At 39.1% G+C, this 275,846-nt stretch overlaps 37 protein-coding genes, 1 long non-coding RNA gene and 1 other non-coding gene across 45 annotated transcripts; 28 read left to right on the top strand and 11 right to left on the bottom strand.

The window, feature by feature from the left end:
* Nucleotides 1-1,529: 1,529 nt before the first annotated feature.
* On the bottom strand, nucleotides 1,530-3,321 carry LOC145899079 (fructose-2,6-bisphosphatase TIGAR-like). The gene is made up of 6 exons (XM_082987790.1): nucleotides 3,158-3,321; nucleotides 2,994-3,094; nucleotides 2,855-2,923; nucleotides 2,659-2,779; nucleotides 2,288-2,401; nucleotides 1,530-1,859 (listed from the first exon to the last, which is right to left on the bottom strand). The coding sequence occupies exons 1-6, from the start codon at nucleotides 3,277-3,279 to the stop codon at nucleotides 1,652-1,654; spliced, it is 735 nt and encodes a 244-aa protein (XP_082843916.1). The 5' UTR covers nucleotides 3,280-3,321; the 3' UTR covers nucleotides 1,530-1,651.
* Nucleotides 3,322-3,821: 500 nt separating this feature from the next.
* On the top strand, nucleotides 3,822-14,074 carry LOC145897515 (uncharacterized). Of its 3 annotated transcripts, XM_082985838.1 has the most exons (25): nucleotides 3,822-3,946; nucleotides 4,031-4,141; nucleotides 4,195-4,288; nucleotides 4,362-4,494; nucleotides 4,547-4,637; nucleotides 4,713-4,808; nucleotides 5,359-5,442; nucleotides 5,505-5,633; nucleotides 6,003-6,101; nucleotides 6,174-6,251; nucleotides 6,319-6,373; nucleotides 6,428-6,516; nucleotides 6,734-6,927; nucleotides 7,070-7,307; nucleotides 7,502-7,624; nucleotides 7,694-7,768; nucleotides 7,913-8,023; nucleotides 8,692-8,792; nucleotides 9,342-9,488; nucleotides 9,993-10,094; nucleotides 10,461-10,595; nucleotides 11,589-11,696; nucleotides 12,517-12,634; nucleotides 12,803-12,995; nucleotides 13,457-14,074. In XM_082985838.1, the coding sequence occupies exons 2-25, from the start codon at nucleotides 4,034-4,036 to the stop codon at nucleotides 13,495-13,497; spliced, it is 2,742 nt and encodes a 913-aa protein (XP_082841964.1). In that variant the 5' UTR covers nucleotides 3,822-3,946; nucleotides 4,031-4,033; the 3' UTR covers nucleotides 13,498-14,074. The 3 variants fall into 3 exon arrangements, with proteins under 3 accessions (XP_082841964.1, XP_082841965.1, XP_082841966.1); XM_082985839.1 differs by lacking the exons at nucleotides 6,734-6,927; nucleotides 7,070-7,307; nucleotides 10,461-10,595 and adding an exon at nucleotides 11,094-11,153 and having other exon boundaries at nucleotides 4,713-4,817; nucleotides 5,988-6,101; XM_082985840.1 differs by lacking the exons at nucleotides 6,734-6,927; nucleotides 7,070-7,307; nucleotides 10,461-10,595 and having other exon boundaries at nucleotides 4,713-4,817; nucleotides 5,988-6,101.
* A 502-nt stretch (nucleotides 14,075-14,576) lies between these two features.
* LOC145898545 (ceramide synthase 1-like) lies at nucleotides 14,577-18,074 on the top strand. 2 transcript variants are annotated; one of them, XM_082987048.1, is made up of 7 exons: nucleotides 14,577-15,164; nucleotides 15,243-15,399; nucleotides 16,071-16,251; nucleotides 16,805-16,966; nucleotides 17,365-17,515; nucleotides 17,739-17,882; nucleotides 17,952-18,074. In XM_082987048.1, the coding sequence occupies exons 1-7, from the start codon at nucleotides 14,952-14,954 to the stop codon at nucleotides 17,967-17,969; spliced, it is 1,026 nt and encodes a 341-aa protein (XP_082843174.1). In that variant the 5' UTR covers nucleotides 14,577-14,951; the 3' UTR covers nucleotides 17,970-18,074. The 2 variants fall into 2 exon arrangements, with proteins under 2 accessions (XP_082843174.1, XP_082843173.1); XM_082987047.1 differs by lacking the exon at nucleotides 17,952-18,074 and having other exon boundaries at nucleotides 17,739-17,929.
* On the bottom strand, nucleotides 17,941-46,736 carry LOC145898544 (uncharacterized). Of its 2 annotated transcripts, XM_082987045.1 has the most exons (31): nucleotides 46,638-46,736; nucleotides 46,284-46,422; nucleotides 32,678-32,752; nucleotides 32,436-32,564; nucleotides 32,178-32,383; nucleotides 31,924-32,009; nucleotides 31,472-31,572; nucleotides 30,679-30,858; nucleotides 30,544-30,610; nucleotides 30,020-30,126; nucleotides 27,980-28,067; nucleotides 27,613-27,743; nucleotides 26,858-27,052; nucleotides 26,400-26,478; nucleotides 26,256-26,341; nucleotides 25,645-25,830; nucleotides 25,200-25,271; nucleotides 25,033-25,128; nucleotides 24,660-24,797; nucleotides 24,255-24,374; nucleotides 23,788-23,964; nucleotides 23,262-23,427; nucleotides 21,886-22,069; nucleotides 21,468-21,580; nucleotides 21,211-21,321; nucleotides 20,872-20,971; nucleotides 20,330-20,505; nucleotides 19,578-19,702; nucleotides 19,161-19,354; nucleotides 18,758-18,819; nucleotides 17,941-18,492 (listed from the first exon to the last, which is right to left on the bottom strand). In XM_082987045.1, coding segments are annotated over exons 1-31 (3,735 nt in total). In that variant the 5' UTR covers nucleotides 46,640-46,736; the 3' UTR covers nucleotides 17,941-18,448. The 2 variants fall into 2 exon arrangements, with proteins under 2 accessions (XP_082843171.1, XP_082843172.1); XM_082987046.1 differs by lacking the exons at nucleotides 46,284-46,422; nucleotides 46,638-46,736 and having other exon boundaries at nucleotides 17,943-18,492; nucleotides 32,436-32,560; nucleotides 32,678-32,904.
* Nucleotides 46,737-47,072: 336 nt separating this feature from the next.
* Nucleotides 47,073-49,382, top strand: LOC145898694 (uncharacterized). Its single transcript, XM_082987259.1, has 3 exons — nucleotides 47,073-47,632; nucleotides 47,694-47,841; nucleotides 47,986-49,382. Exons 1-3 carry the CDS (start codon nucleotides 47,381-47,383, stop codon nucleotides 48,336-48,338), a joined length of 753 nt encoding a protein of 250 aa, XP_082843385.1. The 5' UTR covers nucleotides 47,073-47,380; the 3' UTR covers nucleotides 48,339-49,382.
* A 330-nt stretch (nucleotides 49,383-49,712) lies between these two features.
* LOC145897629 (ceramide synthase 1-like) lies at nucleotides 49,713-53,446 on the bottom strand. The gene is made up of 8 exons (XM_082986006.1): nucleotides 53,320-53,446; nucleotides 52,944-53,210; nucleotides 52,705-52,864; nucleotides 52,377-52,557; nucleotides 51,773-51,934; nucleotides 51,491-51,638; nucleotides 51,079-51,175; nucleotides 49,713-50,525 (listed from the first exon to the last, which is right to left on the bottom strand). Coding segments are annotated over exons 2-8 (993 nt in total). The 5' UTR covers nucleotides 53,187-53,210; nucleotides 53,320-53,446; the 3' UTR covers nucleotides 49,713-50,523.
* Nucleotides 53,447-56,228: 2,782 nt separating this feature from the next.
* On the bottom strand, nucleotides 56,229-69,353 carry LOC145897900 (polycystin family receptor for egg jelly-like). The gene is made up of 22 exons (XM_082986355.1): nucleotides 69,311-69,353; nucleotides 68,542-69,104; nucleotides 68,332-68,445; nucleotides 67,962-68,250; nucleotides 67,555-67,761; nucleotides 67,039-67,230; nucleotides 66,593-66,802; nucleotides 66,121-66,266; nucleotides 65,734-65,872; nucleotides 65,378-65,611; nucleotides 64,939-65,100; nucleotides 64,777-64,881; nucleotides 63,493-64,700; nucleotides 63,140-63,276; nucleotides 62,856-63,026; nucleotides 61,941-62,233; nucleotides 61,362-61,596; nucleotides 60,875-61,096; nucleotides 60,108-60,239; nucleotides 58,756-59,074; nucleotides 56,514-58,472; nucleotides 56,229-56,354 (listed from the first exon to the last, which is right to left on the bottom strand). Exons 1-22 carry the CDS (start codon nucleotides 69,351-69,353, stop codon nucleotides 56,229-56,231), a joined length of 7,206 nt encoding a protein of 2,401 aa, XP_082842481.1.
* A 133-nt stretch (nucleotides 69,354-69,486) lies between these two features.
* LOC145897899 (armadillo-like helical domain-containing protein 2) lies at nucleotides 69,487-70,245 on the top strand. Its single transcript, XM_082986354.1, has one exon. It carries the CDS (start codon nucleotides 69,487-69,489, stop codon nucleotides 70,243-70,245), a length of 759 nt encoding a protein of 252 aa, XP_082842480.1.
* A 3,968-nt stretch (nucleotides 70,246-74,213) lies between these two features.
* Nucleotides 74,214-74,287, top strand: Trnat-ggu (transfer RNA threonine (anticodon GGU)). Its single transcript has one exon. It is a non-coding gene; the product is annotated as a tRNA-Thr (tRNA).
* Nucleotides 74,288-87,976: 13,689 nt separating this feature from the next.
* LOC145897580 (negative elongation factor B-like) lies at nucleotides 87,977-91,321 on the top strand. Its single transcript, XM_082985931.1, has 14 exons — nucleotides 87,977-88,260; nucleotides 88,340-88,548; nucleotides 88,610-88,753; nucleotides 88,997-89,111; nucleotides 89,172-89,293; nucleotides 89,445-89,593; nucleotides 89,690-89,792; nucleotides 89,855-89,929; nucleotides 90,027-90,227; nucleotides 90,279-90,340; nucleotides 90,516-90,622; nucleotides 90,691-90,835; nucleotides 90,980-91,088; nucleotides 91,145-91,321. The coding sequence occupies exons 1-14, from the start codon at nucleotides 88,107-88,109 to the stop codon at nucleotides 91,283-91,285; spliced, it is 1,836 nt and encodes a 611-aa protein (XP_082842057.1). The 5' UTR covers nucleotides 87,977-88,106; the 3' UTR covers nucleotides 91,286-91,321.
* Nucleotides 91,322-91,597: 276 nt separating this feature from the next.
* Nucleotides 91,598-95,887, top strand: LOC145897541 (general transcription factor 3C polypeptide 5-like). Its single transcript, XM_082985873.1, has 12 exons — nucleotides 91,598-91,832; nucleotides 92,032-92,138; nucleotides 92,207-92,299; nucleotides 92,689-92,904; nucleotides 93,072-93,246; nucleotides 93,503-93,707; nucleotides 93,819-94,033; nucleotides 94,554-94,613; nucleotides 94,684-94,820; nucleotides 94,894-95,048; nucleotides 95,347-95,424; nucleotides 95,504-95,887. Exons 1-12 carry the CDS (start codon nucleotides 91,701-91,703, stop codon nucleotides 95,638-95,640), a joined length of 1,710 nt encoding a protein of 569 aa, XP_082841999.1. The 5' UTR covers nucleotides 91,598-91,700; the 3' UTR covers nucleotides 95,641-95,887.
* A 148-nt stretch (nucleotides 95,888-96,035) lies between these two features.
* Nucleotides 96,036-98,532, bottom strand: LOC145897542 (ciliary microtubule-associated protein 3-like). 2 transcript variants are annotated; one of them, XM_082985874.1, is made up of 6 exons: nucleotides 98,394-98,532; nucleotides 97,371-97,522; nucleotides 97,063-97,152; nucleotides 96,726-96,868; nucleotides 96,549-96,666; nucleotides 96,036-96,478 (listed from the first exon to the last, which is right to left on the bottom strand). In XM_082985874.1, the coding sequence occupies exons 1-6, from the start codon at nucleotides 98,458-98,460 to the stop codon at nucleotides 96,410-96,412; spliced, it is 639 nt and encodes a 212-aa protein (XP_082842000.1). In that variant the 5' UTR covers nucleotides 98,461-98,532; the 3' UTR covers nucleotides 96,036-96,409. The 2 variants fall into 2 exon arrangements, with proteins under 2 accessions (XP_082842000.1, XP_082842001.1); XM_082985875.1 differs by lacking the exon at nucleotides 98,394-98,532 and adding an exon at nucleotides 98,001-98,368.
* A 281-nt stretch (nucleotides 98,533-98,813) lies between these two features.
* LOC145898911 (dehydrogenase/reductase SDR family member 9-like) lies at nucleotides 98,814-101,611 on the top strand. 2 transcript variants are annotated; one of them, XM_082987574.1, is made up of 9 exons: nucleotides 98,814-98,899; nucleotides 99,198-99,354; nucleotides 99,434-99,483; nucleotides 99,671-99,827; nucleotides 99,975-100,133; nucleotides 100,197-100,299; nucleotides 100,557-100,717; nucleotides 100,896-101,065; nucleotides 101,439-101,611. In XM_082987574.1, the coding sequence occupies exons 2-9, from the start codon at nucleotides 99,231-99,233 to the stop codon at nucleotides 101,508-101,510; spliced, it is 996 nt and encodes a 331-aa protein (XP_082843700.1). In that variant the 5' UTR covers nucleotides 98,814-98,899; nucleotides 99,198-99,230; the 3' UTR covers nucleotides 101,511-101,611. The 2 variants fall into 2 exon arrangements, with proteins under 2 accessions (XP_082843700.1, XP_082843699.1); XM_082987573.1 differs by having other exon boundaries at nucleotides 98,846-98,984.
* Nucleotides 101,612-102,537: 926 nt separating this feature from the next.
* On the top strand, nucleotides 102,538-124,271 carry LOC145898997 (retinol dehydrogenase 16-like). The gene is given in 9 exon segments (XM_082987703.1): nucleotides 102,538-102,692; nucleotides 122,448-122,497; nucleotides 122,563-122,719; nucleotides 122,879-123,037; nucleotides 123,097-123,144; nucleotides 123,147-123,195; nucleotides 123,275-123,432; nucleotides 123,597-123,766; nucleotides 123,865-124,271. Coding segments are annotated over 9 exon segments (975 nt in total). The 5' UTR covers nucleotides 102,538-102,586; the 3' UTR covers nucleotides 123,943-124,271.
* A 644-nt stretch (nucleotides 124,272-124,915) lies between these two features.
* LOC145897897 (retinol dehydrogenase 16-like) lies at nucleotides 124,916-127,404 on the top strand. The gene is made up of 8 exons (XM_082986353.1): nucleotides 124,916-125,021; nucleotides 125,193-125,242; nucleotides 125,306-125,462; nucleotides 125,716-125,874; nucleotides 126,051-126,153; nucleotides 126,318-126,481; nucleotides 126,857-127,026; nucleotides 127,327-127,404. The coding sequence occupies exons 1-8, from the start codon at nucleotides 124,916-124,918 to the stop codon at nucleotides 127,402-127,404; spliced, it is 987 nt and encodes a 328-aa protein (XP_082842479.1).
* Nucleotides 127,405-130,198: 2,794 nt separating this feature from the next.
* LOC145897896 (dehydrogenase/reductase SDR family member 9-like) lies at nucleotides 130,199-132,631 on the top strand. The gene is made up of 8 exons (XM_082986352.1): nucleotides 130,199-130,307; nucleotides 130,367-130,416; nucleotides 130,469-130,625; nucleotides 130,825-130,983; nucleotides 131,185-131,287; nucleotides 131,683-131,846; nucleotides 132,070-132,239; nucleotides 132,557-132,631. The coding sequence occupies exons 1-8, from the start codon at nucleotides 130,199-130,201 to the stop codon at nucleotides 132,629-132,631; spliced, it is 987 nt and encodes a 328-aa protein (XP_082842478.1).
* Nucleotides 132,632-134,695: 2,064 nt separating this feature from the next.
* Nucleotides 134,696-137,144, top strand: LOC145897895 (short-chain dehydrogenase/reductase family 9C member 7-like). Its single transcript, XM_082986351.1, has 7 exons — nucleotides 134,696-134,804; nucleotides 134,864-135,118; nucleotides 135,326-135,484; nucleotides 135,687-135,789; nucleotides 136,196-136,359; nucleotides 136,583-136,752; nucleotides 137,070-137,144. Exons 1-7 carry the CDS (start codon nucleotides 134,696-134,698, stop codon nucleotides 137,142-137,144), a joined length of 1,035 nt encoding a protein of 344 aa, XP_082842477.1.
* A 1,470-nt stretch (nucleotides 137,145-138,614) lies between these two features.
* On the top strand, nucleotides 138,615-154,324 carry LOC145897894 (short-chain dehydrogenase/reductase family 9C member 7-like). Its single transcript, XM_082986350.1, has 8 exons — nucleotides 138,615-138,723; nucleotides 138,783-138,832; nucleotides 138,881-139,037; nucleotides 139,245-139,403; nucleotides 139,605-139,707; nucleotides 140,114-140,277; nucleotides 153,764-153,933; nucleotides 154,250-154,324. Exons 1-8 carry the CDS (start codon nucleotides 138,615-138,617, stop codon nucleotides 154,322-154,324), a joined length of 987 nt encoding a protein of 328 aa, XP_082842476.1.
* Nucleotides 142,795-145,165, top strand: LOC145899719 (short-chain dehydrogenase/reductase family 9C member 7-like). The gene is made up of 8 exons (XM_082988621.1): nucleotides 142,795-142,903; nucleotides 142,963-143,012; nucleotides 143,061-143,217; nucleotides 143,766-143,939; nucleotides 144,104-144,206; nucleotides 144,417-144,583; nucleotides 144,722-144,891; nucleotides 145,084-145,165. The coding sequence occupies exons 1-8, from the start codon at nucleotides 142,795-142,797 to the stop codon at nucleotides 145,150-145,152; spliced, it is 999 nt and encodes a 332-aa protein (XP_082844747.1). The 3' UTR covers nucleotides 145,153-145,165.
* LOC145899717 (short-chain dehydrogenase/reductase family 9C member 7-like) lies at nucleotides 151,878-153,566 on the top strand. Its single transcript, XM_082988613.1, has 5 exons — nucleotides 151,878-151,986; nucleotides 152,046-152,300; nucleotides 152,508-152,666; nucleotides 152,868-152,970; nucleotides 153,377-153,566. The coding sequence occupies exons 1-5, from the start codon at nucleotides 151,878-151,880 to the stop codon at nucleotides 153,564-153,566; spliced, it is 816 nt and encodes a 271-aa protein (XP_082844739.1).
* A 1,471-nt stretch (nucleotides 154,325-155,795) lies between the features above and the next one.
* LOC145897893 (short-chain dehydrogenase/reductase family 9C member 7-like) lies at nucleotides 155,796-158,250 on the top strand. Its single transcript, XM_082986349.1, has 8 exons — nucleotides 155,796-155,904; nucleotides 155,964-156,013; nucleotides 156,062-156,218; nucleotides 156,426-156,584; nucleotides 156,786-156,888; nucleotides 157,295-157,458; nucleotides 157,682-157,851; nucleotides 158,176-158,250. Exons 1-8 carry the CDS (start codon nucleotides 155,796-155,798, stop codon nucleotides 158,248-158,250), a joined length of 987 nt encoding a protein of 328 aa, XP_082842475.1.
* Nucleotides 158,251-159,975: 1,725 nt separating this feature from the next.
* Nucleotides 159,976-162,346, top strand: LOC145897892 (short-chain dehydrogenase/reductase family 9C member 7-like). Its single transcript, XM_082986348.1, has 8 exons — nucleotides 159,976-160,084; nucleotides 160,144-160,193; nucleotides 160,242-160,398; nucleotides 160,947-161,120; nucleotides 161,285-161,387; nucleotides 161,598-161,764; nucleotides 161,903-162,072; nucleotides 162,265-162,346. Exons 1-8 carry the CDS (start codon nucleotides 159,976-159,978, stop codon nucleotides 162,331-162,333), a joined length of 999 nt encoding a protein of 332 aa, XP_082842474.1. The 3' UTR covers nucleotides 162,334-162,346.
* A 1,313-nt stretch (nucleotides 162,347-163,659) lies between these two features.
* On the top strand, nucleotides 163,660-164,647 carry LOC145897891 (short-chain dehydrogenase/reductase family 9C member 7-like). Its single transcript, XM_082986347.1, has 4 exons — nucleotides 163,660-163,666; nucleotides 163,821-164,064; nucleotides 164,265-164,416; nucleotides 164,559-164,647. Exons 1-4 carry the CDS (start codon nucleotides 163,660-163,662, stop codon nucleotides 164,645-164,647), a joined length of 492 nt encoding a protein of 163 aa, XP_082842473.1.
* A 496-nt stretch (nucleotides 164,648-165,143) lies between these two features.
* Nucleotides 165,144-167,572, top strand: LOC145897890 (short-chain dehydrogenase/reductase family 9C member 7-like). Its single transcript, XM_082986345.1, has 8 exons — nucleotides 165,144-165,252; nucleotides 165,312-165,361; nucleotides 165,414-165,570; nucleotides 165,778-165,936; nucleotides 166,135-166,237; nucleotides 166,636-166,799; nucleotides 167,013-167,182; nucleotides 167,498-167,572. Exons 1-8 carry the CDS (start codon nucleotides 165,144-165,146, stop codon nucleotides 167,570-167,572), a joined length of 987 nt encoding a protein of 328 aa, XP_082842471.1.
* Nucleotides 167,573-169,048: 1,476 nt separating this feature from the next.
* LOC145897889 (dehydrogenase/reductase SDR family member 9-like) lies at nucleotides 169,049-171,496 on the top strand. The gene is made up of 8 exons (XM_082986344.1): nucleotides 169,049-169,157; nucleotides 169,217-169,266; nucleotides 169,315-169,471; nucleotides 169,679-169,837; nucleotides 170,039-170,141; nucleotides 170,548-170,711; nucleotides 170,935-171,104; nucleotides 171,422-171,496. Exons 1-8 carry the CDS (start codon nucleotides 169,049-169,051, stop codon nucleotides 171,494-171,496), a joined length of 987 nt encoding a protein of 328 aa, XP_082842470.1.
* A 2,092-nt stretch (nucleotides 171,497-173,588) lies between these two features.
* LOC145897888 (dehydrogenase/reductase SDR family member 9-like) lies at nucleotides 173,589-175,936 on the top strand. Its single transcript, XM_082986343.1, has 8 exons — nucleotides 173,589-173,697; nucleotides 173,757-173,785; nucleotides 173,854-174,010; nucleotides 174,187-174,276; nucleotides 174,478-174,580; nucleotides 174,988-175,151; nucleotides 175,375-175,544; nucleotides 175,862-175,936. The coding sequence occupies exons 1-8, from the start codon at nucleotides 173,589-173,591 to the stop codon at nucleotides 175,934-175,936; spliced, it is 897 nt and encodes a 298-aa protein (XP_082842469.1).
* Nucleotides 175,937-178,598: 2,662 nt separating this feature from the next.
* Nucleotides 178,599-181,014, top strand: LOC145897886 (short-chain dehydrogenase/reductase family 9C member 7-like). Its single transcript, XM_082986342.1, has 8 exons — nucleotides 178,599-178,707; nucleotides 178,767-178,816; nucleotides 178,865-179,021; nucleotides 179,570-179,743; nucleotides 179,908-180,010; nucleotides 180,222-180,388; nucleotides 180,527-180,696; nucleotides 180,889-181,014. Exons 1-8 carry the CDS (start codon nucleotides 178,599-178,601, stop codon nucleotides 180,955-180,957), a joined length of 999 nt encoding a protein of 332 aa, XP_082842468.1. The 3' UTR covers nucleotides 180,958-181,014.
* Nucleotides 181,015-182,282: 1,268 nt separating this feature from the next.
* LOC145897885 (short-chain dehydrogenase/reductase family 9C member 7-like) lies at nucleotides 182,283-183,270 on the top strand. Its single transcript, XM_082986341.1, has 4 exons — nucleotides 182,283-182,289; nucleotides 182,444-182,687; nucleotides 182,888-183,039; nucleotides 183,182-183,270. Exons 1-4 carry the CDS (start codon nucleotides 182,283-182,285, stop codon nucleotides 183,268-183,270), a joined length of 492 nt encoding a protein of 163 aa, XP_082842467.1.
* Nucleotides 183,271-183,766: 496 nt separating this feature from the next.
* Nucleotides 183,767-186,195, top strand: LOC145897884 (short-chain dehydrogenase/reductase family 9C member 7-like). Its single transcript, XM_082986340.1, has 8 exons — nucleotides 183,767-183,875; nucleotides 183,935-183,984; nucleotides 184,037-184,193; nucleotides 184,401-184,559; nucleotides 184,758-184,860; nucleotides 185,259-185,422; nucleotides 185,636-185,805; nucleotides 186,121-186,195. Exons 1-8 carry the CDS (start codon nucleotides 183,767-183,769, stop codon nucleotides 186,193-186,195), a joined length of 987 nt encoding a protein of 328 aa, XP_082842466.1.
* A 1,470-nt stretch (nucleotides 186,196-187,665) lies between these two features.
* On the top strand, nucleotides 187,666-190,114 carry LOC145897883 (short-chain dehydrogenase/reductase family 9C member 7-like). Its single transcript, XM_082986339.1, has 8 exons — nucleotides 187,666-187,774; nucleotides 187,834-187,883; nucleotides 187,932-188,088; nucleotides 188,296-188,454; nucleotides 188,656-188,758; nucleotides 189,165-189,328; nucleotides 189,553-189,722; nucleotides 190,040-190,114. The coding sequence occupies exons 1-8, from the start codon at nucleotides 187,666-187,668 to the stop codon at nucleotides 190,112-190,114; spliced, it is 987 nt and encodes a 328-aa protein (XP_082842465.1).
* A 1,365-nt stretch (nucleotides 190,115-191,479) lies between these two features.
* On the top strand, nucleotides 191,480-197,903 carry LOC145897881 (3beta-hydroxysteroid dehydrogenase dhs-16-like). Its single transcript, XM_082986335.1, has 15 exons — nucleotides 191,480-191,588; nucleotides 191,648-191,697; nucleotides 191,750-191,906; nucleotides 192,114-192,272; nucleotides 192,471-192,573; nucleotides 192,972-193,135; nucleotides 193,349-193,518; nucleotides 193,835-193,904; nucleotides 195,656-195,705; nucleotides 195,754-195,910; nucleotides 196,474-196,632; nucleotides 196,797-196,899; nucleotides 197,111-197,277; nucleotides 197,416-197,585; nucleotides 197,778-197,903. Exons 1-15 carry the CDS (start codon nucleotides 191,480-191,482, stop codon nucleotides 197,844-197,846), a joined length of 1,857 nt encoding a protein of 618 aa, XP_082842461.1. The 3' UTR covers nucleotides 197,847-197,903.
* A 3,333-nt stretch (nucleotides 197,904-201,236) lies between these two features.
* On the top strand, nucleotides 201,237-219,311 carry LOC145897794 (TNF receptor-associated factor 6-like). The gene is made up of 13 exons (XM_082986240.1): nucleotides 201,237-201,401; nucleotides 201,867-201,999; nucleotides 202,396-202,543; nucleotides 202,765-202,926; nucleotides 203,394-203,468; nucleotides 203,924-204,001; nucleotides 204,435-204,617; nucleotides 206,405-206,513; nucleotides 211,771-211,999; nucleotides 212,387-212,503; nucleotides 214,732-214,821; nucleotides 216,357-216,534; nucleotides 217,768-219,311. Exons 1-13 carry the CDS (start codon nucleotides 201,299-201,301, stop codon nucleotides 217,978-217,980), a joined length of 1,818 nt encoding a protein of 605 aa, XP_082842366.1. The 5' UTR covers nucleotides 201,237-201,298; the 3' UTR covers nucleotides 217,981-219,311.
* LOC145897795 (uncharacterized) lies at nucleotides 206,429-209,052 on the bottom strand. Its single transcript, XR_014402400.1, has 3 exons — nucleotides 208,915-209,052; nucleotides 206,640-206,790; nucleotides 206,429-206,556 (listed from the first exon to the last, which is right to left on the bottom strand). It is a non-coding gene; the product is annotated as an uncharacterized LOC145897795 (long non-coding RNA).
* A 2,250-nt stretch (nucleotides 219,312-221,561) lies between the features above and the next one.
* Nucleotides 221,562-225,573, top strand: LOC145897880 (arylsulfatase J-like). The gene is made up of 11 exons (XM_082986334.1): nucleotides 221,562-221,652; nucleotides 221,795-221,877; nucleotides 222,312-222,498; nucleotides 222,594-222,766; nucleotides 223,065-223,156; nucleotides 223,602-223,732; nucleotides 223,970-224,198; nucleotides 224,409-224,596; nucleotides 224,743-224,873; nucleotides 225,069-225,144; nucleotides 225,518-225,573. The coding sequence occupies exons 1-11, from the start codon at nucleotides 221,562-221,564 to the stop codon at nucleotides 225,571-225,573; spliced, it is 1,437 nt and encodes a 478-aa protein (XP_082842460.1).
* A 1,853-nt stretch (nucleotides 225,574-227,426) lies between these two features.
* LOC145897879 (arylsulfatase B-like) lies at nucleotides 227,427-231,432 on the bottom strand. Its single transcript, XM_082986333.1, has 11 exons — nucleotides 231,360-231,432; nucleotides 231,091-231,213; nucleotides 230,928-231,010; nucleotides 230,058-230,244; nucleotides 229,569-229,741; nucleotides 229,102-229,193; nucleotides 228,799-228,929; nucleotides 228,317-228,545; nucleotides 228,015-228,205; nucleotides 227,673-227,803; nucleotides 227,427-227,552 (listed from the first exon to the last, which is right to left on the bottom strand). Exons 1-11 carry the CDS (start codon nucleotides 231,430-231,432, stop codon nucleotides 227,427-227,429), a joined length of 1,539 nt encoding a protein of 512 aa, XP_082842459.1.
* A 13,357-nt stretch (nucleotides 231,433-244,789) lies between these two features.
* LOC145897878 (galactosylceramide sulfotransferase-like) lies at nucleotides 244,790-249,387 on the bottom strand. Its single transcript, XM_082986332.1, has 9 exons — nucleotides 249,381-249,387; nucleotides 248,281-248,387; nucleotides 248,068-248,181; nucleotides 247,784-247,935; nucleotides 246,177-246,371; nucleotides 245,798-245,945; nucleotides 245,524-245,643; nucleotides 244,959-245,192; nucleotides 244,790-244,798 (listed from the first exon to the last, which is right to left on the bottom strand). The coding sequence occupies exons 1-9, from the start codon at nucleotides 249,385-249,387 to the stop codon at nucleotides 244,790-244,792; spliced, it is 1,086 nt and encodes a 361-aa protein (XP_082842458.1).
* A 6,586-nt stretch (nucleotides 249,388-255,973) lies between these two features.
* Nucleotides 255,974-261,300, bottom strand: LOC145897877 (galactosylceramide sulfotransferase-like). The gene is made up of 10 exons (XM_082986330.1): nucleotides 261,294-261,300; nucleotides 260,293-260,399; nucleotides 259,985-260,185; nucleotides 259,621-259,778; nucleotides 259,045-259,239; nucleotides 258,662-258,809; nucleotides 258,448-258,567; nucleotides 257,974-258,207; nucleotides 256,817-256,901; nucleotides 255,974-256,041 (listed from the first exon to the last, which is right to left on the bottom strand). The coding sequence occupies exons 1-10, from the start codon at nucleotides 261,298-261,300 to the stop codon at nucleotides 255,974-255,976; spliced, it is 1,323 nt and encodes a 440-aa protein (XP_082842456.1).
* A 1,666-nt stretch (nucleotides 261,301-262,966) lies between these two features.
* LOC145897876 (galactosylceramide sulfotransferase-like) lies at nucleotides 262,967-265,310 on the bottom strand. The gene is made up of 8 exons (XM_082986329.1): nucleotides 265,269-265,310; nucleotides 264,974-265,178; nucleotides 264,770-264,917; nucleotides 264,257-264,451; nucleotides 263,840-263,987; nucleotides 263,628-263,747; nucleotides 263,153-263,386; nucleotides 262,967-262,975 (listed from the first exon to the last, which is right to left on the bottom strand). Exons 1-8 carry the CDS (start codon nucleotides 265,308-265,310, stop codon nucleotides 262,967-262,969), a joined length of 1,101 nt encoding a protein of 366 aa, XP_082842455.1.
* Nucleotides 265,311-267,106: 1,796 nt separating this feature from the next.
* On the bottom strand, nucleotides 267,107-270,330 carry LOC145897875 (galactosylceramide sulfotransferase-like). The gene is made up of 7 exons (XM_082986328.1): nucleotides 270,207-270,330; nucleotides 269,871-270,068; nucleotides 269,662-269,813; nucleotides 268,268-268,462; nucleotides 267,980-268,127; nucleotides 267,687-267,797; nucleotides 267,107-267,358 (listed from the first exon to the last, which is right to left on the bottom strand). The coding sequence occupies exons 1-7, from the start codon at nucleotides 270,306-270,308 to the stop codon at nucleotides 267,107-267,109; spliced, it is 1,158 nt and encodes a 385-aa protein (XP_082842454.1). The 5' UTR covers nucleotides 270,309-270,330.
* Nucleotides 270,331-275,846: the final 5,516 nt, after the last annotated feature.

Here is a 275,846-nt window from a genome sequence, read left to right as displayed (position 1 = left end):
CTTCTGTTTTTTTCTCCTTGGGCATGGGTTGCGTTTACCAACAAGGTAGGCTATACTAGAACCTCAAAGCCAGCTGCCCTGCGTGCTATATATTTCAATGTACATTTGCAGTCGGTACAGAAATATAATGATTTGCATGTGAATGCTCTGAAAGGCCAAAACTAAGGCCAGTTAAGGCTCGCACAGCTGTCGACCTCCCCAGACATCATCTGGAATATTTTAATCAATGTCACGACAAGGCAGCGCAACGATCGCCCAATAGCTATAACAGTGCACAGGAGAAAAAGGTTTCGGTATGGTACAAACCTATATGAACTGTAGTTCGTCTCCTATCAAATGTACTTATACTTGTATGGACTCACCTACCTGCAATTCCAAGTGTTTAATCTAAAAACTGTTTTGCGTGGTAGGCTTTCAATGTAAGAAGTAGTAGCCCGGCCTATATATTTTTGATCTGTTTAATGGTAATGCCCCTGATTAAATCTAATGTAAACAACACAATCTTTAACCTCCCAGAGTTTCATAAAAAATCGTTTGCTATTGTTTGGGTCTGTTTCTATAGAGAACGTTTGCCGAACCAACAGAATTGATTAATTTGACTATTTTCAATAAAACAACCCGGAAGGGTACGGAGTGCCATTTCGGTAAAAAATTCTGACGAACACGACCTTCGACAAGATTCCAACGGCTGCTGAGTTACCAGTGAACAAGACAAGTTTTAATTGTAGCTTGCAACATTATATCCCTGTTGTAGTCATGTCACGTGATGTACCATTTGATACTGCAGTGTATTTGCTTTTAGATTGGTATAATGTATATTTAATGTTATTGCTGCAGGCCTTTATAGTCTCCTACTGAATCATTGTACCTATGTTATCACGGAACTGCACCCAATCCCTGCATATCCCAAATAGGGAATTTATGATTTCATATTTTGTTGTTGATTATGATTTTACTTAAAAACTCTTATTTAGTATTCGAAAACCAAATGGTTTATTTTTCGCGGACATTTATCGGCGCAATTATGCAAAGAACCACTCCTAGACCGTGTTTGCAATGGGGGGTATGCGTTTAGGTGTATTCGGCTCGTACAGCGGAAGTCCCCTTTGTTTTTAGACAAGTTTAATATTTTTGGAAAGCTTGATTTACGTGCTTTCATTTGGTTGTAAATTGAAAGTGGGATCATAACTATGAAAAAAGTTATCAAAAAAATCGATATTTTTTTTCGAAACATAACTTCATATTTCTGCACTTTTCCATTCGAATTTTTTACATATTTTAATAACCTTTGAAAGAGTTAAGCGCGTAAAATGCTTTGCGTTAACATTTCACTGGGCGAATTTCTCTTTCGCAACTTATGACATAATACGCATATGATATTCATAACCGATTATAAATGTTTTTTTTCATAATTTTGATATTGTTAGAAAGGTCAGTCTATAAACTTTCCCGTGTAAAAAAATCATGCCGCTACCTCGAAGGGCGGCCGAGTAACTCGCGTTCAAAATTTTGTTAACTGGCGATTTTTTTTTGTCAATTAACATGTTTGAAAGAAAAGGAACATTTGCACCACGTATTTGATAGATGTTTAAAAAAGCAAATGAGAAACAAAACCGCACACGTCAATCACACCGCGGTCGAACAAAAAACGTTACAATTTTACAGGAATGTTAAAGCTTGTACACTTGATAGTGATTCCTCTTATCCAGTCATCACCACTTGTTACCTCATCATTGCCATTAAAAACAACCCCATCATTTTCAGGTGGAGGCAGGGTAACTTTTAACGTGGTGCGAGCAGCGTTAAACATGTTAGGTTTGATGTCTTGGGCAAAAGTACAGCCATGTTTGTCGCGTAACCTGTAAACATGCATATAGGCAATGTTAAGAAATTGAAAACATTGGGCAGTAAAAGTGTTTACTATGTTTGTTAAAAACAAGTAGTTAAACAAGTAGTTTGAAAAAAAGTATTAAGTTAGGCAATAAACTTGTAAGGGATAGAGTTTTAAATTTTAAAATTATTGAATTAATTTGTTGAAATCAGAATTCATTGCCAGAATTTGGACTGTGCCAGTCCTTTTTTGGATGTCAGCATGCAAAATAGTGTTTTCGGGACACAAATTTCCCCAAAATCATTCATGTTTACAACACAAAGTGGCAGATTCACTATGGCACTGTAACTTATGTTGTTCTTGATCTTCAAACTACTGACTAATAATCATAACACAAACTGGTTGTGTACAGAATAACACATGATACAAAAATCAGTTTAAAACATCAGGACTTACACTTCACACATGGCCCTTAAGTATGCTCCATGTGCAACAACCAATATATTGGCTAATGTTGTTTTATCTCCCTCATCATTACCCTTGAAAGAATGTATTTCTTTGCATAGCTTTCTGCACAAAAAAATAACAAGAAAATACAATAACTTGATACAAATAACTTAATTATTAAAGCCAGTGAAAAAAATACTGCGAGTGCCCAATCAGCTCTAGACTTGATTCTTTTAATTTTTTTTACATTTAATCTTAATTTACACAGACCTTGTAACGAAGGCAATATGAATGTTGTGACATTCTTGAACAATAGTAAAATTAATATCAGTGCTAAATAATATTTGAGTTGGGACCCCATATATGTCTTTAAAACTTACAGGAAAAATGTCTCTGTTCTTGCATACAAATCTGGTCTTGATTCTCCGCCATCTGGGGTGAACCACATGAAGTCTACTCCAGAGGAACTTGCAGCTTTTATGTACTCACTTAGAGATTTTCCTGAACCAAATCAGTGTAAATGCTCAAAATTACATTTTCTACAAAAAATACAACAGCAGTTCTTTTGTTTCTTACCCTCTAAACACCCGTAACACCTTTCCCTCAAAATTGGGTCAAGTTTGATCTGAACCTCATTATTTCTCTCTGCAAAAGTATGATGTCATGTGAATAAACTGGCTCACACCAGGAAATATGTGCTATATGTCCATTATACTTTGAAAACAAGAATTCATCGACAAAGCCAGTTTGCAGGTTTCAGAAGCTCTTACAAGGTCGCTTGAAAATATGTGGGTGAATTTTTCCTCTGATATGCATCTGGTCAGAAACCACAATAAACAAGTTTGGCAACCAATTTCGTGCATTAGGATCATTACCTACCTTGCTAGGGATAATGCTTGCGATCTTCCTGTGTCGTTTAATGGTTCGTCAAGTTGTCCTTGAACATTCCCAGTTTTATTGAAATCTGTTTCCCCATGCCTAACCAACGTCACCTTAAACATTTTTGCTTTATTTGGTTTAAAATTTGTCGGGTTTTTGCAAAAGTTTGCAAGAAATCGGTAGCCGGATGCCATAAACAAAATCAAGTAATTACTATCAGCATTCCACAAAAATAACTTTTGTAAACAAAACGTTATGGTTTGGGGCTTAAACGGGATAACCTTACTTGTAGTTGCATTTGGGCATTACATTAATTTTTGAAAACAATGAATATTTATGCAAAAAAATGTACAAAAGCAGTTTTACATTCGGGATTTTACCCACGATACAACCCGGCGTGACGTATCTCTCAGCTGCGGTTGTTGCTTGGTTACGCATTAGACCTTTATCATGCTTCGCATATTGCAAAGATTTTATTGCAAGGTGCTTTGAAAGATCCCTGTGTGTTTTAGCAACACGCCCAGAGACCGTTTCTTTTGTTTGTTGTATTCGTAATGGGAAAGTGCAGTAGAATAAGGCAGGAAAAACGGCAATTATAATTTAGTTGTTTGAAAGTTTTTTCGTCTGTTTACGTTTTGAACTTGATCGCGTGTTTTGTTTGTACAGAGATTTTAAATTCTGCTTAAAAGGAAATTCTACCTCCACATACCAAAGAATCCTTGTGATTCTTTTGATTTGCAGTTGTGTGAATAAAAATTCTACTTTCAACGACTGGCTACCAAATTTAAGGTGGGTTTTTCGAAACACCAAATTCCACTTTAAAAATCTATATTATTTAAATAAACTGTGACTTGATCTTTGGGTCTTTTAAAGAAAATGTCGGTTTCGCTATCAAATGCAGCTCTGTCTGAGCCAGAGTTGAGCAGTTTACAAACGGAAAAAACACTTTTGGAACTCCTAGATCTAGCTTTGGGAACCCCTGAGGTACATAGTATCATTGCTTTTCCCAATATTCTTGCAAGAACTTCTGCTTGTAGATTGGTGCTGTGAATTTTAATATCCTCCATACTTTGTTGAACTCCATTTTAAAAAGACTCAATCTTCAAAATGAACTTACTGAAGTTAGCAAAGGTAGGTTACCATTAAGTGAAGCACAAACAAATGTAATAATTAAAGGTGCATATTTTTCTTTTTCTCTCCTTAGATCAGATCCCTGATCTGGAGCCTAAAAGATCCCGCTCTGTGGAAGATTTGGATAGAAAGGTTTCAAAGATGGAAAATCAGCTGCAAGTCTTAAATTCTCTGCCAAGCAACCACGACCTCATTGAAAAAGCCAAGTAGGCTACCTTATTTAAGCTAAAAACAAGTAACTTATAACTTGATCAATAGGTCAGGCACAGCCATTAGCCCAGCAGCAGATGTGTGGCAGCATTTGCAGTTGCAAAAAAAGGTTGAAACTAATGAAGGCGGAGTGACAAAGGTAACTTGTTGTTATGAGTTAAATGTGTTTGGTAATAAATGTTTTAAGGCGGAATCATTTTGATGCTTTTGCTAGGCCTTGTCATTAATTGATGACTTGCTTCGGGAGATGCATGAACTACAGAAAAATCAAAACAAAATACGCGAGGAAATAGCCAATATGAATGAAAAAGTTAATAAGGTGAGGGTTGTTTATAATGTTTAATAAACTGAATAATTTTTGCCCTATTTCTGTGGCACCTTAACAAGTCCATCCATTGTACAAGTATTGGATGCTCTTTCTATAGTCCAACTTTGTTTAACATTGCGCCAACAATAAGAGAGAGTGGCTGGCATGTTTGACAACAGACATCACAATGGGACTTTAAATCTTTTGTGTTTGTCTGCGGGGCTATTCTTAAGCCATTTAAAGCTATCAAAATGTATTTGGTGCTAAAGACTTTTTCCTATCCCTAGTTTACTATTACACAACCATTACATGGATGATTTAAAATTAGGGCAAACAACTGATTCTTTTAAATGCTTGATACTATTTGCAAATGTTCTATATTCTTCGAATTACGCAATTGACGTTTCACTTGCTCACAAACACAAATATAATGCCCAGTTCTGGTTCTTAATAAAATTTCGCAGATGGTTTATCACACATTATTAAAAAAACAATGGATTATTTACTATGTTGCTGAGCCATTGTGGTTTCATAATTTACAATATGGTTACAGGCTGGAGATTTAAGTGATATTATGTCAAAGCTGAAAGCAATGGAGGGGTATGGGACAAGGATAAAGAAACTTGAGGATGAAGTGGTAACTAATTTGCTATTGTGTTTAGAGAGACATGATTCATTGAGACATTTTAACTCTTGTAGGACTTGCTCGCATCAAAACTAAACAAATATCCAGATCCAAGTGAGTTTGACAGCTACATAACTTGGCCAGTGCTAGAGGAGGCGTTAAGTCAACACATGAAGAAAATGGAAGACTTACAAAAGCAGAAGGTGGGTATTGTGCTTGGTCATAACCAAATACATGGCTACAAAGGCACAAGGGAAACCATTGCTTTGTTGTTCCAAGCCAACACATAATTACCTGAGTTAGATTGACATTCCATTTAAACATTAAAAAACAGTATTGTTGGGATTACGAGGTTTTTTTATGTCAACTAACTGATATTTAAACATGTATATTTTCTACAAGCTTAATTGCTGTATGTTGAAATTGAATTAAAACTAAAAAAACTTGCTGTGCCACAATGAGTATGATAATGATGTCATTGTTCTACATGTTATTTAATATACCCAGATTATAAAAAAGTGTAATATGTAGTTATTTATACCTTTTGTCGAGTTTAGGAAATTGAGGAGGAGGAAGGGGAAGATGAGATTGTTCCCACACCTGCAACAACACCAACGCCATCAAGGCCAGCCAGTTCACGGTTAAGTTCAGCCAAGGAAAGGTTTCCACAGGTATGGTTGATATTGTTACATTTAGTTAAAGCTATTCTCTTCTTAGTGTGAATTGTCTGTGTCTTGTTCTAGGCCACTGAAATGCTAGAAAGGATAGGAGCTCTTAATGATAGACATGAGAAGCTGGATGATAGGGTGGTTGTGTTGGAGGTGAGTAAAGGGTTTTACATCAATGTTAAACAACATGTGCTTCAACAGTAGCAAAATATTTTTGCAGGAAAATATGCCTGCAAAAGCTGACAAAACAGACCTGGATGAATTGCTGGATAAGGGTATGTCATTTTAAGTTCATTAATTTACTGATAACAGTAACTTTAAATCAACAGCTGGAAACCAGTCCATTCCAGATGATTTACTTGGGCAGCTTGAAAAGCTAAAAGAAGCCCTAAATGCATTGGAAAGGGAGAGAGATCGAGTAAGTAACCCTTTGAAATCATGTAAACATGTTCTGCTGCACTTAAATAAATGCATAATCCAGCAATTGTCAATGGTCAACTAGTCATTGTGTACACCACAACCACATATTCCTATTTTTACAACATTTTATGTTTACGATATATTTTTACATAGCAAACAACTTTCCATACATTGTAAAGTAAAAAAGCAGGTCCATTGAAATTAATTCTTGTAAGGTGGGTGATTCGCTCAAAATGCAACAAGATACAATTGACATGATGTTGTCAATGAGGAGCTCCACACCTGAAAGAAGTGACGGAGGGGAAAGTTCTGGTTATGAGTCAGGAGGAACTGGAGCTTCAGCAGTAGAACTTAGAAAACTTGAGCTTGCTTGCCAGAGGCTTGGCCAAAAAGTGAACAGCCATGTCAAGTAAGAGGTTTAGAAATAGCATTTCGCCAGGTAAAAGAGTGACCATGTATTGTAATTGGCAGTTTTTAGTTTACACATGGCAAAACAGGCACTTAAAAACGCAAGAAAGGTAGCACACAAAAAATATGATTTTGTTAATCAGGGAGTTGGCACGCACTGACAGTGATTTGGCTGACACAAACAAAGAAATCAGAAAGTCGGTCGACGGTGTTAATTTAAAGCTGAAGGAAATTAAGAAGGAACTCGATTTGCTCAAGGATACTCAGAAAGCCATGAGTCGGACTTCTGGTGGGGTCTTGTCACCTCAACCCCCGCCCAGGGAAAAGAAGTCGAAAGAGACAGTAGCAGTTTCACCAAAGCGAACAACAGTTAGAAAGCAGGTGCAGTGTTGTGTATGATAGTATGCATCAAGCAAAGTACAGCAAGACTTATTGAACTGTTAAATAGTCACTTAATCATTGCGAAGTTGGTCGTTTTAAAAATATTTATGCATTGTTTCGGTATTCCTTGAAATCCAAGATTGTTAGTTTTTTTAGTGTTTGTTTAAACTCCACGGCGTTTTTGCTTTCAATAGGAATCTGACACCATAACCAACATTCAAAACGCGTTGCTCAATCTACAAGCAGAAATGGAGAAGCTTCACAGGCTGATTAACTCGGCCATCGAAGAGCATGCTAACAAGCAGAAGCACATCGACGTACGAACGTTAATTTGTTTGCAAAAACCGGCGTGTTTTGTTGTTTTAATGATGGTTTTTCATATTTAGGCGTTGTATGGTTATGTTGAAAAGCTTGAGGAAAAGAAGGCGGACAAAGAAAACGTGAAAATGGAAATCGACGTGGTAGAGTTTGTTCGTTTTCGGCTATTCCATTTTGCGCTAATACTAGTAAACCTTGGTCAAGATAATAAATCCTTGTTTGAAGTAGCGACAGTTCATTTCCTATGCTGACAAGTTTGCTTTGACGAGCTCTGTGTTGATTTGCAGAAAGCCGACAAACACCTGCTCGCCACAAAAGTAAACAGATCGGACTTCGATACGACTACCACGGAGATAACAAAAAATCTCGACGACATGTTAGGGAAGATTCTCGGACAGGTATAGGCATGCAACATATGTTTAATTTTCGCTATATATGTGTGAGGGGTGGATCAGGGGTGTGCGTGTTTAAAGGAATTGTGTGGTCATTGCGCAAGACAAGACAGACACCCAGCTATTTTCGATAACTGACTTATCGCTGTTCCATCCTGCTGGTAAACATTTGTTCAGCAGTCCTGGGTTTGTTTGAACTATGGGGTTTCGCAAACAGTTCGAGTGGTCGAAGTCAAAAACCGCAGACAACGCGTTGACTGTGGCTGTCGTCGTACCTCCAAAGGTCCGTTGTCCCCGTGTTTGATTCCTCTGTGGGAAATGTTATTCTTCCCCACCACAACGCGATCGGTATATGGTCGGGTGTTACTCTATTGCGGTTTCTCTCGCGTTCCTGTGTTTTATATGTCTGCCTTTGCACAACACCCAGTACCAATTACGGGCAACGCTTCCAAGGCAACGTGTTCCATTGTGGGCATTAACTAAACAGGATGTGTTACAACGACCCCTCGAACTGTTTTTAAAACACTCTTGTCTTCAACACTGCAGTATACCTCTAGGTGTGGATAGGTACATTCTCGTTATATTGTAACCGGTGCTGTTGGTCTTGCGTCATATTACATGGTCAAACGAAACGGCCTTTGTCCGGGTTTAAACTTTGCCTTTGCTTTATTTAGGAAACGGAATGGCAACAGGCGGTGAAAAAGCTCTCATCGGATGTTGATGGTAAACTCGACCGCATGGAGTTGGAGGCTCTGAAGCAGCATTTGGAAAACAGGTGTGCCGCGTGGTGACTTTTATTCATTTCGCTAAAACCGGCAAAACAAAACGGTTTTAATACATGTACGTACAGTATTCGCTGTTTTGGGGTCTCACCAGTGGAAGTACATTGATCATGACTGCCATGCCAGAAAAATAACTTTGATACAAAAAATACGTTTGTGCAAAAACGAGCCGTTTTAATTAAAAAACAGAAATAAATTCGTGACAGTAATGAAATGGGAAACTATCACATAAGAAAGTACCTCGTAATTCAGTGGTTCTTAAACTTCCGCATGCGACGCACTTGGACAGATTTACCACTTGTGCGATGCGCACAAAGCATAAATCTATCACGACGATTGGTTCCTACTATTTTCAGTCAAAGCAGACTGAATTTTTCCATTAAACGAACTCTTTTGGTTAAAAAATTTACGCTGTGCCTTTTAAATCTAAAAATGACGCAACGTGCAAGGAGTTAATCGCGATACACAGTTTGAGAACCTCCGTAATTCTTCGTTTTTATATATACGTTGCCTTATTCTAATTCTCCCCACCTTTGACTAAGGCTTAAAGCCATGAGAAAACTGCTTGAGCAACGCCCACAGAAGGAAGGATATGCGGAGGGAGACGACGCCGCCGGATTCCGCAAACAGCTTCTCCAGAGCTACCACTGCATTTCGTGCGACCGACCTGTAGACCTAGCTCCCGTGGGGTTAGTACTTGGTATATGTGCGTACATCACCTGTCGCGTTTTTATTTGTTTGCACAAACTAGCTAGCATGTCCAAACCCAATCTTCACTTTGGTCGCCGGAAACGTAACTACCCTGTTTATGTGTGCAGGGTCATATGAGTGGCCGGATGATAACCCCGTGTTTCGGCTATGGATGGCTCACCTTGTTAACTAGACTACATTTTGTTACAAATAAATGTTTTGTTTTGCTTTAATCAAGGGGACAGTCCTTTTTCGTAGTTAAATGAGATTTTTTTTATTATTCTGTTTTTCTTTCAGCGTCGTAACTTGGTGAATTACACAGCATAAGAAATAAATTTATTTTTCCTTAAAAAAAAGGTCAAAAATTGTTGATATGAATGCAAATCATATTTCACAAAGCTTATCATTATAACTGTTACCGCGAAAACTACGCTTTAGCAAAATCGCCAATCACAACCACACCTACGCTTTGTTAGACAAAAAAAAATGATTTCATTTTTCAGACCTGTTCCATCGATTCCAGCCACAGCCGGTTTGCCCGCTACTAAATCCGTGCGACCATACACGTCATTCGAGCTCGACCAAATCCGACAGCAGGCCAGGGGGTAAGTTTCGAGACTCGTTGTCTGTTTGTCTTGTGAGTGCGTCGACCCGGTAACTATAGGTGTCCCTGTGCGAAACAGCGGGATCCAACTTGTACTTAGCCGACAAACAGGCGAAATCTTCACTTGTAAAGCCTACTTTCAATTTTAGAACAAATTCACACGTTTTTTTTTAGCAAATCTTGTATGTTTTTATAAACACACATTTTCTAACAACGCATACATGTTATCACAATATTCTGGATATTTAATTCGTGACCACTTTTCTCGACTTTTTTGGTCAAGAAGTGCATGTTTCTGTGACCTCTGCTGAAGCAGTCTCTAGTCTAGCAATAACGATCAGAGTTTTTGATTCCCTATTTTGCACAGCATGCTGATCGGCAAAAACGCAGCAAACTTCAAGGCAGCTTTGGAGGAAAGGGAACTTGCCAGATTGAGAAAGCTTGACGAAATGGCCTTTAAAGCTCATTACCCACAGGGAGTGTATCAGCCAGCAGTGCCAGGGTGTGTATTCTTAATTAAATGAGGTTTGATTCTCAGGAAAGTTCGCAAGCAAACTTGCTGGGCTTTATTGGACAGAATATAGATGCAGAGTAAGTTGTAACGCACGCTGCGCCAGTTTAGTTTATGAAATAAGCGTTGAGTGAGGTTGTCTACATGTCTGTCACCAGAGAGAAATTGGAACTTTGCTCTCAACTCCGGAACAAGACCGTATAATACCACAGCGGCAACTATGTATCAAAGTGCTGATCAGCATTAGTTCAGGATAAGATCAAAAGCATTATAGCTGTATTGCCATATCCTGACTCCTGTATAGAAAAGATATTAACAGCCTGTCCGAATATGAATTTTTTGTGAGACGACAGTGAACAAATATCCCATCCAGTCCGATCAAACGTTATTGCATTCCATCACCCTTATAAGGTGCATATACGTTTCGGCGAAGGTCCGATCCGCTTTTCTTTTGTCTTTCTCTCACCCAGAACCGTTTCTCCGTAATAGGTCGCGGCACCCTCCCAAGTCACTGCCGCCTCTGCCAGCCGATAAGTGGCGCTATCTCAGGTAAAACTATCACGGCATGTGACCACTTGGGCATCCTGCATGGCGCGGTGTATTGTGATCACGTTGTTCCTACACTTTTGCATGAACAGGCACAACTCTTTCCATTTGCTTTTGTGAGGTGTGGGCTCTTGTATATTGCACCTTTTGGGCGATTTCGAAGAACTGCGCATGAACTGCACCGTGTTTTGCACGCTTGTAATTACGTTTGAGCCGCCACAGTTACTGTATAAAGGTTTGACGCGGGTTGATACCAACGAAACCTGGCGTACGCCCTGAATAGTGAGTATTTTTGCGGTGTCGCGATATAAGTTTGTCGATAATTTGGCCACAACAGATAAACAAGAAACGTTTTTGACGAGTTCCGCAAATCTTGGCCGTTTAAACTACATACTAAATTATCCAAGAAACCAAAAAATGGAATTTCTCATTATGCAGGGAGGAGAGTGAGGGAGTGGACAATGTTATTCCCTCCGGAAGAGCTTGCGGAGGAAACTACACCCTGACTTACCCACACAGAAGATACACTAGACTCACTCACCTCAGGTATACAAGCTGTTTACGCACTATACTGTTTAACAACACAAGTTATGCAGAGTCACAAGCAAATGACTATGTTACGTCAGATTTATAGTATTCACCTTGGGGCATTTGTCCAATTACTAGCCATATGCATGCTATGCTACATCACATTGGATTTCCATTAACCTATCGTAAACAGCTATCGTCGCAATTATGGACAAACACATCAATATAAAAAACGTGATTTCTATGGAGAAGTTTACTCGTCAACTTCCTCCTACTCTACTCAACGCAGGGAAAAAACACAATGTAATATGCCGGGGGCGGCATTACAATATTTTCACACTGCTTCCTGATGACGACAATGGCATGGGAAAGTTTCGTCATCTTATCGCACATCTTGTGCAACAAAACATGGTAGCTACCGTACCACTCCACTGTTCCTCATTCCTATACCTCCTGCCAAAAAGTAGCCTTATATACTGTTGACCGCATGGGCCTTCAAGCATTTGAAAATGACCCTGTGTCTCAATTCATCAAGCTATCGTAAAATGCTGAGAACAAAAACGTTGCCCATATAGCAAAAAGCGTTGACATGTTATATTTATTGAACTGATGATGCCATGAATTGTTGCCGAAACGTCCTAAATACATAAAGCATGTCCATGTTTTCTGCAATATCATAGAATATTTTTCAACACAATAGAATATCCCATGCCAAACATTTCACCTCTGAGACCGTCTTATTAAACAGTTTCTCATGTGAGGTTGCAAAATGGAAACTCGTGTTGAAATTCTACAATGCTTTAAAAATTAACTTGTAATTTTCTGTCTAATTTTCCAGCGAGCTGTGGCAGGACGAGGAATCAGTGTTGGAAGTGGCGCGAGAGGAAGTTGAGCTTCAAGGTCACGACGGTCACATTTACAAAGGCCGTTTACCAAACATCCCTTTGCCTGTACAGGTTGGATTAATATCCGCTATAAGCACTCTATGGCCTTTAATAACCCAATCATATTTGTTCGTTTTTTCTGAGGATTCCATGAAACTAATTTGTGCGATAATAATCGACAAGTTAAGCGCAAAAAAACTCACGCAACCAATACATACTAATCACATACATACTTTCCAGAGTCGCAAGATGATGGGTGCCGTTGGGCCGGATAGTGGTTATGGGGGTGTTGGGCCCCAATCTGGAGTATCCCCGCGGCCAAGCTCGGCGCGCTTGGGCCAAAGACCGTCATCAAGTGGACGTCGTCCCGCGTCGTCTGGAGGCGAAAGACCACGAACTGCCGGAATGTCGCCTCCAAATTTGTCTCTAGAAAGTAAGTTCAAAAATAAACACTTGGTTAAAACCTGAATAACTGTAATTCACCACGTGTATATGGTTTATTACAAACTTATGTGACCAAACATGAAATGTATCGGGCATTTATCTTGTTTTTTTTTACCGGTGATTTAGGCAAATTTTACATCTCGTTGTGTGTTGATTTTATACGGTGCAGGGTCAAAATTTATGACGTATTTTATATGTATATTATGTATATATTACTTCTTAATGGATGTCTTTTTACACTTCAATATTATAAGCATTGAACCATGTGTCGTAATATCACGTTATGAATCAAGTGTTTTTGTGTAAACTGGCTACAAAAAGTATGTGCGTTTTTGTTAGTAAACCTAACCCATTGTTGTTAACCACCACCCGTTGCGACCTGATTGCCCGCCGATTTGTCACATTCCATTGCAAAACAACACCAAAGTAATCGCATTACTTTTTTCACAGATTCACACAGCCGTATCTCAGCGACCACCAGTGTCGAATAAACGTCCTCAAGGCATCTATTCACTGTTTGTACTCGTCTGTCAAAATTGTCTATTTCCGTCCCTGTGTGTTTATAACCGACCGTACACCGTGTAAGGGTATAACGTCCCGCATGTTTTTGTTGCAGTACATGTCAAAGCCATGTTATCCATGTGTAGTTTCGCTGTTCGCTTTGCAAAAAGATTAAACGTTCTACAACCCACTGTCTACCGCCCTATTCCCGTGAGCACCATTATCGAATTTCCTTCCATAAGTCATCGAAACGAAAATAGCCTTTTTTTGTTTCAGAACGGCAGTGATACATACTACTACCGAACCAACAATGGTCTTGCCTTGTGGTTATAACAATAAGGGAATCTAGTCAATGGTGCTTACGTGAATACGTATGGACGGTCTGTAGCAACAGTTCAGCTACCGGCGGTGTCTATACAATTGCGCATATGCATTTACGCCCTTAGTTTTCGCTTTATCTCAGCAGTTATGCCCTTTGCCGTCCACTGTCAAGGCCTTACCACTGTACAAAAGACCCGTTAGTAAATAGAGCGCCTACAAATGTACATACATACATACATATATATATATATACATATATAGTTGCCCCGCACGTATTTTTCTACGTACTCTTCCAGTCGTTGATTATTGCGCTTGCTGCATTCAGCACTGGGTAAACTCTCATATTGCCTATATTACATCCTTCGATAACTTGAACCAGTTACCTTACGAGCAAAGTCATTGTCCCTCAATAGCCCTGAGTGTACACCTGTTTTAACGAACAAATGACAAAATCACTTGGGAAATACTTTTAAAATTTCCTATGTAAGCGACGCGACGCCCACAGAGTTTTAAGTGTAAACCCCTGTCCCTCATAAGTGTTCAATGTTTTGAAATGTATCGGTTAATACAGAAAATATTTTGTTTAGTGGTTCGTTCCTTGGAGGGCTGTATTTTGAAAAGCTACTATATTTACCTCACATCAAAAAGATAAAAATTCGACACGCATCATAGAGTACGTTTTGTGTCTACAACACCGGTTCCGCACCATCGCCCACAGACGGCATTCAACGCCGGCACAATCCAGCAATTAAGTGCCCAGTTTTGAATTGCGAGGCTAACAGTGTGAACCTATTCAGGAGAGATAACTGTTTAATTCCGAACTGTAAGCCAAAGGCCATTACGTTAGCTGAAAGCATTGCGGTAGTCGTTTTTGAACTTATGTACAGCAATCGCCTATCGAATGATAATTTGCTATCCGGCTGGCAAGCTGACGGAAATAGCATGAATAGTACTACCTCGCCACTTCGTGGAAGGCTATTACCGTTGTTACAGGCCTTTATAAGTTGGACTATATTCGATAGTATAGGATTGAATCATCGCTGTACGCCAGAGGAGCTGTGGCCACTGCTTTTGGTCTGTTGATAAGATTGAGAATAGAAATACACGAACAAAGCCGTGGAGAATGGCATTTTCACAGCCCACTTACGATGAGTTCGTGTATAACGTATCGCGCTACTTTGTGGATGAGTGCAAAAGGCTGGAAAGCCCGCGGGCTGTGCTTAGACTGTGGTTAGAAACTTTTCGCTCTGGTTTCTCGGCCATCGATTTCTTGGCAGTGGCTTTTCTTGCAGTGCTGTGGACCGCGCTTCGAACATACGCCACACTGCGCTTCAGGGTAAGTCGATCACCTACAAAACGATTTGAAGTGTCGTGTTTTCGTGAAAATAATTGCATAAATGGAACTGTTTGACAGCGGTTCGCAAAGTTTTGCGGCCTCGCGAAGAAAGAAGAGGTAAAAGCTCCGGAATGCTTGTGGAAAGTTTCGATTTCGTTGGTGTTCTGGATATTTTCTACCTCGTTGGTTTTGGGAAAGTACGACTTGTTGTTTGACCCGTCAAAGTGTGTCAGTGGTAAGTGCATTAACGTCCCATTTCACGTTTGCATGCAACTAGGTCCTGGTAAATGTAACAGCCTCAAGTGAAACGTTGTTCTTGTTCGTATGGTAAATGCGGTTTATTTGCTGTGGTTATGTTTCATCCGTTGCGTTTTCGGCTTGCCCTTTTCGTACAAATTGTTACAATTTCCTGTCTCGCAACAGCTGGACCCGAGCTAATGTTGCTCACTTATCTTGTAGCTGTGTTTCTTTTTTTGACATATTTTGAATTATAACCGGAAAGGGAAGGGGTAGAGGGCTTGGAACACGTTGTTTAACTAACTACGCCACACAAAGACTTCCTCTTTTGTGTGCAGTGAGTTGGTAAATTTTAACTCCGACGTTTTAGAAACAATGTACCTGCGGAAGAAGGCTGGTTTCGATTGTGCGACGCTAATAGAGGGAGTGAAAATTCAATATTGCGTTATTTAATCCTCAGAAACAGCCGCATGTCTGCTGCCGACAGCAGCATTCCATGATTCTGTTTGCAGCAGTGATTACTGTATTTGACATGTTCGCCGTGTACTTACAGGCAAAACACAACAAAACATGTTTACTCATTGTTTTGTTCCGAAATAGATACCAAAACTGCAAAGCATTTGACTGTAGAAGCTTTAACCCCGTCTTTTTGCCATTTCTTACATACAGGTTATCATCCTGACAGCATTGTACCCTGGGACGTCTATTTCATTTACGCCACACAAATGAGTTTTTATGTTCATTCAATTTTCGCCAGTCTGAAGTTGGACGAGTGGCGCAGTGACACACCAGTCCTGCTTGTCCACCACGTGGTTACGATTCTACTCCTTGCAATTTCGTACATCTGCAAGTAAGTGCTGCTGCTCAAAATTCTGGTACATGATTCTATAACGTGGTGCTTAGCGCAGCGGCGTTTACTTTTATGTATAGTAATAGTGCTTACTGGTAAGAAATCGTGTGAACATTGTTTTGTAACACTGGTTGTTGGTAGGTCCGTTACCACGAACATGTCGTTATCAAATTGGTTTGTTTCGTTCGTTGCGTAGACGAGTTTACAACCAAGCAAGTTTCCGATTTCGATCGAACGAAACTTTCTGCAAACCGCGTTAGCGTTTTACTTTCACAAACACGGGTAGTTGCTAAACGTCCGATGCGACCTGTCACAATCCATCACCGCCCAGTGCAAAACCGCCTTCGTTCCCATGTCAGGTATCTTTCTTCGGCAGGAAATCACCTTTTACACAGGGTCCCTGACTCGATGTGGTTTTGATGGTGCCCATGCCATTTTTTATCTTTTCTGGTCACGACTGAAGCAATATTTTGTACAAAATAAGAATTATTTAATTTTAATATCCCCTATATACTTTTATTCTTTTTATTTCACATTCATTTTTGGGTTGTAGGTACTATCTTTTGGGCCTCTTGGTGCTGTTCTGTCACGACCTCAGCGATGTGTTTCTGGAGGGGACGAAGCTGGTGGTTTATTTCAAAACAAAAGGAGGTGTTTGGACATCGATATGTGACTTTCTGTCAATAATCGGTTTTATTCTGCTCGCCGTCTCGTGGTAAGTCGCGAACTGCGGTGTAAAATTCTTGCCTGCTGTGGATGGAAAGTAAAAACCACATTCTGAATTCTGCTGGCTTTCTCGATCAAGTGATCGGTGAATTAATAGCATTAGCCACGGTCAGTGTATCTGAAAGTTAAAATAACCTATATCCTGGTTTAAAAATTCGAGCGAAATGCAAAGCTGTTTTGCTTGGTTATAGAAGGCATTTAAATACCGCGTTACGAGCTGTATGTCGCGTTAAGGTAAACTGTAGAGCAACCCCCGTTTTTTCATTCATGTCACTCATCTGTTGTATGTGTGTTGCTTGTGAGATTGTAATGTGCGATTCAGTTAACATACACTCGCATAACACTGCAACATTGGCCGACATGACCTTTGACCCGTTTGTGTTTAAGGTTCACGTTGCGATTATACTGGTACCCTCTGAAAGCCATCTACGCCGCGACCTACATCGCGTCACAGCTGCTGGACGAAATGCCGCCTTTTTCCTTGTTCCTCAACTTGCTTATGATTATTCTGCTTGTCATGCACGTCTACTGGTTCACGGTAATTATGAGCAAGAAAACATGCAAAATATTCCGTCCCAAAACACACATTTGTGCAGTGGCAAGTACGTTCAGCTGCATAACAATGTGCTGTGTAAAACTGTGACAGTTTAACTGTAGCCTATAGCGCTACCCCAAGTTTTGCAAACTTGTTTGTGCATGGCATGAACGTTTGCTATGGGAAAGAAACTTTCTGTCTGATGCAACATTTCTTTGTTTGGCAGCTTATCCTGCGTATTGTATACGACGTCACAACCGGTAAGACACGGGAGATTTCAGACATTCGAGAATACGAAGACAATGACAACACGAATCAAAGGACGTCACACAATTTGAGCAACGGAAAACAAGGCGAAATCTCTACCCAGGTTCGTTCCCAAAAAGCCGCAACAAATTCCTATTAAAAATACCTAAAATATGTTAAACTATTAACACAGGGAAAGAAGATGCGATGAGAGATTGGAAGTTGGATGTATTAACCAGGGTGGAAGCAAAATAAAAAAGCAATGTTCTAAATCTCTAGGCAATAGTATAAAAGTTGTCGCACGCAGGGATGTTAGAACAAAAGGACATACGAATGCCACAGTACTTGATTCACATCAGTCCGTTAAAACATATATCTCAGTGCAATGTTTCCGTTGAGATTGATCGACAATAAGTTTTCGTTACGTTGCTACTGTTGCTTGTGTACATTTTCCACTACTTTTTATCTAGAAGGTAAAATTACACGTACGAACTCATTCACAGTGCAAAAAACATGTTATGTAGGAAAAGGAAAACGGAAGATTTTGACATTGCTAAAAGCTATAGTGGCGAGAAGCAGGAAGATACGTTTAGCGGCTACAGGTAAACGGAATACTGTCCACAGCTAGGATGTCTGGATGTGTTTGCGAGAAGAAGTTCTAGAACACTCCGGTATTGTGAAACACTTATATCAGGCCTCTGCAACCGGGGAAGTTCCCATGTCTTTTCGCGCGCCTGCAAAAAAAGTAATGGTTGCAAAATGAACGGTTACAAGGCTATAAACGATATGTCGGTCAATCGCAAACAGTAAACGATATATCGGTTACACACAAGGATTACATTTCTCCACGCTATCAAGCGTGCACCTATTTTTGTGGTAGGCGATGCTGACTCATGAGACCATACTGTTGGCATGTTTGATATGCGTAGAGCTATACACAGACTATGCGGTAACTTATTGGTTGCCATGTATGACGCAATCCCTATATACAACACTCACTGAATGGCGGAGAGGAGACGTTTGAAGCTTGATCGACGGTTGCGCTCATATCGGGCATAGACCTTGAAAAGAAACGTATATTAGTGTGGCGTCGTCTTGTCACAGAAAAACAAGCATATACGCTTGTTAATAATTTTATCACATGACGCTTAACCGGAGTGTAAACCAATGAGATGAAGGCCGCCTTATTAAAGCGTTACATCACGGAACTACTTGACAATTCAAACATAAAACCCAGATTAGAACGGCTACATGTCAAGCTTGCCAAAAGAGTGAGAACACAGTTTCAAAGGTCGGTTACCAAACAATTGCCGATTAAACGTTTTCACAAATACATCCCCAGCATCACTGGGATTTTTCAAACATAAGAATGCCGAAAAAGCGATATGTAGATGAAACACACCGGGAAGGGGTCAGTGTAGTAGACCTCGGAGTCACATCCCTAATGGGAGACCTGGGCGACACGCTTGAGCGAGTCGATGACGTTTTAATGGGTGGCAGGGGTTTGGGAATTGGAGAAGTGATGACTCTGATCGGTTGCGGCATCTCATCGTCGTCGTCGTTTGAATCGTTCTCAGACTTTAGCTCGACCTCAAGCTGTAAGTTAGGTTTCAACTTGTTTAAAATGGACGAAAGCGTCAAAACTACTACATGGGTATGTTTGATAATTTTAGTATTTTGCGTTCTTGGGCAAAACGTCCATCCAATAAGGTATTTTGATATTTTACCCCAATCAGCTAAGCGTAGACGCAAAACGCAAACATAGACGCAAGGCAAACAACTAGCGAGGAAACCCGACATATGTGTACAGGAATTTGACCTTGAACAGTGCAGGTGTGGTTGGCGGGGCGCTCGATTTGAATCCGACCGACTGATTGGACAAACGTGAGTCACCTGACTGGACTTCGGCCTTCCTCGGCAAGTGAGTTCCAGATCTGGGAACGTCTGTAAGAAGTAGTATTTGGCTTCATAAACAAGGTTATTTCGGTACGACCGTAAACTACACTTTGCTATAAGGACCAATTTGTTGGAAGCAAAGTTTTGCGATTGTTTTTTTGTATAACGCTGTCGTGGTTTGCAACACTTTGTTGTGTGAATTTTGTGCTTTAAACCATTGCCTTCCAATCAGTGGACCGCGAACTTCTTTCTGCTATCAGTGAACATGCTACCTCGAGGATAAGTTAACAGTTCGCATAAACGCACCTGTAACTATTTGTAGACTGTAACTGTTGATATGACTAACATTCCAAGGGTGGACAAAAAGTTTCCTACTGTATGAGCCACCTGTGTAAAAAATCTAATCTCGGAAGCGAAAGTGGTTCACGAAAAAAATTGCTGATGAAAGTGTGCCGCGGGCTGAAAAAGTTTGGGTCCACTGTTTGGAACTTATGTCACACAGGAATAGGGCTTTTATACAACATCGCCGCCCCAATTTTAAAGGCTTAAGAAGCCTCTTTAAAATGTTTAGGGTTTAAGTTGTTTCTATATGCAGTGCCTGGAATATCCAAGCAACCTATTATAGACAAAAGTTGTTTCGACAAACAATAAAAAGTAAATGGAAACTATACTTACTTGCATGCCCCCGCAAACTCATCAGATCCATGTTTCTCAGTCTGTCGTCCCCAAGGCCCTGCAACGCTGTATCGTCGATTATCGCATGGACCTTACTCGAATTGATCTGGTATCGGTTTACGTCGAGTTCGAGAAGTTTCGGTACCGTAAGCGGGTGTTGAATGGTGACCCCGATTCTTTAACCATATTAAACAGTGAAGTAGTGTATACTTGTGACCACGGCGGCAGGCGGCATTTTTGTCATAGAAAGGTTCTCAAAAGGACAGCTAAACGTATCAACTTTGGCAAAATTGTATGTTTGACTGTACATAGTTTAAAACATGAGCACAAGATAATAAAACAAACTTTCTCGTCAGGCCGCGGTGTAACACAAAGTCGTAAAAAAAACACATTTAATTCTAAACGCAATTTTGCAAATACCCTACCCACTTGTACATATACCAGGCGGCACAATGCAAACAATTGACTAAAACAACACTGTTATCTTATGAAGTGTGAATGGTTTGGTAACCAATAGTCACCCTGGCAACAGACCGCGTTACCTCAGGTCGTCCTTGTGCTGCTGGGCAACGGGGGCGCTTCTGGTTTGCGATGCCTTAACATTCCACATAGGCATGTTGCCTTCACCTTGCCTTACCATGCCTACAATTTAATATACAATTGCTTGTGGCGTTCCAGGGCCTGTAGTTTTGCATTTTAGATATTTTAAAATTTATTGCCACACAAGATGGTTTTTGAGAGGATGGTGGAAAATACACTTATCATAGTAACATACATATTTTTGTATTCCACTAGCAAGTTTACAGCGTTGCATATGATTGAACGCGTATATAACCTGACACTTCCTATTATCCATATTTGAGAGTTTTATTGTGTCTCACCTGACACGGTTAAAGGTTCAGTGTTTTGCCTCTGGTAATTGTGAGTGTTTCCAATACTCGACAACTTCGGTCGCCGATCTTCGTTAAAAGCTGACGACTTTCCGATTTTCACTGAACACATATAAGCATGATCACAACTCTCTCGTCCACCGCACGTGACGTCAGCAGTACAAAAAACGTGAGTCAACTTCAAGTTGAGGCACAATTCGGTGTTTGCTGATGTCGAGGGCGCGATAACCGGTATACGTGACGCTTACCTTGAATAGCGTGGTGTGGTATCTGGGCCAAGGTCGATTTTCTCATCTGCATCTTCTGGAGCATCGCCTCCACTTGGTACTTGTTAAAGCGGGTGCTAATTTTTCCCGAGTATCTGAACGGAAAATGAAAGACAACGAGATTTTTTACATGTCCAGTGTACATTAATGACGCGTTCAGCAGTTGGAAAAGAAAATGTTACGTAGTTGGAAAAGAAAAGCTATGTTCTGCAATCACTGTGGTCGCTACACTTATTGGCAATTGGTCATGCAATGCGATCGAAAAAGTTAAAAAACTAAAACAGGTGTAGCTAAATGCAATAATTAAATACTTAGTTAAAAAAATTCAATTGGAAACAAGGATTCCGTTTAAACTGAAACTGGGAAATGAGATAAATACGTTCAGAACCACTGGCCAAACCGTTTCGAGCTATTCTTTCCACGGTAGGAGACCACAGGCTTGATAAGGAAAACGCCGGTTATGCATTCCAGTTTTTGTAGCGCGTCTGAGAGTAGTGCGGCCAAACGCCTCCGCTCTGACGTCAGTTCATCCATCTGCCTGCTCCAAGTCTGCGCTCGGTGCCGCTGCAGGGTCTCCATCTTTTCTGCAACGGTTTAAAATACTTTCCTAAAACTTTGTTAGGTTTAAACATTCATTGTGTAAGTTTTTAGTACGTGTACATCGTCAGTACGACATGTCGACAAAGCGTGTTATCGTACGATGATGGACAATTTGAGTGGTATTCTGTGTAAAAGAATCGATTCTGTAGTGATCTGATTTCATATACTTCAACATTGCCCGAGTAGTAGGTGGGGTTTTCGATAAGCCTTACTCGCGTAGACCTGACATATTCCGATGTAAGTGTGGTTACACGCAAGAGCAACCACGTGTTGAGTCAACGATGTCATTTCATTCGTTCCCAGCTATTACCGCGAAAGATATGTGGATTTTGCTATGCAGAGGAAAATGTTAACCTTTACTGAGGAAAAGTCACGGAATTTAAACGTGGTCGGGAATGTGCCCCGTGCCCAGTCAACCGGAAAAAATGTTTCACGGTCCACAGCTCACATTTTCTTTACTTGCACGGTTCAGTGAGCTCGACACGAAAACTAAGGACACCGCCCTACTTTTACTGGAGTACGCCACGGCTTGCTTGGTAGGGGTCACCGCAAACAGAATGTACTCTCGATTTTTTGGTCAGCGGATCGACAAAAATAGAACAAGTTGTTGGCATGACAACAACGCTCTTTGATTAGGAATGTTTCATCTTCTATATTATAGAAACTACATCAGAGATGGATAAACTTTCACGGGCGCTATTTAAAAATTCACAGGCTATTTTTTAATTTACAATACAGGTCATGATTTACAAACCACTTACAACAATTAACTTTTACAAATTGTAACCAAAAATCACAAAAAAAAAAGTAATTGCGACCCAACAAATTGTGACACAAATTAACATTGCTGGAACTACACAAATTAACTTTAAGATAAGAAATTAAGTGCCGTCAGAAGCAAGAACAAATCTCAGAAACAAGGAAGTCACGGCATCCCAGATCATACTAGATCAGGGATAAAGTTATGATATACGAACTGCAGCGGCGAAACAGATGATCTTATTTTTATTTAAATGTAATCAGTTATACCGCGTGATTAAACAAAAAAAACTATTTATCACAAACGACATTGAATCACTCCAATAGTTTTTTTCCGACAGAACTAATTATTTTCAAAAGCAATCTTTCGAACTAAAGCAATGCCGCGGATAAGAGATACGAACTCTATATACTAACCCAAAATAGCGAAAACCTCCGAAGTGACGAGGTTGCTATTCCGCACGTTGGTTTCAATCACCTTCATCTTGGTGTGGTGCATCACCTTGCTCGCAAGATGCTGAATACGTTTGGCCGGAATCGCATTGTAAGCTTCCATCGTCATGACGACCGATTCAAGAGTTTCCTGCAGCAGCAAATTAATTAACCCTTTTTAATCTTAGCCTATAACTGCGTGACGTCGTGAATGTCAAAGGTGACATTTGCATGGTATTCTGTGAAGTTCACGAAGAAAAACTTGTCATGTTACAGCTATGTAATACATTACGTATTCCGTTGTACAAACTAACAATTGAACAATTTTTTATGACATTTTTTTATTGGATGTGGTGTCATTTACCTTGAATGGAGAAACAGCTAGGTTTTTCGCGAAAGGTGTCAAAAACAGCTATAACTCTCAACATAACAAAAAGTGAACGATCCAAGATATCGTAGATTTTACCGGAATCGTATAAAGAAGTTACGCATTGAGACAGAGATACATTACCTGTGTTATCCGTCCAATAGCGGCGGATTTCTTGAGTGCTTTGGCGTTGTGCTCGGCGTCGTGTCGTGAAAACAAGACAGTAATGTTGGAATCCCCTGTGAAGTTGCGTTGCGATGACGACGGGGTTTTGCCCATGATTGGTCCAGCCGGAGAGGAGGGGAATCCCGATCCAGACGTCTGTACGAAGAATACATTAAAGGTGTTGATGGACCCACCATTGGTGTTTACAGTGCTTACACAACCTTTTATGTGTCATGTGATTGCGTGGAGCATATATCGTTGCTCAAATGTTTCCATACCTTATCTTAACTACATTCAATCTTTACTTGTACGTTAGTCGTAGTTTTCATGTTTTAAATTTAACTAAAAAGGTGTTTCGGTTGTTACAAAATGAGCACAAACATGTTATAATCCGCATGGTCCACGAGGACGTTTGCCCTAAAAAAAGCTTCAAAACTGCACGCTACCCCAATAGCTGTTGTGTTTCCACGTTGCGTTTCGCTGAGTGTGTTCTGGAGATGCATGATCATCGCCGAATCGTGCTGAGCCCGTTTCTCGTATTCGTTACGCATGTCGTTGAGCTCGTCCTGCAACGACGCGCCAGTTTACCAAAAGTAAATATTTTGATTTTATCCAGGATGATATGGGTGTCCCTGGTAAACGTCCAATTTATTAGCCAGTGTAGTTTTGTTTTACACTGTACTATAATCTGGAAACCCAACACAAGTTAAGCACACTGCTGTTCTTTTAGTATACGACAATTAAATAAGGTGCTTAAAAAAAGGTTTAGGTTAGAGAAAATTTCCATTAATGCTTCCACTTTAGTGATAACCCCCACATATATCCGTAACATAACAGGCTTAAACTTTTACTTGTAATTTGGAAGCACGTTGGCGTTGCGTGTCGGCGTCGCTGGAACCTTGTGTGGCCAGCGCGGCAGCAACATTTTCTTGGATCACCTTCAGCGATTGCTCCACTGAGCTGGTCATGTTGTTCACGTACAAATGCACCTGCCCGAGTACTTATTAAGAATACAGCATTCTCGTTTCACCATTAACAACCAAACCATATACTTGGCGGAGCAAATTGTAAGTAATCATAATGTAAAGAACGAACTATAACAGATTTAGTCTTTTTCTTGCGTATGTTAGTGAATAGGCGATTTTTATTTTATAAAGGAGAACGGATAAAACTACAAGTTACAATAATAATAGTTGAGGTTAGCATTAGTGAAATTCGTCCCACCTCATCATTGCTTGCATCGTAACTCGAAGTCTGCACTGCGTTGATGGCGTGCGCCCTCGAGTGGTAACTCGAGTGTCGCGACATTTCCTGTGATATCTGCCCGACACATCAAAGGATGTTTAGCAGAGTTTATTCGACAGACAAGTAAGGTATAGGCTGAAACTCACCATGTCTTTGAACTCCACCACAGACCTGTAGCATTGCAGAAATTCCTCAAGAAGTCCGGTGTCAAACATGCCCTGAATATATATGTGACATATCGTTAACACACTGAAGTGGAATCGATAATTAAACTGTGCGTATATGTGATTCAGTTGCTAACAAATAGTCAGTCTGTCAGTTAATTTTCCACGAAACAAATTGTTAAATGGACATAATTTTCTAGTGTATTTTTATCATTCAGCGGGTGATGCTGGCAATTAGGACACGAAATCCAAACAGAAACCAAAACGTTTGTCAAAAAATATTTTTACGGCAATTTGAGTGGGGAACCGTTTATTCCTTCAAGTTTAGCCAAAAAAAACGCATTCTGTTCATAAATTATCTCGCACAAAAAATGGAAATACGTTGCGCCAAACCACAGTTCGCTTCCTATTTTCTATTCAACCATGCCTTGAACTGAGGTGAGGCCACGCTGCTCTCGCTTCTTAGTCTTTCCTTCTTGCGCTGTTGGATCGCTTCCCGCCTCTCCGCTATCTTCTGCTTGTAAGCGCTCGCCAATCTGCTGGTGGCTTCTGATGCGGGCTTAGAAACACTGGAAGGCGAACTATCGTTGCCTCGGAAGGCAGCGTCCATGCTCTGCAACATACACGGTATGGGCGTAAAAGCATTTCTCCGGGGAACAAACGTATGGCTTAAGTCGTGGGGATTGGAATGGTTTACGTTTCACAGATGGAATGAATCGTGGTTACAGACAAATCGATATCGCGATATGACAATCGGGAAATGGATGCCATTAACTGAAGGTAAGTTACAAGAATTGTGGATCGGCCGATACACAAATAATATATATCTGCTTGGTATAAGGTTATATTAGGTCTTAAGTTTTACTTTTCGTTTGGTGAAACAAATGCCATTTTAAAGATGTAGCTGCCCACAAAGTTAAACAACTGGAAGTGGTTTCACTCTTATACATAAACCAATTACATGGTCATCTCGATGAGAGCGTAATATTACACAGGTAAGGCGTTAGAGCAGATTACAGGCATAAAAATACTAAAAACCTGGACATTGTCCTCGGTCAACATTTCACCCTCTTGTACAGTGGAGGCGTCACCTGCACCAGTTCCCATACGCGATCGATACTGACCTGAAAAGGATAAAAATATAGTCGGTCTGACAATTTTGAAAGAATGCGCGACACCTACTTGCTTCCAGTTGCTCCTGTTCGGCAGCAAATTCCTCGAGATTTCGCATCGCTTCTTCCGCGTCGGCTTCGGCCGCTTCCTGTATAAAAGCAAGGAAAATCGAAGATAAAATAATTGCCTGAATGTTTCGAATTTGTACTTAATTATGTTATATCATGTGGGACAATGAAGCTCTTTCCCACTGATTGTCTATCCGTAGAACGTTTAGGAGGTTCTGATCAGCAGAATTGGACTGCGGATGTAAAAAAACACAAACATTCCCTAAATTCATTTTTATTGTCCCGTTACGAGACCTACAGTATACGCAAATATACAGAAACTAGCTGACAGTACCGGACGCAAAACGTGGTTCAAATGCAACAATTTATGTCGATAATGTTAAAGTGTCGTTTACTTTCACCCCGGGTAGGCAGAATGTAGCCGATTATTTGGGCAAAGCCAGACTACCAGTGTGTTACCTGCAGCGCTTTCAGTTGTTCTATGTGAGACAGAAGGCTTGCTTTCTCTTCCATCCATTTGGTCGCTTCGTTCGCCAGATTTTCCTTTACCATGTTTGCGGAGTGAAGGTTTTCGGTAAGGCGTGCCAACTCCTTTCTTGCCTTGCTACGAAACTCCTCGAACTTTTCTTGCAACTGTTCCGGAGGCAGATTTTTCTGTCACATGTTTGCACCATTTGGGTAAATGAATGTTTCGTAACATTTTGACATTGAATATCATTGACTACCACAAATTAAAGCATTATTTGGCACTGTTGTCGAAGGGGCATTTAGATCCACTATAAAATATACTTGACTATAAAATGTTGTCGTTAGTTAAAGGCTCATTATTGTTTTGTAACATTAACTATTGCAAGTTGTGTTATCTAATTTTACACAAAAAGTATTAAATGCACTAATGTTGTCAGGGAATTCTAAGGCGTAAATATCTAATTACGATAATTCTTCAACACAATGAAATTGGTTTCAAATTCACCTTTACAATGGTCTAGGACCTCTCACAGTCACTCGACCATAACAGTTTAAATGCCAAACAACGAAATCACAATGTGAACGACAATACAAGAAAGTACAGTATCTCATCTTTGCCAACTAGACTATAGCGCATCGAAGCGGGTTTAAAGACCACCAATAATGGGATATAATCACTGTTTTGACACTTTATTAAGAAACCAATTGCACCGTGACGTTTCGAACATACGTAAAGCGTGGTTTACCCAAAATTCTTCATCCATAAGATCTGTATCTGCGTCGGATTTTTCGTTGGTGGGTCGCACTTCGCTCTCTGCTGTTGACGGTTTCACGTCAGATACGACACTTGAAGTGTGGTATGGCGATATCGGCTTGTCTGTGAAAATACGTACAGCGAACTATTACTTACATGAGTTACTGGGTAAGGCAAACTAAGATAATCCGCTGCTTCGAAGCAGCTGCATCAGAATAATTTCAGTTTTAGCAGAAAAGAACCATTTTTTTATTTGGAACTTTTTATTATTAAACCTAACATTTTTAAAAAGTTCCTGGACACATTTCTACATATTTCCGCATGCAATAAAGCAGAACGACTTCCCAAAGAATAAATACCTTTATTGGAGAGAGCAGATCCAGGGATGCTTCGACCGACTCTGGCTTGCGTCCATTGTTGTGCTTCATCCTCACTCAACTCCACCTCCTGGAAACATATTTTCAAACACTTGGTTCTGCTATAATAATATATGTACATAAAATGCAATAAAATCAAAACCGTATATGACACTTGTACGGGTTCTGGCTCGAATAAGATTACAAGTTGTATCTATGTTTTTGCTCAGGCTTCAGGCATAAAAACTGTACGATTTTGTCCCGATAGAATCTAGTCGGACGAAAGAGGATCCAACTTACTGCTTTCAGTTGCCGAAAATCAACAGACGAAGCGGTCGACAATGATGCCATGGCCGATTTAACTTGAAACTACACCTGATTTGGCCGCTGCCAACCCCACTATCGATACCTTGACTTAAGGAAAGTCAAAATTTTAAATCTATATAAAAAGGAATATACTTTCGACGGTCAAGCTGCTGGCCGCTACTGACAAAAGCGACACAGTTCATCTGTCAGCGACTTCAGCGAGTTGTTGCCTAGCTCCTGTGGTTTCGAATTACGATGGTTGTGATATCTGACACTTCAATCTATGATCGAGTGTTTGCGCGTCTTGAATTCTAGTTAGGCCTCCCCCACGCCTTGTGCAAACATATTGGACAAATTTGTAACACGTTTTCGACCAACTCGATGATGGACGTGGCAGGCAAATGTGTCTGGATGCGGAATTGACTGGTGCGTCTGGATGCGGAATTGACTGGTGTGTATTTGACATCGCTTCAACATGAGTGTGGGTCGGCGATGGTGGAAACAAGGTTGGTTTTGTGAATGACAGATATTAGCCACCAATCACAAACAACAGCGAATTTTTTTTATTAAAAAATTGAGATCTAAACCATAGACTGCAGATCCTAGCGACCGATGTATAACTATTGTGTTTACTGTAACTAAGGAACTGATGCCAACAGGGCGAAATATATATTCCAAAAAACAGGCAGGCTGATCCTGTTGTCAAAAGCTAGTGCTTTGCGGTGCACATTGACAAACAGTAGTTTGTACAAGGGTTTATGAAATGATGTTGTTTAGCCGTTGTGGTGACTCACTAGGCAAATAAAATAAAATGCAGGATGTACATCAAATCATTTTTTGGGATTTGGTGAGGTGGAGGAAGCAACGAACTCTTAGGGATTCAGAACATCCCAAATCTCGTATATCTATATGGTGTAATTGGTTTCTGTGTACTTTTACGAGCTTCAACCTAAGTAACGCTCTCTGAGGTTTGCGGTGCATAGAGCAGTTACAAATTGTAAAAGGCAATATTGTAACATCCAAGAACTACAGAAAAAACCAATGAGGGCCCGTTGTGGAGCGCACAATCACACTTTACGCTATTCTGCCACCAAACAATCGTTTTGCGCAAGCAACATTACACTGTTTCAATCTATTCTGGGACGCATGGTAGGATACGCAAGGTAATCAAACTATTTTGCAACATATTAATCAGCTTTTGCGCACAACCACTACTCAAAGAACGACATTTAAAGTTAATTATTTCAAATCTAATTAGACTAACTATTGTTTCCGAAATACTATAGTCACGTTATTGACAAACGCAACAACGCGTCAGGACAAACCAGTGTTTAACGAGGGTAAATCTTGTACTGTAAATTTTTCTACATACAGTGACATATATCCTTATAAAGGTAAAATTTCCAGCGATTTGGTTATAGCAAACTGTTGTATTAGTTTTGTAAAGAATTTAAAACTGCTTGGTCATATTTTCTCTTGTGTGAGCAGCACACAGGCGAAAAATCACCATATGCAGTGCAAAGTGAATGACTTGATAAAATCGTAATAAAACCACCATTTTTTTCACAAATACAAGCACACTTTTATTTCTATGCTTACGGGCATTTAGCTCATACATAAAAAGAATTTAGTGGATTACCATATTAGAAAATTAAAATTACAGATAACTGCATATAGAAAACCAATTTGGCTTCATAGTAGAATTCTTCCCTAATAAACAAATATAACAGTGCTTACTAATATGTCGTGAACATGTACTCTACACTCCTGCATCCACATATCAATTTCCTCATCATAAACATCACTCATCTGCTGCAGTTGAACTTGAAACTGCTCTGCAAGCTCTTTAAAAAATAGTATTAGTTGAGTAAAACAACTACTTAATCACACACAATGTTAATAACTGCAAAATCAATCAAAAGCGAAAACAAATACGTATGTGCAGTGGAATCATATGTGGGACCAAAGCAATTGTTGAGATTTCAAAAAACAGATTTAAAATATTTTGGTAATTGGTTAGTAAGTGTATCACCGCACACTAAAAAATCAAATCTAAATAAAAAGAAAAATAGGTTTTAGGTTTCACAGCAAATTATTTACATTTCTTGATCTTCAGTTCCTGTAAAATACATTATGATTTGAAACTTATTGACAGAATGCTTTCTGTAAATTTTGTTTCAAACATGATGGTTTAAATGGTTTTAGTAAGAATACTAAAGTTAATAATAATAGTATGGAAATGGTTTTACATGTTTTTTTACCTCTCTTTACTTCAGGAATATCAAGTTCTTCTGCTTCCATCTTGGTTTTTAGCCTTTCTAACTCAACCTAACAAAACAAAAATCTGGTAAAGGCAATGGAAATGTTTACATGTCACATGCAAAAAATCAGCACACCAATGCCGTGTCTTTTATTTCCTGAACTTTGGGATTTACTGCCTTTAAGCTGGCACTTGTAGACTCTGCCTCCCTGAGTTGATTTTTGAGCATTTTAATGTCCATCTCCAACCCTTCTACTTCCAGTTGCAACCCATTCCTCTCCTGCTTCAAATCGTCTTGAAGCTTTTCATATGTTTTCTATTGAGGTAGAATTACATTAAAGATGATATAAAGGTGTTTCTGGTATTAGTTTTGAATATGTGCAAGAAGCAGGGCAAAAATGTATCAATATTTTTGTTAGATACTGATGGTGCTATATTAGCAAATTTAATTTTTCTTACAAGAAAGTCAACAGCTTTTACTTTGGGAACACATAATCACCATAAATGTGGATAAAAGTAATTGGTGGAATGGTTTAGATCATGAGGTATGCAGGTTTGGCAGCCCAGGCATTGCAGCCTAGCGGGATCAGCCACTTTTTCCTGACAAGTCAGAGCGAGATTTAAAAAAGTGGCTGATCCAGCCTGCAAACCTCATGATCGCAATACTTTAGCTGTGATCGCCAAGCATGAACCTGCCCAGTGGGGTCATGCCGCTCATGCCATTGCATGAAATATTACCGTGGGATTGTTTAGGCTATTGATATAACAAGGGTAATAATTTAAAGGATCGATTTACATGAAAAAGCAACAAACACTTGAACATGACATCAATTGACACAATAATTCTATATTCGATAACTATATGAAATTAAAACAAAAAACGTAGTCCACAATTAAAAATGTATTCCAACAAATATGCAAGGCTATACTTTAGTCATATCCTGCTGCCTTTTCAAATGAGTGATCTCAACTTTCTTGGCATCAACTTGGGCAGTTAACTGTTGTAATCTTTCATCTTTCATACCAAGGTCTGTAGTGCAAGTTTCATAGTTTAAAAAACTAAATTTTGAAACATCATTTTTAAAATCGAATCATATGTATTAAGTATAACAACAAAAACTGATTTATTTCAGTGGTGACCAGATCATTTCTACATACAGTAACGGGCAAAAAATATTTTTTAAGTTTAAAAATTAACTGAGCTGTCTGTATGATCGGGATTTCAAATTCACACAGAAATTTAACAACAACTGTAGATGGGTTAAAATGAAAGAGGTGAGGAAAAAAAACTTAAGAGGTGACTAACTTATTTGCAATTCTTGTGTCTGATATCACACATGTGCTATAATAAGCTTTACCAAATTAAAATACACCACCAAACCTTGCTGGAACTGCAACACTTTGTTGGTCATTTTTAAGATTTCATCTTTAGCATTGTGTAAAGCCCTTTCAAGTTTCTTCTTGCTCCTGCAAATATCAAATAAACAATACCAAATAATTCTGGCACAATTAAACATATACTTTTACTCACTAATGTTTTGCCTGCTATTTAAGTAGGCTTTATCAGGAAATACGAAAGCTATTTACACAAATGCAACATACATAAATGATGACGACAATATAATTTTAAATTACTTTGTATTTTTGCTGGATGCAGCCACATGTAAATGATCCATGTAACCGATAACCTCACTGCTGATTTCATTTAATCTATTGACCGTTTCCGACATGGAGAGCAAAGCCTCTTCAACACTGCAACTCAGTGCTTCAACATGATTATCCGACAAGGATAATGTAGTTTCATCGCCCGTAAGAGATGGCACCGAGTAAGTTGAAAAAAACTTGATAGAAAAATAATTTTATTTAAATGTTTTGTGGTTATGAAACACTTACCTCGGACAATTGAGACAAAAGATCGACTCTTTCTGAGCAAAGACTTTGGTAACCAACAATAAATATTGTGAGTTTTTGTTGGTATTTGGTTTTTAGTATGTCATCTTTTAACAAAGCTTCAAGCTCTTGCTGAAATAAAATCATCATGAATGCCCGCTACTTGCATCAAAAACAATTTTTTGCCCACTAAATATATAATATGTCACATTTTAACCTAATAACGTTAAGTAAATAAAATTTACCAAATCTGCCACAATTTCCATGTTGCTTCCTGAGGTCTCCAACAACTTTGTTGTGTCATCGTAATCTTGTAATGTCTGCAGGAATACAACATTACTTTATTTACTAAACAAGTTTGCATGTTGAAACAAATACATTATTGATTCTTTCTCTGATTGGCACTCTTTTGCAAAAGACTGACTTTTGTATTGTAAATGGTACACAAGCTTTCGCGAATTTCCTTCGCTTCGTCAGGTGTAAATAAACACAATGCGATACAAAAAAACAAGCGCAAGGCGGTCGAAGAAAAAAGGCACTGTAAATGATAAGCTGCCGTTAGTTGGCGTCGTCGTGTTGCTGCATCGTTCCTGCGGCATCGTCGTGTTGATAATGGCTCAGGAATCCCCAATCTCTGTTGAGCCCATCTTTGATGGCATTGAAGCGGTTAATGTGGTGTTGCTCGGCCGTCTCCCTTGCTGATCTTGATTTCCCTTTAACTTTTTGCAAGACCATTACCCGCATGTCGTCGACGCTATGCTTAGGCTCGTTGAAGTGTGCCCCCACTGGCTTTTCAGTGTTGTTATGTCGGACATCGCTCTTATGGCCATTCATTCTCTTTCGCAGAGTTTGTCCTGTCTGTCCAATGTACAGAGCGCGGGGGCAGCGTGCACATGTTATTGCGTACACCACGTTCGTTGATTTGCAAGTGAATGATCCATTTGGTGTAAATTTGTTGCTTTTATTGTTGACGGTGATGTGGTTCTCCGGGTTGATCAATTTGCACAGAGTACACCTAGTGCTTTTACACGGACGAGTTCCCAACTGTTGTTTGGTTGCATTCAGTGCCGAGGCAGTTAAAAGTTTCTTAAGATTAGGAGGTTGCCGATAGGCTATTACTGGCAGGTGTGGAAAAATTTCACTTACTGCTTTGTCTTGTTGAAGAATTGGTTGCAGGTCTCTTGCGATCTTTTTGAGGCGACCAACCGAATAGTTGTAGGTGATTGCAAGTGGTATACGCGTTGGGTTCTTCCTTTGGTTGTTGTATTGTAGAAGACGTTCTCTTGGGATCTTTGCTGCTCTTTTCATTTCTTTATCTACCAAGCTAGCCCGGTAGCCATTCGCCAGAAATACCTCCCGCAAAGCGCGTAAACGTGTGTTGCAGTCGTCGTAACGAGAACATATCCGTCTGTATCGCAGCGTTTGGGAATATATTATGGACCGATACACATGTCTGGGGTGGGAACTCGAAGGGTGTAGATACGTGCCTCGATCCGTCGGTTTATGATAGATAGAGGTGAAAAGTTCACCGTTTTGCAGTGCGACCGTTACATCCAGGAAGTGGACACATGTGGTAGACCACTCCACCGTGAATCGTATGTTCGGGTCCACTCGATTAAATTCTTGCACGAATAGCTGGAGGGGTCGTTCCCCCGCAGTCCAAATCAAGAAAACGTCATCGATAAACCGGTGGTATGTTTTTATCGATGACTCATATGGTTGTATGAAGCGTTCCTCCAAACTTGCCATAAAGATATTGGCGTATTGTGGTGCCAGGCGGGTACCCATTGCCGTACCTTTAATTTGGATATAATTGTTGCCGTCGAATTTGAAATTGTTGTGTTCCAGAATAAAACGGGTCAGTCGTAGGGCCGGTTTAGACCGGATATCTTCATCCGGGAGTGCTTCTTGTACAGCCTTCAGTCCACGCTCGTGGTCAATGTTGCTGTATAGCGATGTCACGTCCAACGTGACCAATAGAGCGTTGGAGGGAAGGTTTTTAATGGTTGACAAGCGCTTGATGAAATCTGTTGTGTCTTGAATGTAGCTTTTTGCTGATTGAGCGTGTGGCTTCAAAATTCTTTCGACGTATCCGGATATTTCCTCCGTGAGCGTTCCCAGGCCGCTTATAATTGGACGTCCTGGGTTGTTGGGTTTGTGCACCTTAGGTAGCAAGTAAAATACGCCTGGTGTCGGATCTTCAGGAACTAGAGACGCAGTGTCGTTCCTCACGCCTTCTGGAAACGATTTTATCAACTTCATGAGTTCCTTCCTGAACTTGTCGGTTGGGTCTGTTTCCAGCTTCTGGTAATATTCCACGTTGTCTAACTGACGGCAAGCTTCTTGCATGTAAGCTTCGGTGTCCATAACAACTATAGCGCCTCCCTTATCAGCAGGTTTGATAACGAGATTTTCACACTTCTTTAGTTGGTGGACAGCTACCGATTCTTCTCGTGATAAGTTCGGTCGATGGTCACGTTTATGGTTGAGAATTTCTGTCTCAACACGATTGCGAAAACAACTGATGTATAAATCCAGATTTGGGTTACGTCCTTCTGGAGGTGTCCACTCACAAAAGTGCGGCTTAGAGTTCACTTTGCCATTGTAGCTTTCCTGTGTGTTGGTTTCCTTGCCATGGAAATATTCTGCCAAGCGCATTCGGCGAAAGAACGCCTCTACATCTGCGCATACTTCGATTTTGTCTAGCTTTGTCGATGGACAAAAGTTGAGGCCTCTTCGCAGAAGCGATGTTTGACCACTGCTTAGGTTCTGCTCAGATAAGTTGATTATGTTCGTATCCCCTTGTTTGTTGATATGTGAACTGGGGTGCGCCTCCTCTCGCAAGTAGTGTAATTTGCGATTCTTATTGTTAATTAATTTCTGCAAAGTGGTGTTGTATTGGCTTCTGGCCCAATCAACAGTTTCCACGTCCTCGCCAACTTCAGCTCGAATGTTGTCAGTTAATTTATTCTGTTTGCTGTACATTATTTTTAACAGATGGTTACGCAGTTTTACTGATGCTTTTTGGCACAAAGCATGCGACCGCCTGGTGTTAAAAGTGTGTTTCAACGGATTTTTTAATCTGAGGCCCTTCGGTATCAAATTCTCTTGTTTGCATTTGGCAAGAAAATATATGTTCGACCTAACTTGCGCAAGTTCCTGCATCAAATGGGCAAAGTGCCATTGCTTTCGGCTGTATTTGGTGCCTGTCATCATCAAATTATTAAACTTGCCGTATCAGTCTATATGTGATAAATTCTTTCTCTGATTGGCACTCTTTTGCAAAAGACTGACTTTTGTATTGTAAATGGTACACAAGCTTTCGCGAATTTCCTTCGCTTCGTCAGGTGTAAATAAACACAATGCGATACAAAAAAACAAGCGCAAGGCGGTCGAAGAAAAAAGGCACTGTAAATGATAAGCTGCCGTTAGTTGGCGTCGTCGTGTTGCTGCATCGTTCCTGCGGCATCGTCGTGTTGATAATGGCTCAGGAATCCCCAATCTCTGTTGAGCCCATCTTTGATGGCATTGAAGCGGTTAATGTGGTGTTGCTCGGCCGTCTCCCTTGCTGATCTTGATTTCCCTTTAACTTTTTGCAAGACCATTACCCGCATGTCGTCGACGCTATGCTTAGGCTCGTTGAAGTGTGCCCCCACTGGCTTTTCAGTGTTGTTATGTCGGACATCGCTCTTATGGCCATTCATTCTCTTTCGCAGAGTTTGTCCTGTCTGTCCAATGTACAGAGCGCGGGGGCAGCGTGCACATGTTATTGCGTACACCACGTTCGTTGATTTGCAAGTGAATGATCCATTTGGTGTAAATTTGTTGCTTTTATTGTTGACGGTGATGTGGTTCTCCGGGTTGATCAATTTGCACAGAGTACACCTAGTGCTTTTACACGGACGAGTTCCCAACTGTTGTTTGGTTGCATTCAGTGCCGAGGCAGTTAAAAGTTTCTTAAGATTAGGAGGTTGCCGATAGGCTATTACTGGCAGGTGTGGAAAAATTTCACTTACTGCTTTGTCTTGTTGAAGAATTGGTTGCAGGTCTCTTGCGATCTTTTTGAGGCGACCAACCGAATAGTTGTAGGTGATTGCAAGTGGTATACGCGTTGGGTTCTTCCTTTGGTTGTTGTATTGTAGAAGACGTTCTCTTGGGATCTTTGCTGCTCTTTTCATTTCTTTATCTACCAAGCTAGCCCGGTAGCCATTCGCCAGAAATACCTCCCGCAAAGCGCGTAAACGTGTGTTGCAGTCGTCGTAACGAGAACATATCCGTCTGTATCGCAGCGTTTGGGAATATATTATGGACCGATACACATGTCTGGGGTGGGAACTCGAAGGGTGTAGATACGTGCCTCGATCCGTCGGTTTATGATAGATAGAGGTGAAAAGTTCACCGTTTTGCAGTGCGACCGTTACATCCAGGAAGTGGACACATGTGGTAGACCACTCCACCGTGAATCGTATGTTCGGGTCCACTCGATTAAATTCTTGCACGAATAGCTGGAGGGGTCGTTCCCCCGCAGTCCAAATCAAGAAAACGTCATCGATAAACCGGTGGTATGTTTTTATCGATGACTCATATGGTTGTATGAAGCGTTCCTCCAAACTTGCCATAAAGATATTGGCGTATTGTGGTGCCAGGCGGGTACCCATTGCCGTACCTTTAATTTGGATATAATTGTTGCCGTCGAATTTGAAATTGTTGTGTTCCAGAATAAAACGGGTCAGTCGTAGGGCCGGTTTAGACCGGATATCTTCATCCGGGAGTGCTTCTTGTACAGCCTTCAGTCCACGCTCGTGGTCAATGTTGCTGTATAGCGATGTCACGTCCAACGTGACCAATAGAGCGTTGGAGGGAAGGTTTTTAATGGTTGACAAGCGCTTGATGAAATCTGTTGTGTCTTGAATGTAGCTTTTTGCTGATTGAGCGTGTGGCTTCAAAATTCTTTCGACGTATCCGGATATTTCCTCCGTGAGCGTTCCCAGGCCGCTTATAATTGGACGTCCTGGGTTGTTGGGTTTGTGCACCTTAGGTAGCAAGTAAAATACGCCTGGTGTCGGATCTTCAGGAACTAGAGACGCAGTGTCGTTCCTCACGCCTTCTGGAAACGATTTTATCAACTTCATGAGTTCCTTCCTGAACTTGTCGGTTGGGTCTGTTTCCAGCTTCTGGTAATATTCCACGTTGTCTAACTGACGGCAAGCTTCTTGCATGTAAGCTTCGGTGTCCATAACAACTATAGCGCCTCCCTTATCAGCAGGTTTGATAACGAGATTTTCACACTTCTTTAGTTGGTGGACAGCTACCGATTCTTCTCGTGATAAGTTCGGTCGATGGTCACGTTTATGGTTGAGAATTTCTGTCTCAACACGATTGCGAAAACAACTGATGTATAAATCCAGATTTGGGTTACGTCCTTCTGGAGGTGTCCACTCACAAAAGTGCGGCTTAGAGTTCACTTTGCCATTGTAGCTTTCCTGTGTGTTGGTTTCCTTGCCATGGAAATATTCTGCCAAGCGCATTCGGCGAAAGAACGCCTCTACATCTGCGCATACTTCGATTTTGTCTAGCTTTGTCGATGGACAAAAGTTGAGGCCTCTTCGCAGAAGCGATGTTTGACCACTGCTTAGGTTCTGCTCAGATAAGTTGATTATGTTCGTATCCCCTTGTTTGTTGATATGTGAACTGGGGTGCGCCTCCTCTCGCAAGTAGTGTAATTTGCGATTCTTATTGTTAATTAATTTCTGCAAAGTGGTGTTGTATTGGCTTCTGGCCCAATCAACAGTTTCCACGTCCTCGCCAACTTCAGCTCGAATGTTGTCAGTTAATTTATTCTGTTTGCTGTACATTATTTTTAACAGATGGTTACGCAGTTTTACTGATGCTTTTTGGCACAAAGCATGCGACCGCCTGGTGTTAAAAGTGTGTTTCAACGGATTTTTTAATCTGAGGCCCTTCGGTATCAAATTCTCTTGTTTGCATTTGGCAAGAAAATATATGTTCGACCTAACTTGCGCAAGTTCCTGCATCAAATGGGCAAAGTGCCATTGCTTTCGGCTGTATTTGGTGCCTGTCATCATCAAATTATTAAACTTGCCGTATCAGTCTATATGTGATAAATTCTTTCTCTGATTGGCACTCTTTTGCAAAAGACTGACTTTTGTATTGTAAATGGTACACAAGCTTTCGCGAATTTCCTTCGCTTCGTCAGGTGTAAATAAACACAATGCGATACAAAAAAACAAGCGCAAGGCGGTCGAAGAAAAAAGGCACTGTAAATGATAAGCTGCCGTTAGTTGGCGTCGTCGTGTTGCTGCATCGTTCCTGCGGCATCGTCGTGTTGATAATGGCTCAGGAATCCCCAATCTCTGTTGAGCCCATCTTTGATGGCATTGAAGCGGTTAATGTGGTGTTGCTCGGCCGTCTCCCTTGCTGATCTTGATTTCCCTTTAACTTTTTGCAAGACCATTACCCGCATGTCGTCGACGCTATGCTTAGGCTCGTTGAAGTGTGCCCCCACTGGCTTTTCAGTGTTGTTATGTCGGACATCGCTCTTATGGCCATTCATTCTCTTTCGCAGAGTTTGTCCTGTCTGTCCAATGTACAGAGCGCGGGGGCAGCGTGCACATGTTATTGCGTACACCACGTTCGTTGATTTGCAAGTGAATGATCCATTTGGTGTAAATTTGTTGCTTTTATTGTTGACGGTGATGTGGTTCTCCGGGTTGATCAATTTGCACAGAGTACACCTAGTGCTTTTACACGGACGAGTTCCCAACTGTTGTTTGGTTGCATTCAGTGCCGAGGCAGTTAAAAGTTTCTTAAGATTAGGAGGTTGCCGATAGGCTATTACTGGCAGGTGTGGAAAAATTTCACTTACTGCTTTGTCTTGTTGAAGAATTGGTTGCAGGTCTCTTGCGATCTTTTTGAGGCGACCAACCGAATAGTTGTAGGTGATTGCAAGTGGTATACGCGTTGGGTTCTTCCTTTGGTTGTTGTATTGTAGAAGACGTTCTCTTGGGATCTTTGCTGCTCTTTTCATTTCTTTATCTACCAAGCTAGCCCGGTAGCCATTCGCCAGAAATACCTCCCGCAAAGCGCGTAAACGTGTGTTGCAGTCGTCGTAACGAGAACATATCCGTCTGTATCGCAGCGTTTGGGAATATATTATGGACCGATACACATGTCTGGGGTGGGAACTCGAAGGGTGTAGATACGTGCCTCGATCCGTCGGTTTATGATAGATAGAGGTGAAAAGTTCACCGTTTTGCAGTGCGACCGTTACATCCAGGAAGTGGACACATGTGGTAGACCACTCCACCGTGAATCGTATGTTCGGGTCCACTCGATTAAATTCTTGCACGAATAGCTGGAGGGGTCGTTCCCCCGCAGTCCAAATCAAGAAAACGTCATCGATAAACCGGTGGTATGTTTTTATCGATGACTCATATGGTTGTATGAAGCGTTCCTCCAAACTTGCCATAAAGATATTGGCGTATTGTGGTGCCAGGCGGGTACCCATTGCCGTACCTTTAATTTGGATATAATTGTTGCCGTCGAATTTGAAATTGTTGTGTTCCAGAATAAAACGGGTCAGTCGTAGGGCCGGTTTAGACCGGATATCTTCATCCGGGAGTGCTTCTTGTACAGCCTTCAGTCCACGCTCGTGGTCAATGTTGCTGTATAGCGATGTCACGTCCAACGTGACCAATAGAGCGTTGGAGGGAAGGTTTTTAATGGTTGACAAGCGCTTGATGAAATCTGTTGTGTCTTGAATGTAGCTTTTTGCTGATTGAGCGTGTGGCTTCAAAATTCTTTCGACGTATCCGGATATTTCCTCCGTGAGCGTTCCCAGGCCGCTTATAATTGGACGTCCTGGGTTGTTGGGTTTGTGCACCTTAGGTAGCAAGTAAAATACGCCTGGTGTCGGATCTTCAGGAACTAGAGACGCAGGATAAACCCCAATCCTTAATTAGGCGTGTTTAAATTACGCCTGCCACCTAACGAGCGCAAAAAACAAAGAAGCTTAACGCTGAGAGGCGTGATCGTGCTGTTTTTTTCTATTCGCAGCGTCTATCGTCATGAGCTTATGCGATTACTACTGATCCAAATCAGGCACCAAATACAGCCGAAAGCAATGGCACTTTGCCCATTTGATGCAGGAACTTGCGCAAGTTAGGTCGAACATATATTTTCTTGCCAAATGCAAACAAGAGAATTTGATACCGAAGGGCCTCAGATTAAAAAATCCGTTGAAACACACTTTTAACACCAGGCGGTCGCATGCTTTGTGCCAAAAAGCATCAGTAAAACTGCGTAACCATCTGTTAAAAATAATGTACAGCAAACAGAATAAATTAACTGACAACATTCGAGCTGAAGTTGGCGAGGACGTGGAAACTGTTGATTGGGCCAGAAGCCAATACAACACCACTTTGCAGAAATTAATTAACAATAAGAATCGCAAATTACACTACTTGCGAGAGGAGGCGCACCCCAGTTCACATATCAACAAACAAGGGGATACGAACATAATCAACTTATCTGAGCAGAACCTAAGCAGTGGTCAAACATCGCTTCTGCGAAGAGGCCTCAACTTTTGTCCATCGACAAAGCTAGACAAAATCGAAGTATGCGCAGATGTAGAGGCGTTCTTTCGCCGAATGCGCTTGGCAGAATATTTCCATGGCAAGGAAACCAACACACAGGAAAGCTACAATGGCAAAGTGAACTCTAAGCCGCACTTTTGTGAGTGGACACCTCCAGAAGGACGTAACCCAAATCTGGATTTATACATCAGTTGTTTTCGCAATCGTGTTGAGACAGAAATTCTCAACCATAAACGTGACCATCGACCGAACTTATCACGAGAAGAATCGGTAGCTGTCCACCAACTAAAGAAGTGTGAAAATCTCGTTATCAAACCTGCTGATAAGGGAGGCGCTATAGTTGTTATGGACACCGAAGCTTACATGCAAGAAGCTTGCCGTCAGTTAGACAACGTGGAATATTACCAGAAGCTGGAAACAGACCCAACCGACAAGTTCAGGAAGGAACTCATGAAGTTGATAAAATCGTTTCCAGAAGGCGTGAGGAACGACACTGCGTCTCTAGTTCCTGAAGATCCGACACCAGGCGTATTTTACTTGCTACCTAAGGTGCACAAACCCAACAACCCAGGACGTCCAATTATAAGCGGCCTGGGAACGCTCACGGAGGAAATATCCGGATACGTCGAAAGAATTTTGAAGCCACACGCTCAATCAGCAAAAAGCTACATTCAAGACACAACAGATTTCATCAAGCGCTTGTCAACCATTAAAAACCTTCCCTCCAACGCTCTATTGGTCACGTTGGACGTGACATCGCTATACAGCAACATTGACCACGAGCGTGGACTGAAGGCTGTACAAGAAGCACTCCCGGATGAAGATATCCGGTCTAAACCGGCCCTACGACTGACCCGTTTTATTCTGGAACACAACAATTTCAAATTCGACGGCAACAATTATATCCAAATTAAAGGTACGGCAATGGGTACCCGCCTGGCACCACAATACGCCAATATCTTTATGGCAAGTTTGGAGGAACGCTTCATACAACCATATGAGTCATCGATAAAAACATACCACCGGTTTATCGATGACGTTTTCTTGATTTGGACTGCGGGGGAACGACCCCTCCAGCTATTCGTGCAAGAATTTAATCGAGTGGACCCGAACATACGATTCACGGTGGAGTGGTCTACCACATGTGTCCACTTCCTGGATGTAACGGTCGCACTGCAAAACGGTGAACTTTTCACCTCTATCTATCATAAACCGACGGATCGAGGCACGTATCTACACCCTTCGAGTTCCCACCCCAGACATGTGTATCGGTCCATAATATATTCCCAAACGCTGCGATACAGACGGATATGTTCTCGTTACGACGACTGCAACACACGTTTACGCGCTTTGCGGGAGGTATTTCTGGCGAATGGCTACCGGGCTAGCTTGGTAGATAAAGAAATGAAAAGAGCAGCAAAGATCCCAAGAGAACGTCTTCTACAATACAACAACCAAAGGAAGAACCCAACGCGTATACCACTTGCAATCACCTACAACTATTCGGTTGGTCGCCTCAAAAAGATCGCAAGAGACCTGCAACCAATTCTTCAACAAGACAAAGCAGTAAGTGAAATTTTTCCACACCTGCCAGTAATAGCCTATCGGCAACCTCCTAATCTTAAGAAACTTTTAACTGCCTCGGCACTGAATGCAACCAAACAACAGTTGGGAACTCGTCCGTGTAAAAGCACTAGGTGTACTCTGTGCAAATTGATCAACCCGGAGAACCACATCACCGTCAACAATAAAAGCAACAAATTTACACCAAATGGATCATTCACTTGCAAATCAACGAACGTGGTGTACGCAATAACATGTGCACGCTGCCCCCGCGCTCTGTACATTGGACAGACAGGACAAACTCTGCGAAAGAGAATGAATGGCCATAAGAGCGATGTCCGACATAACAACACTGAAAAGCCAGTGGGGGCACACTTCAACGAGCCTAAGCATAGCGTCGACGACATGCGGGTAATGGTCTTGCAAAAAGTTAAAGGGAAATCAAGATCAGCAAGGGAGACGGCCGAGCAACACCACATTAACCGCTTCAATGCCATCAAAGATGGGCTCAACAGAGATTGGGGATTCCTGAGCCATTATCAACACGACGATGCCGCAGGAACGATGCAGCAACACGACGACGCCAACTAACGGCAGCTTATCATTTACAGTGCCTTTTTTCTTCGACCGCCTTGCGCTTGTTTTTTTGTATCGCATTGTGTTTATTTACACCTGACGAAGCGAAGGAAATTCGCGAAAGCTTGTGTACCATTTACAATACAAAAGTCAGTCTTTTGCAAAAGAGTGCCAATCAGAGAAAGAATTTATCACATATAGACTGATACGGCAAGTTTAATAATTTGATGATGACAGGCACCAAATACAGCCGAAAGCAATGGCACTTTGCCCATTTGATGCAGGAACTTGCGCAAGTTAGGTCGAACATATATTTTCTTGCCAAATGCAAACAAGAGAATTTGATACCGAAGGGCCTCAGATTAAAAAATCCGTTGAAACACACTTTTAACACCAGGCGGTCGCATGCTTTGTGCCAAAAAGCATCAGTAAAACTGCGTAACCATCTGTTAAAAATAATGTACAGCAAACAGAATAAATTAACTGACAACATTCGAGCTGAAGTTGGCGAGGACGTGGAAACTGTTGATTGGGCCAGAAGCCAATACAACACCACTTTGCAGAAATTAATTAACAATAAGAATCGCAAATTACACTACTTGCGAGAGGAGGCGCACCCCAGTTCACATATCAACAAACAAGGGGATACGAACATAATCAACTTATCTGAGCAGAACCTAAGCAGTGGTCAAACATCGCTTCTGCGAAGAGGCCTCAACTTTTGTCCATCGACAAAGCTAGACAAAATCGAAGTATGCGCAGATGTAGAGGCGTTCTTTCGCCGAATGCGCTTGGCAGAATATTTCCATGGCAAGGAAACCAACACACAGGAAAGCTACAATGGCAAAGTGAACTCTAAGCCGCACTTTTGTGAGTGGACACCTCCAGAAGGACGTAACCCAAATCTGGATTTATACATCAGTTGTTTTCGCAATCGTGTTGAGACAGAAATTCTCAACCATAAACGTGACCATCGACCGAACTTATCACGAGAAGAATCGGTAGCTGTCCACCAACTAAAGAAGTGTGAAAATCTCGTTATCAAACCTGCTGATAAGGGAGGCGCTATAGTTGTTATGGACACCGAAGCTTACATGCAAGAAGCTTGCCGTCAGTTAGACAACGTGGAATATTACCAGAAGCTGGAAACAGACCCAACCGACAAGTTCAGGAAGGAACTCATGAAGTTGATAAAATCGTTTCCAGAAGGCGTGAGGAACGACACTGCGTCTCTAGTTCCTGAAGATCCGACACCAGGCGTATTTTACTTGCTACCTAAGGTGCACAAACCCAACAACCCAGGACGTCCAATTATAAGCGGCCTGGGAACGCTCACGGAGGAAATATCCGGATACGTCGAAAGAATTTTGAAGCCACACGCTCAATCAGCAAAAAGCTACATTCAAGACACAACAGATTTCATCAAGCGCTTGTCAACCATTAAAAACCTTCCCTCCAACGCTCTATTGGTCACGTTGGACGTGACATCGCTATACAGCAACATTGACCACGAGCGTGGACTGAAGGCTGTACAAGAAGCACTCCCGGATGAAGATATCCGGTCTAAACCGGCCCTACGACTGACCCGTTTTATTCTGGAACACAACAATTTCAAATTCGACGGCAACAATTATATCCAAATTAAAGGTACGGCAATGGGTACCCGCCTGGCACCACAATACGCCAATATCTTTATGGCAAGTTTGGAGGAACGCTTCATACAACCATATGAGTCATCGATAAAAACATACCACCGGTTTATCGATGACGTTTTCTTGATTTGGACTGCGGGGGAACGACCCCTCCAGCTATTCGTGCAAGAATTTAATCGAGTGGACCCGAACATACGATTCACGGTGGAGTGGTCTACCACATGTGTCCACTTCCTGGATGTAACGGTCGCACTGCAAAACGGTGAACTTTTCACCTCTATCTATCATAAACCGACGGATCGAGGCACGTATCTACACCCTTCGAGTTCCCACCCCAGACATGTGTATCGGTCCATAATATATTCCCAAACGCTGCGATACAGACGGATATGTTCTCGTTACGACGACTGCAACACACGTTTACGCGCTTTGCGGGAGGTATTTCTGGCGAATGGCTACCGGGCTAGCTTGGTAGATAAAGAAATGAAAAGAGCAGCAAAGATCCCAAGAGAACGTCTTCTACAATACAACAACCAAAGGAAGAACCCAACGCGTATACCACTTGCAATCACCTACAACTATTCGGTTGGTCGCCTCAAAAAGATCGCAAGAGACCTGCAACCAATTCTTCAACAAGACAAAGCAGTAAGTGAAATTTTTCCACACCTGCCAGTAATAGCCTATCGGCAACCTCCTAATCTTAAGAAACTTTTAACTGCCTCGGCACTGAATGCAACCAAACAACAGTTGGGAACTCGTCCGTGTAAAAGCACTAGGTGTACTCTGTGCAAATTGATCAACCCGGAGAACCACATCACCGTCAACAATAAAAGCAACAAATTTACACCAAATGGATCATTCACTTGCAAATCAACGAACGTGGTGTACGCAATAACATGTGCACGCTGCCCCCGCGCTCTGTACATTGGACAGACAGGACAAACTCTGCGAAAGAGAATGAATGGCCATAAGAGCGATGTCCGACATAACAACACTGAAAAGCCAGTGGGGGCACACTTCAACGAGCCTAAGCATAGCGTCGACGACATGCGGGTAATGGTCTTGCAAAAAGTTAAAGGGAAATCAAGATCAGCAAGGGAGACGGCCGAGCAACACCACATTAACCGCTTCAATGCCATCAAAGATGGGCTCAACAGAGATTGGGGATTCCTGAGCCATTATCAACACGACGATGCCGCAGGAACGATGCAGCAACACGACGACGCCAACTAACGGCAGCTTATCATTTACAGTGCCTTTTTTCTTCGACCGCCTTGCGCTTGTTTTTTTGTATCGCATTGTGTTTATTTACACCTGACGAAGCGAAGGAAATTCGCGAAAGCTTGTGTACCATTTACAATACAAAAGTCAGTCTTTTGCAAAAGAGTGCCAATCAGAGAAAGAATTTATCACATATAGACTGATACGGCAAGTTTAATAATTTGATTATTGATTCTGCTTGTGATATCATCGAGTTGCTGTTTGGTTTTAGCCTGCTCCCGTGCAACATGAGAGTCATGCAACTTCTTCATGATACAGGTGGCTGCATCACCTTGGACCATAAACATGTTGTCCATTTTGTTCCTGTTACAATTTTAAATACATTAAGCCGTTGTAATATGTTTTCCTTCTTGTGTTACAAGTTTGACTTTGACTATACATTTTACCTTATCCTATACCAATAGCGAAAGATACAAATTACTATAGGAATACTGCACCAGAGGCACTGGTTTACCAGGCACTAACAAATAGTGATGTATTAGCACAATCATGACACACCTGGTTTTATTGTTACTTACATGCAAAATGTTGATATTTATAATTTTCCAGGTCAGTGTTTGCCAGCCATCTTGAGAGCTTAGAGAACTTCGCAACAGTCACGGTTCACTTATTACAACAATACAAATGTGATGGTAATCGCATTTACTTTGATAATTTTGAATTTTTCTTCGGATTTTGCCGGTCATGTTAAGAAATTGGTGGTAACATCAGCGTCCGGGAGGAAAATGGCAAATAGTGTCTAAATTTCCGGAATTTTGAAGATGGCACTCGCACCCATAATAGCCTGTGAATTCACGTATGCCCGAGAATCATCAGGGATGGATACCACGACCAAAAGGGGAAAGGGTAAAAAAGGCTGAACTCTGTAAAAAAAAATTTTCAAAATTTGTCAACGTGAATGACATAATCTGTCCGAAATTGCGCTTTGACAAATGTGGTAAACCTAACTTATTAAAAATGTTTTTTGAGCAGTAAAAGGGACAGATGCTAGTTGATGTATTCGTATTTGAGGGTACAGCACATTAACCAAAGACTGACAATGACAAGTTGCCCATGAGTTCAATGTGCAGTGTGCTTTATTATGACATAATAGTCACACATTAACACTGTTAAATTTATTTTGGAAAAAACAATGACTTGTTATGCATTAGTGCACACACTACGGCCATGATCAGTGAAACGGAAAGAGTAAATAAATATTTAGAATAGAACAACACCCATGAGAATTTGCGTAAACACAGTATTTTTTTCAACCTAAATAATGAAAATAATATGTGTGGGTTTTTGGAAAACTGGAACTAAGAGTTTATCAAAGGCACTTACCCATCTTGGCTACAATGTTTATGACTATGAGGAGCAAATCGTGTATTTATCTCATATTTGGGACAAATTTTTCGAGGGGTCGTTGACAGATCAGGAAATTTATGAAGCGTTTAAAGACATTGACGTACTCATAGATGGGCCAGTAATTGTGTTTTGGGAAGAAATATACAGGGTTTTTCCTGATTCCAAAGTAAGCTTGTTTTCATTATTTTATTAAGTTCCCAAATTGACATTTTCTTAATTCAATGCAGGTTATTTTGACTATACGAGATGAAGACAGTTGGTGGAAGAGTTGGAAGAATATGCAGGATAAGTTTTTCTCTGGTTCATATTTGTTTAGAATGGCACTCATGGTTTCACCGGCAGCTAACAGTTTTATCTCACTTGGAAAGAGAATATGTGAGTATCAGTTAATAATCTGTTTTATACCCAACAACTACGACTATGACAGCTTTCTCACTGCCAACATTGTTATGTTTGGCATACAATTTATCAACTTTTGCAATCTTAATTGCAACAAAAAACTATCACACACTTTTGCAGTTGGGATGGCTTATGGATTCGAAAACCTAGGCAGATTTACTCTTGGTTGGAATCCCAATGAAAGACTTTACAAAATGAAGTTTAGGAAGCACAACTGTTATGTTCTCAACACAGTGCCTGAAGACAAACGGCTTATCCACCAAAGCAAGAATGGGTGGAAACCAGTATGTGATTACCTGGGACATGATGTACCTGATATACCATATCCACATCAAAATAAAAATGCAAGTTTATTTGATGAACAAATGACTAAAAGTCCGTTGTTTATAAAGATAATACGGGAGTTCAAAATTATTGCAGTTGTGTTATGTGCTGGCTTGGCAGTCTCTCTAGCCTGGTATTTTAAATCTTAACAAAAACAAGTTTAAATGTTGGATTTACTGCACTACAACCATCATGCAATGCTTCATCCTGTGGCAATTGTTCATGTGCAGTGACATGAGTTTTAAAGTGTTGTAACTTGTGACATTTTTAAATATGTATATTTATGATTTAACTCAAACCTGCTTCACACAATCTTGCCAATTCGCTTTAAGATTATGTCCTGATATTCTATATTATTAATTTTTTATTCACATAATTCTTTAGCTTCCTAGTATGTTATTTTTATTGTGAATTGTCACCAGTCAGCTCTTACAAAAAGTCATAATACATTTTGGTCTGTAGGAATCACCTTCAATTTTATGAAGTTTTGTCCAAGCTTTTGGAGGTTTTACTAGAGTTATCTACCTAACCTTATTTTGAACATGAACTCTCTATTTCCGTGGTCCCCATTGTTATATTATGCATTTTTCTGCACTTTAAAACCCCTATGTAAATAATAATTGCTCGAGAGACATTACAGTTGATTAAAGGCCACTTTAACTTCACAATGGAGGTGAAAAAAACATGCTTGAAGTTACTCCCAGAGAATGTTGTGTGTTGTTATTTCCTTGAAAATAAAATTATCATGGTTACCTAAATTCTAGTATACTTGTTTCAATGCAACAACTTTTGACATACTTGATTTATTCCAATGATTTTTGTTGATGATCGTACAATCATTTTGGTGTGTATTTTGTAATTGAAAGACATTTTTCCCTGTGTAACATGAAGTACCACGCATTTTTAGGAAAACAGTATGTGGACTGACACTGTATTCTTACATATGTAGATTTTCGAAAAGGGTAATTTCATATACTTTTTGTGAAAAGTAATTTCCTATATTTTTTGCTGCTATATGGTTATGTTGGCATTTCTGCATTGCATTAAATAGGGTTGAACCTCAAGTGTGTCTATTGCACAAGTCATTGTTTTTGTGGTGGTTCATTGGTATAGGTTCCTTTGCTTTTACTGTGAATGAAAGAACTAGCATTTATACTGAAACCACAAAGGGTTTGCTTGAATTCATGATAAAATAAACGGTTTTCTTTTGAGGTTTGGCTGCTGTTCCTCAGTGCACAAATAGTAATTTTAAACCTTTGGAGGTATAACCTGTTTATCGTGATATGATGAAAACATTTTGTGTCTATTGCATAAACCTAATGCCATGACAACACCCTTTTTATGAGTCAGCAGAACCCATGGAGTTCGCTCACTACAATATCCAATGAATTAACTGAAATGAATTCATTTCCCTCAAAATTTTAGTAAGTACGGGCATATTTAATCATGACTGTTGTTAAGAGTTTTGCATCTATTATACAAAACTTCAGACACATCTTTAAATTGCAATACAGGTAATGTAATAGAACCATCACAAGTTTATTTGAATTACTTTTTTTTTTGAAACCTTAATATCTTATGGCAGTGCAAATCTTAAAATCACATATGTTATTACTGAGAAAAAGCATGTTTGAATCATGATACACAATACAAAAATTGCACTTATATACTTGTAACAAGTTGTTGAGTTTTTGCCTAACTACAAAAAAATTAGTCTTAGTGAAAATGGGACACAACTAAATCATAGTAAACAAGCATTAGTTTTACAGCTCATGCCGACAAGGAAAAAAACAAACACTGCATACTGGTTTCTGAACACATAATTACATGCAAAAACATTAAAGCAGCAAATTGTTTAGAGGTAACAGTGCAACCACAAGTAGTTGCCAGTGGTTTGCACCACCAAAAATAACTAAAATTTATGACAGTGATTTTGAATGGTGGGTTCCTGCAGCATGTGAAAAGCACACAGCAACAGACTGGGATATTGCAATGACATGATGTTAAGGTGTTCAATTAGCAATAAAAGTTTACAATGTACCAGCAATTTTATAGCGAATAATTATGGCTGTATTAAATAGGCAAGTAACTTGATAAAAATGATGCTTCCAAATCAAATGTTGGTTGGTAGTACCCTATTAATAAGGCCAGTCTTGCAGCATTGATTTTCCATGAAAAATGGACACAACACATGGATTGCTGGAATTTCGTGGCCGTTGACAGTTGAAATATAGTTAAAGAATAACTTCATCACTAAGTAAATACATGAACTCTCAGCAACAGAAGCAATCAAACATCTGGGCTTCACAAAGTTTGTATTGACCTTGAATCCGTTTCTGCAACAACACAAGAGTAAGACAATTTTCCAGCATTCATAAAAATCAACACGAAAGAAATCTCTAGAGTAAAAGTGGTTTGAATGTTGGTGGGCATATTAGGTGGTAGAAATCAATTTCTCTTGATCCTTTGAGACCTTAATAGTGTACCAACACTCAACTATAATCTATTATCCTTGGATTACTGAATACACTTTTTCTGTAAGTTATCATGTGTTCTGAGAAAATTTTAATTTGATTGCACAAACTACTGAAGGTACATTTATTTAATAGATTCTGGAAAAAATCGTAATTTCCTGGAAAATTGTGTTGGATTCAGAAAAGCTGCACATTGGACTTTGCATTAAGCTGTGCCAACAACAGCATCAACAAGCCTGATGTTTAAATGCCCTGAGGTTAGCATATTGCAACACTGCCACAAGCGACTGTTGTTTACCAGCCTATGCAACACATAATTGGCACCTATTTCCAGTAAAGCTTAGATATTTTTGAAAGAAAAAATATCCTAATTATGCATCATTTACACGAAAGTTTTTGGCTGCATGGAACTTACATTTTTCTTTCTTATCTATTCCATTTTCAAATTCCCTTGTATCTTCCACTTCGGTTGTCTGTCCAGTGACAACCTTGTATGCCATGATGACAATAAACTGAAACCAAAAGTCAACATAAACAAATAGAACAGGCCCAAAACAATATGCTAAAATTAACCATCAACTAATTTCTAATTATTTTATAAAATCAGCATGATGATAGCATGTTTTACATGGAAAAAATTTTTTTCCCTGTTGCTTGGTAACAAAAATTTTGAAACGGTGTGTCATTAATATTTTATGTTCAAGAACATCTGTTGTAGCAGCTGGGTAAAGTAAGTTATTAATTTGATTGTACTTTACAATAAATGGCAGTATTACTATTACTTTTTTTGGTTGTACATAATATAATTATTTTGCTAAAGTCCTCACCATAAACCAATAGATGTTCATTCCAAGTAAGATCCACAGCAAACCATTGAAGAAAAAGTAAAATGGCATTTTGTCTGACACCTTTCTACTGACATATCCCGCAGCATACATTGCTTTCAATGGGTACCAATATAGTCGGAAAACAAACCTATTAAGTAATGGACGGTAATTATTTTTCTTACTAACTTTTTTTTTGCAAATTTTGGAATCTTTTGCAACAACGATAATTAACATTAGGTAACACAAGGGACACAAAATTTAAACATGATACCAATTTCATACCAGGCTGCCCCAAACAATAAAAACCCCAACGTGGAAAGTGCGTCACACACAGTGTGCCATTTTCCACCTTTGGTTTTGAAGTAGACTGCCAACTTCGTCCCCTCCAAAATTATGTCAGTGATATCATGCAGAAATAATACAAGGATACCAACATTCGTATACCTGTTAAACATAACACTGAGTTAAATAACTGAATAACAAACACAGCAGAATAGATTTGACAAACAAGAATAAGTTGTTAGTAGTTTGATTGTTTGTTTTTTACAAATTTTACAACCATTGGCACGAAAATGTTTTTATAACGAACGGATTTTATATTTTATGCCAACCTGAAGATAAAGGTAATAATTGTTTTTGTATTGCATAACTGGGTAGGTAAAAGTGCAGCGCAAGTGTGCACCGCAATGCTGACTAACAACAATGTGGCAATTGCTTTTCACAGGTGTATGTGATATAACGAGGGACATTGCGTAACATGAATTGTGTCAAACTACAAAAGATGTATTATTTTGTGACTGCCTATGTCAATCACACACTTGCTCAAACTAAATGAGATTATGATGTGAAAAATTCTACATACACAAGTTATGGAGTTCTAACTTACCTAAACACATATGAAAATGCTATCAGAAGCATTGTCACTACATGGTGAGCCAACATGACATAAGAGTCTTTTCTCCACATGTCGATGTATAGTGTTGCATAGACAGAATGTACATAAAAACTGAGTTGAACTAAGTAAGCAATAGAGATTTCTTGTGGCACTGTATTTTCCAAATCCCATCCTTAAAATATAAAAAGCAATGATAAACTCAAAGTCCAGCCAGTGCGTAACAAAAGTTATTTATTTTACTTAGTTATAATAAACTAACTGTTATTCATCAATGCTAATTTGGCACAAAACTGTTTTAAAGAAAATAAAATACACGCACCATAAAATGTAGAAGGGGCATCATGAAAGAAGTTGTTCTTGGTGAAAAACAGCAGGTAAATCGAGTAAGACCATGTACATATATAAAAGATAAGCTTCCAAGCACTTTCTGGGGCTTTTATAGTCTCAAGTTTGGGAAGTTTAGCTTGATCTGCGATGGGCTAAGATGGTAAAATACACAAGTTTACATTTATTCATAAGATAATAAGTAAACTTATCTATCTTGTGATGCAGTTTTACCTGAAATATAAACACAGTTGCCAAAAGTCGTAGAACCGTCCAGCAGATGGCAAGCAAAAGAACATAGACTACATCTATCGTTTCAATATTGGCATATTGATTGAATATGGAAACCCAGCCAACAAAGGTCTTGTCCTTCTGATCAATATCATTCCAAGCGTTAAAAATTGTTCCCCACACATCATGCACGAATGTGTAATACGAAGGATAGGTAAAGTTGTACGCTACTTTGCTTGATTCCATTTTAACCAAGAACCTACAGCAGCACTGTAAAAATAGCAACCCTACGTAAGTTATTGCACGCCTCTAAACGAAAACTCGTCGACCACGACGATCTCTCAATGAAACACGACTTCACTGCAACACCCAGCATTACCTAACTGTTTAGTGTGAGAAACGTTGATTCGGTATTTCCTGGTGGCGTCAGAGGTCCTTTTGTGCATGTCCAGCTAACGTCAGCTGTTTCTCTCAAGAATTGCGGGTTGATCGTGACTCGCGAGGTTGTTGCGACGTTTAGGGGATTTGTGTTTTAAAAGTAAAATCTTCATTCTTACACGCAGGGAGTCGAACGTGGTCCTAACCCGACTACAAGTTTCTTGTTTAAGCGGAACTAAATTTGAACCAGTCATTTATAATCTGAACAAAACCTTTCGGAAACTGAACTATAAGAAAAGGTTAGCCGACAAGACAAGCAATTGTCAAGTGAACTGGGACATAATCTGTCAAGAGTATTTTTCGAGACGGACTTGTGGGTGAAAATGTTCACTTCGGTGAAGTAACTTCGCCACACTGGGTGAAAAGTTACTTCAATTGAGCCGTGTTTTCGGTGCACGCACTTCACTCGGTGCAGTGTGACTTCACTGAACTGAAAAGTGCTTGCCCCTATAATACATGCACGTCACCAATTGACACCCCTAACTGTACTCTGGTTTGATTGCGTACTACTTGAACCCATGTCGCTTATTTAACACAATTACCCCAAAAGCTAACGTAACAACATTAAATGCAAACCAAGTTTATTTAAATTGTTTGCAAAGGATGCAACAGAAACTTCTTTTTGGAGCGTTTGGAGCACATTTCATGTGTGTCCATCTCTTGCAAAAATCACATGAAATCTATGAACACATAAACAGCATGTGTTGTGAATTATGAAAACAGACAGTGCAAACATGTCAAAAACACATATTTGACTAACATCTATGATTTTTAAATGATTTTTTTACCCCGGGTTATCATGTGTTGATTAAAGACCTTCAAAAAAAAAAAAAAAAAAGCAAATGACCGTCATGTTAAATTATTTATTAGCCTACATAATGTTTAAAAATATGTTCAACCTCAGCATCAATATTAACATGTTCTATTAAAGATGTTAACATACCTTCCAGCCCTACACATACTAATTGATATCTGCCTTGCTGAAATGCTGTATAATTTCATTGTATTCTATGTCTGCAAAAATTTCATCACACAGCACACATCGTGCAGATAATGTCAATGTTTGCTTGTAAGCGTGAAGGTCAGGAAAAAATTATTCATTTTGATCCTATTATAAAGGACATATAGTAAATTCAGGTATGACTCTTAAAGAACACAGCATAAGATAGCATAAATTGAATTACACTACGTTATTACAAGAAGTGCTCGCAGGCTACACACCAAGATCTTCGAGTGAAGTAACTTCACCGAGTGAGGTCATAAGGTGAAGTCCCTTCACCGAGTACGATGATCGGTGAAGTTACTTTACCAGGTGTAATGATGGGTGCAGTTGCTCACTCGGTGAAGTTGAGTGAAGTGACTGCACAGAAGCGCACATTTTTACAAACAACCCCTGTTGTATTTTTCTGTGCAAAATTTGGTTAATGAAGGTTTTTGTTGAGGCTTTGTTAAGCACTGATGGGAAATTGCGCATAAATAACATTCACGGCAATTATCAAACCAAGTCAAACACCAACTCGAAACGAAACCGAAAGTTTCTGCGTGTTATTTGGATGGCAGAATAATTACAAACCTGAAGTTTTGGCGATAGTGTAACGAAAAACGGAACATTTTGAAATCGACTAGATTTGAAAAGTCCTAGAATATTCGGCAAAGTGCACAATGGTCATCAAGTTCAGATATTGCCAAATGGTAAAAAAACGTATAACAATTTCTTTGTTCGAAATTACTACAGAAATAGTCTTTACACATAGGCTATAGTCTGGAACGAATACGTCCTGTATGGCAGTCTACAACATTTTGTCTGTTAGTTACAAAACTTATGCATATTACAACACACCGGCACACGCAGCGAAATTTTGGGTTGTATTACAAACAAGGTATAAATCCTTGCTATTTGGTTTTAAAAACGCAGATGTTGGCTAAAGCGCATTGTTGGTCTTAGGTGCTGCGGTTTTAAATATGAAAGGATAAAAAAAGTCGATAACAATTCATTTTCCTTTTTCAAGAGATCTACTTTCCAATTCTTTGCAAATGTACCCTGTTAGCTTGTGCTTGGGCCTTCTGCATTGCTCGGCGTTCCTCGTTTCTAGCTCTAACCATCATTCCGCTTAGTATGTGCAAAGAAATGTCCAGGGATAATTGAGCTCTTCGCCTTTTTGCAAGTTTATCTACTCCTGCACGGTGGTTTTCGGACCTATCGTCAGTGGCATATTTGGTGGGAGCCAGTGTTTCTGTTTTATACGAAGTTGGCGCCTTGGTGGATTCAATAAATACGCTCCTGGTTTGAACGGTGTGGACAAACAATGACGTCACAAGTAATATGCAACAAATCGAGTGTGTCATTATGGCGCACATTTCTGAAAGATTATACTGTTAATTTCAATAATTTCATGGCTAGGGCGTGAAGATTCTGCAAATGATAAAAAAATTAGAACAAGCTTTTGGCTATACTATACCTTGAACAAATCTCTGATCAAATCGCCCGCAATGAACCTTTTTAACTGTAATAACTGAAGACAAAACGAAAACTTCGCTATTAAACATTGTTAGAAGGAAATAAACATGTTAAGCTCACAGTGTAAAAAACCTAAGAGTTACGGCACTTAAAACGCCGACCGGTGCCACTCCAGCCTAACCACCACAAAGAGTCGGCGTTTGCCTGTTGCTGTGATAAGATATCGGTCGAAACAGGCCACCCCTCACGGAAAGGAATTCGCATATTGACACTTGTGCCCAACAACCCAGACCAAACGATCGACATTTCGATATGGGCAATACGCCGGTATTGGTGGCTGTCGTTTTGTCCTCCCAGGAAGCCTAAAAATGCCATGCGGGCAATTATTTTCACTATCTTTGGTTTATTGAAATGCGTTTTGAAGAAAACCGCCTCTTGTCCTCGTGAGCTGTCTTGTAAGTCGTAAGTGAATCAAAAGAGAAAAGCGAAGAAGAATCCCTCTCATCTGACTCACGAGCCTGCGAAAGAGGAATATTGACAAATAATTTGCTGTTTACCGGGGATTTTCGATTTCGAGGTTATGATTAACTGTCAACAACGAAACATACATAATATTTTACAGTGCGGGCGCTACATGCAGTAACCAAAAACATCGCGTCATCGCTAGAATGGTCTACCTGTAAATATGCGTCCTTAAATTGTGACGAGGCGATACCAAACAAGGACAGTACGCGTTCGTAGAGCCAAGCTACTGCCAAGTTCTCAACAGGATGCCATTCCTGCCCCTTGGCTTTCTGTCGCATTTCGCGGTAAGTGTCGTCGATCACGGCGGTGTACAGGTTCAGCAGCACGGCTATAACGAGAATCATGTAGGAGGCAAAGAAAAACGCCCACAGGACGTCGGTGGAAGTGACTCTGAGCGGGTGAGGAGCGTCCAGACCAGCCGACAAACTGTATAAAGTTGTGAAAGAAAGGCGCGGAGATTTAAAGTCGTGGCGGCGTGACGAAAAGGACATGTTTCCGGCGTGTCCGAACGCCACCAGGAAAGCCGCGATGACAAGCGTCACACTCAGAAGTTCTTTCCAAGCGCTACTAAAGGTATAGAGCATAACAGAGACCAGCTGACTGGCGCGGAAGACTTTTAGAAACCGAATGTGACTGAAAAAAGTGGAAAAGCCGAGTAGAAGGAGATGGACTTTTGCGTAGTGTGCAGGTGTGTAAAAAGGTGCGTAACGTCCCGGATCCAATTTGTAGTTTCGAGAAACCGTTGCGCTGGCGTAGACGCTGTAAAAGTAAACACCGTAGGCGGAAAAGGTCAACGCTACTACCAGCAAGCTCATTGCGTTCCAAAAATCCGTAGCTATTTGAAATACGGCCTGCGCCTTCCACCTGACCATTCTGCATTGAATTACAAGGTCAACCAATGTGCCTATGCAGGCGATGACGTGTAAAACCCGGAGCACTACCAGTGTAATATCTCTTGTACTGTAAAGATATGTCGGTCGGTAGGTATTTACTTCCTTATACAAGTTGACTCCGCCTTGCGCCAGTAGTTCCACCACCAAAGTGACGCTCGTCACATACTGCAAATTCGGAGTGTGGATTGAATACTCAATAAACAAAGCAGCTGTGTCTGAATTCACCCAAAACGCATTACGAAGACTGCGCAAGGTCTGTCCAACTTCTTCATTCGAGTAGCCCAAGTCGACGGTGTATCCGCCGGAAGGGTAGTACGACCTACGCAAAGAGTTTCCAGTCAGTACGAGAGAATCTTGATCCCCTTGCAAACTTGAGTATTCCCATGGTGTGAAATGTGGTGCGGATGTGTTACGTAACTTGTTGTTCACGTGCCAAAACGGCCTGTACATCAGTGTGTCATACTGCCACGGGTACTGGACCATCGCGTCCGACAATTTGCAAGTGTTCTTGTATGGAACATTGTAAATATTCTGGCACTTGACGGGCAGCAGACGAACCTGGCGCAATCGTATCGGGCCTATGAGGTAAAATTCATACGAAATTCTGGGTCCATCCTCGACTCCATACAAACGTGGCACCAAATGCTTTTCGAGAAATTCAAGTGCATCCGGACCTCTTGAAATCGCATCAAAGTCCTGCATAAAATAACCACGCACGTGTTGGTCAAGACGCACCACTGTTGAATCCTGTTGCAATCCTATGATTGCGGTGGCGATAATTATGATAGCGGCCCAAGCCACCGCCTCAAACCAGTAACGACGTACATGTGCAACCGCAACTTTCAGTTTTCCAGCCTCGATCAGTTGTTCAAAAGTTGGCTGCTCGTAACACCATGGTCTCTTGGCTATCTCAGCGGCCCGTTTAGTGAACAAAGAACGTGGACCGAAAGTCGCGTCACCACTGCTAGCGCTATCGTGGTCGCTGTAAGACTTTGACCCGGAGTAAGTTAGTGCAATGTCCCTCCAGCGCGCTACAGCATTCTGGCGGATTCTTTCCTCTGTGAAGCCTTCCCAGTCGCGAAGGTTGACGACGCCACGACTAGCTAAGGCGGTGAGAGTCGCCACGCAGAGAATTCGAACAGGGGTCACCACTAACATGTTCTGCGCCACGGATAGGACGAAGGCGAGAACCCAACGCAGAAACGTTTCGCTTCCGTACTGCAACATAAAAAAGCCATTGTTTTGTGTGATTTTTCGAAAAAGTTTAAATGCGCTTTTATCAACACTGTCCAGCACATTAAGTTGCATGACAAACTCGGTGTTGACCGGTCCAAGAAAGTTAAATCGTGGATAAAACATCGTTGACCAAATATTTTAACCTAGAGGATCAAACTGTACACCAAATTTCAAACCTGATATTCCTAAAATACTGATAGAGCTTTTATTGCAGGCAAACCACGCTAGTTAGTGTAATATATATTTCACTTTTCATTGCACTCACCTGTATCCCATATAAAACCGTAAACGACGAGGTCGCGATCAAATGAACGAACATCGCCATCCATGCCAGTGCATGACATTTATTCGCGAGAACTCCACGAAAAGAAGGTATTTTCGAGTCGTTTTCTGGCGAATATTTTTCATCGGGAAAGTTGTTGTACGTTTTCTTGGAACTTAACGACAAGTGGACGTCTGACGCCGATAAACCGTCGAAAGAATCACTTTCGAAATTGTTGTCTTTGGAAAAGGTCTTTGCGTTGAGATTATTCCCTGTGGCAGGTAGAGGCGTCGAACGCTTGGCAGATAACTTAACTGGAAGGCTGCAAATTACACAGCACACTTAAGCTTTCGACTCAATTCAACTGAACAGTATTGCAAGACTTCTTCAAACACAAACAACGAAAATAAAGGAGAAAATGAAAATCCAAACAAGGCTACCTATTTAACGATATCCCAGCAGCTATGTCGCGAATCTCCTTTAAATCGGATATAATGCTACGATATGAAAGGACTTCGGCCGCGATCACATTCCGTTTGTAGCGAAGTCGAGATATTCTGGGAAGTCTTCCGATCGTTCTAAACTGAGTCGGATTTTTACCAGGCAGTGGTGGGTGTGACGATGGTAACGGAATCTTATTAGGTGATGGAATAAAGCACTGCATGATCCACCACGCCGTGCTTTCGTTTTCTCTAAAAATCAGTCAGACCAAAACTATACAGTGTGCAAGGCAAACCGTGGACTTCACGACAAGCAAAACTATATTCTGTGCGAATATGTTTAATGAGAATGTTAATGTGACGCTCCGATTGGACCAATAACTGCATGTATATCAAGTCACGAAGTACTACCACTAAAAGGCGATCTTGTACATGTATCTACTAGGGATGCACCGAAAGTTCGGTTTGCCGAATTTATTCGGCCGAAACTAAGGTTTTCATAATTATTCGGTTTCGGCCGAATATTTTTGCAGAATTCGGCTGAAACCGAAACTTTTTTACTGCATGCAACGCTCGTACCCAAAGTTTAGTATATATTAGAATCATTGTTCAAACTGTGCGATTGTTTTCGGTTTATTTGTTTATTGTCACCGAAATGTTAAAAATTAAATTTAAGCAGTTGGAACAGCAGTCGCGGTTATTCTTTAAGTGCCAAAAAAGGCTGCATGATAAGATTCGATCCAATCTAGCACATGTTTTTTTTTTTAAATTTATTGCGTTTGAAGAGAAGGATACCAAAATTAGTTTCGGTTTATTCGGCCGAATTTATTCGGCAACTTTAGCCGAATATTCGGTTTCGGCCAAATAAAAATATTGCTGTTTCGGTGCATCACTAGTATCTACGGCTCGCCTTACACAATGTTAGCAGTGTTGGTAATGGTGAATCTGCGTGGAATAGCTTGAGGCATGCTGTCGTTTTTCACCGAAACCGTTTCGTCGCATTTGGAAGGCTGAGCTTCTGTGTCTTGCTCCCGCGGTAAGATATTTCTACAAGATGCAAAATGTTAAAATTAGTATGTCGCACGACACGAGTTTGCCGTGTATTTTAAAATTGTTTTTCGCTTGATCTTTTGTGGTGCAAAAAATAATTTGTCCAGAAGCATAGCGCGTTTGCACACGTTATATTTGACGTGGAATCATCTATACGTAAGCTGTAATATTATAATAAGATTTACTCGGCCCAGAGTTTGATGAACCATTACGCAAAATAAGCACGTGATTAGAGTATAAAAAGATATGGCCGACACTAATTCACAATTTATATCCTCTTTAAGGCATCGCCGTTCTTTCTGTGGCTTTTGTTTGGTATGAATGGATGAAATTTTGTACGGTAGTTCAGTAGATTATTTGTTTAGAAAAATATGTTTCGCCTAAAAAGTTATCACCAAACTTTCTGCAGCTGCCAAGTGCGTACAATTGTTTAAATGCCCAATACCAGTGCAGTGCACTATGCCGGTGATTGATGAGAATGTAACATGACGACATGCAAAAACGAGGTGATTTCCTGCTCGGAAATCAAACTCATATTTCACTCAATCACGCCAGCGCGACGTACAAGCCCCGGAAAGTGTCGAATTTGTTCGAAATGGGTCGCCTTTCCATCTTTCAGCGCGCGCACTTACCTAAAAATAAAGTTCACCAGCACATTGACCGGTGCCAAAAACAGGGCGGCTTCGGCAGCGGCGATGAGTGGTGACAAATCTACGCTGACGTAACCAAGTGATAACTGGTAGTGGCTGCTTCCCTCGGTGTTGAAAAACATGATGCTTGCCAGCATGCAGCTGAAAACCGCTACCATGCAGCAGGCCACGCGCTGCACGCGCGTGAATGTGCTGCAAACGGCCCTGCGGAAACGAGTGGAGTGTGGGTGCTGAAATGGCGCACGATTTAAAGCAAACGAGCCTGGAGTAATTTCCGCTACTTCAGTTTGCAATGAGTTTTTTAATTAAGTATGAACTGCATGACGCGATGTATCGATAATTTGAACAATTGCTGCTATACTATACTTGAAATTGTGATAATCAGTTAAATCAATTTTACCGCAAAACTTATCAGCGACACAACAAAACAACCCTGATCTCGACTATATATGGTCACTTGTACACGTACCGGTGAAAGGGCGCCAGCCACACGTTAGTTATCTGGGCCTGCGTCAAGAGACTGTTCCTTAACATCGTTTTAAAGGAGGTCAGTTGGGCGATATTGGATTCGTGAAGCTCAATTCTGCACAGAAAAGGCGCGATGTCCAACGACAACCAGGAGTTTGCCAAGAATAAAGACGGGGAAGTCCCTGAACAGAGATCGTACACGGCCACGCGGTTGAGAAACCACCTCGGCGAGGTGCCTGGAGGAACCACATTGGGATAGTTTTGTGAAAATAGCGCTTTAACAGTTAAACGAACACAAGGTTTGACGAATTTGATATAACTTAAGTCATTTTTCCAACATGAAACTTTTCATTGCTGAATACTCCCTTCTGGCAAACTTTATTTTATTTTTGTATTTATTCAGCAATAAATATGCCTGGCAGCATCAGTAACAATTTATGAAACTTTTCAGTTTGGGGAGTATCTGTGAGTATTTAAAAACCCAAACGGTGCCGTAATAACCCCGCTTTGGCATTGTGTGTAGGGCGAACTGTTAACACTATGTATGAAAAGCCACAGTTGGTAATACGCAATTATTAACCTGTGTTGTCATGCCACAGTCGAACAGTGGTTACTTTTCCGAGGTTTACGCGGGAAGTAATGAGAAATGTGTCGACGCCTCCACGCCTCAGCAGCTTTTTGATGACGTCGGTGATGACGTGCATATCGCTCACAGCCCCGTTGTCGCCCTCTAACGACAGAGTAACGTTGGCTGTGGTCCCGGCGTTGTTGAGGAGTCCGGTGAATACAACAACCTCGTACAGAAATTTATCCTCCGGATCACTATCTTCCGGTATGTGGAAGTGCCGTAACTTTTCATCCCGCTCATCTTTCCTGAAACATTGATTAAACTTGTGTTCTTGTTAAAAAACTTCACGAGGCCCCGCAAGGTTTTTCGGCGGCATTTGTATATTTAACAGACAGCTAGCGATTTTCAGGACTGAAACGCCGGTGAAATTATAGTTTTTTGTTAAGTGATACCATAGTTGTTTTAGCAAAATAACCCAAGTATGTTTACTGATCTAAAATATCTTGCCTTGAACACCATCGTATTGATAACACTATATATATACAAATTGTTACTGACGCTACCAGGCATATTTTATTGCTAAATACTGCTCTTCTGGCAAACTTTTTGTTTATTGACGTTTCGGTTGTTATGCAGCATGCAGCCTTTATCAGGACGTATGAAATGTAAATCAAGCAATGTGGACAATGTTGTGGCAAATAAACAAAGAAAAAACGCTACAACAGAAAAGAAGAAGAAAAAAAAAAAACGATAAGAAAGGGCGAACACACCTGCATTATACAATTACCAGTAACCACACGGGTTATCATGGTGTTTGGAGCGCGCGAGGTTTAGCAGCAGAATTTCCTAGCAGGTGTCGGTACATCGGGAAACGTCGATAAACAATATAAAGTTTGCCAGAAGAGCAGTATTTAACTATGTTCATACCTTCTAGCCCATATAAAGGCTGGCACGAAGACAAACCACCATAAACACACCGCGACAATCACGTATGGGTTGTTTTTTAGTCGTCCCAAGAAGTTCACCATATCGTGAAAATCAATCTGGTTCGGTAGAATAATCAAACCCCCAGTAATGAGAAAGGGAAGCTGAAAATAAGTAAATATTTGTGAAAACAATACAGATCTGCAGGATAAACAGCGCAATTCCATATTAATGTAGTGCAAGATTTGAGACAACAATTTGCGTGCCTTACTCCCTGATCAGTAGATTTTGGTGAATTAGCGATGCACCGACAGAGCAGTCGATCTTTTTCTACCAATCGTCCTGCTGAACAGGATGAGGAACTCCATGTTGATCGATCGTAATCCCATAACAAGCATTGTGGTTTTATTATACTGATCTGCACCTGCATGACGGGAAATCCACAATTGTGGTATTTTTGAATAAGGATCATCCATATTGTAAGAGATTTTCTGAACGCGGTGCATTTAATTGTTGTTGTTTTAATTTTTTTTTGTGATCAGCATGGTTCGCTTGGTATAGTTTAGTAGCGTTCATTTGGACTCTGGCAAACTGTGTTTTGCGAAAATGTGTACCTGTATAGTTACGCATTGCATTCTACCTGTTGGAATTTCTGCTCGTCGTCATCCAAACGTACTGACAAGTCATCTTGCAAATTTTCGACCATCAACGAAAACTGGGTCCAGTCTGAAATACCGTGACGCTGGCCGTATCTATTCAACACATCTCGACCGAGAGGCAAAGACCATTTGTCATCGGCCACGTCGCCAATCACTGAATTTTCAACTCGAGGCAACACAAACTTCAATGAAGCTTTCTCAAGACACAATTGGCCTGTGCAGCCTTGTTTTGAAAACGTGATCCCTATGCATGGAGCTTTGGGCACTCGACAACGAAATTTGGGCCGCATCACCAAATATGCGAAAGTCTCTGGCGATTCCAGCGCAGAAGAGGTTGATATGTTGAGGTTTATGGCCACCGCTCCGCACGCGTTGGTCTCGTTTATAATTCTACTGGTTGCGTTCGTTTCATATTTGCTGCATGCGGGAGGAAGAACAACTGAAGCAAGGAAAGAAGATGCTAGCGTTCCTTCTGTCTGTTCTGCGGAGTTAAGTGGAATATAAACGTCGTATTCTGATGTTCGGCTGCGTCCAGATTGGAGCCCATCACCGACGGATACGTTGCCAAGAAACGATAGACCCACAACCGGTAACTGCAATCTATCTGCAGAGGTTGACGTCACAGGAAAGGGATTGTAGAACAAAGTGGACAAAGCTGCGTCTGCGTGAATTGATGCAAAGTCTTTTACGACGACGGCAGCGCCCCAATCGTTACTGGTTCCAACGCTTGCAGCATTTGCTCTAATAGGGGACAGTTTCGCTATTCTAACCTGTTCCTTATCAGTGCTCACCACCTCGCCGCTCCCGACGCGGCCGAACAGTTCGCCTAATACCTTTTCTCTTACACCGAGCAAACTGGTCTGTAAAGCAACATTCCTTTTCGAACTTGGAAAAGAGATTACGTTGGAAACCGCTTCTGCAGCTTGATTCAAGGCCGGCACGACGTATTCATTGACGTCGGGCGTAAACACGTTCATATAGTCGGACTGCAACGTTTTCGAAATAACCGATTTTACAGAGTCCGCTATTTTCTGTTTATCATCATGACTTATTTCATTTCTGCCATCATTCGACGCGTTGGTGATAAGGGCGAGGGTTGAGGTGTACTGATAGGCGTTCTTGGCTGTTTTCGGTGCCTGCTGGGCCACCTGCTCCAGAATATCCGTTGCTACTCTCAGCCTCTTCTCAGCTGAAAACAAATAACATAAAGAAAACAGCGTGACTGGATGTTGTGTGTGGTAGAAGATATAAATAGAAAAAAATACCACTCAGATGTTCACGACTCGCAGTTTCCAACGCAGACGATATTAATGCATTTGCCCCGTCCACGTTGCCGCCTTTCAGCATATGAGCGAGAAGAGATCGGTTACCTGCATACGAAAACACGCGTTAGCGTCAGACACCGCAATGCTCTATCACAGACCCACCGTGTATTAATGAGTCGGTCTTGGATATAAAAATAGATTTTTCGGGAGGTGTTACTGTTACGTAGTACGAAATGCTTGTGGTTCGACGGATTTTGTTGGTTGTTGATATTTTTACTTTGACGCGGTAACCAAAGTTTTTGTAGCCCGGCGGAAGTATGATATCTGTTGGAAAAAACTGTAGCATTTAAGTAAAGTTGTCAACCAAACTCCCAAAAGGATAGTAAAACTAGTTTGAAACTATTGAACATTCAAGTTCTCCGTGAAAGTGAAACAGAATTCTTGATAAAACATAAGTTATAATAAAGTAGTTTGTATACTTTTCTGGCATAATTAGGTCAGATCTACACGAAAACAAGTTGCAGTTAAAGCAGTTTGACCCTGTCTGTTTTTGAAATTTACAGTGAAAACATTTACACAAACTAACCAGTATTTTTCTTACCCTTTACAGTGGTGGACATGCCTTGGTACAAAAGAACCTCCTCACTTTTACTAGATTTCAGTCTTGCCGGAATTGCCGAAACGGCGAATATTAATGGTGGGTTCGGGTCGACAAAGTTCTCACAATCGATGACAAATCTCGTAATGAGGGAAACGCCGGATTCCGGATAAATCTGGCAGAAACCGGTTGATGGTCCAGTAGGAACGACGAACTTGTATCGGGCGGTTGCCAATGCTGTGATTATAAATTATATGTTAACCACTATACAGACACCATGTATAAGCAATAGAGCCAATAATGTTTTAGCTGACAAAATCGGTTCAAGTCACACCATAGCTAAAAACTACGTTTTGTACCGTTTTGTCTGCCTTTTGTAGTTTTTGGCGTAATTGTTGCCTCCACAGTGTATTCTCCAGGTAATTTCAATGCACCTGGCGACAAAATAAAAATCGAAGAGTTTTCTCTTGAAAGGGAACCAGGGAATGTCTGTTTTGTCTGCAAGAGCAAAACGCAAACATTATTTGAACAATCCATCATGCATCAAGTATAAGGGCGTTAATATATGTAGGCATAAACACTTTTGCAAGCAGAAGTATCGTACTGGTCACATTAAATCGACATTAAGGAAGATACTCATCAAGCGATTCATAAAAAAATTGACTTAAATATGTTTTGTTTTTTTTTCACTTTGTTCCTGTACAAGGCAGTCTATTATATATTAGTTTGCAATTTGTTGTAGATACCTTGTCTGGCAATAGAAGTTGCCATTGTGGCTCTGACGTGACCAAAGTTCGGTTGCATTGTATGCAAGCACCTTTTAGTGTGACAGCTTGATTTTTGGAAACGCTCCTTCCGCAATTTGCAATACATTCCAGAGAAAGTTGTGCGGCTACAAAATGCAAAATACCAAAATTTTAGTTGTCAACTTTTGAGGTGCGTGTAAAAGTTCTGTGGACAACTCCGATTTTGCCTTAGTAAAAAGATGCCATAGACTTACACCTAAATAAGCCAACCATGTAAATAAACTACCGCGAAACGAAATATTTCACTCACAAATACGTATCAATCAAATGATTATTCTATCATGGAGATCATGTGGAGTAACGGTTGGAGTATCGTCAGATCGCCGTCATTATTAGCGTTTCTTTTCACAGAAATCCATTTCTCAGGTAATTTTCCAAATAAATGTAGATTATTCCGGTCATGTTGTCTTACCGTTTGCTTCCGGTGGTCGCACGACCACTTCCTGTTCAAAAACTGAGAGATCACTTGTGCTTACGCGGTAGACAAGCAGGGAAAAGAGGAAGCGTTTATTGGTTCCAGAAATCCTGCTTCCCAGAACTGTAATAGTCGAACTAGTCGAATCGGAAACGACATCGGGGTCACCAAGAATGAAACCACTCCCGAAACAACCTCCAGTAGACTCTGCAAAACATTGACCGTAATTTTGGGTGCTCTGTATTGCATTACAATGCAATTTGAAAGCGTTGTAAAATCGATGCCGAACTATGTTTGTTTATTGGTAAAGGATTTTTTCACTATATGTTTGTTTAGCAGTTGCTATAGCTACGAAATATTTCAGCTTGACTATGTTTTTTGGCAACAAACACATCAGAAGCAAAATAGGATATTTGTCAGATTTTGTTCTACAAGTTCCTAACCCCCTTGTAGTTCCAACACGTCATTCCAGTTTGAGATGCCCTTTGCTACATTTCTCTCATACGAAAGACTGCAAATCCACTTAATGCGGATGTCTTCGGATGTTTCTTCATTCTCCAAAAACGTGGCTGATCCATCCAACTCCAGGTTGTCGGTTTCTGACATGGGTCTCCACTCCCTGTAGCTTCCGCCACCTGAAATTCACAACGTTGAAACATCATTACCTCGCAAATTTGCACACGTCAAAGCGGGTTCCGTGCAATGAGAAAGAAGTTAAAAAATACAAAAATTGCCATCATGTATGCGTAGTATAGTAAAACTGATATTTATCATCACCATGCTATATATTGTGAAACTGAAAAACACAAATTTAAGAGCACATTGAGCTTGCCAATGGTCTTTATTCACCACCACAACATCAACAGCTTTCATAACACATAGTAACATGTGGTGCATGGTTACATGTTCCCGTGTTACACGGTTATACGCTATACCATGTTGTTATCATGTTGGCTTACGTATAGTCGCGGAAATCAGGCGGGGCAATACATCGAGTCTGACGTAGTCGTGTTCAAAGACGGGACTCGGTCCACAGTATGGTACTTCGGTGGCCGAAAACACCACAAGGTAAGAACCAAGATCAAGAATGTGGGCAGGAAGAAAGAAGTCAGTGACTTTGTTTACGTCAAAGCCGCCCCTCAATGTCAAGTTCACTTTCGGAATGTCTGACAAGTGAACAAAGTATTTGGTAAATGGTTCTCCATGATGGCGTGATGTATTGAAATTACCAAAATTTTAAGACAAAAACACCATTTTTAATTAATGACTGGAAAATGCGATGAAACTGATCAAGAAAGAAAATAACGTCCAAGTCTAATAAAGTGTTACAAATGCAACTATGAATACTCTTAAAATCGACTTTAACCTTGCAGTGTCTGTGACGTCAGCGGTCCAGTCAAGCGTCGAATATCGCTCATGCGTATCACGTTCCATTCAAACTCTAGATTACTTTCCTGATCCAGATCCAGACAAGAATCACGAATTATGTTTGAAAACAGGTGGATGCTTTCGTCTGGTCGAAACCGTAGCAGCGGAGCGTCATCGTACGATGGCTGGATCACAGGAGGGTTAGGTACCTGTATTCGGAGGATTGGCGGTTGGCAGGAAATATCGCTTTTGACGCATACGGTGTGGATCACTTCTGCGTCCAACGCCTGGATTTGGACAAAAAAAATTGAATTGTTTTAAAGTCTGTGGATTTTTTGCCATTAAAATGTTTTTATCAAAATTCCTACTTCGTGCTCCAAAGAGGCGTTGATAGAATAAAGGGATTGCTTGGAAAAGGCCGTTATATGTTGTGCAGAACACGATAGCTTGTACCCTTCCTGACCGCTGACCACTCCCATATTCTAAAATTGGTATTGTGCAATTTATCATGACGCATGAAGGTGCGAAAACCAAAATTAAAATGTGCAGAATATACATGGAAAGCAAACTGTTTTTACCTCTTTGTCTTGATATTCTTCGCAATCCAAATAGATGCGATCAACGTTTTCCGGTGATTCCGATTCTCGTTTTTTAAAGGCCAAACGCACTTTTACCCTGCTCCCATAGAAATCAAGCTCGGACTTTGACAAAGTGCTTAGCAAGGTCACCTCAAGGTCGGCGTTCCGGTTCACTGCTACTGGGTCGTCGATTTTCACAGATAACATGGACCGAATTCTAGGGTTAAGTTCACTTTGCGTCAAAACTTGCAGATTTATGCTTGCTTTCAGCTTTTCAGCGCCTGTAACTGCTTGGCATTGAACGTTAAACACTCCTGTGCGTAAGAATGTGTAGGTCATTGTCGAGCCGCTGGCCTTATGGAAACCCCAGTCGATGTTCCAGTTCCATGTATCAACGTCTCCATCAGTGGTTCCTTTAAACTGGTAGGCTGTGTTCACTACGAAACCTTTAAGCGGGGTATATATGTACCCGTTTGTGCTTGAAAAGTCAAGAACATAGACTTCATGTTGTCCATCGTAAATTCCAACTGTTAACCTTGTTGGTATGTTTCCAGCCGAAAGACCTACCAGAGAACAAGGGCTGTCTTAACAACGTTTAGAGAGTTAGTGAAAGATAAGGCCAAACACATCCTGTAAAAGCAATCTAATATGTTGAGTTATACAACCCTTAAAACCCTATGCAAATGCCAATATGGGGCTTGATTAGCCTTGTGCAATAATTTCATTAATAATCAAACTTTACGATACTGTAACTTTTGCTATAACTTACCAAAACTGCTCAGCATAAAAAGAATCCTTGCTGCATTCAACATTTTGATTGCAAAATACTTTTGAGCGCAAGGAAAAGCAAGTAAACATGGTAACTGATTGTGACGCAACAACGACTAATTGAATGCCTTGTTTCATTAAAACGAGCCAAACAACACTTGCAAGAATAAAAGCAAAATGTTCAACTCGTTTGCGAGAAGATTATCGCGGCGTATCGGCCACGTGTTGAAGTTTCTCTCTCCAGATGAAGTGGACGATTCGCTACTGGAGAGTGAAATAAATCTGTACAAGCGACAGATTATCAGAGCAGCGCGAAACTTCGAAATGTTCGACGACGATCTGATATCACCGGCAACTTTGGCTCAAGCAATCGACACAATAGGTTCCCTGGCGTACACTGGTGGTCCACCGGCTAACAAGTGTGCCGGCACTTATATTCCCAAACTTGTGGAGCTTCTAGGCCGCCCGGACCTACGATGTGACGTACAATTGGCCATTTTAAAAGCGGTTAGCACCATAACTATTAACCATGCAGATCACCAGAATCAGGCTCAGCAATGCGGACTTCTGAAAATTGTGGTTGATATAATTGTGCGGTCAACTGAAGGATTGCAGCAATGGGCAATTTACTGTCTTTACTGTGTGGTACTAGATCACATAAGGAACCTTCAAGTTGTGAAGAATGATACCAAGGCTCATCACACCCTTAGAATTGCGGCCAAAGTCCAGTGGAGTGGATTTAGGCACAACTACGCCGACGTACTGCTGAAACTTGCTGGTCTTGAACCAGTCAAGGGCAGAAGTGCCAAACATGAAACAGGGCGAAAAGTCGTGGACGGACCGGATCAAAACCCTCCAAGAGAAAAACAAACTCTAGGGCCGCCAAGGAAAAAACTTGTAATACCGGGACCAAATTTGGAGAAAATAGTCGAATAAAAAGTGCAAACGTACAGGGTAGATCGAGTAAAATCCATGGGACACATTTTAAAGTGAAGAATCTATCAGGTTAACAAGAATTTATTTCCTCGGTCAATGTTGTCATCACTGATCTCTGTTCATAGAGTTCAGTGGTTGTACTACGGCCCAAATCTGATTTACTACAAAAAACGCGCAGATCAAAGAAACACGCAGAGCATAATCAAAATTACAAACACTGAAAAAAAAGCTGCGGTAAAAAATTAAAGTTTAGAAGAAGTTAAATTTTCATGGCGATTGAATAAAAAGGTTTTTTTTGAAACACTAGAGGATAAAATTTTATTTCTAGACTTCCACAAAGTGTCGCTGCAGAGCAACATTATTTAGCAGACTTGCTCCTCGTCACTATTGTCATTCTGGCAGAATCCTAAATAAAATTTGTACAAAAAACGTTCCGCTTCAATGAGCAGCGTTTCACAACAAGGTTTAACTTCCACAACTGAGTTTCTACTGGGTGTATAACAGAAAATGTTACAAAATTGAAAAATAATTCATTTGACAATTATTTCGCATAATTATCACCACTTAAATCTAAGTCTTTCATCAGAATGACCTCAAACACGGACCTTTATTACTATTTATTTTTTTGCCGGTGACGTCACGTCCAATCAAGTGCGAAACCACTTTCCGCTTCCTAGAATTTTTTTTAAATCTCTGTATCTGTCAAGAATTGCGTGCTGAACAGCGTGAAAGTAATAAAAATTGGTAGAGATATCACGTATTCCATCAGAATGACCTCAAACATGGCCTTTTAACGTTTTGCGCTTTACCGGTGACGTCACTTTCAATCAAGTGCGAAACCACTTTCCGCTTCCTAGAATTTTTTTTAAATCTCAGTATCTGTCAAGAATTGCGTGCTGAACAGCGTGAAAGTAATAAAAATTGGTAGAGATATCACGTATTCCATCAGAATGACCTCAAACATGGCCTTTTAACGTTTTGCGCTTTACCGGTGACGTCACTTTCAATCAAGTGCGAAACCACTTTCCGCTTCCTAGAATTTTTTTTAAATCTCAGTATTTGTCAAGAATTGCGTGCTGAACAGCGTGAAAGTAATAAAAATTGGTAGAGATATCACGTATTCCATCAGAATGACCTCAAACAGGGCCTTTTAACGTTTTGCGCTTTACCGGTGACGTCACTTTCAATCAAGTGCGAAACCACTTTCCGCTTCCTAGAATTTTTTTTAAATCTCAGTATTTGTCAAGAATTGCGTGCTGAACAGCGTGAAAGTAATAAAAATTGGTAGAGATATCACGTATTCCATCAGAATGACCTCAAACATGGCCTTTTAACGTTTTGCGCTTTACCGGTGACGTCACTTTCAATCAAGTGCGAAACCACTTTCCGCTTCCTAGAATTTTTTTTAAATCTCAGTATTTGTCAAGAATTGCGTGCTGAACAGCGTGAAAGTAATAAAAATTGGTAGAGATATCACGTATTCCATCAGAATGACCTCAAACAGGGCCTTTTAACGTTTTGCGCTTTACCGGTGACGTCACTTTCAATCAAGTGCGAAACCACTTTCCGCTTCCTAGAATTTTTTTTAAATCTCAGTATTTGTCAAGAATTGCGTGCTGAACAGCGTGAAAGTAATAAAAATTGGTAGAGATATCACGTATTCCATCAGAATGACCTCAAACAGGGCCTTTTAACGTTTTTCGTCTTTGCCGGTGACGTCACTTTCAATCAAGTGCCAAACCACTTTCCGCTCCCTAGAATTTTTTTTAAATCTCTGTATCTGTCAAGAATTGCGTGCTGAACAGCGTGAAAGTAATAAAAATTGGTAGAGATATCACGTATTCCATCAGAATGACCTCAAACAGGGCCTTTTAACGTTTTTCGTCTTTGCCGGTGACGTCACTTTCAGTCAAGTGCGAAACCACTTTCCGCTCCCTAGAATTTTTTTTAAATCTCTGTATCTGTCAAGAATTGCGTGCTGAACAGCGTGAAAGTAATAAAAATTGGTAGAGATATCACGTATTCCATCAGAATGACCTTCAAACAGGGCCTTTTAACGTTTTGCGCTTTACCGGTGAAGTCACTTTCAATCAAGTGCCAAACCACTTTCCGCTCCCTAGAATTTTTTTTAAATCTCTGTATCTGTCAAGAATTGCGTGCTGAACAGCGTGAAAGTAATAAAAATTGGTAGAGATATCACGTATTCCATCAGAATGACCTTCAAACAGGGCCTTTTAACGTTTTGCGCTTTACCGGTGACGTCACTTTCAATCAAGTGCCAAACCACTTTCCGTTCCCTAGAATTTTTTTTAAATCTCAGTATTTGTCAAGAATTGCGTGCTGAACAGCGTGAAAGTAATAAAAATTGGTAGAGATATCACGTATTCCATCAGAATGACCTCAAACAGGGCCTTTTAACGTTTTGCGCTTTACTGGTGACGTCACTTTCAATCAAGTGCCAAACCACTTTCCGCTTCCTAGAATTTTTTTTAAATCTCTGTATCTGTCAAGAATTGCGTGCTGAACAGCGTGAAAGTAATAAAAATCGGTAGAGATATCACGTATTCCATCAGAATGACCTCAAACAGGGCCTTTTAACGTTTTTCGTCTTTGCCGGTGACGTCACTTTCAATCAAGTGCCAAACCACTTTCCGCTCCCTAGAATTTTTTTTAAATCTCTGTATCTGTCAAGAATTGCGTGCTGAACAGCGCGAAAGTAATAAAAATTGGTAGAGATATCACGTATTCCATCAGAATGACCTCAAACAGGGCCTTTTAACGTTTTTCGTCTTTGCCGGTGACGTCACTTTCAATCAAGTGCGAAACCACTTTCCGCTCCCTAGAATTTTTTTTAAATCTCTGTATCTGTCAAGAATTGCGTGCTGAACAGCGTGAAAGTAATAAAAATTGGTAGAGATATCACGTATTCCATCAGAATGACCTCAAACATGGCCTTTTAACGTTTTGCGCTTTACTGGTGACGTCACTTTCAATCAAGTGCGAAACCACTTTCCGCTTCCTAGAATTTTTTTTAAATCTCAGTATTTGTCAAGAATTGCGTGCTGAACAGCGTGAAAGTAATAAAAATTGGTAGAGATATCACGTATTCCATCAGAATGACCTTCAAACAGGGCCTTTTAACGTTTTGCGCTTTACCGGTGAAGTCACTTTCAATCAAGTGCCAAACCACTTTCCGCTCCCTAGAATTTTTTTTAAATCTCTGTATCTGTCAAGAATTGCGTGCTGAACAGCGTGAAAGTAATAAAAATTGGTAGAGATATCACGTATTCCATCAGAATGACCTCAAACACGAGTCTTTTTACCGTTTTTTGGTTAATGACACGAAAATCTTTGCAAATCCGAAGCTTCACAATTTGGAAGGTAAAAATCGGCTTCCCCTCACCATATGGTGGAACACTAATTAGACCTGCATGACCATTTTATTGGCTGATAAGCATTTAAAAAATTTCCCGATTTTTTGAATGTGTAAAAATGACCATTAAGTTAACACAAGTATAATAAAAATGAAGTTTGAAATGAAATGAACAAAATTACACGATGTATATGAAAGTATGTAAAACACAAATTTATGCATGATATTAATGCAGTAATATTTCATGCAATGGCATGATAGGCAGGATCGCCCCACTGCGCAGGTCCTTGCTTGGCGATCACAGCTAACATATCGCGATCATGAGGTTTTCAGGCTTGGCAGCCCAGCTGGATCAGCCACTTTTTGCCTGGGCTGCCAAGCCTGAAAACCTCATGATCGCGATATGTTAGCTGTGATCGCCAAGCAAGGACCTGCGCAGTGGGGCGATCCTGCCTATCATGCCATTGCATGAAATATTACTGCGTTATCTGATACGGTGGTAGAGATCCCCTACGTATATGTGAAGGTTGCCTGGCAAGTTGTGCGCTTGCGCACCAGTGTACCTTGGCCACAATATACCCCGTGAAACCACTGAGCTCCTGTAGCTCAGTTGGTAGAGCGTTGGGCCTGGTTAGCCCAGGGTCGTGAGTTCAAACCTCACCGGGAGCTTGATTTTTCAAATCTTGTTCCGACTTGTCAGGAAAAAGTGGCTGATCCAGCTGGGCTGCATTGCCTGGGCTGCCAAGCCTGAAAACCTCATGATATTAATGCATGCATGATTGGTAAAAGTTAATCACAATGTTTGATGTAAAAAATTCGAGAAAACTCCAATGACAGTTTTGATAGTGGCACAATAAAACAAGCATGCAGGTTTTTTTTTTCTGGCAGTTTTAATTGATCAACACAGACTTTTAAAAACTGCCAAGTTTGTCATATTTGGATCAAAGATGGCATGAAAAACTTCTGTGCCATAGGTGGTCGCTTCTGGTGACAGGATAAAGCATTGCTGTAGTTTTCTGAATCTGAAAAAATAAATATACCCCAGCAGAAAACTACTCTTGAAATAAGGAAATATAACATTTCTGGCAATATTATTGTCAGTCACCCTTGTTCAGTATAATTGTACTATGCATACAAGGGCAAAAGCTAGAAATATTCTATAAATGCAGAGATAAGGTGGTAATATCAATGATGATTTTAAAATTATTGAAAAATTTTTTTCCTTTATTTTTTAACAAGTTACCTTGGCACATTTTTTGTACGAACAATTACAAAACACAATGATACCATTTTAATGTTTACTTAAATATGTGGCAATAAAACCTAAAGATAATGATGCCTTGTTATATGACAGTTTTTCTGTAAACATCACTAACAAAGTTATACCTTCTATATACAAAACTTGTGATAAATACGTATCAACATTCAGCAAGTTACTCTCAAGTTTTTTCTGCAAACTACTTCCATAGACAACAAATTCAGGTTTTATAACTTTACCAACAAAAGATTCACGAAAAAGTTGATCCCCAACAAAGCGCTGTCGCCACTGATGTTGACAAATGGAATAATTTAGAAATCGAATAAGGTTTTCAAAATCAAGATTTGTTAGGTTCGTGTTGGTTAATGATAATAAAGAGTTGAACTCAATTAGTTTTTTTCTCTGGTCACTGAAAAACAAATGAACCCTGTAAAATTCTGGAAATAGATTTGCTTCACAAACAGTTTGGCGCATTATTATAGATAATGTTTTGAGTATTTGTTGGTAAGTAAAATTTACATTATTACTTAACATCGCTGGGGTTGCACTATCAATTAACTTGCCATCAATATGCTGGGTTAACTTGACATCTTTTAAAATCAGTTTTTCACATGTTTTGACTGCATCCAAGTTGCAGTGGCGACGCTTTCTGGGGATCACTTTAATTGGCATTTTAACAAATTCCTCTACAACACGGTAATAAAATATACATCCACCAGTATACAGAGCATCATTCACTACTTCTAAAGGCACACACCTAACCACTTCATCATTAAATTCAAGCACCCATTCCTCATCAATTAACTTATAAGTAACATAATGTCCACAATTAACATTTGACCCAACATGAACAATTACAGAAACCAACTTAAGCATAAATTTATGGGAAGGGGACTGAAAAGCCAAGGTTTTGTCTGGGATTACTTTCTTCATACATTTTTTACCACCAATGTTTCTATTTAAAACTATGCAAACAACTTGAGACATCTTTTCAAATGTCATTTCAAAAGCCATTTTACCTTTAGATTTACAAGCTTGGCAAAGACTGACTGAAGTAGTATTAAATTCAGTTTTACAATAACTACTAAGAAAACAACCATCCAACATATTTTCAAACATAGGCAAAGTGAGTGCTGATTGGTTTCTGACAAATCTTTCAATTTTACTGCAGGAGTGACATTTTTTTATTGTGACCAATTGAAATGTGACATCTAACCCACACTTCTGAAAAACAGTACCTAAGTCAAAAACAAAAATGAACTCATTGGGATCTTGTTGCGCATTCAAAACCCAGTGTAGGTGCTTGCATATATCTTTAATTAATTGAAGATACATGACCCTGTCTAATCTGCCACATGCAACTTCACTAATCATGAAAGCTAGTCTACCAGCAACACCACCTTTGCATTCCAAACTCATAGGGACTTCTTCGCAAAGACATCTAATACCCTGTACAACAGAGTTTAACCAACAATTGTTATATTTATTTGGAAGTCCAATAAAAACAAATTCAAAACTCTTTAAACCACACCTGTAAATTGCTTCCTCACAACTATGTGAATTACACACTAAACTAAACACCATCCACATTCGAAACATCAAAGCATTAAAAGGTGAAATTTGCACTTTTAAGATCTTACATGCAATACAATCCACTGCGTAACAAACACACAGACCACAACTAGCATCATCACATTGTTTCACAATTGAACCATTTTCAAACATGACTGCATGGCCAGTAAACATTTGCAAAGTGGGAATTAGGTTATGCTTGATCAATGCTGTCAATTCTTCATCAAAGCTCAAGAATGAGTTGTATAATACCAGTTTATTACCAGATTTGTTAAACCACAAAACAACGAAGTGACTCTTAAACAAAACAGGAATGAAAACATTTTCACACATTGTTTTATCATCACAAAAAATACTAGCGAAAGCCTTAGGCGCATTCTTAAAACATTTACCACTTAACACTTCCATAGTCAAAGCAGTTGACAAACATGCAAATGTTTCAGGCGATACAGCATTACACAATGTAACTGTTCTGGCTATGTAAACATCAACTACCTTATCAGTTAGCCAACCTAAAGTGGAGTCCGAATGTGACTTAGCAGCATTTTCTGTCAAAGCGATGTAAGTTTTATTACATGGTTTCAAACAGAGTGAACACAAATCCAACCATGACAATGACTGGTGACAATGCATAATCAAAGCAGTTTCAAATATTGAAGTTTTGTTTAACTGGTCGTGGGTCCATATTTTATCAGCTATGGGTTTACAAATCCGGTGAACTACTTCTTCAGGGGGGCAGAAAATATATGGTGAGGCAAAGGGAGAAGGTTTCATGTTGTTATTGTACAAATGTTGAACTGTTTCATTTTTGTACTTAATTCGTTTTGAAGCAGTACTGGATGAATAATAGCTACTAGCATTGTTCTTACGTTTTTTAAACTTCGATTCAAAAACATGGGCCCCATTTCGTTGTAAATTTGAGATATTCGAACTACAAGATTTGTCCCGAAATGTTTTAAATTGCATAAATGTATCACAGAATATCTTAATCAAAATCTTTAGAGAATTGTAATATTTAACAACAAAGTCATCAATTTTTGACATTCGCTTGCCATCTAAAATGTTAGTCTTTAAATCACGAAAATGTTCTTCTATTATACCTTGAGTGTGATTGTCGCGCATTATTGTTTGGTGATCCTTATTTTTTAATGCATTACAATGGACTTTCTGTGGATGATACATTTGTGCTTGTGCATTACTCGTTGTGTCACCGTTAACATGTCGGGACAAATCTCCCAGCATTAATTTGGAAGTTGAACATATTCTTGAAACAATTACCTCCAAAACTTTTGTACAAAAATCAGGGTTGTGATAAATGTTCTTTGAAATTTCTGGGTCAATATGTTGCTTATAAATATCAGAGATAAAAAAATCATCAAGCTTTTGCTTATATCTTTGATAAAATGGTGAGCGTTTTTCCTGTAATTTATCTGTTGCTTTTGCAGTAAAAAAATAATCAGTTCTGTCTATGGCATTGTCACCATCAATGTCATGGTCAGTTTGAGTTTGAGTAATCCTTTCTTTGATATGATTAAAATGAAATTCAACAATTGAGGAAGAAGCTTCACAATTAGTTAGAATAAAAAAACTTTCCATTACTTTATCTAGTCCAGCCAATGTGTCACAAGAAAACATTATGTTAATCCAATACAGATATGTTTCAACAATTTTCTTACTTTTGCTATGTTTATGACAGAAAATTTTGGCAGCCCTCATTGCATGGCTGTAGCAATTGTGCAATACAGTCTTGCTCAAATCTTTCTCATTAGGAATACCAGTTACAATACGATAACAACGATTGTAAAAGTCTAAGCGCAATTCTTGACAATATGCCTTCAAAACTGCATTCCACATTGCCATGGAGCCATCAATGATGAGCAGGCTGGGTTTTTTTGCCACGCTACACAATTTTAAGCAATCAAACATAAATTTTTCCAAAAAATGACTAATCGTACTTGAATCATGGTGCGTTGTCAAAAAAGTTGCCACAGGAAGTGGAGTGCCACCCTGTTTCGGATTTCTGACAAGCAAAGTGTAAATTTGAAAATCTGAATACCTATCAATACGTCGGAGGACACTTCCCGTGGCATCAAAATAGACAATGTCCCGACAGCATAAATGATTAAATATTTTGATCTGACTATTACAATACAATGCAACTTCTGGGGGATGAATGGCTATTGTTCGAATATAATGTTCTCCTTTCTTTAGCATTTCCAGACGGATTTCATTTAAATTAATAAACCAAAAGTTACTAATTTTTTTACGTTCGCTTTTGATGTTGTTTAAAACAGATTGCGATGGCAAAAAAGTATGAGCCCCAAGCCAGCGTTCTTCTGGTGATAATTCGTTGTAAATTTCCCGAAATCGTTTAACAGCGGTTTTATTTTCTAATGATTTGCAAAGCTTCTTCCTCATTTCTCCTGTTACCCGCCTACATTTTTTGCAGCCAGGACAATGGCTTCGGTTACCAGACACTTTAACGCGCCCCTCAACTTTGTCAACAAACGACCAAAACGTCACCACAAAAACAACTTCACACTTGCAATTCTTACACTTCCTATGCGCACAATACAGGTTCACCCATCCCTCTCTATAGCAATCATCATTCCGTGTAATGTTCGCAACACTTTCTTCACTTCGTAAATAATTGTTTAAGACGTTTGGCACGCAACCATTATAAATTTGATGCACATTTTTAACTGTTAAATCCACATACAAGTTGTTTCCAAAATGATTGGCCGTTCTATTTTTTATCATGTTTTCCCATTTCTGAACTGAAATCATAAATACACCACTAACATCAACTTCAACGGAACGCCTAAATTTGGAACGAATGTCTGCACCAATTTCACTCACATCGAAAATTACATTATCATCATCATCATCATCATCATCATCATCATCATTATCATCATCAACAACAACAACATTCTCGCCCTCAAAAACAATACAATCCTCATCACGAACGGTAGCGCAAACAGGCGTACGAGATTTACTGTCAAACAGTTCATTGTGCTTTTGTTCCTTACCAAATGTTTCAACAGGAGCATAAATGGGCGAAGCATACAAAATTGTTGATTTCTCGTCATCCGAACTAAAAGAATTTGGGCTGTTAGCTACAGTGTCATTTAAGCTATTGTTGCCTCCGTAAAAAACAGTCGACACGTCATCGTCACTGCCAGAAATAGTGCTACCCACATGCGAATTGGTCCCAACTAGCGCGTCTGTATTTCCAGTTTGATTTTCGGCTGCAATGCACTCAGTTGTTTTGTCAATGGTCGATTTGTGCTCAAAACGCGGGTTTAAAAACGTTCCAGCACCAGGACAAACCAAATGAGACCGATTCCATTCATTAGCTGACAAAGTCGCGGCAACACATAGAGGATCAAAAACACAGCTCGGGTGAAACCATTTGCTACAAGTTTCGCACTCGACCATCAACCTGCCATCATACGGAGTATTACAAACGCAGTACAACTTAATTACATTAGATGATTGACATGGTTGAAAACAAACTGACAGTTCCTTTGACGATTCACAGTTGTTGTCAAGAGCAAGCTTGCATTGGTTTTGAACCATTCTCCTAAATTTGTCGCTTTTTACCCAAACCTGGTTCATTTTGAAGTAATTTTGTTTGGTAAATTTCTTTTTCATGTGTGTTAGCATTGTTCTTGCAACAACTGACGGTAAGTTTGTCGTATTAGGGTAGTTCTTAAAGCATTTTGCCAATTTGGAAATGAAGTTTGGGCAAAGCAACTTTGACTGCGTATTGTTGCCATTTTTGTTAGTACCGGAGTGATTTATAACAATCGAATCTATTTTTGTCCGATTTAATTTGCAAAACTTTAAAAGAAGTATTAGGCGTTTCGTTATATGCTTATCTTGCCAAAAAGTGTTGCTTTGCAAAAACTCCTTTCCTGTTTTGACATCAAAGTGGTTGAGGTTATGTGTAACAAAATACTGGGCAACAGCGTTAATCTTGTCTCCTGACGTAGCAAAATGTCCACCGCCTGTCATTACCAAACGAGCAGGATAGCGCAGAATGTTGAAAAAACTAGACCGACGAAACAAACGTTTTCTGTCAATGGCAGTCGGTTTGGCGCAATTTACAGGAAACAAGGCCAACAGGTGGTTCAAAAACAACTTCAAACAATCCAAAACCTGCAGCAATCCAGAGGAACAAACCAAAAAATACAAAAAAAATGCATAAAACAAAGCCAGCAATATAAGACAGCGAAACACAAGTTTGCAAAACCGTAATACTAGCCACAAACTCGTGAGCAGCCCAAACGCGCTGGCCAAACCATGATAAAAAAATGACTGACTTGAATTGTAATTACCACCAAAAACTTCTACATCACCTTTTTTGTGGCTCAAACAAGGAACGCGTTTCCGTGGTAGTTTGTGGCTCGGTGTGGACTTGGGTGGCACTCCTACATCTCTGGCATGTAGATTGGGGCTCGGTGTAGACTTGGGTGGCACTCCTTCATCTCTGGCATGTAGATTGGGGCTCGGTGTGGACTTGGGTGGCACTCCTACATCTCTGGCATGTAGATTGGGGCCCGGCGTGAACTTGGGTGGCACCTCTTTATCTCTGGCATGTACCTTGGGGCCCGGGGTGGACTTGGGTGGCACCCCTTTATCTTTGGCATGTAGCTTGGGGCCGGGGGTGGACTTGGGTGGCACCCCTTTATCTTTGGCATGTAGCTTGGGGCCGGGGGTGGACTTGGGTGGCACCCCTTCATCTCTGGCATGTAGATTGGGGCCCGGCGTGAACTTGGGTGGCAACCGTATATCTCTGGCATGTAGCTTGGGGCCCGGCGTGGACTTGGGTGGCACCCCTTTATCTTTGGCATGTAGCTTGGGGCCGGGGGTGGACTTGGGTGGCACCCCTTCATCTCTGGCATGTAGATTGGGGCCCGGCGTGAACTTGGGTGGCAACCGTATATCTCTGGCATGTAGCTTGGGGCCCGGCGTGGACTTGGGTGGCACCCCTTTATCTTTGGCATGTAGCTTGGGGCCGGGGGTGGACTTGGGTGGCACCCCTTCATCTCTGGCATGTAGATTGGGGCCCGGCGTGAACTTGGGTGGCAACCGTATATCTCTGGCATGTAGCTTGGGGCCCGGCGTGGACTTGGGTGGCACCCCTTTATCTCTGGCATGTAGCTTGAGGCCCGGCGTGGACTTGGGTGGCACCTCTTTATCTCTGGCATGTACCTTGGGGCCCGGGGTGGACTTGGGTGGCACCCCTTTATCTTTGGCATGTAGCTTGGGGTCGGGGGTGGACTTGGGTGGCAACCGTATATCTCTGGCATGTAGCTTGGGGCCCGGCGTGGACTTGGGTGGCACCCCTTTATCTCTGGCATGTTGCTTGAGGCCCGGCGTGGACTTGGGTGGCACCCCTTTATCTCTGGCATGTTGCTTGAGGCCCGGCGTGGACTTGGGTGGCACCTCTTTATCTCTGGCATGTAGATTGGGGCCCGGCGTGAACTTGGGTGGCAACCGTATATCTCTGGCATGTAGCTTGGGGCCCGGCGTGGACTTGGGTGGCACCCCTTTATCTCTGGCATGTTGCTTGAGGCCCGGCGTGGACTTGGGTGGCACCTCTTTATCTCTGGCATGTACCTTGGGGCCCGGGGTGGACTTGGGTGGCAACCGTATATCTCTGGCATGTAGCTTAGGGCCCGGCGTGGACTTGGGTGGCACCCGTACATCTCTGGCATGTACCTTGGGGCCCGCCGTGGACTTGGGTGGCAGCCCTTCCTCTTTGGCATGTAGATTGGGGCCCGCCGTGGTTGTACGTTGTCTTTTTGTGGCATGGAAATAACAGTTGGTGACACATCCAAAACATTCGATGGTGCGAAACCGCTTTTTTTTTTCCTTTGTAGTAGCAGTAGTGGATGTTGATGTTGAAGGTTCTGCAATTAACGGAATCCTAATGAAACCATCATAGAGGATAACATAAACTGCATGCAATTTGCATTTTGTTGCATGTCGTTTTAATTTTGCATTGATTAATTATGTATATATTTAGGCCTAAACAGGATAGCACAAATTCCAGCATAAAGCACGGTAAGGTCAATCCTGAATATACTCATTTATCATTTTCAAACCTTTGGCATCGGAAACAGCAAAAATGGTATGGACATGAGCTTCCAGGCTGTCCATATAATGGCGCAGCCCGACGTCCGAGAGATGAAGGTTGTCGCTCCAGTTCTCCCGGTCGTCAGTAATATTAAAATCCAGGAAGGTCAATCCATTTTCCACAGCGAGGTTTTGAAGTACCTGGTTGACGCAATAAACGCAACGTAGATGGAAGCCTGTTTGCGGTAGAATACCAGCTACAACAATCTGTTGAAAATGAAAAATCCACAAATTGTAATGCTGCAGAGGTCAATTACAGTATTCTTTCTACCAACCTGACATTGCGGGTACTTCTGTTGACAAACCTCAATCAACTGTTGATACTCGGCCCCGATGCTGTCGTGGTGGTGATCAGCGCGACGGGAAGCCACGTCGTTGGTGCCAAGAGCCAGGATGATCACATCGACTGGCTCGAATCTATTCCCGTACACAATCTCCTCAGCGCCGTGTCCGATTTTCCCCCCTGGAATGGAAATCGCATTTAAAGCAAAATGCTCACTGCGAGACGATACTACCTGGGGGCAGACAATGTTCCTCCCGTTGCTATCGGTCACCAACAACACGGAGGGAAGTTGTGAACCTTTAGCACGGAGGTAACAGGTCTGCTTTCCGCAGATCCCTGTGCTGTAGTGAACAGGTGGCGTTCTTCTTCCCATGATGTGTAGCCTGGATCAATTCTTATGAAATGCCGAGTTGATCTTCGTCTGTTAATGCGTACTTGGACCCTTTTCTTCAGTGTAAATATTCAGCAGTAGATATTGCAGACTTAGTAGCTGATGCTTTGTTATATCAGTTTTCTTGGAAAATAGGAAGAATTTTTAACTAAACAACAAAATGATATGCGCTGAATGCGTTATTTCTGAACGCCCCTATATTCACTGTCACAAAAGTTTACCATGTACAAACAAAATGTAGCAAAACTTGAGGTATTCATACGACCCCTTTCCAAAACATCCACTAAGCAATGTGAAATAATGCAAATATTTTTTTAAATCATCAAGTCAACTTAGCTGGTTGTTTCGTAACAATTGGAACTATGATATTGGAATGCATCACCTTGTGATTGGCTTATTCTGCGTGGCGTGACTTTCAGCAAGAGGAGGAAAGCGCCAATGAAGAGAAAGGATGGAGCAAACATAACTTTAAACACGTTTGGCCAATTGAAGTTAATGTATACTTACAAATTATATGTTGTTGTTGTGCAACAGTATCTTGTCCGGGTTCCTTTGCTTGAAAAATGTCATGTACTGTAGTTTTACATACGAACTTCGTCAAAATCCAGGGGTTGCCATTATACCGTCCATATTTTTAATTTGCTCCCTATTTGTGACTGGGCGTCCCTCATTTTTGGCTTTTTAAACTGGTTTGGTTTTTATTCGTTAATTTTGAACCAGATGTTTCATTGATATTTTTACACCCATTTTCACAAGTATATCATTTTACCGAGGACTGATTTGTGGGATTCCTAACTTAAACCCTCAACCCTATGTCAGAATAAAACAGCGCATTTTTATTTAAGGTTGTTTATCGTTCCACTTCTATCACTGATGCTACTTGAACAAGCAACATCAAATTGGAACAAACTGTATTGTATAATAACAAACAACAATGGACCAAAAGGTTTGGCCAAAAAGTAGTGGTCTTGTCCCAAACATAATCTACGTTTAGGATTTACACGTGAAATTACAATTTGTCTCGATGATCTTGGGCCGATGGGTCTCAATTAAAAAGGTCGACTGCTCTGCTGGCTATTTGCCTCTAAATTGTCCGTTCGCCAATGCACTAGGCTGAGATGCAGACAGATGCGTATAATTGTTTATTAATATAATGCAACCAAACAGCATAGAATAATAATGGATTAAAATAGAATGGAATCGATTTAGAATCAAATGAAGTGGTCAGAAAGGGCAAAAGCGTTACCGATTAAACATTATAGTCTCGTGATATGAAAAAAATTTTCACCACTACCGTATGTATAGTTGCTAAGTAAATACGTTTCCACACGTGCTAGACCTGTGTTTGAGCTCAGTTTTTTACGCTGCTTCTGTGTTTTGCATTCCGAAAAACTGATGACGCCCTTTACAAGGCCTGTCACAAACAAACTCCCCGAACGATGGAATGCGCTACAAATTTTTATTAATGCAGGTTCCAGCTTTGGCATTGTCCCGCATGCGGCTTGGTAGGTGTCAATGCAAATTCTTGTCAACGCGATTGCGTCCCCTATTTCACCCTCAAAACAATTACCCATATGTCAAAGGCGGCTTACATCACACGATTGCAATTTAACCGAATGAAGCTACAAAGTACTCAATCCCAGATATTAGGATATATTTTTATATATGGGATGTGTCATGTGACAAAGGATTCCCACATAAAATATGTCATGACAAAAACAACATATAGGCGTAAATGAGAAGAATTAAATCGATAAAGGGCATGTAAACAGAACGTCAGTTTCACAATTTTTACTCGAAGAAATAATGTATGTTTACAGGAGGTTTTACACTCCAAAATGACGATAAAGGTGTGCATAATGCTAATAATAGGCCTAAAAAAAGAAAAACAAACGAGAGGTAAAATCAGTGTTTCAAACCTTCCTGGATCATGAAACCAAGCTACCCTGGTAGGGTCCATCGATTACCGTATGTATAGTTTCTGAGTTGTAAGTCGCCACACTTGCTGGACCTGTGTTTGAGCTCAGTTTTTTACGCTGCTGACGCCTTAACAAGGCGAAATCTAAATCTAAACAACCTTCGTATTAAAAGGAAGTGAAAATAAATATGATTGCATGGACATATTCGCTTAGGGATAGGCGTGTTCATAAAAAGACAAGCAAACGTGTTTGGCATGTGTATCAACATACTTAATACTGCGATTTAAAAATTGAATTCAAGCATACACAATACCGGATCAAGTCAACCACCATGGGCAATTAGCACAATTAATCAAGAGGTTTTGCAACGGAAGTTAATGCCGGCATAGAAATAAGTTAAGAATCAGACGATTTTGACACTAACATTCGTCAATACAAACTTCCAATCGGATAATATTAAGTACCTCACAGGCTATATCGATGGTTGATAAACATGGGAAACTCACCTTCATGATAAGATGTTAAGCAGAAATGTTTCATATCGCACGACAAGACAGGATCGCCACACTGCAAAAAAAAAAAAAAAAAATTGGTAGCTATGGTATTTAAAGCATGAACTGGAAACATTATCGAGTTGTCTGATTACAATAGTAGATATCGTAAACTGTTATTGTTTTTCAGACATTTCTAAATCATTTATTATGTTTACTGCAGGAACTGAAGATGCCCAAGGGGCGAAATATATATTCCTGATTATAAGCCGGGCTGATCCTATAATAAAAAGCTACTGCTGCTGCATTTTCTAGTAGATATCGTAATTGTACATTTTGCCAGGCAATTTGTGCACTTGCGAAACAGTGCATCTAGGCCAAAATCTGTATTCTCTAATCGATGTGATCAAGTATAGCTTATCTGGTGGAGCGGTGGCTGTGATTTTAAAATGATTTTCTGATGGAATACGTGATATCTCTACCGATTTTTATTATTTTCACGCTGTTCAGCACGCAATTCTTGACAGATACTGAGATTTAAAATAAATTCTAGGAAGCGGAAAGTGGTTTGGCACTTGATTGAAAGTGACGTCACCGGTAAAGCGAAAATCGTAAAAAGGCCCTGTTTGAGGTCATTCTGATGGAATACGTGATATCTCTACCAATTTTTATTACTTTCACGCTGTTCAGCACGCAATTCTTTACAGATACAGAGATTTAAAAAAAATTCTAGGAAGCGGAAAGTGGTTTGGCACTTGATTGAAAGTGACGTCACCGGTAATGCGCAAAACGTTAAAAGGCCCTGTTTGAGGTCATTCTGATGGAATACGTGATATCTCTACCGATTTTTATTACTTTCACGCTGTTCAGCACGCAATTCTTGACAGATACTGAGATTTAAAAAAAATTCTAGGGAGCGGAAAGTGGTTTGGCACTTGATTGAAAGTGACGTCACCGGTAATGCGCAAAACGTTAAAAGGCCCTATTTGAGGTCATTCTGATGGAATACGTGATATCTCTACCGATTTTTATTACTTTCACGCTGTTCAGCACGCAATTCTTGACAGATACTGAGATTTAAAAAAAATTCTAGGAAGCGGAAAGTGGTTTGGCACTTGATTGAAAGTGACGTCACCGGTAATGCGCAAAACGTTAAAAGGCCCTATTTGAGGTCATTCTGATGGAATACGTGATATCTCTACCGATTTTTATTACTTTCACGCTGTTCAGCACGCAATTCTTGACAGATACTGAGATTTAAAATAAATTCTAGGGAGCGGAAAGTGGTTTGGCACTTGATTGAAAGTGACGTCACCGGTAAAGCGAAAATCGTAAAAAGGCCCTGTTTGAGGTCATTCTGATGGGATACGTGATATCTCTACCGATTTTTATTACTTTCACGCTGTTCAGCACGCAATTCTTGACAGATACTGAGATTTAAAATAAATTCTAGGGAGCGGAAAGTGGTTTGGTACTTGATTGAAAGTGACGTCACCGGTAAAGCGAAAATCGTAAAAAGGCCCTGTTTGAGGTCATTCTGATGGGATACGTGATATCTCTACCGATTTTTATTACTTTCACGCTGTTCAGCACGCAATTCTTGACAGATACAGCGATTTTAAAAAAATTCTAGGGAGCGGAAAGTGGTTTGGCACTTGATTGAAAGTGACGTCACCGGTAAAGCGCAAAACGTTAAAAGGCCCTGTTTGAGGTCATTCTGATGGAATACGTGATATCTCTACCAATTTTTATTACTTTCACGCTGTTCAGCACGCAATTCTTGACAAATACTGAGATTTAAAAAAAATTCTAGGAAGCGGAAAGTGGTTTGGCACTTGATTAAAAGTTACGTCACCGGTAAAGCGCAAAACCTTAAAAGGCCCTGTTTGAGGTCTTTCTGATGGAATACGTGATATCTCTCCTGATTTTTATTACTTTCACGCTGTTCAGCACGCAATTCTTGACAGATACAGAGATTTAAAAAAAATTCTAGGGAGCGAAAAGTGGTTTGGCACTTGATTGAAAGTGACGTCACCGGTAAAGCGAAAATCGTAAAAAGGCCCGTGTTTGAGGTCATTGTGATAGAAAATCTGGAACTTTTGCTGTGGTATTAATGCGATATAGTTGCCTAGTTGATTATTTTTCAAAATTATGTTTCATACTATGACATAAACCCAAAAGAAACTCATTTGTGTAGGTTTAACCTTATCCTGAAATGCTGCCTAATGATGCGGAACTGATTTTTCGAAAAATAAATTTGGATTCTGCCAGAATGACAATAGTTCCTCGTCTGTTCTGTTGTTTGTTATCATTTGCTTTTGTAACACTGGCAGTATTTGATAAAACCACGTAAGAAATCAAAATATCGATACGTTTTGTAGCAACTCAGTTGAGCGTGTACAGATACTGCATCTAAAGTACTTCAACATGGCCAAGGCGTTGGAAGACATGGGAATCGCAGGCAAAGTATTTTTGCAAGAGGCCTTAACGAACACAACAGACCCACTGGGGGCTATTGAAGAGTTTCAACAGGAAAACAGTATTTTGCTGCCTTCATTGCAACCGGCTTTACCTTTGCTTGGTATGGATTTTACCTAAATTACTTTCTGTTATTTGTTAAATACTACTAACAATAATAATATCACCTTGCGTTTCAACAGATCTTCATGGTTTAAAACGTATTGACTTTCACCAATCAGTGTTTGAAGTTTTGCGTGATCGTCTTTTGAGCAGAATAGCAGAAATCTCCAAAGACAACCAGGAAAATGCTGCGGAAAAACTGGAAGCGATTCTTGAAAAAAGTTTTCCTTTGATCAAAATTGACTCCTTGCTTCCCGTTTCAATGTGCCTTTTAAAAAGTTTACCTAAAGTACGTGTTTCATACCCAACCTGTACAGCGATTTACAATCATGTATATTTGTTAATGGCAGGTGACTGAAAAGTACATCACAGCACTTACAAATGACCCAGAACTGTACAAGGCCTGTCCCATTAAAGTCAAAAGGCAAATCTGGCAGAAAAACCAAACCATGTTCGGTGATGAGGTTTTGCCTTTGTTGACAGAGTATATTAAGGCAAGTAGTATTATTTTACTTAAAGCAGCACCAAGTGTTGAAGAAGTAGATAGTACCGACTTTAGAATAATTGAACATTTTGTCGAGGAAAACAGTGGGTATTGAGTGCTTTATTGACCTCGTTTCTCATGATAAATTGATCTATTGTGCACCTTTAAGCTTTGTGTTTTGACCTATAAAGCAGTTGTCCATTTTTTTCTGAATTCTGTTTTTTTCTGAAAACTGATAATGTGTTGTTTGCAGGAAAAAGGCGATTCACTCCTAACATCAGAATGCACAGTGGCAAACAACTTTTTTAGCCCCACACCTAAAGTACGCCGTCAAGCCCACGTTGTAAAAACTTTAACTGACATGATTGGTAAGAGATGGTGATAATGCTTAGGTGCCATGTTTAGTGTATTCTTTGTGTTGTTTTTAGGAAAGAATATACGTTTGTATGACATGGTGCTACAGTTTTTAAGAACTCTGTTTTTGAAAACCCACAATGTGCATTACTGTTCACTACGTGCAGAAATCTTAATGGCACTCCATGACCTAGAGGTGAATGATAAACACACAATTTTGTATTTTTTGCTGTTTAAATTATAATATATATGTACAACATATATGAAAAAAGTTTTTAGTTAGTTCGGTACAAAATTTTTCATTGAAGGTTTATATACATACACATAAAAATTAAATACCCTGTCAGGTGACTGAAGTATGTTCTGTTGATCCTTGCTACAAATTCACTTGGTGTTTGGATGCATGCATTCGAGAACACTATGTGGATGTTAAGCGGGCACGTGAATTACAAGGATTTCTTGACAGCGTACGCAAAGGACACGAACAGGTCTTGGGGTAAGTGTTTTACAAACATAAAGTTATGCAACAAGATATGGGATTTTCTACAGATTTTTTTAACAATGTTCAATAATTAAATTACCATGTATACAGTGATTTGTCAATGATCTTATGTGATCCTTTTGCTGTGAACACAATGTTGTGGAGTGTGATGAAAATTGTTCCAGATCTCTCCACAAAAGAAACGCTTCCAAGGGTATTCAAGAAACACTATTGAACTATATTTATCTGACACCTCGTTAATTTTTTTTAATGTAGGACAGCACAGAATTGAAATTGCTAATAAGAATGCTGGCTTTGGGACAATCAGCTTGGGATATAATAAAAAAACAGGCAAGATAATGTATATTTATTTACCCACATTAATTTGTCCAGTTATCTCACTAGCAATGTTCAGTGTTGTGAGCAATACCTGAAACAATGTTGGCAGGTATTCAAGGAACCAAAAGTTGACGAAGAGATTTTGTCCAAGTTCGTGCCTGGCCTGATGGTCCTGGGGGTAGTCGAACAAATAAACTTAACCAGAAGTAAGGTAAAAAGTATAAGTAAACCTGAATCCGATGCTGCAGACATAAACAAACCAACAGAACCAGCGGGTCAAAAAATTAAGAAAAAGTCAAAAGCAAAAAAGGTTGGTTTATGAAATGCCACAATGTGGTTTAATTAAACCAATTTACTTTAGGCAACTGAAGATTTAACAGCTGAGGAGGTTGACTTAACTCCAACACTTACATTTGTGAACAAGTAAGACTTTATTGTGCAGTACAAGGTATTTTAATTGAACTGGAAATGTAAGATAGTGGTACAAAGTCCTTTTTTTAGCAAGCTAATCAATTTTATAAGAAGAACATTTACTTTTCATAATTTGCCTATAGATAACTGTGTGTATTTTTTTATATATCTTGATATGTATTGACAGATTTTTGGTGAAAGATCAACTTAGTCGGATTTTGATGTTGTGGTTTACTCTGTATTTGGTAAAGCATAAAAAGAAAGGTCAACTTTTGGAAGCCTTGCCTATTTTAGGTATATAGCTTTATATGTTTTTTTATCTCACTTCTGTTGTGTTAGTAACTTTTGCATTATCAAACCAGGAAAATCGTGCAAGGAATGTGTAAACGACACTGTTTTTGTGCATGCTTTGGTTGCACATTTAACTACCCACGCTGATTTGCTGTGTGATGATAACCTGTGTCTGCAGCTGTTCAACAAATTCCTTTTCACAAACAAAACCTTAAAGTAAGTGTAACCCTTTTTTCTCCAACATCTTAACATTCATGAGTGTTCTCCAACCAGCTTGAAAAAGTTAATTTTAAAGATTTTTCTGATACTGTATATTATCAAAGCTGCGGCCTCAAATGAAGAGCATTATGTTTTATATAGGGATACACAACACCGACAAATGCTGCGCTTTGTGACAAGTGTATGTCACAAACTTTCTGCATCCAGACTAAAAACCGTCCTAGCGAAACTGGAACCAAAATCAACTAAGGTTTGCAAAAAGATCATTGTGGTTCTTACTACTATGACATTACGTACCTTGTGCAGGTAACCGAACAAGTCACACAATTGCACTCTGCACTTAAAGAGAAAGTTGCCACACTGCAAGCCCCTGCGCCCACCGCCGAGAAGCCGTCATCCCCTAAATCGCAGGCGTTACTGGGTGTTCCCACACCAGCGCCCTTGTGACATATATTTGTTTTTGTCCAAAATACACTGCCTTGTTTTGTATTTGTGTGCATTGCTGGCATAAGTACAGAGAAAGTAAGGCCAACTAAAAATAAAAAATGTAGTTGGTAACGTTTTTGTGCTGACATCGGGGTATATGTTTCTCGTTAAAGCCATTCAAATGAAAACTTGCGATCTTGCGCAAGTGTGATCGCAAACTATACGTTTCTGTAAGATTTTAATGCTGTGAACTGACCTTGATTTCTATGGACGCATGGCTGTAGCAACACAAAAGGGACTTTCCCCCACGACATTTTCCTTTTGAAACTTCGAAGTTAGGTTTGTTGTTGTCATTAAATGAAACGTAGGTACGTATAATTGTACACTAGACTCGCCGCAGGGAACTATAGTAAGTCCCAACCACACACAATTTGCAATGGGCGACGAAATCAATCTGAACCTACCCTTTGACGAAGAAACTGGTTTTGTTTGCGTTGAATATCCGGGAATAGTAAAGAATGAAACGAAGATGCTGAATACCTTGGGTGGACAGGCACACGTAGAAAGTGTGGGTATTTGTCTGGTGAATTAACATCTAAGGTGTAAAAGCAAGCTATGTGGAAACCTAATGCAATCCAAGCTATTTTATAATAGACTCATATGCCAGGTTTAAAAAAATGTCGTGCGCAGAGGAATTGCCCTTGCAATTAATGATCGCTGAAAAAATCCTCCACTCGAATAACAAAACTTTTTAATATGTCTCCTAGGTGTACAATGATCCCACAAAGAGACTAGACCTGCATTTCCGGCCCAATGATCCTGTTTGCAAGTCGGTTTGCGCAGACCGAATTCAGAGCACATCTTTACTCTTGAAGTATATTTTTCTTTTTCAGCAAAAGGTGCAATTTTGTCAAACTTACCTTTGTGCAATACTTATTACAGAGTGTGCAAGTACAGGCGAAAAAGTGGTAAAAACCAAAAGGAGGAAGTCAAATATGAACAGTCAATATGTGGCAACATAAGTGTGGTATACAAGTAAGTTTAATTTTGTTTTCGGTGGCAATCAAATTTGTGATTTGAACCACCGGTGATAAAATGGCTTTTCCTTACAAGCTGTTGTTTTATTAAGGCCTGATAAGAAAACAAATGTTGGATATATCCTCCACACACATTTGCAAAATTTTGGGGGTAATCCCTGCAAAAAAAGCTACTGATACATTAATATACAACAATGTTAGTCCATGCAACCAATGCTAGTCAGAAAAAATGTCATATGCACATTGCAAACCACCAAGAATGGATATTGAGATAACCAGATGCAAATCCAGCTTGTATTGTTTTGGGTCTGAGTAATTACTGACACAAAATGTTTAAAAAAAACCAAAAAAGTTTGGAATGACATCTCAACAACATCGTACTTTTAGGTTTAAGACCATGTGTGATTATCAATTTCTGCCATTGAAAAAGGATGAGGAATCTGGTGACTTCACCAACTTGACTCCTTACTTAAAAGTGCAAGACTTGGTAAAGGATGGCAGTACAATATTGAGAGAAGCGCCCTTGTTTATACCACCACCCATATTTACAAGACTGGACACTCCTCAAGATTATTTGTATAAAAACAGCCTCAACTTGTACAAGTGAGGCAATTCTATTGAGAAGTATAGAGTTGTTGCTTTTTTTAAAAGATTGCAAAAAGCATAATACGACTGTTTATTAAGCAAAAAAATACACCGCTGAATGCTTTTTGTGGCATGTATTTTACTTATGCTGTGTGAAAAGCCGTTGACTGTAAATTTTTCATTAGATCTGTCACCACTGAGCCATCCTCAAAGATTGGCGTAGCTCGACCACACAGGTTTTGCAATGCTGTACTTGTGAAGTATGAGGATAAAGTGCCTGAAAAACCACTTCCAGGTGCTGTCACACATTTTCAAGCAAACCAAAACCAATTGGAAGAGAAAAAGAAGGAAATTATAAAGGTTTGACTACAGGGAACGTTGATGACTCAAGTTAACTGTTATTTCTAATGTATATAATTGTTTTATCAATTTATCTTATGTTACAAAATTTGGGTTTTTCGCTCTGACTTTCTGAGCAAATTTTCATTATCAAATTACCTGCAGTCAGTTACACTGCTTGAAGACTTATGATTTACTTATTTATCTTATTCATATTTTGGGCACTTAAATTTTATGTGTCAAGTAACGAAATGTTTACAAAGGCAATCATTTTCAGCTTTTTGAACAACAACCTGTGTGGTCCAAGAATGCTCTTCATTACAAAATGAATCTTCGCAAAGAACTAAAATCTATTCTTCCGTTGGCTGCATATTATTCAGTCACAGGCCCATGGAGATCATTATGGATTCGCTTTGGTTATGACCCTAAACTACACCCAGATGCCAAACAGTTTCAGTTAATTGACTTCAGACTAAAAAGAGGTTCTTGACTTTTTTGCATTGTGCTTAAAAATCATTTTGTGCACTGTTGTAATTTCCAAAACAAATATGAAAACATAATTGGGTGCATCTAGAAAGCAATGTATTTAATAGGAATGCATACGTCTGATCTTCCCATAAAACCAAAACGAAGTGCACTAACTTACAAATTGCCAAACCTGATGCCAAGATCAAAACCTAACGCCTCATCAAAAGAATCTGCTCTGGCAACTTTACGTGCCGAAAGTGCAAGCGCAGAAGCACAGAAAAATGAGGGCCAAGAACCATCCACTGCTGCTAACATCACCTCAGGAGATAAAGAAATATCTGTTAGTGTTTTTTTGTGGTTGATCTAATGCATTGAATGCTATTTTTACCTATTCTTTGGTAGTGGTTCCCAACCTGGAGTTTGTGATATGGTTCCAGGGGGTCTGTCACTAGCAAAAGCATCAGTCTTCGCAAAAAAAAATCATGTATATTTTGTGCTTTGCTCCCTGTTTTTGAGATTTTGGTTGATCCTTTTTACCTGCTGGTCACACCCAGTTTTTATTGAAAGAAATGCACAACTTAGTTGGTTACAAAAGCTTCCACTGTGAGTTTTATGTAGGTTTCACTAAATTGATACCTTTATGAAAAAGTCTCCATTGCCACAAAAAAAAACACCTTGGAATCACTGTCTGGTGCATAGATGCAGCTATTATTTGTAAATGATTAGTATCTTGTGATGGAAGTTGTCATGAGGGCAGAAATGCTTTCGATAAGAAATAGTTCTTGGTTATTATTTTTGGTAAATTGTTTATCGAAAATCCAAACACAAGAAATAACCATTTTAAGATTTTTTCTTTGTAGGAAGCGGTATTTGTGCACAGAGCAGGCAGATTACCCCCTAATCGACAAATGTTCTACATGGTAGGTTTAATGCAATTATGAAAATGATACAATGTCTTTTTCGATATGCATAATAAAAAAGCTTTTACAGGCATGTTTTGTTCTGTTGCCTGGTGTGCAAGACATGATAAATAGTTGTTCCCAAGCTGTGTGTACAAAAGAAAATGGATGGCTTCTTCCAAAAACTACCACTAAAGTTCGTGAAATCATAACTGAGGATGTTCGCAGGTACTGTTTCGTTTCATGTTTTTTTTTTTTGGAAGTCTATTTACATGAATACATGACTGTGTTTCATGTGAAGGTCAATTGCACAAACAAAAGGCAACTCTTCCAAATCGGAAGACGCTTTTCAAAATGTATGGAAAAAGAAACATGCCGCATTGAGCCTTGCTGCCAAAAAAACTGCACAAGAAGATGGCGGAGATAAAATGGATGATGACGATGATGAAAACTCAGGTAGACATAAAATACTTCAAATAGCAGAAATGTAAAATTCATTAAAAAATTAGAATTTCGACAAAAATACCATTTAAAAGTTTTTTACACAAAAATTGATGACTTGAAAGTTCAATCCTTTAGTCTTGGGTTTTATCTTTTTGTAAAGATTTCAAGCACTGTACTTTTTTGTCTTTTATAATATTTAGTGTCCTAATTTCTTCAAAAAATTAAAATATTTTGCAATTACAACTTCCTTTTTTATTTGCATCGTTATGGTTTTCAATTAGAATTCTTGCATGTTTTTTCCTGTTGCCAGATTTAGGAACTTCCTTAGAGGAACACACAACACAGGATGAAGACATGGAAGAGGAGGATTTTACAATGACAGATGACGGTAACTGTGACTTTTTTCGATGACAGATGACGGTAAATTTTCACATTACATCCGTATATGACAGTGTATTTTTTGACAGAGGAAGATAAGGACGGTGACTCACCTGTGGATGAAGGCTGGTTTTTAGATGACGACGAGGAACTTATTGATGGTTCAATGCTAATGGAAAGCTCTTCAGTTTTTAGTGACCTTGGAAAATTTACTGATAAGAACTGAGATTTGGTTTACGAAAAGATTTGAATTTGGTGAACCAAGAGGAAGGCACAGAAGGTAGAGTGGGGAATAAAGAAAGACTTTGAGATTTGTCACAGCAAAAACTACCCTTTTCCTTGTTTTGTGTCACATACACATTATTTTTGCCAACTTTTATATATAAATTCAAACTTGCATTATTTTAGAAAATTAGAACTTACAAATTGCAGATTTTGTCAAAATGCCAAATTAGGATTGAATATTATAAAACTTGGGTATGTTTTTATTTTGAAAGCTGTAACAAAAGATTATTTTTTTCCAGTTTTCAGGAAGACTTTTTTGCCCATGTTTCAAATATAAATTCTGTAAATTGTCGTTATAACAGCTTATATTCCTTTTTATATCAAAGAAACTCCATCATTCAAAAGTTGGGTTTATTCAGGTTTGGAAAAACTTTTGCTGACAAATAAAAACTAAAGTTTAAATGAAAACCACATTCGTAATCTTTAAATGCACCAAACTAAACTTTCAGTTAGTAAGAACATGTAGCCAAAGTTTAAAAAGGTTTTAATGTGACAACCAAGGGTATATGTTTTATGATCAGACATACAATTAGGATGTATAACTTTTTACAAGGCAACTAGAGGCAGTTAAAGTAATATGTTTAGTCCATGATTACAAAGTCATAACACAAAATGTCAGTCAGTAACGTTGCTTCACAATTTAAGAAAACTAAGTATTGTCATATTTCACAACACAAGTTCAAACTTCTAATGCATAAATATTACAATTTTCATTCAAAATATAATCGAAAATATGCCACTCTGTTCCTAAACTTTTTGAACTCCTTGTCGCCAAGCAACTGCAAAAAATGTATCAAGTTCAATTCAGTTGTCTGGAAAATTAGCAATCAAATGTTAAAGCCACATAACCTCAGTTTTCAAAGTTCTCCGCATTCGATTTGGTTGGATTGGAGTAATGGGTGCTCCAAATTGCTGTGGCCATTTTACTTGTCTGTTTCGGGGCACATCATGTTCATAAATTCCTGGCCTTCAAGCAAGCACAAACCTCATAAACTGCAAATGGACATCCCTATACATGTATATTACCCTGGTGTGATCATTGGATCCTGCTCAAGCTGCTTAAAACGAATGTCGGAAGTTTCAAATGGTTTGTATGCTGGCTTGGGCTTAACTCTGTTGGTCCAGTTGGTTTGATACTGAGTTGGGCTTGGTGTTACAATTTGGTGCACCTTAACAACCACAGGATTAGGATTTCACTTGACTTGGCGCTGTGACAATACTTTTTGTAAAGAATTTAGTCAGCGCTTTTGAGCCACTTTCACACTGCATATCAAATTAACAGCCTTTTAAATAGTGAATAACTCTGAACTAGGTGTAGTTGTATATTAGTAAAGAAATTGCTTAAGTAGACTTATTGTCTGACCTTTCTGAATCTTGGCTCAGTTCGTGATCCACATGTGTAACCTCTTCTGCTGCAAATCCATTTGTCTAGGTTGTAAGTAAAGCTGCTTACCTACAGACGAAAATGCACAATCAAATACAATCAGATAATGTGAATTACAGGTAGCAGGGTATGAAGTTCAATAAATTTAAAAATAATAAAGCCAATTCATAAATATAAAATATATATATATATGTTTCTGGTATTTTTGTGTCAGTTTAGTGAGGTTTTATGGTTAAGAGTTGACTGTACACATATTAGTTTCATAACAATCAACAAAAAAATCAAACCTCAGCATTATTGTAGCGCCCTGGTCCTCTGTCTGGAGCGCCTCTAAGTGGGTAAAGTTCATTTCCAGTTCTGTCTGGAGCACAAACATGTGGAAACAAACCTCTGTCTAATGTTGTTCCAAAAGAAACTGCTTTCTTGTCGGGATCTTCAACTGTAATTTAAGATTGGTAAACTCTACTGGGGATGCTTAGCCTGGAACTATGAAGATACACTTCAAGGCAAACAACAACAACAACAACACAAAGTAAAACTACAAATACTAGACAGTATCACCACTAATTACTTCATGCAGAATTATATGAAAACAGGATTAGGTTCTAGAATTTAACCAACAAATAGTTTGTTGCCCAACAAGTATACGCGTTTGTTGAATGACATAGGATAGCACTAGATAGTGAATTGTTTTGTCACACTTCTACTACTATATTTTGTTAAACGTTGCACGCACTTTCAATATGTCAAACATTTTACCATTACGTATCTTAAAAATTTAACACTATTCGTATTTAAACAAGTAATTTTAGCACATGGTAAAAATATGTTTAAAAACTACAATGATCACACTTCAAATTTTGATTGGTGTAGCAAAAGCAATATAGCACGGTAAAGCAGTACATGCACTCACTTACAGTCCATAAACATGATGATGATGTTCCTGAATTACTGATGACATACAATGAGCTACATAGGCACAAACTGGACACAAATTTATGATAAATTACTTGCAATAATGATAATGAAAAGACACAAAATTGATATGTAAAACAGATGTATTTAAAAAATCATTTTGTGATTGCCAAAATGACTTGCACACAAATTTAAATCTACAATGAATTTGAGCTCCTGTTTAATTGCACTGCCTTTTTTCTATTGCACAAAACTGTTCTGTATGAAAAATTCTACATGATGGTGCACGAAGCTATGGTTGCTTTGGAATTACATCACCACATAATACTGTTGTTGGTGAAGTTAGTTAAGATGAATGACTGAGTGTTTTATGTCCAGTCATTATCGAATCATACCTTTGTCTTTCTCTTCAAATATATACAAATTTTCTAAGCTTCCTTCATAAGTAGCGACTTTTATCATGGTTATTAATCTCACGCACCTATTGTCTATTTGATTGTAAAACTCGTACCAACAATGCTTCCAAATACACAACAATTAACAAAAAGAAGACAACAATACAACTTGCGTGTAGTATACGGCTGGGTGGTTTTATTATCGCCATGGTTACAATTTGTAACGCCAATTAGTGGATAACATTAAAACGTATAAATGTTTTTGCGTCAATGTTATTTTACCAAATAAACATTTTCGAATAAATTATTTTTGTCGGAAATTATTTGTCAAATTTTATCACAGTATAACAAGAAATGTATTTTATTTTATTTTTTTACGTTTGATTGGACGTAAATTTAACGGTTGAGTAAACATGAAGCAAATGTTGACGTTTGCAGCTCATCATGACAAGGTTATACATATGCTGAAGTTCTTCATCGCGTTGACACGGATTACAGTGATTTTCGTAAAGCATAGAAGTATTATCAACAATTTCATGTCACTTTCTTGTTTTTCTAGTTAACGGCATGATTTTTCTTGAAATTAGCTATGTAAGTTGTATGATAAAACATTTTATTGTTTGTATAATAGGTCTACCTTAAGGTGTTTTCCAGAAGTAAAGCTACCCTGTATTTAAAAACTGTTACAACTGTTGTATCAGCTGCAAAATATTAGTGTGATTGTATTAAAACTATGATATTTTATTGTTTTCAGTAGGTCTTGGTCTACACAAAATGATTAAATTTGTTTTGTCCTGATTTTAGGTGTTTGTCTAGCAGCAGGATATTATGTGAAAAATGGTTTGGCTGGACAGTCTGCTGTTTTATTTACTTTGCATCGTGGTTCTCTCCTTTTTGATGTACAAAATTGCTGGAAGCTTCAATATAGGAAAACTTCACGAAAAGTATGTGTTTATAACAGGTAAGCCCAAGTGATGTGTTTGTATTTAATTAATCCAAGATTTTTAATCACCAGTGATCAAGTATGTGTTTCATTGCAGGATGTGACAGTGGTTTCGGTCGCTTGCTGGCAGTCCGATTAGACAAGCTGGTAAAATACATATTGAAAAGTACTATAAATTTTGATATAAAATACACCTGTTTAACTTAAGTGTATATACTTGTTTTCCAGAAGTAAGGTCCTAAAGTATCTGTGTGCATTACCACAAAAACAATTATAATGTTTATGGATACCATAATACAATTTAAGTTACTAAATGCAGATTATGACTTTGCAGGGCCTGCACGTATTTGCTGGATGTACTTCAGATTCATCAGTTGCAGAGTTGAGGGACCAGTGCAGCAGCAGACTCACGGCTATCAAGGTTGACGTCGCCAGAACCAACGACATTAAACATGCCACTCGTTTAGTGCAAAAGGTCTTGGGTGACAAACGTGCGTGAAACAGAATGTTCGATTACACTCAAGCCGATTTACACTTTTTTAAATTTTACATCGTAAACTGCCACTTGACGAACATAAATTGCTTGAAATATAAAGTCGTTAACATCTGATACGTTTAAGAAGACGTGTTTTTTGCAGCTTTATGGGGAATCGTTAACAACGCCTCGATATTAAACCCTGCTCTAACGTTTGAATGGCACACGCGTGAAGATTATCAACGCGTCTTCGGCGTTAACATCTTCGGCGCCATTGACACCACGCTGAGTCTATTCCCGTTTATTCGGAAGGGCAGAGAAGGTTAATGTATCATGTCGGCTTATGCTATAGTCGCCGGATGGAAAACTTGTGCGTTTTTCGCAGGAAGAATAGTGAATATGTCTAGTTTCGCTGGTCGATTCGCCACAAATGCAACGCCACACGTGGTTTCCAATTTCGCCATGGAGGGCTTTTCGGACGGATTAAGGTAATTTATTGGAAGAGCATGCAAATTAATTTTAGCGTGTAATTTGCTCCTTGCATTATAATACTGGAGTTGTTAATTTCTCGAAAAATGGTTGAATTCAAACATTGACCCCGGATAACCTCACTACTTGACCTATAATTTTGTGAAATCACGCAATTTTGCAAAAATGTTTTAAAAAACACCTTATCTTTAAATTCTTAACTCAAATGAACTTTATAACGGTAAACGATCCTTGTTAACGCTATTGTGCACAACAGTAAGGAGGCTCGTGCTTTTAATATCACCGTACACACGATCGAACCAGTCATGTTTAAAATCAACAACATATCGGATATCTTTGAGGCAAGTAACCGCGAAAGATGGAAAACGCTACCAAAGGACATAAAAGAAGCCTACGGAGAAGAATATATGAATCAAAGTTGGTGAATTTTTTTTTACAATGTGGTGTTTGTATCAAAAAAACTGCAAACTTTTCAATGACTTAAAAATTTGTACAAAAATGTTTCAAATTTTATGCAAACCAATCGCAATCCATACACTTGGTTGTATTTCCACTATTTCCCTCAAACGCAATGAAATAAATCTTGCAATGTCAGGCTTGGAACAACAAATGCGATATATCGATGAAGCCAGTGAAGACCTCGATATGGTGGTAGATGCGATGGTTCACGCTCTAACTGCCAGGTATCCGAGAGAGCGATACGTGATTGGAGATCAAGCCAAGAGATTTTTTATTCCGCTTTCTTTCATTCCATGCTGGTTACAGGTAACCTGCGGTTAGGTACTTTTTGTTTGGTGTATTTGTGTGTGCACTATTGTGTGTGTATATTTGAAATGAAATGTTCGAACCTTATAATTTAGAAATATGCTTCTTGGTGTCGAATCAATGCTTTTTTAGGAACACTATACTAACGGATTTGCTCATAATTCTGAGAACAAAAACATGACAATGTTAACAACAGTATGGGCCAGTCTTTTTGTTCTCAGAATGCTGTTTTAATGTGGATGTGGATAGTTCCGCATACACCACGTAGTATTTCTGTGTATACTATTAAACATATAGAAAATACAGCGCACGATTGTATAATAGACCATTATTCTTCATACAAATGTAAATAACATTGTTTGGCAATTTGCAGATATGGATTGTTGAATTTCTCAGCAAGAGAGCGAATATCAAGTTGCCAAAGCCGGCTTGCATGGAAAAGTAAAGCCCACATGTTTTGCATTTTTACTGTGCCATCTGTTTTCTTATGCAAGTGTTTAATTATTATTGCCCTGTCGCTTCAATACACTTATGCGGACAGCTATCTTTAAACAAAATTATCCATAGTGTCAATGCAGTTTGAAAGGGAAGTATAGGGTCAGCAGTTCCACTCTGATTTTCTGTATAACTTTTGTGAAGGGTTAGAAATACACCTGGCTTATAAGCGCAGTCACCAAAGGTGTAAGACATCATCGATGAAGGCAGCTGCAATTAAATTATTTGGTTGTAGTGCAAGAAACTAAAACGCAAAAATTAAATACACTTCAAAATTGCCGTTGAGAATGAGGCAATAAATTAGAATTCTGAGAAAATAAGGAAAAGCAAAACTAAAAATGTAAAAAACAAATGAGTAGTACTGTCACTTTCTTTCGAATAAAGTTTGTGCACAGGGCCATGAAGAAACTCCATCGTTGTGAGAATACAACGCAGCACGTGGGTAGAACTGGTGAAGCGTGATATTTACAAACAATCAAAATGTTTTTATTGCCGTGAGCAGTTTTTATTGATCTAGCAAATTAAATGTCGCTCAACTTATATATTTATATATAACTGATGTTTACAGGAAACTAAACGGTATATTTGGGAAGCTACTTGAAGTGGGGAAGCTTTGAGAAAAGGAATCCCTTGACAGCATAATTTAAAACATTTTGGACCTAAACATCTGGTATTTGAGGACTATAATTTTACTCTGTTACACAGAAATAGTTCCACCCTATACTAAGCACGATTGGTAGAAAAAGCAATATTGAATTGAAGTGTGTTTCACTTGAAAAAATGAACTTGAAGTATAAATTAAATGTGTCAAAGATATTGAAGAAATTGTAGTCAAAAGAATATTTTAATAAACATTGAAAGTAATTGTTGAACCTAAAATAGAAAGGCATGTTTAGCAAGTGATAATCAAGAAATGGTTGTTACTGTAAACAGTTCCACATGGATGCACAATATGATTTCTTTATTTGCTCAGTTGGCTGTGTCCACAAGATCACCATTTGTAGCAATTAAACTGAGCACCAAGCAATGTGGTTATATCTGTTGGTTGGTTTTGCACTGCTGTATGCTCTTAAGGCTGTATTTCGTCGACAGAAAATTAAAAACCTATCTTCAAGGCATGTGTTTATCACTGGTATGAAAACACTGTTCTCAAATTTTATTGAAGCCAATAGTTTTTGATTAATTGACAAACATCTCTACACTTGCAAAAGCACAGAGTAAAAAAAATCTGTTTTAGTTGTAATTTTATTGCTTGCTCCAATCTTTTCCTATGTAACGGTTCGGAACGAGATTTTTTTTTGTAACATAATTTTGGTTAGCATTGGTAAAGGTTCCTAACGACCATTTGGTGTTACAATTTTTGTTCGGAACATAATTTTTTAAGTCGAGTCTCAACATTGGAAAACCGTTAGATGGAGGTAGAGGTCCATATATTTTGGCGTTGAAAATCCCACACTTTAATTGATTTGATATGTTAATTAGTTTGGAATTCTCAAGTCTGTACTTAAGCAATAAATTTACATGAAGTGAAGAGATTTATTGAATATGAAGTTACATAGAAAAGAAATACACTACAGTGATGAACAACGTTGTTGCAACAAGGCACAGCTGTTAGAGCATACAGTGATGAAAATAAATGAATATTATTTACAAAAAATAATGGAAGTGAACACTGAACAGTGAAAACATTGCGTGTATAGCTTCTATGAGTCTCTAATAAACCTCTTAAGTATCAAGGTTGCGTAAGTTCTTCCGGGGTCTAGTGTAAGTCCGACCATCAGTGACAACAAATTGTCTATTAAACCTATAGCTTTTTGTTTTAACGTCTCTATGTTTGAACACTGAATGCATAGCTGGTGGTACTGCAGGTCGTGTGATGTAAACCGCCTTTGAAGTGTTGGTAACTATTTTGAGGGAGTGACAATGTGCTCGCAATTGCTTTACAAAGCCGCATGCGTAAAGATGTTTTGATAAGACTTTTTCCCGTGTTCCATCATAGGGAGGAGTTTTTGTTTGACAGCGACACTCTATCTTAAATAATGCCCTAGAGACTTATCCACTTATTAAATATCCACATGGCATTTACGAAAACACTGCCTTTTTCTCACTACATCGCACGTCATGTGGCTTCCAGTTTGTACAATAAGGCTTTCGTCTTTCTTACCATTCTATTCTATTTGATTCAATTCTATTCCATGCTATGCTCTTCTACTTTCAAAAAGCCTAATTCTGATTTCGATTCGATCAATAAACCATAATTACAATTATTCTGCCTGTCTGCATCTCAGCCGAGAGCGCAGGTGAACAGACAATTCAGTGGCAACTAGCCAGCAAGTCAGCCGACCTTAATTGAGACTCATCGCGGTAGCATAAACGACACAAATTGTCAGAGTACTCTGCAGTACTGAATTTTTCAATATCAGATTTTAAACTGCTCCGCGAGTCCAATTAAATCTATTGATCTCGTCATGACGTTTTGTTTGTCGATTTGCTTCAAGCGACTTGAAATTTCGCACACAAATACTACATGCCACTGCAAAACGAGCAGAGTAAACCAAATTGGACTATGTCCTCTAGTTTTTTATTGCTGCGCAAGAACGCATGATACAAACTATGGTCGCTAAGGTCGGGCGGAATTAACTAATTTTGAGAAATCCCGCCTGCAATATAAACAATTTTAAATCAAGCGACTTGAAATTTTGCACACAAATACTAGATGCCACTGCAAAACGAGCAATGAAAACCAAATTGGACTATGTCCTCTAGTTTTTTATTGCTGCGCGAAAACGCATGTTACAAACTATGGTCGCTAAGGTCGGACGGAATTGACTAATTTTGAGAAACCCGCCTGCAATACAAACAATTTTAAATCAAGCGACTTGAAGTTTCGCACACAAATACTAGATGCCACTGCAAAACGAGTAATGAAAACCAAATTGGACTATGTCCTCTAGTTTTTTATTGCTGCGCGAAAACGCATGTTACAAACTATGGTCGCTAAGGTCGGACGGAATTGACTAATTTTGAGAGTTGTCCGCCTGCAATATAAACAATTTTAAATCAAGCGACTTGAAGTTTCGCACACAAATACTAGATGCCACTGCAAAACGAGCAATGAAAACCAAATTGGACTATGTCCTCTAGTTTTTTATTGCTGCGCGAAAACGCATGTTACAAACTATGGTCGCTAAGGTCGGACGGAATTGACTAATTTTGAGAGTTGTCCGCCTGCAATATAAACAATTTTAAATCAAGCGACTTGAAGTTTCGCACACAAATACTAGATGCCACTGCAAAACGAGCAATGAAAACCAAATTGGACTATGTCCTCTAGTTTTTTATTGCTGCGCGAAAACGCATGTTACAAACTATGGTCGCTAAGGTCGGACGGAATTGACTAATTTTGAGAAACCCGCCTGCAATACAAACAATTTTAAATCAAGCGACTTGAAGTTTCGCACACAAATACTAGATGCCACTGCAAAACGAGTAATGAAAACCAAATTGGACTATGTCCTCTAGTTTTTTATTGCTGCGCGAAAATGCATGTTACAAACTATGGTCGCTAAGGTCGGACGGAATTGACTAATTTTGAGAGTTGTCCGCCTGCAATATAAACAATTTTAAATCAAGCGACTTGAAGCTTCGCACACAAATACTAGATGCCACTGCAAAACGAGTAATAAAAACCAAATTGGACTATGTCCTCTAGTTTTTTATTGCTGCGCGAAAACGCATGTTACAAACTATGGTCGCTAAGGTCGGACGGAATTGGCTAATTTTGAGAGTTGTCCGCCTGCAATATAAACAATTTTAAATCAAGCGACATGAAGTTTCGCACACAAATACTAGATGCCACTGCAAAACGAGTAATGAAAACCAAATTGGACTATGTCCTCTAGTTTTTTATTGCTGCGCGAAAACACATGTTACAAGCTATGGTCGCTAAGGTTGGACGGAATTGACTAATTTTGAGAAACCCGCCTGCAATACAAACAATTTTGAATCAAGCGACTTGAAGTTTCGCACACAAATACTAGATGCCACTGCAAAACGAGCAATGAAAACCAAATTGGCCTATGTCCTCTAGTTTTTTATTGCTGCGCGAAAACATATGTTACAAACTATGGTCGCTAAGGTCTGGCGGAAATAACTAATTTTGAGAGTTGTCCGCCTGCAATATAAACAATTTTGAATCAAGCGACTTGAAATTTCGCACACAAATATTAGATGCCACTGCAAAACGAGCAATGAAAACCAAATTGGCCTATGTCCTCTAGTTTTTTATTGCTGCGCGAAAACGCATGTTACAAACTATGGTCGCTAAGGTCGGACGGAATTGACTAATTTTAAGAAAACCGCCTGCAATACAAACAATTTTAAATCAAGCGACTTGAAGTTTCGCACACAAATACTAGTTGCCACTGCAAAACGAGTAATGAAAACCAAATTGGATTATGTCCTCTACTTTTTTATTGCTGTGCGAAAACGCATGTTACAAACTATGGTCGCTAAGGTCGAACGGAATTGACTAATTTTGAGAAACCCGCCTGCAATATAAACAATTTTTAATCAAGCGACTTGAAATTTCGCACACAAATACTAGATGCCACTGCAAAACAAGCAATGAAAACCAAATTGGCCTATGTCCTCTAGTTTTTTATTGCTGCGCGAAAACACATGTTACAAACTATGGTCGCTAAGGTCGGGCGGAAATAACTAATTTTGAGAGTTGTCCGCCTGCAATATAAACAATTTTGAATCAAGCGACTTGAAGTTTCGCACACAAATACTAGATGCCACTGCAAAACGAGCAATGAAAACCAAATTGGCCTATGTCCTCTAGTTTTTCATTGCTGCGCGAAAACGCATTTTACAAACTGTGGTGGCGAAGGTCGGGCGGAATTAACTAATTTTGAGAGTTGAATCAAGCGACTTGAAGTTTTGTACACAAATACTAGATGCCACAGCAAAACGAGTAATGAAAACCAGGTATGACTATGTCTTCTAGTTTTTTATTGCTGCGCGAAAACGCATGTTACAAACTATGGTCGCTAAGGTCGGACGGAATTGACTAATTTTGAGAAACCCGCCTGCAACATAAACAATTTTTAATCAAGCGACTTGAAATTTTGCACACAAATACTAGATGCCACTGCAAAACGAGCAATGAAAACCAAATTGGCCTATGTCCTCTAGTTTTTTATTGCTGCGCGAAAACACATGTTACAAACTATGGTCGCTAAGGTCGGGCGGAATTAACCAATTTTGAGAGTTGTCCGCCTGCAATATAAACAATTTTGAATCAAGCGACTTGAAATTTCGCACACAAATACTAGATGCCACTGCAAAACGAGCAATGAAAACCAAATTGGCCTATGTCCTCTAGTTTTTTATTGCTGCGCGAAAACGCATTTTACAAACTGTGGTAGCGAAGGTCGGGCGGAATTAACTAATTTTGAGAGTTGAATCAAGCGACTTGAAGTTTTGTACACAAATACTAGATGCCACAGCAAAACGAGTAATGAAAACCAAATTGGCCTATGTCCTCTAGTTTTTTATTGCTGCGCGAAAACACATGTTACAAACTATGGTCGCTAAGGTCGGACGGAATTGACTAATTTTGAGAAACCCGCCTGCAATATAAACAATTTTTAATCAAGCGACTTGAAATTTCGCACACAAATACTAGATGCCACTGCAAAACGAGCAATGAAAACCAAATTGGACTTTGTCCTCTAGTTTTTTATTGCTGCGCGAAAACACATGTTACAAACTATGGTCGCTAAGGTCTGGCGGAAATAACTAATTTTGAGAGTTGTCCGCCTGCAATATAAACAATTTTGAATCAAACGACTTGAAATTTCGCACACAAATACTAGATGCCACTGCAAAACGAGCAGAGGAAACCAAATTGGCCTATGTCCTCTAGTTTTTTATTGCTGCGCGAAAACGCATGTTACAAACTATGGTCGCTAAGTTCGGGCGGAATTAACTAATTTTGAGAGTTGTCCGCCTGCAATATAAACAATTTTAAATCAAGCGACTTGCAATTTCTCACACAAATACTAGATGCCACTGCAAAACGAGCAATGAAAACCAAATTGGCCTATGTCTTCTAGTTTTTTATTGCTGCGCGAAAACGCATTTTACAAACTGTGGTGGCGAAGGTCGGGCGGAATTAACTAATTTTGAGAGTTGAATCAAGCGACTTGAAGTTTAGTACACAAATACTAGACGCCACAGCAAAACGAGTAATGAAAACCAAATTGGACTATGTCTTCTAGTTTTTTATTGCTGCGCGAAAACGCATGTTACAAACTATGGTCGTTAAGGTCGGGCGGAATTAACTAATTTTGAGAGTTGTCCGCCTGCAATATAAACAATTTTAAATCAAGCGACTTGAAATTTCGCACACAAATACTAGATGCCACTGCAAAACGAGCAATGAAAACCAAATTGGCCTATGTCCTCTAGTTTTTTGTTGCTGCGCGAAAACACATGTTACAAACTATGGTCCCTAAGTTCGTATGGAATTAACTAATTCTGAGAGTTGTCCGCCTGCAATATAAACAATTTTAAATCAAGCGACTTGAAATTTCGCACACAAATACTAGATGCCACTGCAAAACGAGCAATGAAAACCAAATTGGCCTATGTCCTCTAGTTTTTTGTTGCTGCGCGAAAACACATGTTACAAACTATGGTCCCTAAGTTCGTATGGAATTAACTAATTCTGAGAGTTGTCCGCCTGCAATATAAACAATTTTAAATCAAGCGACTTGAAATTTTAAACACAAATACTAGATGCCACTGCAAAACGAGTAATGAAAACCAAATTGGACTATGTCCTCTAGTTTTTTATTGCTGCGCGAAAACGCATGTTACAAACTATGGTCGCTAAGGTCTGGCGGAATTAACTAATTTTGAGAGTTGAATCAAGCGACTTGAAGTTTTGTACACAAATACTAGATGCCACAGCAAAATGAGCAATGGAAACCAAATTGGCCTATGTCCTCTAGTTTTTTATTGCTGCGCGAAAACGCATGTTACAAACTATGGTCGCTAAGGTCTGGCGGAATTAACTAATTTTGAGAGTTGAATCAAGCGACTTGAAATTTCGCACACAAATACTAGATGTCACAGCAAAACGAGTAATGAAAACCAAATTGGCCTAGGTCCTCTAGTTTTTTATTGCTGCGCGAAAACGCATGTTACAAACTATGGTCGCTAAGGTCGGACGGAATTAACTAATTTTGAGAGTTGAATCAAGCGACTTGAAGTTTTGTACACAAATACTAGATGCCACAGCAAAACGAGTAATGAAAACCAAATTGGCCTATGTCCTCTAGTTTTTTATTGCTGCGCGAAAACGCATGTTACAAACTATGGTCGCTAAGGTCTGGCGGAATTAACTAATTTTGAGAGTTGAATCAAGCGACTTGAAGTTTCGCACACAAATACTAGATGCCACAGCAAAACGAGTAATGAAAACCAAATTGGCCTATGTCCTCTAGTTTTTTATTGCTGCGCGAAAACGCATGTTACAAACTATGGTCGCTAAGGTCTGGCGGAATTAACTAATTTTGAGAGTTGAATCAAGCGACTTGAAGTTTTGTACACAAATACTAGATGCCACAGCAAAACGAGTAATGAAAACCAAATTGGCCTATGTCCTCTAGTTTTTTATTGCTGCGCGAAAACGCATGTTACAAACTATGGTCGCTAAGGTCTGGCGGAATTAACTAATTTTGAGAGTTGAATCAAGCGACTTGAAGTTTCGCACACAAATACTAGATGCCACAGCAAAACGAGTAATGAAAACCAAATTGGCCTATGTCCTCTAGTTTTTTATTGCTGCGCGAAAACGCATGTTACAAACTATGGTCGCTAAGGTCTGGCGGAATTAACTAATTTTGAGAGTTGAATCAAGCGACTTGAAGTTTCGCACACAAATACTAGATGCCACAGCAAAACGAGTAATGAAAACCAAATTGGCCTATGTCCTCTAGTTTTTTATTGCTGCGCGAAAACGCATGTTACAAACTATGGTCGCTAAGGTCTGGCGGAATTAACTAATTTTGAGAGTTGAATCAAGCGACTTGAAGTTTCGCACACAAATACTAGATGCCACAGCAAAACGAGTAATGAAAACCAAATTGGCCTATGTCCTCTAGTTTTTTATTGCTGCGCGAAAACGCATGTTACAAACTATGGTCGCTAAGGTCTGGCGGAATTAACTAATTTTGAGAGTTGAATCAAGCGACTTGAAGTTTCGCACACAAATACTAGATGCCACAGCAAAACGAGTAATGAAAACCAAATTGGCCTATGTCCTCTAGTTTTTTATTGCTGCGCGAAAACGCATGTTACAAACTATGGTCGCTAAGGTCTGGCGGAATTAACTAATTTTGAGAGTTGAATCAAGCGACTTGAAGTTTCGCACACAAATACTAGATGCCACAGCAAAACGAGTAATGAAAACCAAATTGGCCTATGTCCTCTAGTTTTTTATTGCTGCGCGAAAACGCATGTTACAAACTATGGTCGCTAAGGTCTGGCGGAATTAACTAATTTTGAGAGTTGAATCAAGCGACTTGAAGTTTTGTACACAAATACTAGATGCCACAGCAAAACGAGTAATGAAAACCAAATTGGCCTATGTCCTCTAGTTTTTTATTGCTGCGCGAAAACGCATGTTACAAACTATGGTCGCTAAGGTCTGGCGGAATTAACTAATTTTGAGAGTTGAATCAAGCGACTTGAAGTTTCGCACACAAATACTAGATGCCACAGCAAAACGAGTAATGAAAACCAAATTGGCCTATGTCCTCTAGTTTTTTATTGCTGCGCGAAAACGCATGTTACAAACTATGGTCGCTAAGGTCTGGCGGAATTAACTAATTTTGAGAGTTGAATCAAGCGACTTGAAGTTTTGTACACAAATACTAGATGCCACTGCAAAACGAGCAATGAAAACCAAATTGGCCTATGTCCTCTAGTTTTTTATTGCTGCGCGAAAACGCATGTTACAAACTATGGTCGCTAAGGTCTGGCGGAATTAACTAATTTTGAGAGTTGAATCAAGCGACTTGAAGTTTCGCACACAAATACTAGATGCCACAGCAAAACGAGTAATGAAAACCAAATTGGCCTATGTCCTCTAGTTTTTTATTGCTGCGCGAAAACGCATGTTACAAACTATGGTCGCTAAGGTCTGGCGGAATTAACTAATTTTGAGAGTTGAATCAAGCGACTTGAAGTTTTGTACACAAATACTAGATGCCACTGCAAAACGAGCAATGGAAAACAAAATTGGACTATGTCCTCTAGTTTTTTATTGCTGCGCGAAAACGCATGTTACAAACTATGGTCGCTAAGGTCTGGCGGAATTAACTAATTTTGAGAGTTGAATCAAGCGACTTGAAGTTTTGTACACAAATACTAGATGCCACTGCAAAACGAGCAATGAAAACCAAATTGGCCTATGTCCTCTAGTTTTTTATTGCTGCGCGAAAACGCATGTTACAAACTATGGTCGCTAAGGTCGTGCGGAATTAACTAATTTTGAGAATTCCCGCCTGCAATATAAACAATTTTAAATCAAGCGACTTGAAATTTCGCACACAAATACAAGATGCCACTGCAAAACGAGCAATGGAAACCAAATTGGCCTTTGTCCTCTAGTTTTTTATTGCTGCGCGAAAACGCATGTTACAAACTATGGTCGCTAAGGTCTTGCCGAAATAACTAATTTTGAGAGTTGAATCAAGCGACTTGAAATTTTGCACACAAATACTAGATGCCACTGCAAAACGAGCAATGAAAACCAAATTGGCCTATGTCCTCTAGTTTTTTATTGCTGCGCGAAAACGCATGTTACAAACTATGGTCGCTAAGGTCGGACGGAATTGTCTAATTTTGAGAAACCCGCCTGCAATACAAACAATTTTAAATCAAGCGACTTGAAGTTTCGCACACAAATACTAGATGCCACTGCAAAACGAGTAATGAAAACCAAATTGGACTATGTCCTCTAGTTTTTTATTGCTGCGCGAAAACACATGTTACAAACTATGGTCGCTAAGGTCGGACGGAATTGACTAATTTTGAGAGTTGTCCGCCTGCAATATAAACAATTTTAAATCAAGCGACTTGAAGTTTCGCACACAAATACTAGATGCCACTGCAAAACGAGTAATGAAAACCAAATTGGACTATGTCCTCTAGTTTTTTATTGCTGCGCGAAAACACATGTTACAAACTATGGTCGCTAAGGTCGGACGGAATTGACTAATTTTGAGAGTTGTCCGCCTGCAATATAAACAATTTTAAATCAAGCGACTTGAAGTTTCGCACACAAATACTAGATGCCACTGCAAAACGAGTAATAAAAACCAAATTGGACTATGTCCTCTAGTTTTTTATTGCTGCGCGAAAACGCATTTTACAAACTATGGTCGCTAAGGTCGGACGGAATTGGCTAATTTTGAGAGTTGTCCGCCTGCAATATAAACAATTTTAAATCAAGCGACATGAAGTTTCGCACACAAATACTAGATGCCACTGCAAAACGAGTAATGAAAACCAAATTGGACTATGTCCTCTAGTTTTTTATTGCTGCGCGAAAACACATGTTACAAACTATGGTCGCTAAGGTCGGACGGAATTGACTAATTTTGAGAGTTGTCCGCCTGCAATATAAACAATTTTAAATCAAGCGACTTGAAGTTTCGCACACAAATACTAGATGCCACTGCAAAACAAGTAATGAAAACCAAATTGGACTATGTCCTCTAGTTTTTTATTCCTGCGCGAAAACACATGTTACAAGCTATGGTCGCTAAGGTTGGACGGAATTGACTAATTTTGAGAAACCCGCCTGCAATACAAACAATTTTGAATCAAGCGACTTGAAGTTTCGCACACAAATACTAGATGCCACTGCAAAACGAGCAATGAAAACCAAATTGGCCTATGTCCTCTAGTTTTTTATTGCTGCGCGAAAACATATGTTACAAACTATGGTCGCTAAGGTCTGGCGGAAATAACTAATTTTGAGAGTTGTCCGCCTGCAATATAAACAATTTTGAATCAAGCGACTTGAAATTTCGCACACAAATATTAGATGCCACTGCAAAACGAGCAATGAAAACCAAATTGGCCTATGTCCTCTAGTTTTTTATTGCTGCGCGAAAACGCATGTTACAAACTATGGTCGCTAAGGTCGGACGGAATTGACTAATTTTAAGAAACCCGCCTGCAATACAAACAATTTTAAATCAAGCGACTTGAAGTTTCGCACACAAATACTAGTTGCCACTGCAAAACGAGTAATGAAAACCAAATTGGACTATGTCCTCTACTTTTTTATTGCTGTGCGAAAACGCATGTTACAAACTATGGTCGCTAAGGTCGAACGGAATTGACTAATTTTGAGAAACCCGCCTGCAATATAAACAATTTTTAATCAAGCGACTTGAAATTTCGCACACAAATACTAGATGCCACTGCAAAACAAGCAATGAAAACCAAATTGGCCTATGTCCTCTAGTTTTTTATTGCTGCGCGAAAACACATGTTACAAACTATGGTCGCTAAGGTCGGGCGGAAATAACTAATTTTGAGAGTTGTCCGCCTGCAATATAAACAATTTTGAATCAAGCGACTTGAAGTTTCGCACACAAATACTAGATGCCACTGCAAAACGAGCAATGAAAACCAAATTGGCCTATGTCCTCTAGTTTTTCATTGCTGCGCGAAAACGCATTTTACAAACTGTGGTGGCGAAGGTCGGGCGGAATTAACTAATTTTGAGAGTTGAATCAAGCGACTTGAAGTTTTGTACACAAATACTAGATGCCACAGCAAAACGAGTAATGAAAACCAGGTATGACTATGTCTTCTAGTTTTTTATTGCTGCGCGAAAACGCATGTTACAAACTATGGTCGCTAAGGTCGGACGGAATTGACTAATTTTGAGAAACCCGCCTGCAATATAAACAATTTTTAATCAAGCGACTTGAAATTTTGCACACAAATACTAGATGCCACTGCAAAACGAGCAATGAAAACCAAATTGGCCTATGTCCTCTAGTTTTTTATTGCTGCGCGAAAACACATGTTACAAACTATGGTCGCTAAGGTCGGGCGGAATTAACCAATTTTGAGAGTTGTCCGCCTGCAATATAAACAATTTTGAATCAAGCGACTTGAAATTTCGCACACAAATACTAGATGCCACTGCAAAACGAGCAATGAAAACCAAATTGGCCTATGTCCTCTAGTTTTTTATTGCTGCGCGAAAACGCATTTTACAAACTGTGGTGGCGAAGGTCGGGCGGAATTAACTAATTTTGAGAGTTGAATCAAGCGACTTGAAGTTTTGTACACAAATACTAGATGCCACAGCAAAACGAGTAATGAAAACCAAATTGGCCTATGTCCTCTAGTTTTTTATTGCTGCGCGAAAACACATGTTACAAACTATGGTCGCTAAGGTCGGACGGAATTGACTAATTTTGAGAAACCCGCCTGCAATATAAACAATTTTTAATCAAGCGACTTGAAATTTCTCACACAAATACTAGATGCCACTGCAAAACGAGCAATGAAAACCAAATTGGACTTTGTCCTCTAGTTTTTTATTGCTGCGCGAAAACACATGTTACAAACTATGGTCGCTAAGGTCTGGCGGAAATAACTAATTTTGAGAGTTGTCCGCCTGCAATATAAACAATTTTGAATCAAACGACTTGAAATTTCGCACACAAATACTAGATGCCACTGCAAAACGAGCAATGGAAACCAAATTGGCCTATGTCCTCTAGTTTTTTATTGCTGCGCGAAAACGCATGTTACAAACTATGGTCGCTAAGTTCGGGCGGAATTAACCAATTTTGAGAGTTGTCCGCCTGCAATATAAACAATTTTAAATCAAGCGACTTGCAATTTCTCACACAAATACTAGATGCCACTGCAAAACGAGCAATGAAAACCAAATTGGCCTATGTCTTCTAGTTTTTTATTGCTGCGCGAAAACGCATTTTACAAACTGTGGTGGCGAAGGTCGGGCGGAATTAACTAATTTTGAGAGTTGAATCAAGCGACTTGAAGTTTAGTTCACAAATACTAGACGCCACAGCAAAACGAGTAATGAAAACCAAATTGGACTATGTCTTCTAGTTTTTTATTGCTGCGCGAAAACGCATGTTACAAACTATGGTCGTTAAGGTCGGGCGGAATTAACTAATTTTGAGAGTTGTCCGCCTGCAATATAAACAATTTTAAATCAAGCGACTTGAAATTTCGCACACAAATACTAGATGCCACTGCAAAACGAGCAATGAAAACCAAATTGGCCTATGTCCTCTAGTTTTTTGTTGCTGCGCGAAAACACATGTTACAAACTATGGTCCCTAAGTTCGTATGGAATTAACTAATTCTGAGAGTTGTCCGCCTGCAATATAAACAATTTTAAATCAAGCGACTTGAAATTTTAAACACAAATACTAGATGCCACTGCAAAACGAGTAATGAAAACCAGAGATGACTATGTCTTCTAGTTTTTTATTGCTGCGCGAAAACGCATGTTACAAACTATGGTCGCTAAGGTCGGACGGAATTGACTAATTTTGAGAATTTCCGCCTGCAATATAAACAATTTTAAATCAAGCGACTTGAAATTTCGCACACAAATACTAGATGCCACTGCAAAACGAGCAATGAAAACCAAATTGGCGTATGTCCTATAGAATTTGATTGTTTGCCGAAAACGCATATTTGAAACCATGGTGGCTAAGGTTCGGTGAAATGTACTAATTTTGACAGTTGTCCGACTGTGATTTGAACATTTTTATATCAAGCGACTCGAAATTCTGCACACAAATACAAGATGCCAGTACAAAACGAGTAATGAAAACCAAATTGGCGTATGTCCTTTAGAATTTTATTCGTAAACAAAAACGTATGTTTGAAACTGTGGTGGCTAAGGTTCGGCGAAATGAACTAAATCTGACAGTTGTCCGCCTGTGATTGGAACATTTTTGTATCAAGCGACTCGAAATTTTGCACACAAATATAAGATGTCAGTACAAAATAAGCAATGAAAACCAAATTGGCGTATGTCCTTTAGAATTTTATTCGTGAACGAAAACGCATGTTTGAAACCATGGTGGCTAAGGTTCGGCGAAATGAACTAAATTTGACAGTTGTCCGCCTGTGATTTGAACATTTTTATATCAAGCGACTCGAAATTTTGCACACAAATATAAGATGTCAGTACAAAATAAGCAATGAAAACCAAATTGGCGTATGTCCTTTAGAATTTTATTCGTGAACGAAAACGCATGTTTGAAACAATGGTGGCTAAGGTTCGGCGAAATGAACTAAATTTGACAGTTGTCCGCCTGTGATTTGAACATTTTTATATCAAGCGACTCGAAATTCTGCACACAAATACAAGATGCCAGTACAAAACGAGCAATGAAAACCAAATTGGCGCATGTCCTTTAGAATTTTATTGTTTGCCGAAAACGCATGTTTAAAACCATGGTGGCTAAGGTTCGGCGAAATGAACTAAATTTGACAGTTGTCCGCCTGTGATTTGAACATTTTTATATCAAGCGACTCGACATTTTGCACACAAATATAAGATGTCAGTACAAAATAAGCAATGAAAACCAAATTGGCGTATGTCCTTTAGAATTTTATTCGTGAACGAAAACGCATGTTTGAAACCATGGTTGCTAAGGTTCGGCGAAATGAACTAAATTTGACAGTTGTCCGCCTGTGATTTGAACATTTTTATATCAAGCGACTCGAAATTCTGCACACAAATACAAGATGCCAGTACAAAACGAGCAATGAAAACCAATTTGGCGCATGTCCTTTAGAATTTTATTGTTTGCCGAACACGCATGTTTAAAACCATGGTGGCTAAGGTTCGGCGAAATGAACTAAATTTGACAGTTGTCCGCCTGTGATTTGAACATTTTTATATCAAGCGACTCGAAATTCTACACACAAATACAAGATGCCAGTACAAAACGAGCAATGAAAACCAAATTGGCGTATGTCCTTTAGAATTTTATTCGTAAACAAAAACGTATGTTTGAAACTGTGGTGGCTGAGGATCGGCGAAATGAACTAACTTTGACAGTTGTCCGCTTGTGATTTCGACATTTTTATATCAAGCGACTTGAAATTTTGCACACAAATATTTGATGCTAGCACAAAACGAGCAGTGAAAACCAAATTGGCGCATGTCCTTTAGAATTTTATTGTTTGCCGAAAACGCATGTTTAAAACCATGGTGGCTAAGGTTCGGCGAAATGAACTAAATTTGACAGTTGTCCGCCTGTGATTTGAACATTTTTATATCAAGCGACTCGAAATTTTGCACACAAATATAAGATGTCAGTACAAAATAAGCAATGAAAACCAAATTGGCGTATGTCCTTTAGAATTTTATTCGTGAACGAAAACGCATGTTTGAAACCATGGTGGCTAAGGTTCGGCGAAATGAACTAAATTTGACAGTTGTCCGCCTGTGATTTGAACATTTTTATATCAAGCGACTTGAAATATTGCACACAAATATAAGATGCCAGTACAAAACAAGCAATGAAAACCAAATTGGCGTATGTCCTATAGAATTTTATTGTTTGGCGAAAACGTATGTTTCAAACTTTCGTGGCAGAGGTTCGGCGGAATGAATTAAATTTAACAGTTGTCCGAACGTGATTTGAACATTTTTATATCAAGCTACTCGAAATTTTGCACACAAATATAAGATGCCAGTACAAAACAAGCAATGAAAACCAAATTGGCGTATGTCCTTTAGAATTTTATTCGTGAACGAAAACGTATGTTTCAAACTTTCGTGGCAGAGGTTCGGCGGAATGAATAAAATTTAACAGTTGTCCGAACGTGATTTGAACATTTTTATATCAAGCTACTTGAAATTTTGCACACAAATATAAGATGCCAGTACAAAACAAGCAATGAAAACCAAATTGGCGTATGTCCTATAGAATTTTATTGTTTGGCGAGAACGTATGTTTCAAACTTTCGTGGCAGAGGTTCGGCGGAATGAATTAAATTTAACAGTTGTCCGAACGTGATTTAAACATTTTTATATCAAGCTACTTGAAATTTTGCACACAAATATAAGATGCCAGTACAAGACAAGCAATGAAAACCAAATTGGCGTATGTCCTTTAGAATTTTATTCGTGAACGAAAACGCATGTTTGAAACCATGGTGGCTAAGGTTCGGCGAAATGAACTAAATTTGACAGTTGTCCGCCTGTGATTTGAACATTTTTATATCAAGCGACTTGAAATATTGCACACAAATATAAGATGCCAGTACAAAACAAGCAATGAAAACCAAATTGGCGTATGTCCTATAGAATTTTATTGTTTGCCGAAAACGCATGTTTGAAACCATGGTGGCTAAGGATCGGCGAAATGAACTAAATTTGACAGTTGTCCGCCTGTGATTTGAACATTTTTATATCAAGCGACTTGAAATATTGCACACAAATATAAGATGCCAGTACAAAACAAGCAATGAAAACCAAATTGGCGTATGTCCTATAGAATTTTATTGTTTGCCGAAAACGCATGTTTGAAACCATGGTGGCTAAGGATCGGCGAAATGAACTAAATTTGACAGTTGTCCGCCTGTGAATTGAACATTTTTATATCAAGCTACTTGAAATTTTGCACACAAATATAAGATGCCAGTACAAGACAAGCAATGAAAACCAAATTGGCGTATGTCCTTTAGAATTTTATTCGTGAACGAAAACGCATGTTTGAAACCATGGTGGCTAAGGTTCGGCGAAATGAACTAAATTTGACAGTTGTCCGCCTGTGATTTGAACATTTTTATATCAAGCGACTTGAAATATTGCACACAAATATAAGATGCCAGTACAAAACAAGCAATGAAAACCAAATTGGCGTATGTCCTATAGAATTTTATTGTTTGCCGAAAACGCATGTTTGAAACCATGGTGGCTAAGGATCGGCGAAATGAACTAAATTTGACAGTTGTCCGCCTGTGATTTGAACATTTTTATATCAAGCGACTTGAAATATTGCACACAAATATAAGATGCCAGTACAAAACAAGCAATGAAAACCAAATTGGCGTATGTCCTATAGAATTTTATTGTTTGGCGAAAACGTATGTTTCAAACTTTCGTGGCAGAGGTTCGGCGGAATGAATTAAATTTAACAGTTGTCCGAACGTGATTTAAACATTTTTATATCAAGCTACTTGAAATTTTGCACACAAATATAAGATGCCAGTACAAGACAAGCAATGAAAACCAAAATGGTGTAGGCTATGTTACAGGTCCGTAACAAGATTTTTTACCAACAAATAATTTTTCTAACAAAATTTTAATCCAACCAATACTTTTTCGTAACAAAATTGTATTACAGCTATCGCTTTTTGTGATCTAAATTCATTTGAATCCGATGACTTTTGCATCTTAACGTATGTTCCTAGCTAACCGATCATTTTGTTAACTTAAAGTATGCTCTTAGCCAACATTTCGAGTAACAAAATTTTGTTCCAACTAACACTTTAAGTAACAAAATTTTGTTCCAACTAACGCTTTTCGTAACGAAATTTTGTTCCAGCTAACACTTTTCGTAACGAAATTTTGTTCCAACTAACGCTTTTCGTAACGAAATTTTGTTCTAGCTACCACTTTTCGTAACAAAATTTTGTTCCAGCCAACAGTTTTCCGTAACAAAATTTTTTTAAAACCGATCATTTTGGCAACTTAAAGTATGCTCCTAGCCAACATTTCGAGTAACAAAATTTTGTACCAACTAACACTTTAAGTAACGAAATTTTGTTCCAACTAACGCTTTTCGTAACGAAATTTTGTTCCAGCTTACGGTTTTTGTAACGAAATTCTGTTCCAGCTAACACTTTTCGTAATGAAATTTTGTTCCAACTAACGCATTTAGTAACGAAATTTTGTTCTAACTAACACTTTTTGTAACGAAATTTGTTCCAACCAACAGTTTTCCGTAACAAAATTTTTTTACAGCTGTCGCTTTTTGTTAGCTAAATTTATTTGAAACCGATCATTTTGGCAACTTAAAGTATGCTCTTAGCCAACATTTCGAGTAACAAAATTTTGTTCCGACTAACACTTTAAGTAACAAAATTTTGTTCCAACTAACGCTATTCGTAACGAAATTTTCTTACAGCTGTCGCTTTTTGTGAGCTAAATTTATTTAAAACCGATCATTTTGGCAACTTAAAGTATGCTCTTAGCCAACATTTCGAGTAACAAAATTTTGTTCCGACTAACACTTTAAGTAACAAAATTTTGTTCCAACTAACGCTATTCGTAACGAAATTTTGTTCCAGCTAATACTTTTCGTAACGAAATTTTGTTCCAACTAACAGTTTTCCGTAACAAAATTTCTTTACAGCTGTCGCTTTTTGTTAGCTAAATTTATTTGAAACCGATCATTTTGGCAACTTAAAGTATGCTCTTAGCCAACATTTCGAGTAACAAAATTTTGTACCAACTAACGCTTTTCGTAACGAAATTTTGTTCCAACTAGCGCTTTTCGTAACCAAATTTTGTTCCAGCTTACACTTTTTGTAACGAAATTCTGTGCCAGCTAACACTTTTTGTAACGAAATTTTGTTCCAACTAACGCTTTTCGTAACGAAATTTTGTTCCAACTAACGCTTTTCGTAACGAAATTTTGTTCCAACTAACGCTTTTCGCAACGAAATTTGGTTCCAGCTAACGCTTTTCGTAACGAAATTTTGTTCCAGCTAACACTTTTCGTAACGAAATTTTGTTCCAGCTAACACTTTTTTGTAACGAAATTTTGTTTCAATTAACACTTTTCGTAACGAAATTTTGTTCCAACTAACGCTTTTCGTAACGAAATTTTGTTCCTACTAGCGCTTTTCGTAACTAAATTTTGTTCCAGCTTACACTTTTTGTAACGAAATTCTGTTCCAGCTAACACTTTTTGTAACGAAATTTTGTTCCAACTAACGCTTTTCGTTACGAAATTTTGTTCCAACTACCGCTTTTCGTAACGAAATTTTGTTCCAGCTTACACTTTTTGTTACGAAATTCTGTTCCAGCTAACACTTTTTGTAACGAAATTTTGTTCCAACTAACGCTTTTCGTAACGAAATTTTGTTCCAACTAACGCTTTTCGTAACGAAATTTTGTTCCAGCTAACGCTTTTCGTAACGAAATTCTGTTCCAGCTAACACTTTTTGTAACGAAATTTTGTTCCAGCTAACAGTTTTCCGTAACAAAATTTTCTTACAGCTGTCACTTTTTGTGAGCTAAATTACTTTAAAACCGATCATTTTGTTAACTTAAAGTATGCTCTTAGCCAACATTTCGAGTAACAAAGTTTTGTTCCAACTAACAGTTTTCCGTAACAAAATTTTGTTCCAACTAACGCATTTCGTAACGAAATTTTGTTCCAGCTAACACTTTTTGTAACGAAATTTTATTCCAATTAACACTTTTCGTAACGAAATTTTGTTCCAGCTAACACTTGCAACAAAATTTTGTTCCAGCTAACAGTTTTCCGTAACAAAATTTTCTTACAGCTGTCGCTTTTTGTGAGCTAAATTTATTAAAAACCGGTCATTTTGGCAACTTAAAGTATGCTCTTAGCCATCATTTCGAGTAACAAAATTTTGTTCCAACTAACGCTTTTCGTAACGAAATTTTGTTCCAACTAACGCTTTTCGTAACGAAAGTTTGTTCCAGCTAACACTTTTCGTAATGAAATTTTGTTCCAGCTAACACTTTTTGTTACAAAATTTTGTTCCAGCTGTTCCGTAACAAAATTTTCTTACAGCTGTCCCTTTTTGTGAGCTAAATTTATTTAAAGCCGATGATTTTGGCAACTTGAAGTATGCTCCTAGCTAACACTTCGTGTAACAAAATTTTGTTCCAGCTAACACTTTTCGTAACAAAGTTTTCTGACAACTATCGCTTTTTGTGAGCTAATATTGAAAACGGATGATTGTTGCATCTTAAAGTAGCCTAAGCTCCTAGCCAACATTTCGATTAAAAAAATTTTGTTCCAGCTAACACTTTTCGTAACGAAATTTTCTTACAACTAACACTTTTTGTGACAAAATTTTGTTCCAGCTAACACTTTTCCGTAACAAAATTTTCTTACAGCTATCGCTTTTTGTGAAATAAATTTATTCAAAAAAACGATGATTTTGGCAACTTGAAGTATGCTCCTGGCCAACACTTCGTGTAGCAAAATTATGTTCCAACTAACACTTTTCGTCACAAAATTTTGTTCCAGCTAACACTTTTGTGAGATAAATGTTATTATTTCAACGATTTTTTGTGGCATAAATTTTGTTCCAGCTAACACTTTTCGTAGCAAAATTTTGTTCCCAGTAACATTTTTGTGACGTAGTTTCTTCCAATTGACAGTTTTGTATCAAAATTGTGTTACAGCTAACAATTTTGGGAACGAGATCTAATTGGTATGTTTTCAGCATCTATGTACGAATTTAACATTCAAAATCTTGAAAATATGTTAAAAAAATTCTCTCTGTCGCCATCTAATGAAACAAAAAATATGGTAACAAAATTTTTTGTTACAGCCAATTTAACGATATTTTTCTGTTCAAAAAATTTTGTTACGACATACCAGAAATTTTCGTAACTTGTAACAAAATTCGGAACAAAATTTTTGTTCCGAAACGAAATTGTTCAATTTGGAACGAAATTTTGTTACTCGGAACGGTTTTGCTAACGGTATTTCAGAGTTATAGGAAAATTGCATTATGAACCATTACCTATGGTAAATGCACAGATCATAAACAAAGTGTTTTACGATAGGATGTGACCATGGGTTTGGACGAAGGTTGGCGGAAAAGCTCGATTCATTGGTAAAAATAGAATTCATGAAATTCTGTTATAAATACAGTTATTTGTATATACTGATTTTTGTTAGGGTGTAACAGTGTATGCTGGATGCTTGTGTGAAGAATCTGCAAAGAGTCTTGAGCTGTCTTGTAGCAGTCGCTTGAAAGCTGTGCAAGTAGATGTAACCAACACAGATGACATAAAGAGGGCTGCAAATTTTGTAAAACACCATCTTGGAGAAAGTGGTATGGTTTATGGCAAAAAACATTTTAGTTCCCAAAAGTATCGCAAGACATTGCCTAATATGTATATCATTGTTTTATCAAAAGTTTTTAATGAAATGACTTGATGGAAGTCATACATCATTCAGCATGTTCACACAAATTACTTTTTCTTCCCCTTAGCACTCTGGGGACTGGTAAACAATGCCGGCATTGCTGGTTTGACATGTCCCTTCCCTTGGCTCAACAAACGAGATTATCAACAAGTTTTGGATGTTAACCTCCTTGGTATGATCGATGTCACCATGGCCTTTTTCCCACTAATCAAATTAGGACAAGAAGGCAAAGACACAAACACGTCCTAACTGAGATATTTAAAGTTCATCATGTTGTGTGTGCAGGCAGAATTGTAAATATGTCAAGCTACACCGGAAGATTTGCTCCAAGTGCCCTTACGCAATTTCCAAGTTCGGTGTAGAGGGTTTCAGCGACGGTCTAAGGTGCGTTGTCGCCCCTCACATATTCTACCTATCCGTTGCATTTCTTGCCCAAGTTTATGTAAAATTTGTGATATTACAGTGTTGAAATGTCGGATTATGGCATCACAGTGCATTTGATTGAACCTGGAGCGTTTCGAACGGAGATCATGTCAAACCAGATTGAATCTTGCAAAGGAAGATGGTCCAAACTTGATCCACAAGTAAAAAAAGACTACGGAGATGCGTATATAAAAGAAGGTAGACTTCACTATCTGTCCCAATAGGGCCCACTACGGTTGTAAAGCATTCTTATAAAACTTTCTACAATTAGAATTGCCAGCGACAAGCGTTAAAGATATACCATAAATCTACTTGAGTTAAAAGCCTACGCAGGCACTTAAACTTAAACTTTTTTATCGCAGTCACCGACATGTACGCGATGGTTGCATCAAAATCCTGCCCGCAACTGGATCTTGTGGTTGATGCAATGACAGACGCCTTGCTGTCGAAGCATCCGAAGGAGAGATACGCGGTCGGGGCAGACTCCAAATTCTTATTTATTCCTGCGTCATTTTTGTCGGCATGGTTACAGGTAATGTTGTGGAAAATTAGGTTCATTCATTGTCACAATGTGGGTTTAGACGTATTGCATATTTGCCAAACTATTTATGTTGTAACCACTGTTTTTAGAGGTTTCTTTTGAACACATTGGGAAAGCTTGCTGGTATTAATGTTCCTGTGCCTGCTTGTTCAGTGAAAAAACACTGACACTACGGACATCGAAAACTTGAAGCATTCAATGATATTTCTACAAACGAAAACATCGTTTTGTGTTTCCGAACATTTTTCCAATGTGCCCAAGTAGTATTTTATTGAAAAAGGTTTTGTGACTGTTGCTCAATCGTTGCAAATAGCAAAAATGAAAACAAAGCATAATATAAAAATATACTGCTATTTTTGCTACCACTTAATCAAAATTGCTTTTCTGGCTCTTAGGTTTCTAAAGTTTTATTTGAAACCGACGTTTCGTCTGCCAACCGGCGAGGCTTCCTCAGGGTTATGTTTCCATGAAGTAATGAAGTGACTTGCAGATTTGTACCGCCAGGAGATATCTCTATTATTGTATCGTGGTCTCACGAGATCGAATGCCTTTAGTGTGTAAATAATCTGTGGTTTTGTGGTGAAATATTAATCTACATCATGGCGTGCCTTTGTGTGGAATCGTCGTTTGGATTCTGCACATATTCGTTCGTATCTTGGTGACTTCTTAATAAATCGAACTCCCCAAGCTTGGTTTGTCACGAAAGCGGAGTCAGGGGAAACGCAGTCGCAGCTAAACACGCAATCAACAAATCAATTTGTTTTTTATCGATTTCACTCAATTAAGTTCACACAGTGCATTGAATAGGGAGTGGAAACCTATGGCAAGAGGGCGAAAATTTTGAACTCACAAGCTCCTTGGAAAAGCTAATTGCACACTTCAGGCTAAACATTGTTTTAAATTTGTAGGGTGGTTATGTGTATGTCGGGTAAAAGAATCGTATGTCATTACAGCGTAAGAGCTCTGAGTGCTAAGCAAACCTTCATAAATCATTACCCAAGTGGTCACTCTGGTGGTCACCGCACAAAGTCCACCGCAGATAAAGTTAAACATACATCCCAACATTCTTTCCAGCTAAGTCGCAGCTTACGAACGCGCTTTTCCCCTGTAAGACAAGAAGGTGAAGCTATCGTCGAAGTCATGTGGATTTATCTGTTAGCAACTTTGCTCATAGTATTTGTTTTCAAAGGCTACCGACGCAGACTTCGCATTGATAGAATAAAAAATCGCCATGTTTTCATTACTGGTAAGTGGCGTTAACTAACTTATAAGCCGTTGTCACCCGGTCAAAATCTACGTATACTCTAGTTTTTTATGTTTTACTGAGGCTAAAAGATGTATTGAATCCTTTTGCTTTAACTGAATGTCAAAAAAATTTGACAGGATTATGAGCTTTAACCAACAAGACCTTTTGCAGGTTGTGACAGCGGCTTCGGTTTGGCTCTTGCCAAGAAATTGGACATGTTGGTATGCATACTGTATATTTTATGCTGAGCCCATATTTAAGTAAGTAATCACTGTCGTTTTTAGGGAGTAAATGTGTATGCTGGCTGCCTGATGGAAGATTCGGTGAAATCGTTAATGGAAGAGTGCAGTTCCAAACTGAAAGCTGTTCAAGTCGACGTCACAAAAACTGATGATGTCAAAAGAGCTGCGAAATTTGTGGAGAATGCCCTGAACGGAAAAGGTTGTTGTCAATTGAAAAGCATTTTACACTGTATAAACATGAATAGATTTGCATTTAGTTTTGTAACATTTATAACTTGCCGTGTGTAGCAACAGTCAAAGATTATGTTTACAACATATAGGTTTTTTAAAAAAACTAATCACTGCCTTAATAAAAATATAGCTGTTATTAATAAAAATAACATAGGCTATAATTCGCAATTCTTTATTGGAAAACTTTGATATTTTCATATTAAGACACCTACTTGTTGCAGCTTTGTGGGCTATTGTTAACAACGCTGGGATATGTTTGAATTTTGCTCCATTTGAGTGGAGTGTCAAGGAACACTTCGAAAAAACTTTTGCTGTGAATGTGTTGGGAGTCGTTGACGTAACTCAGAAGTTTTTGCCCCTAATCAAGAGAGGAAAAGAAGGTTTGCTGAAACAGTTGTATCTCAAGTTTGGGGCCTATATATCCGACCGCTGGGGGTTTCATACAAACTTGCTTTGTATATACATTGTTTCTAATCATGAATGACATAACATCCACAAGAATTTATCCCAAAGTCAACTCGCATGCAAACTAATGCAATTACTTGAACTTCTTCAGGTCGAATTGTCAACGTTACCAGCATGGCGGGAAGAATAGCTCTTTTGTGCGGAGCGTACCCCATGTCGAAGTTTGCAGCAGAAGGATTCACCGACGGTCTCACGTAAGATATTACATACAGTTGTAACAATCTAAAAAAGTGTGGTTTCATTTCAAATATTTTGGTGCCATTTTTTTGATAAACTTGACGTCCACTTTCCGATTCTAAAATATAAAATTGCAGCTCTTGCTGGCATTTATAGTACAAAAAAATATGTTCATTTTCAGCTTTGAGATGGAACCATTCAACATCACCGCCCATGCTATCGAGCCGTCGTTTTTCAGGACAACAATGTGCGATGAAGAATTGCTTAAAAGAAGAATCACTGACTGCTGGAACGAGTTAGATGAGACCACAAAGAAAAGTTACGGCATGAAATTTTTCGAAGAAAGTAAGGAAAAATGTTGTTTCGCTCTGCTGGCGTCTTAGGCCGGGTCCACACTCGGATTCTTTGTCTGTTTTAATGTCCCGAGCGTACGCCCGCACGCTGGCGTATAATGAAATAAACAAAGAATCCGCCGGCGTAAAGCGTGAGTGTGGACCCGGCCTTAGATTTGGTACAAGTTATGTGTATATAATGGTTAAGGCTCGTTGTGCTCAAGAGGTATAGAGTGCCAGTGATTTATTTTCATGCGAATTTTTTTGTATTTTTGTACAAATTGGTTGAGCTAAAAAGCACATCATTCATTCCATAACAAATTAAGGTAAAACTGATTAGCTAGAAAAAATATCCAACAATAAATACGAATAAATTTGTGCTCAATAGAAATCTCCAACACAACCGCTGTGGCCAAACAGGCGTCCACAAAGTTTCATCTGGTAACTGACGCCATGGTACATGCCCTGCTCGCCAAACACCCTCAAGAGAAATACGTGGCCGGATATGATGGAAAATATCTTTACTGGCCGATGTTATTTCTCCCCGTGTGGATGCAGGTGATAAAAAAGTCGATTTCCACATCGTGACTTTTTATTTTAACCTAATTGTTGTTTTGATTTTTTATAGACATGGATGATGCTTTTAACAAAGCGAAATATATTTGTCTAATTTACCAAGACTGACAGATTTCAGCCTGAAACTAAAGTTTCTGAGATAGTTCCGTATAATGAGCTTAAAGTTTATGGGACTTTTTAACAAAGCTCCTATTGGGTTTTGGGCCCATATCCTATACTGTTCCAGGGTCATATGTAATGCCGCTATAAGACATTTAACCGTGTAACATTGTATTCATGCAGGCAAAGTTGATGAAAATTTTGCGAAAGCTTGGTGGTGTAGAGTTGCCTCTTCCAGCTGAAGCCGTGAAGACCAAGTAGTATTTGAGGGGGGTGGAAGCGAACGAACATCGTTAATTACTTTCCTCACTAAACGGAAATTGAAATTATTGCAACATTACATAAACGGATCGAGCACACGCCCGACAGCAGTAACTTGAGCACAACGGAAAAATTATTGTGTATTGATCAGTGTTATCAAACCCTAATTGCTCGAAACCAAATAAATTTTGCAAAGTGACTTGAAGGCGTCACTCTGGGTATTGCAAACATTGTTTGGAATTATTGTTAGTTTGTTGAAAAACATAATGACTTGCACGGCGGTGGATAAACAAACACATATGAACGAAATAGTTGTGCGCTGGTCAATGTATAGAAGTCAAAGTCAGTACGAAGGCGACAGAACTGAAGTTAAAACACGAGACAAACAAAAATATTGGTCAAAAGTTACATACAGGGAGCGGGGTTACGCAACGAATAAAATGCATGTCTTACACGGTTCAAAAACTACGACTTTGTTACTTTGTCGGATCTTCAGCTCCATAATTGGTTAACTGCACAGGCATTTCTTTCCTTCTTGTTTTGACCAACCACATGCCACCGATCAAAATTTTTTTGTAATTGAACGTTTCAAAAGTTTGCGTCAAAGACATTCATATGCTTGCTGCGCGCAGAGCTATAGGGTGTTTCCTTTGTATTTGAAGGTGCGAAAATTTTTGGAGTGGATTAAACACAATAGAAAAGACAAAGATAGTATTCTAATCATTGCAATCAAACGTTCCGATCATTCCATGCGAGTCTGTCAAAAAACGTTAATGCAATCATTCGAGGATTGAACTTGACTGTTTTGAAATAATCTAGTCATTTGTGGAGGGAAGCAATTAAACCCACTGTTAGTGTGCAACATCAATTATTAAATGTAGCATCACAATTACAATTCTACAGTTGGCTACATTTAATTATGTAAATGTCAGTTAGAAACACATGATACTGACACGAGCCTCATTGGTAAAGACCACCCTCACAATCTCAAAACGATGAGCTAGTGCTTACCTAATTGAAATTCCGATCGGCGAATACTGAAACTACGATCGGCGAATATTGAAATCCTGATCGGTGAATATTGAAATTCCGATCGGCGAATATTGAAACTCCGATCGCAATACATATGCCGATTTTAAAATATATTTACCGATTTAAACTTTTTCGTGCGTTGCCCTTAGGTTCGCAACTAAGTGAGTTAAAAAAATTTTGACTTGAAATTTAGTTATTTCACACACAGTAGCATAAACTGCATTGGTTTTCTTTTTTTCTTTTTTTACCACATCGGGATTCAATTTCAGTCAACCCAGGCGACAAATGCAAAAAAATTTATTGTTTCGTGTAAGGGTCGAGCGCCTTCACAAGTTGAACATACCTTCAAACGTTGTTTGCAGCTCAGTCGTAACAAATGCGCTATGTCTCTGAAGTCAAGAAGGTGAATCTATACAGTTGAAGTTATGTGGATTTATCTGTTAGCAACTTTGCTACCGACGTACTTGCTGGTGCATTATAGGTATTGACCAGAGACCGACAGCGCATTGAAGAAATTGTACTTTAAGGTTATTGTTACATGCACAATATCTAAAGGCAATGACATTACTGTATAAACTTTAAGTTACATTTTGCATTAATCAACGGTTTCATGTGCGTGCTTCGGGCTGCTCCAGTGATGCTGCTGATTCATACTACGCATGGCTGCACTTAAAGTTATGCGTGCAGTAACCAGCAAGCCGCTTTAGCTTACCTGAACTTTGGGTTCAAGGTGGTAATGGCATGGTATGTAGAAATACTTCTCAAACCAACATGTTCAGCAACCCCGGTCTGAACAAGAAATTTATATGCGACCCCTTGTAGGGCATCGCCTTTAATGATATCGTCAATGAAACTTGCTAACCATATGATAAAACATAATGGTATTTTTATAGATGGTACCCTCAGACGCCGTTAAGGCAAATTGTGACAAGTGACCCGATAATAGATATTTTGCTTTCACCAAAACTAAGCACGTTGTTTTTCGATGACCCAGTATGGATCATGTTTAGTCACATTGGCCGAGTTTGGGAGGGGTTGCTAATGTCCAGCGATAGAATCGCGATAATGTGCATAAAAATAAGCACTTTGCAACCCTGCATATATTGGTTCTTTATTTTTTTCAATCCCTTTTAAAATATCTTTCTTCCTACAGAAATGAGCTATGTTTTATTATTCCTCCAAAATATTGCAATGATATAAATATAGTTATATTGAGACAAGTGGTACAGAGCACACGTATTGCTTATCCCCACTGCGTTTTGCATCAGTCACCGGCTTTACACTGATTCAGCTTATTGGTTGTTCAGCATAGACTATACCTGTTGCTCGGCAACATCTGCGTGTGGATTACAAGCCCAACACGCATTCCATCTCTCAATCAAAAACCACTTTTTATAAACTGTCGCAAATTCTCCAGAAACATTGCGAAGACAAAGGTTTAAGCTCATGTTATGGTAATTATATTTTTTTGGAAGAAGTTTATTGTTTGTTGTGATTTTCGCTTGAAACAAACAATTGATTTGGTACCGAATGAAGTAATAAATGATTTGATCCGTTTTCGAGATCTGAATTGTTTTGCTCTATCACGAAAATCGTGTCTTTTTACACGAACACGCAAGAGTGGTAATCGCTTGGTTTGTAATTGAAGGTCACCAGCCATACTCCAGCTAGACAAGTTAAGGCTAGCAAATGATTAACACAATGTAACTACACATGTTACTGAAAGGTAGGCGAACTTCTTGTGTTAAAGCGATAGTTCGAAATGTGGTTGTACTTGGTCTTGGCAGTGGTTTTCGCTGCTTTCATTTACAGAAACATTAGATCGAAATTGTTTATTGAAGCCATCACTAAACGTTCCGTGTTCATAACAGGCAAGTCTTGCTGTTGTAGCTTAGTGCTATTTTTCATCAGCTATATATTTCTTCTGTAGGATGTGACAGTGGATTTGGAAGGCTGCTGGCAGAGCGCTTGGATGGAATGGTGAGAAAAAAAGGAACTGTACAAATGAGACTAAACAGTTTTGTATTTTCAGGGCGTTCATGTGTACGCTGGGTGCTTGAAACAAGAGTCTGTCGATGGATTGCAACAACAGTGCAGTTCCAAGCTGAAAGCGCTGAAACTTGATATCACCGAACACGATGATGTCGTCAGGGCAGTTAAGTTCGTCAAAGATGATTTAAATGGTAGAGGTAAGTTGTAATGTCGTAGCTGAAAGTATCTAAAAGCCTACTATAAATTCAATTTTGCCAAAAGTACGCCATGACCAAGCGATAGGTATTAAGTATGGGGCAATTTTGGGTCAATAAACTCAAATTTCATAATTTAGTGTGGGTTTTATATTGCTTTGAATGTGGTACCTTTGAGTAATCAAGTAATCATTTCACGTAGCTCTATGGGCGCTTGTCAACAACGCGGGTATTTGCTTGTCTCTTGCTCCGTTTGAGTGGATGTTGAAAGAGGACGCGGAAAAAGTGTTTTCGGTTAATGTGTTCGGAGCTATAGATGTGACGCTCAATTTTTTGCCTTTAATCAAAAAGGGCAATGAAGGTATGTTCATTTATGAAAAGCTCGTTTCTGCAGGTCGTTATATTGCTTTTAGTATATTTTCCCGAAAGTTACATACATAACCCTGGGTGTCGTACGATTTGTGTAATTACCCTAAAAATTGTCACTTAGTTGTAAAATCCCCGCTTTAGTGCAATCCCCAAACGTTTATAAGGGTGAAGTTGCTTTGAATCTTTGTTGTAGGTCGCATTGTCAACGTTTCAAGCATCAGTGGCCGTGTTGGGTTTGTTGGATCCTCTTACACTTTTTCGAAGTACGCAGTGGAAGGTCTCTCCGACGCGTTATCGTAAGTTTCTTCAGTTAAAACAAAACTTCTGTCTATATAGAATATCGGATTTTGAAGTAAAATTATTACAAAGGTCTGCCAAAATGATTTCGATACGATGGCTGTGATCGCCAAGTAAGGGCCTGCGCATGTGTGGAGATCGTGCATTGTCATACCATATCATGAAACACTCGCCTTATTATAGAGGCTTACTGATTTAAATACATTTTAGCCTACTTTCCATACCTTTTGTATGTTCTATAACAGGGATTCGACAGGTTTTAAAATAACTGCAAAGTTTATGTGAACTTGGGATAAACTAGGTGATGAATTTTATAAAACAATACAGATAGAACTTCTACATATACATGAAGACAATTTAACTAATATATAGCCTACAATGTATTTTTACGCAGATTTGATTTAGAGCCATTTAACATTTCGGTCCATGTAATCGAGCCTGGACCTTACAAAACTCCCATCGCTGATTCCGCCAAGTTTGAAGAGGATGTCAACAGGCGCTGGAAACGATTAGACTTTGACACTCGAAACTCGTACGGCGACGATTTTCTCCAAGGAAGTAAGTGTGTCGAGTCCCAAGTGTAAATTTCCAATTACTTGTGATTTGAGAAGTCTGATTGACGATTTTTGTTTCTTTTGATTGGCCATTCCCTGTTTAAACTGCATCAGAATGTCTTTCGGGTGTTTTTCCTCTGAAATGCAGAAATATCGCATTTACGCTTTGCTAAACATACAAAAACTTTGACCCCAAAACAAAAAGTTTTTCCAATTTTGCCTTCCAGAGCTCAATGAAATTAAAGGACTGGACACATTTGCATCTGACAAGATTTACCAGGTACCAGATGCCATAATACAAGCTTTATTTGCTAAATTCCCGAAAGAGAGATACCCGGTTGGAGATGTGGCCTCGTATCTGTTAATTCCTGTATCTTTCTTTCCTGTGTGGTTTCAGGTCAGTGATATTGAACTATTGGTGAACAATTTTTTAAACAATCCATTTACATGAATGCTTCAAGTTTAGTTAAAAAGGGGTCGTTGCCTTTTGCAAAGTAAACATTAGGCACTAATGCCAAAATGTACCAATTTATGCAAACAGGTATTATCGACGTACAATGCCAACACCTGTTTATACAACCTAAACATGCGTAGTTGTAATCGCGCAGTTAAGAATCGAAGGTGGGAACCTTTTACGACATAATATTACTCACCACACTATAAGAAAACGATACAAAGTCATTCAAGTCTAATGGTTTACCGTCTTCCCCACAGATGCGGGTTTGGTCGAAGTTGAACAGTTTTGGTGGAAAGCGACCCATTCCATGCGGGTCTGTCAAGAATCGTTAACCCTCAATGATTCGAGGATTGAATTGGACTGTTTTGAAATTATCTACTAATTTGTAAAGGGAAGCGATTAAAAGTATTGTACAATGTACAGCATGGATATAAATCCAGCATAAAATCACAATTCTTCGGCTAGAAAGGCTTGACACGAGCTTGACGGGTAAAGACCACCCTCACAATCTCAGAACGATGAGCTATTGCTTACCCTAAGTACAACCAGGACCTCTGTTGTACACTCCCACGGTTTAAATTTAGCAGATAGTCCGGAAATGTTTTACAAAATATTATGATCAGGATAACTTAGGTCCGAAACTAAGTGAGGTACAAAGATTGTGACTTGAATTTTAGTTACTTCACATAGAGCAGCATAAACTGCATTGGTTTTTGCACAAAATTCGGTCGAGCTTTTCGGCTTATTGTTACCAAGTCACCCGTCCCCATCGCAACATTTTTCTTTTTTCACTACATCGGGATTCAATTTCAGTCAACCCAGGCGACGAATTTCGCATTGGACATGCGTGACGTCAGAGTGGAGCGTCATGACTTGGACATGCTTGCATGTTTTTTTGTAACTGTTTGATTTTGTTGATAATTTAAAGAAAGAGTAGCGAAGATTTCGGAACGAAGGATAAGAAAAATGACATAGAAAAATTGACAAAATTTCTACCGCGAGACGAACACACACCTAATTGATCAATTGTGTGGAGCAATGCGACGAAAGTAGTCATGTAATAACGTACTTACATTAATTGTATAGGAAAGAACTAAAACATATGGTGTTCGTTCGTTATTTGAAGTGGATATGAAAGCGAATCGAATTTATTCCATATAGTTCGACCACAGTGAGCGAATAGGCGATTAAATGCTCCGCGCTCATAATGTGCAAAAAACGGAAGCAGCAATTGAGCGAATTCAAAATATCCTAAATTGATCAAATAAAGACTGGTTCCTTAATTTTTTCAGAATGTAGCCCTCTGGTTGGCATTGTATTCAATCAGCGACACCAATTTTCTGTTTTGATATTAAGTCAATGTTATGAAACCACCATAAGTTTGAATGAGAGCTGCAGACAGTGTGTATACACGCACTGTTTCGACCTGTAAGGTCTCATCAGTGCAGCTGTTGATGTGGCACTGTGCTAGCTGGTAGACTAGCAGGCACACAGATTTCCACTTTGTGGTACCTTTCGGTCAATCGTCGATATGTTGGGTACCAAACTAGGTACCAATAAACACAGACGAACCACGTGGAGCGCACTATGGCCAAAACAAATGTTTGGGATCCAATAGCGCTATCGGCTCGGCTTTCACCCAAATCATCATATATGCGCAAAAGAGCCATAATAATCAATGAGAGCTGCAGACAGGGTGTATACACGCAGCTCTCATTGATTATTATGGCTCTTTTGGAAGTTGCTGTCAGCTGATTTATTATCAATCAAACTGAGGATGCCCGTCCAGGCGAAATAGATTTTTCATGATTGCTAATAAATCAGCTGACTGCATTTTGAAACGTCTGCTAATTTCATAACATTGACTAGAACAAATAAACCGGCCCAAAATTTCCTGCACTGCTAAAGCAATAGTAATATACAGAAAATCGGTAATCACCTCACTAGCATTATTATGCAGGCGTGGCGTTTCACTTTATTCAACGGTTTCATGTGTGTGCGCCACGCAAATTGAGTGAAACAACTGCTGCGCATTGATGCACAGGAACAACGTTAGCACAAAGTCTAAAGCCATAGTCGACGATTTCAGAAAGCCTCTTTATCCGCTGCCATGTCATGAGGATCATGTTGTGACTATTTTGTGTATTTGAAGGGATAAGTTGAGGCTCAAATCACTGTTGATTTGCAATAGATTTCAAAATGATTTAGACATCATTCAATAGTGTACATGCTCAAGATTAAACAGCGGAAAGCGGCCTACAACTATGCAATAATATAGACGGACAACGAACTTAAAAAAGAAGTTACCCTTGAGCTACTTATACAACAGCACATATTAAGTAAAACACCGATGATTATTTTGTACCCAAGCAATATACTGTATAAATAGGTTCGAAATGTGGTTGTTCTTGGTCGTGGCAGTGCTTTTCGCTGCTTTCATGTACAGAAAGTTTAGATCGAAATTGCTGATTGAAGCCATCACTAAACGTTCCGTGTTCATAACAGGCAAGTCTTGCTGTTGTAGCTTAGTGCTATTTTTCATCAGCTATATATTTCTTCTGTAGGATGTGACAGTGGATTTGGGAGGCTGCTGGCAGAGCGCTTGGATGAAATGGTGAAAAAAATTGGAACTGTACAATTGAGACTAAACAATTTGTTTCAGGGCGTTCATGTGTACGCTGGGTGCTTGAAACAAGAGTCTGTCGATGGATTGCAACAACAGTGCAGTTCTAAGCTGAAAGCGCTGAAACTTGATATCACCGAACACGATGATGTCGTCAGGGCAGTTAAGTTTGTCAAAGATGACTTAAATGGTAGAGGTAAGTTGTAATGTCTATATTTAGTAGCTGAAAGTATCTAAAAGCCTACTATAAATTCAATTTTGCCAAAAGTACGCCATGACCAAGCGATAGGTATTAAGCATGGGGCAATTTTGGGTCAATAAACTCAAATTTCATAATTTAGTGTGGGTTTTATATTGCTTTGAATGTGGTACCTTTGAGTAATCAAGTAATCATTTCGCGTAGCTCTATGGGCGCTTGTCAACAACGCGGGTATTTGCTTGTCTCTTGCTCCGTTTGAGTGGATGTTGAAAGAGGACGCGGAGAAAGTTTTTTCGGTTAATGTGTTTGGAGCTATAGATGTGACGCTCAATTTTTTGCCTTTAATCAAAAATGGCAATGAAGGTATGTTCATTCATGAAAAGCACTTTTCTGTATGTCGTTATATTTCTTTTTAGTATATTTTACCGAAAGTTACATACATAACCCTGGGTGTCGTACGATTTGTGTAATTACCCTAAAAATTGCCACTTAGTTGTAAAATCCCCGCTTTATGGCAATCCCCAAACGTTTATAAGGGTGGAGATGCTTTGAATCTTTGTTGTAGGTCGCATTGTCAACGTTTCAAGCATCAGTGGCCGTGTTGGGATTCTTGGATCCTCTTACACTTTTTCGAAGTACGCAGTGGAAGGTCTCTCCGACGCGTTATCGTAAGTTTCTTCAGTTAAAACCAAACTTCTGTCTATATAGAATATCGGATTTTGTCTCGTGGCTTAAGTAAAATTATTACAAAGGTCTGCCAAAATGATTTCGATACGATAGCTGTGATCGCCAAGTAAGGGCCTGCGCATGTGTGGAGATCGTGCATTGTCATGTCATGGCATGAAACACTCGCCTTGTTGTAGAGGCTTACTGATTTAAATACATTTTAGCATACTTTCCATACCCTTTGTATGTTTTATAACAGAGATTCGACAGGCTTTAAAATAACTGCAAAGTTTATATGAACTTCTGATAAACCAAGTGATGAATTTTATAAAATATTAAAGAAAGAACTTCTACATGCACATGAAGACAATTTAACTAATACATAGCCTACGATGTATTTTTACGCAGATTTGATTTAGAGCCATTTAACATTTCGGTCCATGTAATCGAGCCTGGAACTTACAAAACTCCCATCGCTGATTCCGCTAAGTTGGAAAAGGATATTAATAGGCGCTGGAAACAATTAGACTTTGAAACTAGGAACTCGTACGGCGACGATTTTCTCAAAGGAAGTAAGTGTATCGAGTCCCAAGTGTAAATTTCCAATTACTTGTGATTTGAGAAGTCTGATTGACGATTTTTGTTTCTTTTGATTGGCCATTCCCTGTTTAAACTGCATCAGAATGTCTTTCGGGTGTTTTTCCCCTAAAATGCAGAAATATCGCATTTGCGCTTTGCTAAAAATGCATAAACTTTGACCCCAAAACAAAACGTTTTGCCAATTTTGCTTTCCAGAGCTCAATAAAATTCAAGGACTGGACACATTTGCATCTGACAAGATTCACCAGGTACCAGATGCTATAATACACGCTTTATTAGCTAAATTCCCGAAAGAGAGATACCCGGTTGGAGATGTGGCCTCGTATCTGTTAATTCCTTTATCTTTCTTTCCTGTATGGTTTCAGGTCAGTGATATTGAAGTATTTGTGAACAATTTTTTTTCCAATCCATTTTAATGAATGCTTCAAGTTTAGTTAAAAAGTGGTCGTTGCCTTTTGCAAAGTAAACATTAGGCACTAATGCCAAAAGGTACCAATTTATGCAAACAGGTATTATCGACGTGCAATGCCAACACCTGTTTATACAACCTAAACATGCGTAGTTGTAATCGCGCAGATAAGATTCGAAGGTGGGAACCTTTTACGACATAATATTATTCACTTCATTATGAGAAAACGATACATGATCATTCTAGTCTAATGGTTTACCGTCTTCCCCACAGATGCGGGTTTGGTCGAAGTTGAACAGTTTTGGTGGAAAGCGACCCATTCCATGCGGGTCTGTCAAGAATCGTTAACGCCCAATCATTTGAGGATTGGACTTGACTGTTTTAAAATTAAGGAAGCGATTGAATGCATTGTACATTGCTGCGCATCATGAATGATAAATACAGCATCATCATCACAATTCCTGAGTTGGCCACATTTGATTCGCCGATGTCGGTTAGAGAGGCATGACAACGAGCTCGGCGGGTAAAGACCACTCTCGCAATCATAAACCGATGAACTGGAATGTACCTAAGCACAATCAAGATCTCTGTTACACACGCCGACGGTGTTAATTTAGCAGATAGTTTGGAAATGTTTTACAAAATATAGTGGTCAGGATAACTTGGGTTCGGCTTATTGTTACCAAGTCGCCCGTCCCCATCGCAAAACTTTTTTTGTTATTTACCAAATCGGGATTCAAATTCAGTCAACCCAGGCGACGAGTGCCGATAAAGTTTACCGTTTCGTGTAAGGGTCGAGCGCCTTCGCCGATGTTTCCCTATCTGGGTGTTTCGTTATAGGACATGCGTGACGTCAGAGTGGAGCGTCATGACTTGGACTTGCTTGCATGTATTTTTGTAACTGTTTGATTTTGTTGATAATTTAAAGAACGAGTTGCGAAGATTTCTGAACGAAAGGATGAGAAAAGTGAGATAGAAAAATTGACCAAATTTCTACCAAGACGAACACACACCTAATTGATCAACTGTGTGGAGCAATGCGACAAAAGTAGTCATGTGATAATGAACTTACATTAATTGTACAGCAAACAACTAAATTGCACACGAAAAACATGTGGTGTATTCGCTCGTTAGTTAAAGTGGATATGATGGTGAAGCGAATTTATTCCATATCGTTCGAACGCAGTGAGCGACTGGGCGATTAAATCCTTCGCGCTCCTCATGTACAAAAAACGGAATGAGCAATTGGGCGAATTCAGAAAATCCTAAATTGATCAAATAAACTGGCTAAAAATTTCCTGCAATACTAAAGCAATAGTAATGTACAGAAAATCGCTAATCATCTCACTAGAGTTATTATGTAACCTTGACGTTTCACATTAATCAACGGTTTCCTGTGCGTGCGTCATTCAGTAAAACAACTGCTGTGCATGTATGCACACCAACAACGCTAGCACAAAGTCAATGGCCATATTGTAGTTACTTTGGTTCTGGGCAGTCGACGATATCAGAAAGCCTCTTTATCCGCTGTCATTTCATGAGCATCAAATTGTGACTATTTTGTGTATTTGAAGGGATAAGTTGAGGCTCAAATCACTGTTGATTTACAATAGATTTCAAAATGATTTAGACATCATTCAATAGTGTACATGCTCAAGTTCAAACAGCGGAAAGCGGCCTACAAATATGCAATAATATAGACGGACAACGAACTTAAAAAAGAAGTTGCCCTTGAGCTACTTATACAACAGCACATATTAAGTAAAACACCGATGATTATTTTGTACCCAAGCAATATACTGTATAAATTGGTTCGAAATGTGGTTGTTCCTGGTCGTGGCAGTGCTTTTCGCTGCTTTCATGTACAGAAAGTTTAGATCGAAATTGCTGATTGAAGCCATCACTAAACGTTCCGTGTTCATAACAGGCAAGTCTTGCTGTTGCAGCTTGGTGCTATTTTTCATCAGCTATATATTTCTTCTGTAGGATGTGACAGTGGATTTGGGAGGCTGCTGGCACAGCGCTTGGATGAAATGGTGAGAAAAAATGGAACTTTACAATTGAGACTAAACAATTTGTTTCAGGGCGTTCATGTGTACGCTGGGTGCTTGAAACAAGGGTCTGTCGATGGATTACAACAACAGTGCAGTTCCAAGCTGAAAGCGCTGAAACTTGATGTCACCGAACACGATGATGTCGTCAGGGCAGTTAAGTTCGTCAAAGATGACTTAAATGGTAGAGGTAAGTTGTAATGTCTATATTTAGTATCTTAAAGTATCTAAAAGCCTGCTATAAATTCAATTTTGCCAAAAGTACGCCATGACCAAGCGATAGGTATTAAGTATATGGCAATTTTTGGTCAATAAACTCAAATTTCATAAATTAGTGTTGGTTTTATATTGCTTTGAATGTGGTACCTTTGAGTAATCAAGTATTCGTTTCGCGTAGCTCTATGGGCGCTTGTCAACAACGCGGGTATTTGCTTGTCTCTTGCTCCGTTTGAGTGGATGTTGAAAGAGGACGCGGAGAAAGTTTTTTCGGTTAATGTGTTCGGAGCTATAGATGTGACGCTCAATTTTTTGCCTTTAATCAAAAAGGGCAATGAAGGTATGTTCATTCATGAAAACCACGTTTCTCCATGTCGTTACATTGCTTTTAGTATATTTTACCAAAAGTTACATACATAAACCTGGGTGTCGTACGATTTGTGCAATTACCCTAAAAATTGCCACTTAGTTGTAAAATCCTTGCTTTATGGCAATCCCCAAACGTTTATAAGGGTGGAGATGCTTTGAATCTTTGTTGTAGGTCGCATTGTCAACGTTTCAAGCATCAGTGGCCGTGTTGGGTTTGTTGGATCCTCTTACACTTTTTCGAAGTACGCAGTGGAAGGTCTCTCCGACGCGTTATCGTAAGTTTCTTCAGTTAAACAAAAACTTCTGTCTACATAGAATATCGGATTTTGTCTCGTGCCTTAAGTAAAATAATTACAAAGGTCTGCCAAAATGATTTCGATACGATAGCTGTGATCGCCAAGTAAGGGCCTGCGCATGTATGGAGATCGTGCATTGTCATGTCATGGCATGAAACACTCGCCTTGTTGTAGAGGCTTACTGATTTAAATACATTTTAGCCTACTTTCCATACCTTTTGTATGTTTTATAACAGAGATTCGACAGGCTTCAAAATAACTGCAAAGTTTATGGGAACTTCTGATAAACCAAGTGATGAATTTTATAAAATAATATAGAAAGAACTTCTACATATACATGAAGACAATTTAACTAACACATAGCCTACGATGTATTTTTGCGCAGATTTGATTTAGAGCCATTTAACATTTCGGTCCATGTAATCGAGCCTGGACCTTACAAAACTCCCATCGCTGATTCCGCTAAGTTGGAAGAGGATGTCAATAGGCGCTGGAAACGATTAGACTTTGAAACTCGAAACTCGTACGGCGACGATTTTCTCAAAGGAAGTAAGTGTGTCGAGTCCCAAGTGTAAATTTCCAATTACTTGTGATTTGAAAAGTCTGATTGAGGATTTTTGTTTCTTTGGATTGGCCATTCCCTGTTTAAACTGCATCAGAATGTCTTTCGGGTGTTTTTCCCCTAAAATGCAGAAATATCGCATTTACGCTTTGCTAAACATGCATAAACTTTGACCCCAAAACAAAAAGTTTTGCCAATTTTGCCTTCCAGAGCTCAATGAAATTAAACGACTGGACACATTTGTATCTGACAAGATTCACCAGGTACCAGATGCCATAATACACGCTTTATTAGCTAAATTCCCGAAAGAGAGATACCCGGTTGGAGATGTGGCCTCGTATCTGTTAATTCCTGTATCTTTCTTTCCTGTGTGGTTTCAGGTCAGTGATATTGAATTATTTGTGAACAGTTTTTATACAATCCATTTAAATGAATGCTTCAAGTTTAGTTAAAAAGGGGTCGTTGTCTTTTGCAAAGTAAACAGTAGGTTAATACCAAAAGGTACCAATTTAGGCAAACAGGTATTATCGACGTGCAATGCCAACACCTGTTTTATTATGTTTATACAACCTAGATATACGTAGTTGTAATCGCGCAGTTACGAATCGAAGGTGGGAACCTTTTACGACATAATATTACTCACCACATTATAAGAAAACGATGCATGGTCATTCAAGCCTAATGGTTTACCGTCTTCCCCACAGATGCGGGTTTGGTCGAAGTTGAACAGTTTTGGTGGAAAGCGACCCATTCCATGCGGGTCTGTCAAGAATCGTTGACCCTCAATGATTCGAGGATTGAATTGGACTGTTTTGAAATTATCTACTAATTTGTGAAGAGAAGCGATTAAAAGTATTGTACAATGTACAGCATGGATATAAATCCAGCATAAAATCAAAATTCTGCGGTTAGAAAGGCTTGACACGAACTTGACGGGTAAAGACCACCATCACAATTTCAAAACGATGAGCCATAGTGCTTACCTAAGCACAACCAAGACCTCTGTTGTACACGCCAACGGTGTTAATTTAGCAGATAGTGTGGAAATGTTTCACAAAATATTATGATCAGGATAACTTAGGTCCGAAACTAAGTGAGGTACAAAGATTGTGACTTGAATTTTAGTTACTTCACATAGAGCAGCATAAACTGCATTGGTTTTTGCACAAAATTCGGTCGAGCTTTTCGGCTTCTTGTTACCAAGTCACCCGTCCCCATCGCAACATTTTTTTCTTTTTTCACCACATCGGGATTCAATTTCAGTCAACCCAGACGACGAATTTCGCATTGGACATGCGTGACATCAGAGTGAAGCGTCATGACTTGGACTTGCTTGCATGTTTTTTTGTAACTGTTTGATTTTGTTGATAATTTAAAGAAAGAGTAGCGAAGATTTCGGAACGAAGGATAAGAAAAATGACATAGAAAAATTGACAAAATTTCTACCGAGACAAACACACACCTAATTGATCAACTGTGTGGAGCAATGCGACGAAAGTAGTCATGTAATAACGTACTTACATTAATTGAATAGCAAAGAACTAAAACATATGGTTTTCGTTCGTTATTTGAGGTGGATATGAAAGCGAATCGAATTTATTCCATATAGTTCGACCACAGTGAGCGAATGGGCGATTAAATGCCCCGCGCTCATAATGTGCAAAAAACGGAAGCAGCAATTGAGCGAATTCAAAATATCCTAAATTGTTCAAATAAAGACTGGTTTCTTAATTTTTTCAGAATCTGGTTGGCATTGTATTCTATCAGCGACACAAATTTTCTGTTTTGATATCAAGTCAATGTTATGAAACTAACAAAAGTTTCAAATTGCAGTCAGCTGATCTATTATCAATCATGAAAAATCGATTTCGCCTGTATGGGCATCTTCAGTTTGATTGTTAATAAATCAGCTGACTGCAATTTGAAACTTCTGTTAATTTCATAACATTGACTTGATCAAATAAATTGGCCCAACATATCCTGTACTGCTAAAGCAATAGTAATATACAGAAAATCAGTAATCACCTTACTAGCATTATTATGTAAGCGTGGCGTTTCACATTATTCAACGGTTTCATGTGTGTGCGCCACGCAAATTCTGTGAAACAACTGCTGCGCATGGATGCACAGGAACAACGTTAGCACAAAATCTAAAGCCATATTGTAGTTACTTTGCTTCAGGGCAGTCCACGATTTCAGAAAGCCTCTTTATCCGTTGCCATGTCATGAGGATCATGTTGTGACTATTTTGTGTATTTGAAGGGATAAGTTAAGGCTCAAATCACTGTTGATTTGCAATAGATTTCAAAATGATTTAGACATCATTCAATAGTGTACATGCTCAAGTTCAAACAGCGGAACGCGGCCTACAACTAAGCAATAATATAGACGGACATCGAACTTAAAAAAGAAGTTAACCTTGAGCTACTTATACAACAGCACATATTAAGTAAAACACCTATGATCATTTTGTGCCCAAGCAATATACTGTAAATAAGTTCGAAATGTGGTTGCACTTGGTCGTGGCAGTGCTCTTCGCTGCTTTCATGTACAGAAAGTTTAGATCGAAATTGCTGATTGAAGCCATCACAAAACGTTCCGTGTTCATAACAGGCAAGTCTTGCTGTTGTAGCTTATTGCTATTTTTCATCAGCTATATATTTCTTCTGTAGGCTGTGACAGTGGATTTGGAAGGCTGCTGGCAGAGCGCTTGGATGAAATGGTGAGAACAAATGGAACTGTACAATTGAGACTAAACAATATGTTTCAGGGCGTTTATGTGTACGCTGGGTGCTTGAAACAAGAGTCTGTCGATGGATTGCAACAACAGTGCAGCTCTAAGCTGAAAGCGCTGAAACTTGATATCACCGAACACGATGATGTCGTCAGGGCAGTTAAGTTCGTCAAAGATGACTTAAATGGAAGATGTAGGTTTTGCAACTGCGCATTAAATTTTATTAAATAAATAGGAAATATTTGTTTATATAGTTTTATGGGATTTAGGCGTTGCAAATTGCTTTTCTGTGATAAAGTGAGTGATGGAATTCAGGTGGTGGCTTACAATGATTACCGCATGCCGACGTATGCGAACAGCAAAACTATTTACTTGTTCTGCTGTATGTCAATAAATGAAGAAAATATTTGTTTAGCTTGCGGTTTTAATGAGGTAAAACACTGTTGTAAACAGGGGTGCTGGTCCTGACAAGGTTTTTTCAGATATTTTCTGTCGATCTTGTGTTCTATAACGAGCATCATTGGATGTGCCGAAGTGTATATTGCAATGGCATTGCCGCAGCCACGCCTCTCGATTAATAATTAACCGTATCAATTATGACTTGTCTGTTTATTATGTGTGATGAAATACCATACTGCGTTTGAATCATAATAACTCATATATTCCACAAAACATTTGCAACTTTTTAGTGGAAACTCTCCAAATGCAATTAGTTATTGTTTATGTAAGCTACGTTATGAGTTCTGTTTTGCGTAGCTCTATGGGCGCTTGTCAACAACGCGGGTGTTTTTCCTACTCTGGCTCCATTTGAGTGGACAGTGAAAGATGATGCGGAAAAAGTGTTTTCGGTTAATGTGTTCGGAACTATAGACGTGACGCTCAATTTTTTGCCCTTGATCAAGAGGGGCAAGGAAGGTATATGTTAGTTATATACACCTCTTTTGTTTTTCTGTGTCATCTACCAGTAAAATACATCTACACGAATTTGTGGGATAAAATGTGAAATTCTAACTATAGGATTAAAACTTACTGTTCTGGGAATGAAGCAATTTATACAGAAAATCCTGTCGTGGTTGTAGGTCGCATTGTCAACGTTTCAAGCGCCAGTGGCCGTGTTGCAAATGTTGGAGCCCCATACACCTTTTCCAAGTACGCAGTGGAAGGTCTTTCCGACGCGCTGGCGTAAGTTGCTTCGATATGCAGATATAAGTCTTGTTTAACAAAACGATGGTTCAACAATGCGATGTTAGAAGTTGAATGATCGCAAACCGATGGATGACCTCCAAGTAAGGGCCTCGATCGGCAGTGAGGCGATTCTGCCTTGTCATGCGATGGCATAAAATACTTTTGACAAAACAAAACTTTAGCTTGTATCACATTCCCTTTGCACAGATTCGAGTTGGACCCCTTCAACATTACTGTACACGTCATCGAGCCGGGAGCATTTAAAACTCCTTTGCTGGCTGATCCATCTCTTTATCAGGAGGATCTTAAACGACGCTGGAAGCAGATAGACTTTGAAACGCGAAACTCGTACGGCAAAGACTTTCTGCAAGGAAGTAAGTGTGTGAGCAGTGTAGTTTATTCATTGCCCTGGGCAACAAACTTCCCTCCAACCAACACAGAAATCATATTTGCACTTCAAAAAAATTCTACAAAGTTGTAAAGATGCAGAAATGGGTACAAATTTATTGCAGAGCTCAATGCAATTGGAAAATTAAAAACATATGCATCTGAAAAGATTCACCAGGTACCAGATGCTGTGATAAACGCCTTGTTTTCCCAATGCCCAAAAGAGAGATATCCGGTGGGAGATGATGCCACGTATCTATTTATTCCTATGTCCTTCTTGCCTGTATGGTTACAGGTCAGTGATTTTGAAGTGTTTGTGACGTATATATCCCAGTTAATGTTGGTAAACTTACGAGCAATCAGGTTTGCTAAAGATATAATCTTCTGTAACTTACAGTCCTCTCTTTAACAAATAAAAACTTGAAAATATTATGGTCCGAACTAACAGAGATAGTTGCTGAATTTTGTGCCGTATTGTTCTTTCCAGATTTGGCTATGGTCCAAGTTGATCATTCGTGGTGCTACTCGTCCATGCGGCTCGGTCAAGAATCGTTGACATTAAATCATACAACAACAGTGACATTTTACCACTGATTATTCGTTTGCGAAGTGGCATGTTCAAAATCAGTGTTTAGCAAGAATATTAAATAAAACGTAACGCTTTTGTAAATTCGATAATTTCCTCACTAGCATTGCTGTTGAAATGTTTATTCAACGGTTTAATGTATGTGCGGAACGAGAATTCAGCGACACAACTGCTGCGCATTGATGTACAGGAACAGTGCTTTGGTCAAAACCCTTGTTGCAGTTACTTTGCTTCAGGGCAGTCGACGATTCAGAAAGCCGTTTTATCCGCTGCCATATCATAAGGATCAAGTTGTGACTATTTTGTGTATTTTGATGGGATAAGTTTAGGCTTTTTAAACACCTTAAAAAGGATGGGTAGCTTTCTCCAACTGAAAATTGAACTATGCTTATATAATACCTACTCATGCTTGCGGTTTGAACGAAATAAAACACTGTTGTAAATAAAAGTCGTGATGGTCCTGACAAGTTTTTTTTTCTAATCTTTTTAAGATCTTGTCTTGCAAAGAGCTTCAGTGAATGTGTTCAAGTGAACGTTGCAATGACATTGCAACCCCGCTTCTCGGTTAATAATTAACTGTATTACCCTTGACGTGTTTGCTGCTTTGCTCAACGCTAACTTTTATTAGGTTTTCGCTATAATAATTCTACCATAAAAGTGACGTATGTTTAGCACAGTGTAGTGGGCCAAAGACTTGCAAAAGGCAATGCAGTACCTAAAAAGACCATAAAGAGGATGGATAGCTTTCTCGACTTGAAAATTGAACTATGCTTAAAATATACCTATTCAGGTTATGCTGTCTCGTGCATGTATGTTTAGCCAGCCATGTGGTTTTGAATACCAATTAAAGTCAAGAGTTCAAATGATCCCCGGACGCCACGTACTCATAACAGGTATGTAAATGTCACATCAAAGAATTATATGCTAAACTTAATATTCTACCCTTTGCAGGGTGTGACAGAGGGTTCGGGTAAGCTCTAGCCAAATCCCTGGACAAGCTGGTGCGAAATTGAAACTGCTGCAAACAAAAAAGATTTCTGTGTAGGGTGTACATGTGTACACCGGTTGCCTGAAATCATCATCGATCGATGCTTTACATCAAAAGTGTAGCTACAAGCTGAAAGCACTGAAACTTGATATTACTAATACAAAACATATCGACGACGCGGCAAAATTTGTTAAAGATGATCTGAATGGAAAAGGTAATTCCAGTGATGGGATTCACCACCGACTAGGGCCTCCTTGGTCGCGGTAACAAATTTCAATCAGGCGACAGGTTGTTGTATTTTTAACACTATGACAAGTACCTACTATTATAGTTAAATCCAGAAAAACGTAAAAGAACTATAGATTTTGAACAAGAAAGTAAAAGCTATGATGCTGGCAAACGTTTCAAACACAACTGTGCCCGTACTTATCATTAGTGCTTTTGCTGAATGGTTGTATTTTGTTCTTAGCACTTTGGGCATTGGTTAACAACGCCGGCGTATGTCCTTCACTGGCCCCGTTTGAATGGACAACGGAAGAGGATTTGCAACAAACATTTGCAGTAAACGTTTTTGGCACAATCAACCTTACATTAAAACTTCTTCCGATGATGAGAAAGGGCAAAGAAGGTGCATGTGGGCCTGAATCAAACTGTGGTATCGGTTCTGAGGTTGTAATTTCAGAAAGTTGTTCCGACAAAATTCTTGTCCTAAGGTTGGTATCACCTATGCCAAATATTCCATATTATTTTTGTTGAAAGGGCGCATAATCAACGTGTCGAGCGTGGCCGGACGTTTGGGCGTGATGCCCAATTCCTACACTTTCTCCAAATACGCCTCACTGATGGATTGATGTTCGTATGCATCAATAACTTACCACAAACAAACTTGCATTTTTTCATTCGCTTGTCACAGATATGGCGTGGAACCATTCAATATTACGTCTCACGCCATTGAACCTGCTGGCTACAAGACATCTTTTGCCAAATCAGATGCAATTATTGAGCGATGGCAAAGACTGGACGCAGCGACTCAAGAAACTTATGGCGAAGAGTACTTGCATGCAAGTGGGTAAAAAACAATTTTTATCGATGAGTCTTTCTGTGTGGTTTAGGGGCACTTTGTTGCTGTGAAATTTTGTAATTAGATGTCGTGCTCACCTAAAGAGCTTAGAACTCACGATATCACCCTAATGAAATTGGATTGCAGGAATTGATGAAATTGGGAAGAACCTCGACTCCTTTTCCGAAAACAATCATGAAGTAACGGATGTCATGGTGCATGCTCATGATTGCTAATAGATCAGCTGACTGCATTTTGAAACGTCTGTTAATTTCATAACATTGACTAGAACAAATAAACTGGCCCAAAATTTTCTGCACTGCTAAAGCAATAGTAATATAAAGAAAATCGGTTTATTGTGTAAGCGTGGCGTTTAACACTATTCAACGGTTTCTTGCGTGTGCGCCACGCAAATTCAGTGAAACAACTGCTGCGCATGGATGCACAGGAACAACGTTAGCCCAAAGTCTAAAGCCATATTGTAGTTACTTTGGTTCTGGGCAGTCGACGATATCAGAAAGCGTCTTTATCCGCTGTCATTTCATGAGCATCAAATTGTGACTATTTTGTGTATTTGATGGGATAATTTAGGCCCATACCCAGTTTGTATGCTTGGGCGGCACCACCCATACTCCAGCTAGACAAGTTATAACTAGCAAATGATTAACACAATGTAACTACACATGTTCCTGAAAGGTAGGCGAATTTCTTATGTTAAAGCAATAGTTCAAAATGTTGTTGTACTTGGTCGTGGCAGTGCTTTTCGCTGCTTCCATGTACAGAAAATATAGGTCGAAATTGCTTATTGAAGCCATCACAAAACTTTCCGTGTTCATAACAGGCAAGTCTTACTGTTGTAGCTTAGTGCTAGTTTTCATCAGCTATATATTTCTTCTGTAGGATGTGACAGTGGATTTGGGAGGCTATTGGCAAAGCGCTTGGATGAAATGGTGAGAAAAAACGGAACTATACACTTCAGGTTGAACAATTTTGTATTTTCAGGGTGTTCATGTGTACGCTGGGTGCTTGAAACAAGAGTCGGTCGATGGATTGCAACAACAGTGCAGTTCCAAGCTAAAAGCGCTGAAACTTGATATCACTAAACACGATGATGTCGTCAGGGCAGTTAAGTTCGTTAAAGATGACTTAAATGGTAGAGGTAAGTTGTAATGTCTATCTTTAGTATCTTAAAGTATCTAATAGCCTACTACAAATTCAATTTTGCCAAAAGTACGCCATAACCAAGCGATAGGTATTAAGTATACGGCAATTTTTGGTCATTAAACTCAAATTTCATAATTTAGTGTGGGCTTTATATTGCATTGAATGTAGTACTTCCGAGTAATCAAGTAATCATTTCACGTAGCTCTATGGGCGCTTGTCAACAACGCGGGCATTTGCTTGTCTATTGCTCCGTTTGAGTGGATATTGAAAGAGGACGCGGAGAAAGTTTTTTCGGTTAATGTGTTCGGAGCTATAGACGTGACGCTCAATTTTTTGCCTTTAATCAAAAAGGGCAAGGAAGGTATGTTCATTAAGGAAAAGCTCGTTTCAGCATGTCGTTATTGCTTTTGGTATTTAACTGAAAGTTACATATATAACCCTGGGGGTTGTACGATTTGTGTAATTGCCTTAAAAATTGCCACTTAGTTGTAAAATCCCCGCTTTATGGCAATTGTCCCAACTTTTATAAGGGTGGAGATGCTTTGAATCTTTGTTGTAGGTCGCATTGTCAACGTTTCAAGCGTCAGTGGTCGTGTGGCGATTGTTGGATCCTCTTACACCCTTTCTAAGTACGCAGTGGAAGGTCTCTCCGACGCGTTAACGTAAGTTTCTTCAGTTAAACAAAAACTTTCGTCTTTTAAGAATATCGGATTTTGTCTTGTGACTTAAGTAAAATTATTATAAAGATCCGCCAAAGTGATTTCGATACGATAGCTGTGTAAGAACCTGCGCATGTGTGGAGATCGTGCATTGTCATACCATAGCATGAAACACATGTCTTGTTACAGAGGCTTACTGAATTAAATAAATTTTAGCCTACTTTCCATACTTTTGTATGTTCTATAACAGGGATTCGACAGGCTTTAAAATAACTGCAAAGTTTATATGAACTTGTGATAATTAAGTAATAAATTTTATAAAATAATAGAGATAGAACTTCTACGTGTGTATGAAGAAAATCTAGCTAATGCATAGCCTATCACGATGTTTTTTTGCGCAGATTTGAGTTAGAACCATTTAACATTTCGGTCCATGTAATCGAGCCTGGACCTTACAAAACTCACATCGCTGAATCAACTCAGTACCAAGAGGATGTTAAAAGACGCTGGAAACAATTAGACTTTGAAACTAGGAACTCTTACGGCGACGATTTTCTCCAAGGAAGTAAGTGTGTCGTAAAGTTGCAATTACTTATGATTTGAGAAGAATTCTAATTGAGGATTTTTGTTTCTTTTGATTGGCCATTCCCTGGTTAAACTGCATCAGAATGTCCGTCGGGTGTTTTTACCCCTAACATGCAGAAATATCGCATTTACGCTTTGCTAAACATACATAAACTTTGACCCCAAAACAAAAAGGTTTGCCAATGCCTTCCAGAGCTCAATGAAATTCAAGAACTGGACACATGGGCATCTGACAAGATTCACCAGGTACCAGATGCTATAATACACGCTTTATTTGCTAAATTCCCGAAAGAGAGATACCCGGTTGGAGATGTGGCCTCGTATCTGTTAATTCCTTTATCTTTCTTTCCTGTGTGGTTTCAGGTCAGTGATATTGAAGTATTTGTGAACAATTTTTATACAATCCATTAAAATGAATGCTTCAAGTTTAGTTAAAAAGGGTCGTTGCCATTTGCAAAGTAAACATTAGGCACTAATGCCAAACGGTACCAATTTATGCAAACAGGTATTATCGACGTGCAATGCCAACACCTGTTTTATTATGTTTATACAACCTAAACATGCGTAGTTGTAATCGCGCAGATAAGAATCGAAGGTGGGAACCTTCTACGACATAATATTATTCACTTCATTATAAGAAAACGATACATGATCATTCTAGTCTAATGGTTTACCGTCTTCCCCACAGATGCGGGTGTGGTCGAAGTTGGACAGTTTTGGTGGAAAGCGACCCATTCCATGCGGGTCTGTCAAGAATCGTTAACGCCCAATCATTTGAGGATTGGACTTGACTGTTTTAAAATTAAGGAAGCGATTGAATGCATTGTACATTGCTGCGCATCATGAATGATAAATACAGCATCATCATCACAATTCCTGAGTTGGCCACATTTGATTCGCCGATGTCGGTTAGAGAGGCATGACAACGAGCTCGGCGGGTAAAGACCACTCTCGCAATCATAAACCGATGAACTGGAATGTACCTAAGCACAATCAAGATCTCTGTTACACACGCCGACGGTGTTAATTTAGCAGATAGTTTGGAAATGTTTTACAAAATATAGTGGTCAGGATAACTTGGGTTCGGCTTATTGTTACCAAGTCGCCCGTCCCCATCGCAAAACTTTTTTTGTTATTTACCAAATCGGGATTCAAATTCAGTCAACCCAGGCGACGAGTGCCGATAAAGTTTACCGTTTCGTGTAAGGGTCGAGCGCCTTCGCCGATGTTTCCCTATCTGGGTGTTTCGTTATAGGACATGCGTGACGTCAGAGTGGAGCGTCATGACTTGGACTTGCTTGCATGTATTTTTGTAACTGTTTGATTTTGTTGATAATTTAAAGAACGAGTTGCGAAGATTTCTGAACGAAAGGATGAGAAAAGTGAGATAGAAAAATTGACCAAATTTCTACCAAGACGAACACACACCTAATTGATCAACTGTGTGGAGCAATGCGACAAAAGTAGTCATGTGATAATGAACTTACATTAATTGTACAGCAAACAACTAAATTGCACACGAAAAACATGTGGTGTATTCGCTCGTTAGTTAAAGTGGATATGATAGTGAAGCGAATTTATTCCATATCGTTCGAACACAGTGAGCGACTGGGCGATTAAATCCTTCGCGCTCCTCATGTACAAAAAACGGAATGAGCAATTGGGCGAATTCAGAAAATCCTAAATTGATCAAATAAACTGGCTAAAAATTTCCTTCAATACTAAAGCAATAGTAATGTACAGAAAATCGCTAATCATCTCACTAGAGTTATTATGTAACCTTGACGTTTCACATTAATCAACGGTTTCCTGTGCGTGCGTCACGGAAATTCAGTAAAACAACTGCTGTGCATGTATGCACACCAACAACGCTAGCACAAAGTCAATGGCCATATTGTAGTTACTTTGGTTCTGGGCAGTCGACGATATCAGAAAGCCTCTTTATCCGCTGTCATTTCATGAGCATCAAATTGTGACTATTTTGTGTATTTGAAGGGATAAGTTGAGGCTCAAATCACTGTTGATTTACAATAGATTTCAAAATGATTTAGACATCATTCAATAGTGTACATGCTCAAGTTCAAACAGCGGAAAGCGGCCTACAAATATGCAATAATATAGACGGACAACGAACTTAAAAAAGAAGTTGCCCTTGAGCTACTTATACAACAGCACATATTAAGTAAAACACCGATGATTATTTTGTACCCAAGCAATATACTGTATAAATTGGTTCGAAATGTGGTTGTTCTTGGTCGTGGCAGTGCTTTTCGCTGCTTTCATGTACAGAAAGTTTAGATCGAAATTGCTGATTGAAGCCATCACTAAACGTTCCGTGTTCATAACAGGCAAGTCTTGCTGTTGCAGCTTGGTGCTATTTTTCATCAGTTATATATTTCTTCTGTAGGATGTGACAGTGGATTTGGGAGGCTGCTGGCAGAGCGCTTGGATGAAATGGTGAGAAAAAATGGAACTGTACAATTGAGACTAAACAATTTGTTTCAGGGCGTTCATGTGTACGCTGGGTGCTTGAAACAAGGGTCTGTCGATGGATTGCAACAACAGTGCAGTTCCAAGCTGAAAGCGCTGAAACTTGATGTCACCGAACACGATGATGTCGTCAGGGCAGTTAAGTTCGTCAAAGATAACTTAAATGGTAGAGGTAAGTTGTAATGTCTATATTTAGTAGGTGAAAGTATCTAAAAGCCTACTACAAATTCAATTTTGCCAAAAGTACGCCATGACCAAGCGATAGGTATTAAGTATACGGCAATTTTTGGTCAATAAACTCAAATTTCATAAATTAGTGTGGGTTTTATATTGCTTTGAATGTGGTACCTTTGAGTAATCAAGTATTCGTTTCGCGTAGCTCTATGGGCGCTTGTCAACAACGCGGGTATTTGCTTGTCTCTTGCTCCGTTTGAGTGGATGTTGAAAGAGGACGCGGAGAAAGTTTTTTCGGTTAATGTGTTCGGAGCTATAGATGTGACGCTCAATTTTTTGCCTTTAATCAAAAAAGGCAATGAAGGTATGTTCATTCATGAAAACCACGTTTCTCCATGTCGTTACATTGCTTTTAGTATATTTTACCAAAAGTTACATACATAAACCTGGGTGTCGTACGATTTGTGCAATTACCCTAAAAATTGCCACTTAGTTGTAAAATCCCCGCTTTATGGCAATCCCCCAACGTTTATGAGGGTGGAGATGCTTTGAATCTTTGTTGTAGGTCGCATTGTCAACGTTTCAAGCATTGGTGGCCGTGTTGGGATTGTTGGATCCTCTTACACTTTTTCGAAGTACGCAGTGGAAGGTCTCTCCGACGCGTTATCGTAAGTTTCTTCAGTTAAAACCAAACTTCTGTCTATATAGAATATCGGATTTTGTCTCGTGGCTTAAGTAAAATTATTACAAAGGTCTGCCAAAATGATTTCGATACGATAGCTGTGATCGCCAAGTAAGGGCCTGCGCATGTGTGGAGATCGTGCATTGTCATGTCATGGCATGAAACACTCGCCTTGTTGTAGAGGCTTACTGATTTAAATACATTTTAGCATACTTTCCATACCCTTTGTATGTTTTATAACAGAGATTCGACAGGCTTTAAAATAACTGCAAAGTTTATATGAACTTCTGATAAACCAAGTGATGAATTTTATAAAATATTAAAGAAAGAACTTCTACATGCACATGAAGACAATTTAACTAATACATAGCCTACGATGTATTTTTACGCAGATTTGATTTAGAGCCATTTAACATTTCGGTCCATGTAATCGAGCCTGGACCTTACAAAACTCCCATCGCTGATTCCGCTAAGTTTGAAGAGGATGTCAACAGGCGCTGGAAACGATTAGACTTTGACACTCGAAACTCGTACGGCGACGATTTTCTCCAAGGAAGTAAGTGTGTCGAGTCCCAAGTGTAAATTTCCAATTACTTGTGATTTGAGAAGTCTGATTGACGATTTTTGTTTCTTTTGATTTGCCATTCCCTGTTTAAACTGCATCACAATGTCTTTCGGGTGTTTTTCCCCTAAAATGCAGAAATATCGCATTTGCGCTTTGCTAAACATGCATAAACTTTGACCCCAAAACAAAACGTTTTGCCAATTTTGCTTTCCAGAGCTCAATAAAATTCAAGGACTGGACACATTTGCATCTGACAAGATTCACCAGGTACCAGATGCTATAATACACGCTTTATTAGCTAAATTCCCGAAAGAGAGATACCCGGTTGGAGATGTGGCCTCGTATCTGTTAATTCCTTTATCTTTCTTTCCTGTATGGTTTCAGGTCAGTGATATTGAAGTATTTGTGAACAATTTTTATACAATCCATTTAAATGAATGCTTCAAGTTTAGTTAAAAAGGGGTCGTTGCCTTTTGCAAAGTAAACATTAGGCACTAATGCCAAAAGGTACCAATTTATGCAAACAGGTATTATCGACGTGCAATGCCAACACCTGTTTATACAACCTAAACATGCGTAGTTGTAATCGCGCAGATAAGAATCGAAGGTGGGAACCTTTTACGACATAATATTATTCAAAACATTATAAGAAAACGATACATGATCATTCTAGTCTAATGGTTTACCGTCTTCCCCACAGATGCGGGTTTGGTCGAAGTTGAACAGTTTTGGTGGAAAGCGACCCATTCCATGCGGGTCTGTCAAGAATCGTTAACGCCCAATCATTTGAGGATTGGACTTGACTGTTTTAAAATTAAGGAAGCGATTGAATGCATTGTACATTGCTGCGCATCATGAATGATAAATACAGCATCATCATCACAATTCCTGAGTTGGCCACATTTGATTCGCCGATGTCGGTTAGAGAGGCATGACAACGAGCTCGGCGGGTAAAGACCACTCTCGCAATCATAAACCGATGAACTGGAATGTACCTAAGCACAATCAAGATCTCTGTTACACACGCCGACGGTGTTAATTTAATAGATAGTTTGGAAATGTTTTACAAAATATAGTGGTCAGGATAACTTGGGTTCGGCTTATTGTTACCAAGTCGCCCGTCCCCATAGCAACATTTTTTTTTGTTATTTACCAAATCGGGATTCAAATTCAGTCAACCCAGGCGACGAGTGCCGATAAAGTTTACCGTTTCGTGTAAGGGTCGAGCGCCTTCGCCGATGTTTCCCTATCTGGGTGTTTCGTTATAGGACATGCGTGACGTCAGAGTGGAGCGTCATGACTTGGACTTGCTTGCATGTATTTTTGTAACTGTTTGATTTTGTTGATAATTTAAAGAACGAGTTGCGAAGATTTCTGAACGAAAGGATGAGAAAAGTGAGATAGAAAAATTGACCAAATTTCTACCAAGACGAACACACACCTAATTGATCAACTGTGTGGAGCAATGCGACAAAAGTAGTCATGTGATAATGAACTTACATTAATTGTACAGCAAACAACTAAATTGCACACGAAAAACATGTGGTGTATTCGCTCGTTAGTTAAAGTGGATATGATGGTGAAGCGAATTTATTCCATATCGTTCGAACGCAGTGAGCGACTGGGCGATTAAATCCTTCGCGCTCCTCATGTACAAAAAACGGAATGAGCAATTGGGCGAATTCAGAAAATCCTAAATTGATCAAATAAACTGGCTAAAAATTTCCTGCAATACTAAAGCAATAGTAATGTACAGAAAATCGCTAATCATCTCACTAGAGTTATTATGTAACCTTGACGTTTCACATTAATCAACGGTTTCCTGTGCGTGCGTCATTCAGTAAAACAACTGCTGTGCATGTATGCACACCAACAACGCTAGCACAAAGTCAATGGCCATATTGTAGTTACTTTGGTTCTGGGCAGTCGACGATATCAGAAAGCCTCTTTATCCGCTGTCATTTCATGAGCATCAAATTGTGACTATTTTGTGTATTTGAAGGGATAAGTTGAGGCTCAAATCACTGTTGATTTACAATAGATTTCAAAATGATTTAGACATCATTCAATAGTGTACATGCTCAAGTTCAAACAGCGGAAAGCGGCCTACAAATATGCAATAATATAGACGGACAACGAACTTAAAAAAGAAGTTGCCCTTGAGCTACTTATACAACAGCACATATTAAGTAAAACACCGATGATTATTTTGTACCCAAGCAATATACTGTATAAATTGGTTCGAAATGTGGTTGTTCTTGGTCGTGGCAGTGCTTTTCGCTGCTTTCATGTACAGAAAGTTTAGATCGAAATTGCTGATTGAAGCCATCACTAAACGTTCCGTGTTCATAACAGGCAAGTCTTGCTGTTGCAGCTTGGTGCTATTTTTCATCAGCTATATATTTCTTCTGTAGGATGTGACAGTGGATTTGGGAGGCTGCTGGCACAGCGCTTGGATGAAATGGTGAGAAAAAATGGAACTTTACAATTGAGACTAAACAATTTGTTTCAGGGCGTTCATGTGTACGCTGGGTGCTTGAAACAAGGGTCTGTCGATGGATTACAACAACAGTGCAGTTCCAAGCTGAAAGCGCTGAAACTTGATGTCACCGAACACGATGATGTCGTCAGGGCAGTTAAGTTCGTCAAAGATAACTTAAATGGTAGAGGTAAGTTGTAATGTCTATATTTAGTATCTTAAAGTATCTAAAAGCCTGCTATAAATTCAATTTTGCCAAAAGTACGCCATGACCAAGCGATAGGTATTAAGTATATGGCAATTTTTGGTCAATAAACTCAAATTTCATAAATTAGTGTTGGTTTTATATTGCTTTGAATGTGGTACCTTTGAGTAATCAAGTATTCGTTTCGCGTAGCTCTATGGGCGCTTGTCAACAACGCGGGTATTTGCTTGTCTCTTGCTCCGTTTGAGTGGATGTTGAAAGAGGACGCGGAGAAAGTTTTTTCGGTTAATGTGTTCGGAGCTATAGATGTGACGCTCAATTTTTTGCCTTTAATCAAAAAGGGCAATGAAGGTATGTTCATTCATGAAAACCACGTTTCTCCATGTCGTTACATTGCTTTTAGTATATTTTACCAAAAGTTACATACATAAACCTGGGTGTCGTACGATTTGTGCAATTACCCTAAAAATTGCCACTTAGTTGTAAAATCCTTGCTTTATGGCAATCCCCAAACGTTTATAAGGGTGGAGATGCTTTGAATCTTTGTTGTAGGTCGCATTGTCAACGTTTCAAGCATCAGTGGCCGTGTTGGGTTTGTTGGATCCTCTTACACTTTTTCGAAGTACGCAGTGGAAGGTCTCTCCGACGCGTTATCGTAAGTTTCTTCAGTTAAACAAAAACTTCTGTCTACATAGAATATCGGATTTTGTCTCGTGCCTTAAGTAAAATAATTACAAAGGTCTGCCAAAATGATTTCGATACGATAGCTGTGATCGCCAAGTAAGGGCCTGCGCATGTATGGAGATCGTGCATTGTCATGTCATGGCATGAAACACTCGCCTTGTTGTAGAGGCTTACTGATTTAAATACATTTTAGCCTACTTTCCATACCTTTTGTATGTTTTATAACAGAGATTCGACAGGCTTCAAAATAACTGCAAAGTTTATGGGAACTTCTGATAAACCAAGTGATGAATTTTATAAAATAATATAGAAAGAACTTCTACATATACATGAAGACAATTTAACTAACACATAGCCTACGATGTATTTTTGCGCAGATTTGATTTAGAGCCATTTAACATTTCGGTCCATGTAATCGAGCCTGGACCTTACAAAACTCCCATCGCTGATTCCGCTAAGTTGGAAGAGGATGTCAATAGGCGCTGGAAACGATTAGACTTTGAAACTCGAAACTCGTACGGCGACGATTTTCTCAAAGGAAGTAAGTGTGTCGAGTCCCAAGTGTAAATTTCCAATTACTTGTGATTTGAAAAGTCTGATTGAGGATTTTTGTTTCTTTGGATTGGCCATTCCCTGTTTAAACTGCATCAGAATGTCTTTCGGGTGTTTTTCCCCTAAAATGCAGAAATATCGCATTTACGCTTTGCTAAACATGCATAAACTTTGACCCCAAAACAAAAAGTTTTGCCAATTTTGCCTTCCAGAGCTCAATGAAATTAAACGACTGGACACATTTGTATCTGACAAGATTCACCAGGTACCAGATGCCATAATACACGCTTTATTAGCTAAATTCCCGAAAGAGAGATACCCGGTTGGAGATGTGGCCTCGTATCTGTTAATTCCTGTATCTTTCTTTCCTGTGTGGTTTCAGGTCAGTGATATTGAATTATTTGTGAACAGTTTTTATACAATCCATTTAAATGAATGCTTCAAGTTTAGTTAAAAAGGGGTCGTTGTCTTTTGCAAAGTAAACAGTAGGTTAATACCAAAAGGTACCAATTTAGGCAAACAGGTATTATCGACGTGCAATGCCAACACCTGTTTTATTATGTTTATACAACCTAGATATACGTAGTTGTAATCGCGCAGTTACGAATCGAAGGTGGGAACCTTTTACGACATAATATTACTCACCACATTATAAGAAAACGATGCATGGTCATTCAAGCCTAATGGTTTACCGTCTTCCCCACAGATGCGGGTTTGGTCGAAGTTGAACAGTTTTGGTGGAAAGCGACCCATTCCATGCGGGTCTGTCAAGAATCGTTGACCCTCAATGATTCGAGGATTGAATTGGACTGTTTTGAAATTATCTACTAATTTGTGAAGAGAAGCGATTAAAAGTATTGTACAATGTACAGCATGGATATAAATCCAGCATAAAATCAAAATTCTGCGGTTAGAAAGGCTTGACACGAACTTGACGGGTAAAGACCACCATCACAATTTCAAAACGATGAGCCATAGTGCTTACCTAAGCACAACCAAGACCTCTGTTGTACACGCCAACGGTGTTAATTTAGCAGATAGTGTGGAAATGTTTCACAAAATATTATGATCAGGATAACTTAGGTCCGAAACTAAGTGAGGTACAAAGATTGTGACTTGAATTTTAGTTACTTCACATAGAGCAGCATAAACTGCATTGGTTTTTGCACAAAATTCGGTCGAGCTTTTCGGCTTCTTGTTACCAAGTCACCCGTCCCCATCGCAACATTTTTTTCTTTTTTCACCACATCGGGATTCAATTTCAGTCAACCCAGACGACGAATTTCGCATTGGACATGCGTGACATCAGAGTGAAGCGTCATGACTTGGACTTGCTTGCATGTTTTTTTGTAACTGTTTGATTTTGTTGATAATTTAAAGAAAGAGTAGCGAAGATTTCGGAACGAAGGATAAGAAAAATGACATAGAAAAATTGACAAAATTTCTACCGAGACAAACACACACCTAATTGATCAACTGTGTGGAGCAATGCGACGAAAGTAGTCATGTAATAACGTACTTACATTAATTGAATAGCAAAGAACTAAAACATATGGTTTTCGTTCGTTATTTGAGGTGGATATGAAAGCGAATCGAATTTATTCCATATAGTTCGACCACAGTGAGCGAATGGGCGATTAAATGCCCCGCGCTCATAATGTGCAAAAAACGGAAGCAGCAATTGAGCGAATTCAAAATATCCTAAATTGTTCAAATAAAGACTGGTTTCTTAATTTTTTCAGAATCTGGTTGGCATTGTATTCTATCAGCGACACAAATTTTCTGTTTTGATATCAAGTCAATGTTATGAAACTAACAAAAGTTTCAAATTGCAGTCAGCTGATCTATTATCAATCATGAAAAATCGATTTCGCCTGTATGGGCATCTTCAGTTTGATTGTTAATAAATCAGCTGACTGCAATTTGAAACTTCTGTTAATTTCATAACATTGACTTGATCAAATAAATTGGCCCAACATATCCTGTACTGCTAAAGCAATAGTAATATACAGAAAATCAGTAATCACCTTACTAGCATTATTATGTAAGCGTGGCGTTTCACATTATTCAACGGTTTCATGTGTGTGCGCCACGCAAATTCTGTGAAACAACTGCTGCGCATGGATGCACAGGAACAACGTTAGCACAAAATCTAAAGCCATATTGTAGTTACTTTGCTTCAGGGCAGTCCACGATTTCAGAAAGCCTCTTTATCCGTTGCCATGTCATGAGGATCATGTTGTGACTATTTTGTGTATTTGAAGGGATAAGTTAAGGCTCAAATCACTGTTGATTTGCAATAGATTTCAAAATGATTTAGACATCATTCAATAGTGTACATGCTCAAGTTCAAACAGCGGAACGCGGCCTACAACTAAGCAATAATATAGACGGACATCGAACTTAAAAAAGAAGTTAACCTTGAGCTACTTATACAACAGCACATATTAAGTAAAACACCTATGATCATTTTGTGCCCAAGCAATATACTGTAAATAAGTTCGAAATGTGGTTGCACTTGGTCGTGGCAGTGCTCTTCGCTGCTTTCATGTACAGAAAGTTTAGATCGAAATTGCTGATTGAAGCCATCACAAAACGTTCCGTGTTCATAACAGGCAAGTCTTGCTGTTGTAGCTTATTGCTATTTTTCATCAGCTATATATTTCTTCTGTAGGCTGTGACAGTGGATTTGGAAGGCTGCTGGCAGAGCGCTTGGATGAAATGGTGAGAACAAATGGAACTGTACAATTGAGACTAAACAATATGTTTCAGGGCGTTTATGTGTACGCTGGGTGCTTGAAACAAGAGTCTGTCGATGGATTGCAACAACAGTGCAGCTCTAAGCTGAAAGCGCTGAAACTTGATATCACCGAACACGATGATGTCGTCAGGGCAGTTAAGTTCGTCAAAGATGACTTAAATGGAAGATGTAGGTTTTGCAACTGCGCATTAAATTTTATTAAATAAATAGGAAATATTTGTTTATATAGTTTTATGGGATTTAGGCGTTGCAAATTGCTTTTCTGTGATAAAGTGAGTGATGGAATTCAGGTGGTGGCTTACAATGATTACCGCATGCCGACGTATGCGAACAGCAAAACTATTTACTTGTTCTGCTGTATGTCAATAAATGAAGAAAATATTTGTTTAGCTTGCGGTTTTAATGAGGTAAAACACTGTTGTAAACAGGGGTGCTGGTCCTGACAAGGTTTTTTCAGATATTTTCTGTCGATCTTGTGTTCTATAACGAGCATCATTGGATGTGCCGAAGTGTATATTGCAATGGCATTGCCGCAGCCACGCCTCTCGATTAATAATTAACCGTATCAATTATGACTTGTCTGTTTATTATGTGTGATGAAATACCATACTGCGTTTGAATCATAATAACTCATATATTCCACAAAACATTTGCAACTTTTTAGTGGAAACTCTCCAAATGCAATTAGTTATTGTTTATGTAAGCTACGTTATGAGTTCTGTTTTGCGTAGCTCTATGGGCGCTTGTCAACAACGCGGGTGTTTTTCCTACTCTGGCTCCATTTGAGTGGACAGTGAAAGATGATGCGGAAAAAGTGTTTTCGGTTAATGTGTTCGGAACTATAGACGTGACGCTCAATTTTTTGCCCTTGATCAAGAGGGGCAAGGAAGGTATATGTTAGTTATATACACCTCTTTTGTTTTTCTGTGTCATCTACCAGTAAAATACATCTACACGAATTTGTGGGATAAAATGTGAAATTCTAACTATAGGATTAAAACTTACTGTTCTGGGAATGAAGCAATTTATACAGAAAATCCTGTCGTGGTTGTAGGTCGCATTGTCAACGTTTCAAGCGCCAGTGGCCGTGTTGCAAATGTTGGAGCCCCATACACCTTTTCCAAGTACGCAGTGGAAGGTCTTTCCGACGCGCTGGCGTAAGTTGCTTCGATATGCAGATATAAGTCTTGTTTAACAAAACGATGGTTCAACAATGCGATGTTAGAAGTTGAATGATCGCAAACCGATGGATGACCTCCAAGTAAGGGCCTCGATCGGCAGTGAGGCGATTCTGCCTTGTCATGCGATGGCATAAAATACTTTTGACAAAACAAAACTTTAGCTTGTATCACATTCCCTTTGCACAGATTCGAGTTGGACCCCTTCAACATTACTGTACACGTCATCGAGCCGGGAGCATTTAAAACTCCTTTGCTGGCTGATCCATCTCTTTATCAGGAGGATCTTAAACGACGCTGGAAGCAGATAGACTTTGAAACGCGAAACTCGTACGGCAAAGACTTTCTGCAAGGAAGTAAGTGTGTGAGCAGTGTAGTTTATTCATTGCCCTGGGCAACAAACTTCCCTCCAACCAACACAGAAATCATATTTGCACTTCAAAAAAATTCTACAAAGTTGTAAAGATGCAGAAATGGGTACAAATTTATTGCAGAGCTCAATGCAATTGGAAAATTAAAAACATATGCATCTGAAAAGATTCACCAGGTACCAGATGCTGTGATAAACGCCTTGTTTTCCCAATGCCCAAAAGAGAGATATCCGGTGGGAGATGATGCCACGTATCTATTTATTCCTATGTCCTTCTTGCCTGTATGGTTACAGGTCAGTGATTTTGAAGTGTTTGTGACGTATATATCCCAGTTAATGTTGGTAAACTTACGAGCAATCAGGTTTGCTAAAGATATAATCTTCTGTAACTTACAGTCCTCTCTTTAACAAATAAAAACTTGAAAATATTATGGTCCGAACTAACAGAGATAGTTGCTGAATTTTGTGCCGTATTGTTCTTTCCAGATTTGGCTATGGTCCAAGTTGATCATTCGTGGTGCTACTCGTCCATGCGGCTCGGTCAAGAATCGTTGACATTAAATCATACAACAACAGTGACATTTTACCACTGATTATTCGTTTGCGAAGTGGCATGTTCAAAATCAGTGTTTAGCAAGAATATTAAATAAAACGTAACGCTTTTGTAAATTCGATAATTTCCTCACTAGCATTGCTGTTGAAATGTTTATTCAACGGTTTAATGTATGTGCGGAACGAGAATTCAGCGACACAACTGCTGCGCATTGATGTACAGGAACAGTGCTTTGGTCAAAACCCTTGTTGCAGTTACTTTGCTTCAGGGCAGTCGACGATTCAGAAAGCCGTTTTATCCGCTGCCATATCATAAGGATCAAGTTGTGACTATTTTGTGTATTTTGATGGGATAAGTTTAGGCTTTTTAAACACCTTAAAAAGGATGGGTAGCTTTCTCCAACTGAAAATTGAACTATGCTTATATAATACCTACTCATGCTTGCGGTTTGAACGAAATAAAACACTGTTGTAAATAAAAGTCGTGATGGTCCTGACAAGTTTTTTTTTCTAATCTTTTTAAGATCTTGTCTTGCAAAGAGCTTCAGTGAATGTGTTCAAGTGAACGTTGCAATGACATTGCAACCCCGCTTCTCGGTTAATAATTAACTGTATTACCCTTGACGTGTTTGCTGCTTTGCTCAACGCTAACTTTTATTAGGTTTTCGCTATAATAATTCTACCATAAAAGTGACGTATGTTTAGCACAGTGTAGTGGGCCAAAGACTTGCAAAAGGCAATGCAGTACCTAAAAAGACCATAAAGAGGATGGATAGCTTTCTCGACTTGAAAATTGAACTATGCTTAAAATATACCTATTCAGGTTATGCTGTCTCGTGCATGTATGTTTAGCCAGCCATGTGGTTTTGAATACCAATTAAAGTCAAGAGTTCAAATGATCCCCGGACGCCACGTACTCATAACAGGTATGTAAATGTCACATCAAAGAATTATATGCTAAACTTAATATTCTACCCTTTGCAGGGTGTGACAGAGGGTTCGGGTAAGCTCTAGCCAAATCCCTGGACAAGCTGGTGCGAAATTGAAACTGCTGCAAACAAAAAAGATTTCTGTGTAGGGTGTACATGTGTACACCGGTTGCCTGAAATCATCATCGATCGATGCTTTACATCAAAAGTGTAGCTACAAGCTGAAAGCACTGAAACTTGATATTACTAATACAAAACATATCGACGACGCGGCAAAATTTGTTAAAGATGATCTGAATGGAAAAGGTAATTCCAGTGATGGGATTCACCACCGACTAGGGCCTCCTTGGTCGCGGTAACAAATTTCAATCAGGCGACAGGTTGTTGTATTTTTAACACTATGACAAGTACCTACTATTATAGTTAAATCCAGAAAAACGTAAAAGAACTATAGATTTTGAACAAGAAAGTAAAAGCTATGATGCTGGCAAACGTTTCAAACACAACTGTGCCCGTACTTATCATTAGTGCTTTTGCTGAATGGTTGTATTTTGTTCTTAGCACTTTGGGCATTGGTTAACAACGCCGGCGTATGTCCTTCACTGGCCCCGTTTGAATGGACAACGGAAGAGGATTTGCAACAAACATTTGCAGTAAACGTTTTTGGCACAATCAACCTTACATTAAAACTTCTTCCGATGATGAGAAAGGGCAAAGAAGGTGCATGTGGGCCTGAATCAAACTGTGGTATCGGTTCTGAGGTTGTAATTTCAGAAAGTTGTTCCGACAAAATTCTTGTCCTAAGGTTGGTATCACCTATGCCAAATATTCCATATTATTTTTGTTGAAAGGGCGCATAATCAACGTGTCGAGCGTGGCCGGACGTTTGGGCGTGATGCCCAATTCCTACACTTTCTCCAAATACGCCTCACTGATGGATTGATGTTCGTATGCATCAATAACTTACCACAAACAAACTTGCATTTTTTCATTCGCTTGTCACAGATATGGCGTGGAACCATTCAATATTACGTCTCACGCCATTGAACCTGCTGGCTACAAGACATCTTTTGCCAAATCAGATGCAATTATTGAGCGATGGCAAAGACTGGACGCAGCGACTCAAGAAACTTATGGCGAAGAGTACTTGCATGCAAGTGGGTAAAAAACAATTTTTATCGATGAGTCTTTCTGTGTGGTTTAGGGGCACTTTGTTGCTGTGAAATTTTGTAATTAGATGTCGTGCTCACCTAAAGAGCTTAGAACTCACGATATCACCCTAATGAAATTGGATTGCAGGAATTGATGAAATTGGGAAGAACCTCGACTCCTTTTCCGAAAACAATCATGAAGTAACGGATGTCATGGTGCATGCTCATGATTGCTAATAGATCAGCTGACTGCATTTTGAAACGTCTGTTAATTTCATAACATTGACTAGAACAAATAAACTGGCCCAAAATTTTCTGCACTGCTAAAGCAATAGTAATATAAAGAAAATCGGTTTATTGTGTAAGCGTGGCGTTTAACACTATTCAACGGTTTCTTGCGTGTGCGCCACGCAAATTCAGTGAAACAACTGCTGCGCATGGATGCACAGGAACAACGTTAGCCCAAAGTCTAAAGCCATATTGTAGTTACTTTGGTTCTGGGCAGTCGACGATATCAGAAAGCCTCTTTATCCGCTGTCATTTCATGAGCATCAAATTGTGACTATTTTGTGTATTTGATGGGATAATTTAGGCCCATACCCAGTTTGTATGCTTGGGCGGCACCACCCATACTCCAGCTAGACAAGTTATAACTAGCAAATGATTAACACAATGTAACTACACATGTTCCTGAAAGGTAGGCGAATTTCTTATGTTAAAGCAATAGTTCAAAATGTTGTTGTACTTGGTCGTGGCAGTGCTTTTCGCTGCTTCCATGTACAGAAAATATAGGTCGAAATTGCTTATTGAAGCCATCACAAAACTTTCCGTGTTCATAACAGGCAAGTCTTACTGTTGTAGCTTAGTGCTAGTTTTCATCAGCTATATATTTCTTCTGTAGGATGTGACAGTGGATTTGGGAGGCTATTGGCAAAGCGCTTGGATGAAATGGTGAGAAAAAACGGAACTATACACTTCAGGTTGAACAATTTTGTATTTTCAGGGTGTTCATGTGTACGCTGGGTGCTTGAAACAAGAGTCGGTCGATGGATTGCAACAACAGTGCAGTTCCAAGCTAAAAGCGCTGAAACTTGATATCACTAAACACGATGATGTCGTCAGGGCAGTTAAGTTCGTTAAAGATGACTTAAATGGTAGAGGTAAGTTGTAATGTCTATCTTTAGTATCTTAAAGTATCTAATAGCCTACTACAAATTCAATTTTGCCAAAAGTACGCCATAACCAAGCGATAGGTATTAAGTATACGGCAATTTTTGGTCATTAAACTCAAATTTCATAATTTAGTGTGGGCTTTATATTGCATTGAATGTAGTACTTCCGAGTAATCAAGTAATCATTTCACGTAGCTCTATGGGCGCTTGTCAACAACGCGGGCATTTGCTTGTCTATTGCTCCGTTTGAGTGGATATTGAAAGAGGACGCGGAGAAAGTTTTTTCGGTTAATGTGTTCGGAGCTATAGACGTGACGCTCAATTTTTTGCCTTTAATCAAAAAGGGCAAGGAAGGTATGTTCATTAAGGAAAAGCTCGTTTCAGCATGTCGTTATTGCTTTTGGTATTTAACTGAAAGTTACATATATAACCCTGGGGGTTGTACGATTTGTGTAATTGCCTTAAAAATTGCCACTTAGTTGTAAAATCCCCGCTTTATGGCAATTGTCCCAACTTTTATAAGGGTGGAGATGCTTTGAATCTTTGTTGTAGGTCGCATTGTCAACGTTTCAAGCGTCAGTGGTCGTGTGGCGATTGTTGGATCCTCTTACACCCTTTCTAAGTACGCAGTGGAAGGTCTCTCCGACGCGTTAACGTAAGTTTCTTCAGTTAAACAAAAACTTTCGTCTTTTAAGAATATCGGATTTTGTCTTGTGACTTAAGTAAAATTATTATAAAGATCCGCCAAAGTGATTTCGATACGATAGCTGTGTAAGAACCTGCGCATGTGTGGAGATCGTGCATTGTCATACCATAGCATGAAACACATGTCTTGTTACAGAGGCTTACTGAATTAAATAAATTTTAGCCTACTTTCCATACTTTTGTATGTTCTATAACAGGGATTCGACAGGCTTTAAAATAACTGCAAAGTTTATATGAACTTGTGATAATTAAGTAATAAATTTTATAAAATAATAGAGATAGAACTTCTACGTGTGTATGAAGAAAATCTAGCTAATGCATAGCCTATCACGATGTTTTTTTGCGCAGATTTGAGTTAGAACCATTTAACATTTCGGTCCATGTAATCGAGCCTGGACCTTACAAAACTCACATCGCTGAATCAACTCAGTACCAAGAGGATGTTAAAAGACGCTGGAAACAATTAGACTTTGAAACTAGGAACTCTTACGGCGACGATTTTCTCCAAGGAAGTAAGTGTGTCGTAAAGTTGCAATTACTTATGATTTGAGAAGAATTCTAATTGAGGATTTTTGTTTCTTTTGATTGGCCATTCCCTGGTTAAACTGCATCAGAATGTCCGTCGGGTGTTTTTACCCCTAACATGCAGAAATATCGCATTTACGCTTTGCTAAACATACATAAACTTTGACCCCAAAACAAAAAGGTTTGCCAATGCCTTCCAGAGCTCAATGAAATTCAAGAACTGGACACATGGGCATCTGACAAGATTCACCAGGTACCAGATGCTATAATACACGCTTTATTTGCTAAATTCCCGAAAGAGAGATACCCGGTTGGAGATGTGGCCTCGTATCTGTTAATTCCTTTATCTTTCTTTCCTGTGTGGTTTCAGGTCAGTGATATTGAAGTATTTGTGAACAATTTTTATACAATCCATTAAAATGAATGCTTCAAGTTTAGTTAAAAAGGGTCGTTGCCATTTGCAAAGTAAACATTAGGCACTAATGCCAAACGGTACCAATTTATGCAAACAGGTATTATCGACGTGCAATGCCAACACCTGTTTATACAACCTAAACATGCGTAGTTGTAATCGCGCAGATAAGAATCGAAGGTGGGAACCTTCTACGACATAATATTATTCACTTCATTATAAGAAAACGATACATGATCATTCTAGTCTAATGGTTTACCGTCTTCCCCACAGATGCGGGTGTGGTCGAAGTTGGACAGTTTTGGTGGAAAGCGACCCATTCCATGCGGGTCTGTCAAGAATCGTTAACGCCCAATCATTTGAGGATTGGACTTGACTGTTTTAAAATTAAGGAAGCGATTGAATGCATTGTACATTGCTGCGCATCATGAATGATAAATACAGCATCATCATCACAATTCCTGAGTTGGCCACATTTGATTCGCCGATGTCGGTTAGAGAGGCATGACAACGAGCTCGGCGGGTAAAGACCACTCTCGCAATCATAAACCGATGAACTGGAACGTACCTAAGCACAATCAAGATCTCTGTTACACACGCCGACGGTGTTAATTTAGCAGATAGTTTGGAAATGTTTTACAAAATATAGTGGTCAGGATAACTTGGGTTCGGCTTATTGTTACCAAGTCGCCCGTCCCCATCGCGAAACTTTTTTTGTTATTTACCAAATCGGGATTCAAATTCAGTCAACCCAGGCGACGAGTGCCGATAAAGTTTACCGTTTCGTGTAAGGGTCGAGCGCCTTCGCCGATGTTTCCCTATCTGGGTGTTTCGTTATAGGACATGCGTGACGTCAGAGTGGAGCGTCATGACTTGGACTTGCTTGCATGTATTTTTGTAACTGTTTGATTTTGTTGATAATTTAAAGAACGAGTTGCGAAGATTTCTGAACGAAAGGATGAGAAAAGTGAGATAGAAAAATTGACCAAATTTCTACCAAGACGAACACACACCTAATTGATCAACTGTGTGGAGCAATGCGACAAAAGTAGTCATGTGATAATGAACTTACATTAATTGTACAGCAAACAACTAAATTGCACACGAAAAACATGTGGTGTATTCGCTCGTTAGTTAAAGTGGATATGATAGTGAAGCGAATTTATTCCATATCGTTCGAACACAGTGAGCGACTGGGCGATTAAATCCTTCGCGCTCCTCATGTACAAAAAACGGAATGAGCAATTGGGCGAATTCAGAAAATCCTAAATTGATCAAATAAACTGGCTAAAAATTTCCTTCAATACTAAAGCAATAGTAATGTACAGAAAATCGCTAATCATCTCACTAGAGTTATTATGTAACCTTGACGTTTCACATTAATCAACGGTTTCCTGTGCGTGCGTCACGGAAATTCAGTAAAACAACTGCTGTGCATGTATGCACACCAACAACGCTAGCACAAAGTCAATGGCCATATTGTAGTTACTTTGGTTCTGGGCAGTCGACGATATCAGAAAGCCTCTTTATCCGCTGTCATTTCATGAGCATCAAATTGTGACTATTTTGTGTATTTGAAGGGATAAGTTGAGGCTCAAATCACTGTTGATTTACAATAGATTTCAAAATGATTTAGACATCATTCAATAGTGTACATGCTCAAGTTCAAACAGCGGAAAGCGGCCTACAAATATGCAATAATATAGACGGACAACGAACTTAAAAAAGAAGTTGCCCTTGAGCTACTTATACAACAGCACATATTAAGTAAAACACCGATGATTATTTTGTACCCAAGCAATATACTGTATAAATTGGTTCGAAATGTGGTTGTTCTTGGTCGTGGCAGTGCTTTTCGCTGCTTTCATGTACAGAAAGTTTAGATCGAAATTGCTGATTGAAGCCATCACTAAACGTTCCGTGTTCATAACAGGCAAGTCTTGCTGTTGCAGCTTGGTGCTATTTTTCATCAGTTATATATTTCTTCTGTAGGATGTGACAGTGGATTTGGGAGGCTGCTGGCAGAGCGCTTGGATGAAATGGTGAGAAAAAATGGAACTGTACAATTGAGACTAAACAATTTGTTTCAGGGCGTTCATGTGTACGCTGGGTGCTTGAAACAAGGGTCTGTCGATGGATTGCAACAACAGTGCAGTTCCAAGCTGAAAGCGCTGAAACTTGATGTCACCGAACACGATGATGTCGTCAGGGCAGTTAAGTTCGTCAAAGATAACTTAAATGGTAGAGGTAAGTTGTAATGTCTATATTTAGTAGGTGAAAGTATCTAAAAGCCTACTACAAATTCAATTTTGCCAAAAGTACGCCATGACCAAGCGATAGGTATTAAGTATACGGCAATTTTTGGTCAATAAACTCAAATTTCATAAATTAGTGTGGGTTTTATATTGCTTTGAATGTGGTACCTTTGAGTAATCAAGTATTCGTTTCGCGTAGCTCTATGGGCGCTTGTCAACAACGCGGGTATTTGCTTGTCTCTTGCTCCGTTTGAGTGGATGTTGAAAGAGGACGCGGAGAAAGTTTTTTCGGTTAATGTGTTCGGAGCTATAGATGTGACGCTCAATTTTTTGCCTTTAATCAAAAAAGGCAATGAAGGTATGTTCATTCATGAAAACCACGTTTCTCCATGTCGTTACATTGCTTTTAGTATATTTTACCAAAAGTTACATACATAAACCTGGGTGTCGTACGATTTGTGCAATTACCCTAAAAATTGCCACTTAGTTGTAAAATCCCCGCTTTATGGCAATCCCCCAACGTTTATGAGGGTGGAGATGCTTTGAATCTTTGTTGTAGGTCGCATTGTCAACGTTTCAAGCATTGGTGGCCGTGTTGGGATTGTTGGATCCTCTTACACTTTTTCGAAGTACGCAGTGGAAGGTCTCTCCGACGCGTTATCGTAAGTTTCTTCAGTTAAAACCAAACTTCTGTCTATATAGAATATCGGATTTTGTCTCGTGGCTTAAGTAAAATTATTACAAAGGTCTGCCAAAATGATTTCGATACGATAGCTGTGATCGCCAAGTAAGGGCCTGCGCATGTGTGGAGATCGTGCATTGTCATGTCATGGCATGAAACACTCGCCTTGTTGTAGAGGCTTACTGATTTAAATACATTTTAGCATACTTTCCATACCCTTTGTATGTTTTATAACAGAGATTCGACAGGCTTTAAAATAACTGCAAAGTTTATATGAACTTCTGATAAACCAAGTGATGAATTTTATAAAATATTAAAGAAAGAACTTCTACATGCACATGAAGACAATTTAACTAATACATAGCCTACGATGTATTTTTACGCAGATTTGATTTAGAGCCATTTAACATTTCGGTCCATGTAATCGAGCCTGGAACTTACAAAACTCCCATCGCTGATTCCGCTAAGTTGGAAGAGGATATTAATAGGCGCTGGAAACAATTAGACTTTGAAACTAGGAACTCGTACGGCGACGATTTTCTCAAAGGAAGTAAGTGTATCGAGTCCCAAGTGTAAATTTCCAATTACTTGTGATTTGAGAAGTCTGATTGACGATTTTTGTTTCTTTTGATTTGCCATTCCCTGTTTAAACTGCATCAGAATGTCTTTCGGGTGATTTTCCCCTAAAATGCAGAAATATCGCATTTGCGCTTTGCTAAACATGCATAAACTTTGACCCCAAAACAAAACGTTTTGCCAATTTTTCTTTCCAGAGCTCAATAAAATTCAAGGACTGGACACATTTGCATCTGACAAGATTCACCAGGTACCAGATGCTATAATACACGCTTTATTAGCTAAATTCCCGAAAGAGAGATACCCGGTTGGAGATGTGGCCTCGTATCTGTTAATTCCTTTATCTTTCTTTCCTGTATGGTTTCAGGTCAGTGATATTGAAGTATTTGTGAACACTTTTTTTTCCAATCCATTTTAATAAATGCTTCAAGTTTAGTTAAAAAGTGGTCGTTGCCTTTTGCAAAGTAAACATTAGGCACTAATGCCAAAAGGTACCAATTTATGCAAACAGGTATTATCGACGTGCAATGCCAACACCTGTTTATACAACCTAAACATGCGTAGTTGTAATCGCGCAGATAAGATTCGAAGGTGGGAACCTTTTACGACATAATATTATTCACTTCATTATGAGAAAACGATACATGATCATTCTAGTCTAATGGTTTACCGTCTTCCCCACAGATGCGGGTGTGGTCGAAGTTGAACAGTTTTGGTGGAAAGCGACCCATTCCATGCGGGTCTGTCAAGAATCGTTAACGCCCAATCATTCGAGGATTGAACTTGACTTTTTTTAATTATGGAAGCGATTGAATGCATTGTACATTGCTGCGCATCATGAATGATAAATACAGCATCATCATCACAATTCTTCAGTTTGCTACATTTGATTCGCCGATGTCGGTTAGAGAGGCATGACAACGAGCTCGGCGGGTAAAGACCACTCTCGCAATCATAAAACGATGAACTGGAACGTACCTAAGCACAATCAAGATCTCTGTTACACACGCCGACGGTGTTAATTTAATAGATAGTTTGGAAATGTTTTACAAAATATAGTGGTCAGGATAACTTGGGTTCGGCTTATTGTTACCAAGTCGCCCGTCCCCATAGCAACATTTTTTTTTGTTATTTACCAAATCGGGATTCAAATTCAGTCAACCCAGGCGACGAGTGCCGATAAAGTTTACCGTTTCGTGTAAGGGTCGAGCGCCTTCGCCGATGTTTCCCTATCTGGGTGTTTCGCATTGGACATGCGTGACGTCAGAGTGTAGCGTCATGACTTGGACTTGCTTGCATGTATTTTTGTAACTGTTTGATTTTGTTGATAATTTAAAGAACGAGTTGCGAAGATTTCTGAACGAAAGGATGAGAAAAGTGAGATAGAAAAATTGACCAAATTTCTACCGAGACAAACACACACCTAATTGATCAATTGTGTGGAGCAATGCGACGAAAGTAGTCATGTAATAACGTACTTACATTAATTGTATAGCAAAGAACTTAAACATATGGTGTTCGTTCGTTATTTGAAGTGGATATGAAAGCGAAGCGAATTTATTCCATATAGTTCGACCACAGTGAGCGAATAGGCGATTAAATGCTCCGCGCTAATAATGTGCAAAAAACGGAAGCAACAATTGAGCGAATTCAAAATATCCTAAATTGATCAAATAAAGACTGGTTCCTTAATTTTTTCAGAATCTGGTTGGCATTGTATTCTATCAGCGACACCAATTTTCTGTTTTGATATTAAGTCAATGTTATGAAACTACCATAAGTTTGAATGAGAGCTGCAGACAGGGTGTATACACGCACTGTTTCGACCTGTAAGGTCTCATCAGTGCAGCTGTTGATGTGGCACTGTGCTAGCTGGTAGACTAGCAGGCACACAGATTTCCACTTTGTGGTACCTTTCGGTCAATCGTCGATATGTTGGGTACCACACTAGGTACCAATCAACACAGACGAACCACGTGGAGCGCACTATGGCCAAAACAACTGTTTGGGATCCAATAACGCTATCGGCTCGGCTTTCACCCAACTCATATTATATGCGCAAAAGAGCCATAATAATCAATGAGAGCTGCAGACAGGGTGTATCCAAGCACCCTGTCTGCAGCTCTCATTGATTATTATGGCTCTTTTTCGCATACCATAAGTTTCATGTTGCATTCAGCTGATTTGTTAGCAATCATATTGAGGATGCCCGTCCAGGCGAAATCGATTTTTCATGATTATTAATAAATCAGCTGACTGCAATTTGTTACGTCTGTTAATTTCATAACATTGACTTGATCAAATAAACTGGCCCAACATTTCCTGTACTGCTAAAGCAATAGTAATATACAGAAAATCGGTAATCACCTCACCAGCATTATTATGTAAGCGTGGCGTTTCACATTATTCAACGGTTTCATGTGTGTGCGCCACGCAAATTGAGTGAAACAACTGCTGTGCATGGATGCATAGGAACAACGTTAGCACAAAGTCTAAAGCCATATTGTAGTTACTTTGGTTCAGGCAGTCGACGATTTCAGAATGCCTTCTTATCCGCTGCCATGTCATGAGGATCATGTTGTGACTATTTTGTGTATTTGAAGGGATAAGTTGAGGCTCAAATCACTGTTGATTTACAATAGATTTCAAAATGATTTAGACATCATTCAATAGTGTACATGCTCAAGTTCAAACAGCGGAAAGCGGCCTACAACTATATATGCAATAATATAGACGGACAACGAACTTAAAAAAGAAGTTACCCTTGAGCTACTTATACAACAGCACATATTAAGTAAAACACCGATGATTATTTTGTACCCAAGCAATATACTGTATAAATTGTTTCGAAATGTGGTTGTTCTTGGTCGTGGCAGTGCTCTTCGCTGCTTTCATGTTCAGAAAGTTTAGATCGAAATTGCTGATTGAAGCCATCACTAAACGTTCCGTGTTCATAACAGGCAAGTCTTGCTGTTGTAGCTTAGTGCTAGTTTTCATCAGCTATATATTTCTTCTGTAGGATGTGACAGTGGATTTGGAAGGCTGCTGGCAGACGCTTGGATGAAATGGTGAGAAAAAATGGAACTATACAATTGAGACTAAATAATTTGTTTCAGGGCGTTCATGTGTACGCTGGGTGCTTGAAACAAGAGTCTGTCGATGGATTGCAACAACAGTGCAGTTCCAAGCTAAAAGCGCTGAAACTTGATATCACTAAACACGATGATGTCGTCAGGGCAGTTAAGTTCGTTAAAGATGACTTAAATGGTAGAGGTAAGTTGTAATGTCTATATTTAGTATCTTAAAGTATCTAATAGCCTACTACAAATTCAATTTTGCCAAAAGTACGCCATAACCAAGCGACTGGTATTAAGTATACGGCAATTTTTGGTCATTAAACTCAAATTTCATTTGCTTGTCTATTGCTCCGTTTGAGTGGATATTGAAAGAGGACGCGGAGAAAGTTTTTTCGGTTAATGTGTTCGGAGCTATAGACGTGACGCTCAATTTTTTGCCTTTAATCAAAAAGGGCAATGAAGGTATGTTCATTCATGAAAAGCTCGTTTCTGCATGTCGTTATATTGCTTTTAGTATATTTCACCGAAAGTTACATACATAAACCTGGGTGTCGTACGATTTGTGCAATTACCCTAAAAATTGCCACTTAGTTGTAAAATCCCCGCTTTATGGCAATCCCCAAACGTTTATAAGGGTGGAGATGCTTTGAATCTTTGTTGTAGGTCGCATTGTCAACGTTTCAAGCATCAGTGGCCGTGTTGGGTTTGTTGGATCCTCTTACACTTTTTCGAAGTACGCAGTGGAAGGTCTCTCCGACGCGTTATCGTAAGTTTCTTCAGTTAAAACAAAACTTCTGTCCATATAGAATATCGGATTTTGTCTCGTGGCTTAAGTAAAATAATTACAAAGGTCAGCCAAAATGATTTCGATGCGATAGCTGTGATCACCAAGTAAGGGCCTGCGCATGTGTGGAGATCGTGCATTGTCATGTCATGGCATGAAACACTCGCCTTGTTGTAAAGGCTTACTGATTTAAATACATTTTAAACCTACTTTCCATAGCTTTTGTATGTTTTATAACAGAGATTCGACAGGCTTTCAAATAACTGCAAAGTTTATATGAACTTCTGATAAACCAAGTGATGAATTTTATAAAATAATACAGAAAGAACTTCTACATATACATGAAGACAATTTAACTAATACATAGCCTACGATGTATTTTTACGCAGATTTGATTTAGAGCCATTTAACATTTCGGTCCATGTAATCGAGCCTGGACCTTACAAAACTCCCATCGCTGATTCCGCTAAGTTTGAAGAGGATGTCAACAGGCGCTGGAAACGATTAGACTTTGACACTCGAAACTCGTACGGCGACGATTTTCTAAAAGGAAGTAAGTGTATCGAGTCCCAAGTGTAAATTTCCAATTACTTGTGATTTGAGAAGTCTGATTGACGATTTTTGTTTCTTTTGATTTGCCATTCCCTGTTTAAACTGCATCAGAATGTCTTTCGGGTGTTTTTCCTCTGAAATGCAGAAATATCGCATTTACGCTTTGCTAAACATACAAAAACTTTGACCCCAAAACAAAAAGTTTTTCCAATTTTGCCTTCCAGAGCTCAATGAAATTAAAGGACTGGACACATTTGCATCTGACAAGATTCACCAGGTACCAGATGCTATAATACACGCTTTATTTGCTAAATTCCCGAAAGAGAGATACCCGGTTGGAAATGTGGCCTCGTATCTGTTAATTCCTGTATCTTTCTTTCCTGTGTGGTTTCAGGTCAGTGATATTGAAGTATTTGTGAACAATTTTTTATACAATCCATTTACATGAATGCTTCAAGTTTAGTTAAAAAGGGGTCGTTGCCTTTTGCAAAGTAAACATTAGGCACTAATGCCAAAATGTACCAGTTTATGCAAACAGGTATTATCGACGTACAATGCCAACACCTGTTTATACAACCTAAACATGCGTAGTTGTAATCGCGCAGATAAGAATCGAAGGTGGGAACCTTTTACGACATAATATTACTCACCACATTATAAGAAAACGATACAAAGTCATTCAAGTCTAATGGTTTACCGTCTTCCCCACAGATGCGGGTTTGGTCGAAGTTGAACAGTTTTGGTGGAAAGCGACCCATTCCATGCGGGTCTGTCAAGAATCGTTAACCCTCAATGATTCGAGGATTGAATTGGACTGTTTTGAAATTATCTACTAATTTGTAAAGGGAAGCGATTAAAAGTATTGTACAATGTACAGCATGGATATAAATCCAGCATAAAATCACAATTCTTCGGCTAGAAAGGCTTGACACGAGCTTGACGGGTAAAGACCACCCTCACAATCTCAGAACGATGAGCTATTGCTTACCCTAAGTACAACCAGGACCTCTGTTGTACACTCCCACGGTTTAAATTTAGCAGATAGTCCGGAAATGTTTTACAAAATATTATGATCAGGATAACTTAGGTCCGAAACTAAATGAGGTACAAAGATTGTGACTTGAATTTTAGTTACTTCACATAGAGCAGCGTAAACTGCATTGGTTTTTGCACAAAATTCGGTCGAGCTTTTCGGCTTATTGTTACCAAGTCACCCGTCCCCATCGCAACATTTTTCTTTTTTCACTACATCGGGATTCAATTTCAGTCAACCCAGGCGACGAATTTCGCATTGGACATGCGTGACGTCAGAGTGGAGCGTCATGACTTGGACATGCTTGCATGTTTTTTTGTAACTGTTTGATTTTGTTGATAATTTAAAGAAAGAGTAGCGAAGATTTCGGAACGAAGGATAAGAAAAATGACATAGAAAAATTGACAAAATTTCTACCAAGACAAACACACACCTAATTGATCAATTGTGTGGAGCAATGCGACGAAAGTAGTCATGTAATAACGTACTTACATTAATTGTATAGGAAAGAACTAAAACATATGGTGTTCGTTCGTTATTTGAAGTGGATATGAAAGCGAATCGAATTTATTCCATATAGTTCGACCACAGTGAGCGAATGGGCGATTAAATGCCCCGCGCTCATAATGTGCAAAAAACGGAAGCAGCAATTGAGCGAATTCAAAATATCCTAAATTGATCAAATAAAGACTGGTTCCTTAATTTTTTCAGAATGTAGCCCTTTGGTTGGCATTGTATTCTAACAGCGACACCAATTTTCTGTTTTGATATTAAGTCAATGTTATGAAACTACCATAAGTTTGAATGAGAGCTGCAGACAGGGTGTATACACGCACTGTTTCGACCTGTAAGGTCTCATCAGTGCAGCTGTTGATGTGGCACTGTGCTAGCTGGTAGACTAGCAGGCACATAGATTTCCACTTTGTGGTACCTTTCGGTCAATCGTCGATATGTTGGGTACCAAACTAGGTACCAATCAACACAGACAAACCACGTGGAGCGCACTATGTCCAAAACAACTGTTTGGGATCCAATAGCGCTATCGGCTCGGCTTTCACCCAAATCATATTATATGCGCAAAAGAGCCATAATAATCAATGAGAGCTGCAGACAAGGTGTATACACGCACTGTTTCGACCTGTAAGGTCTCATCAGTGCAGCTGTTGATGTGGCACTGTGCTAGCTGGTAGACTATAGCAGGCACACAGATTTCCACTTTGTGGTACCTTTCGGTCGAGCGTCGATATGTTGGGTACCAAACTAGGTACCAATCAACACAGACGAACCACGTGGAGCGCACTATGGCCAAAACAACTGTTTGGGATCCAATAGCGCTATAGGCTCGGCTTTCACCCAAATCATATTATATGCGCAAAAGAGCCATAATAATCAATGAGAGCTGCAGACAGGGTGTATACACGCACTGTTTCGACCTGTAAGGTCTCATCAGTGCAGCTGTTGACGTGGCACTGTGCTAGCTGGTAGACTAGCAGGCACACAGATTTCCACTTTGTGGTACCTTTCGGTCAATCGTCGATATGTTGGGTACCAAACTGGGTGCCAATCAACACAGACGAACCGCAAGCGTGCAAGCGCAGTATGGCCAAAACAACTGTTTGGGATCCAATAGCGCTGTCGGCTCGGCTTTCACCCAAATCATATTATATGCGCAAAAGAGCCATAATAATCAATGAGAGCTGCGTGTATACACCCTGTCTGCATTAACAGACGTTTCAAATTGCAGTCAGCTGATTTATTAGCAATCGGATTGAGGATGCCCGTCCAGGCGAAATCGATTTTTCATGATTGTTAATAAATCAGCTGACTGCAATTTGAAACTTCTGTTAATTTCATAACATTGACTTGATCAAATAAACTGGCCCAACATATCCTGTTCTGCTAAAGCAATAGTAATATACAGAAAATCAGTAATCACCTCACTAGCATTATTATGTAAGCGTGGCGTATCACATTATTCAACGGTTTCATGTGTGTGCGCCACGCAAATTCTGTGAAACAACTGCTGCGCATGGATGCACAGGAACAACGTTAGCACAAAGTCTAAAGCCATATTGTAGTTACTTTGCTTCAGGGCAGTCCACGATTTCAGAAAGCCTCTTTATCCGTTGCCATGTCATGAGGATCATGTTGTGACTATTTTGTGTATTTGAAGGGATAAGTTAAGGCTCAAATCACTGTTGATTTGCAATAGATTTCAAAATGATTTAGACATCATTCAATAGTGTACATGCTCAAGTTCAAACAGCGGAACGCGGCCTACAACTAAGCAATAATATAGACGGACATCGAACTTAAAAAAGAAGTTAACCTTGAGCTACTTATACAACAGCACATATTAAGTAAAACACCTATGATCATTTTGTGCCCAAGCAATATACTGTAAATAAGTTCGAAATGTGGTTGCACTTGGTCGTGGCAGTGCTCTTCGCTGCTTTCATGTACAGAAAGTTTAGATCGAAATTGCTGATTGAAGCCATCACTAAACGTTCCGTGTTCATAACAGGCAAGTCTTGCTGTTGTAGCTTAGTGCTATTTTTCATCAGCTATATATTTCTTCTGTAGGATGTGACAGTGGATTTGGGAGGCTGCTGGCAGAGCGCTTGGATGAAATGGTGAGAACAAATGGAACTTTACAATTGAGACTAAACAATTTGTTTCAGGGCGTTCATGTGTACGCTGGGTGCTTGAAACAAGAGTCTGTCGATGGATTGCAACAACAGTGCAGCTCTAAGCTGAAAGCGCTGAAACTTGATATCACCGAACACGATGATGTCGTCAGGGCAGTTAAGTTCGTCCAAGATGACTTAAATGGAAGATGTAGGTTTTGCAACTGCGCATCAAATTTTATTGAATAAATAGGAAATATTTGTTTATGTAGTTTTATGGGATTTAGGCGTTGCAAATTGCTTTTCTGTGATAAAGTGAGTGATGGAATTCAGGTGGTGACTTACAATGATTACCGCATGCCGACGTATGCGAACAGCAAAACTATTTACTTATTCTGCTGTATGTCAATGAATGAAGAAAATATTTGTTTAGCTTGCGGTTTTAATGAGGTAAAACACTGTTGTAAACAGGGGTGCTGGTCCTGACAAGGTTTTTTCAGATCTTTTCTGTCGATCTTGTGTTCTATAACGAGCATCATTGGATGTGCCGAAGTGTATATTGCAATGGCATTGCCGCAGCCACGCCTCTCGATTAATAATTAACCGTATCAATTATGACTTGTCTGTTTATTATGTGTGATGAAATACCATACTGCGTTTGAATCATAATAACTCATATATTCCACAAAACATTTGCAACTTTTTAGTGGAAACTCTCCAAATGCAATTAGTTATTGTTTATGTAAGCTACGTTATGAGTTCTGTTTTGCGTAGCTCTATGGGCGCTTGTCAACAACGCGGGTGTTTTTCCTACTCTGGCTCCATTTGAGTGGACAGTGAAAGATGATGCGGAAAAAGTGTTTTCGGTTAATGTGTTCGGAACTATAGACGTGACGCTCAATTTTTTGCCCTTGATCAAGAGGGGCAAGGAAGGTATATGTTAGTTATATACACCTCTTTTGTTTTTCTGTGTCATCTACCAGTAAAATACATCTACACGAATTTGTGGGATAAAATGTGAAATTCTAACTATAGGATTAAAACTTACTGTTCTGGGAATGAAGCAATTTATACAGAAAATCCTGTCGTGGTTGTAGGTCGCATTGTCAACGTTTCAAGCGCCAGTGGCCGTGTTGCAAATGTTGGAGCCCCATACACCTTTTCCAAGTACGCAGTGGAAGGTCTTTCCGACGCGCTGGCGTAAGTTGCTTCGATATGCAGATATAAGTCTTGTTTAACAAAACGATGGTTCAACAATGCGATGTTAGTAAGTCGAATGATCGCAAACCGATGGCTGACCTCCAAGTAAGGGCCTCGATCGGCAGTGAGGCGATTCTGCCTTGTCATGCGATGGCATAAAATACTTTTGACAAAACAAAATTTTAGCTTGTATCACATTCCCTTTGCACAGATTCGAGTTGGACCCCTTTAACATTACTGTACACGTCATCGAGCCGGGAGCATTTAAAACTCCTTTGCTGGCTGATCCATCTCTTTATCAGGAGGATCTTAAACGACGCTGGAAGCAGATAGACTTTGAAACGCGAAACTCGTACGGCGAAGACTTTCTGCAAGGAAGTAAGTGTGTGAGCAGTGTAGTTTATTCATTGCCCTGGGCAACAAACTTTCCTCCAACCAACACAGAAATCATATTTGCACTTCAAAAAAATTCTACAAAGTTGTAAAGATGCAGAAATGGGTACAAATTTATTGCAGAGCTCAATGCAATTGGAAAATTAAAAACATATGCATCTGAAAAGATTCACCAGGTACCAGATGCTGTGATAAACGCCTTGTTTTCCCAATGCCCAAAAGAGAGATATCCGGTGGGAGATGATGCCACGTATCTATTTATTCCTATGTCCTTCTTGCCTGTATGGTTACAGGTCAGTGATTTTGAAGTGTTTGTGACGTATATATCCCAGTTAATGTTGGTAAACTTACGAGCAATCAGGTTTGCTAAAGATATAATCTTCTGTAACTTACAGTCCTCTCTTTAACAAATAAAAACTTGAAAATATTATGGTCCGAACTAACAGAGATAGTTGCTGAATTTTGTGCCGTATTGTTCTTTCCAGATTTGGCTATGGTCCAAGTTGATCATTCGTGGTGCTACTCGTCCATGCGGCTCGGTCAAGAATCGTTGACATTAAATCATACAACAACAGTGACATTTTACCACTGATTATTCGTTTGCGAAGTGGCATGTTCAAAATCAGTGTTTAGCAAGAATATTAAATAAAACGTAACGCTTTTGTAAATTCGATAATTTCCTCACTAGCATTGCTGTTGAAATGTTTAATCAACGGTGTAATGTATGTGCGGAACGAGAATTCAGCGACACAACTGCTGCGCATCGATGTACAGGAACAGCGCTTTGGTCAAAACCCATGTTGCAGTTACTTTGCTTCAGGGCAGTCGACGATTCAGAAAGCCTTTTTATCCGCTGCCATATCATAAGGATCAAGTTGTGACTATTTTGTGTATTTGATGGGATAAGTTTAGGCTTTTTAAACACCTTAAAAAGGATGGGTAGCTTTCTCCAACTGAAAATTGAACTATGCTTATATAATACCTACTCATGCTTGCGGTTTGAACGAAATAAAACACTGTTGTAAATGAAAGTCGTGCTGGTCCTGACAAGTTTTTTTTTCTAATCTTTTTAAGATCTTGTCTAGCAAAGAGCTTCAGTGAATGTGTTCAAGTGAACGTTGCAATGACATTGCAACCCCGCTTCTCGGTTAATAATTAACTGTATTACCCTTGACGTGTTTGCTGCTTTGCTCAACGCTAACTTTTATTAGGTTTTCGCTATAATAATTCTACCATAAAAGTGACGTATGTTTAGCACAGTGTAGTGGGCCAAAGACTTGCAAAAGGCAATGCAGTACCTAAAAAGACCATAAAGAGGATGGATAGCTTTCTCGACTTGAAAATTGAACTATGCTTAAAATATACCTATTCAGGTTATGCTGTCTCGTGCATGTATGTTTAGCCAGCCATGTGGTTTTGAATACCAATTAAAGTCAAGAGTTCAAATGATCCCCGGACGCCACGTACTCATAACAGGTATGTAAATGTCACATCAAAGAATTATATGCTAAACTTAATATTCTACCCTTTGCAGGGTGTGACAGAGGGTTCGGGTAAGCTCTAGCCAAATCCCTGGACAAGCTGGTGCGAAATTGAAACTGCTGCAAACAAAAAAGATTTCTGTGTAGGGTGTACATGTGTACACCGGTTGCCTGAAATCATCATCGATCGATGCTTTACATCAAAAGTGTAGCTACAAGCTGAAAGCACTGAAACTTGATATTACTAATACAAAACATATCGACGACGCGGCAAAATTTGTTAAAGATGATCTGAATGGAAAAGGTAATTCCAGTGATGGGATTCACCACCGACTAGGGCCTCCTTGGTCGCGGTAACAAATTTCAATCAGGCGACAGGTAGTTGTATTTTTAACACTATGACAAGTACCTACTATTATAGTTAAATCCAGAAAAACGTAAAAGAACTATAGATTTTGAACAAGAAAGTAAAAGCTATGATGCTGGCAAACGTTTCAAACACAACTGTGCCCGTACTTATCATTAGTGCTTTTGCTGAATGGTTGTATTTTGTTCTTAGCACTTTGGGCATTGGTTAACAACGCCGGCGTATGTCCTTCACTGGCCCCGTTTGAATGGACAACGGAAGAGGATTTGCAACAAACATTTGCAGTAAACGTTTTTGGCACAATCAACCTTACATTAAAACTTCTTCCGATGATGAGAAAGGGCAAAGAAGGTGCATGTGGGCCTGAATCAAACTGTGGTATCGGTTCTGAGGTTGTAATTTCAGAAAGTTGTTCTGACAAAATTCTTGTCCTAAGGTTGGTATCACCTATGCCAAATATTCCATATTATTTTTGTTGAAAGGGCGCATAATCAACGTGTCGAGCGTGGCCGGACGTTTGGGCGTGATGCCCAATTCCTACACTTTCTCCAAATACGCCTCACTGATGGATTGATGTTCGTATGCATCAATAACTTACCACAAACAAACTTGCATTTTTTCATTCGCTTGTCACAGATATGGCGTGGAACCATTCAATATTACGTCTCACGCCATTGAACCTGCTGGCTACAAGACATCTTTTGCCAAATCAGATGCAATTATTGAGCGATGGCAAAGACTGGACGCAGCGACTCAAGAAACTTATGGCGAAGAGTACTTGCATGCAAGTGGGTAAAAAACAATTTTTATCGATGAGTCTTTCTGTGTGGTTTAGGGGCACTTTGTTGCTGTGAAATTTTGTAATTAGATGTCGTGCTCACCTAAAGAGCTTAGAACTCACGATATCACCCTAATGAAATTGGATTGCAGGAATTGATGAAATTGGGAAGAACCTCGACTCCTTTTCCGAAAACAATCATGAAGTAACGGATGTCATGGTGCATGCTCATGATTGCTAATAGATCAGCTGACTGCATTTTGAAACGTCTGTTAATTTCATAACATTGACTAGAACAAATAAACTGGCCCAAAATTTTCTGCACTGCTAAAGCAATAGTAATATACAGAAAATCGGTTTATTGTGTAAGCGTGGCGTTTAACACTATTCAACGGTTTCTTGCGTGTGCGCCACGCAAATTCAGTGAAACAACTGCTGCGCATGGATGCACAGGAACAACGTTAGCCCAAAGTCTAAAGCCATATTGTAGTTACTTTGGTTCTGGGCAGTCGACGATATCAGAAAGCCTCTTTATCCGCTGTCATTTCATGAGCATTAAATTGTGACTATTTTGTGTATTTGATGGGATAATTTAGGCCCATACCCAGTTTGTATGCTTGGGCGGCACCACCCATACTCCAGCTAGACAAGTTATAACTAGCAAATGATTAACACAATGTAACTACACATGTTCCTGAAAGGTAGGCGAATTTCTTATGTTAAAGCAATAGTTCAAAATGTTGTTGTACTTGGTCGTGGCAGTGCTTTTCGCTGCTTCCATGTACAGAAAATATAGGTCGAAATTGCTTATTGAAGCCATCACAAAACTTTCCGTGTTCATAACAGGCAAGTCTTACTGTTGTAGCTTAGTGCTAGTTTTCATCAGCTATATATTTCTTCTGTAGGATGTGACAGTGGATTTGGGAGGCTATTGGCAAAGCGCTTGGATGAAATGGTGAGAAAAAACGGAACTATACACTTCAGGTTGAACAATTTTGTATTTTCAGGGTGTTCATGTGTACGCTGGGTGCTTGAAACAAGAGTCGGTCGATGGATTGCAACAACAGTGCAGTTCCAAGCTAAAAGCGCTGAAACTTGATATCACTAAACACGATGATGTCGTCAGGGCAGTTAAGTTCGTTAAAGATGACTTAAATGGTAGAGGTAAGTTGTAATGTCTATATTTAGTATCTTAAAGTATCTAATAGCCTACTACAAATTCAATTTTGCCAAAAGTACGCCATAACCAAGCGACTGGTATTAAGTATACGGCAATTTTTGGTCATTAAACTCAAATTTCATAATTTAGTGTGGGCTTTATATTGCATTGAATGTAGTACTTCCGAGTAATCAAGTAATCATTTCACGTAGCTCTATGGGCGCTTGTCAACAACGCGGGCATTTGCTTGTCTATTGCTCCGTTTGAGTGGATATTGAAAGAGGACGCGGAGAAAGTTTTTTCGGTTAATGTGTTCGGAGCTATAGACGTGACGCTCAATTTTTTGCCTTTAATCAAAAAGGGCAAGGAAGGTATGTTCATTAAGGAAAAGCTCGTTTCTGCATGTCGTTATTGCTTTTGGTATTTAACTGAAAGTTACATATATAACCCTGGGGGTTGTACGATTTGTGTAATTGCCTTAAAAATTGCCACATAGTTGTAAAATCCCCGCTTTATGGCAATTGTCCCAACTTTTATAAGGGTGGAGATGCTTTGAATCTTTGTTGTAGGTCGCATTGTCAACGTTTCAAGCGTCAGTGGTCGTGTGGCGATTGTTGGATCCTCTTACACCCTTTCTAAGTACGCAGTGGAAGGTCTCTCCGACGCGTTAACGTAAGTTTCTTCAGTTAAACAAAAACTTTCGTCTTTTAAGAATATCGGATTTTGTCTTGTGACTTAAGTAAAATTATTATAAAGATCCGCCAAAGTGATTTCGATACGATAGCTGTGTAAGAACCTGCGCATGTGTGGAGATCGTGCATTGTCATACCATAGCATGAAACACATGTCTTGTTACAGAGGCTTACTGAATTAAATAAATTTTAGCCTACTTTCCATACTTTTGTATGTTCTATAACAGGGATTCGACAGGCTTTAAAATAACTGCAAAGTTTATATGAACTTGTGATAATTAAGTAATAAATTTTATAAAATAATAGAGATAGAACTTCTACGTGTGTATGAAGACAATCTAGCTAATGCATAGCCTATCACGATGTTTTTTTGCGCAGATTTGAGTTAGAACCATTTAACATTTCGGTCCATGTAATCGAGCCTGGACCTTACAAAACTCACATCGCTGAATCAACTCAGTACCAAGAGGATGTTAAAAGACGCTGGAAACAATTAGACTTTGAAACTAGGAACTCGTACGGCGACGATTTTCTCCAAGGAAGTAAGTGTGTCGTAAACTTGCAATTACTTATGATTTGAGAAGAATTCTAATTGAGGATTTTTGTTTCTTTTGATTGGCCATTCCCTGGTTAAACTGCATCAGAATGTCCGTCGGGTGTTTTTACCCCTAACATGCAGAAATATCGCATTTACGCTTTGCTAAACATACATAAACTTTGACCCCAAAACAAAAAGGTTTGCCAATGCCTTCCAGGGCTCAATGAAATTCAAGAACTGGACACATGGGCACCTGACAAGATTCACCAGGTACCAGATGCTATAATACACGCTTTATTTGCTAAATTCCCGAAAGAGAGATACCCGGTTGGAGATGTGGCCTCGTATCTGTTAATTCCTTTATCTTTCTTTCCTGTGTGGTTTCAGGTCAGTGATATTGAAGTATTTGTGAACAATTTTTATACAATCCATTTAAATGAATGCTTCAAGTTTAGTTAAAAAGGGTTGTTGCCATTTGCAAAGTAAACATTAGGCACTAATGCCAAAAGGTACCAATTTATGCAAACAGGTATTATCGACGTGCAATGCCAACACCTGTTTATACAACCTAAACATGCGTAGTTGTAATCGCGCAGATAAGAATCGAAGGTGGGAACCTTCTACGACATAATATTATTCACTTCATTATAAGAAAACGATACATGATCATTCTAGTCTAATGGTTTACCGTCTTCCCCACAGATGCGGGTGTGGTCGAAGTTGGACAGTTTTGGTGGAAAGCGACCCATTCCATGCGGGTCTGTCAAGAATCGTTAACGCCCAATCATTTGAGGATTGGACTTGACTGTTTTAAAATTAAGGAAGCGATTGAATGCATTGTACATTGCTGCGCATCATGAATGATAAATACAGCATCATCATCACAATTCCTGAGTTGGCCACATTTGATTCGCCGATGTCGGTTAGAGAGGCATGACAACGAGCTCGGCGGGTAAAGACCACTCTCGCAATCATAAACCGATGAACTGGAATGTACCTAAGCACAATCAAGATCTCTGTTACACACGCCGACGGTGTTAATTTAGCAGATAGTTTGGAAATGTTTTACAAAATATAGTGGTCAGGATAACTTGGGTTCGGCTTATTGTTACCAAGTCGCCCGTCCCCATCGCAAAACTTTTTTTGTTATTTACCAAATCGGGATTCAAATTCAGTCAACCCAGGCGACGAGTGCCGATAAAGTTTACCGTTTCGTGTAAGGGTCGAGCGCCTTCGCCGATGTTTCCCTATCTGGGTGTTTCGTTATAGGACATGCGTGACGTCAGAGTGGAGCGTCATGACTTGGACTTGCTTGCATGTATTTTTGTAACTGTTTGATTTTGTTGATAATTTAAAGAACGAGTTGCGAAGATTTCTGAACGAAAGGATGAGAAAAGTGAGATAGAAAAATTGACCAAATTTCTACCAAGACGAACACACACCTAATTGATCAACTGTGTGGAGCAATGCGACAAAAGTAGTCATGTGATAATGAACTTACATTAATTGTACAGCAAACAACTAAATTGCACACGAAAAACATGTGGTGTATTCGCTCGTTAGTTAAAGTGGATATGATAGTGAAGCGAATTTATTCCATATCGTTCGAACACAGTGAGCGACTGGGCGATTAAATCCTTCGCGCTCCTCATGTACAAAAAACGGAATGAGCAATTGGGCGAATTCAGAAAATCCTAAATTGATCAAATAAACTGGCTAAAAATTTCCTTCAATACTAAAGCAATAGTAATGTACAGAAAATCGCTAATCATCTCACTAGAGTTATTATGTAACGTTTCACATTAATCAACGGTTTCCTGTGCGTGCGTCACGGAAATTCAGTAAAACAACTGCTGTGCATGTATGCACACCAACAACGCTAGCACAAAGTCAATGGCCATATTGTAGTTACTTTGGTTCTGGGCAGTCGACGATATCAGAAAGCCTCTTTATCCGCTGTCATTTCATGAGCATCAAATTGTGACTATTTTGTGTATTTGAAGGGATAAGTTGAGGCTCAAATCACTGTTGATTTACAATAGATTTCAAAATGATTTAGACATCATTCAATAGTGTACATGCTCAAGTTCAAACAGCGGAAAGCGGCCTACAAATATGCAATAATATAGACGGACAACGAACTTAAAAAAGAAGTTGCCCTTGAGCTGCTTATACAACAGCACATATTAAGTAAAACACCGATGATTATTTTGTACCCAAGCAATATACTGTATAAATTGGTTCGAAATGTGGTTGTTCTTGGTCGTGGCAGTGCTTTTCGCTGCTTTCATGTACAGAAAGTTTAGATCGAAATTGCTGATTGAAGCCATCACTAAACGTTCCGTGTTCATAACAGGCAAGTCTTGCTGTTGCAGCTTGGTGCTATTTTTCATCAGTTATATATTTCTTCTGTAGGATGTGACAGTGGATTTGGGAGGCTGCTGGCAGAGCGCTTGGATGAAATGGTGAGAAAAAATGGAACTGTACAATTGAGACTAAACAATTTGTTTCAGGGCGTTCATGTGTACGCTGGGTGCTTGAAACAAGGGTCTGTCGATGGATTGCAACAACAGTGCAGTTCCAAGCTGAAAGCGCTGAAACTTGATGTCACCGAACACGATGATGTCGTCAGGGCAGTTAAGTTCGTCAAAGATGACTTAAATGGTAGAGGTAAGTTGTAATGTCTATATTTAGTAGGTGAAAGTATCTAAAAGCCTACTACAAATTCAATTTTGCCAAAAGTACGCCATGACCAAGCGATAGGTATTAAGTATACGGCAATTTTTGGTCAATAAACTCAAATTTCATAAATTAGTGTGGGTTTTATATTGCTTTGAATGTGGTACCTTTGAGTAATCAAGTATTCGTTTCGCGTAGCTCTATGGGCGCTTGTCAACAACGCGGGTATTTGCTTGTCTCTTGCTCCGTTTGAGTGGATGTTGAAAGAGGACGCGGAGAAAGTTTTTTCGGTTAATGTGTTCGGAGCTATAGATGTGACGCTCAATTTTTTGCCTTTAATCAAAAAGGGCAATGAAGGTATGTTCATTCATGAAAACCACGTTTCTCCATGTCGTTACATTGCTTTTAGTATATTTTACCAAAAGTTACATACATAAACCTGGGTGTCGTACGATTTGTGCAATTACCCTAAAAATTGCCACTTAGTTGTAAAATCCCCGCTTTATGGCAATCCCCAAACGTTTATAAGGGTGGAGATGCTTTGAATCTTTGTTGTAGGTCGCATTGTCAACGTTTCAAGCATCAGTGGCCGTGTTGGGTTTGTTGGATCCTCTTACACTTTTTCGAAGTACGCAGTGGAAGGTCTCTCCGACGCGTTATCGTAAGTTTCTTCAGTTAAACAAAAACTTCTGTCTATATAGAATATCGGATTTTGTCTCGTGCCTTAAGTAAAATAATTACAAAGGTCTGCCAAAATGATTTCGATACGATAGCTGTGATCGCCAAGTAAGGGCCTGCGCATGTATGGAGATCGTGCATTGTCATGTCATGGCATGAAACACCCGCCTTGTTATAGAGGCTTACTGATTTAAATACATTTTAGCCTACTTTCCATACCTTTTGTATGTTTTATAACAGAGATTCGACAGGCTTCAAAATAACTGCAAAGTTTATGTGAACTTCTGATAAACCAAGTGATGAATTTTATAAAATAATATAGAAAGAACTTCTACATATACATGAAGACAATTTAACTAACACATAGCCTACGATGTATTGTTGCGCAGATTTGATTTAGAGCCATTTAACATTTCGGTCCATGTAATCGAGCCTGGACCTTACAAAACTCCCATCGCTGATTCCGATAAGTTGGAAGAGGATGTCAACGGGCGCTGGAAACGATTAGACTTTGAAACTCGAAACTCGTACGGCGACGATTTTCTCAAAGGAAGTAAGTGTATCGAGTCCCAAGTGTAAATTTCCAATTACTTGTGATTTGAGAAGTCTGATTGACGATTTTTGTTTCTTTTGATTTGCCATTCACCTGGTTAAACTGCATCAGAATGTCCGTTGGGTGTTTTTACCCCTAACGTGCAGAAATATCGCATTTGCGCTTTGCTAAACATGCATAAACTTTGACCAAAAACAAAACGTTTTGCCAATTTTGCTTTCCAGAGCTCAATAAAATTCAAGGACTGGACACATTTGCATCTGACAAGATTCACCAGGTACCAGATGCTATTATACACGCTTTATTAGCTAAATTCCCGAAAGAGAGATACCCGGTTGGAGATGTGGCCTCGTATCTGTTAATTCCTTTATCTTTCTTTCCTGTATGGTTTCAGGTCAGTGATATTGAAGTATTTGTAAACAATTTTTTTTCCAATCCATTTTAATGAATGCTTCAAGTTTAGTTAAAAAGGGGTCGTTGCCTTTTGCAAAGTAAACATTAGGCACTAATGCCAAAAGGTACCAATTTATGCAAACAGGTATTATCGACGTGCAATGCCAACACCTGTTTATACAACCTAAACATGCGTAGTTGTAATCGCGCAGATAAGATTCGAAGGTGGGAACCTTTTACGACATAATATTATTCACTTCATTATGAGAAAACGATACATGATCATTCTAGTCTAATGGTTTACCGTCTTCCCCACAGATGCGGGTGTGGTCGAAGTTGAACAGTTTTGGTGGAAAGCAACCCATTCCATGCGGGTCTGTCAAGAATCGTTAACGCCCAATCTGTTTTAAAATTAAGGAAGCGATTGAATGCATTGTGCATTGCTGCGCATCATGAATGATAAATACAGCATCATCATCACAATTCTTCAGTTGGCTACATTTGATTCGCCGATGTCGGTTAGAGAGGCATGACAACGAGCTCGGCGGGTAAAGACCACTCTCGCAATCATAAAACGATGAACTGGAACGTACCTAAGCACAATCAAGATCTCTGTTACACACGCCGACGGTGTTAATTTAGCAGATAGTTTGGAAATGTTTTACAAAATATAGTGGTCAGGATAACTTGGGTTCGGCTTATTGTTACCAAGTCGCCCGTCCCCATCGAAAAACTTTTTTTTGTTTTTTACCAAATCGGGGTTCAAATTCAGTCAACCCAGGAGACGAGTGCCGATAAAATTTACCGTTTCGTGTAAGGGTCGAGCGCCTTCGCCGATGTTTCCCTATCTGGGTGTTTCGTTATAGGACATGCGTGACGTCAGAGTGGAGCGTCATGACTTGGACTTACTTGCATGTATTTTTGTAACTGTTTGATTTTGTTGATAATTTAAAGAACGAGTTGCGAAGATTTCTGAACGAAAGGATGTGAAAAGTGAGATAGAAAAATTGACCAAATTTCTACCAAGACGAACACACACCTAATTGATCAACTGTGTGGAGCAATGCGACAAAAGTAGTCATGTAATAATGAACTTACATTAATTGTACAGCAAACAACTAAATTGCACACGAAAAACATGTGGTGTATTCGCTCGTTAGTTAAAGTGGATATGATAGTGAAGCGAATTTATTCCATATCGTTCGAACACAGTGAGCGACTGGGCGATTAAATCCTTCGCGCTCCTCATATGCAAAAAACGGAATGAGCAATTGAGCGAATTCAGAAAATCCTATATTGATCAAATAAACTGGCTAAAAATTTCCTGCAATACTAAAGCAATAGTAATGTACAGAAAATCGCGAATCATCTCACTAGAGTTATTATGTAACCTTGACGTTTCACATAAATCAACGGTTTCCTGTGCGTGCGTCACGGAAATTCAGTAAAACAACTGCTGTGCATGTATGCACACCAACAACGCTAGCACAAAGTCAATGGCCATATTGTAGTTACTTTGGTTCTGGGCAGTCGACGATATCAGAAAGCCTCTTTATCCGCTGTCATTTCATGAGCATCAAATTGTGACTATTTTGTGTATTTGATGGGATAATTTAGGCCCATACCCAGTTTGTATGCTTGGGCGGCACCACCCATACTCCAGCTAGACAAGTTATAGCTAGCAAATGATTAACACAATGTAACTACACATGTTCCTGAAAGGTAGGCGAATTTCTTATGTTAAAGCAATAGTTCAAAATGTTGTTGTACTTGGTCGTGGCAGTGCTTTTCGCTGCTTTCATGTACAGAAAATATAGGTCGAAATTGCTTATTGAAGCCATCACAAAACGTTCCGTGTTCATAACAGGCAAGTCTTGCTGTTGTAGCTTATTGCTATTTTTCATCAGGTATATATTTCTTCTGTAGGATGTGACAGTGGATTTGGGAGGCTATTGGCAAAGCGCTTGGATGAAATGGTGAGAAAAAACGGAATTATACACTTCAGGTTGAACAATTTTGTATTTTCAGGGCGTTCATGTTTACGCTGGGTGCTTGAAACAAGAGTCGGTCGATGGATTGCAACAACAGTGCAGTTCCAAACTAAAAGCGCTGAAACTTGATATCACTAAACACGATGATGTCGCCAGGGCAGTTAAGTTCGTTAAAGATGACTTAAATGGTAGAGGTAAGTTGTAATGTCTATATTTAGTATCTTAAAGTATCTAAAGGCCTACTACAAATTCAATTTTGCCAAAAGTACGCCATAACCAAGCGACTGGTATTAAGTATACGGCAATTTTTGGTCATTAAACTCAAATTTCATAATTTAGTGTGGGCTTTATATTGCATTGAATGTAGTACTTCCGAGTAATCAAGTAATCATTTCACGTAGCTCTATGGGCGCTTGTCAACAACGCGGGCATTTGCTTGTCTATTGCTCCGTTTGAGTGGATATTGAAAGAGGACGCGGAGAAAGTTTTTTCGGTTAATGTGTTCGGGGCTATAGACGTGACGCTCAATTTTTTGCCTTTAATCAAAAAGGGCAAGGAAGGTATGTTCATTAAGGAAAAGCTCGTTTCTGCATGTCGTTATTGCTTTTGGTATTTAACTGAAAGTTACATATATAACCCTGGGGGTTGTACGATTTGTGTAATTGCCTTAAAAATTGCCACTTAGTTGTAAAATCCCCGCTTTATGGCAATTGTCCCAACTTTTATAAGGGTGGAGATGCTTTGAATCTTTGTTGTAGGTCGCATTGTCAACGTTTCAAGCGTCAGTGGTCGTGTGGCGATTGTTGGATCCTCTTACACCCTTTCTAAGTACGCAGTGGAAGGTCTCTCCGACGCGTTAACGTAAGTTCCTTCAGTTAAACAAAAACTTTTGTCTTTTAAGAATATCGGATTTTGTCTTGTGACTTAAGTAAAATTATTATAAAGATCCGCCAAAGTGATTTCGATACGATAGCTGTGTAAGAACCTGCGCATGTGTGGAGATCGTGCATTGTCATACCATAGCATGAAACACATGTCTTGTTACAGAGGCTTACTGAATTAAATAAATTTTAGCCTACTTTCCATACTTTTGTATGTTCTATAACAGGGATTCGACAGGCTTTAAAATAACTGCAAAGTTTATATGAACTTGTGATAATTAAGTAATAAATTTTATAAAATAATAGAGATAGAACTTCTACATGTGTATGAAGACAATCTAGCTAATGCATAGCCTATCACGATGTTTTTTTGCGCAGATTTGAGTTAGAACCATTTAACATTTCGGTCCATGTAATCGAGCCTGGACCTTACAAAACTCACATCGCTGAATCAACTCAGTACCAAGAGGATGTTAAAAGACGCTGGAAACAATTAGACTTTGAAACTAAAAACTCGTACGGCGACGATTTTCTCCAAGGAAGTAAGTGTGTCGTAAACTTGCAATTACTTATGATTTGAGAAGAAGTCTAATTGAGGATTTTTGTTTCTTTTGATTTGCCATTCCCTGGTTAAACTGCATCAGAATGTCTTTCGGGTGTTTTTACCCCTAACATGCAGAAATATCGCATTTACGCTTTGCTAAACATACATAAACTTTGACCCCAAAACAAAAAGGTTTGCCAATGCCTTCCAGAGCTCAATGAAATTCAAGAACTGGACACATGGGCATCTGACAAGATTCACCAGGTACCAGATGCTATAATACACGCTTTATTTGCTAAATTCCCGAAAGAGAGATACCCGGTTGGAGATGTGGCCTCGTATCTGATAATTCCTTTATCTTTCTTTCCTGTATGGTTTCAGGTCAGTGATATTGAAGTATTTGTGAACAATTTTTATACAATCTATTTACATGAACGCTTCAAGTATAGTAAAAACATGGTCGTTGCCTTTTGCAAAGTAAACGTTAGGGACTAATGCCAAAAGTTACCAATTTATGCAAACAGGTATTATCGACGTGAAATGCCAACACCTGTTTATACAACCTAAACATGCGTAGTTGTAATCGCGCAGATAAGAATCGAAGGTGGGAACCTTCTACGACATAATATTATTCACCACATTATAAGAAAACGATACATGATCATTCTAGTCTAATGGTTTACCGTCTTCCCCACAGATGCGGGTTTGGTCGAAGTTGGACAGTTTTGGTGGAAAGCGACCCATTCCATGCGGGTCTGTCAAGAATCGTTAATGCCCAATCATTCGAGGATTGAACTTGACTTTTTTTAATTATGGAAGCGATTGAATGCATTGTACATTGCTGCGCATCATGAATGATAAATACAGCATCATCATCACAATTCTTTAGTTTGCTACATTTGATTCGCCGATGTCGGTTAGAGAGGCATGACAACGAGCTCGGCGGGTAAAGACCACTCTCGCAATCATAAAACGATGAACTGGGACGTACCTAAGCACAATCAAGATCTCTGTTACACACGCCGACGGTGTTAATTTAATAGATAGTTTGGAAATGTTTTACAAAATATAGTGGTCAGGATAACTTGGGTTCGGCTTATTGTTACCAAGTCGCCCGTCCCCATAGCAACATTTTTTTTTGTTATTTACCAAATCGGGATTCAAATTCAGTCAACCCAGGCGACGAGTGCCGATAAAGTTTACCGTTTCGTGTAAGGGTCGAGCGCCTTCGCCGATGTTTCCCTATCTGGGTGTTTCGCATTGGACATGCGTGACGTCAGAGTGTAGCGTCATGACTTGGACTTGCTTGCATGTATTTTTGTAACTGTTTGATTTTGTTGATAATTTAAAGAACGAGTTGCGAAGATTTCTGAACGAAAGGATGAGAAAAGTGACATAGAAAAATTGACAAAATTTCTACCGAGACAAACACACACCTAATTGATCAACTGTGTGGAGCAATGCGACGAAAGTAGTCATGTAATAATGAACTTACATTAATTGTATAGCAAAGAACTAAAACATATGGTGTTCGTTCGTTATTTGAAGTGGATATGAAAGCGAAGCGAATTTATTCCATATAGTTCGACCACAGTGAGCGAATGGGCGATTAAATGCTCCGCGCTCATAATGTGCAAAAAACGGAAGCAGCAATTGAGCGAATTCAAAATATCCTAAATTGTTCAAATAAAGACTGGTTTCTTAATTTTTTCAGAATCTGGTTGGCATTGTATTCTATCAGCGACACCAATTTTCTGTTTTGATATTAAGTCAATGTTATGAAACTACCATAAGTTTGAATGAGAGCTGCAGACAGGGTGTATACACGCACTGTTTCGACCTGTAAGGTCTCATCAGTGCAGCTGTTGATGTGGCACTGTGCTAGCTGGTAGACTAGCAGGCACATAGATTTCCACTTTGTGGTACCTTTCGGTCAATCGTCGATATGTTGGGTACCACACTAGGTACCAATCAACACAGACGAACCACGTGGAGCGCACTATATGGCCAAAACAACTGTTTGGGATCCAATAGCTCTATCGGCTCGGCTTTCACCCAAATCATATTATATGCGCAAAAGAGCCATAATAATCAATGAGAGCTGCAGACAGGGTGTATACACGCACTGTTTCGACCTGTAAGGTCTCATCAGTGCAGCTGTTGATGTGGCACTGTGCTAGCTGGTAGACTAGCAGGCACACAGATTTCCACTTTGTGGTACCTTTCGGTCAATCGTCGTTATGTTGGGTACCAAACTAGGTGCCAATCAACACAGACGAACCACGTGGAGCGCACTATGGCCAAAACAACTGTTTGGGATCCAATAACGCTATCGGCTCGGCTTTCACCCAAATCATATTATATGCGCAAAAGAGCCATAATAATCAATGAGAGCTGCAGACAGGGTGTATCAAAATTGTTGATTGAAGCCATCACTAAACGTTCCGTGTTCATAACAGGCAAGTCTTGCTGTTGTAGCTTAGTGCTATTTTTCATCAGCTATATATTTCTTATGTAGGATGCGACAGTGGATTTGGGAGGCTGCTGGCAGAGCGCTTGGATGAAATGGTGAGAACAAATGGAACTGTACAATTGAGACTAAACAATATGTTTCAGGGCGTTCATGTGTACGCTGGGTGCTTGAAACAAGAGTCTGTCGATGGATTGCAACAACAGTGCAGTTCTAAGCTGAAAGCGCTGAAACTTGATATCACCGAACACGATGATGTCGTCAGGGCAGTTAAGTTCGTCAAAGATGACTTAAATGGAAGATGTAGGTTTTGCAACTGCGCATCAAATTTTATTAAATAAATAGGAAATATTTGTTTATATAGTTTTATGGGATTTAGGCGTTGCAAATTGCTTTTCTGTGATAAAGTGAGTGATGGAATTCAGGTGGTGGTTTACAATGATTACCGCATGCCGACGTATGCGAACAGCAAAACTATTTACTTTTTCTGCTGTATGTCAATGAATGAAGAAAATATTTGTTTAGCTTGCGGTTTTAATGAGGTAAAACACTGTTGTAAACAGGGGTGCTGGTCCTGACAATGTTTTTTCAGATCTTTTCTGTCGATCTTGTGTTCTATAACGAGCATCATTGAATGTGCCGAAGTGTATATTGCAATGGCATTGCCGCAGCCACGCCTCTCGATTAATAATTAACCGTATCAATTATGACTTGTCTGTTTATTATGTGTGATGAAATACCATACTGCGTTTGAATCATAATAACTCATATATTCCACAAAACATTTGCAACTTTTTAGTGTAAACTCTCCAAATGCAATTAGTTATTGTTTATGTAAGCTACGTTATGAGTTCTGTTTTGCGTAGCTCTATGGGCGCTTGTCAACAACGCGGGTGTTTTTCCTACTCTGGCTCCATTTGAGTGGACAGTGAAAGATGATGCGGAAAAAGTGTTTTCGGTTAATGTGTTCGGAACTATAGACGTGACGCTCAATTTTTTGCCCTTGATCAAGAGGGGCAGGGAAGGTATATGTTAGTTATATACACCTCTTTTGTTTTTCTGTGTCATCTACCAGTAAAATACATCTACACGAATTTGTGGGATAAAATGTGAAATTCTAACTATAGGATTAAAACTTACTGTTCTGGGAATGAAGCAATTTATACAGAAAATCCTGTCGTGGTTGTAGGTCGCATTGTCAACGTTTCAAGCGCCAGTGGCCGTGTTGCAAATGTTGGAGCCCCATACACCTTTTCCAAGTACGCAGTGGAAGGTCTTTCCGACGCGCTGGCGTAAGTTGCTTCGATATGCAGATATAAGTCTTGTTTAACAAAACGATGGTTCAACAATGCGATGTTAGTAAGTCGAATGATCGCAAACCGATGGCTGACCTCCAAGTAAGGGCCTCGATCGGCAGTGAGGCGATTCTGCCTTGTCATGCGATGGCATAAAATACTTTTGACAAAACAAAATTTTAGCTTGTATCACATTCCCTTTGCACAGATTCGAGTTGGACCCCTTTAACATTACTGTACACGTCATCGAGCCGGGAGCATTTAAAACTCCTTTGCTGGCTGATCCATCTCTTTATCAGGAGGATCTTAAACGACGCTGGAAGCAGATAGACTTTGAAACGCGAAACTCGTACGGCGAAGACTTTCTGCAAGGAAGTAAGTGTGTGAGCAGTGTAGTTTATTCATTGCCCTGGGCAACAAACTTTCCTCCAACCAACACAGAAATTTTATTTGCACTTCAAAAAAATTCTACAAAGTTGTAAAGATGCAGAAATGGGTACAAATTTATTGCAGAGCTCAATGCAATTGGAAAATTAAAAACATATGCATCTGAAAAGATTCACCAGGTACCAGATGCTGTGATAAACGCCTTGTTTTCCCAATGCCCAAAAGAGAGATATCCGGTGGGAGATGATGCCACGTATCTATTTATTCCTATGTCCTTCTTGCCTGTATGGTTACAGGTCAGTGATTTTGAAGTGTTTGTGACGTATATATCCCAGTTAATGTTGGTAAACTTACGAGCAATCAGGTTTGCTAAAGATATAATCTTCTGTAACTTACAGTCCTCTCTTTAACAAATAAAAACTTGAAAATATTATGGTCCGAACTAACAGAGATAGTTGCTGAATTTTGTGCCGTATTGTTCTTTCCAGATTTGGCTATGGTCCAAGTTGATCATTCGTGGTGCTACTCGTCCATGCGGCTCGGTCAAGAATCGTTGACATTAAATCATACAACAACAGTGACATTTTACCACTGATTATTCGTTTGCGAAGTGGCATGTTCAAAATCAGTGTTTAGCAAGAATATTAAATAAAACGTAACGCTTTTGTAAATTCGATAATTTCCTCACTAGCATTGCTGTTGAAATGTTTAATCAACGGTGTAATGTATGTGCGGAACGAGAATTCAGCGACACAACTGCTGCGCATCGATGTACAGGAACAGCGCTTTGGTCAAAACCCATGTTGCAGTTACTTTGCTTCAGGGCAGTCGACGATTCAGAAAGCCTTTTTATCCGCTGCCATATCATAAGGATCAAGTTGTGACTATTTTGTGTATTTGATGGGATAAGTTTAGGCTTTTTAAACACCTTAAAAAGGATGGGTAGCTTTCTCCAACTGAAAATTGAACTATGCTTATATAATACCTACTCATGCTTGCGGTTTGAACGAAATAAAACACTGTTGTAAATGAAAGTCGTGCTGGTCCTGACAAGTTTTTTTTTCTAATCTTTTTAAGATCTTGTCTAGCAAAGAGCTTCAGTGAATGTGTTCAAGTGAACGTTGCAATGACATTGCAACCCCGCTTCTCGGTTAATAATTAACTGTATTACCCTTGACGTGTTTGCTGCTTTGCTCAACGCTAACTTTTATTAGGTTTTCGCTATAATAATTCTACCATAAAAGTGACGTATGTTTAGCACAGTGTAGTGGGCCAAAGACTTGCAAAAGGCAATGCAGTACCTAAAAAGACCATAAAGAGGATGGATAGCTTTCTCGACTTGAAAATTGAACTATGCTTAAAATATACCTATTCAGGTTATGCTGTCTCGTGCATGTATGTTTAGCCAGCCATGTGGTTTTGAATACCAATTAAAGTCAAGAGTTCAAATGATCCCCGGACGCCACGTACTCATAACAGGTATGTAAATGTCACATCAAAGAATTATATGCTAAACTTAATATTCTACCCTTTGCAGGGTGTGACAGAGGGTTCGGGTAAGCTCTAGCCAAATCCCTGGACAAGCTGGTGCGAAATTGAAACTGCTGCAAACAAAAAAGATTTCTGTGTAGGGTGTACATGTGTACACCGGTTGCCTGAAATCATCATCGATCGATGCTTTACATCAAAAGTGTAGCTACAAGCTGAAAGCACTGAAACTTGATATTACATATACAAAGCATATCGACGACGCGGCAAAGTTTGTTTAAGATGATCTGAATGGAAAAGGTAATTCCAGTGATGGGATTCAAATATTTTACCATTCGGCTAAATCCCACCACTGACTAGTGCCACCTTGGTCGCGGTAACAAATTTCAATCAGGCGGCAGGTTGTTGTATTTTTAACAATATGACAACAGGTACTCAAGTACCTACTATTATAGTTAAATCAATAAAAACGTAAAAGAACTATAAATTTTTTGATAAGAAAGTAAAAGCTATGATGCTGGCAAACGTTTCAAACACAAATGTGCCCGTGCTTATCATTAGTGCTATTGCTGAATGGTTGTATTTTGTTCTTAGCACTTTGGGCATTGGTTAACAACGCCGGCGTATGTCCTTCACTGGCCCCGTTTGAATGGACAACGGAAAAGGATTTGCAACAAACATTTGCAGTAAACGTTTTTGGCACAATCAACCTTACGTTAAAACTTCTTCCGATGATGAGAAAGGGCAAAGAAGGTGCGGGCCTGAATCAAACTGTGGTATCGGTTCTGTTTCTGTCGTGCTCTCCTAAAGAACTTAGAACTCACGATATCTCCCTGATGAAATTGGATTGCAGGAATTGATGAAATTGGAAAGAACCTCGACTCCTTTTCCGAAAACATTCATGAAGTAACGGATGTCATGGTGCATGCTGTACTCGCTAAGCACCCGAAAGAAAGATACTTGGTTGGTTCAAGCGAGGTCTTTGTGTCGCTTTTATGCTCGTGCCCTGTCTGGATGCAGGTGACATGCAATACGATGTGCTTACCGAAAACAAGCATAGACTACCACCCGTTAATTTTGCAGAAATGGATCATGGCCAAAACAACGCCCTTTCGGGCCCTCCCAAGAGATGCTGTCCAACGCGTGAATTATTTTTTCTTTAATTGTTTTGTTCTGGAACAGAGTGGAACGTTGTGCCCTTTTCTTGCTCCAAATCTATGAAACATATCTGCTTGCATGTTGTTACATTTAGAGCTTACATTATATAAAATACAACAAACTGCAACTATACACATATTTCACTGACCGACAACAAACTGCTTTTCACCACATTCTGAGAAAAGGGAAGCAATTAACACAGGTGCAAAATACTGTAAGGTTTTCACGTCACAATGTTCATTTTGTTGGACTACCGCGGGAAAGAATTATTACATACTGGGGAGCGTTATCCATAACATTATGTTTAATTGGCACAACATAACTGTACGCTGCAGGTTTTACCTACACCTACTGAGAGGATCTCGCTGAAAACGTAACCAGCAATGAGGACATTAAGCGCCAAAATATAGTGCACACAAGTTGTCGTCATAAAATGTAAGCCTACATACGCTTAGTATGTTGACGATCCGCTTAAATTGGGGCGAAAATACCAATTTTTTTTTTTGAATACTTGTTAATCGATTATTTACACCATTTTTTGTCCCACTGGGGTTTTTTGTGCCATCCCGGTTAGGATTGTTAGTTCCAATCGTGAGCAACACAAATATTTAAAAGTTTAGGAGGCCAAAAACATTTCAAGAATTTATCACATGTGTACGTGTATTTGCACGCGATTGAATACTGGACCAAACCACAATAATTATTTTATATTTTTTCGGGGATTTTGCAGGTGGATATTTGTTTGCAGACTCCCTTTTTCCCATAGAAAGGGGATTTACCTGATACGGAAATAGACTAGCGAATCGTTTTTTTTTTCGGAAGTCGTAAACACAATAGAAGTTGCGCAACAACTGTCCTGCTGTCGACGCAAATGAGGAAGTTTATTAGACCAAAAGTTTTTGGCCACAACTACAAGTGCCCTGACATAAAGAGAAGATTGTGTTGCAAATTAAAATGAGGCCGCTGCATGGTGAACTCTGTTTGGAAACGAAATCATTCAGGCGATTCAGCCGTAGATGTAAGATGTAGCGCGTTGAGTAGTCACGGTCAGATTGTACTTTGGGTTTGCTCGACACAGAGCATAAATGTATAGTGAAATTTGGACAGACACTTATAGAACTTTGTAATTGTTTGTGAAGGTTGGCTCTATTGTAAGGTTTACTATTTTTATATAAAAATGTCCTAACGCATTATTTCGTTTTCTGATTTGAATGCGCCATTTCGCCTTGGTTTAAAACATGGGGTGTTCTCTTCTGTAGTTGCAACAGTGACCACAGATCATTTATTTTTACCCAGGTTAAGATAATGAAAAATAGTAAAAGGTGTAAAGTATCTTAAATCGCTGTAAAAAACTCTAGCAGCTATGTCAGTGCAACTTGGAATACCTGCAATGGAAAGAGTACCAATTTCTTCCCCAGATGTTCTTACTAATGACTTGAATGGTTTTGATGACAACACAACTGTTGGTAGGGAAAATTTGCATGATGCTGAACAAAAATCCCTATAACACATTTAAACTGAATAAAAAAAGTATAATTACACCAAAAATTGTTGGACTGTTATTGAGTCATTTTGTATTATATGCAATATTCAAAGTCTAGTTTAAGATTTTTTGGTCGTCTGTATTTTAATTTCTATTAGGCAAGTCTTACTGCATATTATATATATTGTATGCTTTAGTTTTAGTTATTGTTGCATTAATATTTGATAATGTCTAAACAACTATTATATATATACCTAGGAAGAATAAAGAAAAATTTCTGCAATAAAATGGATCCATGTAAATCTAGTTTCAAAAATTTTCTGTGTGCTTTAGGTGGTTTAAACACACCAGTGTTATTGAAAATATGCGAAAACACCTTTTTTTGAGCAATATTTTGCTTTCTGCAGTTTGATTATTTGTTGATAAACCAATGACCAATTTTTTGCAGGTTATGACTACGAATTTATTCCCACACTCGACAACAAATACATGTGTCCTATATGCCTCCTGGCTTTAAGGGATCCTGTGCAAACTGGTTGTGGACATCGATTTTGCCATCTTTGCATACTCAGATGCATAAAGTAAGGGCAATTTGTTGTCAAAAATTACATCAGTTTTGTTTGCTTCGTTTTATGCATGCATTAACCTTTGATTTTAATTTTGAAATAATGATACAATTGTATTATCTTACTCATACAAGAATCCTGTGTATTTAAATTAAAAATGGTTAGCTAATAACAGAATTGTTAGAATGTGACATGTAAGAACCTGTTTTAAGTTTTGGACTGTTACCATATTGTACAATGCAAGTATTTCCATTGCCACAGTAATGTGTAAATATTTAAATGTAATGTTTGCACTTTTTATTTGCTTGTGTTTCAAGGACAAACGTCCAATATGTGTATGTTAAACTAAACAACATTCAGTTGGATTTATGTGAAAATTCAAGTTGTTTGTTTTGGGTGATAATTGTGCAGGAAAAAAGCCCGCTGCCCGGTCGATCAGATGATTTTATCTTCCAAGCAGTTATTTCAAGATCGATCTGCGCACAGAGAAGTGTTGGACCTTAAAGTGAGATGTACCAATGAAAACTGTGAAATTGTCTCAGAACTCCGCAATATAGAGGTGAGAATTTTACTATGATGCATAGTTGGTTTGGTTGATACTGAATATGAGCTGCAGAAGTAACTAGTAAAAAGAAGTTAGTGATTCGAAATTGTTGTATTTCAAAGATTGTGGACATTGCATGTATAAACATATACGTATACTTACGCTTTTGGGGTTTAAGCTAACTGCAGATTGAAAAATATGTTGCTAGTTATTGGTACTGTATGTTTAATTTACAGCATCACATTGAAACATGTCCCCTGCGGAAGGTTGCATGTAAGCATGGTTGTGGAATAGAGCTTCTGGTTGACGACTGTGAGAGACACGAAGCAGAGCTTTGTCCGGTGCGACCGATCATGTGCTCCATTTGTCAGCAGGAGTTTCCTTACAATGCACAAAATGTAAGATTGGAACAAAGTTTGTTGTGTCATGGTTTTGTGGAAAATGTAATGTAAGAACTCAATAGAAAGGTATTTCACAAATATAAGCCAAACAAAATAATTCCATAAAATATGTTATCTTGGAAAATAGTAGTTTTATCTATTTAAATGTTGTACACTTCCAACCTGCGCAATGGTGACAAAACTCCAGCAATTATCTACATATGTTTGCTTGTGTGCCACCGAAAATATGACTGTCTTCATTTGCATTTAGTGGTTTGTTTTTGTAAGGTTTGTTGTGTACCGATTCCCTCCCATTCTTGCCCACACGTTGTCAAATGTTACGTGCTTTTCACACTGCATTTTCAAATATGCATCTGCTTTGTTTGCAATTTTTTTATCAAGTTTTGCCTATACATATATACAATATTCCTTGTATTTTTACAACTATTAATGGGGAAGATTTTTTAACTTTATGTTAAATCCAGGAGCATGAAGAAGACTGCAAACAACACCAACCTGTTGAGTGCCAATATTGTCATCATCAAATCAAACGATTTAGAGTAAGTTACAAATACATGTTAACAGCAGAAATACACTTGATGGTTCTGAACCACATTCTGTCTAAATTAATAGCATTCTCAAATCTGTTCCACATCTTTAAACTATGTACTTTGATTATACTGCAATAATATGTGAAAGTAGTTACATAATATGTCTTATGCCTTTGGTGTTGATTTATTTACATGTACATATGTGACTATCTCTTAATCTGTCCAATCACTTTCGGAGCGAAATTATGGGGTAATGTAGGCTTGGGCAATTTGCGGAAGTCTGGTGTTCTGCAATGTTTTTGTTACATTTTAGCTAAAAATTTTACACCTTTGTGGTGAAGGTACATTGTAGAGTTGTTGATATATTTCAAACAAATTGGTTTAATTATTTTTCAATATTTGCCTGCATGGACAAAGGGCCACCTTGCAAAGCTTGCCTTAAATTGCTTTAATCTCATTTGCAGCTTAATCAGCATGTGAGCAGTGAATGTCCACAGGCGCCCATACGATGTGTTTTCGATAAAGTGGGATGCCATTTGCAGGTATCAAATTCAATGTGGTTAACCGACCTTTGTACATGTAAGGTCTTCATTGTGTTTTTATTTAGTACAAACCGTCTTTCTTTGTAAACACACATGTGTTGTATGTAAATTTGGATTTGAGATAGGATGTGTACAGCTAATCCTGCTGGGATGTGATCTACATATGTAGATTGTGTTTGAATTATAACTTCTAATATCGGTTTAGTTTGACATACTGATTTGTCAGTTGCTTCACATTTTGCAATAAAGAACTTAGATTTCATAAAGTATGTTTGTTTTGATATTCAGTTTCCAATGATATTTACAATGCAATCATTAAAATGTAACATTTTTTTTTTATTTTCTTGCCCATGATATATATCTGTATTACTAGACTATGTGACATTACAGTTATTTTAACTCTTTTAAAATCCTTCAAACCGTATGTATACAGCTTTCAAGGCATGGAATACAAAAGCACATGGAGGGGTGCACACAGATTCACCTGCAGTATCTTCTAAGCACTGTAACTGCCATGCAAAAGCAGAATGATGCTTTGCAGAAAAGCCTACAGGAAGCTAAGGACAAGATGAAGCAGCTTGATGAAAACAGTGTGACCTTGAGACCAGCTGAAATGGTAAATAGTTGGGATCGGGTTAATGTTTACAAGTCTGGTTATATGATTTATTTTGTGGGATTATTTTTTCTGGTGTTACCATAGCCTAATCATTAAACCACCAATCCATTTAAAGCCCAATAATTGTGGACAAAGCATTTGCAAAAAAATATTGACAATTAATTGTTTTTTAATATGCAATAACTAACCAGGACATTTTAGGGTGAATATCTACAGACTAAATATTGTGTTGTTTGTAAGAAACATGATGAAGTGTTGTTACCAACAACTTAAAGTTGGTTTGGTAATCCTTTAGACAGACATTGATAAACACTTCATTTGAAACACTGTTCAGCACCCAACCAATGCCAGTTTGTGTGTGAAAAACTGTTTATGATACCACAGTATCAGATGAGTGATTATCATCCTGATAAATCTGCAAGGGCGTGATGTTAAGTCTCGTTTGCATGTGAAAAGGTTCGATATCAGCCAAAGTCGGCATGTTTTTTTGTTGTGGGAAAGAATAGGGTTTGACAAAATGTTTGTTTCAATCTGTTGTCGAGGTGGAAATTAATTCCAAATCCTTTGGGAAGTAACATAAATGATAAATGTGCACTGGTTAAATTAGAAAATGACTATATGATATCTCAAAGCTTTTTTATGAAAATAAATTCGAAATTGACTTTACAAGTGCATCCAACACCAGTTACACACTGGCAGACTTTAGGTATGCAACCTGAACCACTTGAAGATTAAAGTTGTTGTGATGCAGATTATAATAGTCCAGACAAAACCTGTAAAACGGGATTGTTTATAGTACTGGGCGCTTGACTGGCATCAAATGATACCAGTGAAAGCCTTGGGCACGACCTGTCATCTGGTATGTAAATGTCTTGCCAATTATCCACCAATACCACTCAAAACTACTCCCCATGTGGTAGGAACGGATATCCAGCATTTATAACATTGTCATCTGTGGTTGGGTAATTTGATTATGGGCAATTACCTTCCTTTCGGGACCAAGTGTGCGTTACTTGTTTCTCAATTAACTGAAATTGGTTGGATAACCTAATTTGTCAACTCAAGTTACTGTGTAACTAGTATACATACATGTTGTACATCTACGCTGCTACTATAGTACAACTACTCATGTGTTGGTTGGTATGACACATCCCGTTGGTGTATAATTAAGAATTCTCGTTGGAGGATGTTTTTTTCTTGCTTTGAAATACCACCATTCGTGGATCGAGTGTTCGAAAACAGGAAATAGCCGGAAAGTTTTCTGCGTCATCTCGAGCTTGTCTTGCGCCAGGTTATGCCAAGCCACATATTACGTACAGTTCCGACTCATATGAAAACCGAAAACCGGTTCAATTTAAGTTATGCTGTTCCACGTTCACGGCAGTTTCGTTTTGTGTACGTGTGAACGAGCTGTGGCGTAGTATATATGGCGGAAACAACAGCCTCTGAAAATATTTAAGTGGCAAAAATAGATACGCGCCCCATGAATAGCATAAGGAAAAGTTTCAGTCGAGACGTTCATGTTATTTGAGAACGATGCTCGGTGAACTGTTTGGTTCGACGTATAGTTTTTTTGTCACTGGTAACTCACAAGTAATGAGTGACTCAACGCCACCACAATGCCCACTTGGTTACATTTCAATGAATCCTGTATTAAGTCAATTAAGCAGTTGCACCATACCTAATTTTGATTAATTGTAAATGCACTTTTTCATCCTTATCTATTTGTGTTGGAAATTTTGTCATGGTTGACTAGTCACGTTCATACATATTGTGTTTGTTGCCAGATTCCACGATCGTCTTCAGGCCTGGAAATCGACGACTTGGACGATATTGGAAGTGAAAACATCTACGATGCACCTCTCAGCAATGGATCACCAGGCGCGTCGGCCGCAGGTATTTGGCTTATTTGTCGGCAAACCTCCCGGTGTCAATTCATCTAAAAATCCGATGTTCAGTGATGCTTTCAATTTAAAGGTTTACGATCGAATTTGAACTGTTTTGTGTCCAATGAAATCTTACGTTAATCGATAGGCAAGGTTTTCTTTTTCAATAATGACGACAACTTCGCAAACATTCGGCTTTGTGAATTCCTCACTTTCTTCATCGTCGCGATAAACTCTTCGCACAACTCCTCTGCAACACTTACAATCCCCTTTTTGTGCTTGTAAACCTGTGAAAAAAAATTCTTTGTGTCAATTGTTTTTCTTCAAACGATTCGCTTGTCGAGTGTGAGTGGGTGAAGACCTGACATGTGTCACAAGTTGGTCATGGCAAGCGCGGTTCAAAGGGTGGGCGTTGGCAGCCGGTGACGATACATACGTTCGTATTGTGTTTTTGTTTCGCTGTGGGCACTGCCTCGCCCTCATCCATTGTTTGTTTGCCAAATATTTTGTCATGTGCATGGATGGGAAAATGATAAAGATGAAACAAATAAGCCTTAGAAAGGCATTTGACAACAATGATCTTGTTATCAGATTTTACTAAACGCCTTTTTTACTCTTTTTTGTCTTCTTGGCGTAGAAAGCGACATTTAATATAGTATTATATGAAATTTGGCATAACGCAGTTAACCACAGTTGAAAAATGATTTTGAAAATCGGTTTCGCCTATGTAGTGGTTATAATGCGCCATTTCCCCCCAGAAGAGCGGCAATTCTAACCAGGTTTACCGCATGCAGTGTTGCAAAAAGACATCATGCAATTTTAAACGCTTTACAGAGCTGTGCGCCGACCGGTACAATTTGTCGTTTACGCACCGATAAAAATCTCCCGAGTTGCGAAAAAGCTATTATCGGCCGTTTCAACTGGAGCGAGAATGGCGTTAAGCCTTCGCGATTTGAAGGGCTTCGGAAATTGCAAAAGGGAACTGTGAGATTGGGGGCCAACCACCGCCAGAGATTGCGCCGCAAATCCACTGAAATTCATTTGCCTCGGTTGTCCACAGCGGAAGAGGTACACGCTTGAGGGAGTTGTTGATTTCACGCTCATTTCAGGCTGTTAGATTTGTGGCTGGGATTCGTTTTTTATTTAGCAACTGTTACGAGGGCTATTTGCAACATACATATCATACTGAATGGAAAAAACCGCGTTTGGTGATGTTGTTTTTCGTTGTGCGTCACTAAACTGCAACCTATTGAATATCTTGAATCGTTTTTTTAGTAAAATTGTAATCAGACGACCCTAATGTTTTAAACGAAGTTTTTAACACAGAAATGTGATTCGACGTCATGATATTCATTCTGTTATGACAGATCATTTATGCAATTCTGCATAAAACATGTTGAGTAAACGCGTTGAGCCAGGGCAGGTGTCTGTCTGACAAGTAGTTACGTCCTAACACGAGATTACGGGACCCCGTTCGCGCCCAAACCTGGCTATCAGTCGTAATTGAATACTTCACAAAGTGGGGAAATTTGCTCGGCATTTTGTGGCCGAATTCCGGCCATTCGCGACGTTTAACGAGCGCCCTGAGTAAAACTACAATCGATGTTGAAAGGGCCACCCCCCAATAAACGCTTCCGCTTCGCCCAGTATGCACATTAAGTTCTGCCCCGAGCTGCTGAAGTGATAGAGCTGCCATTCTTCGCGGCCGCAGTGCGCGCTGTGTTTGTTCATTGGTTTCGTTCCCTTTCGCTTCGGCTCCTTCCGCTCTTTGCAGCCTTTTTCATCCCTGCAACTGCATAGATTTTCTTTGCAGGCGTGTTTTTGCGGATGCTCGGGTTCGGTTCGACTTTTCCGTCTTGTTTAACGCAAGTAATCTGTGCACCATGTCGCACGACGTTGTGTGAGTTTGGAAATTTAAGACGTCGATTTATAGAAACCTATTTTTGTAAATTACTGCTTCGTTCCAGGGCATGTTTGTATTGGTCTTGCTTCTCAAGGAAAACACAACGATTAAACACGGGGTGGCATGTTTATCCTATGTTTATTTCACTTGATAAACAAGTTTACGTTAGTCCAAATCACTCGCACACAACATGTAATGAATAGTCGGGGTAACCCACGATATGTTATTTATTTGAAGGCTCCACAAACTTTACGCTCGCGACCCTTTTCGGATTGATTTCATTTTCAGGCGAACCTTCGTGTTTGACAGCCATCTAATTATTAGATACACCCCGTAGGTACGCGGTCCCCAGATTGGAAAACCATGGTTTACACACTGAAAACTGTTTACGCAAAGCCTAAGTTCGCCGTTTTAATCGTTTTATTTCTTGTAAGAATTACTCCAGATATCCGTGCTTCGGCCACCCCGGTTGTTTAATTTCAAACAATTGTATTTCCAATGTACTCACGTGGTAACATGTAGTTGAGCTCGGGTACATCAACCAGACTTCGTTTTTAACATCAGTTGTAAATTCTCCAGAGACACGTTGGTGTGTGACAACCTTCCGTTTATCCACTATCTTATTGTTTACATGGTTAGCTTGTTGCCATGGTTTCGCCTATTACAGATTTTTTGCTATGTGTGTGAACCTGCGAATCCGAGTGGTTAAAGTAAGCACATCTTTACGGCACTATTTGGTGCTTAATGAAAATAGGGAAATAATGTTTTCCAGAGTGTTACTATCTGATTTAAAGCAAAAACTGCTCAATTTGTCCCCTAAGGGTTTCTTCCCAACCTACATAGCCTTGCGGTGTTCCGACGAGAAAAAACATTTGAAATTACATAATCCCATTGCAAAAATCACTACATTTGTGCTTCATTCAAACAATCCTGCAGTTTTCAAATCTAAATTATGTGTGTTTTGCTTGCTTACATCTCATTCCTCGACGACAATGTAAGCACAGCTATAGCTAACCAAAAAAAACACAAAAAGGCGATTTTTGCAATGGCAATAAACACATTAAAAGCGTTCCTGCTCAACCAAACATACCGAAGTGTTTAAGTTTGTAACTTTATGTGTGTGGTGTCAACATCACAGCTTACACAACTTCGTGGCTCTCATTCTATGGATTCTGTGTGGTAAAGACCTCATCTGCCATGTTGAAGCGAATGACAAAGTTACAAAATGCAGGGTTGTCCAAAGGTCCCGCATACGTTGCGTATGGCCGACCAATGTTTTAATTGGATTATGCTGTTGAGTTGAAGCTTTCCGCGAAACTGTATTTACTGACAAAAAGGAATACATGGTACTGACGCAACCCAAGTTCTATACGTTTAAGCAAATATAGAAAATATTTACTATGTAAGCTTAATAGAAATACTCATACCAACTCCGTGGGTAAAAACTGCGGCGAAAACGCTGGCCCGACTTCCACTAATTAAAATTGGTCCTCTTTGAAACAGTGGAGACCCCTGCATTAATGCAACAAACTGCATGCGCGATCGTACAGGGTCTGTAATATAAAAGTCAAAAAAGAGTCACATTAAAAGTTTAAGCGCTTTTGCTAATCGCAATTCCATTCCACACCCCGTGTGATTGCCGCCCTTAGATTTTGTACTTAACGGTTTACAATGACGGGAAACGGGCAGCAAGCGAATTCAATTGTTTCTACCTTTTTCTGCACCGTCGGCCCGCCGGTTTAGGCCTTCAATGGAAAGTCCCGTTCGTTTACCCCATTGTGGCAGCCCCGCTATATAGATCACCACTAGACATAACCTGTGGTTACTGTTTTCGATCCCGCGCGAACGAACGATATTTACGAGCGATTAGACCGGAATGAAGTTCAGGATAGAGCTTTATGGTTTCGCGTAAGAGTAATAATTACACTCTAAAACTGTGTTTTCAACAACTGTGGGCCGTTATTTCGTTTCGGAAACGACAAACGAACTTTGTTTTTCTTGGTGGTTTTGGGTACTTGCGATTTTATCGCCTGTTTTGGTTGACTGAGTTGCACCTGCAGAGCAGGGGCGCTCAATATAGAAGACGCGTGCCGAGTTTAGCGCGCCATAAGTTGGAAAATTTCACATGTAAAATATTACAGCGTATATCCTGTGTTCAGCGTATATCCTGTTACTCAATGATGGCTGCATGTCCTTTTCGTTGCACACTTTTCGTGAAATTTCGAAGTCTTCTAGTCCGTACCGTGGTTTAATGTGTTTCTCAATAACTAGCAACAAATAAGGCGCCACACGGTTGTTGATAAAATGAAATATATTGGCACGCATCTTTACTTGAGATGTGTGGCCCTGCTTATTACAGAGTCTTCATATAATTATTTTGTTGTAATTTTTCAAGCGATTGGTGGATTTTCACCGACACCACCGAGAAATTTGTGTGTCCTTAAACTTAACTGTCGTGTTGTTTTCACAACGATCAAGAAGAACAACAATTATGAACCTTAACAGCTAAATCAGACAAAAACAGTCGTTTACTACAGCAGGATAGACAGCGGTGTTTTAGCATTCGATGAAGCTGTCAATCGATATTGTGGGTATCTCACTGACCATACTATCGCGTACTCTGAGCCGTTTTTGTGGTTGCAATTGTGGATGCAGAATCCTACCCGCTCGTTTTCCATAATTAGTCGCGATATTGTCGTTGCGACCTGATATCACTCTTGATCGTTTTTACCTTAAAATAGAATGTGGTGACTCGGCGCTTCGACACAGATCACCGGTGTTTTTCGGGGCTGTGTCGCTACGTTAACCTGTAATCAAAGCACACACTAGACCCGCGTGATATTTTTGTTGCTGAAATAGTGGCGGGATTTCCTTCGTTTTGAATACCGACAGTCCCGATGACTCTGAAAAAAAAAATACCTACCTACAAATACATTTATATGGCATTTGGACTTGGGCCCTGAGTGCCTCGTTGCCACGTGGAGTTGATGAAAAATGCCACGGGGAATAGATGAGACCAAATCTTGCTTCCTTTCGTAAACCATAATTCATCAAATTCTAATATATTTGCTTTCGAACTAAAATGGTTGCGCATAGTGAATTTTAACATGATTGTTGCCATAGTCTTCAACCAACCTATGTGGGCAATCGCAACCCAGTGGCCACGGCGCCTATACCTATATCTCCCTTGTATGCACGCTTGCCCCTTGAATGAAAGCTTTTATCACTTCTATTATATAGTCAATATGAAAGTGTTCGGTTTTCGCAGTTACTACTCTCATAAAAAAAAACACGTAGAGACTGATAAATTCAACCACAATGCTGTGCATTCTTCTGAAAAACGCCTCCCGCCTTGCATTGTCAGACGAGAACGGAGAGTACGACGAGATCGCAATGATCAAGGCATTCAACAAACACATGGAAGAGAACGAAATCCCGATAACATCGTCATCAGCCTCTGCTGGTTCCTCTCCTGCCGTGGCGGGAATCATGAACGGAGGAGGTTGCGAGGGTGCCACGTCCACTGCATCCGCGACCGCAACCCTGCAGATCTTACAGAAGAAACATACCGACCATGACCAGAAGATAGTCGGGTACGTATTTTGAGGTGTTATTTTTTGGGGGTAAAAACAAATGGGGGATATGCATCACGGTACAAATAGCTTGTGGAGGCTCAAGTTGATGATTTTTAGCGATAAGCGGAGTGTTTGACTCCATCCCAAACCCACGGTCAAAACATAGAACTCTCGTTCTCAAGCATTTAAATTACTGATCAGGAGAAACAACTGAAGATCAAAATAATTCCTTCTTCCCTACTTTTCATGCAAAACAAGAGTTAAGATAAAAACCACGAATCCCTGGTTTAGGCTGTACAATGCACCGCAACCTGTCAAACGCAAGTTATTCCCGCCCTAATCTGTAGTCACGTGATAGGTCACGCATGACTTAAGAAAGGTCAGTAAAACGTACGTAATGCGTAGATTGGACCACCACGTGCGCGAGCTTGCTGCGAAGATGGACAATCAGCTTTTACTGATGAAGGAGATTTCAACAAAGATCAGTTCGGTAGAAAACCGTCTCGAGCAACAAGAGTTGAGGTAAGTGCATTATACAAACACCCCGAACCACTGTAGAAGGTCGCTGTCCCGCCGTGCCGTCGTCTATCTGATTTAGCAATATCTTGTTTCACGTTGATACGCCCAAATATGGATCCTGCAATGACAACAGAAAACAACGAACATGATTTGTGGCGTTTGAGCGTCTGCTGTCAAAACCATATCTCATTTTCCACGCCTGAAGGCCAACAACACTCAAGTTAAACCAACCGCTATAGAGTTGACGCAAAATGTCAGTTAATCGATTTTTACCCTTCCGCGTCACACTACTGTGCTTCAAATCGATTAGTTGACCTTACGCTCAGCGAAACGTAATGAACCAACGTTTATGTACGTAAATGGTAAAGGTTTATTTGATTAAAAAATCTGGCAGTCAGGCATCCTAATCCTTCCAAGTATTTCCTGTAATATATATGGCAATGTATATTATTTGACGAATATTGACATACAAAGCAAAACGACTGCACACCACAGTGAAATGGAGTACGATTTTAATGGACATATATTTCCAACATACATTTTGGCGCTTGCGTTTCGGCAGTAACGCGACAACCCACATGCACCATTCCTAAATACATCTTGGACTGTTATCTTCACATGCCCCGCGTGTGTGTTTTCTTTCTTCGGATTGTCCTGGGAAGGAATCCCGGTCAATGACCTGTGTTGCCAATGGGTAAAGGAAAACGGAACAACGATTAGCATTAGATATTTCGTTCCCTGTGAAAAGGTCGCATACACGTTTTCTGCATGAAAACCCGAGATACGCCACCGTAAATATTGCAGCGCGTTTGAGCAAACAGGACTCGGTATTTACCGTTAAGTGCACAGTCGCTGCACTTGTGTGTTCGAAACCAAAGTATTGTTTGCTCAAAGAAACGCACGGTTAAAACGCGTGTGGCCGGAGAACCCACTGTATACACAAGCGGGGTTGATTTACGCTGAAGTGTGGGTTTCGATTAATGTCAACGAAACTCATTAAAACTGTCGATAACGACAAATGTACGTGTCTACACCAGGTCCTGTACTTAAAGGGGAATACCTACAAGCGCATGGGGTTTCTCACACACAAACAACCTTTGTGTGTAAGAAATGTGAGCGGTCCATGTTCCTGGAATTTAGTCGGAAAGTTTCTTTCGGTATTTGTGGTCATGGCGTGTGTCGTTTGACAAAGTGGTCGCACATCTACTTAGTATGATGTAGCGTCTATTAATATACTTCATAAAAGTTATTCTAAATTACGTTTCTTTTCCTTTTCCGCATGCACGACGATTTCAATCAGTAATTATATTCACTTCAGTTCCAAACACGTGGTAAAACCCCAGCACTTACCCGTCCTAGAAATGTCCAGTCACTGTTGCTCGTGTGCGTGCGTTCATTCAGCGCACGACCACCAACCAAAAGCACCGGAAGCAGAAAACTGACATATCCACGCTCCCGCAGCCCGTTTCGCTAAACGCCGTGGCGGATAAAAAGCAAAGCTCGCGTTTTGGCCATCTGTAAAGCCAACGCAGGTCCGCGGTCGCGCTGGGTGACTTTCAAAGCCCCAAATCCTTTGGTGTAGGGGATTGTTCAATTAAACCCTCAAAAACAGCAAGAATTTCAGTGGCACACCCCGCGTTGGGCATTAAATGTCGTTGCCAATCCCACGACAGATGGCGTGCTTGACCATACAGCGTATCATTTTTAACCACGGTGACCATCAATACCGCGATATAGCTTTTGGTGTACCGAGGCTGCCAGGTCATTCAATTTCATGTTGTGGACCCGCTTGCTCCGGCCATGGCGAGACTTTCAAAAATCGGACCGCGCTATAAAATGTAGTGTTGAGTGTTAAACGTTTTGGTCACAGTCTTTCTGTGAATATGTGTGCATGTCGCCATGTGTTGTTATTTGAAACCAACCACATATATTGCTGTTAGACACGATGTCAAACCATAAAGATTTTTTTTGCCAAACACTAATAAGCACCAAATGCTTAACAGAAACGCTGTTGCTGCCGGGCATTGTAAGTTTAGAAGTGTCCTTCTAGTATAAAAGTAACGTCGGTTGAAATAAAAATAAAAATTACTTTTATGTCAGATGGACAGTTCGATATATCGAAATTCGGGAACAACAATAGTTTTTCAATCACTTAGAGCCACAGAAATGAGGCAAGCGCGAAAACTCTTGGGAGTTATTTGTTTACGTGATGTTTCACTTACTTTGCGCAGGTGCTGCAACGGTATCTACTACTGGAGGATCCAAAACTACGCACAAATGAGAAAATCGGCGTGCACGGGAGAAACGCCAGTCCTGCATAGGTAGATAATTGTATTTGGTCGATGTATTGATTTAAAGATACCAATTAAGTATACAAGCATTACCCGGATTAGATACATTTCATTGAATATTGGAAAATGTACAGCCCCACTCACAGAATAGTAACAACAAAGCGTTGAACATAACGCAATGGCCAGATTTGAGACTCGCTAATCAACCTGTCACTTATATAAGCAAGAACAACAACCAGGATATCGTCACAGCAGCGGACACGTCTACCAAATACTAGTGTATCACGTGGCAAAGGTTTTTAAGCCTTAGGCCTTCCTCTAATCACAGAACAATTAATTTCGGACGGACGCCCCGACCGAACATTTTCTCCTTTTCCGTGTCACAGTCGGTCAGATCAGTCGCGGCGCTCGCAGATAGTTTCCACTTGATATCCTGGGACTTTTGTGTCGGGCTGTATGACCTACGGCACGCACGAGCGCCAGTCGTGGACCTCCATGTTGTCACAAACCTATAGGTTGGGCAAGGAGAGCTGACGTGCGCACGAACGTTTAGTTATGCCCTGGAGTTATTGATTAGGGGATCGGTAGCTATTATATGACTAGGTGAAGAGGGTTGGGCCGCGACCATGTCGGCTTAACAGTAGTTAAACGTGAATAACTTGACGTGTCATATTGGGCGTGCATGCTATACGTTACTTTGATTGGTAGCGGATATGTATGGCCGATCATTATAAAGAATACGAACGACGGGCTTCCTTTTAATTAAACACTGAAAATGGTTGGGAGTTATTACTGGGCAATTTTACCTTTCATATAAACATTCGAAATCTAATCATGGGCTACTACACACATGAATATATATAAGCATTGTCTATGATTGACGTTGTAACTTGACATGCTGTGTTTGCAGAGCCTTGGTCCAACTCTTACCAAATGGTGATATGATAGCCACCGATCCCCTATAATTAATAACTCGAGGGCATACTGAGGGTTGGTGCCCACGTCATCACTCCTTAGGCCACACACTCAGCTTTGTGGCGACATAGAAAGGTCGCTGTCGGTCGTGTCGCCGGTCACACGGTGCGACGCAAAAGTCTTGAAACCAAGTGGAAACTGCTTGTTGCATTCGCGTTTCTGCCCGACTACAATGCGGTGTGGGGTCCTTGTTTGTTATTCGGTGATTAGAGGGAACTTGGGAATGTATAGTGTCAGTTCACATCGCAATAGTAATGGTGAAAAAAGCAAATATGCTAATATATTTAAATTAAATTTCCATGTTCTTATTCGTCTTGTTGATTGGCCACAAGTAAACGTCACGACCCGGTCAATGAGAAACGGATAAAGGTGGTTGCGCGAAAACCAATTTTCTTTTTTTTTTATCGGGTGGGATCGCAGCACAACAAGCATAGTGGACGGTTAGTTTGACAAATGTATGGAAATAACCACTGTTGATCAAACAAACTGCCTTTCATGCGTGCCGTGCTGCGATCTTGCCTGAAAGAAAACCACCTTAAGTACAAGGAAGCCAGAAACCTAGCAACGCTCATAACTTCCCTGTTTTACAGCCCGGGTTTCTATACGAGCCCACAGGGTTACAGGATGTGTATGCGGGTCAACCTGGACGGCGTGGAAGATGCGCAGGGCTCTCACCTCTCTTTATTTATCCACATTATGAAGGGCGAGCACGATGATCTATTAACCTGGCCGTTTTCAGGTTCCATCACCCTCACTGTACTCAATCAGGTAAGTTTCCGTATGGAAGTTGGTGACATATCCAGCTCTCCTATTTGTCCTACTTACTCAAAGCTATTCACTCCCCAGTATTTGGTACCTAAGTCCGTTGGTTATTGCTATTGAAACACGCACGGGCTAACCAACCTTTCGTATAGTTTGTGTTGGTTTTGTTCTCATCTGGGCAAATCAATGCTGCCAGGCTTGGGTTTCCACGTTCGTTCTACGTAATGGGATTAAATAAGAAACAGATTTGCGAAACGCAAACTTGTTTATTCAATCCTGGGGTCCAAATCGATGCTAGACTCGGTAAAATACCGCTTCCCGCAGGTCAACTCACAATATAACCATCTGGTTTACAACTCCGTGAATAACCAAATCTTCCTAAACAAGAACGTGGCATTGTAGAGAGGCGATATGCAAATATGTGCGTTTATTCCGAATAGATGGTGCGCCTAATCGTGTGCTTTGCCTACACAATAAAATGCAACATGTAATTTTGTTTGTTCATTTGCGTGTAGCGTTGTTAAAGCGAAGCATACATGTGTACGAATATTCAAAGCTTGTAAACCATGATATTAAAGTCCACTTTCGGTTTGTAAGTCACCAATAAAGGAGCCAAACCCGCCTAAACGCTATTGTCATCCACTTTTACCCTATTAACAGCTTCAAATATAAGATAAGAGAACAGTTCATGCAAATTATGCCCGGCAGGCGCCAGCAGTTAAACTGCCTTTATTTCCTCATTACTCGACCGCGGTCGACCCGAAATTCGGACTTCGGCCGTAATCTCTGTGCGTAATCTGCGTGAATTACATCCACCGTCAGGTTCGTGTCACTGATTCGTGATTTCCGCCAAAGTCTTATCGAAAGTTCAAGGACTTTAAGTAATCACTTAAGTGTGGACGAATTGCTCGTCTGCCGGGCACTTGGGAAATGGCCCATAAGCGGACTGTACTTTCTGGTTAAAAGGAGATATATTGCGAATCATGTTAGTAAACAGTAATGTTTGCTTGAATTTGTTTTCTAGTCGTGTAGGGATTGGCACGCAGAGCCCTAGATTAACGACTTGCGCAATGTCAACGGTTTTGCAAGCCAGTTTTAGATCCATTAAGTTTTTAAGACCTGCCGTTGAAACCGCGATTGCAATCTGCATGGCGACCTCATTTCACTTCTTCGGCTCGTGAAACGTTGGAGTGCATTTTCTGCGTTCTAATCTGAGTGCATGTTGTTCGTCTCCCACAGCGCGAACTGCCGTCGGCGAGGTCCCACGTTTCCGAGAACCTCGAAGCTCGTTCGAACCTGATGGCCTTTCAACGCCCGACGACCGAACGCAACCAGAAAGGGTATGGATACATCGATTTCTTTCCGCTGTTCATGATCGAAAACCAAGGATTCATCAAGGACGACACTCTGGTCATCAAGGCGCAAGTTCGCGTGGCAGATACGTGCACGTGACGTCACTTGCGATGACGTGTACCGCGGAAATGTTGGTTTGTCGTTGCTGGGGACGTGAGCGGTGTAATAACCGTTTCAGTGTTAATTGTTTCTTTTTTGAGTGTTGTCTTTTTGTTGCGCAATCCACAAAAAAAGTTTCGACAAAACGATCATAGATATAACGCGAATAACACACCATTGTTGTAAAGCAGTACCCTGAAACGTCGACTGTTTAGTATTCAACCGACCTGCTGACGTCACCTTTGCGATGGCTAACTTTAGGGCCCACGTTTCACTGTCTTATTTCTTTGCGAAGAGAGCGGAGTGTTCGCTCATGTATTTCATTCTTACGCACGGGTTTCGTTGCAAACAACGCTGCGCATGCTATTTGCGTCAGGTCGTTTACCCAAAGATACAGACACTGTACCGACCGTCAGAAGGACATCATCATCTTTATGTGTTATATCAACCCTAAGCCTGGAGATGTTGGCTACGAATACGCGAGTCGTGTTTATGAGCCTTTTCAAATTTTGGTTTGGAGGAGGAGGAATCAACAGAAGCATTCATTTTTTCGTCATTCGACCATCACTTTTGTATTTTGTTCAGCATCGAAGCACTCAATTCTAACTTTTCCCCTCATTTATCGCGGAAACTTATCACAGTGGACTGTAAATTTTGCTGCGATTCCAGCATCTTTTAGATTTTTTCGAGCTGTATTTGAATCTCCCTTTTCGCTGTTTTAATTCCTATTGCAGCATTAAATATTTCAAAAACATCGCATTTTTGCTTTCCGCACAAACTCCACGTAACGAAACAATGCTATGTATATCCATACTGTAATGTGTTGGTTTTATGTGATAGGATTTCGTGTAGATACAAACAAGCACATGTACAAACGACCTCCAATGAACCCATTAATACAACTGGATAATATGGATTGTTTTCCACTGGCTATCGTTTTTGTTGCCGTTACGAATATTTTGACAAGCATGGAAACCGCCTTTTTCAACCTAGCGCAGTTGCTAAAGGTGGAATTAGCATCACGCTCCCAATCCTGCAATTCACTGTTTCGACTCCGCGCAAACGGTGCCACTTCTCACCAAGCACTATAGCTGTTACACGGCTTGAACTAAGTGGCGATACCGATCCATTTCGATGAGCGCTGATGCGTCAGCAACCCACAAAATACACTTCCCGTGAAGAGAACTTATTTTTGCTCCTTTGTTTTTTCCCCAAACCACAGTATGACTTGCAACGACTTTCAATTTGTGTTCTGTCCGACGCGTTTGTTGATGTGTTTTCGTATTTTTCTCGCAAGCGTCGTCACTCCCATTGGTTTCGGTATTTTTCGTTCTCGCTGTGGTTTCTACTTTATTAAAGTTTACCGTACCCATGGAGTTGTGCTTTGGCGATCGTAGCCGATTCCGGGACACGATATTTTACAGGCGTTTCGAAGGCGGTTGTTTCGGGTGTGGTTAAAACTGAAAGTCGATATTCAAAAGTTTGCATTCGCATGAATCTGTATTTAATGAAGTCTGCCAATGTGCTTTTAACATTCCGGACGGAAGCATTTGTGTCTGACCGCTAACGTAATGACCTAATCAACATTTTAACAGCACACTGACCGAGTTGACCAGACACACTCTTTTACCTGTGGTGGGATTCAGCCGGTTCGCACCGGTTCGATGAAACCGTCTCACGAAATTCTATGACATCAGCGAACCGGTTAGCATTACTGGTTACTGTCAATGGATTTTGTAACAGAACCAACTGAAAAATATGACTTTTGTGATAGAACTGGCTGTCAACAATTTTTGAATCCCACCACTGTCTATAACCATATATGGTTCCGGGATGCGAAGTAAATACACGCACCCGGTCGATAGGCAGCACTGAAACGCGTTGATTGCTCAACACTATTGGTGTTACACGTTGGGAAAGTATGAGGTAAAAATGTTCAATCTGTTTGTAGTTGACGGGTGATAAATAATTTCGAATTATACATCGGGCTATTCTGAATACCTGACACTACGTGTACCAAACTTCATCCACGGAACTATAGGTTTTCATACAAAAGCAGAAATGGTTCCACATGCCACTGGATAGTTTTTAGCAAAACCTTCCAAATATGTCCGTTGCCAATTTTATTGTTCTGTATATGTTTTATTGGAACGTTTTGAAACTTTATTGACTATTTCAGTGACAAACAGTTTGAGAAACACTGAACTAATCCAATTAAACGCAACACCACAACCGAAACCCCGAAGATCACCAGCCTAAAATCATATAATTTATAACCAATTGTTCGTTGGAACAGTTTTACGATAAATATGCATCGTGGAATCGCGTATGTAGTACTTCATAACCCGAAACATATGTAGAACTTGCAATAAATTTTGTTTCGAAGACTTACAGGAAGCGTGGCTGAATCAGCGACAGGACGAAAATACCGAAAACCTGTTTAACTTGAGTGAAGCGGAAGTGACGACGCCGCGTATGTGCTACTTTCCATCAAAATCATACTGAACGCAACTCAAAACTGCTTCGCGAATAGGGTCATGTTTAAACGAACAAGCTGCGCGAACGCAGTTGAGGTTGTAAGTTGTCGAACGACAAAAATCCTCAGTTACTTTTGTAATTTGGCCTTTGACAAATTTTTAGTGCCTCGATAAAAATGTTTACAACTAAACTCAGAGCTGTACTTTGGTTTGTTCTTGGTTTATGGGAGTTGTGTATCGATGACACAGGTAAGATTATCAATATTTATTGTTATTCTTTGAAACTCAAATTTCAGGGTTACCTATTCGCATCAAATCGCTTGTCATGTTTTGGTATTTTATGCTTGTGTAACTAAACAATTTAAATGGTTTATTTTATCCAACTGATACGGATCATTCGAAAAAAACGAGTAAACTTGAAAATACGAGATAAATTATTTGAAAGTTTAGTACAGTGGTTTTCAACAGCGTGGATACGTAGAGCGTTGCCAGGAGCTCCACGCTAACATCACGATATGCGGCTGAAAAAATCGCAATTTTCATGAAATGAAGCCTGTGAACCTAATGATGAGAATACGAGAGTTGAGATCGCCAAATATAAAGGTCCTGCGCAATGGGGCGATCCTGCCTTGCTATGCGAAAGCATGGTATTACTTCTTCGTTGTCTGATTACGGTGGTGGAGATCACCTACGTATGTGAAGGTCGCCTGACAAGTTGTGCGCTTGCGCACCAGTGTACCTCGGCCACGATACACCTCGTGAAACCACTGAGCTCCTGCAGCTAATTTGGTAGAGCGTTGGGCCTGATGAGCCCATGGTCGTGAGTTCAAACCTCACCGAGAGCTTGATTTTTCAAATTTCGCTCCGACTTGTCGGGAAAAGTGACTGATCCAACTTGGCTGCAATGCATTGGTGCGAAGCCTGTGCTGAACTTAATGAATTTCATGAAATGTTTGCGCATTGTACAATATAAGGATGAGAACCAATGCTGCAGTGTTTCTAAACAGCTTTTGATGATGTTTTACTTCAGCTAGAACACAAAATAATATTTAACCCATTGAATTGCCAACAGAAGCTGCCAGACCGAAACACGTTGTGTTTGTGATGGCTGACGACTTGGGATACGGCGACGTGGGATACAAGGCGGTCGGTTCAGGATCGGCCGTTAAGACTCCGTTTCTCGACAGCTTGGCGAGTAAGGAAAACTTTTCGTGTATTTTGAGGTTCTTGATTTTTAATTTTGATGCTTGCAAGCACCAGCACTAATTGTACACCATAACTCGCAAAGCCTGTCTTCTTTTTGGAACTTTTTTCAAAACAAAATGTTTTTGTTTCAGAAAATTCGGTGCAGATGAATTACCATTACACAATGCACAAGTGTAGCCCAACAAGAGGCGCTCTTATGACAGGAAAATATCCGGTACTGTTATTTGTTTCAACTTCAATAATTTTTGACTCAAAGCACAATGTTTCGTACATGTTTTGTGGTAAATGTGTTCTGTCCATAGTTGGGGCTTTATGTGGCATATGGTAAAGATATAAAAACATGCAAAATAGCAGATATAAAGTGAGCAACCTTTTGTGCCAAGGTTGTTTTCCTGCTGATGTATGTGTGGTCTCACATTTCAACAATCTGAATTTCAGAGTATTTGTTTGAAGAATTTCCTAGAATCGAACAGAGCTTCTCATTGCCAACGTTTTGTAGTTCGCTTTAAAGATATTGGTTTTTACGTAACGAAAATACGCTTGGTTCATTATTATCTTTCTCGCTCTGGCCAACATAAATTCTTTACAGCAAGATCCGAATTTATACCGGTTATTCAAAACATATGCGGTTTCTTTTCCTTGTTCTAGACCCGTTTTGGACTACAACAAGCGAGCATGTGCAATATCTGTTCGTTGGGATTGCCGTTGGACAACGTGCTCATGCCTGAATATATGAAACGATGCGGATTCTCAACTCACATGGTGGGGAAATGGCATCTTGGCCACAGTAGAGAGGCTTCTCTCCCACACAAGCGAGGATTCGACAGCTTCCTCGGTAAAATCACCTTTGAAATCGTTAAGCAGGAACTACAGTAAACTGCTTTAAAGTTTGCAATGTGATATTCCACGAACTGGAAATTCTGCGCTCAGGTTATGCGACTTTAGTCAACCAGCACGTGATGGAACCGTTGGTATACCGTGGATGTTGCACAAGAGACCTGACGTACAACGGAAACCCGGTTGACGTTCCATTTCAAACATACGAATCCGAGATGGTGGCAAGCAGAGTGGATACAATTATCAGAGAACACAACAAGACAAAGGTATTGTATTTTTAGTTCTCCAGAGCTGTATCGTTTCTTTTGTAGATGCGCGAAAATGATTTTTAGGCCGCAACGTAAAGCATTTGTTGCAGGTATGGCAGCCTTTCATTGGAATTAGTTTGCAGACTTTTGTGTACGTTATTCGTGGTTTACGGTTTATGTAAACATTTGTAAAGCGTTATAGCAGAAATAGTCTTGTCTTCAGTACAAACACTATTTTTTATAAATCTTTTGGAAACGTAGGATTGTTTTAACTATTTCCACTCTGTCTGTTAAACACGCTTTTCTGTTTTATCAGCCTTTATTTCTCTACGTTCCGTTCCAAGCCGTTCACCGCCCTTTGACTCTCACTTCGCGCAAGTACTCGAGTCAGTACGACTGGCTGAACAGGTACAGGTTTCTGCCCAAAAGGTCCCGACACTATTCGGTATTTACAGCAGTGTTTCACGACAAGTAAATCATTCAGTAATGAGGAACAATACTAGCAATAATTCAAATGCAGTTTGTAACAAAAAATGTCAAAATCAGTCCGGATGTGCTTTGATAGATATGGTAACCCAAAAGGCGTTTTAAAAATAATAAAACTTTTAGTAGAAAACTTATACACTGAAAAGAGGACATTTGTGTTTAGCACTGTCGTGTCTTACGAACGATATCGACCCTTCGGTATGATAAGGGAATCGATATCTACAAAGATGCATTATCAAAAAATACAAAATTTCTTTTTCTTTTCCTGTTATAAGGCATACACCGCCTATTCCTGTAAAATACGATGTAAAAAACAAAACTGTTCGCAACAGAATAATTATATATTCAGAGGACATTTTGTGTTCAGCACTGTCGTGTCTTACGAACGATATCAACTCCTCGGAATGATAAGCGCGCTGGATCGTGCTGTGGAAAACATTTACATAAGTTTAAAGCAAGCTGGAATGTGGGAAGACACGCTTTTTGTTTTTACATCTGGTAAGTTTCTGTTGGCCACAAAACAAATAAAACCTGGCAATCTTTTTGAGCCAACAATTGCACTTATGCATTCTTAATCTTACACACATTCATTTAACTTGAATTGTGCAAATGCGAATTATTGCAACATTAACGTAATTGACTGAATGTATCCTGCGCATGTCAACAACGAAGTACTCAAAACAGCAAAATACCTGTAAAGCTTGGTACATGCTCATTTTTTCTGTTGTGGGGCAGACAATGGTGGAGAAGGAGTTGCGAGCAATTGGCCGCTTCGTGGATCAAAACGCACCTTCTATGAAGGAGGCATTAGAGGCCCGACTCTCGTCCACCATAAGTCGTTGACACCTTACGTCAGTGAAAAAATGATGCACGTCACTGATTGGCTGCCCACAATTTTAAAATCAGTCGAGTGTGACGTGCAACCAGACGACATCGACGGTTTGGACCAGTGGGATTCAATCCGGTTAGCTTCCTACACATATCAGTTTAATGAAGTTTTTATCGCTGTCCCTTTGCTGTTGTTTTAAAAACATGTAAAAATTGAAGCCATGCTGAAAATCAAATACATGTCAGTTTTCGCATGCGCAATATTATTAGTATATCTTCGAAAAACGACGATCATTTGCGTAAATATGTTTTTCATCTTTTCAGTTATTTTATATCGATGTTTCAGACACGAAAATGTTCCTTCCCCAAGAAACGTTACCATTCACACAATATATCCATTGCTGAGGCTTAAGCTAAATGCATTCAAATTAAAACGATACAAAGAAGAACTGAAGATATTCAACATAACCCTATTGGCGAGCGTTCGAAAGGATAATTTTAAACTCATTACTGGACCAGGAAGACGACCGGGAGGTATAGGTTTCTACAAATTTTATATGGAAACTCTATCGTTTTTGAGTAAACTGTCGGCTGAAGCACAACTTTTTAATGCGGACATATCAGTGCTGGTATTTTCACGTACTCTAGTTTAAAAAGTGATGAGTATTTTTCGGTTTTAGTAAGTAGATGGAAAGTTCCAGAAGAGAGCGGACAGCGTCCACCGGAACCAAAAAAAGCAAAACCACTGGAACTTTACAATCTTAAACTGGATCCTTTTGAGGAAAATGACATTTCTGAAAGCAACCCTTTGGTAAAGACCTTTTATACGTGGTGTTTTACAGCGACGCAGGTGTAATAGATAATATGTTTGTGTGCTGTTGGTACCCCTTGCTGTGGTTCTTTTTTAAGAAGACTATTTTAATACCCATTCACTCAAACCCCTAATATCAAGCATCGAAATTTTAAGTTTTGTAACGTTAACAACTAATAAACATTATAATTTTAGATCGTACAAGATCTTTTGAAAATTCTGGCCGATCACCAGTACAAAGTACACACTTTAAAAATCGAAAGAGATCCAAGTAGATGTTCCTCCCGTTGCTCCGGACATGTTCTGCCCTGGTTCCACTGACCAGTTTGTTTGTACACAGTAAGTGGGCAATCGTTTGACAGCAAAATGCATTGAAGTCCATGCATAGCATTTCAAATCGTCTTCAAAGGTGGTGTGGTACAATTCAAAAATATTTGTAAATTCATAAATGTCCATTAATAATTGCAGCCTGACCAAAAGCTATTCTTAAAATATAAAGGTACGTTGGACTCACGCTACAACACAAATACAAGTTATTGTTGTTTGTCGCAAAATTCCTTCTTAACTTTGTCAAGCACTGTTGAAATACAACGCTGATCTGTGACTGTAATACTACGAATCAACGATTTCACTTTTTCTTCCAGAAAGGAATATCGACGACTCCCCTCCACGTAAATCTCTTCCACCAAATACATTTTAATTGTTTTTTGTTTGAATCGTGTGCAGCACTCTCACGTTATTTCAAAGTTTCCCGTGTGTTTTCGATGCAGAACCAACACCTGAAGTGTGAATCTACCACTGCCCTACCACTTTAACGAGGCTGCGCACTCGAGTTGGGTTTATTTTGTACGAATAAATGAATGATATTTATATGTAACGATTCGATACAAATTAGTTATTGTGAAAAAAGGTGTGGTCACCTTTGTGCGATCTACATGTTTTGTTTTTTTCTTCAATACAAAACATTATTATTCAAGCTGTGTTCCAAGAAGTCTATGCACTGCATTTCCAGCTGCCACAACTTTTAAATCAGTATTTATTGGTTTGCAGTTGAGTTGGGCATTTGTTCTATTTTGCCAAATCATTACTTTTTATTACCGGATATGAACGAGAGTGGGAGGGATTCTTATTAGTTTGCATACATTGAGTATAACCTTCTAATGTGATGAGGGTCCTCTTCGAAAACCGCCCGCTCAACAATTTAACAAGCAGCAATTCGAAATGTAAGTCGCGCACCCTGCAGCTGTTTAATCGTTCTTAGAGTTTAATCGAAGAAATTGTAACTAAACGATCACTTTTAGCGGAATGTATTTGTACGACGTCGCCCAACGCCCAATAGTTTCCAAACCCTACTAACCGCGTCATAAAATCCTCCATGTCGAAGGCGATCAACTTGCAGGAATAAATGGGTTGGTGTTCGACATACAAAATAAAATTTCGCCCTTTTAGAAAGTGGGAAACATTTTGCTGAATGAAGCAACCGTGTTTCGTTGCTTTTGTTTCGATGGGAAGACGTTGATGCGGCGCCAAAGCAAACCTTTGTCGCAAAAAAACCTCTGGCATGGTGGTGCATTGAAAAATATTTTAAGGCCCATCAAATCTCTGGAATAGTGCGAATTTTGATCCTTGGGTCGAAAAGCTGCTCATCCTTGTCACAGATAGGGAAACGAACACGGTTTTAAACCTTGAAATCTTTTCTGTTATGAGGTTGTCAGGCACAATTTACTGCAAAAGTGTTGTTGAAATCAGTGGCTCAACGAAAACGTCTGATAATGTTAAAATATCTTGCAAAGCGTATTTCTACTTAAAGCTCAATTTTGCCAGTATTTTGTATCCTTTTAGAATACGAAGGTTTCTATTAGTTGAAAACAACTGTACGTGTGGCGGCCCGCGTATCAAATCAGGCCCGCATTGTTCTCCTTTGTGGCCCGCGTGTTGCGAAAAAGGGTTTCGTTTCCTGCGCCTGAAAAGTGCGCCATAGTCGGGAGACATCACCAAAAACAGGTTTTTCTAAAACAGGGGTTTTCTGCGGCTTTCAAACCTCAGCAGAAGTTGAGTTAAATTGACTCATTAGATTAGGCATTTTTTTCAGTTTTGGCTCGTCACACTTTGTGGCGGATAGCAACTTGAAATCATTAGTTATTTTATTCGTGCCAAAAAAACATCAACATACCATGTAAATAACAGACTTGCCGGTGACGCAGTCCCAACAGTGCTGGGACCCACAAAAATGTCTTACAACGGTTTGTGCTAATCTCAAGCTAAAGAAAAGGGTAAACTTTGTAAATAACATGAGAGTAAACAAAAAATACTTTTCAAATAAAAAAGTGCACAAAACGCTTTGACATTCTTGAAAAGATAAGAAGCGCCACAGGATCACTGACGTCACTTACTGAAAAGAAAAATAAAGTAGGTTTTTTCGTTTTTTGACAGTTACAAATGAGCGTTGATAATTATCCAAGGTGCCACAACATTTAGATGTTTCCAATTACTGCTGCAAAACGACACTCTGACATGTATCATAGCTCCACTTCTGTGCACAAAGCAAATTGGTCAGTTTAGCCAAGGCAGAACATGTCCGGGGCAACTGGCGGGGCATCTTCGTGGATCCTTTTCGATTGGTAAAGTGTGTACTTTGCCCCAGTGATCTGCGAGAGTCTTCAAAAGATCTTGCACAACCTAAAATTTACAATAACTTTCCTTTAGGAGGTCGAGATAATGACAGCAAGAGTAACAACAGCATGCACACATGTATTGTGTGATACATGCGACGTAAAAGTGCAGTTAAAAGGGCTTTACCATAGGATGACTTTTAGAAATGTCATTTTCCTCATATGGGTCCAATTTTAAGTTGTACAGTTCCAATATTTTTGCGTCGTCTGCGCTTGCTGGAAGTTGTCCGTTCTCTTCTGGAACTTTCCAGCTATTGACTAGAAACGTATTGACATCAGCATAATATAAACATATACGAGTGAAGCCAAAATACTCTTTTTGAAAACGTAGAAATCAGTTTAAAAACGGACTGATTATATATCGCCCAGGTAAAAACATGAAAGCGATGGTGCTCACGTGTTCGACAATGAGGCAATTTCAAACAACAGTCCTAAGATCTCGGTATCTATGAAATGCGTAGAAACGTACATATTTTTGGCTTTCTTGGTCCTGTGATGAGTTTGAAATCACCCTTCCGAACGCTTGCCATCACTCTTATGTCAAATATCTTTAGTTCTTCTTCGTATCGTTTTAATTCATCTGTCGATAGCTTATGCCAACTTATAAATGGAACAATAGTGTGAATGATAACATTTCTCGGCGAAGGAACGTTTGCGTATCTACAAAAAAATGGAATCGGTTTTAAGCATTGCTTCAAATTTTACATGCTTTAAGCAGCAAAAGTGTTGCGATTAAAAACGTCATTAAACTAATATGTGTTGAAAGCTAACCGAATTGAATCCCACTGGTCCAAACCGTCGATGTCGTCTGGTTGCATGTCACACTCGACTGATTTTAAAATTGTGGGCAGCCAATCAGTGACGTGCATCATTTTTTCACTGACGTAAGGTGTCAACGACTTATGGTGGACGAGAGTCGGGCCTCTAATGCCTCCTTCATAGAAGGTGCATTTTGAACCACGAAGCGGCCAATTGCTCGCAACTCCTGCTCCACCATTGTCTGCATTCCCAAAGAAAAGTTTTACAATATATGTAGGTCCTTTAATATATTTTTGAGTATTTTGCTCCTGACATGTGCATGATAGACATTTGGCAAGTTTCGTTTGCGTTGGTTAATGTCCAGTTGTACAATTCCTCTTCATACATAGATGCCATATATAAAAACGCGTAATTTTAAACCGGATAAATAAAATATTGAAAATACGACATCACATGTTTTTGCTTAGGTTATATTGCAACGAACAGAAACTTACCAGATGTAAAAACAAAAAGTGTGTCTTCCCACATTCCAGCTTGCTTTAAACTTATGTAAATGTTTTCCACAGCATGATCCAGCGCGCTTATCATTCCGAGGAGTTGATATCGTTCGTAAGACACGTCAGTGCTAAACACAAAATGTCCTCGGAATAAATAATTATTCTGTTGAGAACAGTTTTTTTTAACCCATTTGCAGGAATAGGCGGTGTATGTCTTTTTACAGACAAAGAAAAAAAACTGTTGTATTTTCGGATAATGCATCTTTATAGATAACCTGCAATCCAGAGAGTAACCTGTACCTGTTCAGCCAGTCGTACTGCCTTGAGTACTTGCGCGGAGTCAAAGTCAACGGGCGGTGGACGGCTTCGAACGGAACGTAGAGAAACAAAGGCTGATAAAATTGCATATTTGAATCAATCCGGCAAAAGCGGAAATAGTTAAAACAATCCTACTTTTCCAAACAGTAAAATTGTTATGCTGATGACAATAAAGTTTCTTGCTAAAATGTTGCTTAAAAAATTTAACATGAACTGTAAACCTCGTACAACGAGCGTAATATTTCTCTGCAAACTAATTCGAACGACAAACTGCTTCGCCCACAACAAATGCTTTTATGTTGCGACGTAAAAATAATATTCCTCTGAAATGTGGCGATATTTTTATTTGGAGCACTTATCTCAAACAATAGAATGTTTTCCTTTAATCATAACCTGCATACATGATTTAAAGGATGGCAATTTTTAAAATAAAGGATCAAGTTTTGTACTTGTGTCTTATTGTGTCCTCTGATAATTGTATCCACTCTGCTTGCCACCATCTCGGATTCGTATGTTTGAAATGGAACATCAACCGGGCGTCCGTTGAACATTAGATCTGTTGTGCAACATCCATCGTATACCAATGGTTCCATCACGTGCTGGTTGATTAAAGCCGCATAACCTGAGCGCAGGATCCAGTTTTTGTTTTACAATATTGCATAGTATATTTTGACGCTTAGTATATATACATTTACAGAAAAATTGATCAAAAACCATTGATTTTATAGTGTGCCGGGGTACGCCCCCACTGCGTTACCGTGGGGGCACGACTGTGTCTCGGGCCTCGCACCCAAAGAATCCGACTGAGTCTCGATGGCGCAACACCTTCTAACTTTGGGATGATGCCATATTTTGAGCTTAATACATTTAAACATTTACACGTTTGGTTTAGGGCTAATTTGTAATTATAAAGTACAGCGTTTTTAAGGTATTTTTACCGAAAAAGGTGTCGAATCCTCGCTTGTGTGGGAGATAAGCCTCTCTACTGTGGCCAAGATGCCATTTCCCCACCATGTGAGTTGAGAATCCGCATCGTTTCATATATTCAGGCATGAGCACGTTGTCCAACGGCAATCCCAAAGAACACGTGGCGCACATAGTGTTTTGTTGTAGGCCGGTACGGGTCTAAAATGTAAAAATACTATCTTGTGTGATATTAGGTGGGAGAGTGCTTAGTTAACCACTGTAACCAAGAAACAAATGCATCTAATTTGATTACCCGGCAAAGATATGACAAGCACTTCCATGACTAACTATAAAAAACAATCATCATATGATAAGCAAAGTGGAGCCAAAAATAGGAATTGTGTAAGCTGCATACAGATGGCCACTGTTTCGACCTTTAAGGTCACATCAATGCAGCTGGTGTGGCTATCAGACGACTTTGCCGACCAAACGGCCAAGCAAAGACTTCCACTTTGTGGTGACTATACAATCACCGTCATCCGTTTGGCACCAAACTAGGTAAAACCTTACGGAGAAAACAAGGTGGAAACACTATGGCCAAGCAAAGCTCAACCAATAGTGCCGTCAGGCCCCGTGTTGCACCTAGTTTGGTGCCCAACGGATGCCCGTGATTGTATAGTCACCACAAAGTGGAAGTCTTTGCTTGGCCGTTTGGTCGGCAAAGTCGTCTGATAGTCGCACCAGCTGCACTGATGCGACCTTTTAGGTCGAAACAGTGACCATCTGTATGCAGCATACACAATTTATAAAATCAAGTTTGGTGCGTAAAATTTTCCAAACATAAGTAACGTAAATTACGTTTTAAGGTATAAAATTGAGGAAATTGGATCAAATAACAATACCGGATATTTTCCTGTCATAAGAGCGCCTCTCGTTGGGCTGCACTTGTGCATTGTGTAGTGGTAATTCATCTGCACCGAATTTTCTGCATGAAAACATGTTCTTGGATAAAGAAAACTGAAAAAAAAGAAAAAAAACCTTCAACACACGCAAAGTTTTCCTTACTCGCCAAGCTATCGAGGAACGGAGTCTTAACGGCCGATCCTGAACCGACCGCCTTGTATCCCACGTCGCCGTATCCCAAGTCATCAGCTACCACAAACACAACGTGTTTCGGTTTGGCAGCTTCTGTTGGCAATTCAATGGATTAAAAATTTTGTATCAAATAAATGTCAAAAAATTGACTTTGGCTTTAATCCCAATAATATCAAAGTTTTTTTTAAAACGAAGTGAATTTTATATTTCGTTAAGTTATGCAATGTTGATGGGCATACCAGCATAATCGATGCACAATCCCAATGAACCAAGAACAAGCCAATGCACATTTCTGAGCTTGGTTGTAAACATTTTTATCAGTTCCGGGAACTAAAAATCTGTACAAAAAATTCAGTTTCAACATTTACGATTACTGAACTTCGCTTGCTGACCTGCCACATGAAGCTTTCAACTGCGTTCGCGCAGCTTGTTCGTTTAAACATGACCCTGTTCGCGAAGCAGTTTTGAGCTGCGTTCAGTCTGATTTTGATGGAAAGTAGCACATACGCGACGTCGTCACTTCCGCTTCATTCAAGTTAAACAGGTGTTCGGTATTTTCGTCCAGTTACTGATTCAGCGACACTTCCTGTAACTCTTCGAAACAAAATTTAATGCAAATTCTACATATGTTTCGGTCTATGAAGCATGTGGCAACACGCATGTTTCCCTGGCCTAGCTTTCCTGCAGAGCTCAAATAAGTTTCCTGACACTTCAATATAAAACGTCCTCTATTACGTTCGCACGTTCTTTTGATAGTTAATTCAGTCACGTATTAAATTCTAGTTAAACGCACTTGGAACAAGTTAAAGTTAAGCCACCTGATTTTGCAAACGTGTGTTTCAATTAATAAATAAGTCTGCTCGCGGAGTCGAATTTAATATTAACAGCAAGAACACGCAAGCAGACTTAGCTGCAGTCTCAGCAGCCGGCCGGAATCAATTGGTACGCTGCAAGCACATATGCGATCCCACGACGCATGTTGGCGACTCACAACGTTCATTCATTATTTTTGTGTGGCACATTTTCAAATAGACTGATTTACGGTACTGTAACATACGTCACAGAAACCAGTGCTTGTATTGCGTAATATTTTGCGCGCAGCTTTGCACATGTACTGCATAATCCCACAATGTGACCCAAACGATTGAGCCATCGAATATTCTCGAGTAAATTGATTCATTCAACATCCTGTTTACCACATAAAATGTTCTCCTATGCTTATGTCACATCACACCTATGTTCTTGTATTATATTACTTCAAGCGCCTCATGATATCATGTGACATTATTGACCAATCAGCTCTCATAATGGAGAGCGTTAAAAAGCCCAGGTTAGACCGGTAAATTCATTCTAATTCTAATCCATTCTAATTCATTCTATTTCATTCTATTTGCTGCCATTCTATTTGCTGGCATCCTAACAACGTTGTATTGAAAGTTGTAATGTACCGTCGTAATGAAGAAGATAACAGAAATGAATACAATTATTCGGGAAGAGATCTTGGTTCTGGGTGCTTTATAGAACGGGGCAGAAGCAGGTTTAGCCATCAAAGAGACTCAATAACCGCTCAGGCCATCGAGACACTGTTAAATATCTCTGAGACCCTTAGAGTTATTTACAGTACCAACACATCAGCCAAGATAATGTAGTTTTGAAATGATGGCAAACGATTTGTCTGATGACAGCGCGATTGTTATGCATTAATTTGCTTTACACAAACTGTTTAGATCTCAAGTTTCGGACTTGATGGGTTACGGTTAGAAAACACTGTTTTGAACGAAGAAAACTCTCATATGGTTTTTGAACACCGCAATTCCTGGCTAAGAATTTATTTCTCGAAGCCGTGGTGCAAACGAAACGACTTTCGTGAAAGAAATATCGTGCAAAGTGTTTAATCAAAATCTTTGAGCTACGAGCATTACATTTCCATATTTGACCATCGGTTTTCGTTTCCACATAAGTGGCACGGCGCTTTCTAGGTAATTATTGCGTCACAATAGGTAAATGTCACGCTGTCTCGACGGGCATCAGCTTGTAAGGTCAGTAAATAAAGAAGAAAAGATTGGTTTCAAATATTTATGATGCGATTTACCAGCCGTGAAACATGCTTACGGTTGCTCATACGCATATGCCAGTGTGCGTAGGCAATTTCAAGTTGCACTAACATAACCTCTACATGCTGCTTCGATTAACAGCACGACCGGATACCCGAATCTTTACAAGTCTCTGACAACATAGACAGCCGCTGGCAGAAAAAGTACCAATTCGCGCAGTGAGTGCTAGCAGTTAGGTACTACAGGGCTGTATTTAGCCTGATACTATTACAGGTTTTACCAATGCCTACAGGGGCACATACTTGTACATTCTTTTGAAAGCATGTATAAAAGGCAGGTTATTTCTGTAAACATATTTGAAAAGAAAGCGTTTTTGATGAAGCTGTTGAACAGAGTGTGCTGCTTGTGTTTTGCGCAACTAGATTATCAGCGATGATATAAGTCATTGTGGTTGTATATTCATGTGCCTGAAGGTTTACAATTTTCTCAACTAAAGTTCTCTAACTTTACAGCAGGTTATATTTCTACATAACTTTTATACTTTCAGTAAATTTAGTGAAATAAATTGTTTTCAATGTGAAAAGAAGCATGAATGACTTGAACAAAAACATTTCTGGTGAATTTGTTTTGCCTGTCTACTGCTCACAGCTTGCTTATAATAGGTGTTTGAACACTCCACTTATTAACTGCCGCCATTGCAGGTAGGGAAACGCAAATCTTGTAATATTTTGAGATTGTTCCATGCAACTGAAAGCAATTGTAAATCAGGGCTTTTCAATCTATAGACTGCGACTCCACTAAATGTAATGTTTTGCTCGCGAACAAATCGACTTGAACCCCATTTTTTTACAAACGGTGGCATAGAAATTTCTTTTGTTACTGGGTTCGCAGAACAACGTGACTGGAAAGTCCTGAAATAGTTGTATGTCTGTGACAAATATCATTTTTTTTCCATTTTCAGCATTGCTTCCGCATTTTTCCTACTCTTCTTCTTGACAGTTCTGGCGTTTGCCGTGATTGTAGCGAACGCGTTGGTAATCGCCTCAGTTATCGGCACGAAGTCTGAGAGAAGGAGAAAAATGGATTATGTTAAATCGTCTCTGGCGCTTGGGGACATACTTGGTGGTACGTTTCCTTCCAAAAAAATTCGGTACACCTAATCCTCGATAATAATAAAAACAAATCATGTATTATATTGCAGGCTTGGATGCGCTCTTAGTGGGTGTAAGACTGGGCGGCTCTTATCTTCGATACACTGTAGTTGAGCTGGAGGTAATTGAAAGATTATCCCGAGGGACATTGGAATCGTCATTTGCTGGTGTATTGTTTTTCTTGAGCTACACACTTACTTCATATCACTTATTGTACATGAGCGTACAAAGACTGGTTGCTGTTCGATTTCCCTTTCGCTACCGAAACCTGCAACCAAAATCTGTAGTGGTTCATATGGTCGTGTTGTGGTGCTGGTCGATACTGTGGTCATGGTCTCCAGGTATGCCAATCAACATAGCCCCAATGGGTAGCAAATGACCCAAAGTTACAAATCGACGTAAATTATTATAATTTACTGCATGGACGCATATATAACTAGTCTGCTTTAGTGTTAGGTGTTTTTTTTATGTTTGCAAATGATAAACCACAGCATTTTAAACATAGAAATAATGATGAAATTCCTGTTGCTGCCAGGCATATTGCAATTAAAAATGTACTGATCTTCTGGCACAAAAGTACTGTATTTTTACGACGTTTCGTCTGTCATGCCGCGAGATTTCAGCAGGTGTAATGCAACAAGTGAATCACACTGATACAGGCACGAAAGAAAGGGAAAAAAAGGGGAAAGTTGACACCGCTTGTCAACTCACGTGCTAGAGTCAGACTCACCAAACATTGCAGAAGACACAACAATTACAACAAATTATTGTAAACTGCCGGAAACAAAACACATTGTTCTTTGTCATTGACGCAACCACAATTTTTGTGGATGTGCAGCGACTCAAGAAATAGCCGCTTGGCGTGGTCCAGCTTCATTTCCAGGACTTGGGCTCTATCGAAGTCGACTTCATGTCGCAATGTCACCGCATGCTTGGCCAACGCAGTCTTACTGGCATCTTTCGATGCACATCACGGCGATGCTCTTTCAGTTGAGTCTTGAAGGCCCTCCCGGTTTCGCGGATGTATACACCACTGCAATCCTTGCATGGTATCGAATAGACCACCCCCTTTGGTTCGAAAGTCTCCGTAGCAATGGGTCGTGAAATTAGATTGCCAAGCCTTGTATGAGGCTTCGTGTAAAGTTTACACGCCAAGCGGCTATTTCTTGAATCGCTGCACATCCATAAAAATAGTGGTTGCGTCAATGACAAAGTACAATGTGTTTTGTTTCAGACAGTGTACAAAAATTTGTTGTAATTGTTGTGTCTTCTGCAATGTTTGGTGCCTCTGACTCTAGCACGTGAGTTGACAAGCGGTGTCAACGTTCCTTTTTTTTCTTTCGGGCCCCTGCGTGTTTCAGTGTGATTCACTTGTTGCGTTACACCTGATAAAGTCTCGCCGCATGGCAGACGAAACGTAGTAAAAATACAGTAGGTTTATGCCAGAAGATCAGTACATTTTTAATAGAAATAATTTAATAATTTGTTGTAGAATTGGTGTTTGAAGATCTATCTTGTTTCCACAGTGTATTTGTACAACGGCACGTTTCAATTTTCGATGAATGTCGCAATATTTCGATACTTTCCTTCATTTTCTTCGCCACAACAGACGTCAGAATTTTTTGTAACGCACGTCATCCCAACAATATTTTTGTACTTCATTCCATACTTGTTCATGGTGAGATCAATTGCGACTTAAACCCGTATAGAAACTTTTAGATATCGTTTGCAGATGTTCATTACCCCAGCAGCTGCGCTGTTTGCTTGGAAAGGAAGGCAAAAGTCACATAGCATGCGAAGTTCGTCAGCATACTCACAGCATGATGCACGACAAAGCGAAATACATTTGATGAAAATTACGATTCTTATGCAAATAGGCTTTACGGCCGCCATTGGTGAGTTTGTCAAACGATCTGCACGGTGTTGTATTCCGGTTGGTTCCTGCCATCAAATGTATGAACATTTTTTAAAGGCATCTTGTGTTTTATTGTGCAGTACCCACAATGGTGGAATACTACTTTGCATACAGAGGTGTTATTTCCCCCACGGATCATCCAGTTGCATTTACAGTTTGCTACTTTCTGTTCGTGGCGACAGGGTTAGTCTGTTTGAAGAAAAAGTATTGTTTGAATTTTTACCGGGCATGAATATATTTTTTAACTTATATGGTGAACAATGTGACTGGCTTACAGAACTGTAGTAAAAAATCATTTATTATCTACATCAAAGGAATTTTGTTGCGCACATAGAGATAATAATAGCATTTTTGCACTAAGTCATTATTTTTTCAATGTGTTGTACAAACCAAAACATGAACCGCTCCTCTACAGCAATAGCAGTTTGTGTGAATTACATATTGTTCTTTTTCCAGGTTGCTGAACGTGTTTCTTTACAGCATGTACGACGATAAGTTTAAGGAGAGTATATCGAGGTACAGCACCACTTTGAGAGGCAGACTTACTCGAACTTTTCCACGGCCAAATCAGCAAGTAGAATAATATGTTTGCAAAGAGTCGAGTAACTTGTTGTCAGATTTGCTTGCAGGTTTTATGTAGAGGTTTAACAAAATGTCGCAATTGTTAAAAGAAAATTTTGCGACAATTAATGCAAATTTGTTTTCACACTTTTCTGACATTTAAACATTAGTGGACCTACTGATCAGCAAATAGTTAATACATATTTGCCATGTGTGCGTGCCATGACACATGTCACTGTCGTATCTGTCATGTCAAATGTCAACCCATGTCCTCAGCAATGTCGCTTCTTATCGAAAGCAACTTGTCGCAAACGAGATTGATACGCGGGCAATTTTGAACACGTTCGAACAATAAATTATGTATGCAGAGTGCACAAACCTGGACATGTAGTTATTGGGTAAGATATTACGTTACCACCAAAGTCATCGCGGTTATTAAAAAAGTAATGTTTTCTCAACGTTAGTAATTTTATATATTTGCTGCATGATTGTTTCAATATATTTTAAACGTTACAGAACCGATAAAAACTTTTTTCCTCGATTGCTCGTATTCTTGAAACATTAAAGTTGTATCTGACATTCTAAATGTTGTAAACACTGTTGGATATTGACCTTAAAAGACGTATCAATAACACTATGTAATACAAATGACATTTAATTCTCATATTTTATTTAAAACTGATGAGGTCAACCGAGTTTCCAATAAAATGATCAATTGTCAAGAGAAAAGCGATCATATTTTTAGTAGGATAATATTTTCCAACATCGGAACAAAAGGGAACATAAAATCAAGGTTACCGTTGGCCGGGAATTACAAATAAGCGCGTTGCAATTTCGATGCCGAATTTCAGAAACTTTCCTCGACTTTCGAGGACATTGTATGATGTGGATTAGATGCTAACCATTTTGGACAAAAATTCAAAATTTGCAGGTTTTTTTAATTTCACCATAGTATGGCAACCCTGGATATACGCCATATATGGCTAATACAATTCCGTTCTATTGGCATCTGACGTCAACACCTCTACCACGGACTGCTTATTATGAACTCTACAAAAATACAGATTATGAGATGTAGATAAACATTTCAAACTTAAAAAAAATTGTCAAGAGAAACAGTGACTATTAAAATGTTATCATCCTGTACTGAGTGACTGAGAGTTTAGCGCAGAACAAAGGTTCTATACAAGCGCAAACACTGACCTATTTACACACATGCATGTTACTTACCTTTGGCAAATAGCAGTCCCCAGCATTCGCTTTCATATATTTATACACTTCATTTAACGGTTTTGAAACAGGACTCCATTCATTATTTTCATCCACCATGGGCTCGTTTAATTCGCGTTTTTGTTGAGTTCGGAAAGCTCGAAATTCATTGAGATCGTTGTAAAACTTCTCCCGTCCGTATTCGTCCACCTTTCTCCAGAGGGTTTGATTGAAATGATCGTATAACAATATATCCTGTAATAAATTTTGTAGTTCAACATAGCGCATTTTAGAGTAAGCATATATATTGATACACACATAATCTGTTTTTCGGTTTTTAACAACACGTTTACCAAACTAATAGCAGAACACTAGGAATGCGTGTAGTAAATATTAGTTACAAAGTTTATTTCTGCAAACCATTCTACAACGAATTTATTTTTCATTAACGAAAAACATATTGTATCATCATATTTACTTACAATGTTGTTAATATTCTCAAATACTTGCTTATGGTGTTCGGAAGAGAATGAATAGTGACTGTTGTGCGAAGGTGCCTGTAATTTCATTAAGACATCTTCCCAATCCATGCATAGGAGGTTCTGGCACAAAAATGGATCAATTTTTTGTTCCATTTTTAAAAAAACATTAAAAATCAAACACCACAGGTTATTGGCATACCGAAACAATAATGTTGATTGGTCATTCCTTTTCCCCAGAATTTATATGCCGATTGGAACTGGGTCTCGGACAATAGAAATATATCTGTTAAACAAGGATTGTTTGACTTTGGTTAAAATATTATTTGACTTTCATTATTTTGTAGCGAAAGGAACGCCAATGCGGGTAATCGATCTGTTAATATAAACTTTGATGCTGGTCAATGGCATTAGTATCGTTTCTGGAAACCATGTGACAGGGTCTACAACAGTAAAATGTTATGTGAATCCTTGGGATCCACCACATCGTTGTTCAAGTAAGCAAATCGTGCTTCAATCTTCAATCAGAACTCGTACATTGCGTTGTAGTTTGGAACGTCTGAGCATGTGGTGTTGGCAAGAACGACGGTGCCATGTTAAATTTTCTTCATCATTCTGCACACTATGCCACGAACACCGTTTTGTAATGAGCGTTTTTTTAAGAGATGCCGCTGTTGTCCACGCGACCATGGATCGTAACATTTTGTTGAAGCCAATATAAGCGGTTTGTGATTCGTGAGCATACGACCTTCAAGGAACCACAGGAAATGAAGTACCGTCGAAAACAAACCCGCTAAGTCCTTATGAAATGCGCTACACTGCATTTCCGCTGGATGAGACTGCTTGCCACAAAATGCAAATTGTTTTGAATTGCTTCAGTAGAGCACCAAACAGCTGCTTGTGACGCATCTACTGTCAAAGCACCGGATCGAGAATACAATTGCCAACGAAAGTGCGGGCAATTCAAGTTTTTTTACGACACCCAACCCTAGCGTGCTTACAACAGTAGAAGATAACCCTTTTCCATAGTTTCACGCCATTTGCACGCGAATCATGTCACCTATTTATAAAGCGATAGCAACAAATAAGAAAGAAGCAGTGTGTCCTGATGACATACACCACGCGATCCGCCAAGCCAAACAAGCGCTTGCAGACGCTTTTAGCCACCCTTGGGCAATGGCTGACACTATAATAACCATATTCTTGCCACAACATCAGTTACACCTTTGCAGAATGACACATTTATCGGGACAGTTATGCAGACTAAAAATTTAAATTTTACATTGTAGCAATTCCCACTTCGTTTTGGGATCGAAACATTTTCTCATCTCCACTGGATCAAACCTCGTGTGTCGAAACGAGGCAATTGCGCTTTTGGGATACTTGAAATCACAACGGAATTTGCCAGGGTAGCCACCGACAAATGGGTAGGGTGCAACCTTAATTATTTTCTTCAAAATTACAGAACAAAGTTATTTAGGTTAGAACTACGTGTTTACCCAACCAACCTCCGTTCCATTGGTTGGCTTCTTCCAATACCTTTCCAGAATTACTTTCAATGTTGTGCTGGAAGTCTTGTGGGTTTTGACATATACCAGGTTGATTACAGGTTTACTGCATTTGTTGCTTTTCTGCATGTCCTCACTCTTGGTTTGCATTGTCTCCACCAAACATGGAATTGCTTTTGAGCATTGCTTCAAATTTTAAATGCTTAAGCAGCTTAAGTGTTCTGATTGAAAACATCATTAAACTAACATGTGTTGGAAGCTAACCGAATTGAATCCCACTGGTCCAAACCGTCTATGTCGACTGGTAGCACGTCACACTCGACTGATTTTAAAATTGTGGGCAGCCAATCAGTGACGTGCATCATTTTTTCCCTGACGTAAGGTGTCAACGACTTATGGTAGACGAGAGTCGGGCCCCTAATGCCTCCTGATTTTGTTGTAAAGTAGCACATGCGCAGTGTCGTCACTTCCGCTTGATTCAAGTTAAACAAGCGTTGGGCACATTTTAAAATAGACTGATTTACGGTGCTAACACATCCCAGCCACGACAATGTAGTTTTGAAATGATGGCAAATGATTTGTCAGATGACAGTGCGATTGTTATGCATTAATTGGCTTTGCACAAACTGTTTAGATCTCAAGTTTTGGACTTAATGGGTTACGGTTAGCGAACACTGTTTTGAACGAAGAAAACTCTCATATGGTTTTTGAACACCGGAATTCCTGGCTAAGAATTTATTTCCCGAAGCCGTGGTGCAAACGAAACGACTTTCGTGAAAGAAATATCGTGCAAAGTGTTTTATCAAAATCTTTGAGCTACGAGCATTACATTTCCATATTTGACCATCGGTTTTCGTTTCCACATAAGTGGCACGGCGCTTTCTAGGTAATTATTACGTCACAATAGGTAAATGTCACGCTGTCTCGATGGGCATCAGCTTGTAAGATCAGTAAATAAAGAAGAAAAGATTGGTTTCAAATATTTATGATGCGATTTACCAGCCGTGAAACATGCTTACGGTTGCTCATACGCATATGCCAGTGTGCGTAGGCAATTTCAAGTTGCACTAACATAACCTCTACATGCTTCTATGATTAACAGCACGACCGGATACCCGAATCTTCACAAGCCTCAGACAACCTAGACTGCCGCTGGCAGAAAAAGTACCAATTCGCGCAATGTGTGCTAGCAGTTTAGGTACTACAATGCCTAGAGGGGCACATACTTGTTGTACATTCTTTTGAAAGCATGTATAAAAGGCAGGTTATTTCTGTAAACATATTTGGAAAGAAAGCGTTTTTGATGCAGCTATTGAACAGTGTGCTGCTTGTGTTTTGCGCAACTAGATTATCAGCGATGATATAAGTCATTGTGGTTGTATATTCATGTGCCTGAAGGTTTCAATTTTCTCAACTAAAGTTCGCTAACTTTACAGCAGGTTATATTTCTACATAACTTTTATACTTTCAGTAATTTTAGTGAAATAAATTGTTTTCAATGTGAAAAGAAGCATGAATGACTTGAACAAAAACATTTCTGGTGAATTTGTTTTGCCTGTCTACTGCTCACAGCTTGCTTATAATAGGTGTTTGAACACTCCACTTATTAACTGCCGCCATTGCAGGTAGGGAAACGCAAATCTTGTAATATTTTGAGATTGTTCCATGCAACCGAAAGCAATTGTAAATCAGGGCTTTTCAATCTATAGACTGCGACTCCACTAAATGTAATGTTTTGCTCGCGAACAAATCGACTTGAACCCCATTTTTTTACAAACGGTGGCATAGAAATTTCTTTTGTTACTGGGTTCGCAGAACAACGTGACTGGAAAGTCCTGAAATAGTTGTATGTCTGTGACAAATATCATTTTTTTTCCATTTTCAGCATTGCTTCCGCATTTTTCCTACTCTTCTTCTTGACAGTTCTGGCGATTGCTGTGATTGTAGCGAACGCGTTGGTAATCGCTTCAGTTATCAGCACGAAGTCTGAGAGAAGGAGAAAAATGGATTATGTAAAATCGTCTCTGGCGCTTGCGGACATACTTGGTGGTACGTTTCCTTCGAAAAAAATTCGGTACACCTAATCCTCGATAATAATAAAAACAAATCATGCAGGCTTGGATGCGCTCTTAGTGGGTGTAAGACTGGGCGGCTCTTATCTTCGATACACTGTAGTTGAGTTGGAGGTAATTGAAAGGTCATCCCGAGGGACATTGGAATCGTCATTTGCCGGTGTATTGTTTTTCTTACACACTTACTTCATATCACTTATTGTACATGAGCGTACAAAGACTGGTTGCTGTTCGATTTCCCTTTCGCTACCGAAACCTGCAACCAAAATCTGTAGTGGTTCATATGGTTGTGTTGTGGTGCTGGTCGATACTGTGGTCATGGTCTCCAGGTATGCCTAGCAACATAGCCCCAATGGGTAGCAAATGACCCGAAGTTGCAAATCGACATAAATAATTATAATTTACTGTATGGACGCACATATAACTATAGTCTGCTTTATGTAGGTGTTTTTCTAATGTATGCAAATGATAAACCACAACATTTTAAAAATATAAATAATTTAATAATTTGTTGTAGAATTGGTGTTTGAACATCTGTCTTGTTTGTTTCCACAGTGTATTTGTACGACGGCACGTTTCAATTTTCGATGAATGTCGCAATATTTCGATATTTTCCTTCATTTTCTTCGCCACAACAGACGTCAGATTTTTTTGTAACGCACATCATCCCAACACTATTTTTGTACTTCATTCCATACTTGTTCATGGTGAGATCAATTGCGACTTAAACCCGTTTATAAACTTTTAGATATCGTTTGCAGATGTTCATTACCCCAGCAGCTGCGCTGTTTGCTTGGAAAGGAAGGCAAAAGTCATATAGCATGCGAAGTTCGTCAGCATACTCCCAGCATGATGCACGACAAAGCGAAATACATTTGATGAAAATCACAATTCTTATCCAAATAGGCTTTACTGTTGCCATTGGTGAGTTTGTCAATAATGACGATCTGGTGCACGGTGTTGTATTCCGGTTGGTTCCTGCCATCAAATGTATAAACATTATTTAATCGCATCTTGTGTTTTATTGTGCAGTACCCACAACAGTGGAATACTACTTTGCATACAGAGGTGTTATTTCCGCCACGGATCATCCAGTTGCATTTACAGTTTGCTACTTTTTGTTCGTGGCGACAGGGTTAGTCTGTTTGAAGAAAATGTATCGTTTGAATTTTTACCGGAGATGAATATATTTATTAACTTATATGGTAAACAATGTGACTGGCTTACAGAAGTGTAGTAAAAATTTATTTACTGTGTACTTTTGTTGCGCACCAAGAGATAATAATAGCATTTTTATACAAAAGTCATTATATTAGAAATGTACTGTACGACGCAAAACATAAACAGAACGCCATTTGGCAGACAAGATCGTCGTATAGGCAACAAAGGAGCATTGTAGGACCTAATGGGTTCAAACAGGGGCCCTGTATGCCTCTCACATAAACTTAATACATTTTCGTTCCTCTACAGGAATAGCAGTTTGTGTAAATGACATATTGTTTCTTTTCCAGGTTGCTGAACGTGTTTCTTTACAGTATGTACGACGATAAGTTTAAGGAGAGTATATCGAGCTACAACACCACTTTGAGAGGCAGACTTACTCGAACCGTTCCACGGCCAAATCAGCAACACGAGGCGCAAGTAGAATAATATGTTTGCAAAGAGTCGAGTAACTTGTTGTCAGATTTGCTTGCAGGTTTCATGTAGAGGTTTAACAAAATGTCGCGGTTGTTAAAAGAAAATTTTGCGACAATTTAGGCAAATTTGTTTTTACACTTTTCTGACATTCAACCATAAGTGGACCTACTGATCAATAAGTAGTCAATACATATTTGGCATGTGTGTGTCCCATGACACATGTCACTGTCGTATCTGTCACGTCATATGTCAACCCATCCTCAGCAATGTCCTTTCTTATCGAAAGCAGCTTGTCGCAAACGAGATTGTTACGGGCAATTATAAACACGTTCGAACAATAAATTATGTATGCAGAGTGCACAAACCTGGTCATGCAGGTATTGGTAGGGTAAGATATTACGTTACCACCAAAGTCATCGCGGTTTTAAAAAAATGAATGTTTTCTCAACGTTGTAAATTTTATGATTGTTTTAATATTTTCGAACCGTTTCACAACCGACAAAACCCCTTTTTCCTCTATTACTCGTATTCTTGCAACATTAAAGTAATATATGGCATTCTAAATGTTGTAAAAAACTGTTGGATATTGACCTTTAAAGACTTAATAATAACATTAAGTAATACAAATGACATTTCATTCTCATATTTTATTTAAAACAGATGAGGTCAACCGAGTTTCCAATAAAATGATCAATTTTAAAGAGAAAAGCGATGATATTTTCAGTAAGATAATATGTTTCAAAAGCGGAACAAAAGGAAACACAAAATAAAGGTTACTATTGGCCAGGAGTTAAAAGTAAGCACGCTGCATTTTCGATGCCGAATTTCAGAAACTTTGCTCGATTTTGGAGCACATTGCATGATGTGGATTAGATGCTAACCGCTTTTTTTTGGGAGGGATAACTTCTGTAAATTTGACTTTAAATAACATTTTCAAATCAAAAAATAAGCACGCAATTCCGAAATTAGCAGGTTTCATAGGTATAAGCATGGCATGGTAACCCTGGATATACGCCATATATGGCTAATACATTTCCGTTCTATTGGCATCTGACGTCAACACCTCTACCACGGACTGCTTATTATGGACTCTACAAAAATACAGATTATCAGCTGTAGATAAACATTTCAAACTTGAATTAAATTGTCGAGAGAAACAGTGACTATCAAAATGTTATCATGTTGGACGCCCACTGACTGCGGTTTTGCGCTATTTATTAAACGATTTTCACACATTTAAATGTTACTTACCTTTGGCAAATAGCAGTCTCCAGCATTCGCTTTCATATATTGAAGCAGTTCATTTACCCGCTTACGATCCGGACCCCATTCATTATTTTCATCCACCAAGGGCTCGATTATTTCGCGTTTTTGTTTTCTTTGAAAAGCTCGAAATTCATTGAGATCGTTGTAAAACTTCTCCCGTCCGTATTCGTCCACCTTTCTCCAGAGGGTTTGATTGAAATGATCGTATAACAATATATCCTGCAATACACATGTTTAGTTATTTTTAACCTTTTTTGATTTTTAACTATTTAGTGGTACAACACAGCGCATTTTAAAGTATATGTTTGAAGCATCACTATTTTTTTTGCTTTCTATGCGACCTTTGAATACGGTTCCGAGATAACAAATAACTGAAACATTAGGTATGCGTGAAGTAAACACAGGCAACAAAGTGTATTTCTACCAACTGTTCTGTAACAAACTGCATTTTCAAGGAACTTAAATCATATTTCTATGAGCTTCAAGATGGCCACTGTTTCCACATATAAGGTCTAATCAAAACATATGGAATCCTCCTGTTTATACTTACAATGTTGTTAATATTCTCAAATACTTGCTTATGGTGTTCGGAAGAGAATGAATAGTGACTGTTGTGCGAAGGTGTCTGTAATTTCATTAAGACATCTTCCCAATCCATGCATAGTAGGTTCTGGCACAAAAGTGGATCGATTTCGTTTTGCATTGTAAATAAGTCAAACACCACAAAAATCTTGATTGAAAACTCTTGGCATAATTAAAAGATGATTTTTACGTGCAGAGAATAACTTCGTACCTCCAAAATTAGAAATACATCAGCATTTTACCTTGAGCAAAACTAGAGATTCTTCCCTGTATTCCATGACAAAGACTAAATCCATATTTCGGTCAATTTCATGGATTTGCTTTATAATTTCAGTTTTGTTAGTCAACATTGGGTCCATGCCGAGGTCGTGGGCCTGGTGATTTCTAAATCTAAACGAAAGTAGTTTGTGTATTGGGTACTAAGGCTTTCCTTTATAATTTAAAAAAAATTATTTCATAATTGTTGTTCAAAATGAAGAATTTAAAATGTTTTTTATTGCGGAATGCACTTTATCGGCAATATGTATGGTTTTAGATGAAACAAGTATGCTTTACTGTTAACTATTGATTTAGCACTTTACTTTCAAGTGAAAGGTCATTATTCCAAATTACTTCATTCACCTGAAATACCACGGTACTTTGTCGTTTAATAGTTCAGCGCATTTCAAAATAAATTGATTGACATCCATTTTCTGACCATTAGCCACATAAGTTATTGGCATTCCGAAACAATCAGATTTTTTGATCATTCTTTTCCCCCAGAATTTATATGCTGATTGGAACTGGGCCCACGGCTCTCGGACAATAGAAATATATCTGTTAAACAAGGATTATTTGACTTTGATTAAAATATTATTCGACTTTTATTAATTATATAGGAAGGATTGCCAATACGGGTAATCCAACTGTTAACATAAACTCTGGTGCAGGTCAATGCCGTTGGCACGAGTCTGGTTTCTGGCAACCATGTGACAGGGTCTACAACAGTAAAATATTAAGTGAAACTTTTTGTTCCACCATATCGTCGTTCATGTGATCGAATCGTTCTTGAACAGAAGGGTATTGTCTTCGATCTAAGCTCGTATATGGCGTTGTACTTTGAAACGTCTGAGCACGTAGTGTTGGCAAGAACGACGCTGCTATGCTAAATTTTCTACATCTGTCTCTATACCATGCCACGTACACAGTTTTGTAATGAGCGTTTTCCTTCTGACCGATGGATGAGAAATGTCATGTAATGCATGAAAAATGCGCCATGCTGTTTTTAGCACTAAAGGTCGCGAAAGTCCATAGAGATATCGATAAGTTTTACGCGTCCATTCTTTCAAAATTAGGCACTTTAACGCTGAGATTGGTTATTGACGTTTTGTAATCTGCTATTCCTTGCCTATTTAATCGTTGTGCTGCAGTGAAAACTTTGCATTAAACAACATCGCAACAGGTTGAACCTCAGCTACAAAAGCGCGCCAGCGACATGATTCTGCTTGCCTGACACATGCCCCATATCTGTGGTAAATACTAATACATAAGGGAGATTGCGCTGTCAACGACACGACCACGGATCGGAACATTTTGTTGAAGCGAATTTGGGCGGTTTGTGATGTATGAACGTACGGCCTTCAAGGAAACACAGGTAATGACGTACCGTCGAAAACAAAGCCGACAAGTCCTTATGAAGTACGCTACACTACATTTCCGCTGGATGAAGCTGCTTGCTACAAAATGCCAATGGTTTACATTCGCCTTTAATAAATTGCTCCAGTACAGTCTCAATCAGCTGTTTGCGACATATCTACTGTCAGAGCACCGGATTGATGATACATTTGCCAACAGAAATGCAGGCAATTCAAGCATTTTTACGACACCCAACCCTAGCGTGCTTACAACAGTACAATAAGATGATAACACTTTTCCGTAGTTCCACGCTATTTGCACACGAATCATGTCACCTATTTACAAAGCGATAACAACAATAAGAAAGAAGCAGTGTGTTCTGATGACATACACCACGCGATCCTCCAAGCCAATCAACCGCTTGCAGACCCTTTTTGCTACCCTCGGGCAATGGCTAGCGCTATAATAGCCATATTGTTATAACAACATCGCACTATAACTATGTAATAACCGTATTTTTACCTCAACATCAACCATACCGTTGCAGTTTAACACATTTAACGGGAAAATTTTGCTGACCAAATTTTTGAATTTAACATTTTAGCAAGTCCCACCTCGTTTTGGGATCGAAACATTTTCTCATCTCCACTGGGTCAAACCTCGTGTGTCGAAACGAGGCAATTGCGTTTTTGGGATACTTGAAATCACACCGGAATTTTCCAGGGTAACCACCGACAAATGGCCAGCGCGCAACTTTGGTTATCTTCTGCAGAATTAAAGAAAAAAGTTATTTAGGTTGCAACTACGTCTTTATCCAACCAACCTCCGTTCCATTGGTTTGTTTGTTCCAATAATTTTCCAGCAGTTTTTTCATTGTTTGTGCTGGAAGTCTCTATACCAGGTTGGTTACAGGTTTACTGCATTTGTTGCTTTCCTGCATGTCCTCACTCTTAGCTTGCCTTATTTCTGCAGCATCCTTGCGTGGTGCTGGTGCCGGATGGTCTGACATCCACTAAAATTTCGAAAATTTTGTTAATCTTGGCAAAGCAGAACAATTTTATTTAGCGTTTATGACCTTACGACATATTTCAATAAAATATAAGAGACCAACCTGTTGGATATTTGGAAAACGAGATAACGTCAAGTATGTCGTTGTTCCTGTGATGAGGACAATCGTTAAGGCAAGCCTGCAGTTCGATTTAGTCACTTGCATTTCGACTGTAACAAATAACAGGTAGAATATGAAGATACTGTTAGTATCTAACTTTCAGGCTGATATTCGCATGAAGTAAGCTTACTAGTTGTTGACAAATATTTGCAACTTGCCTCAAGAATTCTTTTCTGCTACGCAGTTGTAGACTAAAGGCCATATACTGTGTCTCTGCAAATTGCAAAGCAATTTAACGCAGGATGTGATCACTGCGCGTCGTATTTTTCTATAGTTTGACTTGATTGTCTGTTGTGATGCAACCTGTCAGATATTTGCGCCTGGTATAAAGTGGTACAGACGTACAGGACTGGCGCGCTCATTAGGCAAACAAGACACCGACTTAAAGGGCAACGATGCACTCACCCCAGGAGGTGCATAAATTGTATTTTTGTTGACTGTTTATACCTAACTGTTATCAACTGCAAGCGCTGCACAAATAGCGATACATAACGAAATATTGTCACAGCTAAAGATAATGGTATTGCAACAATAGGCGAACGTTTGATAATATAAGCAATGAAGCAACCAACATGCCAATCCCGCACAAGGGGTGTGATAACATTTATCGGCTATGGGATCTTTCGCCAAATGAAAATGCCTGGCAAGTTCCGAAAGTCAAAGAAAATTCATAATAAACATGACCAAATTTACTGCAACTTGTGTTGACAAAGTTTTTGTTCAACTGTAACGCTGTGCAGCTTTGCAGCGCTATCCTATGAAGTGACCAATTCTTATGTTGGAAATACTCATTGCGACACTGCCCAAGACTTATGGCGCACAACAGGCGAACTGTTTATCGGATTTCCTTCTATTTAATCATACAACATGATATACCTTTATTTTGATTTAGCGTTTCTGCTGAAGGGATTATGGTGATGGAAGTGCGTAATATATTGGAGGTTATATTTTTTCTGTTTTCTTGGCTTTGGTTCTTCATAAGGCAAGAAAAATATATAGTTTTGACAAATGCAACAAAAGGCGCCAAAATAAGAGACACTCACCTTTCATGAAGTATTATCTCATCTCCACTGGATCATAGCTCGTGTGTCGAAACGAGGAAATTGCGTTTTGTAGATACTTGAAAACACAACAGATCTTGCCAAGGTAACCACCGACGAACGGCGAAAGCACAATTTTAATTGCCTTCTTCAAAAACGAGATTTTGTTTACAATTGATGACATCATTGTACAACCTTACTTAATTTTATTTATCTGTTTTCTCCAAAACTTTTCCGGCAACATCCTTAGCCCTGTGCTGGCAGTCTTGTGATTCTAGAAATACAACACTTTGTAATATTTCATGCAATGGCATGATTGGCAGGATCCTCTCCCCCTGCCGCAGGTCCCTGCTTGGCGATCACAGGAAAAAGTGGCTGATCCAAGCTAGGCTGCAATGCCTGGGCTGCCAAACCTGCAAACCTACCACACTTTGGTTATGAGTTTGTGGCATTTTTTGGCTTGTCGCATGTTCTTATTTTCAGCTTGCCATATCACTTAGTATACGAGTTGCGATGGCTTATGTGGTCTCCATTCTATCTCAATATAGTTGGGAGATCAAAATGTATGGGTATACTTCGTATTGCGATCCGCAAATTCAACAAAATGTATTGGCTACTGCAAGTTTTCGTTTGTAATTTTTGCGCATATTTTCATTAAATATCAATTTACATAATCCATTCAAACATAATCGCAAAGCTTAAACTGCGGCTCAAAATGTGCTGGTGAAGTTTACGTCATGTATTATTACTCACCAGATCATGTCAACGTTTCCGTATGTTTTAGGTCATACAGTTATTGGTAGAGTAAGATATTACGTTACCACCAAAGTCATGTATAAAAGGTAAATGTCATAGCGGTATACAAAAAAGTAATGTTTTCTCAACGTCTGTACATTTTGTACTTTTGTTGATTGTTTTAATATTTTCGAACCGTTTCACAACCGACAAAGCTTTTTATCCTTTATAACTCGTTTTCTTGCAACATTACAGTAGTATACTGCTATTTTTGTTGCCAGGCATACTAATTAATCGGAATTGCTCTTCTGGCACTTAGTTTTGAAGTGTTTATTGGAGACGCTCCACATCCACAAAAACGACCATTGCACAAACACTAAGGAGCAATGCGTATATTTTCCAGCTGTATACAACAACTTGTTGTAAATGTTACGCCCCGCTGCACACCTGGTTCACGTGACGATGCAAGCGGTGCCAGTGTTATCTATGCCTTTTTCCTTGTGTTTTTCTTGCGTTTTTCCTGCGTTTTTAGTGTGTGCGTGATGCTTCACTGTTGACATAACCCTGAAGAAGTCTCGCCGGATGGCAGACGAAACGTTGGTTTCCAATAAACACTTTAGAAACTAAGTGCCAGAAGAGCAATTCCGATTAATTACAGTAGTATATGGCATTCTAAATGTTGTAAACACTGTTGGACCTTGACCATAAAAAGGACGTATCAATAACACTATGCAATACAAATGACATTTTATTCTCATGTTTTATTTAAAATCGATGAGGTCAACCGTGTTTTTATTGAAATAAAAACAAAATAAAAAGAAATTTTAAAGAAGAAAAGCGTTGATATTTTTAGCAAGATAATATGATCCAACATCAAAAAACAGAAGGAAACATAAAATCAAGGTTGGCCAGGAGTAAAAAGTAAGCACGCTACATTTTTGATGCCGAAATTGGCATTATTTCAAAAACTTTGCTCCATTTGGAAGGTTGTGGATTAGATGCTGACCGTTTTTTGGGGGTAATAACTTCTATAAATCTGTCGTCCCAAAACGCAATATCACTAATAATCCGTATTGAACGAAAAACTAAGCACGCAATTCCAAAATTTGCAGGTTTCATAGACATAAGTATGGCATGGTAACCCTGGATATACGCCATATATGGTTTATACAATTCCGTTCTTTTGGCATCTGACGCCAACACCTCTACCACGGACTGCTTATTATGGACTCTACACAAAAAAAGGTAGATAAACATTTCAAACTTGAATTAAATTGTCGAGAGAAACAGTGACTACCAAAATGTTATCATGTTGGACGTTCACTGACTGCGGTTTTGCGCTGAACAAGTTTCCATGCAAGTGCAAATATTGAACGATTTTCACACATTTAAATGTTACTTACCTTTGGCAAATAGCAGTCTCCAGCATTCGCTTTCATATATTGAAGCAGTTCATTTACCCGCTTACGATCCGGACCCCATTCATTATTTTCATCCATTTTTTTTTCATCGATTATTTCTCGCTTTTGTTTTCTTTGAAAAGCTCGAAATTCATTGAGATCGTTGTAAAACTTCTCCCGTCCGTATTCGTCCACCTTTCTCCAGAGGGTTTGATTGAAATGATCGTATAACAATATATCCTGCAATACACATGTTTAGTTATTTTTAACCTTTTTTTGATTTTTAACTATTTAGTGGTACAACACAGCGCATTTTAAAGTATATGTTTGAAGCATCACTATTTTTTGTGCTTTCTATGCGACCTTTGAATACGGTTACGAGATAACAAATAACTGAAACATTAGGTATGCGTGAAGTAAACACAGGCAACAAAGTGTATTTCTACCAACTGTTCTGTAACAAACTGCATTTTCAAGGAACTTAAATCATATTTCTATGAGCTTCAAGATGGCCACTGTTTCCACATATAAGGTCTAATCAAAACATATAGAATCCTCCTGTTTACTTACAATGTTGTTAATATTCTCAAAAACTTGCTTATGGTGTTCGGAAGAGAATGAATAGTGACTGTTGTGTGAAGGTGTTCGTAATTTCATTAAGACATCTTTCCAATCCATGCATAGTAGGTTCTGGCAAAAGTGGATCGATTTCGTTTTGCATTGTAAATAAGTCAAACACCAAAAAAATCTTGATTGAAAACTCTTGGCATAATTAAAAGATGATTTTTACGTGCATAGAATAACTTCGTACCTCCAAAATTAGAAATACATCAGCATTTTACCTTGAGCAAAACTAGAGATTCTTCCCTGTATTCCATGACAAAGACTAAATCCATATTTCGGTCAATTTCATGGATTTGCTTTATAATTTCAGTTTTGTTAGTCAACATTGGGTCCATGCCGAGGTCGTGGGCCTGGGGATTTTTAAATCTACACGAAAGTAAGTGAAAAGTCATTATTCCAAATTACTTCATTCACCTGAAATACCATGGTACTTTGTCGTTTAATAGTTCAGCACATTTCAAAATAAACTGATTAACATCCATTTTCTGACCATTAGCCACATAAGTTATTGGCATTCCGAAACAGAAAATTTGTTTGGTCATTCTTTTCCCCCAGAATTTATATGCTGATTGGAACTGGGCCCACGGCTCTCGGACAATAGAAATATATCTGTTAAACAAGGATTATTTGACTTTGATTAAAATATTATTCGACTTTTATTAATTATATAGGAAGGATTGCCAATACGGGTAATCCAACTGTTAACATAAACTCTGGTGCAGGTCAATGCCGTTGGCACGAGTCTGGTTTCTGGCAACCATGTGACAGGGTCTACAACAGTAAAATATTAAGTGAAATTTTTTGTTCCACCATATCGTCGTTCATGTGAGCGAATCGTTCTTGAACAGAAGGGTATAGTCTTCGATATAAGCTCGTATATGGCGTTGTACTTTGAAACATCTGAGCACGTAGTGTTGGCAAGAACGACGCTGCTATGCTAAATTTTCTACATCTGTCTCTACACCATGCCACGTACACAGTTTTGTAATGAGCGTTTTCCTTCTGACCGATGGATGAGAAATGTCATGTAATGCATGAAAAATGCGCCATGCTTCTTTTTAGCACTAAAGGTCGCGAAAGTCCATAGAGATATCGATAAGTATTACGCGTCCATTCTTTCAAAATTAGGCACTTTAACGCTGAGATTGGTTATTGACGTTTTGTAATCTGCTATTCCTTGCCTATTTAATCGTTGTGCTGCAGTGAAAACTTTGCATTAAACAACATCGCAACAGGTTGAACCTCAGCTACAAAAGCGCGCCAGCGACATGATTCTGCTTGCCTGCCACATGCCCCATATCTGTGGTAAATACTAATACATAAAGGAGATTGCGCTGTCAACGACTCGACCACGGATCGGAACATTTTGTTGAAACGAATATGGGCGGTTTGTGATGTATGAACGTACGGCCTTCAAGGAAACACAGGTAATGACGTACCGTCGAAAACAAAGCCGACAAGTCCTTATGAAGTACGCTGCACTACATTTCCGCTGGATGAAGCTGCTTGCTACAAAATGCCAATGGTTTTCATTCGCCTTTAATAAATTGCTCCAGTACAGTCTCAATCAGCTGTTTGCGACATATCTACTGTCAGAGCACCGGATTGATGATACATTTGCCAACAGAAATGCAGGCAATTCAAGCATTTTTACGACACCCAACCCTAGCGTGCTTACAACAGTCCAATAAGATGATAACCCTTTTCCGTAGTTCCACGCTATTTGCACACGAATCATGTCACCTATTTACAATGCGATAACAACAAATAAGAAAGAAGCAGTGTGTTCTGATGACATACACCACGCGATCCTCCAAGCCAATCAAGCGCTTGCAGACCCTTTTAGTTACCCTCGGGCAATGGCTAGCGCTATAATAGCCATATTATTATAACAACATCGCACTATAACTATGTAATAACCGTATTTTTACCTCAACATCAACCATACCGTTGCAGTTTAACACATTTAACGGGAAAATTTTGCTGACCAAATTTTTGAATTTAACATTTGAGCAAGTCCCACCTCGTTTTGGGATCGAAACATTTTCTCATCTCCACTGGGTCAAACCTCGTGTGTCGAAACGAGGCAATTGCGTTTTTGGGATACTTGAAATCACACCGGAATTTTCCAGGGTAACCACCGACAAATGGCCAGCGGCCAACTTTGGTCATCTTCTGCAGAATTAAAGAACAAAGTTATTTAGGTTGCAACTACGTCTTTATCCAACCAACCTCCGTTCCATTGGTTTGTTTGTTCCAATACTTTTCCAGCAGTTTTTTCATTGTTGAGCTGGAAGTCTTGTGGGTTTTGACATATACCAGGTTGGTTACAGGTTTACTGCATTTGTTGCTTTCCTGCATGTCCTCACTCTTAGCTTGCCTTATTTCTGCAGCATCCTTGCGTGGTGCCGGTGCCGGATGGTCTGGCATCCACTAAAATTTCGAAAATTTTGTTAATCTTGGCAAAGCAGAACAATTTTATTTAGCGTTTATGACCTACGACATATTTCAATAAAATATAAGAGATCAACCTGTTGTGTATTTGGAAAACGAGATAACGTCAAGTAGGTCGTTGTTCCTGTGATGAGGACAATCGTTAAGGCAAGCCTGTAGTTCGATTTAGTCACTTGCATTTCGACTGTAACGAATAACAGGTAGAATATGAAGATACTGTTAGTATCTAACTTTCAGGCTTATATTCGTATGAAGTAAGCTTACTATTTGTTGAGAAATACTTGCAACTTGCCTCAAGAATTCTTTTCTGCTACTCAGTTGTAGACTAAAGACCATATACTGTGTCTCTGCAAATTGCAAAGCAATTTAACGCAGGATGTGATCACTGCGCATCGTATTTTTCTATTGTTTGACTTGATTGTCTCTTGTGATGCAACCTGTCAGATAGTTGCGCCTGGTATAAAGTGGTACAGACGTACAGGGCTGGCGCGTTCATTAGACAAACAAGGCACCGACTTAAAGGGCAACGATGCACTCACCCCAGGAGGTGCATAAATTGTATTTTTGTTGACTGTTTATACTTAACTGTTATCAACTGCAAGCGGTGCACAAATAGCGGTACAAAACGAAATATTGTCACTGCTAAAGATAATGGTATTGCAACAATAGGCGAACGTTTGATAATATAAGCAATGAAGCAACCAACATGCCAATCCCGCACAAGGGGTGTGATAACATTTATCGGCTATGGGATCTTTCGCCAAACGAAAATGCATGGCAAGCTCCGAAAGTCAAAGATAATCAATAATAAATATGACCAAATTTACTGCAACTTGCGTTGACAAAGTTTTTGTTCAACTGTAACGCTGTGCAGCTTTACAACGCTTTCCAATGAAGTGACCAATTCTTATGTTGGAAATTCTCATTTCGACACTGCCCAAGACTTATGGCACACAACAAGATATAAACTGTTTATCGGATTTCCTTCTATTTTATGGTTCAACATGATATACCCTTATTTTGATTTAGCGTTTCTAATGAAGGGATTATGGTGATGGAAGTGCGTAATATATTGGAGGTTATATTGTTTCTGTTTTCTTGGCTTTGGTTCTTGATAAGGCAAGAAAAATATATAGTTTTGTCAAATGCAACAAAAAGCGCTAAAATAAGAGACACTCACCTTTCATGATGTATTATCTCATCTCCACTGGATCATAGCTCGTGTGTCGAAACGAGGAAATTGCGTTTTGTGGATACTTGAAAACACAAAAGATCTTGCCAAGGTAACCACCGACGAACGGCGAAAGCACAATTTTAATTGCCTTCTTCAAACACGAGAATTTTTTTACAATTGATGACATCATTGTTCAACCTAATTTAATTTTATTTATCTGTTTTCTCCAACACATTTTCATCAACATTCTTAGTCTTGTGCTGGCAGTCTTGTGATTCTAGAAATACAACACTTTGGTTATGAGTTTGTGGCATTTTTTGGCTTGTCGCATGTTCTTATTTTCAGGTTGCCGTATCACTTAGTATACGAGTTGCGCTGGCTTATGTGGTCTCCATTCTATCTCAATATAGTTGGGAGATCGAAATGTATTTTTCCAAGTATTGCGATCCGCAAATTCAACAAAATGTATTGGCTACTGCAATTTTGGTGTACAAGTACTTGGCTCAGCACATAATCTTCATGTCATCCTAAGGTGATACAAAATAGATACAATACAGTTGATGATTTTGAAAGTGAGAATACGTCAGGTAAACTGTTGCGGATGAAAAAAGCAAAAACAGATCGACAGTAATGATCCTGCGGCACACAATATGAACTATAATATTTTTTATTCCAATATCAGTTTCAAACTAAGTTTTCTTTTGCAATGTATTAGTTAGTACATGAATTTATGTCTGCAGCAAAACCTTGTCGATACAGTTCCGTGCTTTGAAACATAATCCACTCAAACATAATCGCAAAGCTTAAACTGAGGCTCAAAATGTGCTGGTGAAGTTTGCGTCATCTATTATTACTCACCAGATCAAGTCAACGTTTCCGTATGTTTTAGGTCATACAGTTATTGGTAGAGTAAGATATTACGTTACCACCAAAGTCATATATAAAAGGTAAATGTCATAGCGGTATATAAAAAGGTAATGTTTTCTCAACGTCTGTACCTTTTGTACTTGATTGTTTTAATATTTTCGAACCGTTTCACAACTGACAAAAACCTTTTTTCCTCCATTCCTCGTATTCTTGCAAAATTAAAGGTGTATCTGGCATTCTAAATGTTGAAAAACACTGTTGGACCTTGACCTTAAAAGACGTATCAATAACACTATGTAATACAAATGACATTTTATTTTCATATTTCATTTAAAACCGATGAGGTCAACTGTCTATTAAAATGATCAATTAAATATAAAATAAAAATGACGAAATTTTAAGGAGAAGAGCGTTGATATTTTTAGCAAGATAATATGTTCCAACAACAAAAAACAAAAGGGAAACATAAAATCAAGGTTGGCCAGGAGTAAAAAGTAAATACGCTGCATTTTCGATGCTGAAATTTGCATTATTTCAGAAACTTTGCTCGATTTTGTATGATGTGGATCAGATGCTGACCGTTTTCGGAGGTGATTACTTCTATAAATTTGTCTATTTTAAGCCCGACTCATCCGTCCAAAAACGCAATATCACTAGTATTGAACGAAAAACTAAGCACGCAATTCCAAAATTTGCAGATTTCATAGATAGAAGCATGGCATGGTAACCCTTGATATATGCCATATAATGCTAATACATTTATGTTCTATTGGCATCTGACGTCAACACCTCTACCACGGACTGCTTATTATGGACTCTACAAAAATACAGATTATGAGATGTAGATAAACATTTCAAACTTAAATTAAATTGTCGAGAGAAACAGTGACTATTAAAATGTTATCATGTTGGACGCCCATTGACTGCGGTTTTGCGCTGAACAAGTTTCCATGCAAGTGCAAATATTGAACGATTTTCACGTCTAAATACGCAATATCACCAATAATCCATATTAAATAAAAAATAAGAACAAAAATTCAAAATTTGTAGGTTTCTTAGATATAAACATGGTTTGGTAACCCTGAATATACGCCACATAATGCTAATACAATTCCGTTCTATTGGCATTTGACGACACCCCTCTACCACGGACTGCTTATGGACTCTACAAGAATACATATTATCAGCTGTAGATAAACATTTTGAATTTGAATTTAAATGACGCGATAAACTTCAAAATGTTATCATCTTGTATTGTGAGTGACTGAGGTTTGGCGCAGAATATAAGTTTCGATGCAAGTGCAAACACTGACCTATTTACACACACGTACATGTTACTTACCTTTGGCAAATAGCATCCTCCAGCATTCGCTTTCATATATTTAAACACTTCATTTAATGGTTTTGGACCAGGACCCCATTCATTATTTTCATCCACCAAGGGCTCGTTTAATTCGCGTTTTTGTTTTCTTCGGATAGTTCGAAATTCATTGAGATCGTTGGAAAACTTCTCCCGTCCGTATTCGTCCACCTTTCTCCAGAGTGTTCGATTAAAATAATCATATAGTGCTATATCCTGCGACAGAGCAGTTCAGAATTATTTAAAGAATTATGTCAATTGCACCTATGTGTGTCTTTATTTCACGAATTTTTAGTAACGGTTTTCACCAAAATTTCTTGGTTAAACCGGATATCATACACATTTCGTTTTGTTGCAGGAATACCAGAAGACGTTTTAGTTTTTTGAGAGATACAGAGGTATTACCGACAATCTTTTTCAATAAACCACTATTAATTTGTGTCAAAATGCACTTACGATATTATCAAGTTTCTCAAACGATTTTCTGTATTCTTTGGAAGAGAATGAATAGTGGCTGTTGTGCAAAGGTTTTTTCTCCTTCATTAGGAGATCTTCCCAATCCATACACAGAAGGTCCTGACTCAAAACACTACTGGTAAAAACCATAAAAACCAAAACCAACAGGTTTGACACGGCGGTCATACAGAAATGTATTAGTTTCAAAAATTACCTTTAGCAAAACCAAAGATTCGTCCATATATTCCATAACAAGAACTAAATCCATATTTCTGTCAATTTCATGGATTTGGTTTTTGATTTCCTTGTTATCTGTTAGCATTGGGTCCATGCCAAGGTCGTGGGCTTGATAGTTTCGAAATCTTAGCAACAGAAAGTAGTTTGTGTATTGAGTACCAAGGATTTTTCTTATTAGTGTAGACTTGAAGCAAAATAGTGAGTTAAAAATTGCTGTACAAAATAAATAATTTTATATGGGTTTTTGTGAAATGCCCTTTCTTGACAATATGTTTGTTTTTTTTGCCAGTATGGTTTACTCTTAATTTATTGCTTTAGCATTTTACTTAAAAAAGGATTGTTCCAAATTACTTCAATCACCTGAAATACCACGGTATTGAGTCGTTTAACAGTTCAGCACATTTCAAAACAAACTGATTGACATCCATTCGTGTACCGTTAGCCACATAAGTTATTGGCATGCCGAAACAATTGCTTTTATAGACCATTTTCTTCCCATAATAATTGTAAGCTGATTGGAACTGGGCCCATGGCTCCCGGACTATTGAAATGTACCTTCAAAAAAATAACCCAGGTTTACTTTGGTGTTTCCAAAGAAGAAAAATGCTAATTGAAACTGGGCCCCCGGCTCTCGAACAACAGAAATATATTTGTCAACAATTACATCCTACTTTTAACAATTCGCTTTTGAAACAATTTATTAAATTGCATTGAATCTGCTTATTTGGCGAATCGTGACAGGCCTTTTTTTACACTCCACAACCCTATAGCGCCACGCTTCTCAACCACCCTCAAGCAATGACTTATTTGTTGGCGCCTGAAGAAACATTGCCACAAAACTGCCACAATATCAGATTACTATAACCTTATATTACAACACATTTACGAAAATGAATGCAGACCAAAATTTTAATGACGCATTGTAACAAGTTCCACCTCGTTTTGGGATCGAAACATTTTCTCATCTCCACTGGATCAAACCTCGTGTGTCGAAACGAAGCAATTGCGTCTTTGGGATACTTGAAATCACAACGGAACTTGCCTGGGTAACCGCCGACGTATGGGACAGGCACAGGCACAGTTTCAGTTGCTTTCTTTAAGATATAAAAAAAGTTTGGTACTCAACGGATTGACGATTGACCGAAAGTTAACACAAAGCGGAAATCTGTGTGTTGTTGCTAGTCAACCAGCTAGCCCTGTGCCACTGTCACCAGCTGCACTGATGAGACCTTATAGATCGAAACAGCGTGTACATTTGTATGCAGCTTTCATGTTGCAACTACGTCTTTATCTAACCAACCTCCGTTCCATTGGTTTGTTTGTTCCAATACCTTTCCAGCAGTTTTCTCATTGTTGTGCTGGAAGTCTTGTGGGTCTTGATATATACCAGGTTGGTTACAGGTTTACTGCATTTGTTGCTTTCCTGCATGTCCTCACTCTTAGCTTGCCTTAATTCTGCATCATCCTTGCGTGGTGCTGAAATCGGATGGTCTGGCATCCACTAAAATTTCGAAAAGTTTGTTAATCCTGGCAAAGCAAAACAATTTCATTTGGCGTTTACTCCCATATGTTCTTACGGCATATTCGAACAAAATACAAGAGACAAACCTGTTGGATAGTTGGAAAACGAGATAACGTCATGTATGTCGTTGTCACTGTGATGAGGACAATCGTTAAGGCAAGCCTGCAGTTCATGTTAGTCACTGGCATTTCGACTGTAACGAATAATAGATAGAACATGAAGATACTGTTAGTATCTAACTTTCACGCTAATATTCGCATGAAGTAAGCATACTATTTGTTGAGAAAAACTTGCAACTTGCCTCAAGAATTCTTTTCTGCTACTCAGTTGTAGACCAAAGACCATATACTGTGTCTCTGCAAATTGTAAAGCAATTTAATGCAAAGTTCGCATCATATTTTCCTATTGTTTGACATGATTGTTAGTTGCTGTGTCTCTGTAAACTGTAACGCAATTCAATGCAGGATGTGATAATTGCGCATCATATTTTCCTATTGCGGTATTTGTGCCTGCTATAAAGTGATACAAACGTACAGGGCTGGCGCGTCCATCAGGCAAACAAAGCAACGACTTAACGGGTAACGATGCACACACCTAATAGGATGGGGCATAAATTATCTTTTTGTTGATCGTTTACTTAACTATATTATCAACTACCAGCGCTGCACAAATGGCCCTACATCACGAAATAATGCAACTACTAAAGATAATGATGTTGCAAACTAAGCAACCAGCATGCCAACCCCGCACAGGGGTTTCATAACATGCATATAGGCTACGTCATTTTTTATTGCCAAATGAAAACGCCTGTCAAGCTCCGAAAGTCAAACAAAACCCTTCATAAATATGATCAAAGTTACTGCAATTTGAAATGAAAAGTTTCTGCCCAACTGTAATGTTGTGCAGCTCTACAGCGATTTCCTATGACATGAACAATTCGTATGGAAACTACTCATTGCGACACTGTCCAAGACTTATGGCGCACAACAGGATGTGAACTGTTTATCGGATTTCCTTCTATGGAATCGTACAACATGATATAGTTTTGTCAAATGCAACAAAAGGCGCCAAAATAAGAGACACTCACCTGTCATGAAGTATTATCTCATCTCCACTGGATCATAGCTCGTATGTCGAAACGAGGAAATTGCGTTTTGTGGATACTTGAAAACACAACAGATTGTGCCAGGGTAATCACCGACGAACGTCGCAGGCATACTTTTAGTTGCATTGTTTAAAAACGAGAATTTTTTTTTACGATTGGCCGCCACTAATTCTATTTGTCTGTTTTCCCCAAAATCTTTCCACAGCAAATTTCTTATTGTTCTGTCTTGTGGTTGATGACATACACCACGTTGGTTATGGATTTGCTGCATACCTTGGCTTGTCGCATGTTCTGTTTTCAGCTTGTCATATCACTTTGTTATGCGAGTAGCCCTGGCTTATGTGGTCTCCATTGTATCTCAAAATAGTTGGGAGATCGAAATGTATTTTTCCTCGTATTTCGATCCGCAAATTTAACAAAATGTATTGGCTACTGCAATTTTGTTGTGCAAGTACTTCGCTTAGCACATAATGTGTATGTCATCCCAAGGTTATACAAAATAGATAAAATACAAACGCGTTGAAGACTTTGAAAGTGAGAATACGTCAGGTAAACTGTTGCGGATTAAAAAAGCACGCTCGCTAGTGAAAGGTCAAAGTTTTTCTTTGATATTAACATTTCAACAGTAATGACCATACAGCAGAGAGTATGGACTATCATATTTTTTGTTCCAAAATCAGTTTCAAATAAGTTTTCTTTTACAATGTTTGCGCATTTTTTCAATGAATATTTTATTTTATATGTGTACATAAATTTATGTCTGTAGCAAAACCTTGTCGCTACACTTTCGTGCTTTGAAACATAATCCACTCAAACATAATCGCAAAGCTTAAACTGAGGCTCAAAATGTGCTGGTGAAGTTTACGTCATCTATTATTACTCACCAGCTCAAGTCAACGTTTCCGTATGTTTTAGGTCATACAGTTATTGGTAGAGTAAGATATTTCGTTACCACCAAAGTCATTTATAAAAGGTAAATGTCATAGCGGTATATAAAAAAGTAATGTTTTCTCAACGTCTATACATTTTGTTTTAATATTTTCGAACCGTTTCACAACCGACTAAAACCTTTTTTCCTCCATTCCTCGTATTCATGCACAATAAAGTAGTATCTGGCATTCTAAATGTTGTAAAACACAGTTCGACCTTGATCTTAAAAACGGTATCAATAACACTATGTAATGCAAATGACATTTTATTCTCATATTTTATTTAAAACCGATGAGGCCAACCGTGTTTATTAAAATGATCAATCAAATATAAATAAAAAAAATGAAATTTTCAGGAGAATAGCGATGATTTTTTTAGTAAGATAATATGATCCAACATCAAAAAACAAAAGGGAAACATAAAATCAAGGTTGGCCAGGAGTAAAAAGTAAATACGCTGCATTTTCTATGCTTGATGCGGATTAGATGCTAAACTTTTTTTGGAGGTGATAACTGCTGTAAATTTGACTATTTTGAGCCTACTCATCCGTCTACATACGCGATATCACCAATAATCCATATTCAATAAAAAAGTAAGTACAAAAATCTAAAATTTGCAGGTTTATTGGACATAAACATGGTTTGGTAACCCTGGATATACGCCACTTAATGCTAATACAATTCCGTTCTATTGGCATTTGACGACACCCCTCTACCACGGACTGCTTATGGTCTCTACAAGAATACATATTATCAGCTGTAGATAAACATTTTGAATTTGAATTTAAATGACACGATAAACTTCAAAATGTTATCATCTTGTATTGTGAGTGACTGAGGTTTGGCGCAGAATATAAGTTTCGATGCAAGTGCAAACACTGACCTATTTACACACACGTACATGTTACTTACCTTTGGCAAATAGCATCCTCCAGCATTCGCTTTCATATATTTAAACACTTCATTTAATGGTTTTGGACCAGGACCCCATTCATTATTTTCATCCACCAAGGGCTCCTTTATGTCGCGTTTTTGTTTTCTTCGGATAGTTCGAAATTCATTGAGATCGTTGGAAAACTTCTCCCGTCCGTATTCGTCCACCTTTCTCCAAAGGGTTCGATTGAAATGATCATACAGTGCTATATCCTGCGACAGAGCAGTTCAGAATTCATTAAAGGATTCTGTCAATTGCACCCATGTGTGTCTTTATTTTACGAATTTCTAGTAACGGTTTTCACTAAAATTTCTTGGTTAAACGGGATGTCATACACATTTCGTTTTGATGCAGGAATACCAGAAGACGTTTCTAGTTTCTTGAGAGATACAGAGGTATTACCGACAGTCTTTTTCAATAAACCACTATTAATTTGTGTCAAAATGCACTTACGATATTATCAAGTTTCTCAAACGATTTTCTGTATTCTTTGGAAGAGAATGAATAGTGGCTGTTGTGCAAAGGTTTCTTTTCCTTCATTAGGAGATCTTCCCAATCCATACACAGAAGGTCCTGACTCAAAAAACTACTGGTAAAAGCCAAGGACAGCATTTTCAGGTTTTAACACGGCGGTCATACAGAAATGTATTAATTTCTAAAATTACCTTTAGCAAAACCAAAGATTCATCCATATATTCCATAACAAGAACTAAATCCATATTTCTGTCAATTTCATGGATTTGGTTTTTGATTTCCTTGTTATCAGTTAGCATTGGGTCCATGCCAAGGTCGTGAGCTTGGTAGTTTCGAAATCTTAACGATAAAATGTAGTTTTTTTCTGCACAAACTGAAAAAATTTAAATTACTTCGGACATAAATCAAAGACTTCATATAATAGGGATTCCCCGTGTCATGATTTGCTTTCGTTTATTTACTTATTTATGCTTGGCTGCGGAATGCATTTTGTTCAAAGATGTTTTTTTTTCAAAATTAGTTATCAGGCGGAACAAATCCACACTTTTATTGTTGTAACAGATCAATTTCGACAAAAAAAACTATAATTTTGGAAAAATCCCTTCTACCTGAAATACCATGGTATTGAGTCGTTTAGGAGTTGAGCACATTTCAACACAAAACTGTTGACGCCCATGGACTGGCCATTGGCTACATAGGTGATCGGCATTCCAAAACATTTTATTCCTTTGACCATTCTTTTAGCATAATAATTGTAAGCTGATTGAAACTGTGACCATGGCTCTCGAACTATAGAAATGTACCTGTGTAAAAAAAGGACATGTCAAGAGGAATGTAACATCGATTTACTTCACATAATTATATGAAAAATATATGAAAAATTACATAAAAAATAATCCCTTATACTGCGTTTACCGTTATACAACTCATTTAACAGAACTCTCGAACGACAGAAATGTGCTTGGTACAAAATGATGTCAGTGATTAAACCTAACGAAACAAAATCACGTGTTTATCCCAAGTTTCATTATGCAAAATGGTTTCTTGCACAAGCGTTTTTTCGAACAAGTTGTACCATGTCAACGAAAAATTCAAAAAAGCATTAGCGCAATATGTTTCACCTCGTTTCGGGTTTAAAACATTTTCTCATCTCCACTGGATCAAACCTCGTGTGTCGAAACGAAGCAATTGCGTCTTTGGGATACTTGAAATCACAACGGAATTTGCCAGGGTAACCACCGACGTATGATGCAGCCAATACTTTGGTTGCTTTCTAAAGATTAATCAAAAGGGTAATATATTAAACAGGTTATTTTCATCCAAACCAACCTCCGTTATATTGACTTGCTTCTTCCAAAACTTTTGCAGCATGCTGCTTATTGTTGTGCTGGCAGTCTTGTGGGTCTTGACATATACCAGGTTTATTACGGGTTCTCCGCATTTCTTAGCTTGTCGCGTGTTCTCACTGCAAAATTGCCACATTTCTTTAGCGTTGGTGCGCGATTCTGATGAGGGATAATCTGGCATCCACTAACAATTTGATAATGTTGTCAATGTTTAGTCCAGCTTGTAATCCTGTATGCCCCGTAGGCTTATTACAACAAAACACAGGAGACAAACCTGTTGATCAATTGGAAAATGAGATGACGTCAAGTAAGTCATTGTGACTGCGATGAGCAAAATTGTTAAGGCAAACATGCAGTTCTTCTTTGTCACTGGCATCTCGACTGTAACAAATAACATGTAGAATATGAAGATTTTGTTTAGTATTCCACCCTTAGTATTCCGTCCTATCACGCCGAAAGTGTAATTTGTTTCGGAAAAAAACTTTATGCTCGTCCACTGTAGTTGAAATACCGCTAGATCTTTAACATTCCACTAGTTTCTATTCCATGCAGTTTATGACAATTTTTAACAAAAAAAACACCTTCAGCATGTTAGGGGGGTTAAACAGAAACTTAAAATGAGGCGTTTATTTATTCTTAGAATCAACTTGCTATATTGGTTCACCTGGATCTTGAAAACGCTGCTGTCGTAGAATTGATTTGTCTACTTTGGTGCTTCTGATGATTGACCAAGAGCGATAGTTACAAGCCCATTAATAGTTCTTCAAAAGAAAGTACGTTTTCCCTACAATAAAAGTGTATCCATGCTATCAGGTATATTTGTACCCCCAGACGACTGAAACGTTTTCTTGACGTGCAAAATTGAGCCGCAGTAATGCTGATCTAAAACTTCCAAGGGACTATTTACTATAAACAACCTAACATTATTTGTTGTTGCAATGATTCCACAGATATAAATCTAACTTGGACAATAAAGTCCAAAGGCTGTGCACTATTGGCGGTTTTGCCGCTATGAGGTTATATTCGCATAAGATAATCCTAGCATATAGCAACAAATTCTAGCGATTTTTCTCAAGAATTACTTTGTTGCCATGCTGTTACAACCTACTACGTTCTCGTAAATCATTAATCCTTGAATAAATACACAAACAGAGTTACACACAGGGTGTGATTAGTGCGCCCTACCATGCAGTAGTTCTCCTATTGTTTGACATGATTGTCTATTGCCGACAGGGCTTTTCCGGTATACAGTGATTGGGTAGTGATTGTATAGATACTGGGATCAGCAACGCTATCAGCAAAGCTACAACAATCAATAAACGTTAACAATAATCATGTAGTGTAAGGCTCTCGAAATTGTCAGTTCTTCTTTGACACTCTTTTATGTTACACAAGCAAGTATGTTGACTCCCAATATTTCCTTCTTTGGGTGGTTGTGCATTTGCAGAATTGTAAAAGTGTAACACAGCAATATTCATCAAGTAAAATCGAAAATAAATATTGCAATTAATTGCAATGAAAGATTTGAAACTGTTTAAATTGCATACAGATGGCCACTGTTTCGACCTATAAGCAGTGGTGGGATTCAGCCGGTTCGTATCGTTTCTATAGAACCGTCTCACGAAATTTTATGAGATCAGCGAACCGGTTAGCATTACTGTTTACTGTCAATGGATTTTTGCATCTTAGAACCCGCTGAAAAATATGACTTTTGTGATAGAACCGGCTGACAAAAAATTTGAATCCCAGCCCTGCCTATAAGGTCTCATCAGTGGAGCTGGTGTGACTATCAGACGACTTTGCTGACCAAACGCCCAAGATTTGAAACGTTTCCAAAAGGAGGTGCGTTTTTGCCTATCTTGCGTTTTAAAATTATACCATACCCGCATTAACATGTTGGATGATTTTTACACCCATGTTTTGCAGAGATTTGCCAACAAGCATTTTAAAATCACCTAACGAGCAAACTTGCCTTGCTCGGCAAATGAGCTCAAAAACGACTAATCTGAGGTCAACGGTTTGTGGGATAAACTAACAGTTGTAGCGGCGTAATGGCAATTGCGTCACACGCGAGAAGGTAAATCTAAATATTTTGATTTAAAGTAAACGCCTTTATTTTCTCATCGGTGGCAAATAGCAATCTCCAGAATTCGCTTTCATATATTCAAACAATTCTTTACTCCATTCGCTGTCAGGATTTAGTTTTTCAGGCTCGTTTTCATCGTTCACAGGTTCCTTTATATCGCGCTTTCGTTTTCTTCGTAAAGCTCGAAATTCATTGAGATCGTTGGAAAACTTCTCCCGTCCGTATTCGTCCACCTTTCTCCAGAGGGTTTGATTGAAATGATCGTGTAACAATATATCCTGCAATAAATGCGTTGTTTTGTATTCCAAGTTAAATTCTAAATGAGTCAATAAAAATTATCAAGTGTATTTTATTTTCAAACGTAAAAGAGCAAAATCCAAAACCCAATGTCCGGGTACAGACAGGCTGTATATTCGCTGACGGAATCTTAGTTTGTTTCATCATCAGGTGGCGAAGTTTATATTTGTAAATACAGTAATTGATAAATATATCGGCGTTTTACCAATTATGAAAGATCGCACATTTTAGACGGAATCTACATTTATTGAAACAACAATTTTAAGTTTATATTATTTCTGACGCGAAACCAATGTTTAATTAACTTACGATGTTACTTATCTTCACAAATGCTGTTCTGTGCAACAACTCATATTTGCTGCTATTCTTAAGAAATGTATCCTCTATTACGAGATGCTTCCAATCCATGCACAGAAGTTGCTAAGGTAGAAAAGTGCATTGTAGCAGACTACTTTGAAATCAATGCTATTATTATCAAGAGCTTGAAACATATCATACAGTTAAAGCATGTATGTAATACTGCTTTTTTATCACAAATTAAGCATTTGTTATTGTGTGTCAAACTGTTTTTGCAACTAGTTAATAGTTTCATGGATTTTTACCTTAAGCAAAACTAGAGATTCGTCCAAATATTCCATAACAAGGACTAAATCCATATTTCTATCAATCTTCTGAATTTGTTTTTTTATTTCATTTTTGTCAGTTAACATTGGGTCCATGCCAAGGTCGTGAGCTTGATAGTTTCGAAATCTAAAAAATACATAGGAGTTTTTCCAAATTTATTAAATAAACGTTAACACAGGTAGCAAAATAATCTTCCACCGACTTTTTTTTTAAAGACGAAAATGAAGTGAAAACTGAAGTAAATTTAATGCAGCTGTTTTCATCACCTGAAATACCACGGAATTGAGTCGTTTAGGAGTTCAGCACATTTCAAAACAAAACTGTTGACGTCCAGTTGCTGGCCATTAGCTACATAGGTGATCGGCATTCCGACACAGCTGCGTTTATATACCATTTCCTTTCGGTAATAATTGTAAGCTGATTGAAACTGGGCCCACGGCTCCCGGACTATTGAAATGTACCTTTGAGAAAAGAACTCAGGTTTACTTTGTTGTTTCTCTTCCATATAATTAGGAGATTATAATCTTAATCTTAAGCACTCAGCGTTATTTACAACTATGAAGAAAAGTCGATTTCGCATACATAAGCATTCCGCAGTATCTGCGAATAAGAAAACACAGAAAGCTCATTTAAATGCATCATTTACTAAACCTTTCTGTGGTTCATACTTAAAGGAGCTGAGGATGATTATATGCGAAATGGACATTTCAACTGTAACAAACTACCAGATCTCAATCAGAAAGATTTTGTTTCAAGCAATTTAACATTCCCAATGTACATGCAAAAACTTTTAATTTTCCATGCTCAATTTTCTTATGTTTTATGCAATGTGTCTTCGCCTGACATAATTTCACACAGACCGATAGTTTGTGACGAAATACTCGTATAACAATGCATTGTAGATTGTCAATTAGCATTATTGTTTTTTTCCCAATGACCTTGCATGTGGGAATGACAATTTCAGGGCGTAGTACTGGTGATTGTGCATTTATATTTTGTAGGTTTAGGTTCTTAATTACGTATGCAGAGAATGTGCATTGGAAAGATATGTTAGGGGAGGCCGGGGATACCTCGGACATGGGGATACCTCGGACCAGGTATTTTACGTCACAATTAGATATTGTTAAGACACTTTTACAAAAGCTTCATGTCTCCATCAAATGTTAACAGGAACTTTGGAATTAAATCATGTCTGCTTAGAAAATTATAATCGAAAAAGACAATTTATCAGTGAAACCAAATTTTTCAATTTGTATGTGTAAGGCTATATATCAGTCACAGTTATTCAAAATGTAGTAATTTTGGGTTGATTGCATATTAAAATATGTATTCTTGGGTAGGCCAATGATGATTTTGTGTAACCTTTAAAAATTACGGCCATATTTTGATAATTTCTATGTCCTCACGTTGTCGGGGATACTTCGGACATCATGGCAAGAAATCGCGAGAAGACAACACTTTCATGAAATGACTTTTATGGGTTTTATGAAAACTTATTTTTAGTGAGCTGAAACGAACGAAAAACCTTTTGTTTTTTGAGCAATGCTTTACTGGTTACAACAAAACAAAATTTAAGAATGTGGTTCATAATTTAAAAAAAAATATGAGCAATTTTCCCAAAACCGTCCGAGCGACCCCAGGTCTCCCCTAAATGGCGCACCTTGTTCGAGAATCGAAACATTTCCTCATCTCCACTGGATCAAACCTCGTGTGTCGAAACGAAGCAATTGCGTCTTTGGGATACTTGAAATCACAACGGAATTTGCCAGGGTAACCACCGACGAACGGCGTAGGCACACCTTTAGTTGCATTCTTCAAAAACGAGAATTTTGAATTTTTGACGTTTGACGACACCATTGTTCAACCTACCTTCGTTTTATTTATCTGTTTTTTCCAAAACTTTTCCAGCAACATTCTTAGTGTTGTGCTGGCAGTCTTGTGGGTCTTGACATACACCACGTTGGTTATAGGTTTGTTGCATTTCTTAGCTTGTCGCGTGTTCTTGTTGTCAGTTTGCCATATCACTTTGGGTACGAGTGACGCTGGCTTATGTGGTCTCCATTGTATCTTAATATAGTTAGGAGATCGAAATGTATTTTTCCTCGTGTTTTCGTTTCGCAATTTCAAGAAATCTATTGGCTACCGGACTCGGCAAATAATCTTTTTTGCCATCCCAAGGTTATACAAAATACTTAAAATACAAACCTGTTCATGACTTTCAAAGTGAGAATACGTCAGGTAAACTGTTGCGAATGTAAAAAGAACACTCGCTAGCGCAAGATTTAAGTTTTTCTTTGATACTAACATTTCAACAGTAATAAACCCACTGCACAAAGTGTGGACTATGATATTATCTGTTTCAAAAAAAGATTCTCACTAAGTTTTCTTTTGTAACTTTCAGAACAGTATCACACTTTATAACGCAGTTTTTCATTACATTTCAATTTTTTCATCAACTTGGTCTGCAATCCTGTCCAAACCTTTAAAATCACGCGCCAAAGAAGTTGTTTAGATGAAAATGTAACGTAAATCATAATAAACCTTTAAATAGGAAAGCTAAAGCTAATATGCTATTGATTATAGCAGGCAGAAGAGAACACAAAAACACCACGCAACATGCCGCAGGCGAGTCACGTAAAATTAACATGTTGGTCCGGTTTAATTCGCCAAAAGTTCTACACAATTGCAACATCAAATCTAAATTGCTAAGTTTCGAAACACTATACATCGAGTACTACAAACCATCACAGAACGTAGATGGCACCTTCAAACCCCTATACCTGTTTAACATTTAGGTCCGCACTGCAGCCTGACACATCGCAATGGTGACGTCGCTGCTGTGCTGTCGATGCTGCTGTCACGTGACTCGCCTCCAACATGTTGCTTGGTGTTGTTGTGGTCCCTTCTGCCTGCTGAGTCCCTTTTTACCTTGACGCTTTGCTACATGCAGTTCATTCTAGTACTGATGATGAACCCAGTCAGAGTTCCAAACGTCTACTAACTATGATCAATAGCATATTAGATTTGGCTTTCCTATTTAAATTAATTAACTGCAAGTATTTTGCACCCAAATAATAAACCTTCTAGATACAGTTTCGTGCTTTGAAACATATTTCAGTCAAAAATCATCAAAAATCTTACAACTCTAACACCAACTGTGCTGGTGAAGTTTGCGTCATCTATTATTACTCACCAGCTTATAACGACCCAGCCTACACGAAAACTCGAAAAAAAGGAACTTATTTTATATGGATTTGGACTAAGAATAACTTGGCAAGGATAGAAACATCTTACTCAGGACCCTCACAACTCGAGTTTCGTCGTGTCAAGCAGAAGATAAGACACACTTTTTTCTTCTGTAATCAGGAATTGTATCGTTGAAGAGAAATGACGTAAAGATATAATGAAAAGATGGGTGCCGTGGTAAGTTTGTGATGTATTTACTGAGTTTGTTTACCGAAGCCACCACCTGCGCTATTAGACAACGTAATAGAATTTATATTCCTTATTGTCACAAACCAATTGCTATAGGAGGCATCGATTAAATTCCAATAAAATTGATTGGATTGTTTGCAGAAGCAAACCTGTTTCATAGAAAATTTGATGTCATCTTTACGTGGCGTTTTAAACACAGCAGTGCGCATATCTGCGGCAAAAAATCGGCATGGCAGTTAGATAATTTTGGAAAAACAGTTGTTTTTTAAACAAATACCGAAGAATCGTCATAAAATTTAATATAGCCATTTAAAGATTTTAACAAGATTTCGAATATACAGAATCTTCTATTTGTCTAAACTTATGTCTTCAGCAGAACAAAGGAAAAAATGAATCGAACTAATCACAGCCTTTATATAAACTGCGCTGTGCCTGTGTTTTGTTCATCAGCAGCTTTAAACGATTGCTACCACACAGTGTTATTGGATTGCCAGCATTGTAGGTAAGTAAGCCTTTGTTCTCTTTGCTTTCAGTTGACATTTACATATTTTATCAAAAATCGTCACTGGATTTGGATGGCATAGAAACCGCGTTTATTTCGTTCTCGGCCTAGTTGTACGGCAGACAAATATCACCACTGTCCATAACGAGTCGAGACACAATTACCACATGTTTCAGCACTTCTGCAGCGGTAGTTTTGCTTTCCTGTCTTGCATTTCTGGGTGTAGCAGTGATCCTCTCCAATGTGTTGGTTGTGGTGTCGGTTTATTACACGAAAACACGAGAAAGAAGAAAACTAGATTACGTAAAAGCTTCCTTGGCCCTGTGTGACGTCATAAACGGTAAGTTGGGGTCTAGTCTGGAGCAAAAATACAAATAAAGCAACATTGTTTTTGTACAGGCTGCGATGTGTTGTTGGTAAGCTTCAGGTATGGAATAATCTTTATACAAAAATCTTTTGCTGAGATGCATAAAATTGAACAGCGCTCAGTGGGCACCGCGGAATCGACAATAGGAGGCGTAGTTTGTTTTTCTGCATACACTCTTTCAGTTTATCACTTGTTGTATATGAGTGTTCAGAGATTCGCGGCCATCAAGTTCCCTTTCAGATATAAGAGGACGTCTGTTCGAACAGTGGTTGTGCACTTGTGTGTGCTTTGGGTCGCGTCCGTCGTTTTCTCAATGTGGCCAGGTAAATCACGACTTGAGTGTTTTGTGTTTCCTTACAACATAACCACATGTTTATTAACCACGTACTGTCTTCATACATTAAAAAATAATTCTACGTTTCAGTGTATGTATTCCGAAACTTTGAGTGGCAAATATATGGAATGGCGTTTCAGTTTTATCCGCCGTTATCGTCAGCTACATTCTTATCACACTCCCGCCCTCTACTTTTATTTTCATCGATGCTTTTCTGCGTGTTTCCGTATGTTGTTGTGGTAAGCAAAATATGCAACGCATAGCATGGTCGCCAGCTGTTTAATATTGCTGAATATGAACATGATTTTGGTGAAACGACTTAACTCAAGAATATAAAACGATTCTCTAGTTTCATGAAACTTTTTGGTCTGGCAATGGTCTTGTAGTGATCTAGTATAATACCTGTTTCGGTTTGTTAAATAGTACAACACATATTTTATTTAGATATGTGTATTCTTGCAGCAGATAAAGTTGGTAAAAGTTTGAAAAGGCTTGTTGTAAACAAACTAAAGTTAATATTACTGCTCGGGGGCAAAACATGTTAAGAAAGTTAAAACGATATCTAGTGATAATGTTAACATTAATATGAAATATATGGAGTGAAATACGTGTGGCCTAACTATCCGAAAAATATATGGAGCTTTGTTTATTGCCGGCATTACAAAAATGTCATGGGCCTAATATGCAATCTAAACTTATGAAAACATTTTGTAGACGACGCTTACCTTCTGGTCAGCCCAAATTGCATGGAGGCAGAGACAGAAATCTATTCGTTTAAGTAACCCCACAAAAGCTCAAAATTTGGACAGGGAATTGCAAATGATTAAAATGACTTCGTTCATTTTGCTTGGCTCAACTTTGTGTATAAGTAAGGATTATAAGATGAAATAAAACTGTTGTTTGTAACAGTATGTATTTTTGCAGTTCCGTTTTTTGCCCAACTTGTGTGCACGTGGTTTAACTTGATTCCATGCGAAAAAATATCTCTGTCCTATTTCATTACTTACACCTCATCAATTTCTAATGGGTAAGGACATGGTTTCAGGACAACAAGCTATTTTTATGCGATATTTGTGACAGAAAAACTGTTAACGATAAAAGTACTTTTGCAGGTTGATAAACGTCGTGGTGTACAGCGTGTACGACCCAGTGTTCCGCAGGGCTGTGATGTCAATTTGGAACAAAACCTGTGTGTGAAGAAAAGGCAACTTCCATTTAAAAGTAGTTTTTTTTTAGCTGAAAAGGCATTAAAGAACTTACAGAAACGTGCAGTTACCTTCCGCATCAATTATGACACGTACAAATTAATTCTCTAAAGATGCCAGCAAAAATATTCACCAAAATTTATTCTGATGGGACGTATTTGTTTGTTGCAAATAACAAATCAATACAAGGAGTAAACTTTCAACGGCAAGGCGTATTTAACTTGTGAGGTCGTCTATGCTTTTTTACCTAATTTCAACCGACATGGAGATTGTACAATTTTCTAATGACGTTGCAAAGTATTCAGTTTTAAGATATTGATTTGAAAAAATCGTACCGTACTTTTAACAGTGATATTTAATTACCAGTTAGCAAAATCTGTAAATGAACATATAAAACATTGCACAACAACAAACACTTTCTGTTCATACATGGTGGCTTGAAAATGATATCACTTTTATGCAGTAATTGTATTTTCTGTGCAAAACTTTGTGTATTTTACTCACCATAAGCTGAATATAAATAGACATCATAAAAATTATTTGTAGAAATACATAACTGTCCCAAGAAAAGACTGTAGCTGCAAAATGTAAACACATATGTGCAGTTTTTGTGCGAATTAATGTGTTGAATATGTTTTCCAAGGCTATAGCCCGGGTTGTACAGGAAATAAATTTTTAGCATACCTTCTATCGAAAATATCTCGAGAGTGATCGATTTAATTTCCTAATTTGATTGTTCTGTAAACAGAATGAAAACCGTATTTCGAAAGCAATCATTATACAATGGACCTTTAAATAGGGTAGTAGGCGCGTGCGACCAGCATTGGAGGGCAGATGTTAAAGACTACAATAAGTATAACATGTATTAGAACTTTAGAGAGAAACTGTAGTTCGTATTTCGTATGAATTTTTGTTAAAATACATACTGCTGTAGGACAATAAAACAATGAATGAAACAAATTACAGTCTTTATATAAACTGCGCTGTGCCTGCTTTTTGTTCGTCTGCAGCTTTAACCGATTGCTGCCACACAGCGTTATTGGATTGTCAGCATTGCAGGTAAGTAAACATGTGACGTTACTTTTGTTCGTGGTTAATTTGGATGTTGGTTAATAAACTTATTATGCCATACAGAAACTCATACTACAATTTGTAACACGGGTATATTCGGTCAAGTTCAGAGGCAGACAAAATGTCCAGCATTTTAACTACACCAAAAAAATTATAGCATAAAAAGTTGCCAAAACATGTCTTATTTGTTTTTCAGCACTTCTTCTGCAGTAGTTTTGCTTTCCTGTCTTGCATTTCTGGGTGTAGCAGTGATCCTCTCCAATGTATTGGTTGTGGTCTCGGTTTTTTACACGAAAACACGAGAAAGAAGAAAACTAGATTACGTAAAAGCTTCTTTGGCCATATGTGACGTCATGAATGGCAAGTTGCATTTAACTTACATGGGTAACTATTTTATCGGTAGCATTTTTGTGTAGGTTGTAATGTTCTGTTGGTAAGCTTCAGGTATGGTATCATCTTTTTGCATAAATCTGTTGCCGAAATGCGTAAAATTCAAGAGCGTTCCGTTGGCACTGCGGAAGCAGCAATAGGAGGCATTATATTCTTTTCTGCATACGCACTTTCTGCTAATCACTTGTTGTATATGAGTGTTCAGAGATTTGCGGCCATTAAGTTCCCCTTCAGGTACAAGAGGACATGTGTTCAAACCGTGCTTATTCACTTGTGTGTGCTTTGGGTCGTATCCGTCGTTTTTTCAACATGGCCAAGTGAGTTTTATTGCATATCTTTCAATTCACTAGTGTGTTACTTATTTTCAGGAATTTAAAGAGACTCAAAAATGTTTATATTCTTTTTTTTTCAGTGCTTGTTTACCGAAATTACGAGTGGCAAATGTATGGAATGGCGTTTCAATTTTTTCCAGCGTTGTCATCGCCAACCCTATCACCAACCTTCAGCCCGATAAACATTTCCTTATGTGTGCTTTTTTCAA

Source organism: Ascidia mentula, chromosome 4 (genome assembly GCF_947561715.1).
Source record: "Ascidia mentula chromosome 4, kaAscMent1.1, whole genome shotgun sequence".
NCBI lineage: Eukaryota > Metazoa > Chordata > Ascidiacea > Phlebobranchia > Ascidiidae > Ascidia > Ascidia mentula.
The sequence above is the reverse complement of the archived record's forward strand: the minus strand, read 5'-3'. Positions and strand labels throughout refer to the sequence as shown.

Bases quoted from the DNA above. Each gene is read 5' to 3' on its own strand.
- LOC145899079 (XM_082987790.1), bottom strand. From the start codon at position 3,279: ATGTTTAAGGTGACGTTGGTTAGGCATGGGGAAACAGATTTCAATAAA. The intron at 2,924-2,993 runs GTATAATGGACA...ATACTTTTGCAG, and splicing joins GATGAATTCTTGTTTTCAAA to AGAGAAATAATGAGGTTCAG. The intron at 1,860-2,287 runs GTAAGTCCTGAT...GCATGTTTACAG, and splicing joins TTAAGGGCCATGTGTGAAGT to GTTACGCGACAAACATGGCT.
- LOC145897515 (XM_082985838.1), top strand. From the start codon at position 4,034: ATGTCGGTTTCGCTATCAAATGCAGCTCTGTCTGAGCCAGAGTTGAGC. The intron at 6,374-6,427 runs GTATGTCATTTT...TTAAATCAACAG, and splicing joins GGATGAATTGCTGGATAAGG to CTGGAAACCAGTCCATTCCA. The intron at 6,517-6,733 runs GTAAGTAACCCT...AATTCTTGTAAG, and splicing joins TGGAAAGGGAGAGAGATCGA to GTGGGTGATTCGCTCAAAAT.
- LOC145898545 (XM_082987047.1), top strand. From the start codon at position 14,952: ATGGCATTTTCACAGCCCACTTACGATGAGTTCGTGTATAACGTATCG. The intron at 15,400-16,070 runs GTAAGTGCATTA...TCTTACATACAG, and splicing joins CCCGTCAAAGTGTGTCAGTG to GTTATCATCCTGACAGCATT. The intron at 16,967-17,364 runs GTAAGTCGCGAA...TTTGTGTTTAAG, and splicing joins ATTCTGCTCGCCGTCTCGTG to GTTCACGTTGCGATTATACT.
- LOC145898544 (XM_082987045.1), bottom strand. The intron at 30,611-30,678 runs GTGTGCTGATTT...TTGTTTTGTTAG, and splicing joins AAATAAAAGACACGGCATTG to GTTGAGTTAGAAAGGCTAAA. The intron at 20,506-20,871 runs GTAACGCGGTCT...ATATGGTTAAAG, and splicing joins CAGCACAAGGACGACCTGAG to AATCGGGGTCACCATTCAAC.
- LOC145898694 (XM_082987259.1), top strand. From the start codon at position 47,381: ATGAAAATAATATGTGTGGGTTTTTGGAAAACTGGAACTAAGAGTTTA. The intron at 47,633-47,693 runs GTAAGCTTGTTT...AATTCAATGCAG, and splicing joins GGGTTTTTCCTGATTCCAAA to GTTATTTTGACTATACGAGA. The intron at 47,842-47,985 runs GTGAGTATCAGT...ACACTTTTGCAG, and splicing joins CTCACTTGGAAAGAGAATAT to TTGGGATGGCTTATGGATTC.
- LOC145897629 (XM_082986006.1), bottom strand. From the start codon at position 53,186: ATGGAATCAAGCAAAGTAGCGTACAACTTTACCTATCCTTCGTATTAC. The intron at 52,558-52,704 runs GTGCGTGTATTT...TTATATTTTAAG, and splicing joins TGCCCCTTCTACATTTTATG to GATGGGATTTGGAAAATACA. The intron at 51,935-52,376 runs GTAAGTTAGAAC...TATGTTTAACAG, and splicing joins GCATTTTCATATGTGTTTAG to GTATACGAATGTTGGTATCC.
- LOC145897900 (XM_082986355.1), bottom strand. From the start codon at position 69,353: ATGTTGAATGCAGCAAGGATTCTTTTTATGCTGAGCAGTTTTG. The intron at 64,882-64,938 runs GTGGGTCTGTGA...TTTCGTATGCAG, and splicing joins GACCGACTCATTAATACACG to GTAACCGATCTCTTCTCGCT. The intron at 63,277-63,492 runs GTAGAATGCAAT...CCCGTCATGCAG, and splicing joins ACGAGCAGAAATTCCAACAG to GTGCAGATCAGTATAATAAA.
- LOC145897899 (XM_082986354.1), top strand. From the start codon at position 69,487: ATGTTCAACTCGTTTGCGAGAAGATTATCGCGGCGTATCGGCCACGTG.
- LOC145897580 (XM_082985931.1), top strand. From the start codon at position 88,107: ATGGCCAAGGCGTTGGAAGACATGGGAATCGCAGGCAAAGTATTTTTG. The intron at 89,930-90,026 runs GCAAGATAATGT...CAATGTTGGCAG, and splicing joins GGGATATAATAAAAAAACAG to GTATTCAAGGAACCAAAAGT. The intron at 90,623-90,690 runs GTATATAGCTTT...TTATCAAACCAG, and splicing joins GGAAGCCTTGCCTATTTTAG to GAAAATCGTGCAAGGAATGT.
- LOC145897541 (XM_082985873.1), top strand. From the start codon at position 91,701: ATGGGCGACGAAATCAATCTGAACCTACCCTTTGACGAAGAAACTGGT. The intron at 92,905-93,071 runs GTGAGGCAATTC...ATTTTTCATTAG, and splicing joins AACAGCCTCAACTTGTACAA to ATCTGTCACCACTGAGCCAT. The intron at 94,614-94,683 runs GTAGGTTTAATG...AAGCTTTTACAG, and splicing joins ATCGACAAATGTTCTACATG to GCATGTTTTGTTCTGTTGCC.
- LOC145897542 (XM_082985874.1), bottom strand. From the start codon at position 98,460: ATGATAAAAGTCGCTACTTATGAAGGAAGCTTAGAAAATTTGTATATA. The intron at 96,667-96,725 runs GTAATATACATG...GCTTGCTTGAAG, and splicing joins GATCCAATGATCACACCAGG to GCCAGGAATTTATGAACATG. The intron at 96,479-96,548 runs GTTATGTGGCTT...CATTTTTTGCAG, and splicing joins GGAGAACTTTGAAAACTGAG to TTGCTTGGCGACAAGGAGTT.
- LOC145898911 (XM_082987574.1), top strand. From the start codon at position 99,231: ATGGTTTGGCTGGACAGTCTGCTGTTTTATTTACTTTGCATCGTGGTT. The intron at 99,828-99,974 runs GTGCGTGAAACA...TGTTTTTTGCAG, and splicing joins AAAGGTCTTGGGTGACAAAC to CTTTATGGGGAATCGTTAAC. The intron at 100,300-100,556 runs GTAATTTATTGG...TGTGCACAACAG, and splicing joins GGCTTTTCGGACGGATTAAG to TAAGGAGGCTCGTGCTTTTA.
- LOC145897897 (XM_082986353.1), top strand. From the start codon at position 124,916: ATGTGGATTTATCTGTTAGCAACTTTGCTCATAGTATTTGTTTTCAAA. The intron at 125,463-125,715 runs GTTGTTGTCAAT...TACTTGTTGCAG, and splicing joins GAATGCCCTGAACGGAAAAG to CTTTGTGGGCTATTGTTAAC. The intron at 127,027-127,326 runs GTGATAAAAAAG...GTATTCATGCAG, and splicing joins TTCTCCCCGTGTGGATGCAG to GCAAAGTTGATGAAAATTTT.
- LOC145897896 (XM_082986352.1), top strand. From the start codon at position 130,199: ATGTGGTTGTACTTGGTCTTGGCAGTGGTTTTCGCTGCTTTCATTTAC. The intron at 130,417-130,468 runs GTGAGAAAAAAA...TTGTATTTTCAG, and splicing joins CAGAGCGCTTGGATGGAATG to GGCGTTCATGTGTACGCTGG. The intron at 131,288-131,682 runs GTAAGTTTCTTC...ATTTTTACGCAG, and splicing joins GGTCTCTCCGACGCGTTATC to ATTTGATTTAGAGCCATTTA.
- LOC145897895 (XM_082986351.1), top strand. From the start codon at position 134,696: ATGTGGTTGTTCTTGGTCGTGGCAGTGCTTTTCGCTGCTTTCATGTAC. The intron at 135,790-136,195 runs GTAAGTTTCTTC...ATTTTTACGCAG, and splicing joins GGTCTCTCCGACGCGTTATC to ATTTGATTTAGAGCCATTTA. The intron at 136,360-136,582 runs GTAAGTGTATCG...TTTGCTTTCCAG, and splicing joins CGACGATTTTCTCAAAGGAA to AGCTCAATAAAATTCAAGGA.
- LOC145897894 (XM_082986350.1), top strand. From the start codon at position 138,615: ATGTGGTTGTTCCTGGTCGTGGCAGTGCTTTTCGCTGCTTTCATGTAC. The intron at 139,038-139,244 runs GTAAGTTGTAAT...CGTTTCGCGTAG, and splicing joins AGATGACTTAAATGGTAGAG to CTCTATGGGCGCTTGTCAAC. The intron at 139,708-140,113 runs GTAAGTTTCTTC...ATTTTTGCGCAG, and splicing joins GGTCTCTCCGACGCGTTATC to ATTTGATTTAGAGCCATTTA.
- LOC145899719 (XM_082988621.1), top strand. From the start codon at position 142,795: ATGTGGTTGCACTTGGTCGTGGCAGTGCTCTTCGCTGCTTTCATGTAC. The intron at 142,904-142,962 runs GCAAGTCTTGCT...TTTCTTCTGTAG, and splicing joins ACGTTCCGTGTTCATAACAG to GCTGTGACAGTGGATTTGGA. The intron at 144,584-144,721 runs GTAAGTGTGTGA...AATTTATTGCAG, and splicing joins CAAAGACTTTCTGCAAGGAA to AGCTCAATGCAATTGGAAAA.
- LOC145899717 (XM_082988613.1), top strand. From the start codon at position 151,878: ATGTGGTTGTTCTTGGTCGTGGCAGTGCTTTTCGCTGCTTTCATGTAC. The intron at 152,301-152,507 runs GTAAGTTGTAAT...CGTTTCGCGTAG, and splicing joins AGATAACTTAAATGGTAGAG to CTCTATGGGCGCTTGTCAAC. The intron at 152,971-153,376 runs GTAAGTTTCTTC...ATTTTTACGCAG, and splicing joins GGTCTCTCCGACGCGTTATC to ATTTGATTTAGAGCCATTTA.
- LOC145897893 (XM_082986349.1), top strand. From the start codon at position 155,796: ATGTGGTTGTTCTTGGTCGTGGCAGTGCTTTTCGCTGCTTTCATGTAC. The intron at 155,905-155,963 runs GCAAGTCTTGCT...TTTCTTCTGTAG, and splicing joins ACGTTCCGTGTTCATAACAG to GATGTGACAGTGGATTTGGG. The intron at 156,889-157,294 runs GTAAGTTTCTTC...ATTTTTGCGCAG, and splicing joins GGTCTCTCCGACGCGTTATC to ATTTGATTTAGAGCCATTTA.
- LOC145897892 (XM_082986348.1), top strand. From the start codon at position 159,976: ATGTGGTTGCACTTGGTCGTGGCAGTGCTCTTCGCTGCTTTCATGTAC. The intron at 160,085-160,143 runs GCAAGTCTTGCT...TTTCTTCTGTAG, and splicing joins ACGTTCCGTGTTCATAACAG to GCTGTGACAGTGGATTTGGA. The intron at 162,073-162,264 runs GTCAGTGATTTT...TGTTCTTTCCAG, and splicing joins TCTTGCCTGTATGGTTACAG to ATTTGGCTATGGTCCAAGTT.
- LOC145897891 (XM_082986347.1), top strand. The intron at 164,065-164,264 runs GTTGGTATCACC...CGCTTGTCACAG, and splicing joins GACAAAATTCTTGTCCTAAG to ATATGGCGTGGAACCATTCA. The intron at 164,417-164,558 runs GTGGGTAAAAAA...ATTGGATTGCAG, and splicing joins CGAAGAGTACTTGCATGCAA to GAATTGATGAAATTGGGAAG.
- LOC145897890 (XM_082986345.1), top strand. From the start codon at position 165,144: ATGTTGTTGTACTTGGTCGTGGCAGTGCTTTTCGCTGCTTCCATGTAC. The intron at 166,238-166,635 runs GTAAGTTTCTTC...TTTTTTGCGCAG, and splicing joins GGTCTCTCCGACGCGTTAAC to ATTTGAGTTAGAACCATTTA. The intron at 166,800-167,012 runs GTAAGTGTGTCG...AATGCCTTCCAG, and splicing joins CGACGATTTTCTCCAAGGAA to AGCTCAATGAAATTCAAGAA.
- LOC145897889 (XM_082986344.1), top strand. From the start codon at position 169,049: ATGTGGTTGTTCTTGGTCGTGGCAGTGCTTTTCGCTGCTTTCATGTAC. The intron at 169,158-169,216 runs GCAAGTCTTGCT...TTTCTTCTGTAG, and splicing joins ACGTTCCGTGTTCATAACAG to GATGTGACAGTGGATTTGGG. The intron at 170,142-170,547 runs GTAAGTTTCTTC...ATTTTTACGCAG, and splicing joins GGTCTCTCCGACGCGTTATC to ATTTGATTTAGAGCCATTTA.
- LOC145897888 (XM_082986343.1), top strand. From the start codon at position 173,589: ATGTGGTTGTTCTTGGTCGTGGCAGTGCTCTTCGCTGCTTTCATGTTC. The intron at 173,698-173,756 runs GCAAGTCTTGCT...TTTCTTCTGTAG, and splicing joins ACGTTCCGTGTTCATAACAG to GATGTGACAGTGGATTTGGA. The intron at 174,277-174,477 runs GTATGTTCATTC...TCTTTGTTGTAG, and splicing joins AATCAAAAAGGGCAATGAAG to GTCGCATTGTCAACGTTTCA.
- LOC145897886 (XM_082986342.1), top strand. From the start codon at position 178,599: ATGTGGTTGCACTTGGTCGTGGCAGTGCTCTTCGCTGCTTTCATGTAC. The intron at 178,708-178,766 runs GCAAGTCTTGCT...TTTCTTCTGTAG, and splicing joins ACGTTCCGTGTTCATAACAG to GATGTGACAGTGGATTTGGG. The intron at 179,022-179,569 runs GTAGGTTTTGCA...CTACGTTATGAG, and splicing joins AGATGACTTAAATGGAAGAT to TTCTGTTTTGCGTAGCTCTA.
- LOC145897885 (XM_082986341.1), top strand. The intron at 182,688-182,887 runs GTTGGTATCACC...CGCTTGTCACAG, and splicing joins GACAAAATTCTTGTCCTAAG to ATATGGCGTGGAACCATTCA. The intron at 183,040-183,181 runs GTGGGTAAAAAA...ATTGGATTGCAG, and splicing joins CGAAGAGTACTTGCATGCAA to GAATTGATGAAATTGGGAAG.
- LOC145897884 (XM_082986340.1), top strand. From the start codon at position 183,767: ATGTTGTTGTACTTGGTCGTGGCAGTGCTTTTCGCTGCTTCCATGTAC. The intron at 183,985-184,036 runs GTGAGAAAAAAC...TTGTATTTTCAG, and splicing joins CAAAGCGCTTGGATGAAATG to GGTGTTCATGTGTACGCTGG. The intron at 184,560-184,757 runs GTATGTTCATTA...TCTTTGTTGTAG, and splicing joins AATCAAAAAGGGCAAGGAAG to GTCGCATTGTCAACGTTTCA.
- LOC145897883 (XM_082986339.1), top strand. From the start codon at position 187,666: ATGTGGTTGTTCTTGGTCGTGGCAGTGCTTTTCGCTGCTTTCATGTAC. The intron at 188,455-188,655 runs GTATGTTCATTC...TCTTTGTTGTAG, and splicing joins AATCAAAAAGGGCAATGAAG to GTCGCATTGTCAACGTTTCA. The intron at 189,329-189,552 runs GTAAGTGTATCG...TTTGCTTTCCAG, and splicing joins CGACGATTTTCTCAAAGGAA to AGCTCAATAAAATTCAAGGA.
- LOC145897881 (XM_082986335.1), top strand. From the start codon at position 191,480: ATGTTGTTGTACTTGGTCGTGGCAGTGCTTTTCGCTGCTTTCATGTAC. The intron at 193,905-195,655 runs GTTAATGCCCAA...TTTCTTATGTAG, and splicing joins ATGCGGGTCTGTCAAGAATC to GATGCGACAGTGGATTTGGG. The intron at 197,278-197,415 runs GTAAGTGTGTGA...AATTTATTGCAG, and splicing joins CGAAGACTTTCTGCAAGGAA to AGCTCAATGCAATTGGAAAA.
- LOC145897794 (XM_082986240.1), top strand. From the start codon at position 201,299: ATGTCAGTGCAACTTGGAATACCTGCAATGGAAAGAGTACCAATTTCT. The intron at 203,469-203,923 runs GTAAGTTACAAA...TCTCATTTGCAG, and splicing joins ATCAAATCAAACGATTTAGA to CTTAATCAGCATGTGAGCAG. The intron at 212,504-214,731 runs GTAAGTGCATTA...TACTTTGCGCAG, and splicing joins CTCGAGCAACAAGAGTTGAG to GTGCTGCAACGGTATCTACT.
- LOC145897880 (XM_082986334.1), top strand. From the start codon at position 221,562: ATGGCTGACGACTTGGGATACGGCGACGTGGGATACAAGGCGGTCGGT. The intron at 222,767-223,064 runs GTATTGTATTTT...CTGTTTTATCAG, and splicing joins GAGAACACAACAAGACAAAG to CCTTTATTTCTCTACGTTCC. The intron at 224,199-224,408 runs GTTAGCTTCCTA...TCGATGTTTCAG, and splicing joins GACCAGTGGGATTCAATCCG to ACACGAAAATGTTCCTTCCC.
- LOC145897879 (XM_082986333.1), bottom strand. From the start codon at position 231,432: ATGTTTACAACCAAGCTCAGAAATGTGCATTGGCTTGTTCTTGGTTCA. The intron at 231,011-231,090 runs GTAAGGAAAACT...GTTTTCATGCAG, and splicing joins GTTCCTCGATAGCTTGGCGA to AAAATTCGGTGCAGATGAAT. The intron at 230,245-230,927 runs GTATTGTTATTT...TTTACATTTTAG, and splicing joins TTATGACAGGAAAATATCCG to ACCCGTACCGGCCTACAACA.
- LOC145897878 (XM_082986332.1), bottom strand. The intron at 247,936-248,067 runs GTATAGAGACTT...TTAATTCTGCAG, and splicing joins GTAAACCTGTAACCAACCTG to AAGATAACCAAAGTTGCGCG. The intron at 245,644-245,797 runs GTAAAATGCTGA...CTTTTGTGCCAG, and splicing joins AATCTCTAGTTTTGCTCAAG to AACCTACTATGCATGGATTG.
- LOC145897877 (XM_082986330.1), bottom strand. The intron at 258,208-258,447 runs GTAAGTGCATTT...GCTCTGTCGCAG, and splicing joins TTGAGAAACTTGATAATATC to GATATAGCACTATATGATTA. The intron at 256,902-257,973 runs GTAAGTAACATG...ACGTCTTTTAAG, and splicing joins GAGGATGCTATTTGCCAAAG to GTCAAGGTCCAACAGTGTTT.
- LOC145897876 (XM_082986329.1), bottom strand. From the start codon at position 265,310: ATGACTTACTTGACGTCATCTCATTTTCCAATTGATCAACAG. The intron at 263,988-264,256 runs GTAGAAGGGATT...TTTATCGTTAAG, and splicing joins TCAATACCATGGTATTTCAG to ATTTCGAAACTACCAAGCTC. The intron at 263,387-263,627 runs GTAAGTGCATTT...GCTCTGTCGCAG, and splicing joins TTGAGAAACTTGATAATATC to GATATAGCACTGTATGATCA.
- LOC145897875 (XM_082986328.1), bottom strand. From the start codon at position 270,308: ATGTTAGTATCAAAGAAAAACTTAAATCTTGCGCTAGCGAGTGTTCTT. The intron at 270,069-270,206 runs GTTTGTATTTTA...AACTATATTAAG, and splicing joins ACTTTGAAAGTCATGAACAG to ATACAATGGAGACCACATAA. The intron at 269,814-269,870 runs GTAGGTTGAACA...TCGTTTTTGAAG, and splicing joins AACAGATAAATAAAACGAAG to AATGCAACTAAAGGTGTGCC.